The sequence below is a fragment of the Balaenoptera physalus genome (genome assembly GCF_965194825.1).
Source record: "Balaenoptera physalus genome assembly, chromosome: 18".
Taxonomy (NCBI): Eukaryota; Metazoa; Chordata; class Mammalia; order Artiodactyla; family Balaenopteridae; genus Balaenoptera; species Balaenoptera physalus.
This window is the reverse complement of record NC_138899.1, coordinates 59,936,971-60,166,094: the sequence shown is the minus strand read 5'-3', so window position 1 is coordinate 60,166,094 and position 229,124 is coordinate 59,936,971. Positions and strand designations below refer to the sequence as shown.

Below are 229,124 nucleotides of genomic sequence, written 5' to 3'. Positions count from 1 at the left end.
GAGTCCCTGAAGTACTTTGAACCACACTTCCCTGTGTCGCTCCTGTTTTCAAATGCAGTCTCTAATTCTGGAAAAGTGGGTAACCAGACAAGAATGTTTGGTCTGAAAGAGAGCAGTATCTTCTACCTGAAGTGCTTTCCGCACAAGTCACTGGTCCCGGCAGTTTGCTAGTTAAGTCAAAGGCTGAGGTACCTAATCGCAAAGAATGCAAAATGCTTCTCTTCTGCCTTAATGGTGAAATAATTATTTTTCAGAGCACCTCATGTCTGTAAATGCTTAGCTTTCTCTAGGGTCTAAAGTTAACTTTAATGCTCTTTGCATTTGCTACTGCATGATGGGCTTTTTCTCATCCTACTCTAGATTCCAAAGTTATGTCCGATGTGCGATTCCATAGTGGGAGATGTGGCATTTTGCTGAGTCTTGGAAAAATGTAACACCCTTGTCTCATCCCTGGTCGCGCTTCAGAATTACCTGGTATGATTTTTAAAAATACAGATGGAATTCTTTGCACACCACGTTACAGACAGAGGAGTTTTTATACGTTAAGTTAGAAACTGTAAAGAATCTGAGATTTTACCCTATTTTCAAGCTAACAAGTTAGCCTACCATAGTTCCATATACCTTTTATAAGAAGACATAAGACCTCTAGGTCAGAGATAAACTCACAGCAAAAACAGCAGCCAGAGCAGCATCTTGCATTGGGTCCCACCTCCACCCCCCACAGGGTGACATACTGAGGGCCAGATGCTTCCTGCACTTGCAGTGGGGAGCACTACAGCAGAGGAACCCTGAAATTAGGAAACTTTGAGCTTACAAGGCTGCTAACACATCTGTCCATCCTTCCCTCTGGATAAGCACATTATTCATGTACCTGGAATGCAGGCAAATCTCTGGGGAAAAAGGGAAGGTATCTCTAGTTTATTGCTCTGAGGTGTCTCTGAGGAGGTACATCTCTAAATCTCTTCAAAGGGATACCTTATCTCTAGCTTCCAAGGATGTATGTTATTTAAATATATCCTTTGCAAATTTGAAGATAATTCAAATAAATGCAAAGATATCTCATGCTCTTGGATTGGAAGAATTAATGTTGCTGAAATGGCCACACTACCCAAGGCAATCTACAGATTTAATGCAATCCCTATCAAACTACCCATGACATTTTCACAGAACTAGAACATATAATCCTAAAATTTATATGGAATCATAAAAGACCCAGAATTGCCAAAGCAATCCTGTGGGAAAAGAATAAAGCTGGAGGTATAACCCTCCCAGACTTAAGACAATACTACAAAGCTACAGTAATAAAAACAGCATGGTATTGGCACAAAAACACATGGATCAATGGAACAGAATAAAATATCCAGACATAAACCCACACACTTATGGTCAATTAATCTTTGATAAAGGAGGCAAGAATATACAATGGAGAAAAGAGTCTCTTCAGCAAGTAGTGATGGGAAAGCTGGACAGCTGCATGCAAATCAATGAAGTTAGAACACTCCCACACACCACGCACACAAATAAACTAAAAATGGCTTAAAGATTTAAATATAAGACATGACACCATAAAACTCCTAGAAGAGAACATAGGCAAAACATTCTCTGGCATAAAATCGTAGCAATGTTTTCTTAGGTCAGTCTCCTAAGGCAATAGAAATAAAAGCAAAAGTAAACAAGTGGGACCTAATCAAATTTAAAAGGTTTTGCACAGCAAAGAAAACCATAAACAAAACACAAAGACAACCTACGGACTGGGAGAAAATATTTGCAAACTATGCGACAGACAAGGGATTAATTTCCTAAATATACAAACAGCTCATATAACTCAATAGTAAAAAAAAAACCAAACAACCCAATCAAAAAATGGGCATAAGACTGAAATAGACATTTCTCCAAAGAAGACATAAAGGTGGCCAAAAGGCACATGAAAAAATGCTCAACATCACTGATTATTAGAGAAATGCAAATCAAAACTATGGTGATGTATCACGTGATGCCGGTCAGAATGGCCATCATTAAAAAGTCTACAGGGACTTCCCTGGTGGCGCAGTGGTTAAGAATCTGCCTGCCAATGCAGGGGACACGGGTTTGAGCCCTCGTCCAGGAAGATCCCACATGCCGCGGAGCAACTAAGCCCGTGCGCCACAACTACTGAGCCTGCGTGCCGCAACTACTGAAGCCCGCGTGCCTAGAGCCTGTGCTCCGCAACAGGAGAAGCCACCTCAATGAGAAGCCCATGCACCACGACGAAGATTTGCCCCCGCTCGCCGCAGCTAGAGAAAGCCCATGTGCAGCAATGAAGACCCAACGCAGCCAAAAAATAATAATAAATAAATAAATAAGAAAACTAATTTCTACCTTTTAAAAAAAAGTCTACAAATAATAAATGCTGGAGAGGGTGTTGAGAAAAGAGAACCTGCTGGAAAGAAAAGAGAATAGAGAATACTGCTGGTGGGAATGTAAAAAATTGGTGCAGCCACTATGGAGAACAGTATGGAGGTTCCTTAAAATTCTAAACATAGAGTTACCATATGGTCCAGCAATCCCACTCCTGGGCATATATCTGGAGAAAACTCTGATTTCAAAAGATACATGCACTCAATGTTCATAGCAGCACTATTTACAATAGCCAAGACATGGAAACAACCTAAATGTCCATCCACAGATGAATGGATAAAGAAGATGTGGTGTACACACACACACACACACACACACACACACACACACACACACACACACACACACAATGGAATACTACTCAGCCATAAAAAAGAATGAAATAATGCCATTTGCAGTAACATGGATGGACCTAGAGATTATCATACTGAATGAATTCAGACAGAGAAAGACAAATATTGTATGATATCATTTATATGAGGATTCTAAAAACTAATATAAGTGAACTTATATACAAAACAGAAACAGCCTCGGAGACATAGAAAACAAATTTATGGTTACCAAAGGGGAAAGGGGAGGAGGAGGGATAAACTAGAAGTTTGGGATTAGCAGATACAAACTACTATATATAAAACAGATAAACAACAAGGTCCTACTGTATAGCACAGGGAACTATATTCTGTAATTGTAATAAATCATAATGGAAAAGAATATGAAAAAGAAAAAATATATATATACATGAATCACTTTGCTGTACACCTGAAACTAACACAACATTGTAAATCAACTATATTTCAATTAAAAAAAAACCCCACCAAATATGCCCTTTTCTCAGAAGACCCAGACCATACAGGAATATGAGAAATTCATGGAGAATTGTTTTCCAACATTGCAAACCAATAAGAAAAAGAACAGCAATCCTATAGAAAAATGGGCAAGGGGTATAATCAGAGAGTTCACAGAAAAGAGACTCCAGCTCACTCAGAATACAAGAAATACAAGTTAAAATTGCACTCTGTTATTATTTCTGATCTATCGAATTGCAAAGATAAAACATTTTGCTACCCTTCTGTTGTGGAGACTGCAGGGAAACAAGCACCCCCAGACACCACGTCACAAATGCATGTAACCACTGACCACATCCTTCCACTTCTAGGAATTTAATCTACTTATATAATCACTGCAAATGAACTAGTGTGTATAGAAAGCTGTTCTCTGAAGTATCATTTGTGATAGCAATGGAGGGCTGTTTGAATAAATTATGGTATTGTCTCAGTCTATTTGGGTTGCTATAACAAAGTACCATAAACTGGGTGGCTTGAACAACACAGTTGTTTCTTATAGTTCTGGAGGCTGGAGCATATTTGGGTTCTGGTGAGGGCCCACTTCCTGGTTTGTAGACGGCCAGCTTCTCACTGTGTCCTCACATGGTGGAAGGGGTGAGAGAGCTCTCTAGGGTCTCTTCTTATAGGGGCACTAATCCCATTCATGAAGGCTCCACCCTTATGACCTAATCACTTCCCAATGGCCCACTTCTAATACCATCACATTGGAGGTTAGGATTTCAACATATGAATTTTGGGGACACACAAACATTCAATCCATAGCAGGTGTTATGTAGATTGAAATATTCTGTATATTGAAATATTATGCAGCCATAAGAACAAAGAACTCTTTGTGTACTGCTATGAAATAATCACCAAAAATATTTTTTTTTAATTTATTTATTTTTGGCTGTGTTGGGTCTTAGTTTCTGTGCAGTTTCTGTGCAAGGGCTTTGTCTAGTTGCGGCAAGCGGGGGCCACTCTTCATCGCGGTGCGCGGGCCTCTCACTATTGCGGCCTCTCTTGTTGCAGAGCACAGGCTCCAGACGCGCAGGCTCAGTAATTGTGGCTCACGGGCCTAGTTGCTCCGCGGCATGTGGGATCTTCCCAGACCAGGGCTCGAACCCGTGTCCCCTGCATTGGCAGGCAGACTCTCAACCACTGCGCCACCAGGGAAGCCCCACCAAAAATATTTTTATGTGAAAAAGCAAAGTGCAGAATAGTGTGTTCAGGAAAAAAGAAAGCTTATTTGCTAGTATGGGCATAGCAGGTCTCTAAAGGATACATAAAGATAGAAAATCTCTGGAAGGAAACTGGAAACACTCCAGAAAGGAGGCTCTTCACTGCGTACATTTTGTAATTTTTGAATAATGTGAATGTGTGACCTACTCATTAAATGAATTCATTTTTTTACAATGCCGAGCCCCATACCAAACCTACTGAATCAGAATGTCTACATTTTAAAAGTCCCTCTGGAGATTCTGCCACCAGTTAGGGGTTAAGGAATCACTCTTGTAGCAGGAACTATGGGCAGGAAATGACTTCATTAGATAACCAAATGGGAAACAACCAACACAGCTGGCTCACAGTTCCCACCCTCTTGCTGGAACAAAATATAAAGCACCAGAGTGGAAAGAAGTCTCAAAAGTCAACAAATGCTCCTGCCCAACGCTCAGGGCCCTCAACCTACAGCCCTCTTGACCAAGGTGCCCTGAGAGCTTTGCATTTCTGCAGGGGGCTTTGCCTCATTTTCCACATGCTATGTTAATGCGATAATATTTTAATGAAGCCTAAACTTACATTTGGAGTGGGGTGCGGTTAACAATATCACACAGGTGACTCATTTTGAGCTTTCTACCAGCTGAAACTCCTAAGTCTTTCTTCATGACTGCCACTGCAAGCCAGGTATGCCCCACACAGACACGGGTGCAGCTGGGTTTTGGCTGCACATGCAGGAACTGACATTGTGATACTATTTTCTCACTTTGCACACCAGATGTTTCAGCACCTGATTTGTGCTGTACACGGTTTCCTTCCTAATTCTTTTTTCTTTTTTTGAAATTCCATTTTAGCTCTGCTAAAATAAATGAAAGATGATACCGTTTTGCATCCATTTGGCAAACATAAGAAAAAAGTCATTACTTCAAATTCTGGAAGAAAGCGTGTAGGATGAGTGCGGTGGTGACGTTTTGAAATCTGGGTTCTAATTAAAGCCCCACCACTTACTAACTGTGAGAACTGCAACATCTTAACTTCTCTAGGCCTTAGTATCTTCATCTAGAAAACGGAGACTAATACCTTGTTGGCTGGTTCAGCAAATGGAGGCTGTCATAGGAGTCTTTTTCCCATAAGAAATTCTTAAATTCTGGTCTCTACTGTGAATCAGGTGCAAAATACAGGATGCCCGTTCACATTCTCTTTTATGTAGCCCTGAGAAAATGTTTCAAGAATTGTTTTGTTTTCTTTTAATCAGTCATCAATTTTATACACATCAGTGTATACACGTCAATCCCAATCGCCCAATTCAGCACACCACCATCCCCACCCCACCACGGTTTTCCCCCCTTGGTGTCCATACATTTGTTCTCTACAGCTGTGTCTCAACTTCTGCCCTGCAAACCGGTGCATCTGTTTTAGCTCATATGCATACCGCCTGGTCACGTCCTCAATCCCTATTTTCACTCAAAATCTCCTTGCCATCACACATTTAGTGGTTTGGGAGATGGCTGGCAACACAGGTCTGTGGAGTAAACCCTGGATGCGGAGCCATGAGTCCTGGCTCTGGTGCTGGCCCAGACCCTCAAGGCCACAGAGCCATCATCCAAAATGAGATGATTAGGTCCTTTCCATCTTCTATACATTTATACTTCCTGAGCCTTTAGAGCCTTTGCTTCTTTATTATAACTTGTCTGAGCCACTCCGAGATTCTCGCTCAGGGTTAACAAGTAGTTAGATGTCACTATAAAACGGGTGAGCCTGGGACTTCCCTGGTGGTCCAGTGGTTAAGACTTTGCGGTTCCAACACAGGGGGCCGGGGTTTGATCCCTGGTCAGGGAACTAAGACCACACATGCTGTGCAGTGCAGCCAAAAAAAAAAAAAAAATGCAAACTTGATCTCAGTCTTGAAGGCTAGAGCCTTTGCTCTTGGCCTGGTTCTAGAAGAAGTGCTGGAAAGGTGCATGAAAGGCCCATATGTGCTGTTGCACCTGGGGCTGGAGACGCCAGATCACAGCCCTTCCTGCAGATGCCTGGACTGGGAGGAGGATGGAAAATATGTGTCCAAGGACTGATGGAATAAAATTCATATTCTGTGGCAAGAGGAGAAATATTTAAACATAAAAATTCTTCTCTGCCCTTTGGCCTCTTCTCTTCCCCCTACTGTGCATTCTGTATCTGCATTATGCATCGACCAAACCTCTCCCATCGGCAGAAATACCTGCTCAACCATAAAGAAAAATGTTCTTCTAGCATCGAAGACTTCTTAAAGATAACATTCCTTCTTGATCTTATGGGGGGGGGGTCATGACCCACCAAAATGGCGATTAGATCTAGATTGTGCAAACTGTCAATAATACGTCATTTGATGCACAGCCCTCTCTCTCAAAAAGCTTATGTAAACTGCATCTTGACTTCTGATGGGCCAAACAGTTCTCAGAGCTTTCTGAGAATCTCTTTCCGGGTTATAATCCTCTAATTTGGCTCGAAGAAAATGTTCCAATTCTTTCTTAGATCGACTGATTAATTTTTGTCGACACGGAGAATGAACACCCAGTTGGAAAACACTAAGGACATCTAAGACAACAAATACTGTTGTCCTCTCCCTTCTGAGAATCTGAGATCTAAGGAGACCCAGGCTTAGAGTGCTGCGGAAAGAGGGATTTATGATAGGAAAAAGGAGGAATTTCCTAACTTCCACCAGGCTATCAGGCACTGACATGACTTGCTAACAAGGTTTTATGGGATGATTAATGTGGCAAAGCTGGATATCATTCTGGAAAGTTTTTCACGTGTCCCTTCATAGAGGCAAGGGGCTGCATGAAAGCATGCAGTGACAGGTGGGGCCTTTCAGCCTGTTGTTGATGGCTTCTCCAGCCCTCGTGATGGGTTACAGAGTATTGTTTCCTTCCTCTTCATGCTTGGGTCCTTGAAATAGATGTTCTCACTTCACTCTGTCCTGATATTCTTGGAACCTGCCTCCCTCCCCCCGAAGTTCTAACTGAAGCCAAAAATTGGACCAACCTCACTTATTTCCTGTCTATCACAGGCAGATCTTTTTTATAGTCCTTCTTAGAGAGAAAAGATGACTCCAGACTTCAATATGGCTGGGTTGAAAATGTTTCAGAGTTGGGACATGTGGTAAATTGAATGAATGATGGCCCCAATGGCCCATCAGGACCCCTGCCCTTGGCAATGTGACTCAGTAGCTCCTGCCATCAAGAGATGAAGTCTAGGGCCTTCCCTGGTGGTCCAGTGGTAAAGAACCCACCTGTCAATGCAGGGGATTCGGGTTCGATCCCTGGTCGAGGAATGAAGATCCCACCTGTCTCGGGGCAACTAAGCCCTCGTGCCACAACTACAGAGCCCACGCGCTCTGGAGCCCACGCCACAACTAGAGAGAAGCCCACGAGCTGCCACGAACAGCGCACGCACCACAACAACAAAAAGATCAGATCCCGCATGCCGCAATGAAGATCCCGCATGCCACAACGAAGACCCGACGCAGCCAAAAATAAAAATAAATAAATATTTCAAAAAAACTTCTTTGTTAAAAGAAAGAGAGAGATGAAGTCTATTGCCTGCCCCTCCACCTGCAGCCTTGTGACTTGCTTTGACCATGAGAATGTGGCAGAAGCATCAGTGTGACAATCCTAAGTTTAGGCTTCCAGAGACCTTGAGCATTTCTTTTTTTTTAAATTTTATTTATTTATTTATTTATTTATTCGGTTGCACCGGGTCTTAGTTGCAGCACGCATGTGGAATCTAGTTCCCCGGCCAGGGATCGAACCCAGGCCCCCTGCATTGGGCGCATGGAGTCTTAACCACTGTGCCACCAGGGAAGTCCCGAGCATTTCTGCTCTCTGGGAACACTGCCTCCACCAGAATGGTCCTGGGCTAGCTGGTGGAAGATGAGAGACCAAGTAGAGTAGAGGTGAGTCATTCCAGCTGAGATCATCCTAGAACAGCCAGTTGACCTTCCTGCTGATGCAGATGCACGAGAAAACCTGGCCAGAATGAAACAAGACCAGAACTGACCAGCTAAGCTCAGCCTAAATTGCTGATCCACAAAAGCTTAAGCTAAGCAAATGGTGGTTGTTTTAAGCCACTAAGTTTTGGGTTAGTTTATTATGCAGCCTTATTTTGGTAATACTTAACCATTTCAGGAGAAGACAAAGGAATGGTTCCAATAACTAGAACTATGATTCCCACATTTATACCGCCAGCCACATCTTCTCTCTTGAATTTCAGACCCATATATCCAACCACCTACCCAACAATAATACCTCCACATTTATTCCTCCTATGGCCACAGCCTTCCCTATCTCAACAAATGAATAACAACTCCATCTTTCCAGTGGTTCAGGCTGATACCCTGGCCTCATCTTTGGCTTTTCTTTCTTTCATATTCTATGTCCAGTTTATTAGCAAATCCCATGGGCTCTACCTTCAAAATACATCCCCAATCTGTCTACTTTTCACTACTTCCATGGTTACCACCTTGATCTGGGCCCTCACCATCTCTTGACTGAATTATTACAGCAGCATGCTGACTGACTTCCCCGCTTCCAAATTGGCCAATCTACAGTCTAATCTCAACACTCGTTAGAGTGATCTTTCTAGAACAAGTCAGATGATGCCTCTTCCTTGCTCAGAATCCTCCAGTGGCTCCACATCTCTCTCACAGTAAAATGCCAAAGTCTTTACAATGTCCTGGGAAGTCCTTCAGGAGCTGGACCCTCACTATCTTGATGACCTCATCTCCTTCTCTATCTTGATTACTACACTCTTCCCACACCAAATATCCCTCATGCAATTTGGGACATACTTATACTAAAAAATTGTTCCTCTTTTACCTGAAATTCAGATTTAACTGGGTATCCTGTACTTTACCTGGCAACCTTAACCAGGCATGCTTCCCCTTGAGTCTTTGCGCTGGCTGTTTCCTCTGCTCAAATGCTTTCCCAGACAGCCACAGGGCCCATCTCTGACCACCTTTAAGTCTCCGCTCAAAGGTCATTTTGTCAAAATCAGAAAGGCCTTCCCTGACAAGCACACTTAAACCTACACCCACACCCTGGTATGTCCAGCCCCCTTCTTTGCTTTATTTTTCTCCATAGAACTCATCACCATCTATCTTACTTGCTAATTTATCACCAAGAGAGCTTGGCTGGGCTCTATTTTAGTTTGCTCCCTGCTGCATCCTGAGTGTTCAGAACAGTGTCTGGCATTTAGCAGGTAGGTGCACCATGCATGTAGGATTAAAAGAATGACAGGATATACTACACAAACTGTGCTGAATGTGGCCTGGACAAGCTTCTCTTTAAAGAAGTCAAAGTATTTCATAGCATAGCTTAAATTGTTGATTAATTAATGATTATAGCAAAAAAAATCAGTCCCTTGCTCCACCTCATTCCTCCTTACTCACTACTTTCTGCTCATACTGTTTCTTCTTTTTTTTATTCATTATTTCTAAATAACTTGCTTCAACTATTATTTCTTTCTCTTTCTTTGGCTGCACCACATGTCTTGAAGGATCTTAGTTCCCCGACCAGGGATTGAACCTACACCCTCGGCAGTGAAACTGCCGAGTCCCAACCACTGGACCGCCAGGGAATTCCCTCAACTATTATTTCTTGATTTTTCAGTATCAGAGTTTAGGTATTATTTTTTGACTTTCTCCTTGGAAGATGAGGATTTAGCTTTCTTGCTGTCCCTCACTCCCATCTCTCCTCTCCTCCGAGCCCTATCACTTCTCCCTCTCCATCCTCCCATACAATTATCTCACAATTTAGTTAAATTAACAATCATGACAGGACTATGTATTTTTCCAAATGGAGCCATCTAATACGTTTTTTAATTTTTAAATTTTTGTTGGAGTTAATAACTCTCATATTCCCTGCTGTTTTGTTTTCTAGCTACTCATCACTAATCCATCCCCTAAGCTCTCTGTAAGAAATGTAAATTTCCTCTCAGAACTTGAAGTGCTCCAGGAAGCTACTAGGCCCACTTTTTATTTTCTTGGAGGGCTCCCTCGTGCAGCCCGTTTTCTTCCTGCTCCAGTCCATACTGGTATCCACGCCTGTTGCCTGTGGTCACATGGAGACTTCTCTCCTCAGCCTGGATTCCCTTCACTACTCACCTAAATTCCGTCTTGGTGAAGCAGCTCTCCCAATGGCTTATTGGGAGGTTAAATTTTTTTGACACTTTGCTTGTATAAAATATCCTTATTCTCCTATCACACTTGATTGATAATTTGGCTCAGTATGGACTTGCAGATTAGGAAGAATAATTTTTGGACATTGTCCAAAAATCCACTGTTGGGAATTCCCTGGTGGTCCAGTGTTAGGACTCCGTGTTTCACTGCTGAGGGCCTGGGTTCGATCCCTGGTCAGGGATCTAAGATCCCACAAGCTGCACAGCGTGGCCAAAATAAAAAAATAAAGTCAAAAATCCATTGTCTTCTAGCTTCCAGTGTTGCTACTGAGAAGTTTGCTATTCTAATCGTCAGTTCTTTGCACGACTTGCTTACGTTTGTCTCTGGATGTTCTTAGGATTTTCTCTTTGTTACTGGTGTTCTTAACTTCCTTGGTATATGTCATTGTAAATGACTGACAGTCATTTCCACTTAGATATATGTTTTTAATTTCTTAGGGATTTTCTTGAAAAAGATAGTATTTTCTTTCCACTTTCTCAGTTCTTACTTTCTGGAATTTTTTTTTAAAATTAATTTATTTATTTTTGGCTGCATTGGGTCTTCGTTGCTGCACGCAGGCTTTCTCTAGTTGTGGCGAGCGGGGGCTACTCTTCCTTGCGCGCAGGCTTCTCAGTGTGGTGGCTTCTCTTGTTGCGGAGCACGGGCTCTAGGTGCGCGAGCTTCAGTAGTTGTGGCACACGGGCTCAGTAGTTGTGGCTCATGGGCTCTAGAGCGCAGACTCAGTAGTTCTGGTGCATGGGCTTAGTTGTTCCGCGGCATGTGGGATCTTCCCGGACCAGGGCTCGAACCCATGTGCTCTGCATTGGCAGGCAGATTCTTACCACCATGCCACCAGGGAAGTCCTGGATTTTTTATTATTCAAATGTTGGGTCTCCTGGGCATGCTTGTTGGGAGTGAAATTCAGTGTAATCTGGATGTCACACAGCTAACAGTGCCTCCGAGGAAGCCAGTTCACATACAAGGCATCAGGAGGCTACGGCATGATAGCAGCACAGGCCAATACCTCACCGCTTCTGGTTCAGGACTCGAATGTGAAGAGACCACCTTGTTAGCATGTGGCTGTGTGTTGAGAGTCTGCAGGTAACACTGGGGTGGTGGGTGGGAAAAAAAGCACACAGAAGCTTATGAGAATAACAGTTAGGGGACATTAGAATGTCTTCCTCAGATTTGTACCGTGTTTATGGATTGAAACACATTTTTACATAATTTATTTCACATAACATGGGTCAAAATCTCGAAATCTTGGCTGCCCTCGAAGAGTGGTGAACCTGGACCCAGGCAAACTAGGAGACCTGAGTCACAGTTTTCAGTCCTCAAGAAGATAATCTTGTTCCCTATGCTAAAAGGTCTTTTCTTTTTTTTGGCTGCGTCGGGTCTTAGTTGCGGCTCACAGGATCTTCTCTGCGGCATGCGGGATCTTTCGTTGCAGCGTGTGGGCTTCTCTCTAGTTGTGGCGCGTGGGCTCTAGAGCTTGTGGGCTCAGTAGTTGTGGCAATGGGATTAGTCTCCCCGCAGCATGTGGGATCTCAGCTCCCCAACCAGGGATCAAACCCACGTCCCGTGCATTGGAGGGCAGATTCTTAAACATCACAAGTTTCTTAACACCAGGGAAGTCCCCAAGGGCTGTTTGTTTTTTACTGATCGTCTTTTTGCCTTGGGAATGTGTCTGTACCCCTGTTTCTCAGTGTGCTCTGTGCAGTCACACAAGCTGTGTATTGTGGTGCCAGGCAGCGAGGCCTGGAGGAGGGTGTCTGTTATTATATAACGTCACGGTGCACTGTTAGGCATACGGCCCAAAACCTGTCACCTACCCCATATGGGAGTTATTACACAGTGATGGTTCCCTGCAGTGTCTTGTTACATTAGTCTTTCCTTTCATTTCTTAGATTTCTTTAAATCATTTCCCTTATGTATAAATAATTTCTTTAAAAAATTTAAAAGTAGCTATAACCTTCCAGATTATAGCAGGAAGTTAGCGTTAGAAGAAGAAAGCTTCAATTCCCCCCCACCCCCCCTTATTTTGTTCTTCATTTGTTTAATAGCAGCCTAGACTTTAATCTGAATATAGTACAAGGTTCTGGGTGCACTGCAGCAGTCTGAAACCAATAGCGCTGTCATTAAATGGCTATTTTAAGTCCCGCTTACCCTTGCCACTCACACTCCTTCCACATTTCCACACCCTGGGCAAACCAGAAGTTTCTTAAAGCCAACTTCTAATTAGTGAGCATGCTCTCTCTCTTCCTCTCCCTCTCTCCTTTCCCCAATAATCTAATGTAAACACTATCAGACAAAAATCTTCTTTTGCATTGTTCTGACTCTAGCCCAGTGCTGTGCAAACTATCTGTGGTAAAGGGCTGATTTCTTTACATTTCTAATCGGTCGTAAACTGGTAACTTTGTAAAATATAATAAATGTGAATTAGTAGAAAAGTAAATTTAAAAATATAAAGGAAAAGCACTCCTGTGTGTCTCTTTTACACTCAGTACTCTACTTCACTTCTGACACTCCTGGTCATGAAATGTTTGTAGGTTTTTCCCCTTACAAGCAGTTCTGCAACACCAGCTGGGTGTCCTACCATTCAACTCAGTTCTGACACTATCTACCTGGAAAGAGCATCAGATTCCAAAGGTTAAGGGCTCAGTCCTACAAGACTGCTCCCCCCACCACTTCAGGTGCCAATCACAGGTTCAGGTTACTGACTGGCTATAAATCAGAGATTCCGATCACCCCCTCCATGGGTTTGATTAATTTGTTGGAGCAGCTTACAGACCTCAGGAGAATATTTTACTCTCTAGATTACCAGTTTGCTAGAAAAGGATATACGGTCACTGCTCCATATCAAAAGCTTCCACATTCACAGTTTCAAACCAGCTTCAGATCAAAAGAAAAAAATTCCACCAAGTTCCAAAAAGCAAAACTTGAATTTGCAGCAGGCTGGCAACTATTTACATGGCATTTACATTGTATTTACAACTATTTACATAGCTTTTACATTGTTTTAGGTATAAGTGATCTAGAAATGATTGAAAGTATATGGGAGCAGATAGCCTCATCCACCAGAGGGCAGACAGCAGAAGCAAGAAGAACTACAATTCTGCAGCATGTGGAAGGAAAACCACATTCACAGAAAGACAGACAACATGAAAAGGCAGAGGACTTTGTATCAGATGAAGGAACAAGATAAAACCTCAGAAAAACAACTAAATGAAGTGGAGATAGGCAACCTTCCAGAAAAAGAATTCAGAATAATGATAGTGAAGATGATTCAGGACCTTGGAAAAAGAATGGAGGCAAAGATCGAGAAGACTCAAGAAATGATTAACAAAGACCTAGAAGAATTAAAGAACAAACACCTAGAAGAATTAAAGAACAAACAAACAGAGATGAACAATACAATAACTGAAATGAAAGACACACTAGAAGGAATCAATAGCAGAATAACTGAGGCAGAAGAACGGATAAGTGACCTGGAAGACAGAATGGTGGAATTCACTGCCGTGGAACAGAATAAAGAAAAAAGAATGAAGAGAAATGAAGACAGCCTGAGAGACCTCTGGGACAACATTAAACGCAACAACATTCTCATTATAGGGGTCCCAGAGGAGAAGAGAGAGAGAAAGGACCAGAGAAAATATTTGAAGAGATTACAGTCGAAAACTTCCCTAACATGGGAAAGGAAATAGCGACACAAGTCCAGGAAGTGCAGAGAGTCCCAGGCAGGATAAACCCAAGGAGAAACATGCTGAGACAAACAGTAATCAAATTGACAAAAATTAAAGACAAAGAAAAATTATTGAAAGCAACAAGGGAAAAACGACAAATAACATACCAGGGAACTCCCATAAGGTTAACAGCTGATTTCTCAGCAGAAACTCTACAAGCCAGAAGGGAGTGGCATGACATATTTAAAGTGATGAAAGGGAAGAACCTACAACCAGGATTACTCTACCCAGCAAGGATCTCATTCAGATTCAACGGAGAAATCAAAAGCTTTACAGACAAGCAAAAGCAAAGAGAATTTCAGCACCACCAAACCACCTCTACAACAAATGCTAAAGGAACTTCTCTAAGTGGGAAACACAAGAGAAGAAAAGGACCTACAAAAACAAACCCAAAACAATTAAGAAAATGGTCATAGGAACATACATATCGATAATTACCTTAAACATGAATGGATTAAATGCTCCAACCAAAAGACACAGGCTCGCTGAATGGATACAAAAAAAAAGACCCATATATATGCTGTCTACAAGAGACCCACTTCAGACCTAGGGACACAAACAGACTGAAAGTGAGGGGATGGAAAAAGATATTCCATGCAAATGGAAATCAAAAGAAAGCTGGAGTAACTACACTCATATCAGATAAAATAGACTTTAAAGAATGTTATAAAAGACAAGGAAGGACACTACATAATGATCAAGGGATCAATCCAAGAAGAAGATATAACAATTATAAATATATATGCACCCAACATAGGAGCACCTCAATACATAAGGCAACTGCTAACAGCTATAAAAGAGGAAATCAACAGTAACACAGTAATAGTGGGGGACTTTAACACCTCACTCACACCAATGGACAGATCATCTAAAATGAAAATTAATAAGGAAACACAAGCTTTAAATGACACAATAGACCAGATAGATTTAATTGATATTTATAGGACATTCCATACAAAAACTGCATATTACACTTTCTTCTCAAGTGCACATGGAACATTCTCCAGGATAGATCACATCTTGGGTCACAAATCAAGCCTCAGTAAATTTAAGAAAATTGAAATCATATCACACATCTTTTCTGACCACAACACTATGAGATTAGAAATCAATTACAGGGAAAAAAACGTAAAAAACACAAACACATGGAGGCTAAACAATACACTACTAAATAACCAAGAGATCACTGAAGAAATCAAAGAGGAAATCAAAAAATACCTAGAGACAAATGACAATGAAAACACAATGATCCAAAACCTATGGGATGGAGCAAAAGCAGTTCTAAGAGGGAAGTTTATAGCTATACAAGCCTACCTCAAGAAACAAGAAAAATCTCAAATAAACAATCTAACCTTACACTTAAAGGAACTAGAGAAAGAAGAACAAACAAAACCTAAAGTTAGCAGAAGGAAAGAAATCATAAAGATCAGAGCAGAAATAAATGAAATAGAAACAAAGAAAACAATAGCAAAGATCAATAAAACTAAAAGCTGGTTCTTTGAGAAGATAAACAAAATTGATAGACCATTAGCCAGACTCATCAGGAAAAGGAGGGAGAGGACTTAAATCAATAAACTTAGAAATGAAAAAGGAGAAGTTACAACAGACACCGCAGAAATACAAAACATCCTAAGAGACTACTACAAGCAACTCTATGCCAATAAAATGGACAACCTGGAAGAGATGGACAAATTCTTAGAAAGGTATAACCTTCCAAGACTGAACCAGGAAGAAAGATAAAATATGAACAGACTAATCACAAGTAATGAAATTGAAACTGTGATTAAAAAACTTCCAACAAACAAAAGTCCAGGACCAGATGGCTTCACAGGTGAATTCTATCAGACATTTAGAGAAGAGCTATCCCCCATCCCTCTCAAACTCTTCGAAAATATAGCAGAGGGAGGAACACTCCTAAACTCATTCTATGAGGCCACCATCACCCTGATACCAAAACCAGCCAAAGATACTACAAAAAAAGAAAATTACAGACCAATATCACTGATGAATATAGATGCAAAAATCCTCAACAAAATACTAGCAAACAGAATCCAACAACACATTAAAAGGATCATACACCATGATCAAGTGGGATTTATCCCAGGGATGCAAGGATTCTTCAATATACTCAAATCAATCAATGTGATACACCACATTAACAAATTAAAGAATAAAAGCCATATGATCATCTCAATAGATGCAGGAAAAGCTTTTGACAAAATTCAATACCCATTTATGATAAAAACTCTCCAGAAAGTGGGCATAGAGGGAACCTACCTCAACATAATAAAGGCCATATATGACAAACCCACAGCAAACATCATTCTCAATGGTGAAAAACTGAAACCACTTCCTCTAAGATCAGGAACAAGACAAGGATGTCCACTCTCACCACTATTATTCAACATAGTTTTGGAAGTCCTGGCCATGGCAATCAGAGAAGAAAAAGAAGTAAAAGGAATACAAATTGGAAAAGAAGAAGTAAAACTGTCACTGTTTGCAGGTGACATGATACTATACATAGAGAATCCTAAAGATGCCACCAGAAAACTACTAGAGCTAATCAATGAACTTGTAAAGTTTCAGGATACAAAATTAATGCACAGAAATCTCTTGCATTCCTATACACTAATGATGAAAAATCTGAAAGAGAAATTAAGGAAACACTCCCATTTACCACTGCAACAAAAAGAATAAAATACCTAGGAATAAACCTACCTAGGGAGACAAAAGACCTGTATGCAGAAAACTATAAGACACTGATGAAAGAAATTAAAGATGAGACAAACGGATAGAGAGATATACCATGTTCTTGGATTGAAAGAATCAATATTGTGAAAATGACTATACTACCCAAAGCCATCTACAGATTCAGTGCAATCCCCATCAAATTACCAATGGCACTTTTTACAGAACTAGAACAAAAAAATCTTAAAATTTGTATGGAGACACAAAAGACCCTGAATAGCCAAAGCAGTCTTGAGGAAAAAAAACGGAGCTGGAGCAATCAGACTCCATGACTTCAGAGTACACTACAAAGCTACAGTAATCAAGACAGTATGGTACTGTCACAAAAACAGAAATACAGATCAATGGAACAAGATAGAAAACCCAGAGGTAAACCCACGTACCTATGGTCAACTAATCTATGACAAAGGAGGCAAGGACATACAATGGAGTAAAGACAGTCTCTTCAATAAGTGGTGCTGGAAAAACTGGACAGCTACATGTAAAAGAATGAAATTAGAACACTCCGTAACACCATACACAAAAATAAACTCAAAGTGGATTAAAGACCTAAATGGAAGGCCAGACACTACAAAACTCTTAGAGGAAAACATAGGAAGAACACTCTTTGACATAAATCACAGCAAGATTTTTTTTGATCCACCTCCTAGAGTAATGGAAATAAAAACAAAAGTAAACAAATGGGACCTAATGAAACTTAAAAGCTTTTGCATAGCAAAGGAAACCAGAAACAAGATGAAAAGACAACCCTCAGAATGGGGGAAAATATTTGCAAACGAATCAACAGACAAAGGATTAATCTCCAAAATATATAAACAGCTCATGCAGTTCAATATTAAAAAACAAACAACCCAGTCAAAAAATGGGCAGAAGACCTAAATAGACATTTCTCTAAAGAAGACATACAGATGGCCAAGAAGCACATGAAAAGCTGCCCAACATCACTAATTATTAGAGAAATGCAAATCAAAACTACAATGAGGTATCACCTCACACCAGTTAGAATGGGCATCATCAGAAAATTTACAAACAACAAATGCTGGAGAGGGTGTGGAGAAAAGGGAACCCTCTTGCACTGTTGGTGGGAATGTAAATTGATACAGCCACTATGGAGAACAGTATGGAGGTTCCTTAAAAAACTAAAAATAGAATTACCATATGACCCAGCAATCCCTCTACTGGGCATATACCCAGAGAAAACCATAATTCAAAAAGACACATGCACCCCAATGTTCATTGCAGCACTATTTACAATAGCCGGGTCATGGAAGCAACCTAAATGCCCATCGACAGACGAATAGGTAAAGAAGATGTGGTACATATATACAATGGAATATTACTCTGCCATAAAAAGGAATGAAACTGGGTCATTTGTAGAGACGTGGATGGATCTAGAGACTGTCATACAGAGTGACATAAGTCAGAAGGAGAAAAACAAATATCGTATATTAACGCATATATGTGGAACCTAGAAAAATGGTAAAGATGAACTGGTTTGCAAGGCAGAAATAGAGACACAGATGTAGAGAACAAACGTATGGATACCAAGGGGGGAAGGGGGGGTGTTGGTGGGATGAATTGGGAGATTGGGATTGACATATATACACTAATATGTATAAAATGCATAACTAATAAGAACCTGCTGTATAAAAAAATAAATAAAATTAAATTAAAAAGAATAAAGTATATGGGAGGACGTGTGTAGGTTATATTGGGTTGGCCAAAAGGTTCGTTCACTTTTTTCCGTAAGATGGCTCTAGTAGCACTTAGTTGTCTTTAACTTCATTCGAAACAATTTTGTTAGATTGTATGTGACAGCTGTCATATCAGCATGCATTTAAAAGAATACATCAAAATTTGTGAAATTTTGTGTAGCCATTTTAATATTGAAGATGGAAGAAAATAAAGCAACCTTTTCGGCATATTATGCTTTATTTATTTCAAGAAAGGTAAAAACGCAACTGAAACGCAAAAAAAGATTTGTGCAGTGTATGGAGAAGGCGCTGTGACTGATCGAACATGTCAAAAGTGGTTTGCGAAGTTTCGCACTGGAGATTTCTCGCTGGACGATGCTCCACGGTCAGGAGCAAATGTCAAATCAAGACATTAATTGAGAACAGTCAGCGTTATACCACGTGGGAGATAGCCGACATACTCAAAATATCCAAATCAAGCGTTGAAAATCATCTGCACCAGCTTGGTTATGTGAATCTCTTTGATGTTTGTGTTCCACGTAAGTTAAGTGAAAAAAACCTTCTTGACCGTATTTCTGCATGTGATTCTCTACTTAAACGTAATGAAAACGTTCCATTTTTAAAACAAATTGTGACGGGAGATGAAAAGTGGATACTGTACAATCATGTGGAATGGAAGAGATCGTGGGGCAAGTGAAATGAACCACCACCAAGCACACCAAAGGCTGGTCTTCATCCAAAGTCATGCTGTGTATATGGTGGGACTGGGAGTCCTCTATTATGAGCTCCTTCTGGAAAACCAAATGATGAATTCCAACAAGACTGCTCCCAATTAGACCAACTGAAAGCAGCACTCAATGAAAAGTGTCCAGAATTAGTCAACAGAAAACGCATAATCTTCCATCAGGATAATGCAAGACTGCATGTTTCTTTGATGACCACAAAAACTGTTACAGCTTGGCCGGGAAGTTCTGATTCATCCGCCGTATTCACCAGACATTGCACCTTCAGATTTCCATTTACTTAGGTCTTTACAAAATTCTCTTAATAGAAAAAATTTCAATTCCCTGGAAGACTGTAAAAGGCACCTGGAACAGTTCTTTGCTCAAAAAGATTAAAAGTTTTGGGAAGATGGAATTACGAAGTTGCCTGAAAAATGGCAGAAGGTAGTGGAACAAAAGGGTCCATATGTTGTTCAATAAAGTTCTTGGTGAAAATGAAAAATGTTTTTACTTACAAACCGAAGGCACTTTTTGACCAACCCAATATATAAATACAGGTCATTTTATATAAGGGGCTTGAGCATCCATGGATTTTGGTATTCAAGGGGAATTCTGGTACCGATCTCCCACGGATACTGAGAGAATTCTGACTGTAATTTGGAAACAGCCGGATGGAAGAGATGCATAGGGCAAGGTACGTGGGAAGGGGCACAGAGCTTCCATGCCCTCTTCGGGTGCACCACCTCCCAGCATGTGGATGTGTTCCCAACCTGGAAGCTTTTGGAACCCCTGTCCTTCTGGGCTTTTATGGAGGCTTCATTACATAGGCACAATTGATTGCATCATTGGCCACTGGTGACCGAACTCAACCTCCAGCCCCTCTTCTATCCCTGGTGGTCTGGGGGGTGGGGGCAGGCTGAAAGTTCCAACCCTCTAATTGCATGGTTTTTTCTCCCCTGACAACTAGCCCCTATCCTGCGGGACTTTACAAAAGTCATTTCCGTTAACATAAAGTCAGGTGTGGTTGAAACGGACTTGTCATGAATACAAAAAACACAGTTGGAGAATTCCCTGATGGCCCAGGGGTTAGGACTCTGCACTTTCACTGCTGAGGGTGAGGGTTCAATCCCTGGTCAGGGAACTAACATCCCCCAAGCCCCGCATGGTGGCCAAAAATGAACAAACAACAACAACAACAAACCACTAAAACACAGTTCACCTTTATCCTCTGGAGCTACTTAGGGAGCTGTTGAACAAAAGATGCCCCTAATGCTCCCATCACTTAGCAAATTACAAAGGCTTAAGAATCTACGTGGTGGAGGGCTTCCCAGGTGGCGCAGTGGTTAAGAATCCGCTTGCCAATGCAGGGGACACAGGTTCGAGCCCTAGTCCGGGAAGATCCCACATGCCACGGAGCAACTAAGCCCGTGTGCCACAACTACTGAGCCTGCGCTCTAGAGCCCGCGAGCCACTACTGAGCCCACATGCCACAACTACTGAAGCCGGAGCGCCTAGAGCCCGTGCTCCACAACAAGAGAAGCCACTGCAATGAGAAGCCCGCACACCGCAACGAAGAGTAGCCCCTGCTCGCCACAACTAGAGAAAGCCCACGTGCAGCAATGAAGACCCAACACAGCCAAAAAAACCCACAAAAAACAAAAAAAAAACCAAAAAAACACGGGTTCGAGCCTTGGTCCGGGAAGATCCCACATGCCGCAGAGCAACTAAGCCTGTGCACTACAACTGAGGCTGCATTCTAGAGCCCGAGAGCCACAACTACTGAAGCCCACGCACCTAGAGCCTGTGCTCCGCAGCAAGAGAAGCCACCGCAATCAGCCCGCGCACCGCAACTAAGAGTAGCCCCTGCTCGCCGCAACTAGAAAAAGCCTGCGCGCAGCAACGAAGACCCAACACAGCCAAAAATAAACAAAAAAAAGGCAATCATCAGCATTATCCACCTTCCCCTCCTCCTCCACCCCGTTTCCGGGGGCTCTGATCAGCAGCGGCTTCTTCTGATTACAGAGCGTGGGCCACAGCAGCTGCAGTGATTGTATAAGCCCGACGGCTGATCTCTTTGGCTCGGGAGAATGAAAATGAACTCCTAACAGACAGTGCGGCTTGCAGCACAAGCAGCTTAATGGCCCTGCCTCTCGCCTCTCTCCCGCGAGTCCGCGTATGGGAGATGTCACCGGGAGGGGGCGCCTGTCGCGCGGCTGCGGCTCTGAAATGTATGGAAGCGTCGCTATGTCCCTGTTGGGAGCGGTTCAGGGCAATAAAAAGAAAAAAGGTCAGGAGGAAAACCACAGTGAAGAGCATCTTTTTGATATTGACAAGTTTCCTTCAGAACCAGGACTAAGCAGACATTTTTATAGCCTGGTGGAGAAGAGCCCGGACTTGGCCTGTTGCTTAGCAACGTGAAGTTAAAGTGTTAATAAAAACCATTAAGGTGAACATTTACAAAAGGCAGGTGGTACAAAGTAAATGGATACCACTCATCTCATAATTGAAATGCTTGAAGGCTAAGTGGAGAGAGAGTAGGTTTTGCTTCCAAATACCTCTCTGGGGAAAGCTACCAAACATTCCCTTGGGAATGAATGGAAATGGAGCTGCTGGTACATTAAGTTCAGTCTAATTCTGTTCTTAATTTATGGTGTGGACATTGTAAGACGGCCAAAGTGGTTAGCATGTTTATTATGAACTTGTTCTTTCCGAAGATATTAAGTATTGTGCAGGGCGCATGTGCATCACCACGGAATTGTCTTTATACATCTGTTATCACCCTTTTATATCTTGTGACTATATTTTGCCCTATTCCTGCTCTTTCCTACCCCCTCAAAAAAGGCGAAGGCAGGAAAGATGATGACTTGGTAGGGGTGCAGGTTGGGGAGGGAAAACAAACTGATAGTTAATACCTGAAATCTTGTGCCAGGGGCTTCTGAGACCAGCAAACGTGAAACTAAAAGAGAAGTTGAGTCAACCATTGCTATTCTAGCTCTCAAGAAAAATTTAATAAACTTTGCAACCAGTTCTCCAAGACTTCCCTGGAGAATTAGACTGGGCAATGGGATTGTTATGATTTTATTAAAATTTGTACAGCCAATAACCGTAACCCATTCGTTGGACTATTAAGGTATAGATAAATGTGGGAAGGAATGAAAAATATCTGCAACTGGTTAAAAAAAAACGGTACATAGGTAATAATTTTCTTTTTGGGGAAATCACACTCCCAGATGCTGCATCCATAATATATGTATAGAAAATGGACTTGGGTTAAATCCACACGTATGTGGCCAAGGTACTTAAAAATAAAGGGCCCAGAAATGTACGGGTGTAGTTCACTAAAAGGCCACCAGAGGGCGCCCAAGCTTGCTTCCTACAAAACTGCAAGTTGCACTTCAAAGGACAGACTTAAGCCCATGAAGGTTCAACACTTAGAGGTCTCCTTCCTGGAAAGTGGCGTGGAGAAGCAGGGCTGATAACCTCAGGACCATCAGTAGGAACTGGAAGATGGCTGGGCTAAGGCTCACTGGTGGATGAGAAAGTCTGGACCTTGTTTTCAGTTGTGGTTTGCTGCCACTTGGTAGGAATTTCTCTCTCCCCTTCTCAACTTGTCCACCTCCAAGGGTACTTACAGCAATGGTGGACAACGACAAGCCCAGGAAAGCTGTAATTACAGCCTAAGGGATATATAGGTAGGAACGAGGGGATGTGTACATCTACAGAGAACAGTGAGTGAAGTCAGCTCTACTTAATCAGGAGAACTTTGTCATAGGTTCTAAAAGTTAAAAGTTTTGAATGAATACAGGGATTCCTTTTATTTTCAAATACATATCAGAATCTCTTTTGTCTTGTTTACTGTGACTCACTGTATTAATTATCTATTGCTGTGTTACAAATAACCCCCAAATTTAGCATTTTAAAACAACAATAAACGTTTATTATCTTGCAGTTTCTATAGGTCAAGGATTCAGGTGTGACAGCTAGATAGTTTTAGCTTGGGGCCTCTCATGAAATTGCTGTTGTCAAGATATGAGCTGAATCTGCAATCATCCGAGTGTCTGACTAGGCTTGAGGATCCACTTCCAAGCAGCTCACTCTCATGGCTGTTGGTAGGAGGCTCTAATTCCTTGCCCTGTGGATCTCGTCACAGGGCTATTTTGAGTGTCTCCACAATAGGCAGCTGGTTTTCCCCACAGTGAGATCCAACGGAAACTAAGGTAGAAGCCACAATATCTTTTGTGGCCTAACTTTGGAAGTCATACGCCATTATTTCCTCAACATCCTAAAGGTTACACAAGTTAGCCCTATACAATGTGGGAGGGGACTGACTACCCAAGGGTGTGAATACCAGGAGGTCATAGGAGAGCCTCTTGGAGGCTGGCTACCACTCTGTTTTCTTTTTTTTTCTTTAATCTTTAAAAAAATAATTACTTATTTATGGCTGTGTTGGGTCTTTGTTGCGGTGCGCGGGCTTCTCATTGAGGTGGCGTCTCTTCTTGCAGCGCACGGGCTCTAGGTGCGCAGGCTTCAGTAGTTGTGGCACGTGGGCTCAGGGGTTGTGGCGCATGGGCTTAGGTGCTCTGTGGCATGTGGGATCTTCCCAGACCAGGGCTCGAACCTGTGTCCCCTGCATTTGCAGGCGGATTCTTTTTTTATAAATTTATTTATTTTTGGCTGCGTTGGGTATTCGTTGCTGCACGTAGGCTTTCTCTAGTTGTGGCGAGCGGGGTCCACTCTTTGTTGCGGTGCCCAGGCTTCTCATTGCGGTGGCTTCTCTTGTTGCAGAGCACAGGTTCTAGGCGCGCGGGCTTCAGTAGTTGTGGCACGCGGGCTCAGCAGTCGTGGCTCGCAGGCTCTAGGGCGCAGGCTCAGTAGTTGTGGCGCACGGGCTTAGTCGCTCCGCGGCATGTGGGGTCTTCCCGGACCAGGGCTCGAACTCGTGTCCCCTGCATTGGCAGGCAGATTCTTAACCACTGCGCCACCAGGGAAGCCCGGCAGGCGGATTCTTAACCACTGCACCACCAGGGAAGCCCCTCACTTTGTTTTCAAAATGCATATTTAAACATCTTTTCAAATGCACATTTTACATGTTTAATGTTACTGTTCCTGTTTTAAAAATGTGTATTTAAACAAATTTTTAAATGTATACCAGAAGTTTATTTTCCTATGAGTACAAAGACCTCCCTCCTCTGTGGATCAGAAAACGATTTCTAAAGAGGTGTGTGTTGGCTGTGTATGTGTGTCCTATCACACACACACACACACACACACACACACACACACATATATATATATATATATATATATATATATATATATATAAATATTATCTCACAACTGTAAAAACGGATGTGTTAGGGAGAAGCTGTCTACTTTCTGGATGGGAATGCTCCCGTTGCTTTCTGCATGCAGACTTTCTAGAAAATGACAAGTTATATTAAACAATAAAATTCAATAAAGTCATTCAGGGAGTTACTGGATCACTTTGCTTCATAATTAACAATCCCAAGGCTTTTCTTGTATGACCTGACACTAGCCATCCCTGAATAGTACCTGGAATGATTCTTATGTTCTCTTTTCACAAATGAGGGCTCTGAGGTAGAGAAGTTCTAAGCAACCTCAGAATTGGAGAATGGCTGAGAACTCAGTTCTAATTCACAGCGACCTTGGATGACATTAAAAAGTTAAGAGAGAAAGGCTCTGACAATCACTCAGCAGACAGCCTCCACTTCTGTCAACAACAGAGGCAGTGCCCAGGCATCAGATAGCTCTGTCACCGACCCCAGCACAATATGGTGTTACAACAATTCCAGTAGAGTAGCCCTCAGCTTCAGAAACATACCTGAGTGCAATGCCCTTTGCAAGGAGCTTTGGTGGGAAAGGGCCTGAAAGGGTAATGCCAAGCCAAGAACTTTTCTTTGTGTCAAGAAAGTCAAGCTTAACAAACAGCCAGGGAATCTGGCTGTTTCTTTTGAGGATAAAGAATAAGGCTGAATAGAGGCTAAAAGCAAGGTAACTCTCTCAACACTAAGATCCTACAATTTCTATATAAGACCTGAACAAAGATCCTTCAGTGGGGAAGGGAGGTAACCCAAGCTCCACCAAAACCATCCATTTCTTGTGGTTAGGAGCATATGACTTTTGGAGTTAGAGAGACCTGAGTTTAATTCTCCCTTCACTTCGCACTGGCTGCATGACCCTGGATGCTTTATTTAACCTCTCTGAGGCTAACTGTATCCCTCTGAAACATGGAGATAATATTTACTTTCCTAGTTAGTTGTGAGGTTATCTATCTATCTACCTATCTGAAATATAACATGACATTACATAGGATTTTTCTCTTTAAAAAACTGGATAAACTCTGGGGAAAATCAGGGCAGTGGGAATGTGTGATGTCCCATATTTAGGTCCTCCACATGCTGGCATTTCAGGATCCCCAGAACCATGGCCAGGTTCCCAACCTGCTCGCCACAAAGCGAAGTCTGTTAGTTGAAAGGCCTGCCCACACACACAGAGCTCCAAATCAAACATGCAATTCCCTTGTTTAAAAAATGTGAACAAATAAGCAAGAATCATCAAGAAAGGCTTCGGCACAAAATAAGGACAAACTTCACAAGAAACAGAAAACAGACATAATTCAAGGGACAGAAAAGAACCATAACAAACAGCAATACCCTCTAATTAGTGCCCTAAGAGAAAGTCACAAAGGTAGAGCATCTGTGAAAGAAGAACACGATGCTATGAAATTCGAAAAATCAAAGAACAGAGTTTTTGGAGACGGAAAAATTGTGATTAAAACATCTTCTTAATTGAAGGATTGGAAAATAAAGATGAGTGATGAGAGAACTCCCAGGAGGGCAGAGGGATAATCTAGCTTGGAGAAAGATGACTGATGGTTCCAGATGGGAAAGAGGAATCCTATGGAATTATTAGCATGACTGACAACTTGAAAACACTTGAAGGTTAAGATAGAGAGGGGAACAAAAAAGGCTATTTTAAACTCCAGGAAAACAAAAAGCTGTAGAAGTCACGGTCTAGATAAAAATATGAACAGGCAGCCAGGAATGGGAAGATTGTGAGCACATTCAAACTCTGAGAAGAAAATGTAAAAAGTAAAAACCTGACCTTGAATAGGTAGAAATAAACCTATTTTTGGTTATCAGAAAAGGAAGAGAAAGCTCACTGCATGGATATTTGAAGTGAAGGTGGGTAAACAGGGGTTGGAGGGATTTGTGATCCTAGTCTTTATGGAAACCTGGCTCCTCATGAACTTTTGTAGCAGATTTGCAAACTGTTTACATGGGGGCCCCTGAAGTATGAGTAGAATCAGGATGGAAGTCAGGTCTGGACACACCACCACTGTGACTGCCAGATCCTCCTAGAGACGCTGGCCCCTTATTCAAGGATGGTGCCTTCTAAAATGGGTGTGGCCACACCACACAAAGATCTGTGGGCAAGGATGTTCAGTGCAGTATCGTTTATAAAGTAAAGCAGAACAAAATGAAACCCAAATAGGCAAAACATTTAAATAACTTATGGTACATCCTTATCATAAATCCTATGAGGCTGTTAAAAGGAGGCTAAGCTTTATAAACTAATATGGAAAGATGTCCACTATACATTAAAAAGGCAACTTGCAGAAGAGTATACACACTATGAGTCTATTTGTGTTAAACATATGTATATATACACACTGCAGAATGTACTTTTATAAGTACATTTGAAAAAAAAAAAACTAGTTAGTAAAATAAACTGCCTGAGGTCTCTCACTTTTGTCATCAGTTTCTCTGGGGAGTGAAGCAGGGAGGTCTGGAGGGTGAACCAGAAAGAACTGGCAGAGAGCCTGGCAGTGAAGCACAGTGGTTAGTGAGGAAGACCAGCTGGAAAAGGACCCCCAGGACCAATCTGTCCTGAGGGAGGCCACCAGCACTACGGGACCCAGACCTATTTGTTCACCTTCCACGGGGAGCTTGTTCAAATCCAGAGGCATTACCAGCACCCGCGTCAGTGGTTCTCTGTTGTCCTGCCTGGTGAGACCTTCCCGGGGTGCTGAGCTGGCAGTGGACGGCAGTAACAGTCACCCCTCGCCCCGTGTACTGAGCATCTAATCATAATAACTGCTGCCACTTAGTTGATACCAATGCCTATTATTTGTTAAGCTCTACTATGTGCTACGAGTATTAGCTCATTTTATCCTCAATGCTACATGATGGATGCAATATCACTATTACGCGGACAGGCCTAGAGAGGGTAGGTAAGTGGCCATGGGTCACACAGCTATAGGAAGAAGCAGGGCTCAGAATCAGGGACCAAATGTTAACCTCTATGAAAAAAACTTAAGTACTATCTGCTTATTTCATAGATGATCTTTTTTCTGCCTCTCTTACGTTTCTATACTTCCTCAGTTTTCTACAAGAGACATGCATTCTTTTTTAAAAAAATTAAAGCAGGGATTCCCTGGAGGTCCAGTAGTTAGGAATTGGCACTTTCACTGTTGGGCCCCGGGTTTGATCGCTGGTCGGGGAACTAAGATCCTGCAAGCCACACAGTTTGGCCAAAGAAAAAAGTTATTATAAAACATTGGCTTTATTCTCTGTGCTATACAGTATACCCTTGTAGCTTATTTTATACACAGTAGTTTGTACCTCTTAGTTCCCTACTCCTATCTTGCCTCTCCTGGGGCATGGGTTCTTGATTGGCAGGGGTGAGGAATCAATTTAAAAATTAAATTATTCCCAGTAACTTCCAATCAGAGGGCTTCTGAGTGGGAAGATTCTCCAGGCAGCTGGGCGCAGGGACTCACATGACGCTGAGAGAGGAGCTGGGACCCGTGGGAGGGTGAGGGCTGCGGGGAGGGACACGGGGGCAGGAGGGAAGTAGAAGCTGGGGGCAGACCTGAAGGAGAAAGCTCTGATGAGCTACATGCAGACACAGGGACCAGGAAGGGAGCTGAAGGGAGAGGAGGGGCTCTGTCCAGGCCTTGGGCCCAGCTGGATGCTGGACCACAGCCAGCGGCTGCTCATGATGCCTGGCTCGGCCCCTCTGCCCCAGGCTGCCCACTGGCTGCTGGCTGATTCCTTCAGGTCAGGGACTGATGGGCAGGCAGCTGGGAGGGACTCATCTCCCCTTGGAGGGTCTCAGTTTCTTCCAACAGAGGGAAGAATTAACCTTCTACAGAGCTGTTGGGCACAGGGACAATAGCTAAACTGGAGTTTCACATTTTAACCTGCCTAAGGCTCCCAATACCCTCTCACCCAAGGAAACGCAGCAGCTCCAGTTCCTCAAGTCGAGTTAAGGGAGACAAAGGTTTGTCCTTCCCAGAAACCCGTCAGGAATGCTCTGGAGCTGAAGTGGGCTATATGGATATGAGCGTGCCCGTCACTGCTGGGCACAGCTTTGGCACGTGGCATGAAGCAGGGGCCATTTCCAAAGGACAGTGGGGGAACGTTTCCACTCTCTTTCCACGCGGCCCAGGCTTCCTGCATCCCTACATAAAAACATCACCATCACCACCACCGCCTATCTGATGGCGAAGGTTTCCTGTCAAACTCTACCAGTCTCTCTCCTCTGCTCGTCTCCTCCACTTCCAGCAACTGTCACCTGCGTGTCACTGCTGCCTCCAGACCTCCAGTCTCTAGTTCCACACATTCAACTTCAGTGCCCTGACTGCAGTCCGGTGTCATCAAGTCCAGATGGGAATTGCCAATGCTTTTCTCTACCAATCCGTGGTAAGTAAAGAAAAAAATCCAAAGTCGTCATTTCATCTTGGATCTTTCTTCTCCCTCATCCCCCGTATAAGTTACTAACTCTGGTTCTTTCTTTCTTCAGAACATCTCTGTTCTACTCCTTATCCATCTCCATCTTAGTTCTCAACTTTATCCGTTTATTCAGTTAACAAGTCTTTATGAAATGTCTCGTGTGCCAGAGAAGGGTCAAACACTGATTCCAAATGCCAACCTGGTAGGAGGACCCGCATGTGGCCTTCTCACCCAGCAGCCTGGGGTCTCCCTCCTCCACCTCCCCCCGCCACTGACCCACCAGGCCAGGCAGTCTGAGCTTCAAGAGCAGTTGTGTTCACACAAATTCTTCCCCAGGGCCTAGGGGTTTTAGCAGTGCCACTACTTCATAATTCTCGTATCTCCCTAAAACCTGTTATCTCTGGAACCATTTCTTGAAGAGGGAAATTTAAAACATCAGCAAGAATTCTCCTGAGTCTCCTTGGGCATGTTTGCCAGCAGAGTGACACCAGGGAGGAGGAGGTCAGGGGCTCTAAAAGCATGGAGATTTGAGAAAGAAGACACAGCGGACAAGCAAACCACCAGCCCTGTAGGTTTTGTAAGCTCACTACTTGTACTGAATCTGTCTCAGAATGTGGTGATCTGGGGAGCATGAGCTTAGTTCCTTATTGATAAGCCTCCAATAAATTATAACATTGTGGAATGAGTGTTCAAGAAACGGGCCCATAGGGAATTCCCTGATGGTCTAGTGGTTAGGGCTCCGTGCTTGCTTCCACTGCAGGGCACGGGTTCGATCTCTGGTCGGGGAACTAAGTTCCCACATGCTGCGCAGTGCGGCCAAAAAGAAAAAAAAAAGGACCTATAAACTACATTATTACACTGCTGCATTTCTATCCTTTATATTTGGGTCCATGGGGCAGATTCATTCTATTTTTTGCTTAAGCCAGTTTGACTTTCTGTCATTTGTAACTCAAAGGGCCCACACTAATAAAAAAAATTAACATTTACATATTCTTTGACAGACTATAGTGTTACCCTTACAGGAAACAATGTAAGGTAGGCACTTTGTTGTACCCTTTATAAGGAAGAAATGAAAATGCAGAGATAGAGGCTGTCCCCAAACAGCTGAAATTTGAGCCAGAGTTCCTACCCCAGAGCCTCTACTCTTTTCTACTGAACCCGCTTCTCTCATCTATACAGGAAGTTTTTTTTTTTTTTTTAATAGTAATCTTATTTATTTATTTTTATATTTATTTTTGGCTGTGTTGGGTCTTCGTTTCTGTGCGTGGGCTTCCTCTAGTTGCGGCAAGCGCAGGCCACTCTTCATCACGGTGCGCAGGCCTCTCACTATCACGGCCTCTCTTGTTGCGGAGCGCAGGCTCAGTAATTGTGGCTCACGGGCTTAGTTGCTCCGCGGCATGTGGGATCTTCCTGGACCAGGGCTCGAACCCGTGTCCCCTGCATTGGCAGGCAGATTCTCAACCACTGCGCCACCCAAGAAGCCCCTGTACAGGAAGTTTTTTAAGTGGTCTCAAATGTTTTCTGAGGATGGGTGTGGTTCACATTACTTACACATGATAAACTGAAGCAGTGCAATTAGGAGCTATGTTTTCATTGATCTTTTTTTTTTAAATGATAGTGCTTTTTAAAAAAAAAAAAATTTATTTATTTATTTTGTCTGCGCCGGGTCTTAGTTGCGGCCCGCGGGATCTTCGTTGCCACATGCGGGTTCTTAGTTGCGGCGTGTGGGATCTAGTTCTCCGACCAGGGATTGAACCCGGGCCCCCTGCATTGGGAGCGTGGAATCTTAACCACTGAACCACCAGGGAAGGCCCTTGACTGATCATTAATTTGAATATTCCCACAGTCTGATTTCTTTAGGTCCTTTTAATTTCTTTCAAATTCTGGACAATGGGGCCTGACGTAAATGGCAAAATGCGAGACCCCAGACTTCCCTTTACACAAGTTTAGTCAAAGCCTTAAGGGAATCGCTAACTTCTCAGCCAGGACACTTCCTTTCTCCTTTCCCACTCGAGAGGCATGAGCTATTTCTGCCCCTATTATCAAGTCTCTCTGTAGCCAAGTGAGGGGATGGTGTCAGGTGCCAGGAAAACTAGAGGAGGCTCCTGCAGGCCTGACGGAGCTTCTAAATTTCCTTTGTCAGGTCCCTGAGACGGATGCTTAGAAAGACAGCCCCCAGGCTGACCCCGCTGCTGGCTGTATCACGCTCATTTCCACCATCCCGAGCTCCGAGGTCAGGCCGAGGGTTTTCAGCCCGCCTGCTGGAATTGCTATTCAACCCAATTTAGATTAATTTGGCAAGTCAGTCCTCATGAGCTGTGGCATCACCACCCTCTTCAAACCCAAAGTAGATCGTGTAGGTGTAGCCTCTGCTTTGATAAATAGCAGTTGTGCACTCAGTTCACGATGAGGCAGCAAACTGTTTTCAAGATACGGTTTGTTCATCATTAAAACAAACATGATCTGGAGGTAAGTTCTCATATCAAGCTCGTTCAAGGTGTGAGAAGCCAACCATCGCACCAAAACAAAGATGTGTCCAGACTCCTTGTTACCCAACTAGGTGAGGGTCTCCCCTGTTCAGAGGTGTCTACGTCTCCTTGTGTGTCACCAAAGCGAATGATGGCACCAACCCAGTGAGAACTCCGAGCATCACACACCTTCTATTTTGCACCACTGTGGACCCCAAAGCGTGTAGGACTCAAGGGTACAACGGAAAGTGCCTGCCTTCCAAGGAGTGACCATGAAGAGGCATTTTCTCCATCTGTTCTTAGTGCTCTTATCTCCTGAGATGTACGGAGCAGACATTGAAGGAAACGAGGGACCTAAAATCCCAAATGACTGGTGTTTTGGAGGGTAAGTTTGTGCACAGCACACTGCGGGGGGACGAGTGCTTCCTCCTTGCATTGTTTACACTGGGACACTCACCCCAAGGAGGGACTTGATAGGAAAACTGACAGGAGGTGTGGGATCCAGGCCCGGACAGACTGGCTCGCTCACTCTGGTAGCCCTGCTGGGGCGAGTGGAGGTGAGGGGAGACCTGGTCTTGGGGCACCTGAACCCACAGGGTTCTACACCAGTTAGCAAGGCTTGAGGGCCAGTCAATATTTACCTTTGTTTTTTCCCAAACTGGAGTTAATATTTGGCCTGTTGGATAAAAACAATTGCCATTATCCAATATTGGATCTCCTAGGTCTTCCACTTTTTTTTTTTTTTTTAAATTTTATTTATTTATTTATTTATGGCTGTGTTGGGTCTTCGTTTCTGTGTGAGGGCTTTCTCCAGTTGTGGCAAGCGGGGACCACTCTTCATCGCAGTGCGCGGGCCTCTCACTATCACGGCCTCTCCTGCTGTGGAGCAAAGGCTCCAGACGCGCAGGCTCAGTAATTGTGGCTCACGGGCCCAGCCGCTCCGCGGCATGTGGGATCTTCCCAGACCAGGGCTCGAACCCGTGTCCCCTGCATTAGCAGGCAGACTCTCAACCACTGCGCCACCAGGGAAGCCCCGGTCTTCCACTTTTCATCCCTGTTAATGGTTTTGGCCATTTCCTGTGAAATGGCTAGAAATGGAAGATGCAAAGTGCAGGTTACCTTTATCATTTAGTGACACTATCTCTGCAGACAGATTCAACAGTAAACATTTTTGAACATACACTACGTGGCAGACACTGAGCCACAAGAGCCACAAACCCTCACGGAACCCTCCTGTCCCGGATGGAAGTATTCTCATCTTTGGACTTCAGACGAGAGCAGGGAGGCCTCAGGAGGCGTCCACGTCACACGGTCAGTGTGGATTCACCCTCAGGTTCTCAGGGTAGGCGGTGTGGGGTGTGAGGCATACGTAATAGATACCACCGCACTTTTTCAGGAAAGCTGGAAACGTCCCTACAAGCCCTTCACGGTCGGGAAAACACAACCTCCCTTATTTGTTCTGGGGTTGGAAATTTTGACGCGCGCAGCTGCTTCCAGATCTGGCTGCTCGTCAGAAGTAACTGTGGAACCTCATTAAAATACAGAGCCAGGGCCCCGCTCCAGGGATGTTTCAGTTCTTGGGTGGCGCCCAGTGGTCTGCATTTTCACGCCCCCTCCCGCCACAATGATTCTGATGACTAGGGAGGTTCAGGAGTCCTGGGGCTGCAGAGACCATGGCGCTGGGGATGGTTCACCTCTCTGTGCTTTTCTGTGTCTGTAGAATGGGGACAGAAAGGGCTGTTAAACTGTAACAGATGTTAAAAGGGCCTTTTCGGTGCACACTAGCAGTGTGTAAATACAAGTATCACCTCAACCTTCTCAGAACTGGAAATCAAATATTTTAAAACTATTGCTAATGGTATGTGTGAAATGGTCCTTTATTAGCTGAATCTGCACATAAGCATGTCACCCTTCTCTTCTACCGGATAAGTAGTCTCTGTTCTTCTATCTTTACAGGGAAATCCCAGGAATTTAAAGCCAGAAGGCCCTTTTCTCGTAATTCTCACCGTTACCTGAGCTTCATTGGTGCATCTTTCCCCAGTGCCCTCTCTCTTCAGCTGTGGGACTCCAGGCACAGACTCTCACCAGAGAGGAACACACTGGAGCGGAACCCCAGGATTCTTCTATCCCCAGACGTGCATTCCTGAGTGACTCTGTTGGGAGGGCACCGTGGTCGCCTTCGGGGGTGCTTGGCTAGCAGAACCGCTTCCTTGGGAAGCCCTCCTGTCCCCGCACTGGCGGGGGCTCTGTGGACACACGCTTCCCTCCACTGGTCAGATTAGGAGCGGGCAGCAGTCAGATTCTTGCAGGAAAGCTGGAGATGGGACCCAGAGTTAGAGTCAGTCAGCCATGGGAAGCTGGGCTGAAAAGTCATGGAGAAGTGAGGCTGGAGCGGAAGATAAAGCGAAGTGCGTGCTGCAGTTCTGGGGGAACACGGATCTCTGGAGCCAGCGAAGCCTGCAGAGCGCAGGACGGAGGCAAACCAACAGCAAAGACCACATGGCCCCTAAGCAGGAGGGAAGAAGGGCCAGTGCCCCGGAGGGCTGTCCTTCCTGCCTTTGAGCCAACTTGAGTGGATTTCTCCTTCTTACAACTATAGAGCCCCGGGTAGGACGGAGTTGAGTAAGGACTGGGTGACAGATGAGTATTTCCGGGCGCAGGCAAGATGTGCAGAAGCAGGGGGGCCCGCAGTGGGGGGCAGGTGATGCTGTGAAGCCAAGTAGCGAATGGTCTTTTCCCGGAACACACACGCCTGTTAGTGCCTGCCATCCTGTCCACAGCGGGACATCGATGTGTACCACTCAGCGTGTGTGCTGTAGCTGGGGCTGTGCCATGTGCAGAAGCTGCCAGGGAGAATAATAAACCCCGTTCCAGTCTCGGGATGGGCAAGAGTGACGGGCAAGCCTGGCCAGGCTCACGGCTTAGAAATACAGAAACCTAAAACCAGACAGGACGCTGGAGATCATCCTGGCCAACTTCTCACGAAGTACAGATGCCCTCTCTGCTGACCAGTCTCCCTCCAGCCACTTGCCCTAAACCACAAGTTTCTCTGTCCCAGAATACTAGCAATAGCAACCACCTAAAAGCACCTGGCAAAAATAAGTATTAGATATGATGGAAAACGTGAAACCCCAATTCTAATTTCCTGGCCTCTCTCCTTGTTCTTTTTTAGCACATGATACCCCAGCCTCGATTGACATACTCAGTATTTTCATGAGGAAATCAACTACTTGGGCCCAACAGAAAAGTGTTTTAAAAAATGTTATTTAAGATAATGCTGTTTTTTTAAAAAAAATAAATTTATTTTTGGCTGCATTGGGTCTTTGTTGCTGGGCGCCGGCTTTCTCTAGTTGCAGCGAGCGGGGGCTACTCTTCGTTGCGGTGTGCGGGCTTCTCATTGAAGTGGCTCTCCTGTTGTGGAGCATGGGCTCTAGGCGCGTGGGCTTCAGTAGTTGCGGCACGTGGGGTCAGTAGTTGTGGCTCGCGGGCTCTCTAGAGCACAGGCTCAGTAGCTGTGGCGCACAGGCTTAGTGGGCATGTGGGATCTTCCCGGACCAGGGCTCGAACCCGTGTCCCCTGCACTGGCAGGCAGATTCTTAACCACTGCGCCACCAGGTAAGTCCGATAATGCTGTTTTTCTTTCCTATCCTTTCCCAGTTGATTACTTGGTAACCATCTGCAACAGCATTTAACTCGAGACATCCACATGCAGAGGTGTTCTCATTTCAATGTACTAAGCTTGCAGGCAAAGGTTTGTGGGCTCTCAGATGAATCTTTGTGTAGGTGGTTAACAGAATGCAATCTCAGAGCTGACTGGTGCTGTTAAGGTTTCACTTGCCAATGCTGTCTGAAGGTGATTAATAAGAGTTTTATTTTCTGAGAGGATATAAAGCTCGGTGAGTAATAAGGACTCACTACCTCCAGAAGCTGCGTCTGAACAGGTCCATTTGCCTGGGCTCGCTGCAAGGCCGGCCTGCACCCAGCAAGCGAGGGGCCCTCGCGCTCCTCTTAGACCCCTGGCTCCGTGCGGGGATCAGGCTCCTCACCCGGAGGCACGAGACGTGAGGAAGTGGATGGTGCGGGGCCGGCAGCGTTAGCGAGAGCTTCAGCTCAAGCTGACTCGAGTTCTAGCCTCAGCTTTTCCACAGCCCCATGGTGACATGCTCGAGAACTTACCTTGGTTTACTCTGCTTTAAAAACAGCACATCTCTTACCTCCCCTACTACAGTAGGAAATAATTATTCCAAATTGCTTTCTCATACATTCAGCAAATCAAAGAAGCGAGGGGTTTCTCTTTCCTCACTGACACTCATCTTCCAAATTTATTGTGCGTGTATAAATGACTCATCCCACTGCTTTTTGTGGACCCTTTCCCAATGGACTTAATTCAAGGCTTTCACTGCTGCACATACTGGGCACTTTCTTCCTTTTCGGAGATGGAACTGACCTCTGTTAATCCTAAGAGAATTTGTCAAGGCAACAGAGCAGGCCTCTCTCAAACACTCTAAAAGGGTACTGACCCACTTCTCAGGTCCTTCCCTGACGGAAGCGATCCACAGTCCCCCGGGCTCGCCGTGCAGGATGAGGATGGAGCCTCTCGGCTCCCCCAACCCAGCAGCTAGGGTGGCACCTAGGACGCAGCAGGTGAAATTCAATAAATGTCTGAAGTGCAGTTAGCCTCTCTCCTACATTTAGTCCTCTAGGGAGAGGTTCTTCCTTGATGGCTTGACTTGACGTATTCTCTAACCCTATTGTCCAGTGGGGTAGAAATGGAGTAGGGTGTATCTTTGTAAGTTAATTTCATAAAAGGCATGCTCTCCTTTTAAAATATAGGTAGTGTAATATATATATATATATATATATATATATATATATATATATAAACACATATTCAAATATTCAAGTCAGTAATATACTCTCATTATAAAAATACAGCCATCCCTCGGCATCCAGAGGATTGATTCCAAGAGCCTCCTTGGATACCAAAATCTGCGGGTGCTCAAGTCCCGTATAAACAATGGCGCAGTACAGTGAATACTGATAGAGAGGACTGTACACGTATAAAAAGAAACCTCCCCCTTGCCCGTCTCCCTATTCTAGTCTCCTCCCTAGAGGTAGCTCTGTTAAGAGTTTGGTGTGTTTCCTGACTTTTTCTTGTTTATATACATGTGTGCTCATGTAGAAATACATACTTTGTTTTGCTCTTATTAACAGAAATGGGACCTTACTATTCACACTGATTTGAAACTTGCTTTTTACACTCAAGAATACTGAACTCTTTCCATGGCAGTATACATTCTTGTATCTCATTTTTTAACTGCTGCAGACATTCCATAATACGGATGAGTCATTGTTTAACCTTTCCCTATTGATGGATATTTTTTCCAGTTTTCATCCAGTTTAATTTTCTAAAGCCAGGTGTATTGAGGTATACTTTATATGCAGTAAAATTCACCCTTTTAAATGTGCAGATTATGTTTTAACAAACACAGCCATGTAACCACCGCCACGATCAGGAGTTCCATTACCGCAAGAGTTCCCTTGTGTCTCTTTGCAGTAAACCCGTTCATGCACCCTCAACCCCAGGCAAATACTGAGTTGTTTTTATCCCCATAGCTTTGCTGTTTCCAGAATGTCATACAGTCAGAAGCATACAGTATGTAGCCCCACAAGTCCGGCTTCTTTCACTTGGCCCAAGGCATTGGAGATTCATCCAAACGGCTGTATCGTTTGGTCCTTTACTTTCATTGCTGCGTTGTATTCCACTGCATGCCTACACTACAGTTTATCTAGGCACAAGTTGGTGGACATTTGGGCGGTTTTCAGTTTCTGGCAGTTAGAATTAAATCTGCTTAAACATTTGTGTACAGCTGTTTGTGTGCATGTATTATTTTCATTTCTCCTGGGCAAATACCTAGGAGTGGGATTGCTGGGTTGTATGGTGGTATGTTTAGCTTTACAAAAAAAATGCCAAACTACTTTTCAACGTACCTGTTTACTTCTGCATTCCCATGAGCACTTCTCACGTGTGAGAGTTCTGGTTGCTCTGCATGCTCACCAGCACTTGGTACTGTCAGGTTTCTAAAATTTTAGCCATCTTTGCAGGTATGTAACATTACCTTGTTGTGGTTTTAATTTGCATTTCCCTAATGACCAACGATGTTGAGCAGCTTTTCATGTGCTTCTTTGACCATCCATAGCTTCTCGGTGAGGTGTATGTCCACATTTATTGCCCATTTTTAAGTTGGGTTGTTTTGTTATTACTGAATTTAGAGATCTTTATACAGTCTAGAGACAAGTCTTTTATTTGTATTTTATATTCTCCTGTATAGAATTTTTAAAGTCTCCCTTGCAACATCACTGATGAGAGATCATTACTTATTTCTGAAGTGCTACCAGCAGTTTCATGCTATACTGCTCTCTCTTTGGAGATCCACATGTGACAAATGTTAATTGAACGTATGGCTGAATGAATGCTCACTAATGTCTCAGCTGAGTCCTGGGGGGAATTGGGCAGTACGCTGACTTAAGAAAGGGACTCATTTGAGAACTCTTTTGGTAGCTACCATTCCATCGTATGTAAAGCCCATCTTCTCTGTTTCCACCGAATTAACAAAGATTCCTTAAGAGTGCATCAGACAGCTCTGACACAGCTGTATTCCTCTGTTTCCATCCTCCGTTCTTGAACCCCTATGTTCACTCCTCATGGGGTGAGCATGCCAGGCTGTGCTTGCCTCTGGAAAGCCTGGATGTTTTTTGACTTTATTATTTTTAACTGAAATACGTCTGACATAAAAACACTGTGTTAAGGTATACAACATGATTTGATAATTTATATATTGTGATATAATTGCCATTGTAGTGATAGTTAGCTCCTCTATCACATAATTACTTCTTTTTTGTGGCTGGTATAATTAAGATCTAGTCTCTTTGCAATTTTGATGATTATTAATACAACAGTGTTGCCTTTACTCATATCAGCTCTCTAGGACTTATTTACTACTAGTTGCAAGTCTGACCCTTAAACAGCATCTCTCCTACCCCATCCCCACAGCCCCTGGTAACCACGATTTTTCTGGTTTTAGGAGTTTAGCTTTTTTACATTCCACATGTACGTGATATCATACACTATTTGTCCTTCTCTGACTTATCTCATTTAGCATAATGCCCTCAAGGTCCATCCATGTTGTTGCAAATGGCAGGATTTCCTTTTTCTCATGGCTGAACAATATCCCATTGCATACATATACACTACGTCTTCTCTATCCATTCATCCATTGATGGGCACTTAGGCTGTTTCTATATCTTAGCTATTGTGAATAATGCTGCAATAAACATGGGAGTGCACATATCTCTTTGATATCTTGTTTTCATTTTCTTTGGGTATATACACCCAGAAGTGGGATTGCTGGATCATACGGTAGATCTATTTTTAATTTTTTGAGGAACCTTGGTATTGTTTTCCATAGTGGCTGAACCAATTTATATTTCTACCAACAGTATACAAGAGGTCCTTTTCTCCACATTCTCACAACACTTCTCATCTCGTCTTTCTTGAGGACAGTCATTCTAACAGGTGTGAGGTGAAAGCTCACTGTGGTTTTGATCTGCATTTCCCTGATGATTAGGGATGTTGAGTATTTTTTCTTGTACCTGTTGGCCATCTGGATGGATGTCTTCTTCCAGCTGCTCCAGATTTTTCACCTGCAAATGGTTAAGTCAGGCCAAGCAACAACCAGTGGCTGGCTAGTCGTCACTAACTGAGGGGAAGGATGAGTAAAGAAAGCTCTAGCTCAGCCTCAGCTCTTGGCTAGGTCCTCCAGTTCTGCTAGGAGTTAGTGGGCCTCCAAACGGAATCATTTGACCCCTTTAGCTCTTATTCCCTGTTTATCTTTATTGATTAGTTTGCAGTGGTGAGGGGCAAATGATTGGAACCTCAAACCTCTAACACATAATTCACTAAGGTTGGTTTGGACTGCTACTTTAATAGGCCCATGCTAAAGAAATGTGTTCAGGAATAAACCAATGTGAAAAGCATGCTACAAATAAGGGAGCAACTGCGTCGTCTGCATCATTTTGAGCTTGTGTGTACAACCGAAGGAGGTGAGCCCTGCCTAAACCCTCATCCATTCCACCTGGGCCCAGGGTGCGATTACGTGACCTCCGAGTTCTGCCATGAGACTGAGGCTGGACTCAACTTGTCCAGCTACACTCCTCTGCTACTGACTGGTATCTGTAAGAACACTGAAGGGGTGTGTGGTTCTCACTCCAACCACCTTGTGAAGAATGTTCCCTAATATCCTTACACTTGTTCTTTCTGTATTTCCTGCCTCTTGACTTTTATTAAACTCCAAGACCCTTCAAAACCCACTTCAGATATCAACTCCTCTAAGAAGGCTTTCCTGATTCCTCAAAGATGTAATCAATCATTTCATGCTCCGTACTACTTCTATATTTCACATATTTTGTATATGACAAAGTTGATGCTTATAAAGTACTTTCTATGTGTCATGCAGTGTTCCAAGTACTTTACATATATTGACTCATTTAATTTTCACCACATTCTATTCAGTAGATACTCTTAATATTCCTATTTTGCAGATGAGGAAACTGAGGAACAGAAGGTAAACAACTTGCTGTAAGTCACAGGCTTTTAATCTGGGTAGCTCTTAAAACATTTTGCCATGTATTTCTACTACTGCACTTACTACACTATATTGCCATGTATTTGTTTCCAAGTCCTCTTCAACCCTGTGAGTTTTTGAAAGCAAGGACCTGTCTTATTTGCTCAGCTCTGTACCTGCAGTCTTATGCTGATGAACTTCCTTTGTGCTCACTAGGCCATGGCAGAGACCCTCAACTGCAACCGGCCAAGTCAGCATCTTTCTCATGAGCCTGGGATTGGACATTCACTGGGCAGTCGAGAATGTAAGCAAATCAAATGCACTGGCCACCTGCATTCATTCCTGGGAAATACCTCATTTGAATCTAGAGCAAAAAAAGGAACTTCATCCCACAAGTAAGAAACTCTAGAACCTGAACAAGAATTGGAAATAAATCTCTGAAGAGAAAATAACTCAGAAGAGACTTTGCTGCCCATTAGTTAGAAGTCAAACACAAGTTATATGTCAATTATATCTCAATAATAAGAAGAACAAAGGAAACAAAAACCTCCCAAACACGGGCAGGTGAATTACAGCTTTGGGTAATCAGCAGCGCAGCGCCCATTATCAACACAGGACAGCAACTAAGAGCTTGCACTGCACAGTGCCGTTCCGGGATGTGGATCTGGCAATGCCTCTGACTGCTTATGACCTTGGGCAGACTTGTTAACCTCTCAGTGCCCGGAATTCCACATTTATACAACAAGGGTGATAAGAGAACCCATGTTGTTGTAGGGTTGTTAGGATTACATGAGTTATAGGAGTCGAACGCTCAGCACAGTGCCTGGCACATAGTAGGACTCCAATAAACACAAGCTATTCTTCCTGCTTATTTAGTAAGGTAGGCAGAGAACTGGTGGCATGTAAGGCACATTATCACAAACACCACCTTTACCCCTGGCGCCTGGCATACAATGGGCAGTCAGTGGGTTTTCACTGAATGAAGGAACGAACAAATGGCTAAAGTGGTTGGTAGGCTTTTGTTCAAGGAGAAATTAGAATGGCAAAAAGAAGTAACGCTTAAATGTCACGAGGACTAGCCCAGTAAGCACTTTAGTATTCTATTAACAAGACTGATGTACTACAGACATCCACTGTATGTGCTCATAATAATGATTCTTAGGCATTGTATACATCCTTTTGTGTCTTAGGAATTATCAATGGTTATTTTCAAAGAAGTTTTAAAATTAAGTACATACTACTGCATCCAGATGCTTTAAAAATTGGAAATCCACGTAAAGCATAAATGGCAACATGAATTAACTGGAATATCCTGATTGATTGTAACACTTAGTTCACACTTCTGTGCCCACATGGTGTTATTATCCATCTACATTCTCTATTTCCAACTAGACTGTGAATGCCTCTAATGCCTAGCACTCTTATATCCACAGCGCCTGGGATATATTCATGGTCAATTAATACTTGCCAAATAAATCTCCACCATGTTCCATAACCCCACCAGATTAAAGTTTTTAGTCCAGCAACATACTCTTTTGGTGTACTTACATTTACAAAATAGTTAAAAACTCTTATCTTCTTAAGACCTTTTAAATACAAATTTCAACATTTAAAAATATGGTATACCTTAAGAAATCTTTTTTTTTTTAAAAAACAAACTTAAAAAAAAAATTTATTTTTAATTTTTGGCCACACTGCGCAGCATGCAGGATCTTAGTTCCCTGACCAGGGATCGAACCTGTGCCCCCTGCAGTGGAAGCACGAAGCCCTAACCACTGGACCACCAGGGAATTCCCAAGAAATCATTCTTTAAAACCCTAAAATTTAAGACTAAATGACTTGACAGAATTTAGTTTAAACTGGAAGCTAGAGTATTGAAAAAGTCCTTTTTAATTTAGACGATTTCTAACAAAATCAGATAAAAGCTGTTAATTTTCTGTTTTTTCTTTTTTAAGTTAAAAAGAAATTTTAACCATTGATAATTAACCATTGATAATTAACCAATTATCAGTAACCAATTATTGATAATTATCAATTAACCACTGATAATTCCTAAGACAGAAAAGTATAGTTGCTTTTAATTTTCTTATATTAAACCATTAAAGACTTATACTGTTGGTCTGTCAGATGTTACATCATACTATTGTATAATCAGTGGTGGTACCTGCTCAAAGGAAAGGAAGTAGGAAGAAGAAAGGATGGGAGTATGTGAAGAAAACTAATGTTAAAAAGTGACCTCTGCTCCCTCCTCTTACACACTATGAAAATGATATTAGGCTTAGGAACCTGCTCTGGACTCACATAGCAATGAAAACTGAACCAAAAAGATACCCAGCTTACCACCTCCTGGACCGTCACACAAATGCCAGGGAAAATGGCCAATGCATTGGCCATCAGCTAGTGCCCCGTCCTCCTGTCACATTCCACTGCCATCCTGAACTCCTATGCAGGTCTAAGAGTCCACTCTAAAGCTGCATACCCTACCTGGGTACTTGAAGTGTAATAGGGATTAAAATGTCAGCAAAAGGAGCTTGACTTTAAAGGAGGGAATGTAATCTTCATCCTGTGGGTAAGGGAGGTTTGGGTGTCTGGATTCAAGCAGGGGTGCCAAAGACAATTTGGTTGCCGTTTTGATAGCCCTTTTCCTGGTTTGGAGACAAGACTGGGGGGAGGGGGGCACGTGTGGGCTTCTGGGAAAGTATACTCTAGTATTCACTTTACCCCAAGGGTAGAATTCCCCTAAAGAGGGATCGGTACTCATGATAATATGTTGGGCAGGAAATAGTTCTATAAAATGGACATTATCTACCTCTTACTTAGCACTAATTCTTTTTTTTTTTTAAATTCAGTTTTATTTTTATTCAAAAAACAAACGGTGCCCAGTTCCTCCAAGACCTTATAACCCAGGAGAGATCTGATTGCATCTGCTGAAGTGTGTCATTACTGAATTGTTGCAATGTGCCTCTCTATGTGTAATACCTGGTCATTACACTACATATCTCTAGATCGTTTATGTAGTTACATGAGCCTGTGTTACCTACACAATTAAGCAAAGCTTTAATAATAAAAAAGCATTTAGTCAATAGCATAAAATATCTGTAAGAGAGACTGGTTAACAAGCTTATTAATAAGGTTAATAAGTACATTAATAAAGTTAATATGTTTATGCTCATCAAGTTAACCGCTTGATGATACTGACGGTGTTTACTGTAGAGCAGAAGGACATCTAGTGATTAGATCTAAGTATATTTTGAATCATTAGTTTCTTGTCATTTCAGAGACATAGAAATAGATTTTAAACTAGAAAGAACCTGACTATCTCTTAGGCAAGAGTAACTGAACAAATACTGTACATGTCATTTCAATGTCTCTGTATAATATGTGTTCATTTTTAGTTTATAAAGAGGTTATAAAAATAAAATGACAAAACATTATATATTACTGACGTAATAGTGTTTATATAAGGTATACTTCTAAAATTTAAAAAAATAAAAATTATGTCTTAGCACTAATTCTGAGGATTAAATGAGATAATATTTTAGAGCATTTAACACATTGCCAGGCACTGTTTACTTTTATTATCACTAATATGTACCAACAATGATGAAAACAGCTTCAAAGAAAATGTATTCACAGACCATTAGGAACAAATGCAACTCTGCTGAAATCCAGGAGAGCTGCTTCTGTTACAATAGAGCAAAACCTGTTTACTTTTTTAAGATGTTACTGTGGCAACATGTGATTGCCAAGCTTTCCACTGCCCAGCAACTATAATCTTATTACATTCTGTCAGTGAAAATATCCCCAAAGTGGGTGCACTAGTTGAGTTTAACAATCTCATTTGTTACATATGGTCTTCCTGTCCTCTTACGATGTGACATCTTACCAGATGTGTATCTCCCTTATCAGCCTTCCTTTCTCTCCATCTCACAGTGGTTATAAGGGTTTAGGATGTTTGGCTGCCAAAATCATGTTTATCAGGGCAAGAGAATCCTGGAATAAAAGAAAAAGGGAACCCAGGTGGAAGGGAGAGTCTCCTCCATGGCCAATAGCTATATTTTTGTACTAAATAAGGAAGCAATTTCAAAAAAATTAGGAACGGCACCAGTCAACCACCTAGATTAGCTATCCTACTGAATAGATAACAAGTTGTTTAAGAGACACAAGCAGATACTGTCAGGTGTGATGAGGTACAAGGTCACTACAACAAGCTAAAGAAACCAGGTTTGCAGAAAATATCAAAGGATAGCTTCAAATGAGACAAAGTTCTGCCCTGGAAACTCTACCAGCAGCCAGCAAGTTCAATCTGGCAGGTGTTGTCACCACAAAAACAAAAGGCAGGGGTAGAGGAGACACAGGTCTGTTTCAGGGCAGTACCATACCTCCAAAAAGACAAGGTTTGGGGGAAGGTGTATACTATGGACAAAGCGCATGACAGGTGTCCAGAATTCTCAGCTCTATACGGATTTATCACACCACTGTCCATCTGCTTTCTGACACCGAGGCTTAAGTAACTAGGAATTGAAAGGTAAGGGGGATACAACATTTGGTTCCTGCGCCACAACGAGGCAGGATGAGACAACTGGAGGCGGGGGAGGGAATGGGACCACCCTCCTCAATCAATTTTATTTTACAGCGGGAATGCAAGGACTACATTCTCCTTAATGCAGTGGCACCCAGCCTCAGCATTCTGGTGCTCTGCTGCTAAAAATCAAATAATACAGGAAAATATTTATCTCGGTGGATAGATTATTTCCTTGATTTGCTTTAATTACATAACATTAACAAATTTTGGCATTTGCTGCTTCCTGGTTGCAGCTGACAAAATTAACAAGTAAAAAAGACGCTTTTCATTGTGTTTAGTTTGCTAAAGCTTCTTTTGTTCTGGTGGTCTTGTTCATGGGTATGCTTTTGGATTGCCTAATATATAACATTTTGTACTAGAAAGACTTTAACCATGGACATGTATTGCTTTTATTTTAAATTAATTAAAACGAAAGATAAAAGAAGCACTCTCATTCCCCAGGGACTGGCACCAAACCTTTCTGTCTGTACCTATCAGCCTCACCCCTACAACCCGCATCTAGTCTCTAAACAGCAAGACTCAGTGCACGCCCGAGGGTGCAGGAAAAGCTGGGGGGCAAAGTCAGTCTTTGAGAAACTTATAATCTGGGTGGGGGATACATATCTTGAATTGGAAACGTATTTAATTTCTAATGATTTTATTCTTTTTTTTTTTTTTTTTTTTTTGTGGCCACACCACGGGGCTTGTGGGATCTTAGTTCCCCGACCAGGGATCGAATCCGGGCCCTCAGCAGTGAGAGTGCGGAGTCCTAACCACTGGACGGCCAGAGAATTCCCAATTTCTAATTATTTTAAAAGAAGAAAGAAAGAAAGACCAATTGACCATGATTTTTTCCATTTCTCATGTCACTATCGCTAGGGTAAAATAAGCTAATGATGAAGACAGCTATCTTAGTACAAACATAAATGCTCTCCTTTCATTAATGTGTGTGAACATGAAACATAGCCACCTGTTAAAAAAAAATAAACACAGCTTTGTTCTTCGACAATTTCAGAATAAGGAACTCTTTAATTCCTTTTGAGAGTTTCTGTAGTTGACTACTTTTTTCCTGCTATGTCATTCAGTTTGGATCTGTATTACCTCAACTCCTCAGAGAGAAACAAGGACGGGGAGTCCTCATTTAGAAAACATTTCCTAATTTTACATTTTAAAAGTTAATATTTGAAAAGAAAAACCTTCTTCAACCCCCAACCCCATCATGAATAATCTGATTAAGTATATAAATAAATGTGTTCTTTTTCCTCAAAAATCACTTAAGCAACTTGACAAGAATTATTGTTTAAAAAATTTACCTAGAGAAATTAAAGTACCAGTCATTTTCCCCCTACAACAGATGGTGCTCAAGGATTCACGTATCAAGGCCGTTTGCTTAGCGCATCACTCTTTAGTTGTTCTGTTAGCAGGCAGGCTTCGAGTCTTCTTAATCACTCTTTTCTTCTACTTGATAATGTCTGTACTCTGGCTTCAGCTCCCATGTGTTTTTGTGGATCCCTTTTACATTTTGAATACCAATTTCTTTTAAGATTTCCTTCAGGTACGACTGAAAAACAAAAACAAAATAACCTTGACAGATGAGATTATGAATGCAGGAAACAAGATTTAAAATAAAATGATACACCAAACCACATTTTTATTAGTAATAAAAATTATGATCCTGAAAGCTCAACAAGATTTCTCTATAAAGAAGTTCAATAAACTGCTGTTTTGATTCCACGCATACAATACATGAAAACTGCATTAAATATACGATCATTTGCATTAAAGGGGTTGGAAGTCCTGAATGCCAGCAACCTTGAGAACTAAAAAAAAAAAAAAAAAAAAAAAAGAAAAGAAAAGAAAGAAAAGTCTAGATGAAAATACACTAGAAAATTTGCTGGTGCTTAATTTATTAAGATTACACAGCATACCAAGTGTAATGTGCCCTTGAGTTCAGTGGCATCACAGAGTTCACAGTAAGATAGGGTTATTCTTGGATTGGAAACAGTTGTTTCAGAAGCAGGAGCATATAGTAAAAAAATGACATATATCTTTGGGACATTATATTCTATGAAGCAAGCACATGATAGGTATCCAGAATTCTCAGTTCTAAGGTGAGTTCTCAAACTTGCTATTGGGCCACTTATTTTTCTTCTGGGGGCTGCAGCTTTCTTGTGCTTGGCTCCGCCAAAGGAAAGAGGTGAATGATGATGGAGGGCAGAACACTGCATTATGGTATTTCAAGCACCTGAAAATTCAGTATTACCCAAATGCTTACTACAGTCATGAAAATGATGGCTATGACAAATGTAACATCAAACCCCACCTTTGCTTGCCAATGCCCAAGGTGAAAAAGCATTTCACTATAAACTGATCAATAGGGAAGACAGAAAAGTTAATCATTTAAAACGGACTTTTTTTTTTGCTGCAGAACCAACCAACCCAACAATAATTTTTATGTGTATGCTTCAAAGAACCAGTTACAGGTACATTACAGTGACTCATCCCATGGATGGAAGATGTAATATTACGTAAAGTTTTAGAATTTACTGAAATGAGGCACTACTTAGAAAAATGGCTGAGAAGCGCCTACCTTGATAATGTTTAAGGCAGTGCTTTTCTCAAGTGTGGTGCTAGACTATCTGCATCAGAACCTCATGGGGAGCCTGTGAGATAAGCCCCATTTTAGAGCTAGTGAATCAAAATCTCCAGGGCCAGGCATGGGACTATGCATTTCACAAGCCCCCAGGAGCCTGATTTAACTACACTAAAATCCACAGCATCTGCTTAAAGGATTCTTCTGGCTCTGGCATAGTCTATTGCATAGATGCAATAGTCTGGCATCTTTGGGTCCTCGAAGTGTTACTTAGTTTTCTCAGCCTCACTGTTGCTGAAGAGTATGCGTGAATCAACGTCATCTAACACCACCTTACACAGACTGGTATAATGCTCTACAGCTGACAAAGTACTTCCATTTAGGGCCACCTGTTTAGCACTGGAACTACATACGGGTCCCTCAAACAGCCCCGGATGGCTCAGCTCTCGCTGGAGCAGCCTCCCCATCCCGGCAGCCAGGGCCCAGCAGGTGGCAGCAATGAACCGAAGGAGGCCTGGGTTTCCCCAGGAGAAGGCCTGCCTGCCTCCCACACCTTCTGCAGCTGGCTTCACCGAAGGACCCACCCGAGTAAATGAGTAAGCGAATTACTCAGGTGAGCTTCAGAGAGCCAGGTAATGCGCACGCCTGCCATCTGCTACTTTAGATTGCATCGAAAAAAATGGGACACTGTTCGCAAACTACTTTCTAATTAAACAGGACTCATAAGTGGAAAATGATGGGTTGGGCTTTGATTTTCAGTTTAGGTGCCATGAATGACTTCTTTGTAAAATTCCAAAGAATGGTTTATTGTGAGAATGGCCAGACCCTGGGCACAAACAATCATGCAACTGTGGATGCACTGTGATGGGTCAAACATGAACAGAGCAAGTGCCAGGAGCATGGTGGTTGCCTGACAGACGCTCTTCACTTCAAGTCTAGCAGGGTCATTTATAATCTGGATACAGAAGATGAAAAGCCTAGAAAGGGTTAAACACAAAATATTAAGAAAGTCTTAAGGGTACAAATTCAGTTGTCTTCATGTATAGCCCACCTTCACTTTATTAAACTATCAATAGTATAATAAGGTTATGGAGTACTTGTTTTTTATAAAGATGTCACTCTTTTTTCTTTTTTAACAATAAGAATGCAATGAGACAGTCACAGTCTGTCAATTTGTCAGGTAACAAGATGGGATTAGGGTCGCGATATCTAGCATGGTACAGAAATCTTTTGGGGAGGGAGGGGCAAACTTCTCAAGTTTGAGCATGTTCCAAACTGCAACCTAAGACCATTCTACTATAACTAAATGAATTAACTTGGCACAAAGCATTAGCAGAGAAAGTGGTAGTAATAATAGAGAAAAAGAAGGTCAGAAAATCCTTGAAGGAAACACAGAGGTAGAGAACAGTGAGATTATGTCATTTCTCTGTTTAAAAATTTTCTCTGACTTCCCCTTTGGCCTACAGGTTAAATTCCAAATTCTTTCACAGGCATGCACTCAGGTCTCTCTTTTCCCTTTGGCCTCTTTCTCTAATACCTCCCCATACGCGCACTTGCCATTTCTGTGTCTGCATGCCCTTGGTTTTTTTCCATATGCCCTACTCTTTCCCTGTAATGCTCATCCCCTTCTCTCAGATCTGAACTCCTCATCCTTTCAGACTCAGCACAAATGTCACTTTCTCAGAGAAACTTTCCCTAACAGTCCTACCTCTTAGATCTACATTTCACACTGTACCTACTTCAGGGAGAGCCCTTAACCATATTGAGGTTGAGGGCCCGACTGCACATCAGAGCTGCAGCGCACTGATGCTCAGTGAATTGGGTGTGCTTAAGAGTAAGGAGCTAAGAGGGTTTTGGAGGGTGTGGTTGGCTGTGGGGAGATCACTTACAAGGCCCAAAGGAATAAACCTCTAATTCTAGTTGTTTTCATTTTTCATCTCATTAACATATAGGGCAATGACCCAGTTTGAGAAATAAAAATTGATTAAACTGTATTACCTGAATCTGAATGACATTTACTACTAAAATCTGTATTATAGTGCTAAAATATTATCTGAGACAAAGCCAACTGAGGTGGAGATTTTAAAGGTTTTAGCAGGAATGAAGATTAATTGGTAATCTAACTTTCCTTTTAAAAAATGTATACCTTCACACTAATATTTATTCTAGTATCAGGCTAAGGGGCACACAGTCTGCTGTCATCCTCACAGAGTTCACAGTTTAAGATCAGGGTGTTAAATGGGGGAAACAAAGGCATATAAGCAGGCAATCATAAACTAAAACAGAAGCACAGTAAGAGGACATATACGCAGGACATTATGGGAGCACTTAGAAGGGGCACCTAACCCAGCCGGAGTCAAGATGTTAGGTTCTTTGAGGATGTACATTTGATCATTTGAACTGAATGGCAATTCTGTGCCGGGATCAAGGGAAACTAGTTCTCCTCTTACTAATTCTAAACACTGATTTTGCAATTTAATCTTTTGCCTCATCACTTGTATTTTAAACACCAGATTCCAGTACTGAGTAGATCACCTTTATGTCACATAGGATTGGAAATATTTCTCATTACCAACTGTGGGCAGTTCTGCAGAACAAGATCTGAAATAATAAACTGGCTCAGGTCCAGCAATTCTTCATCAAAGAGATGTGTGGGAGGGTATTTACAGCAAGCCTGAATGCAGAGAAAAAGGGGATAGAACATTACAGCTTCCTTGCAAGGGAAAGGCAAAGCACACACTGGAGCAGAGAGGTCTAGTGAGTAGGATGTGGTGTGCATGGGTGGATCAAGACAAAACTGTGGTGGCCAAAAAGCTGGAAATTCACAGATCAAATTCCTGATCTCTCCCCCAAGATCAAGACAAACCTATGTAGAGTCACAAGGCACAGTAGCCTACTATTTTAGCCTCTCTTCTTCTCCCTCCTTACCACCTTCCACCCCTGCCATTTTTCATATCATCTTTTCCTCTACTGCTCTGCCAGCCAAATGGAAGATTTATCTGGGGGCTTCCCTGGTGGCGCAGTGGTTGAGAGTCTGCCTGCCAATGCAGGAGACATGGGTTCGAGCCCTGGTCTGGGAAGATCCCACATGCCGCGGAGCAACTAAGCCCGTGTGCCACAACTACTGAGCCTGCGCGTCTGGAGCCTGTGCTCCGCAACAAGAGAGGCCGCGATAGTGAGAGGCCCGTGCACTGCGATGAAGGGTGGCCCCCGCTTGCCGCAACTAGAGAAAGCCCTCGCACAGAAACGAAGACCCAACACAGCCAAAAATAAATAAATAAATAAAAGTGAAATTCTAAAAAAAAAAAAAAAAGATTTATCTGCATTTCATTTTATGGGGAATTTTAGTGTTAAGCATTAACATACATAATAATAAACTAACTATAACTAAGTTCCTAGAAGTTGATAAAAAAACATACATCTTTGACAGAGAGCTGATCACCAAATAATAATGCTTTAGATAAGCTAAAGATATAACCCTACTAGGCTTATCATCACAAAATCTTCCCAAAAAGGTTGGAATAAATGTGCATCATGTAAATCAATACCAAAGATGGCACTGGTTAACAGAGTCACCAAAGGGAAACTGCTATCTGCTTTTTAATAAAGTGACCCAGGCGGCAAGGGCATTCATGATCAGTTATGTGATAATTTCAGAGTATCACTTCATATTTATGTGATTTTCATGTGACTGACTGTGACTCCTTTAAACAAGGTTAACAGAACAGAGGACTTACTGATGAAGATGTTAGTGGCTCCAAGGCACAAAATTCTTTCATTAAAAAAAAATAAACAAACTACACATTATACATAAGCTGTGACCAAAGGCAACCTATGTTTCATTCCTTTAAACAGAGAGAACTGTGAACAGGAGAAGGAAGATGATACTGAGGGCATCTCCGGAACATGGGCCATCTCAGCACTTTTCTCCTCTTTTCCTTCTGGTTTCACCTCTGTTTTTATGCTAGTCTCCACCCTGTCCTCCTCTCAGGGTCCCACAGGCTGCATTCCTCCCTTTGTAAAACTCTAAGAAGCAGAGAGGTGATGGGTAATGAAATGGCCAAGCCACAAACTCTACCCACCTCCAGTCCTACTTTATGGCTTAATCCAAATTCTAAAGAAGAAATTTATTACTGCATTAATATTCGTGTGCTGGTAAATCATCTTACTTTTAGTTAACATTTCATTTGTCCAGCAGTGGCAAATGATTCACGTACTTCCATATTTCAGATAAAGTTTACCTCCTTTGGGCCACAACTTTTAATTTTAACTATCTGTTTAAAGACATGCTTTCTAAACTGTATTAGTTTATTTGTATGCTAAACATAACTTAACCTTGGAATACTGCAAAGTATTCCAAGGCTGAGATCTGATGGCTTCCAACTGGGGGAAAAAAACATACATATATTCATATAGTTAATGTTAAAAATGTTAACTAGGAAAATACAATCAAAGATATCTAAAACTTAATAAAGATGAAAAAAATTCCTATTGAAATATACATATGAATTCTTGCATTTAGAACCATGGAAACTATCTATTAGTGCATTTGGTGTGACAAGTAGTTTAGAATGTACAAAAAATAAGAAGATATCAATTGGCAGAGTTATTATTAGTCCACTTGAAAATATTGCTAGAAATTAAATGGCAAGCAAAGAGACTCGTTAGGTATATATTTTACCATAAAGAATTTTTAGAAAATTAGCTAGTATTCTCAACAATGAAGCATTATTCACCCTTAAAATATTTGGAATAGATAGTAACGTTTTACTTTAAGGCAATAGTAGATAAAAGGTTTGCTGGCTAAGGATTAAAAAAGGATTTATGACAATATGGCAGTTCCTCAGATTAAACAGAGTTACCAAGTGACCCAGCAATTCTACTCCCAAGAGAAATAAAATATATGTTCACACAAAAACCTGTACATAATGTTCATAGCAGCTTTATTACAGTAGCCAAAAAGTGGAAACAACCATCTACGGGTGAATGGATAAACAAAACGTTGTATATCCATATAATGGTACACTATTTGGCAATAAAAAAGAAGAAAATACTGATACACGCCACAACATGGATGAAATTTGAAAACATTATGCCTAAATAAAAGAAGCCAGTCATAAGAGACCACATATTATATGATTCCATTTATATGAAACATCCAGAATAGGCAAATTTTTAGAGACAGAAAATAGATTAGTGGTTCTCTAGGGCTGGAGAGGGGGTGGGTGCATAAGGGAGTAATTGCTAATAGGTATGGAGTTTCTTTGTGGGGTGGTGAAAATATTCTAAAATTGCTTGTGGCAATGGTTGTACGGCTACGTGAACATATGAAAATCCACTGAACTGTAACTTACAAAAAAAAGTCTAACTTGTACTGAAAATAAGGTTTTAAATTGATGGGAAAAAAAGGAGACCTCTCCAGCTCATAACAAATTAAGATAACACCATTTTTTATTACCAAATTACCATGGATAAAGTAACATTTCCAATTAACAGCGGACAGCTCTGTGGATCAGTCCATATGGACTGGAAAATATGATGGAATTAGAATATCTGTCCTGGGACATTCCAAAAGGAAAGGCTCTCTAATGCTGCAATACAGAACTGAAGGTGGCCAGTCAGGCTGGCACTAAGCCTGGCACAGAAGTCTTCTGTCACAGGCTTATCCTCTGGTATCTCAATTGCCCTGCTGAGTTAGAGAAACCAGGAGGCTTCAAACACTTATCTAAATCCACAGTGTAATGTTTTCTCTTAGGCAGAGACCAATGAAAAGAACATGACTTCTTCCCCAAGATAATTCCCATAAGGATGGCAAGCTTAAAACAAGTCCTTCCTTCTAGCTTGCTCAGGGACTAAATAAAGAAATCAGGAGAAGGCAGTTAATGAGCTTAAACATTTACTTTTACCTCCCTTTAAAATTAAATGGGACTGGAAGGGTAGAGAAGGAGATTTTATGAATAATGACATTTTTCAGAATAAATATAAATTGTGTGGCCTACTGCTTAATTAAAAACTCTACGTAGGGCTTCCTTGGTGGCGCAGTGGTTAAGAATCCGCCTGCCAGTGCAGGGAACATGGGTTCGAGCCCTGGTCCGGGAAGATCCTACATGCCGCGGAGCAACTAAGCCCGTGCGCCACAACTACTGAGCCTGCGAGCCACAACTACTGAGCCCACATGCCACAACTACTGAAGCCCGCGTGCCTAAAGCCCGTGCTCCGCAGCAAGAGAAGCCACTGCAATGAGAAGGCCGCGCACTGCAACGAAGAGTAGCCCCCGCTCGCCGCAACTAGAGGAGGTCTGTGCACAGCAACGAAGACCCAACGCAGCCAAAAAAAAACAAAAAACAAAAAAAAAAAACAAAAAACTACGTAAATTCTGTATGTAAATAATGCCCAATTTTGCTTACTGGAAGCCTATGTCAGATATTGCTTTTACCTACGTAATATCTCATGTAAAATATGGACTCAATTGGTTATGTTAGTAAATTCACCCCCAATTTTACCCCATTCAGAAATAAGGTAAAAAAGAAAAAAAAGTAAAAAGGCTGAAACAAACCGTACAATAAATTAAAAGAGAAAGCGTTACTATTTCATAATAAACTTATTAGTGGTAAATCTATTAGTTATTAGAACCTTCTACTCATAAGGAAAGCATTAAAATTTCATAAATGTGTTTAACTTTTATCCTTTTATATTCAAAATAGTTAATAATTTATTTTAGTATGACATTTCATATTCTAAAACTTTTAATTAAGGCTCAAATTCACAAGCAAATAATTATTTTTTAGCACCATATTCTAACCAACTAAGTTAACTGGCCGTTGCAAATAATTATTTTTTAAAATGGAAGTCTCGGGACTTCCCTGGTGGTCCAGTGGTTAAGAATCTGCCTTCCAATGCAGCGGACGTTGGTTCGATCCCTGGTCGGGGAACTAAGACCCCACATGCCGCAGGGCAACTAAGCCTGTGCGCTGCAACTACTGAGCCCGCGCACTACAACTAGAGAGAAGCCCGTACGCCGCAATGAAGAGCTGACACAGCAGGAAAAAAAAAAAAAAGTCTCACAGAGGGCTGTCACTAGCTAATATGCTCTGCTGGGAAATTGGTGGTCTTTTTAGTTTTGGTACTACCATTCAAAAATTAAAACTTCCAGTTATAGGAGAAATGAAGAGAGAACGGAAAGGAAATATGTGAACAGAAAGGAAATGATAAAGATTCAGGGGAAAAGAAGAAAAAGGAAATATGTAAAAAAGGGAAAGCATATGTCAGAACAAGACATTATAATAAAAACAGCATTATTTAGTAGTACATTTGGGAATGAACTTCAAACATTTAAAAATACCCATTTTTACTTTGGATTAGAAACTGAGCTAAGATAAAGCTTAGATTACATTCTCTCTGTACTTGGCTTAGATTAACAATGATGATTTTTTTTTTTAAGTTGGTTTCTACTTTTTAACAATACAATTTTTAAAAATTAATTAATTAATCAATTAATTTTTACTTTTGGATGCGTTGGGTCTTTGTTGCTGCACGCGGGCTTTCTCTAGTTAGGGTGAGCGGGGGCTACTCTTAGTTGCGGTGCATGGGCTTCTCATTGCGGTGGCTTCTCTTGTTGTGGAGCACGGGCTCTAGGTGCGTGGGCTTCAGTAGTTGTGGCTCGCGGGCTCTAGAGGGCAAGCTCAGTAGTTGTGGCGTACGGGCTTAGTTGCTCCGCGGCATGTGGGGTCCCAGACCAGGGCTCGAACCTGTGTCCCCTGCATTGGCAGGCGGATTCTTAACCACTGCGCCACCAGGGAAGCCTGGTGATTCTCAATAACACAGACATTTGAAAGCAGTCTGCCTGAGAGAGAAATTAGCTTCTCCCCTGCTCATTAAAAAGGGGCTCCTATTGTCAGAAAAACATTTTCTTTTCTTGTCTTTGGTTGTATACACATGTCTGAATAGAAGAGGCAATGTGGTAAGAGATGCCTTCAAGCCACTAGGCAACTTCCTTCTCTGGGACTATAACTTAGACTAGATTATCTCTAGGATTACTTTTATCTTCTAAGATCCTGACCTAGAGAAATATAACATATATATGATATATATGTACCATAATGTGTAATATAGATATCATGAAGAGGAAACCGGAGGACAGATGTCTGGCTTGAGCAACTTGGGGAATGGTGGTGTCACTGCAATGGGGAAGTCTGGGGGGCCGGGGTTGGAGGGGTGTAGAAATCAAGAGTTCTGTTTTCAACAAACTAAATTTGAGATAACAATCAAACTATTATGACTCATCAGGTGCTACTTCTGTACCAAGCAGTGTGGCACAAGGGTGGGAGAGGCAGTGGGCTCGGTTGATGGACTTCCGTACCCTTGGCTCAGGAATGAGCATACAACCTCTACCAGGGCAATTAAAATCTTCCCTGAGCTTTTGCTGGAATCATCAGGACAGATATTCTCTTTCTGCTTCGAGGCTGCTAGCTGTGAGGTGCTTCAGGAGGCCACTTTGGCTACCGCATGGCAAGATCCTGCCTAAGGATAAAGACAACACACAGAATGATGAGGAGAGATGTGGAGAGATGGGGAGGGACAGTTCTAACTAAATAATATTAGTAGCTGGATCTAGCCATGTCTAAAGCAAGATGCATTCCTGAACTTCCCAGCTACAGGAGCCTATAAATTCTATTTTTGTTTAAGCTAGTTTGAGCTGAGTTTCTCTTTCTTGCAGCTCAAAGAGTCCCTCCCTACCAATTCACAGATCTATAGGAGCATATACTTGTAAATAAAATTTTATTTTTTGACAGGAGAAATGCTCAGTATATCAAATTCCCTAGCTATTTTATCCTTTAAAAAAGCATATCTTCTTGTATCTTACTGATGCCAAATTTCACTTATTTCTGTTCAAGCATTTATTTAGGCCTGTCTGGAAACAAACTCTGAGGATTATGTTAACACTACCTTATTGCTGCATCAGTTTTACTGAAAGCTTACTTTGGGCAAATAAGCAAGTCTGTTCAGCATTATTTAGTGCTGGGCAATTTGAAGTGTGGGCAGCAAGCTGCTTCACAATCAAAGCCATGCAAATCTCTGCCTCATTTTTCTTGTTGATTTGAACTTAATTTATAAAAGCATGCAAATTGTTCAATTACATACACTGAATTAAAAAGTAAATGGTCCACTGGATCGACATGATTGGGGGCTGCTGATTTAGAAGGGGTCATCAATAATTAAAGATAAACTTCCCTGAATCTTGATGTGAAATTGAGTGGATTTAGAGCATAAGGAAATGAAGAGATTCGGTTATAATTAGAGCTGATTTTCGACGACACTTCTAATAGAAATGGATGTTTAGAGAAACACTGGGAAATGGGTGCTGTGTTAAGAGAACAGTATGCTAGGGCTCAAAATGGTCTTGGCAGTTTGGTGTTTCAAAGGGAGCAATTATATACAGTTCCTAGTGGTCTGTATTTTTGAAGGAAATGATATTATGCTTCTATTTTACAGATATAATAAAATATGAAGAAAGACTAGACAACACATTCAAGGTGAAAGAGCAAAGACTGTCAGGAGAGAAATAATAGGCTTCCTCTGATATTTTACTTTAGAGAGGGTAAAAAAAAAGTAAAAATTGAAACTGCATAAAAACACTTCTTTAAATGGATACCGTGTTTCCAACTTTTTATCAGTTACCAGAGCCTGGCATTTTAATAAAATTGGCTTATTTACCCTTAATGAGTAACTTTAATTCTTTGATTGCTTATGCAACTCACACACCAGCGAATGAGAGAAAAAGGCTAGCCCTTAAGGGCAGTTTCTCTAATCAATAATTTTGCTTGTAGAAGTGAAGGTTTTTAGGAAGAAGAATATAGAAGGGAAGGAACTGGAGAAACAAGAAAATACTTCAGATTCACTCAGAATGTCAAAAATGACATTCTAAAGGTCAGAAATCAGATGGTAACTTAAGAATATAGTAGTAGTGTTAATAACAAAGAGGATGTATTAAAGCAATACACTTCATGGTTAGAAACTTGGTATCAAAAGTGGCATTGCGGGCCATGAGAAAATGAGAGCAGGGACTTCCCCTGGTGGCGCAGTGGTTAAGAATCTGCCTGCCAATGCAGGGGACACGGGTTCGAGCTGTGGTCCAGGAAGATCCCACATGCCGCGGAGCAACTAAGCCGGTGCGCCAGAACTACTGAGCCTGCGCTCTAGAGCCCACGAGCCACAACTGCTGAGCCCACGTGCCACAACTACTGAAACCCACACACTCTAGAGCCCACGTGCCACAAATACTGAGCCCACGGGCCCTAGAGACCATGCTCCGTAACAAGAGAAGCCACCGCAGTGAGAAACCTGTGCACCACAACGAAGACCCAACAAAGCCTAAATAAATAAATAAATTAATTAATTAAAAAAAGAAAACAAGAGCATGTCATTAAATGCATATACTAAAGAACTGATTAACACAAAGAAGATCTCTCTTCTTCCCTTTTACACAGGGCTCAAAAATTTGTTTAATAATACTACTAATAATAGTAAAATACTTTGCTGTTGGCAAATGCAACTTTCATAAACATTAATTATTACAAGGATCCTGTAAACTAGGTATTTTAAAAACATATTTACAAAGTATAATATGATAAACATTTAATTTGAATATATTGGTAAATTTTATATTAAGAATGCCATATATTAAGTAAATTAAATATTAAATTATATAACGTATTAAGCATTAAATGCATTTAAATACCTAGGACTCTTTGGCTAAATGGCAGGGCTGGGACTTGAACTGAGATCCTATTACTTCCAGTCCCGTGCTCCTTCCATCACACCAGGAAATCTCTTTCCTGGATCACTAACCTTCATGCTACACTGGGTTCCTTCATTCTCTTGGTATTGCTCAGACTAAAATCAAATTAATAAGGGTATATTCATGACCATTAGTACAGACTGACTTCTGCCCCGTGAACCTTTTAAAGGGGATAGTTACCTACACAGAGGAGAGCTGGGCTCTGGCCACTTTCTTTCTAGGTCAAGGAGCTTTGCCAACTCAGTTCAAATGTGAGTGGGAGGTGGAGAGGAGGAGATGAAACAGGAGAAAGATAGAGTCACAGATGGAGAGCTGGAAGGGCTCACAAGGATTATCCAGTCCAACTCCTCAATTTTAGCAGTGGAAGTGACTTCTCCAGATCCCACGGAGGTAAATGGCAGGACTGGAATCCGTGCTGACCACTTCCTGCCCTCTCCTCCCCTCTATGCAAGGATAACGGGAGCTCTGGCATTCCATGCTTTCTTGAGATGGCTCTTTCTACCCTGCTCCTGCCATAAACGACATGAGGCCTGTCAAAATCCATCTGAGGAAAATATGGTGGTCCTTAAATACAGAGGATGGGCCATCTCCTGATTCTTAAATCAATTACTAAATTGCTACTATGTTTGTGTTGTGGAATGTATGAATATTTAGGGATATGAATAATATACAAACCTGCCTTCAAAAACTTTACGCTTGCCGAGGCAATTTAGTCCCTAAATAATAAAACTATTATAAACTAATTGTTTCTAGATCAGTGGTTCTCAAGCTCTTTGAGGTTCCCAGGCTCTCTATGAGAATCTGATATAAACTATCAATCTGCTCCCCAGAAAAATCCACACATTTTTGTACATATTCAGGGGGTTGCTGGACCTCCTAAAGCCCATCTACTGACCATGAATTAAGAAGCTCTATTATAAAAGATTCACTGAGTCCCCCCATGTAAAAATTATCCGAAGAATGAAGATTGAGAGAAATACTAGTTATCACTTTTCTTTGATGCAAAATGAGTAAACTTTAAAAATATGTCATCCCATGTTAAGGGCAAAGAAAGTGCTTTCCCTAGTATCATCTGAATGGCCCTCTACAAACACTTATTTTCCCATACCTAATTGTGTGTGTGTGTGTGTGTGTGTGTGTCTGTGTGTGTGTGTGTGTGTATGTGTGTGTGTGTGTGTGTGTGTGTTATTCTATGAGAATATATTGTTTGCATCCAGAATTTCTGGAATGGCCTTTTCATGTATATATAAAATACAAAGATAAACTTCATTAAAACCAGAAGAAACAGAGCTTAGCTTATGAACTATTCTATTTCAAATTTTTTATCTAGCTTGGAATGCTGTTTCTAAGGCTCTGATGCTGAAGGGAGCGAAGTCATTAAGATGAGTTGATAATACTGCTGGCATGAGCACTTTCCTCCTCTCTGGTAAAAAAAAACCCAACAAAATACTTAGGTCTTTTGGAATTCAAATTTCTTTCTTAATGAAAAAGTGAAAGGATGAAATATAACAGTAAAGAAATCTCTACAGAAGTGGGAAGCCGTACCATCAATACTGAAGTTTCAGAAATAATTTCCTAAAGCTTTGAATAAATCAGAAAAAAATTATACCAAGCCGTTTATGTTAAAATATTTTACAAAACCAGTTATCTTGTTACATATTCTGAAGCAAATAAATGGAGCATTTAGAATTAACATATTCTTGAGTATCCTGTCAAAGCAGACAAAATGATAAAGCAGACTGGGTAAGAGGACAAAAGTAAGGGGGTTTCCATCGAATTTTTTAAAATCTGTAAAGTAAAATACTTTAAGTAAAATACTTAAATACTTAAAATACTAAAATATAATTCAATTTGATACTTTGCTAACCTCAGGTGTGAGAAAGTTAAGTGGAAGGAAAAGTGACCCAAGGCTGGAGAAAGGGTTTAGATCCCTTACTTGTTACCAACATTTTAAATGGATTAGAAACACAGATTATTAGCAAATAGGCACAAGAGTCTGGAGAAGTGATTAAAAATGATTATTTATAGAACAAACAAAAACTTTCTAAAACATCAATTTATTAAAATTTTCCTTGAAAATGGAGAATAGCCCAACTCAATCATAATCTCAGCAAGCATTGTGAGGCAGTACAGCTCAAGTTTAAAAAGACCTAATGTTAGTGCTAGATAGATTCTGATTAAAAAAAAAAAATGCACAGAGAACAGTTCACAAGACAGGGATAAACATCCACCGTGAAAGACCCATACAACTCTTCAAGTTGAGCTTTTTTGGAGGGAGGTAAGAGAACAAAAGAAAGACTAGAAAGGATATAAACAAAGAGACTTCAGGCTTAATGTCAAGGATCAGTCAAAAGGAGGACAAATCGGGCTTCCCTGGTGGCACAGTGGTTGAGAGTCTGCCTGCCAATGCAGGGGACACGGGTTCGAGCCCTGGTCTCGGAAGATCCCACATGCCGCGGAGCAACTAGGCCCGTGAGCCACAACTGCTGAGCCTGCGCGTCTGGAGCCTGTGCTCCGCAACAAGAGAGGCCACGATAGTGAGAGGCCCGCGCACCGCGATGAAGAGTGGCCCCGGCTCGCTGCAACTAGAGAAAGCCCTCGCACAGAGACGAGGACTCAACACAGCCAAAAATAAATAAATAAATAAATTTAAAAAAAAAAAAGGAGAACAAATCCACCTTTTCTTCATATGGAACTACTGATATTAAATGTATTTAAAATTGAAAACAATGAAGCTGAGGTAAAAAACAAAATGAAGGAAGGAAGGAAGGGAGGGAGGGGAAAAAAGGCCACACTGAGACCTCTTTTCCGTGTTGAAACAAAACCTGACATCAGCATAGGCGCCAGTGAACTTATTCATTTACAGTACACGTCTCTTCAGTAAAGCTGTATTAACGAAGCAGGGCGTATTTAAAGGATCAATGTGAGCATATACATACCACAGGCTGTTTTGTGATGTCCACCAAGTCCTTAAGATTATAATATTGATGTTTCTCAAAGGCCGAAAACAACATGTCTAAAACGTGTTGTTTATCAGCTCGAGCTCGTTTTCCATCTTCTTTCTTTTTCCTTTCATATTCAATCTATGTGCAAAAAGCAAAAAAAAAAACCCGAAGGCATTAATCCAACATGCTCACTCTGAAACACAGGCACTCTCTTTTCAGTCCTCTACGTGACGATTAGATTTTAAGCTGCAAAGCAGCAGGTCACGGAGCGGTAGTTCCGTACCTGGGGTCCTCACTGCTCCCAGGGCTCCTCAGACCTTTAAGGCTCCAAGAAGGTATTAAAGCCCATCTGTAAACCGTTTTCATTACTCCCTAAAGCTTTACATAATGCGTCCACTTCCTCCCCAAAAGCCTTTCTTTACCGAAATTATATCAATTCAGCGTGGCCACCAGTTAGCTCATGTTGATCACAAAGTCTAATTTGCAGTTCTTTGTTTTTGATTACCCGAAATTCAGTAAAATAGTTCATCTGCTACATGCAGTTTGGTAGGTACCATCTTTCAAAATTGGAGCTTTTCAGGGCAGGAAGAGGGTTGAGGGGCAGGCAGATCACAGAACAGGTTCTCTAGGGATGAAAAGTTTGGGAAACATTGGTAAAAAGGAAAGCACATGGGAGGTGACAGGAGGCCTTTTCTCCTCCCAACTGTGTGACCTCTTTGAACTTGCTTCTTCTGTAAAATGAAGTAAGCAGTGACACGAAGAGAATGTATAAACTCTCTCCTAGTGTTACCGTCCAGAGACATGTGCATTTGTAAAAAAATTACCTTTTTATTGAAAACATGCAACTTACTTGCATTCGCATCAGTTGATTAAGCTTTTAATTTTTTTTTAAGAAAAACTTAATTTTGATAAAGCCTCAGGAACTATATGTTATAGGACATGTATATAAACTGCAGCAGCCCACCTGGTAAATACAGCATCAGCAGGGGGGTGAAAGCTGCCAAGAGAACAACCTTCTGTGCATCTCTATAATCTAGAGACTAGCTTCAAAGACAGTGAAATATGTTTCAAAACGTACAACTAAATTAGGCACAAATTCCAGCTTCATATAGTTAGGCTTATTCTCTGGATTTTAACAACAGAGATGTAAAAAGATAAAGTCTAATTTCTACTGATGTCAAGACTAAAAATATATCAGAGACTTTCAAATTAGAGGCAAGAAGTAATTCTGACAAGAAGTATCTGTCTCTCAATTAGATAAAATTAGGAGCTATACAAGGAGAAAGGACTAAATTGAATGCCTTAATTTTTGTGATATGTACATCTCGGGAGTAAAACTCAAAATCCATTCATCTCCTCAACAGATTAAGCATAGATTAGGTGCTTGGTATTGCACTAAAATATGGGGCAAATAAGATACTCTCTTTCAAAAGGTATCCCTTTCTTAGGGCTTGTGTATTAAAATGTATAGAGAGGGCCTTGAGCATTTTAAATGTAGTAATAGTAGTAATGTAGTAATAGAGAGAGCACAGAGCTACCTAGAACAAGATCATGATGCTTAAAAAGAGTGCAAATGCATGGCACAGACTGTACTGTTGGGGAGGAATGAAATCTAGTTAGTCTCAAGATTTTCTAGGTGGAAACAGCCTGAAAGAAAACAACTGTGGGCAGCTACAAAGGAACTGTTAAAGAGCAGAGTGACCAGAAGAGCTAGAAGCAAGACTGGAGAGGGAAGAGACCAGAGAAACCCATAACCAAGGGGGAAATCCATGCCTTCTCAATTTGAGGAAGATGGAAGAACAGATGAAAAAAAAATGCACTTGGGCTTCCCTGGTGGCGCAGTGGTTAAGAATCCGCCTGCCAATGCAGGGGACACGGGTTCAATCCCTGGTTGGGAAGATCCCACATGCCGCGGAGCAACTAAGCCCGTACGCCACAACTACTGAGCCTGTGCTCTAGAGCCCGTGAGCCACAACTACTGAAGCCCGCATGCCTGGAGCCCGTGCTCCGCAACAAGAGAAGCCACCGCAATGAGAAGACCGCGCACTGCAACGAAGAGTAACCCCCGCTCTCCGCAACTAGAGAAAGCCCATGCAGCAACGAGAACCCAACACAGCCAAAAATAAATAAATAAAATTAAAAAATTAAAAAAAAATGCACTTAAGGAAAAAGGCAGAATTACAGATTCTGCCCCAATTCTGAGAGAAAGGAGGCTGCAGAGATAGCCAAGACCAACAGAGATCTACCTGAGAGCCACTCAAGGAAGAATTTTCTTTCTCTCGGTCAAAAGAAGGATAGAACTAAGACAGTGGCTGTATGATGGAGAAAGAAATCATGACAGACCAGAACAGAACCCACAAACCCAAACAGTCTTCGGATTAAAAAGAAGAATGAGATCATGGAATGCCTTCAGGGATTAATCTTTAAGCCTTGCTTTGCTGACCAAGGTCTCAAATATGTCATTATTTCCCCCTGTTTACATTTGTACTTAGTTTGCATCCTGAAATTCCCTTCCACAGTTGCACTGTATTTGAAAGGGTTTGCTCTGTCCACTGTGATGGACAGTCTAGAAAGGAGGGCCTGGTTAAAGAGTATGAAAGTCTGGACCACGGGATGAAGATGTTATAGCCCTTTACTCTGACCAAGTGGGGGATAAGAGAAACTTAACTTGGGATCTAGAAAATAGAGGGAGATAGAATCAGACTAAGGAGGAGTGGGGAAAGCCTATTCCCTTCCCACAGGCTTGAGTGGGATGTGGGCTTTCATTTAGGGAAAGGCCATTGGTCCTCAAGAAAAACAAGACAAAGAAGTGGGGACCTAGCAAAAGACCAGTGCTAGGCTTTTGTACTCTCAGTATGGAGCTACAGTTGTATGATATTCTGTCTTCTCTTCTGTCCCAGCTTTAATTTATGGTGAAAGAAGATGGAAAAAGTTAAAATAAGGAAATAAGAAACAGAAGTTATGGTATATTCAGCTTCCACCTTTAGCCATCTCTTCCTTGTGTAAAATGACTCGAGAAGCTAGGAAGATGAACAAGAAAAATGTTTTCAAGTAAAGAAACGTGCTGGCAAAGCAAGATGGCCCAGTTCAGAGAGGGCATACATTCTAGTTGGCAGTGGAGAGAAAAACATAAGTGTTTGTTATCCCAACCCTAAAACCATATGTCAGACCCAAAAGGACTGAAGATAAGAATTTAGAATAAATTAGAAAGAAACTTCAAAATCAATATTGAGGATGAGGGACTTCCCTGGTGATCCAGTGGTTAAGAATTCGTCTTGCAATGCAGGGGACGCCAGTTCGATCCCAGGTTGGGGAACTAAGATCCCACATGCCTCGGGGCAACTAAGCCCATGTACTGCAATTACTGAGCCCATGCGCTCTGGAGCCCTTGCGCCACAAGTAGAGAGAAGCCTGTGCGCCGCAACGAAAAATCCTGCGTGCCACAACTAAGACCCGCCAAATAATAATATAAATAAATAGATATTAAAAAAAATACTGAGGATAAGATTAAGAGTCAGATTAGGTTGTGATTTGTAATGTTAATGAGTAGTGAGAAAAGTACCAATTCGACACAGAAATTTTTTTTTAAATCTTGGTTTACATGTTTCAATCTCAAAACACTGCATTTAACATTGCTGCTTTCCTTCTTTAAATTGCGGAGAAAACAGACTAGACTTGTATGCTTGTCTTTCTGTATTAACCACATCTATCAATGGCTCAATAACCCAGGGGACAGTGCAGCCTAACTTTACTTTTGACTAGTGAAATAAAAACACTTAAAAGTGCACCTGAAACTAACACAACATTGTAAATCAACCATACTTCAATCAATCAATCAATCAAATATTTTCAAGAAAAAAAAAACACTTAGAAGTGTAATCTGAAAACTCAGACATATATCTCTTTAATGCCCTCAGGGCCTGTACTACAGGATAACCTACAGAAAAGATTGTTTTAAGACAAAATTTCTGCAGTACAGCATTATTTAAATTTTTTGATAATGTCCAAGATAGGCTCATTACTCAAATTCTGCTCTGTGGTATCAGGTAGTTCCAATATATGTGTAATTATAAAAAGGGACTGAAATGACTTCCATGATCATTTAGTTATTAATAACTGTTATACTCAGGACAAAACTAAGATCCCTGAGGTAACTTTTCTTTTTTAAGCCAAACAGTGTAGAAATGGCAATCTTAATATTGCACTTACAACTTTGTACTACAGATAAAATTAATTCTACAAATAAGCTACAAATGATATGAACTAGTCTGTTTAGGAGAAGACTACTGTTTTGAGATAATGCTATTTCTTCTCATTTTAGCTCTTTTCCCTTTGGGCATTTTGTTTTATACTGGCATTATAAGGAAATGACACTCAAAGCAGTCATATTTCTAACTTCTTAGCAGCTACCACAAAATATTAGTAGGAGAGTTACTGGACTAGAAATAGCTTTTATATTATATGAATTTTAATTACTGATCTTATATCTGCCCCCAATGACCACAGACTACTGTGTAACCAGCTGCATAGAAATAAATGTCAATTCAGAAAGAACATTAAATTTAATCTCCAGTTACAAATTTTTACAATCCAAAAAAATCCATCATATACAATTTTACTTTCAAAATAAAGAACAAATTATTCAAGACTAAAACGCAACCAAATGTTGAAAATCCATTGTGGATGTGGTATAGAGCTGTTCAACCATCATTACTGAAACAATAATCACTGACTAAAATTATAAATGCCGGGCTTCCCTGGTGGCGCAGTGGTTGAGAATCTGCCTGCCAATGCAGGGGACACGGGTTCGAGCCCTGGTCTGGGAAGATCCCACATGCCGTGGAGCAACTAAGCCTGTGCACCACAACTACTGAGTCTGCATGCCACAACTACTGAAGCCTGCGCACCTAGAGCCCGTCTTCTGCAACAAGAGAAGCCACTGCAACGAGAATCCCGTGCATCCCAACGAAGAGTAGCCCCCGCTCGCCACAACTAGAGGAAGCCCGCGTGCAGCAACAAAGACCCAACTCAGCCAAAAATAAATAAATAAAAGTTTAAAAAATTTTTTAAAAGTAAATAAATAAAATTGAACATACTGATTACATAACCTCTAAGTCATTCTTGTTGAATGAACTACATTGATGTTTCTCAATCACTTAAAAATTAATGTTCCTGACAACAATAACAAAAGTTTTAGGGCTTCCCTGGTGGCCCAGTGGTTGAGAATCCGCCTGCCAATGCAGGGAACACGGGTTCGAGCCCTGGTCTGGGAAGATCCCACATGCCGTGGAGCAACTAGGCCCGTGAGCCACAACTACTGAGCCTGCGCTCCGCAACAAGAGAAGCCGCGATAGTGAAGAGGCCCGCGCATCGCGATGAAGGGTGGCCCCCGCTCGCCGCAACTGGAGAAAGCCCTCGCACAGAAACCAAGACCCAACACAGCCAAAAATAAATAAAAAAGATTACTATAAAAAAAAAAGTTTTACACTCTTCTTACAGTTGGCATTATAATACTGAATATCCTTTTAAAAGCTATGCAGGTGCCTTCACCCATTTTGATACACTCCCATGGAAAAAATTCACTAAACATTCAAATAACATAATGTGGTTAAGTTACAGTCAATCTTTGTTAATCAAAGATTACTATATGACTCATCACTGTAATTACATTAATATTAACGACTCATTCACGCTATGACAACCTTAACAAAGGCTGTTACCATGAACTGAAATGTCACTTAATGTTAAAGAGAGTCTTTAAAGTGGATGTGATAGCTTTTTTCTTCTTTTTTTTAAATAGATCTTTATTGGAGTATAATTGCTTCACAATACCGTGTTAGTTTCTATTGCACAACTAAGCGAATCAGCCATATGCACACACTTGTCCCCGTGTCCCCTCCCTCTTGAGATATGATAGCTTTATATCCTAACGAGTGGTTTAGAATGTACAATATATTTGTATATATTTTAGCAGTAGAAAGAAAGCAATGAAAAACATTCTAAAAATGACATTTGGAATGTATCTTCTATACCTGACAGGTAGATATAGTGCCAATGTCACTCTGTATATGAATTAGATAGAGGTCAGAGCTTTAATACTAGCAAAGGTGCCAGCTTTGATTGACCTAAGAGAGATTTTCTTTTTGCCTCAGAAATGATGGTACGTGGTAGTATAACAAGAGTGACCCTTGTAATGGAATTTACGAAAAAACAATTATAATATACAAATGTGGACTCACTAGGTCAAAGGAAATATAGATGATACCCCAACTGGGGTCTAAAAAGGCATGACCAGAGAAATTGAAAGAAGTGGTAGCTCCGTGAAGACAGGAATTTTATCTATTTGGTTCACCAAGAGTAGGTATCTCAGGCACAAAGCAGGCATTAAAAAAATATTATTTTTGTTGAGAGAAGACAAATCTTAGAGAACTGTGGTAGGACATTGTCATGGCTAAGTACTAACACTCTTCCCTAGCTTTCTTCCCTTTCCCATCCCAACAGAAAAGTTTTACTGCCCACTGTAACAATTCAGACGATACATGCTCACTGTGACAATTCCAACCATTCAAAAAAGATTTCATAAAGAGGAAAATTAGGATAAAATCACTCTAGAGCCTACCATCAGAAAATAACAGCTTAAAGTACTGAACTAGTCCTTAATGGGGACAATTGTTTCTGACCTTTTCCTATCTTAAACAACAGGGAGAAACACTACTGCATATACATCTTCGGCCACTTGTCTTACTATGATAAATTCTTAGACACGAGACTGCTAGATCAAAGGATGCACCCTTTCATAGTGCTTTTGACGCAAATTACCAAACTTCTCTCTAGAAAGGCTGTATCTTTTTATAGCCTGTGGAAGGTGTGGTCTTTCTTGTCCTCACCGCAATAACAACTTACACAAGAGTAGAAACGGGTATACAGAGGCCTGACCCGTAAGTGGAGAAAAAAGCATAGTCAGGGGCTACAGGAGAAGCATATTAATGAAGAAGAGAGGCAAAGACAAGTAAGACCTATCTTATTTTACTTCTCTACTTCCACTTGGCTCCAGAAAGTTGTATGTATTCCCATCTAAGAGTAGAAAAGACTAGAAGAGAAGAGGACAAAGAAGGAGACTTGTACTTACTTGTCTCAATCAACAGACATCATAAAAATACCTCTCTTGGATTATCTTATACTTAGGTTTGTCCCCACTTATCTTATCTTGCCTACCCTCTTTTTTAGTTTACTTTTCCCCTGACACATAACCAGAGGCTATAAAACGGAAGCCTGCGTGGATGCAGCTGAATTGTGACTTGCTTGACTAAATCCACACAGTGTAGCAATTTTTAACATCTGAATGTCTTTAGAAGGGGCACATACACTCCAGTTCATCAGTCTCTACCATTTACCTTCTTAAATTTCAGCATCCCACCCAGAGAGATGCCTGCTTGGTCCTGGAGGCACTTGCATTTGCTACCTTTCACATAAAATAACCGAAAGAAATTCAAATATCATAAAGCCGTGGTTTGGCAGATACTATCTGCATCACTGAATAAGCCTGGAACTTAAGGCCAGTCTTAAAGAGTCTTTACTTCTTCCTAAACTCAGTATCAAGGGGAATCTTAAGCAACAAAGTAGGACACAGGTTATCAACTCTTAATTGCTACTTGACTTAACTTAGGCTTCGTTTTATTTTCCGAAAATCATCACATTTCTCCTGACACTGCAGGTACTTCAAGACCCAGAACCCTTAGCCCTTTTAGCACTGCTAATGATGTACAACAACACAGCACAGTGGTTCATTAAGAGTAAGGCTCCTACTCACAGACACAGAAAACAAACTTATGGTCACCAAAGGGGAAGTAGGGGGAGGGATAAATCAGGAGTATGGGATTGACAGATACACACTACTATATATAAAACAGACAAACAGCAAGGACCTACTGTATAGCACAGGGAACTATATTCAGTATCTTGTAATAACCTATAATGTGTATAACCGCATCACTTTGCTGGATACCTGAAACTAACGCAATATTATAAATCACCTATACTTCAATTTAAAAAAAAAAAAAAGTAAGGCTCTTAAAACAGACTATCTGATTCAACACCTGGACTGGCTAATTACTGGCTGTGAGACCTCAAGTAAGCTAACCTCTCTGTGCCTCAGTTACTTCATCTGTAAAATAAGGATAACAGCAGTAGTTACAATAGTAAGAACAGTGCCTGGCACAAAGTACACATAATATGTATACATGTGTGTATACTATTTTTATACACACAGAAAATACATACTGTGTGTGTGTATATATATGCTGTGTATATATATAATAAATATAGTATATATACTTCAATAAAAAAGGTTTAAATACACACACACACACACACACACACAGACAGTCCTTGCTTTCAATGGTATAGTGTGAGGCCGTAAAAATGCCCGTAAAAGCTGAAACTATGCAAAGCAATCTTAATAATCAATGGGAAAAATTATCATTGTTTCATGACCTTTAAAATTTTTTGTCAAAACGTTAAAAACTCTCCGTTATAAAGGTATTGAGAAAAAACAGCAAAACTAATATTTATTAAGGACACTAAAACATTAGAAACATTGAAAAATGAAGTGTTTTATTTCTTTGAAAAACTTTTCAGGAGTCATTTGAACAGCGGTTGCCTTCTTCTCATCGTATGATTTAGGATACACAGTGAACATCTTTTCTATGCTTGGCAAACTGTTATCTTCCTCACTAAGTCTGGATAACTCAAGCGCCTGACAGCAAGGTATGCGACTGCCGAGGTCCTTTCAAAACCTAAGAGTCTGTGATATTAAAGACAGAACAGAATGAAGAAAGACATGAAGACTTACATTGTACTGATGATTAGCAACAGGTCTGTAATTGGTTGTCACAACTTTGTCTAGTTGCTGTGATAGCCTTACAGGTTTGGAAGATTCTTCTATTTGTAATCTGAAAAACAGAAGGCATTATTAACAAACTTACTTGTTTACTGGAGTGAAACCTGAGGAGTTATTCCTATAATTCTTCAAGACTAATACTTAATATATAAAGAAGATACATCAGTCTTAATACTTAATATATAAAGAAGATACATCAGTCTTAATACTTCAAAAACACACTGAATATGGCAATAATGTAGAAACCAGACCATAAGCTAAACATACAAACCACATCATTTAATTCTACAACTTCCTTCTAAACCTATACTTTACAGTCAAACTTTAAGATTTAAAACAAAGAAGCTAATCAGCTTTAAATTTCTGGAAAAAAAATTGCATGTAAAAATGAATTATCTTAAGTTATATGGTCTAAAACTAATCAAGGTATTAATCCAAAACTTCTGTTCATTTGATGAGATAGAAGTATGATAAAAAGATGACACATCAGCACTCAGGATCTAGTGGCTAGTAGCTGCTTTACTGGACAGTGCATATAAATAACATTTCCATCAACACAGCAATTTCTATTGGACAGCATTGGTTGTCCAACTGTAGGACCCCACCCATCTAAATTAAAATATAATTAAAAATATCACTTACGGAAAAAGAGCCATAAAATAAACCTATGACACTAGGTATAATATATTATAAATATATATATTCAAATAGCAATCTTAGGAGAATTTGTTTTGGACTAAATATTACCATATCCAGTGACGCACATTCAACCATTTATTTCTTATTTTAAAAATTAATTCTTTGGTATATGAGCACAGTAAATCTAAAAAATGTTTTAAGGGGGAAAATGGTGTAGCTTTCAAAATGAATATTTTTTTTTTAATCAAAGTGACTATTTTTTAAAGGACAAAAGGTACCACTGTACCTCTAGACTTCTCATCAGCAAGATATCAGAATACAAGAATATATTTAAAGTACTATAGGAAAAAAATTGCCAACCATGTCTAGCTAAATTATAACTGAAGAGTAAGAGTGAAATAAAAGTATTTTTGTACAAAGTTTATCATTCATAGATCCTCACTGAGAGACCCACTCAAGGATTCATTTCAGCAAAAAGTAAAATGAACCCAGAAGGAACTAGTGAGATGCAATGGTCACAGCAAAGAAACTGAGAACCATGTTATAAAATTACCTACTTGATACAGATTAAAAAAAAGAAGGTGGGTTTTTAAAGAAAATGGAACTTAACATGAAAGAATGGGAAGAAAGAGATCAGAATGAATGCATTTAAGATTTCCATATGCTTTCTAAATTTTCTGCAATAAGCATCTATCACTTTCATAATCAGAAAAGGAAGTATACTTTCTTAAAGGAAAAAGAAATATCATTTCTTAGTTTGAAAGCCATAAAAATGTTGGTCATTTAAAAATAATATATGTTGAACATCATATTACTTTCTTTTAATGGGACTTCAAATTCTTTGGTTCAACAGAACAGGAACTAAAAATTTTCGTTTAAAATTCCTTCAAAAGAGAAAAACAAATACTGTACACTAACACATATATATGGAATCTAAAAAAAAAAAAAAAGGTTCTGAAGAACCTAGGGGCAGGACAGGAATAAAGATACAGACGTAGAGAATGGACTTGAGGACACGGGGAGTGGGAAGGGTAAACTGGGACAAAGTGAGAGTGGCATGGACATATATACACTACAAATGTAAAATAGATAGCTAGTGGGAAGCAGCCGCATAGCACAGGGAGATCAGCTCAGTGCTTTGTGACCACCTAGAGGGGTGGGATAGGGAGGGTGGGAGGGAGACGCAAGAGGGAGGAGATATGGGGATATATGTATATGTATAGCTGATTCGCTTTGTTATAAAGCAGAAACTAACACACCACTGTAAAGCAATTATACTCCAATAAAGACGTTAAAAAAATAAAATAAAATTCCTTCAAAGGCACAACTTGCAGTATAAAAAGTACCTGCTTTTATAACATTCTTATTATTTAATTACTTGGTTGGAGTTATTTCTCTGTTTATTTCTGCCTATTTTTAGGTATATAATACCAAATTCCTCAGAAGATATTAAATATCTACCAATTGCTTTTTTAATTTGAAAGCTATAAATACTACAGGTTTTATTTTTAACAATGATCCCCAAATTGAGTATAGCCATTTCTGTATTAAAATATAAATATTTTAATTCTTCCAATTATTCATAAATCCATATATATCCTTTAAATACATAAATTCATTATTTTATGAAGTATGAAAAAAGTACTTTAGAAATGTCTTTAGAAACTTACTGTATATGTAACCATAAATCATATGTAGTTTGTTACTTTGTTTTTCATGGGCCAAATATACTTTCTATGAACCAGGAAGAAGGCACTAGGTAGAGGTCTAGAAGGGAGATGTCCACCCAAAGATGGACTTGGGCTAACAATCCTTCCACGGCCTCTTAACTGTTCTTGGGTGACACATAAGCTCCTTTACATGACTGCATGTCCCTCTGGGACCAAGCCCCTGATATCTCTCCAGCTTAATCCACTGTTCTCCCACACCTGCATCCCCATGGCTGCAGCTGTGCCATGACCAGACTTTAGAAGGAGCCTCTTACAGGCAATCCTCCAGCAAATGATTACTGGGTGCCTCTCTCTGTGAAGAAAAGACTTGATTAGTGGAAGACAAACATTAGACAAACGCTTATCTGTAACTGATTATCTGCAGGACTGAAGAGGGACCGGGGGTTGGTATTATGACAACTGACTGCGTGCTGCTATGAAGTAAAGATTAACTCCAAGAGGTGCACTTGAGGGCAAGCTGGAGCAGGACAATCCAAGCTTATAAGAGGCGAGGCAAAAAAGACTGGGCAGAAATGACTCCTCCAAGCTGAGAAGACGTCTCAAAGTGACTAAGAGATAAACGTTTAGAGAGAAAAGAATGATTGAAGACCGGTATAGGAATGTTTACAAAGAGGTAGAACTAAGCATGTGTAACTCCTTGAAAAAAGCAGTGGGGGGGGGGGTGGGGAACATAACCAAATGGCAACCTGTCTCTGAACACCTCTCTGTGCTCTAACCTTAGCCCCATCCCCTTAATGCAATCAGTTCTCAGGGGTTTGGCCTCTCTAAATGGTAATCTACCTGTTATGCTGCCACTAAATTATCTTTCCTGCTTCAATCACCTTGCTCCACAATTTGATCTTATGAGACATTCAAGGAGGGAGGCATGCGCTAGCTTCTTCCTTCTACATTAAATGATTGTTCCCATTACTTCACAATTTGAAAATTCCTTGGGGTTTCAGTTTGTTCAGGTAAGTGCATTTTTATAAACGGTAGCTTATTCTTGTCATGCTCTTACACTAGAATTTATTTTCAGCCACTGCATCCTGATTCAGGTTCATGTGGCATACTTTCCTTTCTCATACAAAAGTTCTAAAAGCCAATTTCATCATCCATAGAGTGTCATGCCATTTTTATCCTCAAAGTATTTAATCTTTTAAATATATAAAGGAAAACACTGAATTAACCTTTTTAAAAATAAAAAGCTCACATTAAAATTTAACCTTTTTATTATACATTTAAAAGGTCAACTCTAAGGGTTTTAATTAAAAGAGGATATCTTTATGATTCAAAACTCAAAAGGTGGGACTTCCCTGGTGGTGCAGGGGTTAAGAATCTGCCTGCCAATGCAGGGGACACGGGTTCGAGCCCCAGTCTGGGAAGATCCCACATGCCGCGGAGCAACTAAGCCCATGTGCCACAACTACTGAGCCTCCGCTCTAGAGCCTGCGAGCCACAACGACTGAGCCAGTGTGCCACAACTACTGAAGCCCACATGCCTAGAGCCCATGCTCCACAACAAGAGAAGCCACAGCAATGAGAAGCCCACGCACCGCAACAAACAGTAGCCTCTGCTCACCGCAACTAGAGAAAGCCCACGCGCAGCAACGAAGACCCAATGCGGCCATAAATAAATAGATTAAAACAAAACAAAACACCTCAAAAGGTTAATCTATGGACTGAAAATATAACATATTCTTAAAGAATTAAATCTTAAAATACTTTAATTAACCTGAGTAGTTTAAAATAATTTAGCAGGGTTCTTTACTTAACATTAAATAATTCATTTAACATTGTCTCATGAAGTGTCAGAACAATTTGCAACTCCACTTCATCACTGAACAAAGCACCAAATTAAACATCACTGACCTCAACATGCCTTCAAAGTCAAAATGAGGTTTAAAACTAGGCTTGTACAAAATAATATAATTTGGAAATATTTGGTTTGTACAACTGAACAGCAAACTACACACAGAGGTTTTATGCTGGACTGGGAGGAAGCTAAAAGTTTTACTGTTCCAACCATTTACAAAATTGGGTCTTAACTTTCTCAGAAAATTTTAAAACATGGTGTTATTTTCAAGAAGTAATAGAAAAATATTACTATGTGATCATTTAGACACAGCTAGGCCCTGTTTTACAAACCATTAAAAAAAAATACGTGTTGCTAATTATTACCATCATTTCAGGACAATTTAGAATACACATTCACATTCTGAGAAGACTAGGACTCAATGAATTACCAGTCTTTCTAGAATTATTATTTAAAGAGTCAGTTTTAAGTATGGAGGTTCCTTAAAAAACTAAAAATAGAACTACCATACGACCCAGCAATCCCACTACTGGGCATATACCCTGAGAAAACCATCATTCAAAAAGAGTCTTTACCAAAATGTTCATTGCAGCTCTATTTACAATAGCCAGGACATGGAAGCAACCTAAGTGTCCATCATCGGATGAATGGATAAAGAAGATGTGGCACATATATACAATGGAATATTACTCAGCCATAAAAAGAGATGAAATGGAGGTATTTGTAATGAGGTGGATGGAGTTAGAGTCTGTCATACAGAGTGAAGTAAGTCAGAAAGAGAAAAACAAATACAGTATGCTAACACATATATATGGAATCTAAGGAAAAAAAAAAAAAAAAAGGTCATGAAGAACCTAGTGGCAAGATGGGAATAAAGACACAGACCTACTAAAGAATGGACTTGAGGATATGGGGAGGGGGTGGGGTGAGATGTGACAGGGTGAGAGAGTGTCATGGACATATATACACTACCAAATGTAAAATAGATAGCTAGTGGGAAGCAGCCGCATAGCACAGGGAGATCAGCTCAGTGTTTTGTGACCACCTGGGGGGGTGGGATGGGGAGGGTGGGAGGGAGGGAGATGCAGGAGGGAGGAAATATGGGAACGTGTGTATATGTGTAGCTGATTCACTTTGTTATAAAGCAGAAACTAACACACCATTGTGAAGCAATTATACTTCAATAAAGATGTTTAAAAAATAAAAAAATAGTCAGTTTTATCTCTCATTTTTTCCCATCAAAGAAAAAGCTCAAGGGCTACATGACCCAAGAGCTTAAACACTAATAAAACGACAACTATAACAAATAACAGACATTTAAAGCACTTACTATGTTGCTAGAAACTGTGTTAAAAGCTTTACCTACATCTTCTCAATCTTGCTTTCTCCTTATAGGAGGCAAAACAGAACTGGAACTCAGATTTTTTTTTTTAACCCAAAGGTTCAAGCAGTTAATCTATATAGTCCCTAAAAGGCCATATAATAGAAGAACATCTCTAATTAAAAGCTTATTGAGTTTAGATCAAAATAAGTAATTCTCTTATAATAACTATAAATGGAATATAACCTTTAAAAATTGTGAATCACTTTGTTGTACACCTGAAACTTACATAATACTGTATATCAATTATATCTCAAAAAAACCTTAATTCTCCTTGATGCTCATCAACCTGCCTTCAACTAGCCTAATTCCACACACACACACACACACACACACACACACACACACACACACAGAGAAAGAAGAGCACATTCTCCTTTATAACACTGAAAAATATATTCCTATTAAGTCAGTGTCACTAGTCACTAGGCTATAATCATGGTGCATAATCACCCTTATTAAAGTTACTTAAAGATCTTCATTATACTTTATTAAGATTTATGCACTACAGTGGGAATTCAATTCTCAAATTATTTAGTATATTTTGAAAATATAAAATTCATTAAAAAAAGTAACATAAACATCCCCAAATATTTTAAAGTATGAACACTGGTAAGACCTAACAAAACAGAAAAAAGCCAAATTCTACTGCTCTAAGCTGTTGGCAGATTGGGGAAAAGAAGTCTACAAATTTTAGTCAATAGATCTTTTGTTTACCTCACTGCTACATATAATGCTTCTTATGTAAAAGTAACTCAAAAATATTGGCTAAGCAAATGAACAAATGACCTTTATTGGACACCTTTTTTAGATCACAAAGGAAAAGGTTGAATCCCATATTAACAAGTTTCCCAATAATGCCTGACTTTATACATATAGACTATTCTCCTGCCTAAGCAAAATATCCTAAGTAATATTGCCTTGCTAATCTGGTTATTAACTATAGAGTTAAACAACTACAAAAACACTGAATGACAAATGTTTCCATCAGCAGCTGCCAATGTAGGAGTCATTTTATAATGTAAATATAATTATTTTAGCATTCATCTATCCTTTGTGCTCTAGCTGTGTTTGATTGCAATTTATGCTATTCTTAAAATGACAGGTTTCACAAAAGAAGGTAAATTTTCTTAAGATGCTGATTTCATTTTTGAAAGGGAGAGAGTAAAAGCAGTGAAGGAGGTAAACAGTGCCTCCCAAGGGGGAGAAGGAGGCTGACGTTTGCCAGGTGAGAGAGAAAAGTCTCTGGGCAAGGAGAAGCAGGAACAGCCCGGAGCGCTGGGACTGCTTGTGAAAACACCCACTGGGCCCTAAGTCAGATAACAAAGACAAGTTTCAGAAGAAGGCCCAGCTTGGGAGCAGGTGGACAGAAGGCTGGGAGAAAGGCCAGGTGAGGGAATAACCAGGTGTATGCTGAGCTGATTTACTAATACAAAAAGGTTCTGATGATGCCTAGTTTTAAGATAGTACATTTATAGGAAGCTTCAATAGGACAGAGAGCTTCTCAGAGGAATAGTAATAGTAAAACATTTTAGTCTATTAGAATGTGGATTTGAAAAAATTTTAGCACTTGCAGTTGACGACTAATCAAATATACCCTTACCTGGCAGGACTACTAGAAGGATTACAGATGGTAAATATTAAAATTAAGTATCTCTTAGAAATATTTGTTAATTATTTGTAAGCTTCATGAAAACAGGGACCTTGCTCATATCCCTTCGGCCTAGAATGGGCATGCAATATAAACGTGGTAAGTGAGGAAAAAAAGGATGAGAAGAAGAAAGGTTTTAGGCTGCATTTAATCAGAGATGGTAATTTGGATGTAAAATCATAAGACTTACAGTGATATATGCTAACATTTAGATCTGGCATTTAAGAGAAGAGACTGTAAAATATATTAAGGTTTAATGTTCACTCTGTAGGAAACACCCAATAAAGGGAAAAACTCCATTATCTGCTTGCACTGTCCAATACAGTAGCCACTAGCAACATGCAACTCTTTAAATTAATTTAAATTAAAACCTCAGTTCCTTAGGCACACCAGCCACATTAAGTGTTCAACAGCCACATGTGGCTGCCATACTGGACAATACAGGTAAAGAACACTTCTATCATTGCAGGAAGTTCTACTGGATAGCGCAAGAGAATCGCAAATGCAAATGTCTACAGGGGCCTGTCAAGTAAAGGAGAAAGTAACAGGGAGTGGTGAGGGCTGTGGTGAACTGGAAACAGAGCACAAGCTCCACCCCAAGTGGGCAACTAGTCCTCAGCACCAGGTTACTCTGCAGGAGCGTAAGACTGCTATTACCAGGTTGCCTAATTATTCAAGAAAATGCAGAGTCAGATTTTTATGTGAAATCATTCATTAGACACTGCCAACTAATTCAATTTTTTAAAAAGGGCAATCCTCCTCCCCCAAAACAAAACAAAACAAAAACCCCCTCAAAACCAAAAAACACATACACTAGCTATACCAGGCCTCCAGTTAGCAGTCCTCTGATCCGTTTATCTATATCCCAGGGGTTTTGTTTTTTGTTTTAAGCAAAGCAGCAGCAAAGATCTAAGAATTATAACTAGAACTAAGAAAGCCATGACACAAGTGCGTCATAAACACTGGCATCAAAACTACACAATTTTGTTGAAGGACCTGCAATTCCCTGCACCTCCAATCCCACGCTGCCATCCTGAGATCCATGAGCTGGCTGACGGACTCTCCTAGATTGCTCTTAGGAGAGGGCATTTTAGCTCGTGCTCAAACAGTCAAAAAATATCTCCCGTATAATACAGAATTTTGATCATTTTTGGCTTTTTATAAAACTAGCAATTTCATATGATTCAACCTAACAGCTCCCTCTTTTTTTCCTTCTCCCTATGATTGTCTTTTTTTAAAATTTTATTGAAGTATAGTTGATTTACAATGTTGTGTTAATTTCTGTTGTACAGCGAAGTGACTCAGTTACAGATATATATACATATATATTCTTTTTCATATTATTTTCCATTATGGTTTATCACAGGATACTGAATATTGTTCACTGTGCTACCCAGTAGGACCTTGTTGCTTATCCATCCTATGTATACTAGTTGGCATCTGCTAACCCCAAACTCCCAATCCTCCCCCCGCACGCCACCCCCCACAGGCAACCACAAGTCTGTTCTCTAGGTCGGTGAGTCCTAACAGCTCCCTCTTAATGAAAGACTTAACGCTGAGTTGAATTCTTCTACATGAGAGTAATATAATTCAAATCACTAATTAAGCCCTGGCATGAGGGTGACTTGCCCATGATCATACAGCTTGTCAGAAAGGGAAAAAAATTCAAGATTCCTTGTCCAGTGCTCTTATATCACTGCATCTTAAACATAATGAAGCAATCCAGATGTCTTTTCAAGTTGGTAAACATATACCATCTCAATTTAAAATATTTATAGCTATTTAAGAAAATATATTATGTCCAAAACGTGTCCATTACATTAGCTAGCAAGTTGTTCGGAAGGGACCTACATCTGGCGAGGGAATGATAATTCACAATGGACCTTGTTTTCTCCTAGATTCGTTAGAAACAACAGCCATCCGCAAGTTTTTGGTATGTGTTGGGTAAGGTAAAATAAATGACAGTGTAATGAAGACATTTTATGTGTCTTGGTTTAATTTTTGCCTTAATTTTTTGTTTTTCACCAAAACACTGTAAGACTGTCAATCAAATTTTCACTTCTCCAGGAAGAGCATATATCACCAACATTCCAGAGAGTATCTATTTACCTAATCTGTTAGCTAAACAACACAGAATCTCCACTCAACAGTCCAAAATATAAATATCTTACCTGATGGCCAGAACATTTTTACTATCTTACGTAGTTTCCTTTTCTCTCATAGTCCTTCCTTATGTAATTTACTTATTATCTTGAACTTGAAGGCATCTTCAGTTGATCCCTTTAGCCTAAGCAGTAGCATTACTTCCCAGTCACCAGTGCTCTGGTTGCATGCAAGTACTACAGATGTCCAAATGGGAGGAAGTGGGTCAGGAAGACAGCACATGCAACTGGTTCGTAGGAGTCTGGGAAGCAACAAGGTATCTAAGGTTTGCACTGCCCGGAGATTTTGTTCAAATAATTATAAACTTTGGTCACTTGAAACTTTTTCTTTGCAATGTGTTTTTTCTTTAGTCCAAGTAAGGCATGACTTCTTATATCATCTCATGAAAGCAAATTGTTTTTTACCTTAGAAAGTTGTGATTTCAGAGTAAGAGTGTGTGTGATAGGGAAGGGGAAAAAGGGGGGGGGCAGGTGGAGGGGGGGGCAGAAGGAAGCAACAGCATTTGATGTAAGAAACCCTTTACTGCTTATGCTTTTCCTGTTAATCAAATACCCTAGTCAATATTTTGGTACAGGCACAAAGCAGAAACACATGAGGAAAAAAGCTTAGCTAATCAGGGACCATTTATTGTTTCTCAATACATGTCCAACTAGCTACTCTTTTTATGCTAGAAATGAAATTACCCTAAACTCCAATGGATGATGAATGACAAAAATACTTGTTTCATTTTTAAGAACTTTTCATTTTATTTCCCTTCTCCATACACCAAGAAAAGTAAAAAGCCTAAATAATTTGGGGGCTTCCCTGGTGGCGCAGTGGTTGAGAATCTGCCTGCCAATGCAGGAGACACGGGTTCGAGCCCCAGTCTGGGAAGATCCCACATGCCGCGGAGCAACTAAGCCCATGCGCCACAACTACTGAGCCTGTGCTCTAGAGAGCCCGCATGCCACAACTACTGAGCCCACGTGCCACAACTACTGAAGCCCGCACTCCACAACAAGAGAAGACACCACAATGAGAAGACCGTGCACTGCAACGAAGAGTAGCCCCTGCTCGCCGCAACTAGAGAAAGCCCACGCACAGCAATGAAGACCCAACGCAGCCAAAAAAAAAGAAAAAAAAAAAATGTGGTATGATTCCCAGGGTGGCGGGTAAAAGCTTATCTATCAAAAGGACTAGGAACCATATTTATAACTCAATACGGTCGGGTCCTCCATATCTGAGGATGCAAAACACATGGATAACAAGGTCCAGTTGTATTATACCATTTTACATAAGGAACTTGCACATCTGTGAATTTTGGTGTCTGCAGGGGGTCCTGGAACCAATGTCCCATGGATACCCAGGGATGACTGTTTTCAAAAAGGCAACAAAGAAATTCCTTTTGTATTCAGATTCATGCTGATAATTTCCCATTTAAAAAAAAGTCAGAGATTAAAGCAAACCTATGGCACACAGAACGACTCTGAACAATGCTTAGTTTAGAAAGAATGTACCATATCATGGTATGGCAGGGTCTGAACCCAGACTCCGGTTTTAAGGTCCAGCTCTACTATTAGGTGTTACCTTGGTCAACTTAGTCATCTCTTCAACACCTTGGTGCTCTCATGGGAAAAAATGAGAATTACAACAACAGAAATAAGTGAGATAATCTTTACAAAACACTTAATAAATGGCCTGTCCCATGGTATGCATTCAGTACATTTTATTATTATTTTACTTACTGTAATCACTTCAGTAGCCACACTAAACAGAAATGTATGGAAGTTATTTGAATAAACATAACTTTTAATAATTATCTGCTTCACCGATTAGATTTATGGAATCTGTGTTCATCCTTTACCCTGATGGGGGATATTTGGCTACCTCAGATAAAAAGCACTTTCTTTGATCTCCTTTGACATTTTCAAGGATAAGAAAATTTCTTTCCAAATGCCATTCAGCTGCAGGTAAAATGTGTAATGCTCATGGAAGTGCTAATTAGAACTAATTATAATTTAACCACAGCAATATGGTAGCTTACAGTTTTGGGTAACTGTTTATATATCAGATTTTTAAAATTTACTGAATTTTAGATGTAGTCAAAATATTTTTGGAGTTAATCCTTAGGGCATTCAAATCAATCTCTCATATATGACCTTCAACCATTAGTGACCAGAACATGAGTTTGAGTTTAACAAAAGTAGAAAAATGCATTTGAGCAGAACATCTTCTTAAGTTATGCAGATACCTCACAACCATTTTAAAACTAAATATTAGTTTCAAAAATATCTTTCCCCATCTTCCTCATCATATTAAAGCATGATTCAAGGAGGTTATGTAAATATTTTTCTTCCCAGGAGACAGGGTCACCTCCAGACAAACTGCATAGTGGGTGCAACTGAACGAAGTAACTGTTTTATTCCTCTCCTTCCCTTTATTGTGGATATCTATTTCACTTAGGTGAGTGGCCCTATTTTTCCACTTCCTGGACCTTTTTAGTCCTTGATTTTCTCTAGGTTTTTCTAGGACCCCTTGATTTTCTCTAGGTTTTCTAAATAGCTCTAGATTATTTCATACACATTATTTTACCTCATGGGCCAAAGAGGCTAATGCCTTCAGGAAACATTAAACAATAATACTTGGGCCCCTTTCTGCCCATAATCGCTAAGGAGTAGTTTAGAATTTTATATCCAACATTTATCCACACTGACCCGCGTACACTTTTGTGTGAGGCAGATCCATTTAGACGGTGTTCAGAGATCTTCTTGACATCACCGTTTCACTCATGCCACTCAGATTTCACCACCCATCTCTTCTCCCAGATCACTTTCATCAGCAGGAGGCGGGTGGTTGCCTAAGTACTAATTCTAGGGGCTGCTGCTGCCTGAACTCTCCTGCCCAGCTCAGGAACTGACCCTGCCTTCTGTTTCCCTGTGGAGTCCCCATGGACGACAAGAGCCCACGGAATCCCACGGGGACGTGTGACTCAGAGGATGATGGGATGAGAGAATTGCGGGCCAAACAGTCACTGTGGCAGCTCAGCGTGGTGTACTGGGGGTTGCCAAGCCCTTGAATAGTCTCGAATCACATCATACACATCTTGTTAAAAACACTTTAATAATCAAGTATTTAATAAACAGAATGCAAAAGCCTTTTCTTTTCATCAAGGATTGAAATGTATTCATTAATTTTAAGTTGAATTTGGTTTTGAGAGCTTAAAAGTCTCACACAGGTTCTACCTTTGTAGATAAAATTCTTTAAAAATTAAAAGAAAAACTGCTAGAAGTTACCATTAATATAATAAAATTAACTCAGTTTCATAGCAGAAACACTAATGCTCATATGTTCACCACATTGATAAAGTGCTGAGAGCAGTTATTACACTAAGGTTTTCTATTTTCACAATTTTGTCAGTTCATGTTGCCAGCCTTCTCAAGAGACATTCAATCCCCACTTTTTTAAGCTCCTAAAACCTGTCCACTGACTGATAAATAGGCTTCTGGTTTGGTATTATTTGGTGGGGAATTGTGAACACTGACATGACCTGGCCAACATGCAAATTTTCTCTTATATAGAGCCTATGGATAGATTTATTAAGAACTGAGGGACTTCCCTGGTGGCACAGTGGTTAGGAATCCGCCTGCCAATGCAGGGGACACGGGTTCGATCCCTGGTCCGGGAAGATCCCACATGCTGCGGAGCAACTAAGCCCGTGCACCACAACTGCTGAGCCTGTGCTCTAGAGCCCGCGAGCCACAACTGAGCCCACGTGCCACAGCTACTGAAGCCCGCGCACCTAGAGCCTGTGCTCCGCAACAAGAGAAGCCTCCACAACAAGAGAAGCCTCCGCAACAAGAGAAGCCACCGCAATGAGAAGCCCGCGCAACGCAACAAAGAGTAGCCCCCGCTCGCTGCAACTAGAGAAAGCCCGCACGCAACAATGAAGACCCAACGCAGCCAAAAATAAATAAATAAATACTTACTAAAAAAAAAAAAAAAAGAATATATCATTTTATGAGTTTAGTAAAATAATTTTTCTTGCTATTAGTAGAGGGAAGAAGGCATTATAGAAATGCTTCAGTCTGCTTTTTCTAAATATATAAAACACTACCTGGTTCAATTCAAATCTAGGTTTTTTACAGCTGGTCTTAGTACAAAGACAATAAATTTAGCATATAGGAAAACGGTTTCTAAACAAGATGTGGGCAAAAATAGTATTGATGCTTTATGGATTTAGACTCTATGTGTCATTTTACTTGCATTACTAGCTCTATTTAAAAGTAGCTTTACCTTTTAGTCACCTATTTTATAGCCTATTAACTCCTATAAAACATTAGGGATATCAGGCTATTCTTCATGTAGCTTTGGTTAGTCATAGAATGACTACTATTATGGGCCCCAAACAAATGTATAAAAACATTTCCTGCATCATCAACATGCACGGATGATACAAGTTATTACACAGGCTACTTATATGGACAAAATCCACTTTATTTTGTTAATGTGTTGATATGATGATCTGGGTCATTAATCTTTGTAAATGTTGCTTTGGTAGACATCCTGAATGAGGCTGAATAGCAGTAAGAAAGCATAAACTCCTACATTATTTTTTCCAGTTGTGGTCATGGTTTCATACCAAGCTCTTTCACCCAGTTCCTTCTAGTGTTACTAGCTAAAGGCGAGGGCAAAATCTGTGTCCGTGGAACAATCCAAGGTAACATGATCAAATAGCAACTGACAATACAACCTTGGTCTCCTCGTGAATCCATTCAGTAACTGAGTTAGGCAGGAAAAGGTGAAAAAAATATGTATGTATGTATATGTACATATATATATTTGAATAAACACATTCTAAAACATGCCCATGTTTCTTCAGGTTCAATATTCAGAGCCAAGAAAGAAATTAGTAAGGATTTGAGCTTGCTGCATTTTTATACAAATCAAAATGAGATTATAGATGACTAAAGGGAAGTGGGCATCTGTGGGTTTCACTCACTCATTCGCAAGGTAGGGGTTAAAGTATAGAGCGTGTTTGATAAAAGCAATTTAGGTGTGAAATGAACTTGGTGGTTTAAAGTGAGCTTTTACATATTTTAAAACAGATGGTACAGCAATAATTTTTTATCATTTAAGATGAGATCAGATTCTTGAAACTGTGAACTCTATCACAACAAACAGGCTACACTGTCTTCTCCAAATAATGTATATTAGAGAATGTGTATTTTCTGCAAGGTACATGTTTACGCTATGTGAAATCTGAAGAAAACACATTTTAAAAATGAAAATAGATTTATGTAACTTAGTTTCAGTGGTGACTGAAGGAACTTAGAGTGGGTGTGTAGGAAGAGAATTATTCGAATGAGGTAATGCAGTTCAAAGAAGCTGACCTAACAGAAATCAGACAATAAAACACTGGAAAAATTACTGTGATGAGAAGTACTTTCCAATTTTCACATTTATTACACTGTAGCTTGAATGCTTATAACCAGAATTATTTAAAATGGTTTAAAGCTAAGCATCCAAGATTATCAAGCAGCCCCAACTGCTAACCTCTGATCACTTTCTTTTACTCCTAAAAATATTTAGGTTAGGGATTTAATAAGCTGCTTATGATGATGGATGCAATGTTTCTCTAGCCAGGCCCTGTGATATATACTGCAAGTATGAATCATTCTTCCAAATTAAAATGTCTATGATCCTATGACTACGTGATGGGTGCCAAGAGAATACAACAGTGGAATCAAACAACTTCTATTCAGCAAATTTAAAAATACCATTCTGCAAATTTCCAGTTGCCTCTGAGTAGAAATCAGAAATATTAGCCGCATATCATGTCAAACTGTAAGAAGCTCCCCAGGCGTACACAAACCAAGACACTGTTGCTATGGTGACTAAGCAAATACAGCAAATGGCTACTTCATTAGTGACTCCATGAAACTATAAATGCTGGAATAATAGATGGGAAATATCTGGCAGGATGTGGCCATCAACGTGGGCTGGAATTCAGAGAGAATTTTTGAAAAAATGAGGTAAATTTTAATATGTTGTTTTAGCAACCTTTGAAAAATTAAAAAGTGAGATTAATTAGCACCAAATGAAGCCGGGGGGAAAATCAGAGGAGTGGTTAGGTTCAAGAGAGAGTGCTCTGTTTAGGACCAGCTGCTGTGGTACTGATATTAAAGAGTGAGAGACACTTAGACTATCATTTAGGACGGCAAAGGGAGAAAGAAGGACTCCCTATTGACTCAATGCTTCAGACTTTCCATTGTGAATGGGGTTCCAGGCCATATGGTCTCACTTTCTCCCTATCAAGAAGATGAATGGAGGGGTGAGAAAGAATATTTTTGCCTATGTTTCAACTTTGAAGAATTTAAACTTTACGTTCAAGAATGAAAATAAAAGCTGGATATGAACTTCTGTAACACAGTTACAAAAGATTAATGCTAGAATTAGATTTATCTCAAAGAATTTAAATTATCCAGCATTCCACATACTCTTACTTAATCTTATAAAAACAAAGGCTGGAAACGAAAAAAACCCAAATGTTTTTGTCTTTTCCTCATGAATTTACATGGCGTCTAAGAACTTTTAACTGCCACTATATAGGAACTAACTAAAGACATGTTTATATTTTAGTATCTTCTAAATTCTAGTGACATAAATAATATGTTATATTAATATATCATATTATGTTTGTTACATAAATGATGTTAGTTATATCCTGACCTTTATTTTAAATTAAAACTTTTTTTATTGAAGTATAGTTGATGTACAATATTATGTAAGCTACAGGTGTATGATATAGTGATTCACAATTTTTAAAGGCTATACTCCATTTATAGTTATTATAAAATACTGGGTATATTCCCCTTGTCATACAACATATCCTTGCGGCTTATTTTATACCTAACAGTTTGTATCTCTTACTCTCCTACCCCTATATTGACCCTCTCCCTTTCCCTTTCCCCACAAGTAACCACTAGTTTGTTCTCTATATCTGTAAGTATGCTTCTTTTTTGTTATATTCACTAGTTTGTTGTAATTTTTAGCTTCCACGTGTAAGTGATATCATACAGTCTTTCTCTATCTGACTTATTTCACTTAGCATAATGCCCTCCAAGTCCTTCCAAGTTGCTGCAAATGGCGAATTTTCATTTTTTTTTATGGCTGACTTCTAATAAATACTAGGCAATGCTATGCTTGTTTTTATCCTTGTTTTGATTGGTGTAAACATCAAAGTGTAAAAGCCACACTTACTAGATACCTCAATTTATCCTCCCAGATTTCGATTAGGACTTTCTAATCCTGTCCTATTTAGCCCAGTGACTTGTGCACACTACACCACAGCAGACTCTGCCCTTACTTTCTACTTGAATGGCTTTTTCATCAGCATTGCTCAAGACACACAAATTAGACTGGAATCACCTTTTTATGCCAAACTAAGCTATCAGGAATCAGTTGTTAAAACACGGGAACTACAGCAAAGGATTCACTGTAAAATGAAGATGAATGCTGGCAGCAATATGGAGAATGAAGCAGGGTAAGGAGAGACTGGTGTCAGGGAGAACAATAAACAAGAGATGAAGAGAAGCTACACAGTACCAGTGAGTGGAAGGGCAGAGCAGCATGTGAGTACAGTAAGTGTACATATGATACTGAATTCAAGAGGGTTCTGCAGACCTAACATAACCTAGGCCCCGTGTCAGGTACTGGAGGAGAAACAAATATGAAAAAGCCACCAGCTGTTGGAGGAGTAGGCAAGACAGACTGCTACCCAAACAAAACAGCCTCTAGAACTTCTGAGGATCCGCTGGCATTTGCCACCTTCTTTTCTATTCTTACTCCTCCTTTTCTGCCTGGCAAACTCCTTCCTGGGTCATCGCCTCTCCAGTAAAGCCAGCCCTTACTCCGGAGGCGGCTGCTCCGTCTCCCATGTTCTTTACTCATGGCCCACATACTGGAGGGTAACAGTATTCCCACAGGCACCTGCGAGGCGAGTGCTGACAGCATTGTACTAAAGAAGGAAAAGCAATCCAGTGTTACTCAATTACATTCCGCCTAATACATTCAGAGTGTCTATTACCTGTCAGGGACCACGGTAACTACTGATCTGCACTCCTTTTCAAGTTCATTAGCAAAAACTGTAATAGAAATCTTCAGTGAAAGCAAACGAAGGCAAGACTATCAGAGAAGAAACCTGACTCAAGCAAAGGTTCTGTGATACTGTTTCTTAAAACAGTTTTATTGAGGTGTAACTGACATACAATAGACTGCACATACTTAAAGTGTACATTTGATAAGTTTTCACATACGTACATACCTGTGAAACCATGCGATACTTCTTTCAGAAAAACCTCCCAGCCTTACAACCTAGGTTCCTCCATGCTGAATTTTGTATTCCCCGTGGAGGAATCAATAAACTCAAACTGAATTTTTTTTTTTTAAGTTACTGTCTATTTCTGATCAATAATCTCAGGAACTTAAGGACACAGAAGTTTTATTTTGTACTTTTAATAGAATGATAACTATGGATATATATATTTATATAAAACTCTTCTAAATTTCATATGCTAATGAAATGTCAGTATACATTTGCAGGCAATATAACTATACACTTTAAAAAAAGAGAAACAGGGCTTCCTTGGTGGCGCAGTGGTTAAGAATCCGCCTGCCAATGCAGGGGACACAGGTGCGAGCCCTGGTCCGGGAAGATCCCACATGCCGCAGAGCAACTAAGCCCGTGTGCCACAGCTACTGAGCCTGCACTCTAGAGCCCACGAGCCACAACTACTGAGCCCATGTGCCACAACTACTGAGCCTGCACTCTAGAGCCTATGCACCTAGAGCCTGTGCTTCACAACAAGAAAAGCCATCACAATGAGAAGCCAGCGCACCGCAACAAAGAGTAGCCCCCATTCACCGCAACTAGAGAAAGCCCGTGTGCAGCAATCAAAACCCAACGCAGCCAAAAATAAATAAATAAAATAAATTTATATATAAAAAAAGAAACAACTGAACAATGATAGACTAGAAATACTGCAAATATACAAAAGTAGCTTTCTTATATTCTAGCTATATAATATTTTTTAAGGGAAAGCAGTTAAAACAGCAACAAAAATATAAATACACAGGGCAACCCTTACCAAAAATGTTCAACTCTATATGAAGAAAACTACACATTGTTACTAAAAGTATAAAGAAGGCTTGAATAAATGGAGAAAACAACCGTATTTTTGAATGGGAAGATTAAATATGCTAAGAAGCTAATTCTTCCCAAACAATTTTATAAGTTTAAAATAAAAATTTACCGGAATTTTTTGAATTTGGAAAAAAAATTGTTCTAACATTGACATGGAAGACTGAACAGGTAAAAAGAATTAAGAAAAACATTTTCAGGGACCTAATTAAACTTAAAAGCTTTTGCACAGCAAAGGAAACCGTAAACAAAACAAAAAGACAACCTACAGACTGGGAGAATATGGTTGCAAACAATGTGATGAACAAGGGATTAATTTCTAAAATATACAAACAGCTCATATGGCTTAATATCAAAAAAATAAACAACCCAATCAAAAAATGGGCAGAACATCTAAACAGGTATTTCTCCAAAGAAGAAATACAGATGGCCAACAGGCACATGAAAAGATGCTCAATATCGCTAATTATTAGAGAAATGCAAATCAAAACTACAATGAGGTAACACTTCACACTAGCCAGAGTGGTCATCGTTAAATAGTCTACAAATAATAAATGTTGGAGAGGGTGTGGAGAAAAGGGAACCCTCCTACACTGTTGGTGGGAATGTAAATTGGTGCAGCCACTATGGAAAACAGTAAGGAGGTTCCTTAAAAAACTAAAAATAGAGTTACCATTATCATCCTACAATCCCACTCCTGGGCATATATTTGGAGAACACTCTAATTCAAAAGATACATGCACCCCTATGTTCATTGCAGCACTATTTACAATAGCCAAGACATGGAAGCAACCTAAGTGTCCATCAACAGATGAATGGATCAGGAAGATGTGGTATATATACACAATGGAATATTACTCGGCCATAAAAAAAATAATGCCATTTGCAGCAACATGGATGGACCTAGAGATTATCATACTTAGTGAAGCAAGTCAGATAGAGAAAGACAAATATCAAATGATACTGCCTACATGTGGAATCTAAAAATATGATACAAATGAACTTATTTAAAAAACAGAAAGAGACTCACAGACATAGAAAACAAACTTATGGTTACCAAAGGGGAAAGGGGGGTCGGGGGGAGGGATAAATTAGGAGGATGGGATTAACATATAACACTACCATATATAAAATAGATAACAAGGACCTACTGTATAGCACAGAGAACTATACTCAATATTTTGTAATAACCTATAAGGGAAAAAAATCTGAAAAGGAATATATATATATGTGAATCACTGTGCTGTACACCTGAAACTAAAATGATATTGTAAATCAACTATACTTCAATTAAAACAAAAAACAAAAAACGAAGTCTCCCCTAGACATCCAGATCCTCTCCTTGGAGGCAACCACTGACACAATTTCTCACATATACTTCAAGATGCATTCACTGACACTTTATTTCTAAAGAAGTTGTTGGGTGGAAATGTTCTGCCTGTACTCTAGCGCTCTAATAACTGTTATCTTTGGGAGACAGCTTGTAATAGGCCACTGTTATTCTCATGGAAAAGATTAACTGTTGGTGGGGTATTCAAGAGAGAAGAAACACCATACTTAGATTTAATCATAGTTTCCAGTAATTTTATCTCAACATAAAGGTAAAAAGTAGAAACATAAGCCAGTGATTTAAAAAATAGACTCTTGAGATAGTTGAGATTATAGATGAAATATTGATCAGGTTAAACACAGAAATACATTGTTCTTGTCTACATACTACTTGAAGACTGTACCTCCTTGTTAATAATTCCTTATCAGCCAGACTAGTATTAGTCAAAATGTGCTCTCAGGACCACTTACATCAGAATCATCAGGCTGCCTGTTAACAATGCATATTTGTAGTCCCAACTCAAGACCTACTAAGACGAAAACTCTGGAGGCCGGGTCCTGGAATCAGCATTTTAAATAAAGTCCCCAGGTGATCTGTATACACAGGTAAAAGTTTGAGAGCAACTGGGTACTACATAAGCCCTATAAAAACAGAAACCCTGTTTTCCTTATTCATTTCAGGCATACTACCTAGGATAATGCCTGACAAAGTACGTATCCCATTATATATGTTGGCAGTTTATTGAATGTACACTGGGCCTAACTGCAGAGTATCCTGATATGCTGTCAACACTTAACGGATTTTGAAACTGCATACTTCATCCATGATAGAAATTTGAATTTGGAAATCAACAGCTTTTAGAGATCATTAAGTTGTATGACTCAGTTTCATGGCAAAGCACTTGGAAAGATGTCAGGGAATTTAATTAGCAATACTTTATTATATATTTGAATTTCAGATAGATGGTACAGTGTACCAAGGACCAAGTGATCCAAAGGAAGGGTTCCAAATTCTACATATTTTCTATTTTGTGATTTACTAAACACAGTGACATCTGTCCTAACTAGTACCAGAAAAGAAGCAAAAAAGAGCATCTCAGCAACCAAAACATATGTCACAAGGCCAAGTATGACAGCTCTGGGCACTTGACTCACAGGCGAGCCCATTAGACCTTCACTCATAGTCTGTTCAGTCCTCTTTTACACACATTATTCATTCTAATAGAATTTTAAAACTGGTTCCCTAGCTCACAGGAAATTAAAAACACTAAATCAGAACAAAGAGAGGGGCTGCAACTGACAGTAACACAATCAACATTACAAAATGATAGCTGCTAAGAGGGGAGTGAAGAACTACATATAATAATAATCAAAAGAACTCACAAAGTACAACACTCTGCGGCCATCTTGTGAAAGGGTAAGTAACCCACTCTTCTTGACGTATCTGGAGGCAGCTACCACATAATTCAAAAATAGGCATTCATGAGAAAAAACAAGTTAGAGAGAAGGCTAAATTATGTTCCCAGTAAACTTTGTGAGGTATGGATACAGGTATAATGTGTAATATATTTTAGAAAGATTTTCATTCATGAAGCTAATTTAAAAAATGTTAAAGTTACAAACTTTTAAAAACAGTTTAGTAACAGCTATTTGGAAAACTATTAGAAACAACTCGTCTCTCTAGAGTTCCAGGAATAAAAAAGATACTAATGCACCAGACCAACAGAGGCAATTTTCAAAACAAAATGTCCTTGAAGGGCTTCCCTGGTCACAGAGCGGTTAAGAATCCACCTATCAAGGCAGGGGACACGGGTTCGAGCCCTGGTCTGGGAAAATTCCACATGCCACAGAGCAACTAAGCCCGTGCGCCACAACTACTGAGCCCACATGCCACAACTACTGAAGCCCGCACACCACAACGAAGAGTGGCGCCGTTCGCCGCAACTAGAGAAAGCCCACGCACAGCAACTGAGACCCAACGCAGCCAAAAATAAATTAAAAAAATAGTCCTTGAAAAAAATAATTTTGTTATCTCTTGGTTGACATGGTCAGCAACATGTTATTCCTATTTTCCATATTTGAAGGACTGTATAGCATATATCCTGTCATTTAGTCACCACTTAGAATCCACGTGGGGGTTATTTCTGGAAAAGTCAGGGTTCTGTATTCTATGAATTATTTTCATCTTGAAACACAGTATTTTATGAAAAAGAAATATTTTAAATTTATATTACAAAAAATAGTGCTATTGAAATGCACTAAAGATAACACAAATAGAAGTATAAACTCCTAGTGAGCTGCAATAAAATGCCATATGGCATTCAATGTAATTATGTAAAAAGCATTGAAAATTCTGTGAACAATAGCACTTGGCCACCACCACACCCACCCCCTCCAAAACTGGTGTGTGTACCAGACAGTACTGGTAAACAACAGATTTGTAAATTAACTTTAAATATTTCACATTCATGTTAGCTTCATGAAGTGTGTGTGTGTGTTTCTTCTATACAGCAGCATCGGGTTGGACTACGCAGTAAGGCTTTTTAAAACCTAGAAGATAGAGTGTAGTTCATAAAGTAGATTTAGTATTTTTCTTTTGAAACTACACAGAATGTTGCATATAAAAACACAAGCTTTCTAAAGTGAGCAACTCAAGGGCAAGTAAAGTGTCTGGTACATAATAGATGCTCAATGTTTACTGAATAAATGATTTTACATAAACGTGTGAAGCTTGAGCTGTGAAACCTTTGGCATTATGATGTAAAATACTGATTCTGAGGGGGAAAACTCTACTCATTCTATATTATTAACTTCACTTTCAACAGGTAATAGCATCTTTAATTCCCTGTCCAAGCTATAGTACATATAGTATGTGTCATACCAAAGACATGCCATTTTAAAGAAAAAATGATTTCTTTGAGATTTAAAAATTAACTTTGGAATATCTGTAAATTAAATATAAATGAATTCAATTTTATGAGAATTCAACAAATAAAAAAGTATTAGAACTGAACAAAGGAAAAAACCCTGTCAATCTTAAGATAAATTTCCAAAATGTAAGAGGGTAAAAAGATTATGAAAAATATTCATTCATGCAACAAATAATTATTGAACATTATCCTGTGGCAGGCACTATGCTAGGTGACAGGGATACCGTCATTAAGTCGTAACTAATAATTAATAAAGATTGCCACACAGTAGTAAGTGCTAAGAATACAATAAAACTGGATAATGGTGTAGCAAGTATCGGGGAGGAGGCTATACTATTTCATAGGAGTGGTCAGGAAAGGCCTATCTCAGGAGGTAACATATGACCTGAGAACTGCATGATGGAAAGGAGGTTGACCCTTTAAGATCTGGTGAAAGACTTGTGCCTAGGCTGAAAGAGCCCTCAAATGGGACTGTTCTTGTTCCGAGGGATGAAAAAGTGGCCATTTTGGCTGCTGCCTAGGGAATGAGAGAGGAGTGTGGTAGAAGAAGAGGTTGAAGAAGCTTCAGGATCACATCACATACAGTCTGGAAGGCCAGAGCATGCAGGATTCCTGTATATTCTAAGCAGGCAAATGGTATGATCTGATCTACTCTGATGACTCTGACTGCTATGTGAAGAATGGTCTATAGGGGGAGGCAGGGAGCCACTAGTTAGGAGGCGTCTGCTATAGCAGAGGGAAGGCCAGCTTTACTAGCAAGTGCCCCGTGCAGTCACACTGCGCCTGCACTTAGAAGGGCCTTGCACTTGATTTAATGCAATGCTGTCACCATTTTGAAATTCTTAATAATTTATGAACAAGGGGCTCTATATTTCCATTTTGCAACAGGCCCTGCAAATTAGGTAGTCAGTCTTAAATATAGCTGAAGAAGGCAGCTTAGAACAGTGTAGCAGCAGGGGTGATACACAGTAGCTCAGGGTGTGTAGTGTTGGTACAGCTGACAGACCCTGAAAATGGACTGCATGTGTCTTGTCAAGAAAAGAGGACTCAAGGATAACTCCCAGGTTTTTTAGCCGAGTAACTGAGTGGAAATGGTGAAGAGTGGGGGAAGAACTGCATTAGGGGTGGGAGGGTGGGTAAAAACCAAAAATTCAATTTCTGGCATGTGAAGTTAAGATGCCTGTGCGATATCCAAGTGGTGCTATCAAGGGGAATGTTGTACATGTATGAGTATGAAGGTCAGGAGAGAGGTCTGGGCTGGAGATACAAATTCTGGAGTTGCCATGTGTGTATGGTGAAAGGGGATGGGATCATTTAGCAAGATAATGTAGGGGGGAAAGAGATCAAGAGAGAAGCAGGAGCTACAAAGACTACTAAGGCAAGAGGAAAACTAAAGAGGACCACAGTAACAAAGGGAGGAGAGTGTGCCAAGTACAGAGCTATGATGGAGACCTGGGACCTCCCTCAGAGGGAAATATGCTCAATCAGTTGATTCACTGGCTCGCCTGCCTGTTCAGTCTAACACTGAAATTCCCTACAATCAGCCCTCTGTCTAATCTGCTAGGCTGATCTACTATGTTTCCTAAAACACTCCTACTGATTTATCTCAAATTATGCTGTGCTGTTCCACCCAGAATCCCTCCTTCCCCCTCTTCTTCTAGTCAAACTCTATGACTCCCTTCTCTGGCTTAACCAAGTCAATATTCTCTGAAACCTGATATTTACTGCTTGTGCCAACCTCTCTTTCATGCCCCTGAATAACTGTGGTAAACAAACACTGCCAACAAACATTAGACGTAGAGCATCAATCAGAAGTGAATTGCTTTAAGGCCTTGATTTTAATCATGTTGGGCTATAACCTAGCTATTCTGGCTGATATGAACCTCTTAGTTATCAGCTAATTTGCTACAAAGATCTACAGGAAATTCTGCATCCCAGTAAGGAGGAAATCCATCCTGGTAGATCCTGAAATCTGTGTAATATAATACTCGTGATTCTTCATGTAAAAGGTGATGTGACCCAAATGGTTCAGTCCTTTCTAATAACAAAAATTGTGCTTCCTGGAATATTTGTGCTTTGTAATACAAGTCACATCGTACGTACAAAGAACACAGTTTTTGGAAAATAAACTAATTTTTTCTCAAAAAAATATGATTATAAAAAATTATAATCATATAATACTCTAAATTATTATTTAGGACCCATCTATGATCCATTCCCAAAAACGAATAAGCTCTGGTTGCTTTATGTTACACTGCTTAGTATACATTAGATGCTCAATAAATGTCTGTTGAGCAAATGAGTAATAAATGACACTCTGAAGCTATGAAGCACGGGGAAGTGACAGAAGTAGATAAATTAACTTGGCATGCAACAGCTTGAAAAGGCATGACTCACTGTCATCAAAGCCCTAGGCAGCCTGTGAGACAAAACCTAAGTCTCATGCCTTCCTTTCTTCATTCGACAAATATTCACTGTGCACCTACTAGGTGCCAGGCACCCTTCCAGTCATTAGAGATACACCAGTGAATAAAGCAGACAAGAAGTCTTGCCCTCATGGAACTGCATTTTAGTGGGAATACCATTCACTGGCATATTTTGTTTTGTATAAGCTTACTACTAAGCCCACATCTTTCTCCCCTGTTTTTCCCACATGTCTACTATTTTTCAGTTTGAAAAGTTTCTGCCTGAACATTATGATTATTGTTAATTCCATATTTTCAGTTTTCCTCAAATACATAACACATTACAGAAAAAGGGTTTTAGACATTCTGAGGCCTTCAAAGTCACATACAGATCAGTATACAGTATATGACAACTGTAATACTAGGGTATATTAAAGAGAACTAGATCTTCAAAATGGCACAACTACTAGTTCATCAAAAGTACTCAAAGTATTACAAATTTCACATAAACTTCACAAAAGTAAAATAATAAACTTCATAGACATAAAATCACTTAAGACTCTACCTCTTTTCTACAGATATATGGAGCTTTGAAATTCAAGCAAGTTATGCTAACAAAGCTCATTTTTAAGTTGTGGAATCTGAAATTTGATTTAAAAAATCTAAACTGAAACAACGAAGCCATTATATAGTTTATATATAAATCCATAAGTGTTATCCTGTTGTATAATGAAATAGAACTATGGTACTAACAATATTAGTTCAAGTTGTGGGGCATCAGGGCAATGACCATCCAGTACAAGAGAGGAGAGAAAGAGAACGAGCTCCCTTCCCTTTTCCTATGGATAAGCCAGGCACCGTTTTGAAACTACAAAAGCCAGAGGAGGCAGCCTGCCACCTAACACATTGGAATCAATCAGATCTCGGTTCAAATTCCAGCTTTGCCATTTACAAACTGTGAGCTTGGGCAAATCACAACTTCTCTATGACTCAGTATGCTCATTTGTGAAAATGGAAATAAGACTAAAAAAAACCAGTAACTAAAATAAACGTCTAATTAATATAAATATGAAGCCATTTAAGAGTGTGTGACCCCTAAAATCAGTTCCCCAAAGCAGTCTTTTAAAATCTAAACAATATCTCCTCTTTCTCTACTTATAAATTGAAAGATTTTTTTTAAAAAAATCCAAGTTTTCTTTACAAATACATCCCATGGCAACTGCATTAGAGTCTCAAGCAAAAGAGATAGTATATAGGATGTTTGTAAGTCAGGTTTTCTTGTACTTTGATTGATTAACTACTAAGAATATTTAAAGCCTGATCATCCCAAGGTTTAAATTAGTTCCTCCTAGCAATAAGTTAAAGGCTTGATTATCATTATTCCTACTGATTCAATATACTAAATGGGACCCTCGTTCCCTAATAAAGGAACATGTGGTATCTTTCCTTAGTTTTCAAGTGCTTCAGGGAATCACAGACAAAGAGATGAAAATCCAGTGTCTGCAAGGACCAGGCAAGCAACTTAAATTTTAAGCCAACTGGTAAGAAAATAGGACCCGAAGGCCTGCAGCAAACCAGAGAGTATAGCTCCTTCCCAGGTTTGTCTGTTTAGAGTGTACAATGGTGCCACATGAAGGGGCACATTCGCATCAGAGACAGCAAAGATTTGTATAATTATTGTGACAATTTTCTGGCAGATGGTAGTAATGTCTTATTTAACAAAATATGTAAATTACTATGATTTTCTGACAGATACAAATAAAAACACTTGAGGAAGGATCACCTTTAAAAATCTGTACAAGCCATCATACAGACTAGTGGTGGTCATGATCCTGCCTAAGGACATTTGGCCACTTCTGTGGGTCACATTCAGCAGCAAGTTTTAAATTCTCAGAACAGATCTCCAACAAACGCAGCTAGGCCAGATCTACCCACTTGGGCCAGGAAGCACAGATGGTTATCCTGGTGGTAAGTTCCCCTGACAAACGAAAAGGCATACTTAATCTGTGTTTAGGGCCAACCTATACATGCTATAATTTCAATGACTTTTCTTCCTTTCTTGTGAAAAAAATGTGCCTACTCAAATACCTTGAACAGGTAACCTGATGGCTATTATTTCACATTTAGTAAGAAAAGGTTTAAAATCAAATGCCCAGTTTGACTTATGCCCATTCACTCTTAAAATATATTCAGAATTGATAGAATAAAAAAGATTAGAAAAAAAAAAAAAGAAAAAAGATTAGAGACCAGGATAAAAAGTAAATAGATACGTAAAGACAGCATTACTAAGAGGAAAAGAAATGAAAAAAGGAGGTGCTGGGATAATAAAGATAAACTTTCCATACTTGACAGTTTTGCCTAAGGTTTAGCCCTGTTAATTTTCAATTGTGAGTGAACAAAGAGAAATTGTGTACTGAGGTATTTTTATCCTGCAAAGCTGTGAGGCTCTGTAGAAACACCACCACATGCCAATACTGTTTCTCAGGACCTATAATTTGAATCTTAAATACAGCTAAATGCATTTTTAAAAGAGTATTAATCCTGGAGAGATTCATTAATTAAGGTACACTGTAAATTCTTAACTTTAAAGTACTGATTTTTGGTCAATTACTCTACTAGCATTTATTGAACATAAAGCTGTTGGAACAAACATGAATGAGATTATAGACCCTGACCTCAAGGAGCTCACTATCTAGTAGAGATATAAACAAAAGTAATAAAAGTAGAATGAAAAGCAAATGTGATTAGTGGTTTATTACAAAAAGTATAAGCAGGAGCTTGGTGGAATGGTACTTATCTTGGGTGGAGAGAAATAGTTGTGCAGGTTGACATTTGAGCTGAATCTTAAAGGACGAACAGGAGTCTGGAAAGCAGGAAAGCAAGGAAAGAGCACAGCAGCCAGTGGGACATGAAAGCACATGGGGAAGGCTGAAAATGACTGGTTTTGCTCTAGTGCACACTTGAGCCGGAATGGCAGCAGAGTAAGAAGGGGTGAGAAGCCCCAGGAACACCAAGACAGCGGGCAGAAGAGGTGGGGAATTCCAAAGACAAGCTATGTTTAGGGTGAGACCACAGTACCCAGATACTGAAAAAAATCCCTCTCCTCCTGCAATCTTAAGGTAAGAATATCTGAGGACTTGAAAGAAGGATTATATAGAACCTTTGTTTGTTGTTTAATTATGCCAATGGTTTAATTTTTTAATATATCCATATATTCCTGATAACTTTTTATAATCATTTGGAAAATCCTTATTTCATCAGAATAGTAAATCTTTAGGAGCAGTCTACGGCTAAAGGGCTGTGCAGACAGCTGTTATGGCTCTTCAGAGGGAAAAGGGACATCTTTACTGTCAATCTCCCTAAGAAGTCTTTCTTACACCAGGAATGCCCTGGCAATCCAGTGGTTAGGGCTCAGTGCTCTCACTGCAGAGGGCATGGGTTCGATCCCTGGTCAGGGAACTGAAATCCCACAAGCCTCACGGTGTGTGGGGGGGGGAAATCCATTTTGGGGACTTTCCTGGTGGCGCAGTGGTTAAGAATCCGCCTGCCAATGCAGGGGACACGGGTTCGAGCCCTGGTCTGGGAACATCCCACATGCCGCGGAGCAACTAAGCCCGTGCACCACAACTACTGAGCCTGTGCTCTAGAGCCCGTGAGCCACAACTACTGGGCCCGCGTGCCACAACTACTGAAGCCCGCGTGCCTAGAGCCCGTGCTCCGCAACAAGAGAAGCAACCACAATGAGAAGCCTGTGCGCCACAACAAAGAGTAGCCCCCGCTCGCCCTAACTAGAGAAAGCCCACGCACAGCAACAAAGACCCAATGCAGCCAAAAATAGAAGGCTTCCCTGCACCAAACAGCATTCCCCATGAAGATCTGTCTTTTTAAAAATTCTTGATAAAACACCATGACTATCTTTTCATGGTAGTTTTATCCCACTGGTATTTTTGCATGTTTACTGCAGCTATCTATTTATAATGCATTTAAAAATTATTGTACTTCAATGAAGACATCCAGCTTCTTTCACATAATCCTTCATTTTTAAATGGCAGTTAAAAAGAAGCAGTTCAAGGTGAAAGGATGTGAGAACAAGGGCACACTTACAGCAAAGAAGGTTAGCTGCCTTCTTGGGTTAGCTCTTCAGGACTTCCTGTTCCCTGGCCTTTAAAAAAATCTTTGATGAAGAAGATTTACCGCCCCACATTTTAAATATCACACATTTGGGTACCTCAGGAGAGCCATCAGCTAAAGAATCACTGCAGGAGGGGACGATAAGACTGTTTCCAAAGATAACTTGGGAAAATTTCAGGATCAGTAACCTTTACAATTTCCATAAAGATTCTGAACATCCAGTAGAAGATTTATAAACTAAAAATCCATGGGTTTCTGATCTATATATGATGGTGGGCACATTAAGGAGTTCTTGAGGGCAAGAACAGGGTAGATGAAAAGATTGTGAAGAGAGGGTTAACTCAGTTCCTTGGGTCTGAATCTCGATAACATCTAGGAACTTCTAAACCACTACTTTAGGGTTTTTGTTTTGAAAAGAAGATTATTATCATGAACTCTATAAAAAAAATCTTCAGATTCTTCTTCTTAGCTCTAGTTCTCTTTCTGCTCTATTTCCAATTTAAACTTGATTAAACTAATTTATCTACTTCAGGGCAGGAATTCAAAAAGAATCCTTGTGTGCAAGTCTCTTTTATCAGGAGAACTAAGACAAACCGGGTTGGGTTGGGAATATCTCCAGAGGGTTTTAGGACAGGAGTACTTACTCAGGCAACTGTCATAAACATAATGGGTAATATTTATTGAGTACCTACTCTGTGTCAGACACATCACGTATTATATAGTATTATTTAATCATTATCATAACACTGAGATAAATGCCGCTACCACATTTTACAGATGAGGAAACAAAGGCACCGAAAGGCCATGTACTTTGCCCAAGATCACAGAGCCAGTAAATGGGGAATCCAGTCTTTGAAACCAGGCAGTGAGATTCCAGAGCCCAACCTCTTCACCATCTCACCCTATTATTAAGGCATCTTCACAGAGTTGCTTTCTACTAAAAGTTCTGACCCTCTTTCAAGAGAGAAGATGGTCATTCCTCAAGAGAAGCAATGAAGGGTGCGAATGCCCCTGATGAGTGTGCCTTACCCCTAAGATGCTTTTCTGGTACAAAGAGTTCTGCTGTTGATCTTGTGATTACCTCCCTAGCACCCACCCTGTTCCTCCCCTACTGAGCGGCAGCCACATGTTTTGTTTGATGGGACTGACCCTCCCTCCCGTACATTTCCACAGGTGGGCCCTAAGCATTAGTGCACACTTCCTACCTTCATTAACACATTTACTGGTTTCTGAAATAAACCCAGAGCCCATGTTGGCCCACGGAAGGAAGTGAAGGGCTCTGTTCAATGGCTGGGTGAAGACAAGGTCACTTAACTCCTGGGGCCCCATATAAACAATGAGGCAGATAACCCTGGGAGCTGCAAGTAGCCATCTTGCTACCAGGAGAAAAGCCGGTCTGAAAACAGGCAAGCTGGAGAAAGACAGACCCAGGAAAATTCAAAACAGCTAGAACCCTAAGGACGTTGAGAACTCCTAGGTAAAGCCACGGCTAAAGCCCACAATACCACTGGATTCAATTTACGTGAGTCAACAGATTTCTTTTATTTTTAAGCCAGCTTGCACTGGGTTTTCTGACACTTACAAATGAAAGCATCTAATTAACACAAGTATATTAACCATTAACCTCAGCATTCACCAAAAACTCTGTTCAATAAAATCTGTTGCAAATAAGATCACCAGAAAGCTAAAATCCATACTGTATTTCCCTGGTCATAAAATTATCTTTATTGAACCCTGAGTTACTTCTATAACCTCATCTTTTATTTAGGATTGACAGAAAACTGATTTTCTGTAAAACTAAGTTTAGTTTATTATTCATTTTGCTGTTTAATAAACTTTATCCACAAATTTACATTAAGGTTATACAAATATACATTTAAACGTTAACATAAGCACTGCCATATGCCCAGCTTTGGGTGGCTACTGGGACTCACACAACAGTTTATGTTCAGCCATAGCAGTTACACTGCTGTCGCAGTGTGGCTCTCAGGTTAGGGCTACTTTCATTCTTAAAAGTATCCTGTTTTAAACGATAAATTATATAATTACCCTATTTACAACTCAGCTTGTACTTTTTTAAATATAAAGGGACATGGCTATAAGATAATCATCCTAACATATAAGAAATATCATTTATAAAATATTCTTTATGAAATTTATATATGAAGAAAAATAAAAATTATAAGGACTAAATATATTCAAAAGCTAGTTTATATATGGTGAAAAGAAAATGCTTCAGTGCTGTTATTGCATTAAGCAAAAATTTTATTTGCAGAAACTTCTTTGGGCATGAATCACATCACCCACAAATTACGTAAAGATCTACTGAGGGAGAGGGTCCTTTCCACTTCCCTTACAATAAGACATTCTAAGACATCTTCTACCATAATATGAAGCATCAGGAATCTAGGCAGGTACAGCAAGGTAACTTCTCCCCAGGAGAGAATGTGAATCACAACTTGCTTCCTCTGTCTGGTGTCTTAGCACAGAAAAGAAAACTCTGCTTTTTCTTTTCTCCACCCCTCTACAGCCAATGTTCTGTTCCCAAATGGAAAGGCTTTTCTTATTAGGTTTTTGAAGAAAACCCACAAACACTGAAAGAACTAAAAATAAAAGCTTTTGAGACAAGTATTTTTAGATGACTTAGTGACAAAAACATGCAGAAGTTAAAAAGCCATATATTTTCCTATTACTAGGATTTCCTACACGAAAATACGTTAGGATGATTGTCTTATATTTATGTCCCTTTACATTTAAAAAAGTACAATATGAATTATAAATAGGTTGATTACATAATTTATCATTTGACTATTAAGGAAAAACGCAAGATGCTTAATAAAGTTACACTTAATGAAACAATACAAATTAAATTTTAATTACATAATACATCAGATATGAGCTATTTAAAATATAGTTACATTTAGCAATTCAAAATAAATTTCCTCCTAATAAAATATCATTCAGATCCATCCAAATTTATGTCAGATAAAGAGAAAGTACTAGAAGCATTGGAAATTTTTTTTCCCCATTTGATTTTTAGATTTTCTTGTGTGGCTAAATGGATTTTTATAAAATTTTATATACGTGATGGGTTTGGACAAAAAAAATTATAGCACAGGATTCATTTCTTTCTTGGCTTAAATTTCACTGATTCAAAGGTTTACATATTTCTTGGGTTTACTGCAATACTAATTTCCATCTTCATTTAAATGAATGACAGACTCTTACAAACTAACAGAATCTTACTTACATTTGATTAATATGGGAGTTATAATTCTCATAACATTTGGCTAATTTATCAGCTAAATTTTAATAACACACAGCTGTAATAAGAACCTACTACTAAAATTAAATTCCCACTAAAGCAACACATCATTCTTAGAGAGTATTATTTATAAATATAAAATACACTTTGTATATACCCATTTACATTACTAAGAGTATAGTTCAGCTGCTATTTGCTAAAATATAATACAGTAAAATCTCACTGATTAAAGGAAAAAACCTCACTAAGTCAAGGAAAGAAAGGTCATCTCTGATACAAAGGCTTTCTCTTCTAGTCCTTTGTAAATGGAAGACTATTCAATTCTTATTTTATACTTTGAAACACTTTTTCGTTGTTGACGAAATGTTTCTGTATTTGTTTTACAATCACTTTCTTCTCAAAGCAAGATGTGTGTGTGTATGTATGTGCACACACATGCACATGCAAATGAACTGAAAAATCAAGTCCAGGTTTCAAGTGTAGCTCTGAGTAAAAAAAAAAAAAAAATTAAAGAAGCTGAGTGCTGCTGATTTCCATGTTTCCGTACCTAGTTTTGCCATTCATTTCTATTTCAATCAATTTCAACCCAACAGATACTTTCTGGGTATTTATTATTTGTAATGTACTATGCCAAGTGCTGAGATACAAAAAGGAAAGGAGGAAGGAAAAATGGAAAAGAAAGGAAGAAAAATAAAACTCACAGTTCCTGCTCTTATGAAGTTTATAATCTTGTAGAAGATGCAACTATGTACACCTAAGTAGTAGAAAACATAGACATTTATATATACCATTAAAGAAGAACAGTATGTGGGAACATAGGAAAGGGACAGGGGAGGCAGATCCTGACTGGAGTGGGGAGTGGAAGATATGAGGTTTCTGTGAGTAAGTGACACTTGGGTTGGTTTTAAAGGCCCTTGGCAGAAGGTAGCTAAGGCCTTCCAGATAAAGGATGCAACATATCACACAGCCATAAGATGTACAAGTGCCTAGTACATCTGGGAAAACAACTTGTAGTGTGATATAACAATCGGACACCTATGTAAAGGAGAAGAGCTGAAAATGAAGCCAGGAAGTGAGACGAGCCAGATTATCAAAAAAACCCTGAATGTCATTAAAGAGTAGGCAGTCAGAAGAAGGCCCTGATGGAAGATCTAAATAGACATTTCTCCAAAGGCAACATACAGATGACCAAAAAGCACATGAAAAGATGCTCAACATCACTAATTATTAGGGAAATGCAAATCAAAACTACAATGGGGTATCACCTCACACTGGTCAGAATGGCCATCATCAAAAAATCCTCAACCAATAAACGTTAGGGAGGGTATGGAGAAAAGGGAACCCTCCTACACTGTTGGTGGGAATGTAAACTGGTACAGCCACTATGGAGAACAGTATGGAGGTTCCTTAAAAAACTAAAAATAGAGCTACCATATGATCCAGCAATCCCACTACTGGGCATATATCAGGAGAAAACCATAATCTGGAAAGATACATGTACGCCAATATTCATTGCAGCTCCATTTACAATAGCCAGGACATGGAAGCAACCTAAATGTCCATCAATGGATGAATGGATAAAGAAGATGTGGTACATATATACAACAGAATATTACTCAGCCATAAAAAAGAACAAAATAATGCCATTTACAGGGACATGGATGGACCCAGAGATTGTCATACTGAGTGAAGTAAGTCAGAGAAAGACAAATATCATATGATATCACTTATATGTGGAATCTAAAAAAATGGTACAAATGAGCTTATTTACAAAACAGAAATAGAGTCACAGATGTAGAAAACAAACTTACAGTTACCAAAGGGGAAGAGGAAAGGGAGGGATAAATTGGGAGACTGGGATTGACATATACACACTACTATATATAAAATAGAATACTAATAAGGACCTACTATATAGCACAGGGAACTCTACTCCATACTCCATAATGACCTATATGGGAAAAGAATCTAAAAAAGAGTAGATACATGTATATGTATAACTGATTCACTCTGCTGTATAGCAGAAACTAATACACCATTGTAAATCAACAAAAAAAAATTAATTAAAAAAAAAGAAGAGGAAGGCCCTGAAAAACTTTGAGCCTATGTATGAAATATCTAGGTACAGGATATCTGAAATTCTGAATTGTCAATTCTGTTCTCAAACACTTCCACTTTGATATCACCCACATCTGAAAATCTGTCTTTCCACTTTACATCAATAGTACCACAACATTTCTATTCCTCCCCCACTACACTGTCAATAAATATTTTTAAATAATCCTCTGTGTGTGTTTTCTTGAGGTTTAAAGACTGAAAGCTCTCTAGAGCAAGAACAGTATCTAGTGATTTTTCTAAAATTGAATCTTACCTTAGTGATCACAGCAGACATTGGAAAATGTTGAATAATGATAAACAAAACACATGAGATACAACTTATGACTTAGATTACTTTCCTATTTTGATAATTTACCCATTGGTATGCTTCTTGAAGTTTAAGTACTTCCTGCTTCTTTAAGTTTTTATGTAAACTGTCAACCAGGATTTAAATTAAACTATAAGGACTTCTTTCTCCCTCTGACCTCGTCGGTGCATTGCACAGGATGGGATGGAGCTGTCTGAGACTCACGTGCATCTAGGCCACAACACAAGAGCCACCACCATCAGCCTGGTCCTAGAGAAATCCCCTGTCCCACAACTATGAAGGATTCAATTAATTAATTAATTAATTAATCTATCTATTTATTTATGGCTGCATTGGGTCCTCGCTGCTGTGCGCAGGCTTTCTCTAATTGCAAGGAGCGGGGGCTACTTTTCGTTGCGGCGTGCGTGTTTCCCATTGTGGTGGCTTCTCTTGTTGAGGAGCACGGGCTCTAGGCACACGGGCTTCAGTAGCTGTGGCACGCAGGATTCAGTAGTTGTGGCTTGTGGACTCTACAGCGCAGGCTCAGTAGTTGTGGCGCACAGGCTTAGTTGCTCCGCGGCATGTGGGATCTTCCTGGACCAGGGCTCAAACCCAGGTCCCCTACATTGGCAGGCGGATTCTTTTTTTTTTTTTTTAATTTATTTATTTATGGCTGTGTTGGGTCTTCGTTTCTGTGCGAGGGCTTTCTCTAGTTGTGGCAAGCGGGAGCCACTCTTCATCGCGGTGCGCAGGCCTCTCACTATCACGGCCTCTCTTGTTGCGGAGCACAGGCTCCAGACGTGCAGGCTCATTAATTGTGGCTCATGGGCCCAGTTGCTCCGCGGCATGTGGGATCTTCCCAGACCAGGGCTCGAACCCGTGTCCCCTGAATTGGCAGGCAGATTCTCAACCACTGCGCCACCAGGGAAGCCTGGCAGGCGGATTCTTAACCACTGCGCCACCAGGGAAGCCCAACCATGGAACTTTGAGATGAGTTTATCAAGTCCCACAAACTCCACCTCCAAATATCCTCAAAACCTAGTTTCTCATCTCCCTTCTGCCTAGAACCACCTTGTTTAGTCATTCTGACATTTTGTACCTGGGCTATTACATCAACCTCTAATTTATCTCCCTGGTTTCAATCTCTATACTATGGCCAGAATGACTCTTCTAACACACAAATCCCTTCGCTTTCCATCAGCTTAAAATCCTTCAGTGCCTCCCTAATAGTAAGAGCACACAAAGTCCAAATTTCTTACCACAGCATACAAGACCTTTTAACAAGTAATTTAACAAGCATATGAGACTAACATTTCAACTTTTCTCCTGCCATTCATTCACTCAACAAATATTTCCTGGGACTTCCCTGGTGGCGCAGTGGTTGAGAATCTGCCTGCCAATGCAGGGGACACGGGTTTGAGCCCTGGTCCGGGAAGATCCCACATGCCGCGGAGCAACTAAGCCCGTGCGCCACAACTGCTGAGCCCACATGTCACAACTACTGAAGCCTGCACACCTAGAGCCTGTGCTCCGCAACAAGAGAAGCCACTGCAATGAGTAGCCACCGCTCACCGCAACTAGAGAAAGCCTGCACGCAGCACTGAAGACCCAATGCAGCCGTTAATTAATTAATTAATTAATTATAAAAACAAAACCAAAAAAAAAGCAAACAAAAAACCACAAATATTTCCTGACTACCTGCTACATGTCATGAACTATTCTAGACACTTGGGGGTATGCGTGTGTGTATCAGTGAACAAAATACGTGCACACACACACAAAACAAAACAAAAAACAAACTATGGGAGCTTAAACTGCACTAGGGCAAAGCTGGTAATAAATATAGTAAATAAATTACATTAGGCGATATGTGCTATTGAAAAAAATACAAGCATAGAAGGAAACAGGGTGGTCAGGGTACGCCTTATTGAAAAAGTAGAATTTGAGAAGAGACTTGAAAGAGGCGAGCCATGCAGCTATCTGGAGAAAGCGTGTTCCAGGTAGGAAAGAACATCCAGTGCAAAGACCCTCATATGGAAGTGTGCCTGTGCTTGTGGACTGTTACGAGATCAGTGTGGATGGAGCAGAGTGAGTGAGGCGGAGGGAAGCAGGAGGTTCGAATGGGGAGAAGCGGAACAGAATGGTAGGGAGATCTTGTAGGTCCCTGTATACAATTATAAGGACTTGGGCGATTTTATTCTGAGTAATACAGGAAGCATTGAAAGTGACATGTGAGCAGAGGGACGGCACAACTTGACAGGTTTTAAAAGAACTGCTCTGGCTACTGTGCTGACAGTAGACTCCAGTGGGGCAAGGGTGGAAGCAGGAACTCTGCTAGGAGGCTAGCGCAGTGATCCAGGTGAGAGACAACGGCAGATCATGTGGGTGGTGAGAAATGGTCAGACTGCAGATGTATAATATTTTGAAGGTACAGTCAGTAAGATTTTTCTGACACATTGGATGTGGGGTGTGAGAGAGGAGTCAAGAATGCAACCAAGGTTTATGGATTGAGAAAAAGGGGAGGACAGAGTTGGCATGAGCTCAGATGAGAACGAATGCTGGTGGAGCAGGTTTGAGGGGCAAGACTGGGAGTTCAGTTTTAGACATATGTCTACTGGACATCCAACCAGGCTTTTGGATATTTAAGTTCAGAGTTCAAAAAAGGGCTGGAGCTTCTGCTTGTTCTGTCCCAGACAAACCCTGCGTTCCAGGCTTGCAGAGCTACACACAGGTCCCTGATGTCTTCCCCGGGTCTCTGTACCTACGTGTCTCTCTGTGTAGAAAGTGTTCTTACTCATGTCTTTTTCCACTTGGTCAAAAAAAATCTCAGCCTTCAAGACTTATGTCATATAGCATCTATTTTATGAAACTCACATAATTATCATCTCCTGAATCACCCTGTTTCCTCAAGTCACTGAAGTAACTGAAATATATAATGGCTGGTCTTTTAGCATACTCCAAAAGGTTAAACAATTTTAATGTCTTTTTTGGTAAGGAAAAAGCAGCCACTTCATCAACACAGCAGGTGACTTGCCTGATCTCATCATCAGAAATTTTTAGAAACTTTTTAAAGAAAATTAAGACCACAGAAAAATATCTTGGCAAGCAGCTGAGTAATCAGTTTTGCATTTGCCAATTTCAGTAGTTATTTGAAGAAAAATTCTCAAAAAGACTTGTATTATATAATAAACTTTATAGGCCAAAAACAAAGAGAAACATCTGCCTGTGTTCCAAAGTTATTTACTGTTATAAAAATTTTTCATTTTGATTGTCATCCTTTTACTTGTCCTGGGGAGGCACTGAAATTAGAGGAATTATTGGACAAAGCCAGTCTCTTTGTTTCAATTCCCAGGAGACAGACTTCCAATCTAATTGAGAAAAGGGGAAACATTTTTTAAATGTGAAACTGAGAGCTGACCCAGCTCAGCCAGTTTGGATATCCATAGGGGCTGCTGCTGTCACTTCAAAGTGTCCGCCCAACTACCAGATCTGAGCAGCTACAATCTTCTAAAATGTAAGTTCCATGACGGTAGAGATTTTTATTTGTTTTGTTCACTACTATTTCACATAGTAAGTGCTGGGTAAATGAAGAAATGTGTAATTCTAAACTACATGGGGTTGAAATACACTCAATATAAACTATAAAGCAAGTACAATAAATACATTTCTTCCGGGTTTAAAAAATTGTTGACTCTTTGAAAGTCACAAAGTTTGAAGTATCAAGAATTCGTGATCATAATCTTTAAATATTAATTACAAAAGGTTAACCACATACTAAAGTGGGGAGGAGGGACCCAGAAGCAAAATCTCTAACAAAATAATAAGTTTCTAAAAAGTTCTCTGTAGATTCAGAGAAAAGGATGGTATTCTAGCAACTAACTATACTTGCTTTTTAATGTATAGTATTTTAGATACATATTCATCATGGGAAAATTATAGCCCTTGAAAATAAAATAGTACAAAGATCTTATTACATGTCTTTGGAGAATCAAGATTTATAAGGACAACTAGAAAAAGACATTTAAAAAATTTGATTCCAGGTTATATTAACACAGTAGCTTAATATACCCCAAATTAACAGCCCAGGTTCTGAAAGTTCTTTTGCCAAAGAAACTCTTACTTGAGTTTTTAAAAAATTGAGGTATAACTGACATACAACATTATATTAGTTTCAGGTGTACAAGATAACAATTCAATAACTGTATACATTGGGAAATGATCACCACAATAAGACTAGTTAACGTCCACCAGCATAGGTAGTTAAAAAAATTTTTTGTCTTGGGATGAGAACTTTCGGGATGTATTCTGTCAGCAACTTTCAAATGTGCAATAAAGTATTATTAACTATAGTAACCATGTTGCACATGACATCCTCATGACATTTATTTTATAACTGGAAGTTTGTTCTTACTTGGTTTTAAAACCAAACAACCTTTGAAGAAAACACTTTCAACAATAACCATAGTTTTCATGCAGTCTATAGACAATCTAATATATGTATTTCAATCCCAAAAAAAGAAATATCAGGTATTATTTTAAAGTTAAAAAACACCAACCTCTTTAATCTCATGTAGTTTTCACTGGCAGCAGGTCGGCATTCAGCTCTTTGTACCACTATTCCTTCCAGTGAAAGCTTATCTTGAATGGAAAGACAAAAATTAACAAATGTATTGAGAAATAACATTTATCATGTTCAAGACTATATTTTGACATACTAACCAAGGTAACAATGATTACAATCAAATATAGTTAATAATAAAAATCAAGGAAAGAAAAGGAATATTTTTAAGTTTACAGTAATATCATTGGTCAGAATAGAGAAAAACCTTATTCTTGGCTAGTAAAAAACTGGGCTCCTGTCAGGTTTATTTATTGGGCTGCTGCAGCCCCTTGCCAATAACAGCTTTTATACACTTAGCTCTTCCTAAAGAGAGTGGCTTAAAAGGGCATAAAAATCAAGTAAAAATTTGAAGGGTGTGGCAGCTATATCATCTTTGGCAGAGAAGTAAGTTCTGAAAACACAGCTAGCCTAAAGCACTAAATCAAAAATTCATACACACACGTATACGCATGCATGGGCACACACACATACATGTGCAAAAAAGAAAATTCTAGAATACATGGTGACTAGAACAGCTAGCTTAGAAAATACTATGAAACTAGGCAGGTCCTTGTCTGGGTTATACTGTGTACCAGTTCTGCCTGCCAGTTGCTCTGACTTTTATTTTCCAGCAAAATGATTAAAATGGATGTGTCTAAACTAGAGCTTTAACTGCTATGAATATCTGTCCAAACAGAAGGGCAATTTTTCCCACCATTAGTAAGAATTCTTATGGTGACTCTGACACAAAATTCAAGAGAAAACAAAAGTTAGCACCTACTGAGTGCCTACTAGGCACCAAGTCACTTTAAGACCTCATCTTATTTGATAATGCATGTATGACTGACCCACGATGGTACCTGCTTTACTGCAGTCTGGAAATGTATGACTACGGCTAGGAACAGTTATGGTTCAGTCGTATTTCCGGGAGAATTCACCCAGGTTCCCGGAAGAGATTCAGGAACTCCTCTGGCTCATCAGCAATGCATTTATGACCCATCTTTTCAGGGCAAATGACCTCATGCATTCCACAAACATTAACTAAATGCCTACGATGTGAAGGGAACCATCTAGGCATTGCAGAATTGAAGATGACTGAAATACAGTACTGTCTTCAAGAAGCATACAGTTCACTGGAGGAACAGATAAGTTGACCAAAACATAGAATGCAGATAGAACCATGCCCACATGATTTATGTTAGAAAATTTTTCTTATGGTGACCTTTCTCTATTTTGCCTCCAAAATCTAGGAACTCCTTATTATAGCCCCTAAGTACTAATACACACAGTAACTCGATAGTTCAATGTAACATATGCAACAAACCTCAAGTAGAGGCTGACAGATGACTGCAAAGAGCAATGATGAGAAGCACGTCTACCTTACACCAAAATATGCCAGGAAGGAAATAATAAGAAGGCCGCAATTATTTTATATTAAATTTAAGTTTAAATATCTAAAAGTAATTTCCTCTTATTAATGAGTTTAGTAAGATTAAAATTTGAATTTTCTTAAAGCAAAAACAAATATTATATTCAGCTCCACTGAAGCTGACAGTTGTATCTAGAAAAATTCTTGCCATAACAATAACAAGATCTGGGAAAGATTCCAATCTATAGTGTCTTAAATGCATGAGAAAAGTTCACTTTTTAAACATAAATTAATCCTTTTTAAAAAGCAAAATAGATCTGGAATACTGTCTCTGAAAATAATTTAGTTACATATCCAGGTGTTTACTAATGCTGAATACTAAAAAGCTACCTTTCAATACCACCTGTGAATGTTCCCCTCTTATTTATCTGTATCTACTCCTGGTGGACAGGATGAGTTTAATTTCTAGTTAAAGGTTTCTGCTGTCCACGTTCCACACATAATACCTGAAAGGGTTAAAAACATCCAAAGCACCTGCCCATTTCAACTTGGCCACCACTCATCACTCTTCTTCAGTCAAGGTCACTCACACAAAGCAGTAAAATTCACTTCCCCAAACCATGATTTCCTGTCCATCATATCCCCTTTTCAAATCCAAAATAGCCTTCAAATGCTTCTCAAATGAAAGGAAAAGTCTTCATCAGCAGCAATGAAAACTTCTACCAATTGGCTGCCCTTAAATAACCCCACATCTCTATTAACTCTTTGCCCTTCCCGCTCTCTTCCTAAATAAGTTTTCTAAAAACCAATTTACTTATAATACAGCCCCCTAAGCAAGATTTAAAGGTGTCACACACTTTTTAAAGCCTCACAGGAACATGTTTTCATATTCTTTCCACTAAACCATGCTTCTATTCTTCTCCAAAACATTGCTTAAGATTTCAGGGAAAAGCTATTAAATATCGCATTTTAAGACATTTGAAAGCACCCACTTGCACACCACTGCTGTTAATTACAGATCATATTCATTAATATAGGAATCCTGACTTAAAACTACTTTGTTGGTCCAGTTTGAAAGACTGTAAATACTTGAAATATAATCTTTTTATTGCTCATATATTTATCAAATATTTACTAAGTGCCTTTATGTAAAAGATAATGCAAAACACATCAGGAATAACAAAGATAAATGAAACTTGGCTCCTGCCCTCAAGGAGTAGAGTCTAGTGCAGCCATTCACAAGCGTGTGGCATATATGCCTGAAAATTAGTGAGGAATCCTAAAGAACCTTTTATGTGAGTTTACTACTGATATTGATTATACTAGCAACTAAAACTGAAAAATGTTTAGAAAATCAGAGAGAAAAAGGCAAAAAGGCTTGGTATTATTATAAAAATAGTTTTGATTTCACAGGCCCCTTGAAAGGGTCTCCAGGACCCCTCTACCCAGTGGTTTCCAGATCACATTTTGGGAGCTTCTGGTCTAGTAGGATGATGAGATAGGTATATAAACCACTTTAACACACTAGAAGCACTTTTGATAGACCTCCACTTAACCCACTTCTAGATTACCAAGGCTCTCAGTTCCCCTCTTAACTATGGTGACAGATGCCCACAGCTCACTATACACTAGTGGGTAGTAGGTTAATCTCTACTACTCCCACACACTTCTGCTCAAACTATGCTGGAACTTGTTTATGCTAGTTTTACTCTGTTAGTAATTATGCAATTTGATTATATATTACATAATCTCATTAATTAAGAGTATGGGGGAGGGAGATGTTTCTAAAAAAACTAGGTTTAATGCTTTGTAAGATGTGATATAAAGATAAGTTGCTAAAAATCTGTCAAATTAGGTACTGGAGAGACAACTAGAGATTAGAAGAGAAACATAAAAGTCTAGAAGGATTCTGCATTCATATTGTTTCACAGTGTCTAAGTTTTTGCTCCTTTTTAAAGAAACCAAAACTGAAAATCTAAACTAAATTATGGGTTTACTTTTCACAGGAAAGAGAAATCAGATGCTCAATCAGCATCCTATACTGAAAGCAAAGGCCTTGTCCTACATGTACACTGGTGACTAAATGTACATTTGTGGGTCTTAAAATGTTTAAGGCAGTAGGAATATATACTATTATGATTTTTATGATTCCCTACCTTTTAATTTAACTACTGGAAGGACTACTGGTCCTTCCATAAAGGCTGTGGGATTCTACTGTACTATGTAGAATTTGCCATGGTTTATGAGGGTTATAATCTGCTGACAGAGACACAGAGTACTGGGATTAAAACACATACACACAAAGAGAATATGTCTAGCTGGTTTTAAGAAGAGCTTTGATAGAGAAAGCAATGTTTGTGCTGGACCTGGAAAAATGGGTAGGATTTAGAGTGGGAGGTGAAGCAGAAGGGCACCGAAGGTGGTGTGAACAGCATGAACAATGGCTTTTGTCTCTTCTCTGTTTCTCTGTCTGTCTGTCTCTCTCAGAATTTTAAACTAAGGGACCCATACCAGAGTCACTTCACCTCAGAAATCTCTGGAAGGACATGGTCACAACGGTATTCTGAAGAGAAGCCACATAGGCTCATCCTACTGAAAGTCCAGCCATGGCTTGGTTCCTATCTTTCCCTAGGCTTGGCCGTTTGTTCAACTCTTGTTTAGATTCTGGGAACTATTCCAGTATCTTTTTCTAAATTTTCTCACCTCCCCCACTTTTTGGGCTAGATTGGTTTGCTTATTGGTTTCTGCTACTTGTAACCCAAAGAATCTTCATGAGTATGAACATAAACCTTTGGTGATGGTATTTTATTGATCTATATCCTGCCACCTAGTTTCAGAAAACAATTGAGAGAAAGTTTTAAAGGGTAAGCTACACAAAGTGCATCCTATAACAAGAATGGAAGCGTTCTAGTTCTGATTCTGTCTCTGAACAGTGGTGTTACTTTGGAGAAGTTACTTTACATCTCTGGGCCTCAGCATCTATATGTATAATAAAGTCACTGGGATCTCTGAGATCTCCTCCAATTCTCTTTCACTAAAATAAACAAAACAAAACTGGCCTTCCCCTCCAACTGAGGATGTTTTATTATTTCATTAGTATTTATTTTGTTTGCCCTAATACTTTCTAAAAGACCTAGACATAATTAAATTTTCTTTGAGTAGAAATTAGAGAAAAACTGTTTCTTGGAATGACAATGAGAAAATGTTGAGAAGCTGTCCAAGACTTGAAAATATACAAACTTCTGTTCTAAGCTGGACCTTCCAACATACTCTATGTTGAGGAACCCAAGAGAAACAACTGACTGGCATGTTTCACAAGTTAAGAGCCTCGCTAGTTTGAACAAGTTAAAGTGGAAGTAAGCAGGAAGGGTGTCTATTAGCATTGGCATGTAAGTAATGAGAAGTAATGTGTTAAGAAGATGTTGGGCATCAGGAAGTTACAGGAGTTCATTTCCACAAGACCACTCGATCCAGTTCAATGTGGAGGCCTTTAAGAGCACTTCCAACTCAAGTTAAAACACAGACAAGGTTAGAACCAAGATTTTGGACTGATCCTTGAGACCTGAAGCTACTTTCCTGATTCTTCCTTACATCACAACTGTGATGGAAAAGGACTAAAGAAATAATATGTAGAAAGGACTAATATTTGGAAAAGGACTAAAGAAATAATATTTCAACAGAGCAAGAGCATTTAAAAGATAAACCATTTTTAATATTCCTACCAGTCTCCATTGTTCTCATTTAAAATCTTTTCCTAGCAGTTTCTGCCTGTGGTTCACAGGGCAAGGCCTATTAATACATGCTACTTGGCATCTTAACAAACCAGTTGGGCAAAGCTGCAATCCCTATGTTATTAAGAAGGTGTTTCTTACTGTATTCAAATTCGTCAATTGATGTTCTGATCTCTATCTAATACTCAGGAATTTTAGGAATAAAAGATCATGCTCAGATTTCAGTAAACCTACAGAGTCAGCATTTGATTAATTACCTCAAAAGCAACAAAATGAGCAGCCACAGAAGTATTCCCCAAAATTATCTGTTTATGCAATATGTTTTCTTGTAATGATATTCAAATTACAAACGTGCCTAAATAGCTGGGAATTCCCAATTTTAAACCAAACACTGAAACCATAATTTGAGGACTAGACTTAGGATTAGAAAACATCTCGGCTTCCTCACTCCTACTACTGGTCTTCAACTTTTCCCCTATGGACTGGGAGAAAGAAGGTTTACGTACATTCCTATACAAGGGATGTTGTAATGCTCATCAAAGAGTACCTGTGAATGACAAGACTGGTTGTCCGCGAGTAGAAGAGTGGTTACGTAAGGTACAAAATCGAAGACGGAGGACTTAAATGTACAAAGGAGTGTGGATTGTTCTATGAGTCTGCAGAAGCCGTAACAAACTTTTCGTCAAAGAAATAACTTAGAGAACGACATTTTAAAAACAAACATTTGTATCTTTTACCGTTTACAAGTCAAGTTCACAAGTTATCATTCCTCCTACACTTCACAGTAGTCTCCTTTTTGCTTGTTATATATAATTATATATATAATTTAATATATATAATTAATCAATAAAAATCCTCAAATACAGATGTGGGCATAACGTTGTAATGCTGTATAAACAGACACAATCCCTAATCTAAAAGTTGCTTTCAAGAATAAGAGGTTGGCTCTTCCTCTCCACACCAGCTTTCTAGTTCCCAATTCCCTCTTCCTCTTTCTCCTCTTGCCCTTCTAGTCCTCTGACTCTGAGTCCCCAGAACCAGCCTCTGGCCCCATAGATGTACGGCCTCCCCACTGCAGGACCTCTGGTTTGCTGGCAGCTGTGTCTCAGAAAAAGCTGTCTTCGGCAAGGCAGAAGCAGTTCCCTGCTGGTATTCCCAGAGTCTGATGGAACGCCTAACACATACCATGTGGCTGACAGGGTCTTGGTGCTCCCGCCAGGTGTCAGGCCTGAGCCTCTGAGGTGGGAGAGCCAAGTTCAGGACACTGGTCCACCACAAACCTCCCTGGTAGTATCAGTCGGTGAGAGCTCTCCCAGATATCTCCATCTCAACGCTAAGACCCAGCTCCACTCAACGACCAGCAAGCTCCAGTGCTGGACACCCCATGCCAAACAACTACCAAGACAGGAACACAACCCCACCCATTAGCAGAGAGGCTGCCTAAAATCATAATAAGTTCACAGACACCCCAAAACACACCACCAGACGCAGTCCTGCCCATCAGAAAGACAAGATCCAGCCTCATCCACCAGAACACAGGTACTAGTCCCCTCCACCAGGAAGCGTACACAACCCACTGCAGCGACCTTAGCCACTGGGGGCAGACACCAAAAACAATGGGAACTATGAACCTGCAGCCTCTGAAAAGGAGACCTCAAACACAGTAAGTTAAGCAAAATGAGAAGACAGAGAAATATAAAGCAGATGAAGGAGCAAGGTAAAAACCCACCAGATCAAACAAATGAAGAGGAAATTGGCAGTCTACCTGAAAAAGAATTCAGAGTAATGACAGTAAAGATGATCCAAAATCTTGGAAATAGAATGGAGAAATACAAGAAACATTTCACAAGGACCTAGAAGAACTAAAGAGCAAACAAGCAATGATGAACACCACAATAAATGAAATTAAAAATACTCTAGAAGGGATCAATAGCAGAATACCTGAGGGAGAAGAATGGATAAGTGACCTGGAAGATAAAACAGTGGAAATAACTACTGCAGAGCAGAATAAAGAAAAAAGAATGAAAAGAATTGAGGACAGTCTCAGAGACCTCTGGGACAACATTAAACGCACCAACATTCGAATTATAGGGGTCCCAGAAGAACAAGAGAAAAAGAAAGGGACTGAGAAAATATTTGAAGAGATTATAGTTGAAAACTTCCCTAATATGGGAAAGGAAATAGTCAATTAAGTCCAGGAAGCACAGAGAGTCCCATACAGGATAAAACCAAGGAGAAACACACCAAGACACATATTAATCAAACTATCAAAAATTAAATACAAAGAAAAAATATTAAAAGCAGCAAGGGAAAAGCAACAAATAACATACAAAGGAATCCCCATAAGGTTAACAGCTGATCTTTCAGCAGAAACTCTGCAAGCCAGAAGGGAGTGGCAGGACATATTTAAAGGGATGAAAGGGAAAAACCTACAACCAAGATTACTCTAGCCAGCAGGGATCTCATTCAGATTCGGCAGAGAAATTAAAACCTTTATAGACAAGTAAAAGCTAAGAGAATTCAGCACCACCAAACCAGCTTTACAACAAATGCTAAAGAACTTCTCTAGGCAGGAAACACAAGAGAAGGAAAAGACCTACAATAACAAACCCAAAACAATTAAGAAAATGGTAATAGGAACATATATATCGATAATTACCTTAAATGTAAATGGAATAAATGCTCCAACCGAAAGACATAGACTGGCTGAATGGATACAAAAACAAGACCCATATGTATGCTGTCTACAAGAGACCAACTTCAGATCTAGGGACACATACAGACTGAAAATGAGGGGATGGAAAAAGATATTCCATGCAAATGGAAATCAAAAGAAAGCTGGAGTAGCAATTCTCATATCAGACAAAATAGACTTTAAAATAAAGACTATTACAAGAGACAAAGAAGGACACTACATAATGATCAAGGGATCAATCCAAGAAGATATAACAATTGTAAATATTTATGCACCCAACATAGGAGCACCTCAATACATAAGGCAAATGCCAATAGCCATAAAAGGGGAAATCAACAGTAACACAATCATAGTAGGGGACTTTAACACCCCACTTTCACCAATGGACAGATCATCCAAAATGAAAATAAATAAGGAAACACAAGCTTTAAATGATACATTAAACAAGATGGACTTAATTTATATTTATAGGACATTCCATCCAAAAACAGAATACACTTTCTTCTCAAGTGCTCATGGAACATTCTCCAGGATAGATCATATCTTGGGTCACAAATCAAGCCTTGGTAAATTTAACAAAATTGAAATCGTATCAAGTATCTTTTCCAACCACAACACTATGAGACTGGATATCAATTACAGGAAAAAGAAATACAAACACATGGAGGCTAAACAATATGCTACTAAATAACCAAGAGATCACTGAAGAAATAAAAGAGGAAATCAAAAAATACCTGGAAACAAATGACAATGAAAACATGATGACCCAAAACCTATGGGACACAGCAAAAGCAGTTCTAGGAGGGAAGTTTATAGCAATACAATCCTACCTCAAGAAACAAGAAAAATCTCAAATAAACAACCTAACCTTACACCTAAAGCAATTAGAGAAAGAATAACAAAAAAACCCCAAAAGTTAGCAGAAGGAAAGAAATCATAAAGATCAGATCAGAAATAAATGAAAAAGAAATGAAGGAAACAAAGCTACAGTAATCAAGACAGTATGGTACTGGCACAAAAAACAGAAATATAAATCAATGGAACAGGACAGAAAACCCTGAGATAAACCCACACACCTATGGTCACCTTATCTTTGATAAAGGACGCAAGAATATAGAATGGAGAGAAGACAGCCTCTTCAATAAGTGGTGCTGGGAAAACTGGACAGCTACACGTAAAAGAATGAAATTAGAATACTCCTTAACACCATACACAAAAATAAACTCAAAATGGATTAAAGACCTAAATGTAAGGCCAGACACTATAAAACTCTTAGAGGAAAACATAGGCAGAGCACTCCATGACATAAATCACAGCAAGATCCTTTTTGACCCACCTCCTAGAGAAATGGAAATAAAAACAAAAATAAATAAATGGGACCTAATGAAACTTAAAAGCTTTTGCACAGCAAAGGAAACCAGAAACAAGACAAAAAGACAACCCTCAGAATGGGAGAAAATATTTGCAAACGAAGCAACTGGCAAAGGATTAATCTCCAAAATATACAAGCAGCTCATGCAGCTCAGTATCAAAAAAAAAACAACCCGGGCTTCCCTGGTGGCGCAGTGGTTGAGAATCTGCCTGCTAATGCAGGGAACACGGGTTCGAGCCCTGGTCTGGGAGGATCCCACATGCCGCGGAGCGGCTGGGCCCGTGAGCCACAATTACTGAGCCTGCGTGTCTGGAGCCTGTGCTCCGCAACAAGAGAGGCTGCGATAGTGAGAGGCCCGCGCACAGCGATGAAGAGTGGCCCCCACTTGCCACAACTAGTGAAAGCCCTCGCACAGAAACGAAGACCCAACATAGCCATAAATTTAAAATAAATAAATAAATAAAAATTAAAACAAAAACAAAAACAACCCAATGCAAAAATGGGCAGAAGACCTAAATAGACATTTCTCTAAAGAAGATATACAGATTGCCAACAAACACATGAAAGGATGCTCAACATCACTAATCATTAGAGAAATGCAAATCAAAACTACAATGAGGTATCACCTCACACCAGTCAGAATGCCCATCATCAAAAAATCTACAAAAAATAAATAATGGAGAGGGTGTGGAGAAAAGGGGACCCTCTTGCACTGTTGGTGGGAATGTAAATTGATACAGCCACTATGGAGAACAGTATGGAGGTTCCTTAAAAAACTAAAATAGAACTACCATACAACCCAGCAATCCCACTACTGGGCATATACCCTGAGAAAACCGTAATTCAGAAAGAGTCATGTACCATAGTGTTCACTGCAGCACTATTTACAATAACCAGGACATGGAAGCAACCTACGTGTCCATCGACAGATGAATGGATAAAGAAGATGTGGCACATATATACAATGGAATATTACTCAGCCATAAAAAGAAATGAAATTGAGTTATTTGTAGTGAGGTGGATGGACCTAGAATCTGTCATACAGAGTGAAGTAAGTCAGAAAGAGAAAAACAAATACTGTATGCTAACACATATATATGGAATCTAACCTAGAGGCAGAACAGGAATAAAGACGCAGACATAGAGAATGGACTTGAGGACACAGAGAGCGGGAAGGGTAAGCTGGGACGAAGTGAGAGAGTGGCATGGACATATATACACTACCAAATGTAAAACAGATAGCTAGTGGGAAGCAGCTGCATAGCACAGGGAGATCAGCTTGGTGCTCTGTGACCACCTAGAGGGGTGGGATAGGGAGGGTGGGAGGGAGATGCAAGAAGGAGGGGATATGGGGATATATGGATAGCTGACTCACTTTGTTATACAGCAAAACTTACATACCATTGTAAAGCAATTATACTCCAATAAGGTTGTTAACAAAAAATAGACAAATGGATAAAGAAAAAAAAAAAAAGAGGTTGAATAAAACCCAGAAATAAAATATAGTTTTATTTAAAAAAATGAAGTAATGCTGTGTTGTAATAATAAATGAAAAGGAAAATCATAGTACTGTGATAGTTTGTCTTAGTTAGACCTTCATCAAAGGGTGTGATCCAGCTTTGGCTGTTGCATTTGAAATCAGAGAGAATTCAAAAACAATAGCAAACGTGATTAAATGGATAGAAAAACAAATCCTTCTAGGAAAGATTAAGTCTCCCAGAGAAAAGACTTTTGCTATAGTGCTACATTACACTTAAATAGTGCCAAACACTGTGCTAGATGTGATGAGGGGTACAAAGGAAAAAAAAAATACAGACTCCCTGCACTTAGAAAGCCTGTAATATAGTTGAGGGATACAATATTAATATAGATAATCCTATGACACATTTTTAAATCAACTGAATATGATTCAAGTTTCATTACTTTCATCCTCAATAACTCCTGTCCTCTTCACCATGTTTAGGAATAGTAGTAATACCACATACTAGTTTAGTTCTTTACAATTTTCAAGATACTTTAATAGTAAGTGATCCTCATAACTACAGAGTAGAAATTATGCCCTCATCATTAAGAACTCCTTTGAGATAAGTTCACTTTCCTGAGCTCATCAATTTCCTGAATATGGTAGGTCTTCAACTCTGCTTGATCCTAAGAATCACCTGGGAAGCTTTTTAAAAACTACTGGGCCCACTGTCTGAGATTCTACCTTAATTGCACTGTGTGGGCAAGAGGTGTTTTTACAACCTCGCTAGATAATTCTAATATGCAGCTGCCAGGGTTGAGAACTACTGCCCTGATATTTCTCTCCTCCTCTCCCCCACATCTCTTCCTCTTCCTGTATCTCTGTTAATTTTATTTTCTGGTGGTATGGGGATAACAGCTTACAGAACTGCTCAAATACTTCATCAAATCTAAGATACCATCAATTGTAATAGTCAACATCATTTTATGTGCCACCAAGAAAGACAAAACACTACCATGAAAATTTTACAAGCCAATGATTTTAAGACATACCCTTATTTCAGAAATGTTAAATGTGAAAAAGTGTGCAATATGATAGACTTCTCCATCCCTGATTTGCAATCACTCTACTCTGTGTAAGAAACTCCATTTCCTCCTATGAACCATCATATCCTGTCCTGCTTGTTCAGGACCCCCTCTCTCCTCCACACCATGTCATCACTGAAGACACAAGAGAAACTAAAAACAAGATGATAACAGGAGGGACACTGGTAGGGCACAGCATCAGCAGCAGAGACTCTTTGGGTTACTGATTTCATAACAATATTAACTTTACAACTTTTCAAAGTCATGTCCCTCATTTTGAGATTGCAGACAATGGTTATTAACTTAAAACATCTCCTTCTGAAAGAGGAGGCAAAATTGCGTTTTGCCAAATAGCACTATAAAAATGAGTTCTACGCAATATAATTTCAGTGTTCATTTGATTGCTCATAGAAGTGCTTTGCTCATCTAGTTACAATAAAATTTTCCAGTGAATAATAATGCATAGTCTGCACTTCAAAAAAAAAAAAAAGCAAACTCATTTTTAAAAGCTTAAATGACTTCTGCCTACAGAATTATAAAATACAGGTTTCCCTGAAATACTCATCTCCCAAAGTACATTTAAAATATGAATTAATATGATTTGTAAATTGTTTTCAAGATTACCTGTGTAATGAAAAGCAAAGAAACGTGGAATGGAGTTTTGTCAGAACTTCTCATTTAGTCTGTCATTTTTATTTGTGCTCCTTTTGATACAAAGTGTTTTCATCTTTTCTACACTCCTCAAGTGAGGTTTAAAAATTTGCTGATGCAGCAAAGTTTCCTGGGCTTCTGTGAAGACTCAGTTCAACACTGCAAAACATTTACAAGCTTATTCATCTGACTGGAATTACACATCCACATCACCTTCCTGCCAAAAGCTATACTGAATGTGTCCTAGGAGGACTTCAGCACTCTGCATAGGTGGTGAGATACTGTGGTCAGTCAGCTCCATAAGGTAGTGAGGTAGTACTTGCGGGGATGCAAGCCCAGTACAAGACAACATCTAATTTTGCATAAAAATTTTATATTTCAAAATGAAACTAAAGTTTTGATGTTCAAATAGAATTAGATTAACACAGAAAAATCCTTGATTCTTAAAATAGTTAATACATTACACTGTGTAATTTATTTATATTTTTTAACACCAAAAAAGAGGCTAAAGTAACATGATTACAGCTGAATATCAAAGCGAATATTTCTCACATTCAATGCTATTAACGGGAGGCTATGAAGAACAAGAAAGCCACACATTAAAAAAGAGAAACTCAGCTTGTGAAAGGTATAGGAAGATCAAGGCAAAAAGGAATCAGAGGACATGAAAGTCAGATGGCCAAAGGTTAGCCAGATTTTGGAAAATGAACAGATAAAGATATCACTGCAGAATCAAGTAGATGGGTATCAAATTCAAGTGAAGAAGAAAGACCCAGATCAATAAGCCTTAAAAAATCTGCAAAAGACCAGGGCAGAGACATAGTGCCAGGTTTAAGTGAAAATTGACAGCTACTGCTCTTTCTGTAGTTGGTTTTACTTTCTTCCTAAGGTAATAGGAAATAATCTTTTTTTAAAAACAGGCATTAATGTATGCAGGTGAAAACAACCAAAAAGATTTGGTAGAGGCAGAGAATGAAGAAACAGAAGCCCAGTGTTTTTAATAAAGGCAGCTTCTGAGACCATCCCTTTTCCTTGAAAAGGAAATTTTCCAAGGAAAAATTTTCCAAAGAAATTTCCAAGGAAATTTCAGAAAGGAGTGATCTGTTGAGTCTAGGGGAATTATCAAATCTTATATCTTCCAACCAAGAGAGATACCTTCTTGGTAAGGTTCCACTTCCTTCCATGGCAGGAGAATATCTCTGATATATAAATGGAGCAAGCATATATTATGATCATGTTCTGTGTCAATAATGTTGATGACAATGACCTCGTTTCCCATCAAGAGTTGGTAGATAAGATGGGAATTCCCATCGGCCTGGGATAAATTCTGCCTAATGCAGACAGTGGAAGATTAGCATCACCATATAGTGGAAAGTTTCTGCTAAAATTTGGTTAGGCATTGGGCCTAACCAATGAATATACTCATAACAAGAACCTGACAATGACACTGTTTACGTCCTCAAAGTTGGCTATCATCAACAGGAACACAAATAACAAATGTTGGCGAGGATGTGGAGAAAAGGGAATCCTCATACACTGTTGATGGGAATGTAAATTGGCGCAGGCACTGTGGAAAACAGTATAGAGGTTTCTCAAAAACTAAAAACAGAGCTACCATATGACCCAGCAATTCCACTCCTAGGTATATAGTCAGAGAAAACTCTAATTCGAAAAGATACAGGCACCCAATGTTCATAGCAGCATTCTTTACAATTGCCAAGATATGAAAGCAACCTAAGTGTCCAGCAACAGATGAATGGATAGAGAAGATACACACACACGCACATACACACACTCACTGGAATACTACTCAGCCATAAAAAAGAATGAAATTTTGCCATTTGCAACAACATGGATGGACTTGGAGGGTATTATGCTAAGTGAAATAGGTCAGACCGAAAAAGACAAATACTGTATGATATCACTTATATGTGAAATCTAAAAAAGAAAAGAAAACAAAACAAAACAAAAAAAGAAAGGCAGATAACACCAAGTGTTGCAAAAAAATGTGGGGAAACAGGAAACCACAAGCACTGCTGGTGGGACAGTGCACTGATAGAGCTGATCTCGGAAGTCATCTGGCAGTTCTAAGTGAAACTGAACATGGCCAGCAAGCCCTCAAATTTCCAAAGACACCCATAAGAGGACATGCTTGAAACTGTTCATCACAGCAAGGGATTGAGGCAGCCTGGGTGTCCATTAGTAGGAAATCAAAAACAACATTTATTGGGTGCATAAGTGTGAAGTACCGTGTGCCATCCACAAGTAGTGAAACAGATGTATATACAGCAGCGTGAACCAATTCAAAACACAGAGTTGGATGAAAAAAGTAAGAAACAGACATAGATATACACATATATGAGAAAATAAATCTTCAAAGTTGACTGAAGGGCTCTTTTATATGTGTGATTACAGATGTCTATGACAGACACTTTAAAAAAAAAATATCTTTCTGCCTGCAAAGCGGATGAAATCTTCAAGTCTAGTGGTCAAGTGGATTTAAGCGAGCTAATCTTTGACGTGTAGGTTAAGCCCCTCTGCTGAAACCACTGAACTGATTTCTTCCAGTTTGTATGTGCAGTGAGGCAGAGAAATGTAGTCACATAAACCATGGATGTTTGCCTTGGAATAGTTATTGAAGCACCATTTCTACAGTTTTAGGGATGTGTGGACTTGATTGACATGACCCTCCCCACCCTACAGCCCCCAAAGCAGGTAAGTATAAGCTTAAAATAGACTAAAAAGAAGACAATCTGGCTTTCTCCTAAGGGGCATATGAACCACCACAGCAGCAATGATCAACAAAGCCCCGTGATTTCTGTAAACTGCAATCATCTTGCTTTCACGGGGACGGAGTGGAGTAATGCAGAGAAGCTGGGACCTACTGGGTACCATTTTTCTTTCTTAAGACCGCGAGTTGGGAGCAATCGGACATAAAAGAAAAGTCCTGTGGATTCTTATCAGCTTCCGGTCAGACAAGGCTCCTGTTACACTATTGCTGCCAGGCCACGGCTGGCAAACAAATCGTACAGGTCAGGTTTGCAGAAGCCAAGAACATCAGAGTGAAGTCTAAAGAGAAAGAGCGGTCAAGGGTTAGAGGCGCATGATGGGGTGGTTCGGAGTCTGTCAAGGCAAGCCAGCAGAAACAAAGGACACACACCAGTCATTGTAAAAACCAGAAAGCAGAAAGCAGAAGTGAGCAAGTCAGCAAGTGTAAGGTGGCCCCAGGGGTGACGGCTGAAGGGATCAGTAGTCCCACTTCCTCCAGTCCTGCCTCACCTCCCCACCCCATGGCAGCAAAGCCTCCAGCAGCACTAGCTTCAGGGCTCCCCCAGGAAGGCATCTATAAACAGGCCAAACAGTGCATAAGGAAGCAGAGTAAGCCTTACGTAGAATTCAACAATATCACTTTATTTAAACATACAAAGAAAATTCTAGCACAGTCTCCACCACTCTACTACAGTTATGTTCTATTGATTCTGGTGTGACTGCAAATGAAACTGGCAAGCCTTTGCTGGTTCCGCCATTCCATGGTGCTACTCATGTGCATTGACTACTAACACAAGGACTCCGCTTCTAAAGTTGTACCCCCCAAATCTATTCAATATTTCAGAAAAAGTCACAGCCATAGGTAAGACCTGATTCCAAAACCACAAAATCAACACACATGAAATTGTTAGAATATAACAGTAAACTCTTCTTAAATGATGCAGTACTGAGAGGAAGCTTTAGTCGAAATGTTGGCTTACTATTAACAAGTTGTAAAGTTCTACATAAAACACTAAAAACTCTCGAGAATGCAATCTTATCTTTGGTTCAATTTCATGGTCTCAAAGCAAAAACTCAGCCCTAAAAATGTTATGTCTTAGATTCCTAGTTTAATTTCAATGAACTTTTGATAAGCTCAATGATACGTAAATACTAAATTCAAAATGCACTATAATTAAAAGTAAAATTTTTATATCTGAAGAAAATCTAACATTGTTTAGAGAAAATGCAAGGCAAGCATTTTTAGAAGAATCTGCACCAATATTTCTATCAACACAAAGTTGAAAAACTTTCAAATACCTTTAATGTAATAAAAATATAAATCAATTTAACAAAATCTAAAGTCTAATTCTGAGGACAATGCAGTTCCTCAGAATAATTTAGCAGGTAGATCAGCCAAATAATAGTGTACTGGGGACAATGCTCACATTTCTTACCACTGGGTCTTTAAATTCTAGAAATGAAAACTCAAGATCCCTAAAATGTTTTGGAAGGCAAGTTACAGCGGAAGGAGAAAAAAAAAGAAAAGGGAAAAAAAACACCACATTCACACAGTTCCAGCTCCAAAAAAAAAAAATGGCAGCTAGGCTTTGGTCTTTTCTCTCCCCCTATGTGAACACTGAAAAAAAACCAACAGCAGCAAAAGAAACCCAACTAACTTGGCCCATGACACTATTTTACAGCAGGTATTTTGAATGTGTCTCTCTGTTATCTTCTCGAGGGAGCACATGCACACGCACGCACACACACACACAAACACACAGACACACGGTTACAGTATTTTCCACAGCAGTCCAAGTCTTTGTTCAGCAGTGAAGCACGTTTAGGGTGAAACAAGCTTATGAATTTTCCATAGGAAATCTTAACCAAAAAAAAAAAAAAAAGATTACTGTAAAACCTGTATATTTGATTTTTTACCTTTAGGGTAAAAAGCCAAAATAACAGAGACTTTTGTTAAAGAACATGAAGAAAATTTCTTCTCACTTGCTAAAGATCCACAAAGCAGAATCACATGCAAATCCAATTAAATTCAAGTGCAATGTCACAAACAACAGGTTTAAATATTCTCACTTGTGTCTCTAAAATGACTACACTTGTGAAATGTGTGACTTTTTTTAGGAGAAAAAATTCTATACACCTAGGTCCTTTCTCTTTGGGTTTCCTACTTATGATTTACTTTAAACAATGATACTAATTCAACATACATTATTCTCCAAAAGGTGACACTATTATTCAATATTAAGCGTGCCTGATTAATAACTTAAAAGACATTTAGAAGTGGATAAAAATTCACACTTAGCTGGAGAGTTAAACATATGTAACTGCTTAACTGCCAATAGGAAATTCAATTTATTCAGTAACTTTCATTACTTCAAAGAATACACATGAAAACCTTTTCACAGCGAGTTCCTGCCCTGATATAGTTAAATGCAAATTATCTTTTTTCCCTCTTACTCCAGAAAGCTCCTGCATACATAGCTGATACGCCACCTACTGCAAAACCGAGCTGACAGCACAGGCAACGCTGCCAGCATTTCCATTCCATCACCAGGCTGGGGCTGAATAAAGGCGTGTTTGTGTGGTAGTGTTTCTTTTTAAAAAATCTCAACGCCAAGAAGAACAAGCTGAAATAGCATTTTCAAAAATGGAGCGTAAAATAAACAGAAGAGAAAAAGAAAAGGAGTATGAAGGGAAACACAACAGCCTGGAAGATGCTGACCAGGGAAAGAACTGCAAATCCACCCTGATGACCCTCAACGTTGGTGGATACTTATACATTACTCAGAAACAAACACTGACCAAGTACCCAGACACTTTCCTTGAAGGTATAGTAAATGGAAAAATCCTCTGCCCATTTGATGCCGATGGTCATTATTTCATAGACAGGGATGGGCTCCTCTTCAGGCATGTTCTAAACTTCCTACGAAATGGAGAACTTCTACTGCCAGAAGGGTTTCGAGAAAATCAACTTCTCGCACAAGAAGCAGAATTCTTTCAGCTCAAGGGACTGGCGGAGGAAGTGAAGTCCAGGTGGGAAAAAGAACAGCTAACACCCAGGGAGACTACTTTCTTGGAAATAACAGATAACCACGATCGCTCACAAGGACTGAGAATCTTCTGTAATGCTCCTGATTTCATATCAAAAATAAAATCTCGCATTGTTCTGGTGTCCAAAAGCAGGCTGGATGGCTTTCCAGAGGAGTTTTCAATATCGTCAAACATCATTCAATTTAAATACTTCATAAAGTCTGAAAATGGCACTCGACTTGTACTGAAGGAAGACAACACCTTTGTCTGCACCTTGGAAACTCTTAAGTTCGAGGCCATAATGATGGCCTTAAAGTGTGGTTTTAGACTGCTGACCAGCCTGGATTGCTCCAAAGGGTCGATTGTTCACAGCGATGCACTTCATTTTATCAAGTAATTACCTGTGTCACGAACAAAGGCAACAAGCATGCAGCCAGCAAGCATCGGAAAACCACAGCATCAAAGGCATCCCAAATAGCGTGCCCAGCTAGCTCTGTACTCAGAGACCTGCTGCTAATCAATTACTGTGAGCTAACGGTATGTAAATCCTATTGCTAAAGATGTCCTTCTCTAGGGTGTTCCTGTTGATCAGACTCGTACACTTAAAGCGAAAACAGTGATCTTCTACGTATTGTAAATAAAGACGGAATGCTTTTGCTATTTGTTTATTTTTCCTTAAGCTGTCTTTCAATCAGAATGTCTTGAGTATTTGCACAATGAACAAGCATGTACAGTATCTATCGTTCTTTCAAGTAAATGGTAATAAAATATTTTAAGGGACTGTAAGATTTTAAATCCTCTCTACTTATGGCAAAAATCTACAAAGAAACTGAACTGGTAAAATTAACCATTGAGAGCAAGACAGATGTGCAGATCTACTAAAACAGAGCTGTGGTGAAACAAAATGAGATTGTAAGAATTAAAGCTATGGATTTAATTTTTAATGGTAGGCACCAAAAGCTTGTTCATAGTTTCTGTATTTCATACTAGAATTACAGCTGAATTGATATATTGCTGCAAATTCCTAGAAAACTGCTTGATGACAATAAAAAAAAAAAGAAAGCACTACTAACTTCTTTGCTTGTATTAATAATTATAGTAAAAAGTTAAATATGTCACTTTTAAAACAAATAGTACCTTTTGACGACTTCACACAAAATTATGCATTGATGTGGTCAACTGGCAGGCTGCAGTAACCCTGGCTGGACTTGCAAATGACAAAAATCAGCCAATTCATTTCTCTGCAGGCTGAGCTCCAACACAGCATGGATAACTTGGTCTCAATACAGTACATGGCATTAGAATAATTAAAGAGTTCATTTTCAGAATCGTCCTATCTATTCATTTTTCAAGCTCAAAAATATTAGATGAGCATCACTAAACATCCTTATGAAAGAACTTTATTCTTTTCCGCACCTCTTTTGATGCTAAACCTCAGACTCAGTGAGTTGTGGTAATTTCTTTGCTTCATACTAAATAATTAGTTATTTTTAGAAATTAAGTTTTATATATGGCTATCTCAATTAAATAATCTAGAAACGTAGCTTTAAACGTGAGTGTATTTTTTTCCTCCCAAAGAACAGCTAAATCATTTATTTCTATGCCACTTATTTTCTTTGGCTTCTAAGAACAAATTACATCTTAAATTCGCTCCTCTAAAATTTAACCATTAAAACTGATAATTAAATCTTAACTTTAATAAACTTCAACAAAATATTTCTGAAAATCTTGACTGAGGTTACATAAGTTAGCATATAAGCCAAAAGTTTGCTTATACATAAAAACTCAGCAAAGCTAATATTCATTCTCAGAACTATAACTGACTTCCCATTACAACATCTGAGGTAATACAAATGTTGGCTGTACATACTATACTAAAAGAAATATTTAAAAACCTCTTGTACAAAAAAGTCCTTTAAAAAATTCACATTAAAAACAAAAATCTCCACATTAACCACGCAATCTTCTTTTTGTATTACAAGAAAAAAATGTTTCTATTAAAGCATCAAATTCTCTTATGTACTTAAAAATGGCTTAATCAAGATTTAAAAGAACTATGAAAACAGAAAAAAATAATAAAATCTATTTTAGCAGTCACTATAATTGAACTGTTTATATACCTCTCCAGCTTACAAGTTGACTTTTCCTTGGCATTTAGACTTCGTAATGAAGAAAAGGGTAGTGATTTAATGTCAAAGCAAGATTTTCACTAACAGGGTTTCATTACAGATAATAAAAATAGCCCTGACATCTCTTTTTACAGGAAATACAGCTGAACAAATCTCCTTAGAAGTATTATAAGTGAAGTTTTTGCATCAGTTCACAAAAAGAAAATTTAACTGTTATAACAAAATTATTGATGGAAACCATTACTTAAAGAAATTTGTCACTCATGTTTTTGTACATCTCAAAAAATCGTGTCTGGAATGCATTTAATTTTTCCTCAAGCTTTTGATAAATCATAATATCCTAAAACAATTTAGGAATCTACAAGGAAATATGGCTAGATTGATAACTCTTGTGTAACTTTTCATAAATGTACCTTTTTAAATTCAAAATTACTTGCACTTGTATTTACATATTCAAGTGCCTAAATATTGTAAGTGTATAGAAAATATCTAGTTTTTAAATTTCACTATTTAAAAAAAAAAACAACTTAGAAATACTTTCCATTCAAAAAATTCAAGAAATCATACAAAATGCCAACTGTAACTCAGAGTGAAGCTGTCATAACATTTTTGTTTGTAGTCAATGAAGAATTTCTTCCTCAAATCCTTTCTCATAAGTAAATATTGCTCCAAAGAATAAATCACAAAGTGACTTGTCATCTTCTTTTTCAGAAGAAAGGTAATAAAAAATAGGTTACTGTACTTGCCATGAGCCAAACATATACACGCCTGTATTTGGAATTACACCACACAGTGATTCTGGCATTGCCCTTAAAATATTAAAAATAAACACACAGCTTATGGTGTACTATATTTCTAAAATGTGTGCAGTGTGCAGAACAAATGAAGGGAAACACTTATGAGACTTTTCAAATGATAGAAAAAAGATGACTACCATCCCAGACTGAAGATCATGATACCAATTAAGCTTGTTCAGTTATTTTTTTTAAAGAAAATTACTTATATTTCAAGTGCTATTTTTAAGATGATAAAAAGGTAACATTTATTGTTTTATTACATGCCAGGTACCATGCTATGTACATATATTATCTCAATTAATTCTCACGATGACCCTAAGAAAGGTACTATTATTTTTTCCTTCTCACAGATGAAGAAAGAGCCTAAGAGGGCTAAGGAACCTGCTAATAAGATCATACGGTTATTGAGAGGTAAAGGTGGAACCAACATTTGAAACCCAGCTATACCAGTTCCAGAGCCAGCAGGAACTATGTCTGCTTTTGCAGGCCACTTATCTCTCTAACACCTAGAACCTGGTGTTACAGCTTAAAACAGGCATTCGTGAAGAACATGCTAAATAAAGAATACCAAAATACAGGTTTGCCTCACTTGATAAAAATCTCACAATGCAGGTATTCTTAAAATGTTGAGTAAAACAGCTGAATTTTGGGAAAGCAAATAATATTTTAAATGTCATGTCGTGTCATTTAAAGAACATGAGATGAATCATCTCACAAGAATAAAGAATATCCCAAATTTGTATATTGGCAAATCTAGATTTTCACATATCAGGTTTGCTGAAAAGGGGGGTTACTTTTTATGACTTATACAGTCCACAGAACTGACATATTTTTCCTCATAGGAAAAAAATATGGCACAGTGAAACACACATGGGCTCTGGAGTCAGACTTGGGTTCAAATTCAATTAACTTCCACTAATTTGCTTATATGACCATAAGCAAGACTCTTAACTTCTTTGAACTTCAACATCCTCACAGTAAAATGGAGCTAATAATGACTAGTTGATAGAGCATTTATAAGGCTTAAATTCTAAATTACATGTAAAATGCCTCACTCATCACAGACTTCCCATAAGCACTGGTTATTATCTTATCCAGTGTAAAGGTACCTTCATGACATAACCATGAAGAACAGGCATAAAAATGCACATTTACATTAATTAGGCTTTCAACTTAGACATGAACAGAACTTTTGACAAATGCAAGCTTAATACTGTGATGAATACTATAAGATACAAGAATCTACTTTGAATTAAATTGCTCCAGGCAAATGCAGTTTTCAACTTTATTAGTTTAAAAATACATATAATGAGTTTTTCTTGGGACTTTTATCTTCTAGCTTCATGCACAAAATCTACAAGATCAAAATAATCACTGCAGCTGTTTTATCAGCAATTTAAAATCAGTCAGCAATAATATATGATACCATACTCTTAAAGACACCCCTGTCTAATAAATTATGATCAAATGCCTTAAATTGAAATGATGTCAGTCAAGGTTAAAATCTGAGTATCTGAATCATAATTATCCTGCAAATAAAGCAGAAATGTAATATGGACTATCCAAAACAGCATGCAACTTATAAATTATTTGTATTTAGCTTTTTAATATTTTTTATTTAAGTATAGTTGATTTACAATGTTGTGTTAATTTCTGCTGTACAGCCAAGTGACTCAGTTATACACATATATACATTCTTTTTTATATTCTTTTCCATTATGGTTTATCCCATGATACTGAATATAGTTCCCTGTGCTATACAGTAGGACCTTGTTGTTTATGCATTCTATATGTAATAGTTTGCATCTACTAACTCCAAACTCCCAGTCCATCCCTTCCCCTCTCCCCCTCCCACTGTATTTAGCTTTGAAATATATAATGGCTACTTCTGTAGCAGACTTATCTTCCTAATAGTATTTTGCCTAAGCTAATATTAAAATTAATTTGCTTCTGTGAATAAACACCAAGGGGGTGGGGATAAAGGAAGATGTGCTGGGCAGAGGGAAATATCTAAGATGAAATTTTATTTATTTATTTATTTATTTATTTATTTATTTATTTATTTTTAACATCTTTATTAGAGTATAATTGCTTTACAATGGTGTATTAGTTTCTGCTTTATAACAAAGTGAATCAGTTATGCATATACATATGTTCCCATATCTCTTCCCTCTTGCGTCTCCCTCCCTCCCACCCTCCCTATCCCACCCCTCTAGGTGGTCACAAAGCACCAAGCTGATCTCCCTGTGCTATGCGGCTGCTTCCCACTAGCTATCTATTTTACACTTGGTAGTGTATATATGTCCATGCCACTCTCTCACTTTGTCACAGCTTACCCTTCCCCCTCCCCATATCCTCAAGTCCATTCTCTAGTAGGTCTGTATCTTTATTCCCGTCTTGCCCCTAGGTTCTTCATGAACTTTTTTTTTTTTCTTAGATTCCATATATATGTGTTAGCATACGGTGTTTTTCTCTTTCTGACTTACTTCACTCTGTATGACAGACTCTAGGTCCATTCACCTCACTACAAATAACTCAATTTCGTTTCTTTTTATGGCTGAGTAATATTCCATTGTATATATGTGCCACATCTTCTTTATCCATTCATAAGATGAAATTTTAAATTTGCCTAATTTATAAAGAGGTGACTGTATTCCTACTTCTTCTCTTCGCAAAGATACACAATAGTTCAAGACTTTCTATCAAACAAAAGTCACTGATAGAAGTCTTATAAGCTATTATAAATAACTTACATTTAATTAAATCTTTCCAATAATGCAAAAACTATACAATATTAAGCATTCTGTACGTAAAATATGGCAATTCTAAATTTATCTAAATTACTACTTATTTTAGAAAAAATACTGAACTGGATATTAAAGAGTTAGACAATTATACTTCTTTATTATCTGTCTTAAAAAACGGTTCCCTAGCATAAAATATAACACAGTTAACCTAACAGTACAGCAGGATTTTCCAAACCAAGGATTCCAGAATATTCAGTTACATTTCAAAGCAAGTTTTACTAGTTATTTTTTTTTAAAGATCTAGTTAATTTTGTAAATTTCTTTTTGAAGAAAGGCCCAACTTTTCAAAAGTAATTTTGACTATGGCCTTCTAGAATCTTTAGCACATATTTTTCTACATCATTAAAGTGTAAAATTGGGCAAATTTACCGATTTTAAAAAAAAATTTCACCCTACTGATTTTGCCTTGTTATAAAAGAGATTTATTAACTAATTTTAAAGGTTCTTAAAATTGTTGAATGATACTAACTTCAACCTCAATGGCTGCTTGAGTTTGATAACCTTCTATGACTTAATGTGGTTTTACAAAGGTCTACAACATTTAGCATTTACTTCAGGTACCATACCATTTGATGAATTTTTATTTAGATTAATTTTAAAAAAACATTAAAATTAAATATACATGCAGACATCCTAAGAAAACTGCTTTGAGGTTTGCATATCTTTTCTATCCACGTATAGATATTTTTAAAGAAACAACCATGGAAAGAAAAAGGAAAGACGCAGGGCGCGGTGGGGCGTGGGGTGGGAGGGAGGCGCAAGAGGCAGGGGATGTATGTACACGTACAGCTGACTCACTTGGTTCTACAGCAGAAACTAACACAGCATCGTAAAGCAATTATACTCCAATAAAAAAGAAAAAGAAAAAGGAAAGACTACATACAGCTGTGTGCAGAAATAATTATTAATAAAGTTTGATGATTACTGGAGAGAAACATCAAAAGAATCTAAAAGTCACAGGTGACTGATTTATAAAACAATAAAACCAAAACAATGCAACCACAGGCATTTATGACACATATATGTTTACTTGTTACAACAAAGCCAGAAAATAACACATTGGGATTCAATATATAAATATTCAGCTACCTTGAAAACTGGAGGCAGGCTTTAGCAAAATGTTATTTTGGTTCCCAGTTATATATCCCTCCCCTCTTTTTTCTATATTATCAAAATTTAGATTATTTGGATATAAGGCAGATTGTACTTAATAAGAGGCAAGAAAAGAAGGCTCAACTATAGCTCTATTATAGAACAAAAATCTGTGTATTGTAAAATTCACTACATGATGAATATATAGAAAAATAGCAAAGCTTGATATAAAAATTTGGTAGTTAACAATGAGGTGTTTTAATGAAGCAAGGGTAATAAGCATTAAGTAAAATCATTCCCAATCTTCATTCTGTATCACCCTAAGACTTTCCATTTAACTAAAGGATGTAATAAAGACATTTTTAAGTAGAATTAATTCTCTTTATTAAAAAAAAAAAAGAATATGTACCAATCAAAGTAAAAAAAGACATATCAACTCCACCAATGTTAACAACTGCTAATGAAGCAAAAAAAGATGAAACTTCTACAGAGACTAATGGTTTTCCAACAAGGGAACAACCACTACCTACCTAGCTCTTCCCTTCAAAGAAATCATCTATGGTTGTTTCGGTAAGTTTCAGCTATTGTATTATGGTATTATAAAAGATCACTACCCTGAAAAGTATATGAATGGGTGGAAAGGAATAAGAAAAAGTGGGACGTGCTGGTAATCTAACCTTTTAGCAAAAGTCATAAAAATGCCTGGCATTCACTGAGGCATTACGATTTATCAGTCAGTACTTAGTACTTTATTTGCCTTATCTCCTTTCTAGTAGAGCTACACAGATTGCTAGTTACTTCCCCAACACTCATTCTTCCCTTACTTGTTAGTAACTGAACCCTAATTCCACTGAGGTGGCAACTGTACCCAGATAAAAACCTGTATTTCCTGATATTCTGTGGCTGCAAGGTCAAGTTATCGAGTTCCGACCAACTGAATATAATCAAAACTGAGAGGGTGTGACTTTTGGATATGGTCCTCTCACAAAGCTGGGTGAGCCTTTCAGCCTTGCCCTCCTGCCTCCATTTTGCTGCCTGGAATGTAGATGTGATGTCTATAACCACAGCAGTCATTCTGGATCACCTTGAGAACAGAAGCCACAAACTAATGATGGCAGACAGTTGCTGATAACCATGGAACCGCCATACCAGACCTGCACTTCTTACCTCGGAACTTCTGTACAAAGAAGAAAAACGCATTAAGTCATTGATACTTTAGATGGAGGTGGGTGGTATTAAAGCCCCTGTTTTACAGATGAGAAAAGAGACCCACAGAGTTAAACAACTTGCCTCAGGCGCACCGCTAGCAAGCAATCTCCAACCACTGTGTAAGACCACTTTCACCCGGGCACCAGGAACTGAGCGGGAGACTCAGCAAAGGACGTGAGCCTTGAAAATGGGCAGGATAACGTTGAAGGGAGGAGGGCATCTCCACTCAGTAGACTACGCCAAAACCTGGCTTAAAATACTGGGAGACGCCAAAGTTAATGCAAAGGGCATCCAGTCAGCCTGGTGAGTTGCTACAGAAAAACCACACTAGAACAGAGAATCCATTGATGAGAAGTGTGGGGCCACAACCACAGAAAGGAAAAGGGGTAACTGATAGGTCCGGGAATAGTATAACCTGGAGAGAAACCTCTGCGAGCCAGGCAGATTTTTTCCTCATTCAGGTACAGATTCATTACTGGATTAAATCCAGAAGAATAGCTACCTGGGAATAACCACCAAACTGATTTCTAAAAATGAACTAAAAATTCTTAATGGGAACATCTAAGAAAAAGTAGAATATCTTTATGCAAATAGGGGGAGAGAAAGGGTGTTTATATATCAGGTAGGCACAGGAACAACTTCACAGATTTCTGAGATATAGTCAACTTTTATACTACCACCCCCTCCCCTGCTTTGGGGGTGGAGGGGGAGTGTGAGGGTGGAATGGAGAAGAGCATAATCCTCCTGTTTCCCTGAGGTATCAAGCAATTAAAATACTTAGGATGAAAAAGCATCTTGCACGCTCTGTTTTAGAGTCTTCCGGGAGGGAATGAAGTAAAAAAACTGAGAAAGAGAAACAGTCTGAAAAACTGAACTTGTGGAAGCTGGGAGACAGACATGATCAATTTTTTAGAAACAGTAAGGGATGAATGAACGAAGAGTTACATAAGGAGCTACCTCCAGACACAGAGAGGGGCCCGAGGCTTTAACCAGCAGGGCGGCTGTTTGTTCCCTAAGTAGCTAGTATTATCTTCAATTTTCCAAATTAATAAGCTTGTAGTAAACTACTCAAATAATTAGACATTTTCCCCAAGAACAGGTTAACAGAAGGATCAATAAAAGCTACTGCTAGCTTTTTTACACTTAAGTTAAAATACTGAGGCAACAGATGATAAAGCTCACATACTTTTTAAAACAACCAGATAAAAAGTGACCTAAAGGACACGGATAAGTGAGTTTTTCTGGTTATATAACCCAAATTTGATGATCCCGTAAGAGGCAAAACTTACTCATGCACATATTAACAGATTTATTTTATATTTACTTCTAAATACATACTACTTGTTTTTGTATTGCACAACTTTAAAAGATAAAATTCAGTTACTGTTGCTTAAAACCTTATTTTACACAGCCACATGGGAGGCAAATTATTTATAAATCATTAGAAGACTTAAACACAAGAACACAGCGTAAAAGAGTTCATCAGAAAGAAAAAGTATTTCGAAAATTAGTAAACAAATAAATGAAAGATGTCAACTAAGACCAATACAGTTAAATAGACCCGAATGTTGCCTTGCATCTTTTAGCTTCTAGTCACTTATAGTGCATTAAATAACTAAACAGATGAGGACAGACAGAGAAATGTTCTTATTCTAAAACACTCAAGGAAGATGCCCGCTACCCTAGTTCCTACCAGTCTTTTATAAAATTAAATAGAGAAGCACAGGACCAATGTCAGTGCGTGGTCAGTCTTTCTGGATTGCACACACACCTAACTAAAGCTGCTAATAATATCTTCTGCTTGGCTTCACATTAATGACAGACTGCTTTTAAATTTTCTTGTAATCTGATACAGGCCAAAGCAATTCATTTTCTTAGACCCGTATTTTTAAAACACATTTACACTGGACACTTATTTAAAATTGTCTTTGTAGCCAAAGACCCTTACACCTTTAAGTTTATTGCTCAGCTCTGTTCAAAATCCTAGCCTGCACAATTACAGGCTCATATTATACGTGCATAATAATAATAATAATAATAATAATAGTAAATTAGTAAATTAACAAAATTAATAAAATTAATAAAATTAAATTAAAATAAAGATGAATAAAAGGTTAAAATGAGCATTAAATCATGCCAGGCACTCTGCTAAAAACATTGTTATTGCTACATCTAATTTACAAATGGAGAAACTGAAGTCTGGCAAAGAAGTGTGTCGAAGACTTCAGATCTCCTAATGAGAGATTGAGGAGGGTTTTAATTCAGCAGTCAGGTTCTAGAACCCATTCTCAATTACTACCACATACATTCTGTCAACCTACATTCTCCTTCTAGCTCTGAAAAGTAGAAAATTGATTTTTTCCGCCATCTATGAAAAATAGTGTTCATCAAACAACTTAAATCAAACAACGTAAATATGATTCAGAGGTGAGGTGCTCAGCTCATCAAAAAAGTGTTTTTAAGAACATTAGAGATGTTTACATATGTAAGTAATTGACACATTTTAAATAGCCTTATAGCTCTTCATTCGAAGATTCTCCCCAAATCTCTCTGGGCCAAGCTTTTTGAATCTGATTTATTGTTTTGAAATAATGACAATGACTTTCCTTAAAACTACTATGAATTGGGACTTCCCTGGTGGCGCAGTGGTTAAGAATCTGCCTGCCAATGCAGGGGACACAGGTTTGATCCCTGGTCCGGGAAGATCCCACATGCTGTGGAGCCACTAATCCCATGCGCCACAACTACTGAGCCCGCGTGCCACAACTACTGAAGCCCACACGCCTAGAGCCCGTGCTCCGCAACAAGAGAGGCCGCAATGAGAAGCCCGCGCACCGCATCAAAGACCCAACACAGCCAAATATAAAATAAATAAAATAAAGTAAGTTAAAAAATAATAATAATAAAAAAGAATCTGCCTGCCATTGCAGGGGACACGGGTTCGAGCCCCGGTCTGGGAAGATCCCACATGCCGCGGAGCAACTAAGCCCGTGCGCCACAACTACTGAGCCTGCGCTCTAGAGCCTGCAAGCCACAACTACTGAAGCCCGCGCACCTAGAGCCCATGCTCTGCAACAAGACTAAACGAAAAGTACAAATCTATTTATACAATTAGTACTAAGGTTAAATAATAAGAGAATTAGCCGCAGAACAGAATGTTAATCTTTTTTTTTTTTTTTAAGGAATTCCTTTATTTTTATTATTTATTTATTTATTTTTAGCTGTGTTGGGTCTTCGTTTCTGTGCAAGGGCTTTCTTTAGTTGCGGCAAGCGTGGGCCACTCTTCATGGTGGTGCGCGGGCCTCTCACTATCGCGGCCTCTTGTTGCGGAGCACAAGCTCCAGACGCGCAGGCTCAGTGTGGCTCACGGGCCCAGTTGCTCCGCGGCATGTGGGATCTTCCCAGACCAGGGCTCGAACCCGCGTCCCCTGCATTGGCAAGCAGACTCTCAACCACTGCGCCACCAGGGAAGCCCCAGAATGTTAATCTTAATAAAGTGAAAATACAACCAATGAAACTTGAGAAATTGTGTTTTGAGGAAAATAATTTCCTAATTTTTCATAACAGAGAATCAACAGATTGTCAAAAAATGAAACCTGGAGTTAAAAAAAATAAACAACGTAATGACTCCAATCCCTTAACTTCTCTCCCCTCACATCCACACCCCCAACCCCCAACTTTAGAAGGAGCTCTTGGGAACTCATATTTTTTGTGGAAAAGAAGCATTTATCTGACATTCAGCAATTCTTTCTATTATCTTTCTTCTGTTAATTCAAGTAAATTAACTAGCGTTCTTCCTATTCCCTATAATGGTGGGCTAAGTTATTTAGATCAGATCTCACACCAAAAACAACTGTAAAAGCTGAATAAAATTTTGAAAGTATTAAAAAGACTACAGGATAATAAGTAATCACCAAGTTCCAAAGATAGGGAAAACAAGACTCTCTGAGGTCATGGGCCAATCCGAAGAACACAAGACCCTTTGTTTAGACAGACGCCCAAGGCAAGTGTGGGGGGACAGAAATCAAAGTCCAGAGCTGCACAAGGTGGAATGCCTAACAGAAGTTCCTTACTTTAAAAATTAAAATCCCAAAAGACTATACCCACAGGGTGAGAGTAAACAGGATGTGGAAAAGTCCCCTAACATTCTATAATTTAAAATCTGCCCACTCAGACTAATCAGTGAATTCTGCTAAATATTTAAGTTAGAAATAAACCCAGTCTCACATAAGTTCTTCTTGGTATCAAAAAAGGGGGTCACCTCCCCAATTCATTGCACGAAGACAGTATAACCTCAACACACCAAAACCTAACAAGGACATTAGGAGAGAGGAAAATTATGGGCCAATTTTACTCATGAACATAAATGTAAAAATCTTAAAAGATAAGCAAACTGAATCTAGCAATATTTAAAAGTATTATAAATCAAAGCTGAGCTGGGCTTATTCTAAGAATAGATGTTTGATTAGCAATTTAAAAAAATCAACATAATTTTCCACATTAATAAGATAAACCTTGTAATCATCTCAATAGATACAGAAAAGGTATTTGATAAAATTCATCATCCATTCATTGACATGCTTAGCAAACTAGGAAGAGAAGGGAATTTCCTTAATCCGATGAGGACTAACTACCAAAAACAGCAAACTAACTAGAAGTTACAGCAAACAAAGATGAAATGTTAAACAGAAAGTGACCTCATCACTTCCCCAACTAGTAAAACAGAGCAAGAGAAAGAAATAACAGGTATAAAATTTGGAAAGAAAGACACAAAACTGTGATTATATTCATAGATCTTATAATTATGTAGTTATAAAATTTTTAAAAAGTCTATAGATAAACGAGTAGAATGTATAAAGGCAGTTTGGCAAGGTTGTTGGATATAAGATCAATGTTAAAATTTAACTGTATTTCTATATGCCAGCAACAAAGAGAGGATAATCTTTTTAAAGATACTTTATACAGCAGTGTCAAAAATATCAAATATATAGGAATTATAATTAAAATATATAAGAAATCTATAGAGAAAACTATAAACATTACTGAGAACAATTAAAGAAGACTTCATAAATGTAAATATATTGCAAGAGTCAATAAAAGATGTTAAATTTTCCTAAGCTGCTATAGAGAGTCAAGACACCCCCCGCCCCAGCCAAACCCAGCCAAATGCTTTGTGGAAAATTTCAAGATGATTCTAATTTATATAGAAATAGAAAGGGGCCAAGAATAACCAAGAAACTCCTGAAGAACAAGGTGGGAGGGCTTGCTGTCCTGGATATCAAGAATTATTAAGCTAGAAGAGGAAAGAAAGTGTGGTATTGCACAAGAATAAATGAATTGACTAACAGAACAGATAGGAAGTCTAAAAACAGACCTGTGCTTCAATAGATACTTAAGGCAAAGATGGCACTGCATAACAGTGAGAAAAAGATGGTTTTTAAAACCATCTTATGGTGATATTCATCCATAAGGAGGAAAAATAAAATTTGACCCCTATCTCACACCATACAGAAAAAACAATTCCAGGTAGACCGTAGATCTAAATGTGAAAGATGAAACAAAAGAGCTTCTGGAAAATGATAGAATACCTTTATGATCTTGGAAACGGAAAGATTTCTTAAATGGGTCACAAAAAGCACAAACCATAAAAGAAAAGACTAATAAATTGGACTGCACTAAAGACAATAAATTCTGTTTATCAAAAGATACCTTTAAGAGAGTGAAAAGGCAAATCACAAAATAAAAGACATTTGTAATCCATGTAACTATGGGCTATACCCAGAATATATAAAGAATTACAACTCAAAAAGAAAAAGTCAATGCAATTAAAAATAGACAAGAGATCTGAACAAGCATTTCACAAAACAGGAAATCCAAATGGACAATAAATATATGACAGGGGTTCAACTACATTAGAAATCAGGGAAATGTCAAATCAAACCACAAAGACAAGTCACTACACATCACGATACCAGTTAACATTAAAAAAAAAAAAAGAACAATACCATTGGAGAGGAATTGAAACAAAAAGAACTCACATACACTGCTGATGGGACTATAAACTGGTGTAACTTCTCTGGAAAACAGTTTGGCATTATCAGCTAAAAGTGAACATAAACTCTGTGACCAAAGTCCACACTTAGGAACATACCTTTAAAATTTCATGTACCAGGGCACAAGTATAAACATGTGACAGCAGCACTGTTAATAAGTCACAAATATCCAGCAACAGTAAAAATGGATAAACTGAGTTAAATACACACTGGAATACAGCAAAGAAAATGAATAAACTGATGCTATATATAACATGGATTAGTGTTAGAAAACGATGTTCAGTGAAAAAGCCATGCCAAAAAATAGTGCATACTCTGTGATTCTATTTAACATTCAAACACAGGCAACATAAAATATATTGCAGAGGGATGAAGCCTTAAATGCTAAAATTATGGGAAAAAAAGTGATTATCATAAATGTCAATGATAATGGCTACCTCTTTGGAGGAAGGAATGAGCTATGACAGAGGAAAGATATCCATGTTCTATTTCAACTGCTTATGTTAATGCATTTTTTCTGTATGTTACTGTTCATATTTTAAAATGTTTTTTGGGACTTCCCTGGTGGCTCAGGGGTTAAGAAACCGCCTGCCAATGCAGGGGACACAGGTTCAATCCCTGGTCCGGGAAGACCCCACATGCCGCGGAGCAACTAAGCCTGCGTGCCACAAGTACTGAGGCCACGCGCCACAACTACTGAAGCCCGTGTGCTCTAGGGCCCGTATGCTGCAACTACTAAGCCCGCGTACTGCAGCTACTGAAGCCCACGCGCCTAGAGCCCGTGTTCCGCAACAAGAGAAGCCACCACAATGAGAAACCCACGCACCACAACGAAGAGTAGCCCCCACTCGCTGCAACTAGAGAAAGCCCGTGCACAGCAACGAAGACCCAACGCAGCCAAAAATAAATTTAAAATTTTTTTAAAATATTTTTTAATTTATCTATACTGTTATTTTAAAAAATAGCCATTCTGAAAAACAGTCTGGCAGTTTCTCACAGAATTTAACATGCATTACCATATGACCCAGCAAATGCCTTCTCGGGCTTAAATAAAAACTTACGTTCCCCCCAAAGTCTATACACAAATGTTCGTGGCAGCTTTATTTGTAATAGCAAAAGACTGGAAACAACCCAGATATCCTTCAAAGAATGACTAGACAAACCGTGATACATCCATACTATGGAATATTCAGTGATAGAAAGGAATAAATTATTGGGACATGTAAAACCTTGGATGAATTTCCAGGAAATTTATGCGAAGTGAAGAGAGCATTTATATAACGTTTATTTACATAATATTTATGATACTTTTTAAGTGAAAAAATTATAGAAATGGGGAACAGATCAGTTGTTGCCAGGGGTTGACGACGGGGCTGGGGTAAGCGGGGGTTGGGGAGTGGGAGGAAGGTGGCATGGTTACAGAGGGTAACACAAGGGATCTCTGTGGGGATGGAACTCTCTGTATATTCATTATGTCAGTGGCTACATAAAACTACACATGTGATAAAACTGCATGGAACTAGACACACGCAAATAAGTACAAGTAAGACGGGGGACAGCTATCTGAGTAAGATCAAAGGATGTCAATATCAAAGTCAGTGGACTGTACTTACAGTTTGGCAATATATTACCATTGGGGGAAACTGCATAAAGAGTACACAGGATCTCTGTATTAGTTTTTACAACAACATGTGAATCTACAACTATCTCAAATTAAAAGTTTAATTAAAGTAATTTCAAAAACAGAACAAACACAATTTCTCTCTACCTTTCTTTCTGTCTCTGTGTATCTTTATGATGTACGGTTGGAATGATGTTCACCAAATGATAATTACAATACTTATTTCTTGATGGTGTAACTCTGGGTGATTTGAATGTTCCTATACTGTTATAATATTTTTTATAACAGGCATCTGTTTTTAGAAAAATAACAAGTCATTACTTATGTTTTTTTAAATTTTTAAAATTATTTATTTATTTATTTATTTATTTTTGGTTGTGTTGGGTCTTCGTTTCTGCGCGAGGGCTCTCTCCAGTTGCGGCAAGCGGGGGCCACTCTTCATCGTGGTGCGCGGGCCTCTCACTATCATGGCCTCTCTTGTTGCAGAGCACAGGCTCCAGGCGCACAGGCTCAGTAGTTGTGGCTCACGGGTCTAGTTGCTCCACGGCATGTGGGATCCTCCCAGACCAGGGCCCGAACCCGTGTCCCCTGCATTGTCAGGCAGACTCTCAACCACTGCGCCACCAGGGAAGCCCCTACTTATGTTTTTAAAAGGCAATACAGTATGAAACTTATGCTCTTAAAATTGTAAGACACTATTAAAAAATTAAGAAGAACTAAATTAATGAAAAGACATCTATGTTCATGGATTGTAAGACAATATTGTTAAGATGACAATACTCTCTAAATTGATCCACAGATTCAACACAATACCTCCCAAAATCTCAGTTGGTATTTTTGCAGAAATTAACAAACTGATTCTAAAATTCACAGGAAAATTCAAGGACCCAGAATAGCCAAACAATCATGAAAAATAAAATGAAGCTGGAGAACTCTCAACTTCACAGTTTCTTCACAATTTCTAAATTTACTACAAAACTATAGTAATTAAGACTGTGGTACTGGCATAAGGATAGATATATAGAGCTATGCAACAGAATTGAGAGTCTGTAAAAAAATTTCTGATTTTCCACAATGGTGCCAAGACAATTCAATGGGGAAAAGATAGTCTTTTCAAAAAATAGTGCTTGGACAACTGGAGATCCACATGCAAGAAATGAAGTTGGACTCTCACTTCATACCAAATACAAAATTAACTCAAAGCAGACCATAACCGAAATGTAAGAGATAAGACTATAAAACTCTTAGAACAAAGCATAGGAGTAATTCTTTATGACCCTGAGTTAGGCAAAGCCTTCTTAAATATGACACCAAAGACAAAAGCAACAAAAAGGAAAAACAGACAAATTGGATTTCCTCAAAATTAAAAGTTTTGTGCTTTAAAGAATACCATCAAGAAAGTGAAAAGAGAACCTACAGAATGGGAGAAAATGTTTGTAAATCATATAACTGATAATAATACACATGTATACAGCTCTTACAACTCAATAACAAGAGACAACCAAGTTTAAATATGGGCAAAGGATGTGAATAGAAATTTCTCCAAAAAAAACCCCAAGAAAACAAAAAAAAAAAACCCCAAACAAAAAACAAATGGCCAACATACACATGAAAAGATATTTACATCATTAGCTATCAGGGAAATGCAAATCAAACCCACAATGAGACCACTTCACACTCACTAAGATGACTATAATCAAAATGACAGACAGGACTTCCCTGGTGGTCCAGTGGTTAAGACTCCGTGCTTCCACTCCAGGGGGCACGGTTTGACCCCTGGTTGGGGAAGTTCCACATGCTGCACTGTGCAGCCAAAAAAAAAACAAAAAACAAAAAACAGATAGACAATAACAAGTGTTGATGAGGATGTGGAGAAATCAGAATGTTCATATACTGCTGGTGGGATGAAAAATAGTACAGCTGCTGTGGAAAACAGTCGAGCAGTTCTTCAAAAGGTTTAACATAAAGTTACCATACGATCTAGCACTTTACTTCTAGGTATATACTCAAGAGAAATGAAAACATAAGTTCACAAAAAACTTGTACACAAATGCTCACAGCGGCACTATTCATTACAGCTCAAAAGTGGAAACAATCCAAACATCCATCAACTGATGAATGGATAAGTAAAATATGGAATATCCATACAATAGAATATTATTCAGCAATAAAAAGGAATGAAGTACTGATTAATGCTAAAACATGGATGAACCTTTGAAGCATTATGCTAAGTGAAAAATGCCAGTTACAAAAGACCAAATATTATATGATTCCATTTACATGAACTACCCAGAATAGATACATCTATAGAGACAGAAAGTAGATTAGTGGTTGCCTATGTGATGGGGGTTTGGGGTGAAAATAACAAGTGACTGCTAACAGGTATGGGGTTTCTTCTTGCAGTGATAAAAATGTTCTAAGATCGATTGTGGTGTTGGGTGCACATCTCTGCAAATATACTAAAAAGCACTGAATTGTACATTCTAAGTGGGTAAATTGTTACTAAGTGAATTATATATCAATAAAGCTATTCTATTTAAAAAGGCAATCTAATGCAAATACTTTTTCATTTACAAGACCACTAAATGACATCACGTTTACCTATAGGCGAAATAGGGAATTATGAAAAATTCAGAAATTCGATACAATGTTTAATCAGAAAACAGACAAGTTTTCATTTTGGAGCTATTTATTATTTTATTTTATTTTAAATAGGAGGGATAAGAGCAATCCTTAAAGAAGGAGTAGGATCTAAGGACCAAACTAACATATGCACAGAAAAGGTGATAAACCTGGAATTTGCTTTGAAGTAATCTAGCAGTGGATAAGGGAGGTAGGAAAGGGAGATAAAAAATGTAACAGGACTGGCTGTTGTCAATTTTTGAAGCTAAGAAATAAGCATATTGAGACTCATTTATTACTCTCTCTACTATGTTTGAAATTTTCCATTAAAAATTAAAAAGTATTTTTCTAAAAATAAATCAATAATTATATTATATTCTAATATAACATGTCATAATTTACTTCACCAGCTATTTGTTTTTGGACATCAGCTCTGTCCAATTCCATTACTAGTAAGAATGCTGGATAAACAGTTCCCAAGTCACTTAATGCAGACTTAGTTGGACCACACACCTTGGGAGAGAAGGGAAGATCAAAGGAAGCAGTAGAGGATACAATTAAGGTGCACATTTTTCGCTTTTGCTCCACCCTCTACCTGGTACTGACAGATATCCAATTACCCCATGGTTAGCTCTGGAGGTTTTGAGATAGACTCTTATGATGATAATACATTAATCATCTCAGAAAAATAAATAAATAAAATTAAAAGTATAACCTTAAGCACCAAACTTCCAAAGAATTACTTAAAATATTACAGGGACTTCCCTGGTGGCGGAGTGGTTAAGAATCCGCCTGCCAATGTAGGGGACACAGGTTCGACCCCTGGTCCAGGAAGATCCCACATGCCACAGAGCAACTAAGCCCATGCGCCACAACTACTGAGCCCACACATTGCGACTACTGAAGCCTGCGTGCCTAGAGCCCATGCTCTGCAACAAGAGAAGCCACTGCAATGAGAAGCCCGTGCAACTCAACGAAGTCTAGCCCCCGCTCACCTCAACTAGAGAAAGCCCGCGCGCAGCAACGAAGACCCAATGCAGCCAATAAATAAATAAATAAATAAAATTATAAAATCAGTTTTACAATGATATCTATGGTTCTGCAGAAATGGTACAAATGGTTTTCAAATAAATCTGATTTCCTAAACAGCTTAGCACTATAGTATCCTCCACAATAAGGCAGAGTGTTTTAAAATGGAAATTCTTACCAACATATCAAATATGTATCATCTGATTAGATCTAAAGCAGATTCAATGTGTTTCTTACTATTTATAAAACATCACTATACCCACCTAACGATTTGCATAGTCAATTAGACAATATATCAACCAAGACAACTAAAAACTGGCTCCAGGAACTTCCCTGGTGGTCCAGTGGCTAAGACTCCATGCTCCCAACACAGGGGTCCTGGGTTCCATTCCTGGTCAGGGAACTAGATCCCACATGCCACAACTAAGAGTTCTCATGCCGCAACTAAAAAAGGTCCTGAATGCCACAACTAAAAGATCCCCGCATGTCACAGCTAAGACCCAGAGCAACCATAAATAAATAAATATATAAATTTTTAATAAATAAATAAATAAAAACTGGCTCCAAATAAGGGCTAATGATTAACATAACTGAAAAGGATCTTAAACAGAATTATAAACACTAGCAAAGCTAATTCTTTTCACTGAAGGGTAATGGCACGAAACAAATGATCATAAAATGTGAAATCCTTCACAAAAGTATTCAAAGCAAATTAAATTTTAGAATGACAAATATTCAAGTGCTACAGTATAAGAAGTACTGTGCATTGTCTGAATAAAAGTAATGAGAGATAATACTGAAAAACAGTCACCATCGGTGAAAGAGGCACTTAAAGAAAGATAATAGTTGTCTTTTGAAAAACACTATACCCCCAAATGATCAAAACGTTTCTCATTCTTCAGTATGAGCAATAAGAAGATGAAATAGAAATGCATATAAAGTATTTATAGCTGCATGACAATTAACTTCAAAATGATACTGAGTCTCTCATGAGAAAATGGTAGCCCCAAAAAGAATGAGCCCCTTTGGAATTACATGTCTGACAAATTCCAGGCATTAAATATCACGTCTGTTTTCCCCTCCTTTCTTCAAACCTCTATTCTAGTAGCACCGCTCAGTCTGAGATGCTCTGCACCACAGCCCCTCCCTACCTCCTGGACCGTGAGGATGCGACCAATCTTTAACGCTCCCAAAGCATTTTCACCAAGATGCACACACTTCCAGGAGCTACCATTTCCGTTTAGCAAAGTAGGGGAAAGCAGTCATCATCAGAGCTCGACTCACTCTCTGATGTGTATGCACATCTGGTCCCAAGTCTCCTCACTCCACGCCTCATCCTTTACACTCGCAAAGTTCCAAACCCATCCTGCTCTCGCACCTCTGCACACGCTGTTCCCGAAGGCAACAGGCATGCTTAGCTTGCTCAAGTAGAACCCCAACTAATACTTCAGGTCTTAACTCAAGCTAGGTTCTCAGCAAAGCTTCTCTCATTCATCCAGGATAATCTGCTGCGTCTTCTCCCTTGCTCCCAGTAAACCGCCTCCCCTACCACCCCCCATTTCAGTAGCCAACTCTTTGAGGACAAGAACTGTGTGTCTTTCCAAAACATTTTGTTCTCAGGGCTTTGGTATAACGATCTCATAGTAGGTGGTCAAACTGTATCTCCTTAACCCACCTTGAGTTACTTATTTTTCCTGTCAGAATTCTTGAGGGTCATGGGATAGTACTGCAGAAGTATTTTGTAAAAGCACTGTACAAATGATGGGTTTTTATAGGCTGTACTTATCTTTTAGACAGTGAATCACAGTGCTTTTCATCCTAAATTATAGTTGGGAAATATAAACACCCTGTTAGTCTCTACTGTCGAATTTCTTAATTCCCTAACCAAATAAACTAAACGATTCCATCCCTAAGATGGATCTGACAACCTTCAGGAATATTAAGATTCCCACTCCAGGAATCTTTTCTTTTAATTTCCCCTAGGGACTTCTCAGGTGGCGCAGTGGTTAAGACTCCGTGATCCCAATGCAGGGGGTCTGGGTTCGATCCCTGGTCAGGGAACTAGATCCCACATGCATGCCGCAACTAAGAGTTCACATGCCACAACTAAGACCCAGGGCAACCAAAATAAATAAATTAAATAAATAAATAAAGTTTAATATCCCCTAACCTCAGATATAAAGGAAAATTTATAGTGTTTATTATTTGCCTCAGAGGTGCAAAATGAATAGTCAGGCAGGACCCCCCAAATCACTTAAACCTGTTTCTTTCAAAGTTTTGTCTGGACTCCTAAAGCAAAAACTACAGAGCACATTATCATTCTGTCCTGTGTCCACAGAGATACAACTTGGCTTTTTACTCATCTCTTCACTTCTTTCCTATTCTTTCAGTGACAGGAAGGACATGGATACAGAATAAGAAAACTGGCCTCTAGTTCAATTTCTCAAAGGCATTCAAAACAATTTTGCTACCTCAAAAAAAGACTAAAAAAAAAAAAAGAGAGAGACTGGACTAAAATTAGGCAGTCTCAAATTGGGGCAGGTAAAAGAGTTACGTAAAACAACTGAGTAGTTAATAAGGAATAATGGTTACTATCCTGGCCCTCTGGAGAAGAAATGTCCTGTCTAAAAATCTCAGTATTCACTGAAAACAGAACAAAAAGCTAGCCAAATAAAATACACCTGAAGGCTGGACTCAGTTTCTTACACCAGCACTATTTTAGTAGCCATAACACACATAAATTTGTGAGTTATGTTCGTGAGTTCCTTGTTGAACCTGATAATCTTTAAGCACTTCCTCTTCTACCTTTGAAATTTAACTCAAAAAAAAAAAAAAAAAAAAAGGACCATGAGAGCCATGTTTTCCAAATTAAAGATATTATGGCTGGGAGATAGTTTCAACAGGCCAGAGTTTTTGCTGGTCCCTATTTTACTCTAATAATGAATCAGTATCTTTGAATGTCTTGTCCTAAAATATCTTTGGCCTAGTACTAAAACTCTACCTTCAGTCTATGACTTTTTATTCTCCCAATATACTCTTTTTTAAAAAAATCGAATTGTATACTTTATTTATTTATTTTTAATTAATTAATTAATTAATTTTTATTTTTGGCTGTTTTGGGTCTTCGTTGCTGTGCGTGGGCTTTCTTTAGTTGCGGCGAGCAGGGGCCACTCTTCGTTGCAGTGTGGGGGCCTCTCATTGTGGTTGTTTCTCTTGTTGCCGAGCACGGGCTCTTGGCGTGCGGGCTTCAGTAGCTGTGGCACACGGGCTCAGTAGTTGTGGCTCGCGGGCTCTAGAGCGCAGGCTCAGCAGTTGTGGCGCACGGGCTCAGCTGCTCCGCGGCATGTGGGATCTTCCCGGACGAGGGCTCGAACCCGTGCCCCCTGCATTGGCAGGCGGACTCTTAACCACTGTACCACCAGGAAAGTCCTATACTCTCCTTTTAACTGTGAAGCAAAGCCACCATCCTTGAATGTCAGAATTACAATACCTTTATTGGTAAAATAAGGTCTCTTCCAACCAATATCCCAATACCACCACAACCCCACACACGCGTGCACACACAACTCCTATTCAGAAATGGTCTGGTTCATAAGGCGTCTCCCTCTCCACTAATAATGTGAGAAGATTACCATTTAAGTAGCACTCTTAATTCTATAAATTCAGCCAATATGATTCCATTGGTTGAAGTATATACTATTCTCCAATGATGCATAAACTATGGGACAGACATAATCTTGTGCTGCAGAGTCATTCTCAGGTTCCCGATCAAATGTCATAATATCGTAACCCACAGGGTGAGCTTCTGGAGAAATCCAATCAAGACAAAAATAGTAAACTGTAACTCTACAGTTACTGTACTCTACAGTTAGGGTGGGCCATAATGCCACACGATTGGTGTCCTTTGGTCATAAAGAGACACACCAGTGGTGCATGTTCACAGAGGGATGACCATGTGAAGAGGCAGCAAGGTGGCAGCCATCTGCACGCCAAGGAGAGAGGCCTCAGAAGAAATCAAACCTGCCAGCACCTTAATCTTGGACTTCTAGCCTCCAGAACTGTGAGAACATAAACTTGTTGTGTGAGCCACTCAGTCTGTGATATTTTGTTACGGCAGCCCTAGCAAACAAATACAATGTGATTTAATACCTGTGATTAAAAATTTTTGAACAAACTAAAAGATGTGGTTGCTGGATTTTTAGAAAAATGTGTTTTCTCCTTGTGCTTTGCTTTCTTTGTTAATAAAATTTGTACTGAAATGTAACCTATGTTTAATAAAAGTATACAAATCATAAGTTTCCAGCTTTGATGACTTTTCACAAAGTGAATACATTCATGTAACCACCACTCAGATCAAAATAGAAAACACTGGTAGCTGTGCTTTCTGAATTCATCGATTCAAAACTGAATTTTCCATACTAATTGCTTACATATCTTGAGTAACTTTGTTTCCTTCCTGATACAGATGGTTTTTTATCTTTCAAGCATAAGTCTTATTGGACACAACCAGTATTGTTTAGAAATATTGCAATATCAGAAACATTAAACTTCTTAAGGACTAACATGTTAAAAAGAAACCAACCAGAGTCATGGTTCCATCATTTTCTCTACCTATCTATCTATCTATCTATCTATCTATCTATCTATCTATCTATCTATCTATCTATCTATCTTTTCTTCTTTTTTTAACAGGAAGAGACTGTGGTTATCTTTGTGAGACACACAGTCTGCTAAACTTATCACATAGGCTCCAATTAGTTTTTCTTTCTCCCACTTAACATCTTTTAACTTTTTTTCCAACAAGACTTCACAGCAAGTAAAGGCTTTTGTGGAAAGTGAATGTCAGTTAAAGCAGTGATGCAGTTAATTTATTTGAATTACTTTTCATGAATTTTATAGTCTTGAAATGAAATTGTTTCCAACAAGTGATAGTTTTTTCAGCTAATGAGGTACCGTGTATTATTTTCCCCTTGCAACTGTCTTCCTGAGTAAATTATATTCTAATGGAAAAGTTCTATGGTTTTGAAGTAGTTATTTCAAAAAGCTGGAGAATACAGAGAAACTGCATTAATGAAAAACTAGATGCTGAAATCCAAAAAAGATCAGAGGCAGTCTCTAAGAGAACTTTATTGGAATCATAACCACAGTTCATGGAGGAATTGGAGAAGTCCAGATGAAGAGAAGGGCAGGGATGAAAAAAGACAGGATTACCCTGGGGGACTGAGGGGAGATGGTGGTAAAAGCCCAGTGAAGGCAACAGCAGCGTGCTCAGTCATCCTGGTGGGAGCAGAGGCAGGCGCGGAAGACAGTGGTCAGTCAGATCGGGAACAGGCAGTTGATGGGGACAGGAGCAGAAACAGGCAGTGATTTGAGGCGGTGACACAGCGATGAAAAAAACTGGTGTGTCCTAAAATTACATCTCGACTTCCTTTTTTTTTTTTTTTTTTCCGACTTCCTATTTAAAATCTTCCTGAACCTCAGTCTCAGGATATTTGGGTCTATGAAAGTCTGCTTTACGTGTGGTATCCCCAGGAAACACAGTAGGGTTTAAAATCTCTTGGACGCACAGACCCTCCAAGAGAGAAGGCTGAGGACCAAAGAACACATCAGAACTCTCACAGAAATACTAGTGTAAGTACATACAGTCAGCTGTGAAGTATGACATTAATTTAATAAGGAATATAATACCACATTTGGTCCATGAGTTTTTAAAAATGGGGTGTGTGCCAGGGAATTCCCTGGCGGTCCAGTGGTTCGGAGTCTGCGCTTTCACTGCCGAGGGCGTGGGTTCAATCCCTGGTCGAGGAACTAATATCCCGCAAGCCACATGGCACGGCCAACAAAAAGGGGGGGTAGGGTGCCAAGGTAATCCCTATAAAGACGTCATTTTCACTTTCTGAATAAAGGTAGAGCTATAGTTTACTATCTCTATCTTGGTTTGTTTTCCTCCAGAAGCTGACTGAGACAAGGTTTTAAAGTTCAGGTAGTTTTATTTGTAAGGTGATCCCCAGGAAACACTGGAAGAGGATTGGGGAAAAGAGACAGGAAGAAGAAAGAAGTCAATAAAGAGCTGAGTCTAGGAAACGGGTACCAGTTGCATGCCACTGTGGACAACTGCAGCAGTTCTTCTGCTGCAGAACTCTGCAAGACAGTGCAGGACGCGTGCCCCGGGTCACCCCACCTGAGGGTTAAGGGAGCTGGGAATTTACCCACCAACTCCTGTCAGATATTGGTTGAGGGCCGCTCCCAGAGTGAGGGTTAATACCCTGACATTTCTGACCCGCCCTCCAGGCCAGCAGAGGAGCTGGCAACAGAGAAAGCTCTCAGGCAGAGATATAGATACTGGGATTTAGAAGTTGGCCAGTGTGCACAGAAACGGCAAGGGCTGAGGGACTCTGGGAGGGCACTGAGAGCATCTGGGGCATGTAGGTCACAGTTCCTAAACCAGGGGAATCTGTCCCTAACTTGGGAATGTAAGAAACATCACCCTTCACCTAGAAGATGCAGAAAAAGGACTGAGAACTGCTCTAAATCAATAGACCTTTCCCTTTGCTAAACAGTAGAGGTGCTCTTCTCAAGAAATTGTTTAGCTATGATACATAACAAGTTACAAAGAAAAAATCTGCCAAATCCTCATAGTTATTAAGTTCTGCATAGTTGGGGCTTCCCTGGTGGCGCAGTGGTTGAGAGTCTGCCTGCCAGTGCAGGGGACACGGGTTCGAGCCCTGGTCTGGGAGGATCCCACGTGCCGCGGAGCGACTGGGCCCGTGAGCCACAATTGCTGAGCCTGCGCGTCTGGAGCCTGTGCTCCGCAACAAGAGAGGCCACGACAGTGAGAGGCCTGCGCACCGCGATGAAGAGTGGCCCCCACTTGCCGCAGCTAGAGAAAGCCCTCGCACAGAAACGAAGACCCAACACAGCCATAAATAAATAAATAAATAATTTAAAAAAAAAAAAAAAGTTCTGCATAGTTATATAAAAGAAACCAAAGCTGTAAACAACCCTGGGTGGTGTGTTTTTTTTCTCTATGAGCAGAGAAGGCCACAACTTCCAACCATAAAATATTCTCCAGAAAGGCTCTTTTAAAGAGAAGAGAAAAAAAAGGAAAAACAGTATGTCTGTAGAGTTTTCCCCCTTCTTCTTTTGGAATAGCTAATGATACAATATAAGCAAGAAACTGAGGACTGATACACATACATATGGTTCTTACAATAAACTAAAAAACAGACTTCAGGTGAATTTCTTTTCAAACACCGTCTTTCAGAGTACGCTGGCTCTCCATCAATGTTTCACCTCTGGCCAGGCCACAGCTGTCTATGTCTAACAGTTGGTAAGAACATGTAAGAATAAGGTTTTATTTAAGAACTTAAAAATGTTTATTAAGTCATTGTGCATTAAAGACATATAATTGACCTACCTTTCAAGAGGTTTATTTTAAACTTAAACTCAACTTAGATGAGATCGGTTTCTAGTCTTCTTGGTCAATTTCTTTAATTTTCCAAGAAACTGATATTCTAAATTGACGTCTGTACATAAATTGTATATGTCCCTATTGTTTATATTGAAATATACTAGTACATTCCCTACTCATAGTAACTATATTGAATTAAATAACATTTTTTAGTCCATTCATCATATAAATTCTTACACAGCTTCTATTTTATTGTTAACTTTTATTTTAAAAGCCCTCTATGCCTTTAGAGTTTGGTCAGATTGCACTGACAAGATTTCCTTCTTTCTAAATGTATCTGTTTGTTAACTTTAACTTTATGCAATCTGAAAATAATCCATGACATTCGGTAAACACAGTTTAAGTATTTCCCTCTCCAACAGTGTTACAGATTTGACATCAGTGCCTTGGTACAGCTCTAAAAATGATTTCCTATTCTGTCACTTCTTTGCCAGCCAAATTCCTGAAACAGTTCTGCAGAAAGATTGCTTCATGCCTTCACAGTAATACAAATGACTTGATGAATTGTATTGTCTCCAGTGGTGCCTTCGTAAGTGGACATTGTAAGCTGTTAAATTGCAAACCACTGTGATTTCAGATAAAGTTGAACCATAAATCAGAAAATAGAATGTAAAGAGGAAAAACAATCAAGAAACACTGGAGTCTGAGCATTAAATAGTTTCCACTGTCTACATCTATGATGATATTTTGGAATTAATGTTCATTTTTTTAGGTACCATAATGGTACTGTGGTTATGTATTTTTTAAAAAGGAATCCTTATGGAGACATGTACTAAGAATTTAAAGATGGAATGATATGCTGTGTGAGATAAAATAACCTTGTGAGGTACAAAGGGCAGTGGCTGGGGTACAGCTGAAGCAAGACTGACCAAATGTTGATCCTCTGAAGTTGGATGACAGGCACATGGAGTTTCACTATACTATTTCTCTACTTTTGTATATGCTTAAAATTTTTTCCACAATGAAAAGTTAAGCTGCAGGCCAGAAGGGAGTAGCATGATATATTTAAAGTGATGAAAGGGAAAAACCTTTCATCACTTTAATTCTCTACCCAGCAAGGCTCTCATTCAGATATGACGGAGAAATCAAAAGCTTTACAGTCAAGCAAAAGCTAAGACAATTCAGCACCATCAAACCAGCTTTACAACAAATGCTAAAGGATCTTCTGTAGGTGGGAAACACAAGAGGTGAGAACAAAAGAGTAAGGGAAGAAAAAAGACCTACAAAAACAAACCCAAAACAGTTAAGAAAATTGCAATAGGAACATATATATCGCTAATTACCTTAAATGTAAACGGATTAAATGCTCCAACCAAAAGTTAAGCTGTCTCAAGAGCAGTCTCCTAAAAGCACAGAAATTTCTTCTGATACAACAAAAGGAAGAAAAAAGGGAGGAGGAGGAGGGGAAGGGGAAGAACAGGAGGAGAAGAACAAAAACCAACTACTGGGGAGGTGAACAGGTTCTGGTCACTCCTGTTGGGTCCGTCAAAAAAAAAAAAAAAAAAAAGGCATTTTTATTTTATAACTTTAATCTGATCCGTAGTTATACCAAATAGCTTGTCCACTAAAAATAACAGCTTCTCTTACACTAGACAAGGGCTTCTTATCCTTGGCACTACTGACATTTGGGCTGGGTAATTCTGTGTTGCAAGGGGCTGTCCCTGTGCACAGCAGGACGTTTGGTGGCATCCCCAAGCACCAGATGCCAGGAACATGCAGCCAGTGTGACAGTCGAAAATGTCTCTGGATGCTGCCAAAGCAGCCCCCAGGTGGAAACCACGGCACTAGATAATACATAAACACAAATACACATCTGGAAAGAGGCAGGTTAAAAACATATTGATAGGGCTTCCCTGGTGGCGCAGTGGTTGAGAATCTGCCTGCTAATGCAGGGGACACGGGTTCGAGCCCTGGTCTGGGAAGATCCCACATGCCGCGGAGCAACTAGGCCCGTGAGCCAAAATTACTGAGCCTTTGTGTCTGGAGCCTGTGCTCCGCAACAAGAGAGGCCGCGATAGTGAGAGGCCCGCGCACCTCGATGAAGAGTGGCCCCCACTTGCCGCAACTAGAGAAAGCCCTCGTACAGAAACGAAGACCCAACACAGCCAAAGAATAAATAAATAAATAAATAAATAAATAAAACAACAAAAAAAAACATATTGATAATCTGCAGACAGACAATGATCAGACAGGTTATTTTTGTTTCTGCAGGGCAAACCCAGTAGGGAATTTATGAAGGAATTGAGGTTTAGAATAAGTGAAGCTATATATCATTTTGATAAAATCACAGTGATAGGCCTTCCAGAGGCTTAGGAGACAAAATGCAGCAGGGCAATGAGGGGTGCAAATATATATGAAAAAAGCAAAATACCTTTTTACAAAAGTAATTTGTTCTTTATCACTGACAGCACGTTAAAAAAGCTGGGTGGGGACAGTACACAGGGTTTATTATATTATTCTACTTCAGTGTATGTTTGAAATGTTCCAAAATAAAAAGTTAATTTTTTTCCATTCCATTTCTCTCTTTCTTTTTTTTTAATGCTGCCAATTACTCACAAAATTGATTTTGCACCTACACTCTGAAAACCACTAGAATGATGATTAAGGGCACAGGTCTACAAGCTGTATGTTGGTCAAATTATATCCTATGTAAACCCCATTTCTCTCATCAATAAAATAACAATAGTGCCTACCTCATAGGCTTGTTATGTGAAATAAATAATTCCTATAAAGTGCTTAACATAGTGAACAAAATAAGTGCTCAATAGGTTACCCATTTCTGTTTAGCTATCACTGCTTAATGACAAGAAAGACATAAACCTTAGTAAAAAGTTCCTTCAATTTTTCTAAACCAAATAGTTATGAGAATATAAAATGAGGCACTCTGTGTCACAGCAAATGTAATCAAGAATATAGTCCAACTATAATTCAAAGATACATGCACCCCTATGTTCACAAAAGCACTATTCACAATAGCTAAGACATGGAGACAACCTAAATGTCCATCAACAGATGAATGGATAAAGATGACGTGGTACATATATACAATGGACTACTACTCACCATAAAAAAGAATGAAATAATGCCATTTGCAGCAACATGGCTGGACTTAGAGATTATCACAGTAAGTGAAGTTGGTCAGAGAAAGACAAATATCATATGATATTACTTATATGTGGAATCTAAAAATATGATACAAATGAACTTATTTACAAAACAGAAAGAGACTCAGAGACATAGAAAATAAATTTATGATTACCAAAAGGGAAAGGGGGTGAGGGAAAAACGTATTGGGAGTTTGGGGTTAGCAGATGCAAATCATTATATATAGAATTGATAAACAACAAGGTCCTACTGTATAGCACAGGGATATTCAAACTACTGTATAGCACAGGGATATTCAATATCCTGTGATAAACCATAATGGAAAAGAATTTTGAAAGGAATGTATATATATGTATAACTGAATCACTTTGCTGTACAGCAGAAATTAACGCAACATTGTAAATCAACTGTACTTCAATAAAAAAAAATCTCAGAGTCCCACTGCAATGGCAACTAGTAATATGCAGATTGTGATAATTTATGCAACAGTATAATTCATGTAAAAGCAGTGATAAGAAAAAAATTCAAAAAAGAAAACAGCTGTAGTTTGAAAGCTATAAAGCACACACAGATACACATAAAGCTTAATTCAAACCAACTGACTCTCAACAAACAGGGGAAATGCACCAAGCATTATTATAATGTGTCCAGTGGTTAACCAAGTGTCACATCACACATCACTGAACTAATCTGATTAGCAAAGAGAAAGTAAAAGAATCACCTGTGCTAAAATAAAAATATAATGAGCAAGAAATAAAGTAGGGAACAAAGGAATTTAATATTCAATTTTGAACCTCAAGTGTCCTAAGAAAAAGACTTAACTTTGAAGGAAGAAAATCTATCCTTTTGTCACTAACAAGCCATCTCACTTAAAAACATGCTAAAGAGTACCTTTAGAGTATTAGTAATTCTTAGGAGAGAATAAAGGAAAACAAACTATTTCAACACATATTTGCTTTAACAAGCCCATGTGCTATGTGCTCGGTCCTACACTAGACACTCTGGAGATAAGCATGAGCCACAGTCCCCTGCCCATAAGGTTTAATTCCGGGACAAAATGAGTAATACAAACCTTACTGCCACACAAGTCCAGATGAAGGAAGAATCAACAAAGGCTACAGCCATAAGGGCAGAATGGTTATGACTGTAAAAGGCAAACAAATCCCTGGCAGAGGAAAACAAGGGGAAAAGGAGAGGCAGCAGTGTCAGGAAGCTATTGTGAGAGAGAAGGGATTCCAGCAGATTGGACTAGAAGAGGGTAGAGAGGACGGGTGAAGTTTTCAGAGGATTTTGGATTAAGTGGTATCGAGAAATGTGTATGTGTGATGTCTACTATAGGAATGACCAAGTGGGCAACGGACTGAATGAGAGTTAGAGGAGGCTAAGAACTATCATGGCCAAGAGAACAGAAGAATGATGTTATCACTGACACAAATATGGATACATAGAGAATAAAGGAATGCAGAGGTCAATTTGATTTCGTATCTTCTGAGTTTCAGGTGATAAGACATCCAAGTGGATTGTCTGTTAAGACAACTAAAGATGGGATGAACATCAGATGAGAAACTAGACCTTTGTCACTGCTGCCACGCTGGTCCAAGTCTCTGTCATCTCTTCCCAGATTACTGCAATAGCCTCTAGCTTCTACCCTTGTCCTCATGGTCTCTTCTCAACTGGCCAGAGAGGGCCTTCAAAATGTAAGTCAGAGTATATCACTACACTGCTCAAAACCCCCCAGTGGCTCCCCATTTCACTCAGTAAAATCCAAAACCCTTATAATGGTTCACAAATCCCTTCATGATCTGCCACCACCAACCTCCTTCCTCTCCAGCCTAATGGCCTCTTTCCCCTGCCTGTCAATTCTGCCCACACTGACCTCCATGCTTCTCCTAGAACATTCCAGGCTTGCTCCCACCTTAGGGCAAATGTGTTCCCTCTGCCTTGAAAACTCCTAGCTGGATAACTAACTCCACAAGGTTATCCTTTGCCTCTTTCAAGATTTAGTTCAAATCCCACCTTCTCAATGAGCCCACATCTGACCACACTATTTAAAATTTCAAGCCCCACCCTCAACCTAGTACTCCTGATCCCACTTCCTGCTTTTTTCCCAGAGAACTTACCACCTTCTAGGCTGCAATATAATTTACTTATTATGTTTACTATTTGTTGCTGTCTCCTCTTACTAAAATGTAAGCACCATGAAAGCTGAGATTTTGCTCACTGAAGTATCGCAGGCCTAAGTAAAAGAGGGCTTGCAAAAACTAGGTACAAATACCAATTTTTTTAATTAACGAGCTGCTAAAAAGGGGTCAAAGATAATGAAAACTGGGGCTTCCCTGGTGGCGCAGTGGTTAAGAATCCGCCTGCCAATGCAGGGGACACGGGTTCGAGCCCTGGTCCGGGAAGATCCCACATGCCGCGGAGCAACGAAGCCCGTGTGCCACAACTACTGAGCCTGTGCTATAGAGCCCGCGAGCCACAACTACTGAGCCCGCGAGCCACAACTACTGAGCCCGCGTGCCACAACTACTGAGTCTGCAAGCCACAACTACTGAAGCCCGCGCGCCTAGAGCCCGTGCTCCACAACGAGAAGCCACTGCAATGAGAAGACCACGCACTGCGACGAAGAGTAGCCCCCGCTCGCCGCAACTAGAGAAAGCCCGCATGCAGCAATGAAGACCCAACGCAGCCAAAAGTAAATAAATAAAATAATTAAAAAAAAAAAGATAATGAAAACTTAGAGCAAAAAAGTCACCCTGTCTCTATCAGCTCTAAGCCTGCCCATTTCTTCCAATACGTTCTAACTCAGTAATGGTCTCACCATTCAACCAGATTCTCAAGTCAAAAAAGCTTGGAAACCATCCTAGACTTCTCACTCTTCCAGTCCCTGCCCAGTCAATTCATCGCCAAAAGCTGTCAAATTTCCTCTAATATCTCTAGAACAGGAGCCCTCTTTTCCACTGCCACTGTACCAGTACAAAGATTTTCATCTCTAAACTAGACTATGAAATCCACAACTGAGCTTTTTTGCTTTGATCTAACCAGGACCATTGAACGGATTTTAGATGATGACAGAGTATGACAGGTAGCAGAAAGCTAAGTGAAGAATAGGATACTTGAAGGTGAGAGAAATAAATTTTATCTTCACTTTCTTCCCTCCTATTGATGTGCATTTATTCATATATTTGAGGTCCAGCTCAAATATTTTCTCCACTTTTGAAGCCTCTCCCAGTTCCTTCAGGCAAAGTACATACTCTTTTTTTGTACATAACTCTAACAGAGCACTTTCTGTAGCAATTATTTTTTCACATATCAGTTGCCCAACTGGACAGGAGTCTAGTCTTATTCTAGCGTAGAGCCTAGCATCAAAAATATCTGTTGGGGCTTCCCTGGTGGCGCAGTGGTTGAGAATCTGCCTGCCAATGCAGGGGACACGGGTTCAAGCCGTGGTCTGGGAAGATCCCACATGCCGCACAGCAACTGGGCCCGTGAGCCACAATTACTGAGCCTGTGCGTCTGGAGCCTGTGCTCCGCAACAAGAGAGGCCACGACAGTGAGAGGCCTGTGCACCGCGATGAAGAGTGGCCCCCGCTTGCCACAACTAGAGAAAGCCCTCACGCAGAAACGAAGACCCAACACAGCCATAAATAAATTTAAAAAAAACCGACAAAAAAAAACACATAACCCAAAAACATGCACTCTATGCATTGAAGATTCCTTTAAAAAAAAAAAAAAAAAAAAATATCTGTTGGGGCTTCCCTGGTGGCGCAGTGGTTGAGAATCTGCCTGCCAATGCAGGGGACACAGGTTCGAGCCCTGGTCTGGGAGGATCCCATGTGCCGCGGAGCAACTAGGCCCGTGAGCCACAACTACTGAGCCTGCGCGTCTGGAGCCTGTGCTCCCCAGCAAGAGAGGCCGCGATAGTGAGAGGCCCGTGCACCGCGATGAAGAGTGGCCCCCCCTTGCCACATCTAGAGAAGGTCCTCACACAGAAATGAAGACCCAACACAGCCAAAAATAAATAAATAAACAAATGTGGGGTTTAAAAAAAAAAAATAAAAAAAAAAATCTGTTGAACAACTTTTAGTCTAGAATTGGCAATTGTAAAATGAAAACATAAGTTTGAGCAAAGGTAGTGGTACAAAGGACAAAAGAAACAGAAGTTATCTGGTTACCAGAAAATAGTAGATAAAAATACTAAACTGAAGACCCAAGGAAAAAAAAAATATAGGCCAAACACATGAGGCTTTTCCATGTAGATCATGGTAGAGAGATAAACTAATAGAGATCTCCATGGAAATATTTAATAGAGAAAATAGATTATCTGGATTTCACGGAGAAATCTGGAGGTGGAAGAAGGGCTAATCCAAATGGCCCTTAAAAATGAAACCCATTCTCTGAGATAGGAATGAGCAACTAGAAACAAATGAATTATGTTCATCAAATGCTCATAAAATGCAGATTGTTTTAATTAAGGAGAAAGCATTGTAAAACATACCATCAGGTCCCTCTAACCCCATCACGCCAAAGACACTCAAATATGTAGAATTCAACCATTAGAAAAACTGGCTCAAAAGAGGTCTCTCAAAAACCAACAAAAGTATGTTAACTGAGAAAATAAAGCTATTAAAATTAAACTCAACACACTGAACTTAAGTGAAGGTCTAATCTTTTCTCATAAAATTCTGTTTTATAGACCTGGGCACTAGTAAAAAGAAATAAAGAGCCCAGAAAAGCAATTTTTTTAATAAAAAGGTACAGTTCTATGCTTGAGAGAAAAATGGAAAAATATTCAGGATAATGTCCGCCTCCATGTATATTTCAATGTAAAATAAATGGCTTGCTCATTGTTAAATGACTCAGTTACTTACACTTTGGCAAGTTCATGACAAACCAAGCTAATACTAGAGTGGTGGCTCTTTAGCTTTTTTGGGTCCCAGATCCCTCTGAGACCCCAATGAAAGCTAGGGTCCTGTCCTGCAGAAAAACATGCAGATATACACACTTAGCTAGCATTTTAAACATGTCACAGCAGTCAGAGCTCCTGTTGTCTATTTATGACTTCCTAGAGAGCCAAGGAACCCAGTTGTAGAACTGATACCTTAATGAGTAGAAATAGCAAATGACGCAAGGCTCAGAAAAGGAAATGAACTGTTAACAATTCTAGAGCTTTTTTCTTGGTCCTCCAGGCAATCAAAAACACTGAACATAAAAATCTCTTCTGGTTGAATTTTATCAAGTGATATACACCCAGATATAGGTAAAATGCATGCACACACCTTAAAATATACTTGAAACCTAGAGAGTTTAAAAGTAAAATCTAATATTAATAATAGTAATAACAGCTAATAGTTACTGAGCATGTACTATGTACCAAGTATTATTCAAAGTGTTTTAAATATATTCATATTTATACACTAATGTAAATAACTATTATCTGTATTTCATAAATAAGGAAATTAAGGCACAAAAAGGTGCAAAGAGAGTTAAGGAACAATGACATGAAACAGAAATGACTGAGATTAGGCAGCAAAGACCTCCCTTATAGTGTGCACCATCTAATAGCAACTGAGACCTGCACTTGTATTACAGTTCTACAAAGCAAGAACATATTGTACAAACTCCAGAAGAAGGATGACAATCTTGATCTTTTTCCATATTCCTGGCAAGATAATCCTTATAATACCATGTTCACTTTGGAGTACACTGTAACCAGAAATGTGAATACAAAATGTTCAAAAAGATCACAATGCTAACTAAAGGATTTACGAGATTAAAAACGAAAGATTAATTTTGAGGATAACAAACCTTAGCTTTCTAAACCACTGTCTTCTGTATATGTACCAGCAATGAATCATGCTTTGGAAAAATTAGCAACTTGATAAGAGGTAAAAAATCTGAAATAGGGTACCTTTTTCTACCAAGGCAGTTCAAGTTTCCCTACCTCAAACTTTTTTCCAGACTGCTTCCTTTTTATCATCTTGGTGCCAATACCTCTTCCACTCCAGGGACAACCACAAAAGTAGAGAAAACCTCACAGGTTCAATAGGTCTTATTCAATCCCATCAGTTGCAAGACTAATTCAGATCCCTTGGATGTGCCTATCCTATGCCCTGCACAATGTAGCATACAATAAATATTTGTTGAATGGTTGAATCTTCTCCAGGAGAAAATGCATACGTTTAACATTTTCTACTTCCCATAATATTACACTACAAATTATTATGGCAACAGAATAATGTAATAAAACAAATCTTTTACCTTTCCGTTTTTTAAATTTTACATCCCAGGGGAAAAAAAAAGACTAATTTTTTTGACATCAATTTATGCAGCTATTGGCAATCCAAGACACCACAAAAAATTTATCTGAGTACAGGTGACGCCTGAACAACATGGGTTTGAACTGCACAGGTCTACTTACATGTGGATTTTTCTCAATGGTAAATACTACAGTACTACACAATCTACAGTTGTTAAATTTGAGCACACAGAACCACAGATATGGAGGAACCTTGGATACAGAGAGCCCACTGTAAATTACGTGCACATTTTCAACCCTGTGAGGGTTGGTGCCCTTAACCTTCCCATTTTTCAAGGATCAACTGTATACTCTATTTAAACAATAATGGTCTTAACATATTATAATTTCTTACAGCTTTCTTTTTTTTTAACATCTTATCAGAGTATAATCGCTTTACAATGGTGTGTTAGTTTCTGCTTTATAACAAAGTGAATCAGCTATACATATACATATATCCCCATATCTCTTCCCTCTTGCGTCTCCCTCCCACCCTCCCTATCCCACCCCTCTAAGTGGTCACAAAGCACTGAGCTGATCTCCCTGTGCTATGCGGCTGCTTCCCACTAGCTATCTATTTTACATTTGGTAGTATATATAAGTCCATGCCACTCTCTCACTTCGTCCCAGCTTATCCTTCCCCCTCCCTGTGTCCTCAATCTCACAGCTTTCTTTGTAATTTTTAATGAAAATACAACAAAACCATGGATGTTTTTCTTTTATACAACCAATAAACTTTCTGAATCAGGTAAGAGAAATTAGTTCTGTTAAAGTGAGGTGGCCTGCTGCTTTACTAGTAATATTCTAAATTCAGTGAAGGTTAAAAACCAAGAAACAATGAAAATAAACATATACTCTTACATATGCCACAAAAAAAGTTCCCTTTATATTTAATTCACAAACTGAAACACCTGCTCTGATTTACTGAACTGTTAAAACATCCGAGAGCAAACACACAAAATTAAAAACTATACACAGTTTCTTAGAAGTTGATACCAATTAAAAGAAATTAATCCCTATGCATTAAAAAGTATAGAAAGCATACAAGAGCCAAAATATTCCCTTTATTTTGACTAATATTCCCTAATATTAAGCAGTATTTTTTAAAATACAACTTATAGTTACTGAATATTAATTTACCAAAACAGGCAAGGCTGACCTTATCTTGGCAAAACTCATAATACTGTTTCCTCAACATCCTAGAAGACAGCTTGATGAACCACACTCTTCCATCTGCTTTGTTCTATTTCTTCATGCCCCAAATGGAAATTAAACCCTTCCAGTAACAGCCAAAATTTCATCAATCACAGGAAAGTACTTAGAGCAGAGAAGTAGTATGATATGAATAAGAGGTAGAAAGAACAATAGGTGGAACAGCCCTGGTAATGACCTTAGAGTATGTGCTGAGAGAGAAAATCTACACAACATGTACAGGAATTGCATTTAAATAATTCTATTCCCACTTACCTGATGAGCTCTCAGTAAACACCGTTAATGTCTGTCCTCCAACACTTTGCAAGACAAATGGATGTTCTCTAGGAGCACTGACTGAAGCTGGTTTTCCGCCAATATCATGAATATTTGCAAGATCCTCATTCAAAGTAAATGACACCTAGTAGACACATTAACCAGAGCTTATTACAATAGACTTTTGTATTCAAAGTATCTGTACAGAAATTCTAACTATAAATCAAATACGTTTTTTAATGTGAATCTTTTCCAGTCATTTTATTAAGCATTTTTAAAAAACTTTATCAAAAAATCTTTAATAATGAGTCATAATAAGAGAATCTATCTCCATCTGTCAGAATAATGGGGCTAATCTACCATTATATAGACAGCTTTCAAATGTTTTCTCTGGCCTATGGCTGAAAAACTTCTATTTATAAAATAGAAATAAATTTTTTTTCCTAAGGTGTCTGAGGTCAAGGAAGAAACCATGTTTTGTTATATTTATACCCCTAAATAAATTAGGTAAGTATTAGGTGGATGGATGGATGGATAGATTGACAGATAGATAGATAGAGAGATAGACAGATCTATGCATCCATTCATCCATTCACCCATCCTTCTAGATCTAGCCATCCATTCATCCATTCATCCATCCATCTCCTAGCAAAATGCCTGGCACACAGAAGGAAAACAGTATTTGCTGAATGACTGAACATTTTAAAAGTATTAAGAAAGCGACTGTACTTGAAGCAGGGGGAAGTGAGCTATTTACTCAGGAAGCTTAAACACTCCCATAAGCAGAGGATGTCTTTCTTTTTAGATCCAGTAACTGTCTGAGTACACGGTGCTGTTTTATTTTTGAATATTTCAACAAATACAACTAAAAATTCATAGGGATAACTCAATATTGAGGCTTAGAATAAGAAGACACAGTAGGTGTTCTTTCAAAATGATTTTTACCATATCTCCCCAAATTTTACATCAAAGGGATTTATAAACTTAAAATACTGATCTCTTAACCACGTAGAAAGATTATGAAGTATTATTTAAATATCTCTCTACTATGCGACAGGTACCGCAAATTATGTCCTGGACTTAATGGGTCAAAATCTAAAGCCTTCAAAAATCCAAATCAAATGCATTTGCCACACTGAAATAATGTTTAGTGTATTACTGAAACAATACTAATTTTCATAGTACCAAGAGAGGGGATATTTAGGTCAAAGTAGAAAAATGCTAAGCATGAACAACTAGAAAGGAGCCTATTCATTCACACAAGAGTGGCATTTTATACTAGTATGTGTTCCTGACCAGCCACCAGTTTGATGTGGAGTTTTCCAGAATGTAAACACTACCCTCTCGTTACTATTACTAATGCATAGTAAAATAATCTAATGTTTTAAATAAAATTTCCATAGAAATAATCTTACCTCGGTCCTTCCTTGATTTCTGAAAGAGAGGAAAGAAAAAAATTTCAATTATTTAATTTCATATTTTTTTCAAATGTAAGCTAAGAACTAAAAGAAATAATGCTGGGCTTCCCTGGTGGCACAGTGGTTGGGAGTCTGCCTGCTAATGCAGGGGACACGGGTTCGAGCCCTGGTCTGGGGGGATCCCACATGCCTCGGAGCAACTAGGCCCGTGAGCCACAACTGCTGAGCCTGCGCGTCTGGAGCCTGTGCTCCGCAACGGGAGGGGCCACGATGGTGAGAGGCCCGTGCACCGCGATGAGGAGCGGCCCCCACTTGCTGCAACTAGAGAAAGCCCTCACATGAAAACTAAGAGACCCAACACAGCCAACAATAAATAAATAAATAAATAAATAAAGTAGCTATTAAAAAAAAAAAAAAGAGTATGTGTCAGTATTAATAAAAATGTCCTTTAAAAAAAAAAACAAGAAATAATGCTACTTCATATTTACATAAAAATATTACACTTACAGAGATTAACTAATATTTATCCTTGGCTCTCCTAAACTATTCTATTTGTAATCCTATAGGAAAAACAAATACACATTAATCCCACATGAGTATTTTAGATATTATGAGTTTGTGTCTCTTAACACTATTACAACCTGACCTAATAATATTTTATCCAAATAATGATGTTATTACAATTCTTATTTTAATTTCTGAGTATTTTAATTTATTATTTATTTATTATTTTTGGCTGCGTTGGGTCTTTGTTGCTGCACGCAGGCTTTCTGTTGCGGCGAGCCGGGGAGGGGCTACTCTTTGTTGCAGTGTGCGGGCTTCTCATTGTGGTGGCTTCTCTTGTTGCGGAGCACGGCTCTAGGCGCGCAGGCTTCAGTAGTTGTGGCACATGAGCTCAGCAGTTGTGGCTCGTGGGCTCTAAAGCGCAGGCTCAGTAGTTGTGGCACAGGAGCTTAGCTGCTCCACGGCATGTGGGATCTTCCTGGACCAGGGCTCAAACCCGTGTCCCCTGCATTCGCAGGCGGATTCTTAATCACTGCGCCACCAGGGTAGCCCTCTGAGTATTTTTAGCATTCAGCAGCATGTGAATGGCATATTTAATACCAGATATATAGAACTTCAACAAATTTTATTATTTATTTTATCTAGCTGAAGAAGTTTCACTTACCTAACAAAACCTTAAAGATCAAAAATTATTTTTAAATTACAAGCAATTTTCTCTGCTATAAAAATAATATATGCCCATGTAGAAATAATTTTATTACAGACAAGCCAAAAGTTTTAAATTAGCCAAGATTCTACTGTTAACATCTTCTACTGTTATCTACAGTAAATATCCTTCCATACGATTTTTTATTTATTTGAATTACGTTTTTTAGTTTTTCTTTTTCTTTTTTTTTTACAAATATGGGATCAATGTACACCCTAATAATAGCCTAATTAAAAAAAAAAACACACATGTATTAAATACCTGCAAACTACTGAGTGGAAGGCCCCTATCCCCAGCCAGCAGAAGATATAAAAGCTAAATCCATAACTATAGAGCGAGATAAATTTTAATTCTAGTTAAGAGAGCCACAATGTGCTAGGATTAGGCAGGAGGACACCATTTCTTCCATTTTAAGAGTTAAGGACTGGCTCAACAAGAGGCAGCTTTTGAGCTATTGTATCAAAAGTAAATAGCTAAGTGGGACTTTCCTGGCGGTCGAGTGGTTAAGACTCTGCACTTCCACTGCAGGGGGTGCAGGTTTGATCCCAGGTCGGGGGAACTAAGATCCTGCATGCTGCGTGACAGGGCCAAAAAAAAGAAAAGTAAATTGTTAAGCAAAGCCAGGAAAATGTGATCAGATTTGGCTGGGAAGGAAAGTACAAAATAAAGAAGAGTAGGAGATGAACTGTAAAGGAGAAATGGGGCCAGACCATATAAGATCTTGAATATCACAGCACAGAGCATGGATTTCACTCTTTAGGCAATGGAGAGCTACAGGCATTGTTTGAACAAAAGTATACCAAGTACAAAGACATGTTCCAAGAAACTGACATCAGAAAATATACATAGAATGGATATGAAGACCAGATAGAAAACTACTATTTCTCTACAACACCCGGCCGAGTTCCAACCTGTCTTCCTTCAGTGGTTCAGTCATTCACTGTCTGTGACAAGTGCATGGTATAGTATGAGTGTAGGTCTTTATCCTCAAGAAGGTCCCAGTCTAATGAAAAAAAGACAGCTCCAATCCATGCACAACTACAAACAGGACAGTAACTCCAAGACAGAGGTACAACAAACTGTCATGGAAGTGCAGATAGGAAAGCTAGGAAAAGATGAACTGAGTGGGGGAGGAGATCGACGACAAGCGGTCATTCCAGGCTAAGAGAAGAATCCAACTAAACACCAGAAAAGAGAACGTATCCAGCACATTCTTTCTAACATCAGTGAACGGGAGGCTGGAGTCAAGTGGTAAAGAGCCTTTTAGGTCAGACCAAGGATTCCAGATTCTTACAGAGATTTGTTTACTGTAGGAATTCCCAGTCTTTCATACATTAAAATACAATGTCACTCTTCTTTTTGTTGGGGAAGTACCTAGAACAGAGGTGAAAAAATTAAGATTTCACATAAAAATAATGAATTTCCAGCTTCTCTTACAAGACCGGAAGATCTGGCAGCAATGTGCTCCCAATTCAGCATGACAACAATCCCCTCAACGTGCAGAGACAGTCAGGCACTGAATTCACTACAGTCCCTTCCCTATCTCTCCAGAACTTTCCTTCTAGAGGAATTTAATTTAGCTACCCTAAGACAGAGGCACTGTAGGCAAAGCAAAGGTAAGGACACAGAAGGCACTGACGTAATGTTTACTGAATTGAACTGAGGCTAATGCAGAAACGCATATAAAAAGTAATGAAGGCCTGAAGCAGACAGCTGTAGAATGCAAGGAGTGAGTGGCAAAACTGATAGAAGAGGAAATGACTGAAAGTGGGCAGCAAAGGAAAAAGGACGGGTTAAAGATCACGCTGCCATTTCCCGTCAGTGACCAGAAATCACCCAGATGCAATTAGGGAACACAGGAGGGGAGGTCAACTTCCTTTTCATAGACAGTTGACCCTTGAACAATGCAGGAGTTAGGGTGGACGACACCCTCTATGTTCATGGTTCCACGTCCATGGATTCAACTAACAGCACATCGTGGGGTACTGCAGAATATACTGACTGAAAAAAACCCATGTAATCAGTGGACCTGTGCAGTTCAAACTCTTATTGTTCAAGGGACAACTGTATATATTATAATAGCATCTTAGTTGGAATGATAAGAGGTTGATCAACTCTGGATGAGTTAATTTTCTAGAATAAATATTAACCCTTGAAAACTTAAAATTTATTTTAAAAGGATTATGTATTGCCTTGTCTTGGTGTATGAATGTATGAAGTATACATGACCTTTCGTCATTCTACATTACAACTAAAATATACCCTTTCCATGATGATCTGTGGTCAAAGTTATAAACATCCACTATTGTAAAACACAGTAATGTCTTCAGAAATGGATGAAGTAAACACCTGGCCCACCCTTTCACTGAAAGTCTCATAATGTTTCTCGTTACTCTGAGTCTGTTTCTCAGTACTCCACAGATACTTCTTTAGACTCCAGCCTCATTCCTCTTGTCTTTTAAAAAAAAATTAATGTCTTTCCTTTTTCTTACACTTTTAAAATACATCTTAGATTTGACACCAATGGGGCCAGACTTCTCACTAATCACTGATAACCAATAAATCACCTGCTTCTTCAGGATAAGAAGACCAACCAAATAATAATAATAATAACCCTGTGCTCCACAGGATTTTTTGTGGTTTTTGTTTTGTTTCATTTTGAATTCCTATTCATATATCCCCTTCTTGAACAATACAGCTCAAAAGTCATTAGGGGAGGCCAAGCAAGGTAGGCATCTGCAGTGGGTGGAGCAGGGTAGTCACAGCCCAAGTGGAAAGGAAGTGCCTGGGGTGGAGAGGGCAGGCCGGGGCAAGGTGCCAGAGCCCAGTGGGGTAAAGGAGGGCACCCCAGAACGGAACGGCTCAACAAGAAATGGGTCAGAGCCTAGTGGGGCGAGGGCATCCACATGGAAGGACAGCCTGAAACAGGCTGCTGGAGCCCTAGCGGGGTACGGAGGCGTGCCTTTGAGGAGAGGGCAGCCTCAGAACAGGGGGTGGAAGCCTACAAGGGCTGAGGAGAGCATCCCTGTGGAGGGCAGCAAAGGTTAACAACAGCCTAACAAGGGTTGCTAGAGCCCAAGGAGGGTGAGGAGGGCAATCACCAATGCGGGAGAAGTGGGGGACTCTGAACAAGTAAGAACAGAGGCCTGAACAAATACGTGAATATATTAAGAATAACAGGAACCAGGTTTCTCACTTTCAGAAAAGAGGTACAAATATGAAAAGGGAGGAAACTAGAACACACCCTGTAGTGCTGAACTGGAACTGGGTATTGGTATAAATTCATGATTTTCAATACATGTAAATGTAAAAATAAATGTAGACCCAGAGGTATGTGTGTGTACATATATATACACCCTAGCTCTGCCCACTTAGAGGGTCTGGGAGCAGCCATGAGCACCTGTGGTATCCAGAGCTTAGTTTCCAAATCCCATTTTCCTCTAGAGGAAACCAGGGCTCCTTGGAGAAGTGACTGGCTCCAGGGCTCAGAGAGAAATGTACAAGATGAGTCTAAAACATCTTGCCTTAACAAAAAGTAAGTGCTCAAAGAATGATGAAGACATGCCCTTAGTCTATGGGACTTACACTATTGAACTGTAAACACTATTGAACTGTACACTTAAATATGGTTAAGGTGGTAAATTTTATATGTATTCTTTACCACAATAAAGAAAACAAAGATCATGGGTGCCAGCTAGAAGGAGCTTCCATTGGTTAAACTTTGGACAATTTGAACATCAGAATAAATGATGATAAACTGAGTCTCTCAGTGTCTTTCTGTAAGGGCAGCACCAAGAACTGAACATAATGCTTGCACTGTGAGCTAACCGGCAGAGGAAACAGTGGGATTATTATTCTACTTTGTTTTGAGCAGCAACGTGTATCTGTGCCTATGTGTGTGTATTACATACGTATATGTGTGTATATATATATGTATATGTGCAATGATATACATATATGTTTTGCCAGACTGCCCTTCAGAAAGTTTGTACTGATTTAAACTCCTTTCAACAGTATAACACTGTTCTAAACTTATCAATTTTTATAACAAAAAATTATCTCACTGATTTTTTTTATTTGCATATTTTCTATTATTAGTGGGCCCCGATATGACCTTGGAAGTTAAGTGTGTTTAGAAATAAAACTAGAAATTAAACGTCTCTGAAAGAAGCTGTATTAGTACAAACTGTATGACTGTCAGTAAAATATGACATATATCAAACATTTTGAAAACTGAAGTTTTCTGAGGCAGGATGGTAATGTAGAAAGGCTGGTCTTAAAATTAAACAAACTAAAGCAAAACTATAAACCAATTAAAATGCAGTACACATCAGATGTCCAAAGGTACAAGAATAGTCCAAGTACAGTGATTTAGGGACATGGCATGAATTGCTTGACGAAAATGGCCCAAATGTTACCAACTGTTAAAAGAAGCTGTTACTCTCATCTTATTCTGGACTCTCCTTTTTTCAGGTATAAAAAGAACCAAATTTGGGAAGAGCTGCATTCCCCGCGGCATGTGTTCCCCCTCCCCTCTGCCTCTCTTGATTCCTTTACTCCACAGCGCTTGTCTCTGCTGGAATCAACGTCCACACCATGTACTTCTTCCTAGCTTCTGGCCTACTGCACAGCAAGCTGGTGCTGCTGCTTAACTCTGGGAGAGCTGACGATGAGAGGAGGTGCCAGACATGATGCAGGGTCTACTGCCTGCACTTTGTGGTATGTGGGGCATGACAGCAGGTGAACACTTACGGAGTATTTTACATGCACTGAACCTATGAGGTATTGATAACATCTCCTTTTCACAGATGAGGAAACAGAGAGGGTAATAAGCAACTTCCCCAAAGTCACATAGCTGGTAAATGACAAGGCCTGGATTAAGCCCAGAGCTGACTGACTCCTGAGTCCATACTCATTATCAGTATACCACACTGCCTTTTTAAAACCTTAGCTATTTTTCATTTTTAACCCAAATATACGTTTTTTTCAACCACACAGATAACCCACCAAATGGTTAATCTGCCTCTAAGGATCAATAGTTGATCATACATCTTCTAGTCTTTAAAAATATTTGAAGACAGTTTTACTGGTTTGCCCTAAGTCTTCTCTTAAACAGCCATCGTACCTTCAAACGTTCCTCACAGGAAATTGATTTCCGTTTTCTCACTGTCCTAGGCTCACTCCACTGAATGAACTTCTTTGTCCATGTCTCCAGGTGCAGCACTAAAACCTGAACACAACGTCTGCTCTGGAAGCTCAGTGGCGAAGAAGAGTGGGGTTATCATCCCACTTCATTCTGAACAATGATCATCTATTAATGGAGCCTTTTGTTTACAGCCACAAAACCTTGATGAGTCATATTCAGCTGAAATTAAAGTACTGATAACCTAGTCACAGGCACTGCTAAGCCATTCCTCGCTCATCCTACACCTGTTTAATAGTGAATCTAGTAATCAGCAAGAAGAATGAAAACTAAGTAAATTAGAAACATAAATAAGATAGCCAGTAGACCTACTCCAGAACAAGCTGTTTTCAAGCATTTCCATAGCAATCTTAGGATACCAACTACTAAAAATCTGTTCCCATCATTAAAAGCATCTAGCTCTTCTACACAGCAAGATTATATTTCATGTTAGGTAGAAAATCTGCTAGATTTTTTATTTACATATAAAATACACATACACATCTGTTAATATTAAGGGCAAACATACAGTTTATTGCCAAAACCAGGACACTCTGGAGAGTGAAAGAGGGGACACTATTAATAATTACACAGGAAAAATATGTAAACCGGCACTGTAAAACATGTAAACTGGTCATGACCTGGGGATACGGCCTCCCTATGCATATTAGATGTAACTATGTAAAACATCTGCTTTAAACTAAGGACAAGCTTGAAATTTTCTTCCAAACAAAGGGTGATCAAGAAAAATCACAGTGGGCTTCCCTGGTGGCGCAGTGGTTGAGAATCTGCCTGCTAATGCAGGGGACACGGGTTCGAGCCCTGGTCTGGGAAGATCCCACATGCCGCAGAGCAGCTGGGCCCGTGAGCCACGGCTGCTGAGCCTGTGCGTCTGGAGCCTGTGCTCCGCAACAAGAGAGGCCACGATAGTGAGGCCTGCGCACCGCGATGAAGAGCGGCCCCCGCTTGCTGCAATTAGAGAAAGCCCTAGCACAGAAACGAAGACCCAACATAGCAATCAATCAATCAATCAATCAATCAATAAATCTTTAAAAAAAAAAAAAAGAAAGAAAAATCACAGCACACCCATTACTGTTTATTTAGCATGCTATCTTTAATATTTATCTTAGGGATGAAAGCAGTACTTAGGGCTTACATAGGTTTCCCTAGAGCTGGGCTCCTTTTACTCTGTTTCCCATACCAGCTCCCTCCTCCCCACACCAAAAGATTTTACATTCCTCAACTAGGTATTTTCTTTACACAGAGGTTTTCAGGAATGCAATATTCATGGTAGGGAAAGGTAGCGAATCTAAACTCAGAAGATTAAGTATCTGTCCAAAGCCTCACTGATAGTAAGTGACGGAGCTGGCACTGGAAGCTGTTGGAGTTTTCTTACCACTCAAAGGACTGAATTTAAGCCCAGTTCTGCTATTAAACGTGTAGCTGTTTCTTAAGAAAAGAAGATATTACTTGTCTCTACCTAACATTAGAACTTTGGATATAAAAGCATGCCCATTTCCAATAAATATCTTGTGAAAACAAAAGGAAGAATTTAAAGATTTGTCTGAAACAAATGCAAGTAAGATAAAGAACAAAAATATTGACATTTAGGGCATAAACCATGAAAGTATCAAAGTTTCTTACTTTAAAGACATGACATCATCCAAGAACACAGGATTGCTCCTCCAAAGAACAAAACCCAGAGGGTGTCCAAATAACATTTAGAAATTGAGAAGATGAGAAGGAGCCAGCAAGAGAGTGATGTCTCAGAAGTGAGATGAAAAAAAAGGGTTTGAGGGTAGAAGTGATCAACTATGTCAAATTCTGTTGAAGGGCAATTGAGAAGAGCTGCTGTTGACTCTTAGATTTAACAATGTGGATGTGGCAGGGGCTTCCCTGGTGGCGCAGGGGTTAAGAATCCGCCTGCCAATGCAGGGGACACGGGTTTGAGCCCTGGTCCAGGAACATCCCACATGCTGCAGAGCAATTAAGCCCGTGTGCCACAACTGCTGAGCCTGCGCTCTAGAGTCCAAGTGCCACAACTACTGAGCCCACGTGCCACAACTACTGAAGCCCGTGTGCCTAGAGCCCGTGCTCCGCAACAAGACAAGCCACTGCAATGAGAAGCCTGCACACCAGAGCGAAGAGTAGCCCCCGCTCTATGCAACTAGAGAAAGCCCGTGCACAGCAACGAAGACCCAATGCAGCCAAAAATAAAATAAATTTTTTTTAAAACTTAAAAAAAAAAAAAGAATGTGGATGTGGTAGATTGTAAAAAAAAATTAAAAAATTTAGGACTACAAATTATTTGCCTCAAATCCCATCAAGAGGTAGAGTCTACTGCAAGTTACATTTACATTTGGGAAACATGATGCAAGCACAAGCTTGCAAAGCGCTTGTGCAGTGGGGCTTCCCTCTCTCTTGCTACTAGGAACTCTTTCACCACCATGGGAAGGAGCACGCTGGAGATGAAAAACACGTGGCAACTGCCCCAGCTGACAGCAAGCCAACCACCAGACACATAAATGAGGCCATTCTAGCCAGGAAGACCAGCCAGGTCAGCCTCAACCAGAACTGTCTAGAACAGCCCCACAGAATTATAAGCTAATAAAATGGTTTTGTTCTAAGCCACTAAACTTTGCGGTGGTTTGTTATGAAACAAAAACTCAGTGATAAAGAGGTGGATATTGGTGGTAGACAAGAGCCATTTGAATGGAGTAGTGGGCATGGAAATCTGATTAGAGCTGGATTAAGAATGAATGAACAGTAAGAGGGGAACACAAGGCCTGCGGCTGACACCAGCTGAGCTATGGAGGCTTCCTTTTCAAACAAGGTCATTTTCTCAACCAGGAAACAATACTCTTACATTGTTTACTAGGTGTTCCCTACCCTCTTCCAAAGCCTCTATAAATAGGTATGGTGGCACAATGGCAAAATCCTTCTCCTGAAGCCCTTAACTTGGTGCATCCAGTTATGCCCAACTCAAGCATACCTCCTCAAAGGTGCGGAGCGGGTAGATGGATGAGGGAACTACATACTCTGCTACTTCACTGCCAATAGGCTTTACCAATAAATTTTACTTGATATTTACACCTTTCATTACAGGAATATGTGTGTGTGTGTGTATACACATGTATACACACGAATCCTTACAGGGCACCTAATCATCTCTTGACAAGCCTTGGCATGCTCATTACTTCTTATTTTTCAGGTAAATTCTCTGTTTGAATAAGAACTCTAATTACCTTTAAAAGCACTTGTAAAAAAAAATTCAAAAAAGTTTTGTAAAATGTCAAAAATTCATAAATAACTTACTTGGCAATCCGCAGTTTCCCAACTTCACCTCTTCCAGGGGCTTTAGCCCATTGCTGTGACAAATATTTAGGAACCTAAAACAAAATAAGACACTATTAGACTATGTTTTAGATGCTAACAAACCTTTTTAAACATAAAGTGATATACGGCTTCTATATATACTTTCTGTCTGTAATAACTGCTAATTAAGCAGCAAGCTCTCATTATATGTTTTGCACTAAAGAGGTACTAAGATATGTAAGAAATGATTTTAGCTCTCAAAGTGTTTATTTAAAGACAGCTGAGTTGATGACACAAAATTAAAACTGGTCATATAACTTAACAATAATGAAGTGCTAACTTATGTTCCCAGATAAGTCCAATAAAAGTTCAGAGATGAGAAAGGTTACCAGAAAAGGCTTCTTGGAGGAGCATAACACTCTGACATGATATTATTTAGAGACACTACTGAGCTTAAGATGATTCAAAAGTCATATTTTATTATGTATAAGATTATAACTCTGACCAATATGATGAAGGATCTGCTGAAATAAAAGAAATTATTCAATATAACAGCTAGCAGTTATATAATAGTACTTTCCTGACAGTTATATGCACTTTTCATACATTTATACCTCACATCTCTACAAGGTAGGTACTGTTAATTATCCCCATTTTACAGGGAATTTTTAAATTTATTTATTTATTTATTTTATTTTTGGCTCCGTTGTGTCTTCGTTGCTCCATGTGGGCTTTCTCTAGTTGCGGCGAGCGGGGGCTACTCTTCTTTGCAGTGCACGGGCTTCTCATTGTGGTGGCTTCTCTTGTTGAGGAGCACGGGCTCTAGGCGTGCTGGCTTCAGTAGTTGTGGCACACGGGCTCAGTAGTTGTGTCATGTGGGCTCTAGAGTGCAGGCTCAGTAGTTGTGGCGCACAGGCTTAGTTGCTCCACGGCATGTGGAATCTTCCCGGACCAGGGCTCGAACCCATGTCCCCTGCATTGGCAGGCGGATTCCTAATCACTGCACCACCAGGGAATATCCCCATTTTCCAGATTATGAATTTGGAGCACCCAGGGATTATAAAGTTTAGCCAAGGGTATATAATTAGCAAATGAGGAGCCAGGATTCAAATCCAGGCAGTGTGGTTCCAGCATCTATGTTCTTAACTGTGTTGCGTCTGAAATTAGATATATGTAATCAGAAGGGTTTTAACTCTCAAAAAGATTAAGGAAATATATGCTGAATGCCTACTATGGACCTTATCTCATTTCTTCTAACAAGTAGTTTGAACTTGGGAATCAGTACATACTTTTAAGGTATGCTTCATACTTTATATGTACATACAAAGTATGAAGCATAATGCCTCACACAAACAAGTACTCAGTGAGTGTCAGGTGTCATTATTATTTCCCACAGTAATCCTGGAATGATAACATGAACATGAATGTGTAACTGAGTCAGAGAGACCTTCCAAGGCTGGAAAGGAAAAAAAAATTCTATCTAGCAAAATTTCTTTTGCAAAAAGAACCACCTGACCATTAGTCAAACAAGTAGCAGTGCTCTGGATATAGTAAAAATTCAAGAATAAAAGAAGATCCTAATGGTATTTGTTCATTCTTTACAGTGAAATATATTGAACTACTGTGTCAGACAATATGCTAGAAAAGATGAAGGGGAAGGGAGCCAACAGTGTCAGATACAGTGCTACACATTTTACACCCACTATCCCATTTAATCCTCCCAATCACCCTGCAAAATTGCTACCGCTCTCCTCATTCTATAGATAAGAAAACCGAGGCTCAGAGGGTTGAAATGACATGGTTAGCTAGTAACAGACACAAGAGGACTCCAGATTGGTCAGATGCTCTCTTTGTTATACAACTAAATAAGAGTATGTAAAGGATCCTAAAGGAAAAGGGGTTTTGAAGATTCCACATCTTAAAGTTTCAACTACACTGCACTCCACTTATTCATGCATGCTTAGAGGATTTGGCAAACTCCTTCTGATAACTGTATCTACCTAATAGGTCTCCTCTGATTACAAGTGAGAAGACAACCCACTTAGGCATACAGAGGATTTACTGGCAAAAGTGACTAAAAATTCCAGAGGTAGTTTTAAAGTGGCTAGATTAAGGAAGGGCTCAAATGATGTAACCAGGACTCTTTCACCATCTCTCATCTCTTCTCACCACACTGACTCACTTCTTTGCCAGCCTTCCCCCTTGTGTAGCAAGACGGCTGAAGCCGCTCCTGAAGAGCAAGAGTTCTCCTTCCCCAAATCCCCAGCAAAACTGGAATTGTCTCTCGTGGCTCTGACTAGGTCATGTGTCCTTCCTTGGGCCTATTATTGAACCCACAGATGAGATCCTTGCCCTGTCAGCCTGAGTCAATGACACCTCTGGTGAGGGACAGTCAACACCATTAGAATCACACAGACTAAAAAGAGGGAGCACTAAGTAAGTGCTGTTACAGCACTTACTGTAAACGCAGGGTGCTGTTACAGTGTCAGAGCATGAGGATACTGGCTAGTCAAAGAAGCAAGTGTCAACATTACCTGTCAGAACTAAATACAAGATCTGAAACTGATCTGGACAAATACTGTTACAACATCAAATAAAACCCTGAATCCTTGAACTATGTAAATTATTACCTCATGGCCTCAATCTTGAAATACTGCCTAACAAGTGAGCCTTTGCTTCTTGCTTGTCTTTGATTTTTAGCCCCAGGGAACCTTCTTGTCAATTACTCTAACACAAAGAGAAAACTATGTTCTACAGATAGCAGCCTACTCTACCAAGCGATCACAAGCTGTATCCCTAACAAAGCCTTCAGGGGAAAGATGGTGGCTTTTCTTCCTCATATTCCAAGTTACTGATTCAAATGAGCCCTACATTTAGATACTGTAAGACTTTCTCATTATCAGTAACAGTACCCCTTTCCACAAACTGTATTTCAAGGAACCATTCTGACCACCACCTCCTAACTTCCTGGCCCTTTCCTCAGTACTTCGACTCCAACAATTCTTCCATCCCTCAAATCACAGACTCTACATCTGTACACTGTCCCTGTCTGCTTACGTCCTCATGCCTCTCTTCAACAGAGCTACATTTCACAACCTATCATTATAACCATTCTCTTGCCCCTAACTCCCTCCATCATACTGGCCTGGCAGAACCTAATGCTGATTAAAACCAAGCTATACTACTACTTAATTAATTAATTTATCTATTTATTGTTCTATTTGATCGTGCTATTCTTCCTCCACACTTGCACCTGAGCAGCTGAAGAAAAACAATCATGCTAAACGGTCTCCCTTGAAATACACGGCTACTAACATCAAGTAAGCCCTTCAAGATGCCAGGCAATTTAACGCCCTCTCCCTGGTCAATTCTCACCTGCAGTGGGAAAGCCACTGCAGACAGGTCACATGTTCTCTTCACTCCTCAAATATGTAACACTTCTTCCTTCCTCTTCCACTGAGGAAAGACGAACAATCAAAAGGATACTTCCAAATCTACCACTTAGGACTTCCCTGGCAGTCCAGTGGTTAAGTCTCCGAGATTCCACTGCAGGGGGCGCGGGTTCGACCCCGCATGCCTCGAGAACTAAGATCCTGCATGCCATACCGCTTGGCCAAAAAATCAATCAATCAGTCAATCAATCAATCTACCGCTTAGCCACAGGTGGGGCTTTTACTCTGCTTTCCCCTTTTAACAGATGAACTATGTACGGCCAATCCCTCCATGTGTGCAATGAATTTTTCCCTGTAGTCTAATCAAGGACATCTTTCCTTCAATTCTACCCTTTCCTCCACTCCCTTTACGTAATTATTCCCCCATCAGAGTAACAATGATGATGGTGATAGCTAACACTCAGAGCGCTTACTAAATGCGGCAGAAGACTCTAAGATGGCCCCCAACGATCCCCACCTCCTGATATTCGCACCCTTGTGTAACTGCCTCTCCCTGGGTGAGGACAGGACCTGGGACTTCCTTCTGGTCAATACAATACGGCAAAGGTGATGGATGGGATGTTACTTCTGTGATTAGGTTACATCAGACTGTGACCTCTGTCTTGCTTCGAAGCCCATGTGGCAGGAAGCTAAGGGCAGGCTCCAGCCAACAGTCAGCTAGGAACTTAGGCCCTCGGTCCAACCACCTTAGAGGAACTGAATTCTGCCAGCCACGGAACCTTGGAAACAATCTTTCCACAGGCACAGCTTCAGTTGAGAGTCCAGCCCTGGCTGACACCTTGACTGCATCCTGTGAGACTGTGAAGCAGAGGACCCAGATAAGCCACACCGGGACCCCTGACCCACAGAAGCTATGAAATAATAAGTGCACACGATTTTAAGCTACTAAGTCTGTGGTGATAATGTTATCTAGCAATAGATAACCAATACATTAAGTGACAAGCACTCTTTTAAATGTTTTAAATATATTAACCATTTAACTCTCACACAATCCTTTTATTGTCTCCATTTTACAAATGAGGAAACTGAGGCACAGGGAGGTTAGCGAAGTAACTCATGATCGCACACCGGGTAAGGGCAGGCTCTATAATTCTTTCCACCCTCTGTCCCGTCTCTCTGCCTCTCTACAGCAAAGCTCTTTGAAGAGCCGTCTCTGCTGGCTACAGTTCCTCCTCTGCCACTTTGCTCTGCTCTAGACAGGCTTCCCCTCTATTACTCTGCTGAAACTGGTTCCCATGGTTACAAAAGCTCGCCATATTGCCAAGCCAATGCTTAGTCCTCGTCTTGCAGACCTATCAACAATATTTGAGAACTTACTGTTTCCTCCTTCTTCAAACACCTTCTCTACTTGGCTTCAAGTCACCCCAATCTCTCTTGATTTTCCTCCTACTTCTCTGGACTCTCCTTTTTGGTCTCCACACATCTAGATTCTCATCTTTCTGACGTCTTAACCTCAGAGGGCCCTGATTTCAGTCCTCAGACCTTTCCTCTTCTCTATCCACACTCAATCTTATGTAACCTCATCCAATCTCTTGACTTTAAATACCCTCTGTATAATGACAACTCCCAAATTTATAGCTCTCCCCCTGCCAAGTCCCAACTTATATATCCAACTGCCTACTCAAACCCTCCATCTGAATATTCACTAGACATTTCAAACTCAAGATATCCACACCAGAACTCTTATTTCTCCCTTATAAACCTGTTCCTCCTGCAATTTTCCTATCTCAGTAAAAGTCGACTCCGTCCTTCCAGGCACTCAGTCTGAAACTGGAGTTACCCTGAATAGCTCCTTTTTTCTCACATTCCACATCCAATTAACTGACATAGCCTGTCAGCAACACCTTCAAATTATATCCGGACTCCATGTCCTTCTCACCAATTCCAGGGTTACCATCCTAATCCAAGTCACCATCATCTCTTGTAATAGCCTCCTGATTCCCTTGCTTCCACTCTTGCCCGTGTACACTTTAGTCTCAATACAGCAGCCAGAGTGACCATATTAAAACCTAAGTCAGATGATGCTGTTCTGCTCAAAGCCTTTCAATTTATTTAACAGACATCTACATAGTGCTTACCATGTGCCAGGTACTTTTCTAAGCACTTTAAAATTTTACTTCACTTAATCCTCATAACAACTCTATTATTATTCCATTTCGCAATGAAGAAACTAAGGCACCAAAAAAGTTATCATTTGTCCAAAGTCCCACAATTACTAGCGGTGGGAAGCCAGGATTCTAACCTAGGCAGTCTAGCTCCACAATCAGCACGCCAAGCTGCCTCTCTTTGGCTACTCGCTTCCCATGTCACTCACTGTAAAAATCCTCTAATGTCCTAGATGATTCAGCCCGCTGCAATCCACGGCCTCATGGATCTATGGATCCATGACCCTCTTACTGCCTTCACTCACAGATCTGTGAACATTCCCAACACCATCCCATCCGAGGGCCTTTGATTCGTTGTTACTTCTGTCTGGAATGCTCTTCCTCCAGATATCTGAAGGGCACCCCCACAACTTCCTTCAGGTCTCTGCTCAAGGCCCACCTTATCAGTGAGGCCCTTCCCCATGCTATTAAAATAGCATCCCCAGCTACCTTCTACACCTTTTACCCTGATTTGTTTTTCTTCAGAGTACTTATCACCTGCTATATACATATCTGTTTATTGTCCATTCTCCCTCCCCATTAGAATGCAATCTGCACGAGGTAGGTATTTTGTGTGTTTTGTTTACTGCCACATCCCTAGCATCTAGAATAGCCTGGCACACAGTAGGAACAGAGTTATTATTTTAATGACTGGATATTGTTGAAAAAATGTTACTAATGTTAATGTAATGACAATGATGGTGTTATTAGGATAAATCCAGGATACAGAATTTAATTTTAATAAATCTCACTGCATTCTCAAAGGGAAACCTTATTTCAGAGATCTACCTTAAAATAAGGGGGAAGAGAGGAAAACACCAATAGTAGAGTGGAGCATTTTCCAACCTGCCACTGTCCCCTCATTGCTGGTTCCCTGAAATGCTATTAAGATAAAGGGAAGACAAGAATGTTCTGGAGCTCTTGAGGCTTCCCTGGTGGCACAGTGGTTAAGAATCCGCCTGCCAATGCAGGGGACACGGGTTCAATCCCTGGTCCAGGAAGATCCCACATGCCACGGAGCAACTAAGCCCGTGCGCCACAACTATTGAGCCTGTGCTCTAGAGCCGGCGAGCCACAACTACTGAGCCCGCATGCCACAACTACTGAGTCTGCACTCTAGAGCCTGTGAGCCACAACTACTGAAGCCCGCATGCCTAGAGCCTGTGCTCCACAACAAGAGAAGCCACCGCAGTGAGAAGCCCGCGCACCACAACGAAGAGTAGCCCCCACTTGCCACAACTAGAGAAAGCCTGCGTGCAGCAACGGAGATCCAACGCAGCCAAAAATAAATTAATTAATTAATTTAAAAAAAAAGAATGTTCTGGAGCTCTTGATGAGACCACTGTTCTTCAATACATTAACCAGGTCAGAAGATTCTATGATCAAACTGCTGGAGACTACAATTTAGGCCACCAAACAACAAGACAATAGTTCTAAGTGAAGTAACTATATACCATACACTAAAACAAATTTAAGAATCGAATCCAGTACAATAATTGTATCTAATACAAGCAATTGCCAACTTAAAAAAAGTAGTTAATTGATAAAAACAAGTTTGGAACTCATACTGCGTTGTCATCATTATTATAATAAAACTGTAAGTTCCCATGGCACTTCCCTGGTGGTCCAGTGGTTAAGACTCTGCGCTTCCACTGCAGGGGGCACGGGTTCAGTCCCTGGTCAGGGAACTAAGATCTGGCATGCTTCGTGCAATGCGGCCAAAAAAAAAAAAAAAGTAAGTTCCCAGGTAAGCCTACCAGCTTATTTAACTCAAAAGGTTGCCAAAATACTATACCCTTGTAATGAAAAATAGTAGAATACAATGAGACTATGTCAATCATATATAACTTTCTACACCAAGAGCTTACGGAAATGGGCTTCCCAGAAGTCCCAGCCCATTAAGTTGTGAAAAAAGAGGTAGAAGGAAAAGTAAAAAATAACAGTATATGTGGTTCCAAGGCTCCAAAATACTTTTTTTTGGACAGCTGATATTTTTATTGTTATCTTTATTTTTTTTTTAAGATTTAATTTTATTTTTTGGCTGTATTGGGTCTCCGTTGCTGCACACAGGCATTCTCTAGTTGTGGCAAGCAGGTGCTACTCTCTGTTGCGGTGTGCGGGCTTCTCCTTGTGGTGGCTTCGCTTGTTGCTCTAGGCTCATGGTCAGTAGTTGTGGCTCGTGGGCTCTAGAGCACGGGCTCAGTAGTTGTGGTGCCCGGGCTTAGTTGCTCCGTGGCATGTGAGATCTTCCCAGACCAGGGATGGAACCCGTGTCCCCTGCAGTGGTACGCAGATTCTTATCCACTGCGCCTCCAGGGAAGCCCCTGGACAGCTGATATTTTTAATTAAAACATTATATTTTATTGTTAAGGTGTACAACATGATGATTTGATATATGCAGTGAAATGATTACGCTAGTCAAGCTAATTAACATATCGTCTCCTCACATAATTACCTTTTTCTGAATGAGAACACCTGAATTCTATTCTTAGTAAATTTCTGCAAAACACTCTTGTCAACATGTCACTTGTGAGATATCTGTGTTGTTTCCACTGTCTACACATTCATTAAAGAAAATGAGATGGAGACAAGATAATGGGTACAGGGATGTTTTCTCAGATTTCCCAAGACCAGGGAGTGTGACAGAAAATGACTCACTTTGACCACTGTAAAGCAATTATACTCCAATAAAGATGTTAAAAAAAAAGAAAAGAAAAGAAAATGACTCACTTAAGCATTATTTCCTCAGGGAAACTCCCTTGACCTCCCAGACTAGGTCAAGTTCCTTTGCTATTCACACTCACAGAACAGTCCTCCTTGCTTCAGTGCCCGTATCTGTTTGGAACTGTCTTCGTCAAGACTTGACTGATGTCTCTCTCCAGCAGCAGACTACAGATCCTAGTTTACAGAGCCCAGGCCATGTCTGTTCTTGCTCACCTTAACACACTCAGAGCCTAGAACAATGACTGGCGATCACTGAAAGCTTGTTGGATGAATCAATCCGCTCACTCAAGCTACAGGTCAATTGTAAGGTCAACAGTGCCTTTGAAGCCAAGGTGCTAAGGTGATTATATACAGTAGTTACTCCCCTAAGCTTGTGTGCCAACTTTGCGTCATCAAATATCTAGTTCCCCAACTACTAGTCTCCAAAGCCCTGTTTCTCCCAGAGTATTGGACACTGTATTAGACACTGATGTGACACGCTTTTCCTCGTTTAGGATTGAAGGCCTTATTCCCCTAGCTGCTGGGAGTGACCACAGATAGCCCTCAGCTGTTAGCTCTCTGCGGAATTGTCTCCACGGAAGACAGGCCCTTTGGCCACGATCGCCCACTGTTCCTGGGGCAAACCACCCTGTACCCAATCGTGCATAAGGCCTTTTCCTCCCATAGGTGATGATCCCGGGAGCGCTCCACACCAAACCTCTGCATGCTAACCTCCTGCTCAGAACCAGCTTCCCTGGGAACCCAGTCCATGACAGGCAGCTTCTACTCACACGTTTTCTTGAAGGTCAACATACGGAGCTGACAAGACCCAAGGCCGTAAAAACAAAGTCCCCCACCTCACCTCTGGTCTCCAGGGAGATGATTCATTAAAGAGAACCAAGGGGAAAAAAAGACATTTCCTATTTCTGGCATAAGCTTTGTAGCCAAACAGACCTAAATTTGAATTACTGTTCCATGCCTGGGCAAGATAATTAACCTCCCTAAACCTCAATTTTATCATCTGAAAAATATAATTAGTACCTACTTCACAGGTTTGCTGTGTAAAATACTTGGTACATTATAAATATAAGTTCCTTTTTCTCCTGCAAGACTCTGGGGTATCACCCATTCCGGTTTCATCTCTCCCTGGTACATAGCTTTCTCTCTGGCTGCCAATGTCCAACTGTTTATCTGTCTGTGAAAAAATAAAAGTTGAGCTTGGTGGCATGTGAGTTGTTGAATGGAGGACCCAATATTCACAGGGGGTGGCGTCCATCCCTCCTGTCCTGATCCTCTCCTCCAACAAGTATCAATCAAAATGCTTAGAAGAGAAAGGTTGATGGGGCTTGAAACACACCTTTTTGCTGGCTAGGAAGCTGTTGGTTGGAACCATTGCAGCGCTTGTCAATACCTCCACCTGTCCATTTCCCTCAAAAGACAGCATTTCTTATAATTCAAGCTCCAGTATGATATTCATTACTTACAAAAACCCCACCACTCCTAAAAACCCTGGCAGCTTTATCTCCCCCCTTCCCCATCAGGTAACCTACCCTCCTGCCAATCATAACTAGATAAGATGATTTTTTTCCAGAAGTCTAAATATTGGAAGCCGGGCTTCCCTGGTGGCGCAGTGGTTGAGAATCCAACTGCCAATGCAGGGGACATGGGTTCAAGCCCTGGTCCGGGAAGATCCCACATGCCGCGGAGCAACAAAGCCCGTGCGCCACAACTACTGAGCCTGTGCTCTACAGCCCATGAGCCACAACTACTGAGCCCACGTGCCACAACTGCTGAAGCCCGTGTGCCTAGAGCCCGTGCTCCGCAACAAGAGAAGCCACCGCAATGAAAAGCCCTCGCCCCGCAACAAAGAGTAGCCCCTGCTCGTCGCAACTAGAGAAAAGCCTGCGTGCGGCAACGAAGACCCAACGCAGCCAAAAATAAATAAATAAATAAATACATTTAAAATAAATAAATAAATATTGGAAGCCAAACAATAGAACTATGCTAAAAATTTTTTTTTTAATTTTTTATTTATTTATATATTTATTTATTTATTTATGTATGTATGTATGTATGTATGTATGTATGTATGTATGTATGTATGTATTTATTTATGTATTTATTTATGTATTTATTTATGGCTGTGTTGGGTCTTCGTTTCTGTGCGAGGGCTTTCTCCAGTTGCGGCAAGCGGAGGCCACTCTTCATCGCGGTGCACGGGCCTCTCACTGTCGCGGCCTCTCTTGTTGTGGAGCACAGGCTCCAGACGCGCAGGCTCAGTAATTGTGGCTCACGGGCCCAGTTGCTCTGCGGCATGTGGGATCTTCCCAGACCAGGGCTCGAACCCGTGTCCCCTGCATTGGCAGGCAGATTCTCAACCACTGCACCACCTGGGAAGCCCTAAAAATTTTTTAAATATCATTTTTAGATCCTGATTTGGTACCAGCTGGCAACCTAACAGTGGCATAGACTGAGCAACAGAAATAGGGCAATGCAAACTACAAGGGACTAGCTCCCTGCCCAGGTAAAAACTGCGGCTGTTTATGTTTTTCAGCAGGTGACATCTATTGTGAAGTTAAATCCAATCATGTCTATTATCTATCAAAACTTATTTAGATCATCATTCTCTTGTAGATTTAAGATATTCAAAACCCCAGAAATGGCATTTCATTAGGCCAGAACAGTTACAGGTAGTGGATATCCTGGTACACAACCTTCCACTGTATTTGCCTTTTCCTGAACACACTCACCCGCCCTGCTGGGAAGTTTTTCCTAACTAATCAACTCCATAGGCTCTTCTGAAATGTCACCTCCCCCAAAGTCTTCCCTGTTCCCACCTGACAACTTTTTTCCTACTTAAAACTCTCAGAGATCTTGTATGTATAGCCCTTACTGTATTTATCCTTTTCTATATCTGTCTAGTGATGGAATTAATAAAATATGAACAAAATGGCCCAAAAACTTGCGATACTCTAGGAAGAAACTCATGTATTTTACAACAAATGATCCTCAAAGATCAGAACTCAAGGCGTTATTTATAAGAAATACTAACGTGTACTGAAAAGATTTAAAGTCGTATGTAGTTCTATTCACAAATTCTAATTGGGTAAGAAGGAAAACAAACTCTATAAACAACATGTTATATTTTAATATCACACAAAGAAAGCTGAAAATGAAATTAACCATTACAACTTGAAGCTCTCATATAATTTATTCCTATAATTCAGAGATAAAAATCCAAATATGCTTAGGATATGGGCATGAAAATCATACTGGATGCTAATCCCAGCACAAATGAAACAAATTCAAACTATCTGACAGGTGTGTAAATCAAACCTCATTGCCTACTAGCATTCCTTTAACTAAAGCAGAAATAAAAGTTGAAAAATAAAGAGGGAACATGAATGGATTTTAGAACAGAAAGTATTTGATAGCAATTCTCATCCTCTTTGAGATAAGGTTGTCAGAGAACAAGAACTGGCCAAAAAAAAAAAAAAAGTCCTTTCACACCCTGGAAAGATGTAGTATTTGCAAGCCTGTTATTTTTCTTTGATACATAAGGTTAGAAAAAGAAGAAATACTGCAGGCCAAATTGATGTAAGGAAACAATGATACAGCAAACAATAAATAATTGAAACATTATAACTACCTTTATAAAACAGAACAAATCATTAGTCTGAGGTGAGTTCTTTTTAAAGTGATAAAATGTATTCAAATGGTCATATATGGAAGAACACTAAAATTTCTTAACTTTAGATTCATTGCTTTCTTTCACATCCTCATTTAGTCAGTCACCACACCCTGACAACTTTTGCTGAAAAAGTTTCCCTAACTCCTCAGAATTCACTATCAAATGCCTATGATCCTGTGATAATTTTCTAATTTTGAGTCTAATTTTGTTATCTTCCCCTCGTTTTTTTTTCCCCCCTAAAAGAATCATTTGCATCCCTGCCTTACTCAAAAACCTCCAAAAGTTTCCTCACTTCTTGTGGACTAAAGTTAAAACATCCCCATTTCACAATGTGACAGTATCAGTATACAGTCCCAAGCCTCTACTCTAGGCATAATAATCTCCTCTTTGATTTCCAGGATATAGCATGTTACTGTGCATTTTCACTCTTGAATTTCAGTTCCACTCTCCATGGTATACTACGGAGATACTATGGGTGGCCTCTGTCCACCCATCCAAATCTCTCTGTAAGGCAAACAACATTTCTTGAGCATTTACTGTGCTCCAAGCACAAACACATCGTCTCAAGCTTCACCATCTTTGCAAGCTCTTTCAGTCTGTAAAGGAGCTCTCCTCCCTAATGATTCCCCTCCATTTAGCATGCAGGAGGAGAGAGATGCTTATTTACTCCATCATTTTATTTTATTTTTATAAATTTATTTATTTTTAATTTATTTATTTTTGGCTGCGTTGGGTCTTCGTTGCTGCACACGGGCTTTCTCTAGTTGCAGCGAGCGGGGACTACTCTTCGCTGCGGTGCGCGGGCTTCTCATTGCAGTGGCTTCTCTGGTTGCGGAGCACAGGCTCTAGGTGCGCGGGCTTCAGCAGTTGTGGCTCGGCGGGCTCTAGAGCGCAGGCTCAGTAGTTGTAGCGTACGCAGGTGGCTTAGCTGCTCCGTGGCATGTGGGATCTTCCCAAACCAGGGCTCGAACCCCTGTGCCCTGCATTGGCAGGCGGATTCTTAACCACTGCGCCACCAGGGAAGTCTCTACTCCATCATTTTAAATCACACTGATATCTCCGTGATAAGTCAAATGAGTACCAGAGGCTAAGGCTAGCGATGAAGAATAAGAGTTCATTCATTCATTCATCACATATCTGAGCTATTACCATGTGCCAAACACAGTTCTGGGTGTGACAGGCAAGGAGCCTAGTCTCGCGAAATGTGACTGTGCATGTGCTGGGGAAAAGGAGGTAATCAACACTGAACACAGAATCACTTTGGACACTGACAAGTGCTTTGAAGAATATAATACAGGTTCGACTTGCTAGCAAATAAGCATAAGAAAGCTACTTCAGAGAGGCAGACAGGACGGGCCTCTCAGATTTAACTGATGAGAACTCAGCCATGTGATATAAGTTTTTAAAAATCTAACAAACCAAAGGTCCCTACATTTTACTTGAGTTTCGGATACTGTCACAATCACATTTTGAACATACATATGTTTTATGAAACTCTCCTAAAAGACAACACTCCCCAATATGAAAAAGTAAAGCACAAATACTGTGCTCACTAAGGGCTAATCAAGATTGCTGTCTTTACAAAACAAAACAAAAAATGAAAGACATTTGCTGACAGTTCCAAGAGACCAGGTCATGCTCTAAAAGAACACTCCAGTCCACGGCCTCTCCTTTCCTGAGTTCAGAGCTCTCTCAGTTCTCCTGAGAACTTCATAAGAACCAACAACCTAAAAGAACACTTTAAGGGTAGGCAGAGACCAGTTCTACTTTCTGGCTGAGAAAATTCTAACAGGAAGCAGACACTCAACTTCCTTATACAGACTGATAACTAAAATCAGCTTCACCAAGAGAAGATGCAGAAATTCTTCAGTTTGGGATAAAATGCAATGTGAGCGGTGGCTGACATTGGGGGACACCAAGACAGGGCCCCAGAAAAACCAGGTCGTGGGGAAAGGACACCATCCCAGGCAGGTTCGGGCTCTTAATTGGCTGAAAAACACTGGGCGTCCCTCAACTAATCTCCTCGTCTGCAAACGAGCATAACAATGAGTCCTGCCTCTCAAGATAACTGAAGCTCTAATGAGAAGGCCGTAAAGAACTTTAAAAGGTGCACGGGGTGGGAGAGTCTCAAGTCACTGAAACTACTTTAAGGAGGAGCGCAAGCGGGAGCCCCGCAAACCTTACCTTGACCAGCCACACTCCGGTGTTCTGCTTGGCGCCTGTCAGATCGAGTTCCCCGCGCTCGGCCATGGGTCTGTCGCCGGCGGAGGCGTGCGGGCCAGAGCAGCGGCCCCGGGAGCTGGGGGACTGCGGGGCGAGGGACCGGAGCACAGGGTAAGCCGGAGCCGGAGGCTGACTGTGAAGAGTCGAGGTCCACCTGCTGGGACGCTGGGATCCCGGGAAAAGAGGAACACGCCGCCGGGAGCCGGGAACTGCGCCTGCGCGCTGCGACCGTCAGTACGGCGCGCTGCTGCGGACAAACTTCCTGAGCGGGCAACTTCTTGAGTGGGTGTGGCTACTGCCGTGGGCTGTGCCCGAGTGATTAGAGCATAGGGTGGCATGGGCCAAAACGTCAGCAATACTTTCAAAAACTAGGTCAGCGTAACTGAAGAAAGAAGGTGTCAAAAAAGAAAAATGGGGTTCAAAGAGACAAAGGCTGTCAGTATCTGTCCAACCCTGGCCAAGGAGAGAGAGAGCTCGTTTGGAGGACAGGGTAGGAGTAATAAAGTGAATTAGCACAAGTGGTCTCAATTGAAAGGCCACCCTGAGCACCTGCAATTAAACAAGTAGGGTACACCACTTTTAGACTCCAAATCCCGGAGCCCTGTAATTAGGTCAGTGACAATAGACATGTAACAGACAAATCTGATTGTTAAACTTCCCTGCTTATAGAATTTCCTCTCTCTCTTCTTGCCTCTAGAATAAAATTCAATCCTCTCCACACAGGCCCTCTCAGTTTGATCCCTGCCACTCAATGCACCACACATCCAACCACATCTAACCCATCAGACCTCCCTGAATACAGCAGGATGTTCCCCAATTATTTCAGAGCCTCTGCACACTGGATTCCCTTTACTCAGATGCCCAATTCTTCCCTTACCCTCATTCTCACCTCTGTCTTCTGATTGGCAGACTCCTACTTAGGTGTCAAGACTAATGGAAATGTCACTTCCTATGAGATCTTTTATCAACTCCCCCAGAGGAAGTTTAATTTTTCTTCACATCACAGTGTGCGATACTTAGCACGATGCACTATAATATACATGTTTACATGCTGCCTTTGCTTTCTAGACTATGAGCTCCTCCTAGGCAGAAATAGTGTTTTATTCATTTTTTATTCACAGCATCTGGCACAATGCTTGACACCCTGTCAGATTTCAATAGGCTTTGGCTGAATGAACATTTGCTGGAAGAGAAACAGACAGTAAGATATTGTAAGAATGGAAGGTAATGTATTGAATCCTGCATCAGAACCATACACAAAATTGAAGAAATTCCATGTCTGTGCAGCACAGGGCTAGGAAAAGCTGTCAGGTCTCTGAGATCAGCTGGGAAAACTAACAGGAAAAATAGGAGACCAGGCATGTGTTAAAAAGGAAGATTGCATTCTTGTGTTACAGCTTGGGAAATGGCCTTAAAAGATATCAAGGACAAGTGGATAAAGAGACCTGCTTTCAGCTTGATCACATAGAAGGAATAAATTAAAATATGAAACCATAAGAGAAGAGACTTAATGTAGCCTGGATGACCCTAGTAATGAACTTTAAAGGATTAGAACCTTGGCCTTGATCTGTGGCTTATGGGAAGCCTAAAAATGTGTGTGTGTGTGTGTGTGTGTGTGTGTGTTTACAGGGATTGGGGGAGAACAAATAGCTAAAGAAGAAGAAATGCCTAGAGAAGAAAGGAAAAAGTGAAGATTTTTAAATGATTATATAAGGAAGAAGAAGAAAAAAAAAACAACTTATTGAGCACCACATCCTCCTACATTGCTGAATGAAGAACAGACTTCTCCTATCTGTCCTTTTCAAATTTCCTTCCAGCTTGAAGAGGATGCTTATGAGCTATGAGAGGAAAGGAGGATGTGGGCGCCATGAAGCAGATTCACAGATTTACTTTGGAGACCAGCAGGGTAACATATATTACAGCTAGATCCTTCACCCTCCTAAGGGCCTCTTATATGCCAGACATCGATAATTTTGGCCCAATCCAGCTTTATGTTCTTTCCACCATGATCACATACCCTTAATATCCATTCTCACACAGGTTCTATGGATTTCTGCTTGTGGTCAGTTAGGCATATCCAGTGCAGTTATTTTAGGTATCTCTATTGCCCAATCATGCCAGGGACCATTAGTGTTCTCTTTACTATTTGAAATAGAGTCATTAGCATCTTTAAATCTAATTAGATTAGACAGCCAGTTCCAAAAACCCAGAACCAATTTAAGAAAACCTATCCTTAACATCCTGTTCCTCTAGGATCACTCTCAGTACCAAAATCAGTATTAGTCAGGGTTCTCCAGAGAAACACATGATAGATAGATAGATAGATAGATAGATAGATAGATAGATAGATAGATAGATAGATAGGCATTTACTGTATAGGAATTGGCTCACATGATTATGGAGGCTGAGAAGTCCTAAGATCTGCATTTGGCAAGCCGAAGACCAGGAGAGCCAAAGGTATGCTTCCAGTCTGAGTTCAAAGGCCTGAGAGGCAGGAGAGATGATGGTATAAGTTCCAGTCCAAATCTGAAGGCAGGAGATGATTAATGTCCCAGTTTGAAGACAGGCAGAGAGAGTGCATTCTCCCTTACTGAACCTTTTTTTCTATTTCGGCCTTCAACTGATTGGGTGAAGCTCACCCATATTGGGGAGGACAATCTACTTTACTCACCCTACTGATTCAAAGGTTAATTCATCCAGAAATACCCTCACAGACACACCCACAATAACATTGGACCAAATATCTGGGCAACCTGAGGCCCAGTCAGGTTGGCACATAAAATTAACCATCACAGACAGATATAGAGGTCACCACACAAAAAGGAAACTCACAAATTCTTTACTCTCCCAGATGATTGACTAGTCAAGTTTTTTTTTTATGGAAAATGTCAATATCTTATTTTATTATTATTAATGTAAGTATGTGATGCCAAAGAAATGAAGGTAATTTTACAAACTCAGAATTTTGGCAAATACGTGAAATTTCCATTTTATTACAGTTTTATACCACATTAGTTCAAATGCATTTCTCTACAGCTCCTTCAACAGAGCTCCTCTGGAATTATTTCAGTCATCCTTAACATGTGACTTTACCAAAGACTTTGAATGTAAAATAAACATATAAAATTTCAAACTAGTAACTTTTAATTATGAATGGGATAAGAAATAAAGTCATCAGATGATGGCTGGGGATATTAATTTCCAACAAGACACTTTGTTGAAATTTTTCTGATACCCCAGGTATAAATGAGAACCTTCAAAAAACAAGGGCAGAACCAAAGCACAATAAAGAAGCCTCCGCACCTTAAGCCTCCCATAGTCCTAAACCTCTGACAGAAGCTAGGCAAAGCATCTTTCTTGCAAATTAAGTGGGTTTCCAGTATTTCCATGTAGTTGAGCTTTCAGAGACAGACACTCAAGCATATCCTCAGGGTATACCATCTTGGCTCTGGTTGTATTAATTATGCCTGAAGAGTTTAATACCCATCCAAGTCCAAAGGTGGAAGAACACATAAACGGGTATGGTAATCAACAAGAGCAGACTGTAAAAGCACACCACAGAGGCCGAGTATAACAGTCCTGCTAAAGAGGCCAATGGAATAAGGACAGTCAATGTAGGAAGAGACAGAAATATTCTTTTCCTCCACTTTTTTACACACCACTCTGACTTTTTTTTTATAGATTTATTTATTTTATTTATTTCGTTGCTGCATGCAGTCTTTCTCTAGTTGTGGCGAGCAGGGGCTACTCTTCGTTGCGGTGCGCGGGCTTCTCATTGCAGTGGCTTCTCTTGTTGCAGAGCACGGGCCCTAGGCATGCTGGCTTCAGTAGTTGCAGCTCGTGGGCTCAGTAGTTGTGGCTCACGGGCTCAGTAGTTGTGGCTCGCGGGCTCTAGAGCACAAGCTCAGTAGTTGTGGCGTACGGGCTTAGTTGCTCCGCGGCATGTGGAATCATCCTGGACCAGGGATCGAACCCCTTTCCCCTGCATTGTTAGGCGGATTCTCAACCACTGCGCCACCAGGGAAGTCCCCACTCTGGCTTTTTAAAAGGTGGATGGTATTTAGAAAATTTAGTTGTGTTGTTGTTTTGAAATATGACCTACTGCTGCTTCATTTCTTCTTGCTTCTTATTTTGATGTGTCATCCTAGCTGCCTGTGGTATCATATTAGGAATCCCATCAATAATTGGACAGGCTATTCCTAACTCTTCGTTAATCAATTCATTGGTCGATGCTTCATATCTGAGCGACTTCTTGGAGAGCGGGCACACCAGGAACTGCAGCAGCGCTGGGTCGAGGGCGCGGGGCGGTTTCCTCGTCCTCTCGCTCTTGTCTGTGGACGGCCGCGACACCGACGCGTGCAGACAACTCTGGGCGCCCGCGGACTGCTCTGCGTGTGTCCCCCGCAGCGCTGAGACGAGCTGGCCGCACGCTCCACTCAGCATGTTCCGGCGGCCCGCGCCCGGGCCTCTGCGCGCCCTTGACCACCCGCCTCAAGTTCTTATTAAATCTTTTAAGGCACAAATGCAAGCCAAGGAGGGAAGACTCAAGAACTCACTAACGGCTGAAAAATTTTCAAGACCACGACATGTTTTGTAAATTTAGAACACCACAGTCCTATCATGTAGCCGTTAAAGGATAAGGAGCAGTCATTAGAGATGTTACAGGTGAGTTGAGGGAGTTAGAATGATATTAACAGTAGCTGAGTCCACTCTCAGATTTTGTCCTTGGCCCTCCCATAGGGGCCCAATGTCCCTCTAGGCCAGAGATTCTCTTTGTTCATACTTACTCAGAAACATTGTAGCAAGAGGAAGTATTACCTTCAGCGGCATTCATATAGGCAGAAAAACACCATCACAAAATCCTTCTTTTTAAAAAATTTTTTTCTTCCAATTTTATTGAGATAGAATTGACATACAGTACTGTATAAGTTTAAGGTATACATCATAATGATTTGACTTACAACCTGAAATGATTATCACAATAAGTTTAGTGAACATCCATTTTCTCATATACATAACAAAATCAAAGAAACAGAGGAAAATATCTTTTCTTGTGATGAGAACTCAGGATTTACCCTCTTGACAATGTTCATATATAACATACAGCAGTGTTAATTATATTTATCATGTTGTACATTATATCCCTAGTGTTTATTTATAACTGGAATTTGTAACTTTTGCAAAATCCTTCTCAATAAGCCAGACTTACTCTGTATTGGTTATTAACATAAAGATTTTCATTCAAAAATTACAAATGAATGTGGCAATGTGGTCATTAATTAGATTTCCCCTACACTAGTGATGGTATAGGTCGATAATTTTGCTTTGATATCACACCAGGGCTATATGACCCCATCTGTAAATTCTCTCTGCCTCTCCCTTTGTCCTCTCAGTTCTCTCTTTCACAGAATACCTGCCTTCCTGGCAGAGTCCTTGCTTCCCCAGTCATCCACAAACAAAAAGAAATACTCCCTGCAATAGCTTCCATGTTCTTAGCACGAGCACATTGTTGAGCATGAGATGTGGAGTCATGGCTTCAAGTTATAGCACCGCTGCCTACTCCCTTAATTATTTCATCATCTCGGCACCTAATTCCTAGCTTATAAAATGGGATTATTATACCTACCTTGTAGAGTTCTGACAGGATTAAATGTGAAATAAATAAAAAAGACTTAACACTACAATGTGAAAACTATGTGGTAACTGCATTAATTATATTGGGTCAAATAATTGAAAGGAAGCACAAAAGATTTATTATAGGCAGTGGTGTGCTGGTAAATGTTTAACAACTGGCTTTTTCTAACCCCCAGAAAAAGCCCTGGTTTGTAATGTTTGCCTGATTTTTTTTTTTTTTGAGGATTCAGTTTATTTATTTATTTATTAAAAAAAATTTTTTTTTTTTTGGCCACACCTTGCGGCTTAGTTCCCCGACCAGGGATCGAACCTGGGCCCCCTGCAGTAGAACTGCAGAGTCCTAACCACTGGACCTCCAGGGAAGTCCCTGTTTGCCTGATTTGCAGTGTGAAGTTGGATGAGAGGCATATTAGCATGGCATGGTATAGTATTTTCACCCTATGGCTACATTAGATGTAAATAGAGCGCATAGACAATCGTAAAATACAGTAAAATAATTGGGAAGTGATGAGTTTTTGGTTTTATTATCTTGGTGTTCAGTATAATTTATTTAATCCTTAGTGTTCTGGAGAAAAGGGAGTAGCATGAGAACCTGCTGTAGAGCACAGGGAACTCCACTTTGCTGTACAGCAGAAACTAACACAACATTATAAAACAACTATACCCCCATTTAAAAGAAAAACCGAGTAGCATCTGCTAACCCCAAAGGGACCTATGTGCTGGTGTCTGTGGAGCGGGGGGATGCCAGCAGGCCGGGCACAGTGAGTGAGTGAGGAAGCGGTGACAGTGCCACCAGTTGGAGAGGGAATGGGAGGTCAGCCCATGCAAGGCCTTGCAGGCCTTGTTCAGATCAAATATAAACTTGAAGAAGAGGTTGTTTTATTTTTGGCCGCACTGCACAGCTTGCGGTATCTTAGTTCCCTGACCAGAGATCAAGCCCAGGCCCTCAGTAGTGAAAGTGTGGAGTCCTAACCACTGGACTGCCAGAGCATTCCCTGAAGAAGAGTTTTAAGCCTGAGTATAAAATAATCAGATTTACATTTTAAAAAAGATCTCTTTAGCTACTGTGGAAAAACAAAGTGGATAGGAAGGGGCCAGAATGGAAACCAAGAGACTAGTTCAGACATTACTGCACTAATCCACGTTGGAAGGAGCAGTGGTTTGCATTAGGAAAGTGGCAGTGGAGATATAGAGAAGTAGATGAACTGGAAACATATAGATAGATTTAGGAGGTCGAATTGACAAGGCTTTGTGATTCCTTGCTGTGTAGCAAAATAGGACCATTTACTGGGCAGAAGACCTGAATAGATATTTTTCCAAAGAAGACATACAGGGACTTCCTTGTGGTCCAGTGGTTAAAACTTCACCTTACAATGCAGGGGGTGTGGGTTTGATTCCTGGTCGGGGAGCTAGCATACCACATGCCTCACGGCCAAAAATCCAAAACATAAAACAGAAGCAATATTGTAACAAATTCAATAAAGACTTTAAAAATGGTCCACATCAAAAAAATCTTTAAAAAAAAAAAAAAAAAGAAAACATACAGATGGAAAATGGGCACATGAAAAGATGCTCAACATCACTAATCATCAGAGAAATGCAAATCAAAACCACAATGAGATATCACTTCACACCTGTCAGAATGGTCATCATCAGAAAGTCTACAAATAAAAAACGTTGGCAAGGAAACGGAGGAAAGGGACTATACGCTGTTGGTGGGAATGTAAATTGGGGCAGCCACTATAGAAAACAGAACGGAGGTTCTTCAAAAAACTAAAAATAGGGACTTCCCTGTGGTCCAGTGGCTGGTACTCTGCATTCCCAATGCAGGGGGCCTGGGTTCGACCCCTGGTTGGGGAACTGGATCCCACATGCATGCCGCAACTAGGAGTCTGCACGCCGCAACTAAGAGATCCATGTGCCACAGCAAAGATCCTGTGTGCCGCAACTAAGACCTGGTGCAGCCAAATAAATTAATTAATTAAATATTTTTAAAAATTAAAAAAAAAACTAAAAATAGGGACTTCCCTGGTGGTTCAGTGGTAAAGAATCTGCCTTACAATGCAGGGGACGCGGGTTCAATCCCTGGTCGGGGAACTAAGATCCCACATGCCATGGGGCAACTAAGCCCATGCACCACAACTACTGAGCTCGCATGCCTCAACCAGAGAGCCTGCGTGACACAAACTACAGAGCCCACGCGCCCTGGAGCCTGTGCGCCACAACTAGAGAGAGAAAACCCGCACGCCACAACTAGAGAGAAGCCTGCATGCCTCGACGAAGATCCCACGTGCCACAACTAAGACCGCATGCAGCCAAATAAATAAATAAATAATAAATAAATCTTAAAAAAAAACAAAACTAAAAATAGAATTACCATATATGATCCAGCAACTCCCCTCTTGGGTATATATTTGAAGAAAACAAAAATACTAATTCGAAAAGATACATGCGCCCCAATGTTCATAGCAGCATTATTTACAGTAGCCAAGATATGGAAGAAACCTAAGGGTCCATCAACAGATGAATGGGTAAAGATGTGATATATATATGTGTGTATATATATATATATATATATATATATATATATATATATATATATATATATAATATATATAATGGAATACTACTCAGCCATATAAAAGAATGAAATTCTGCCATTTGCAACAGCGTTCTAGATCTAGAAGGTATTATGTGTACTGAAATAATTCAGACAGAGAAAGACAAATACTGTATGTTATCACTTACAAGTGGAATCTAAAAATTAAAACAAACAAATGAATATAACAAAACAGAAAAGGACTCACAGATATAGAGAACAAACTAGTGGTTACTGGTGGGGAGAGGGAAGGGGGGAGGGAGGAGATGGGGAAGGGGATTAAGAGATACAAACTATTATGTATAAAATAAACAACAAGGATATATTGTATAGTACAGGGAAATATAGACATTATTTTGTAATAACTTTAACTGGGGTATAATCTATAAAAATATTGAATCACTGCATTATACATCTGAAACTAATGAAATTTTGTAAATCAACTATACTTCAATGAAAAAAAAATAGGACCATTTACCAAGTGATAACTCAGTACAAGAAAACAGAACAAAACACACACACATAAACACACATAGCTTTGCTCCTTCTGGGAGATGAGACAAGACTCTGCATGTATTTTCCCTGATGGATAACACAATTCAGTTGAATTGCTTTTGTTAAGTGTCTTATGTCTGATGTAACATATGGTTACTGTGGCCTGCTAGAAGCCCTCAGTCTCAGTAAGTCAGTTTAATTGCCCATTAGGGATTACTCTGGGAATAAAGTGTTAAATAAAGCATGAGAAAATTTAATTTGTCATTGCTGTAATGAAATCCAATTTGTTTTCATATATGATTTACCAAAACATTTATATTATACTTTATATATTAAATAAAATTATAGTTAGGAAACAGCACTGAAACCCTTGATCAAAGTGCCCAGATAAAAATCACAAATAACAGTAAGTCCTAAAATATCATATTAAACAGATGGATCCTCACTAGTGTTCAGATTTCAAAGCCAGGGAGGCCATGTGTGCTGAATATCAATGAGGAATTATGTCCATATTCCTGCTAAGAGCAAAAGCGAGGCCCTTCCTTATTGATGGATCTGACTTCCCACCCAAATACACAAACATCAGGGACAGGAATAGTTTGCACATGCAGGGTGAGGTGAAAATATTAGCTAAAGCAAGGATGTGCCTACCCATCAATGGGTAGAGTCGAAAGTTCAGTTTAAGGCTCCTTTCTATAAGTAGAGCTCTTGCAATAGCTTTGTCAGTGCATTTTTTACTTCTCTCTCATGTAACAACTGAGTTGATGATGGCTCTGCTCCATGTAGTTGTTGGGGACCTAGGGTTCTTCCATCTTATTATTTCGTCATCTCTGGGGTGTTGTCCTCCTCTGCATGATGGACCACAAAGTCTGCATCTTCCAACCAGCAGGAAAAGGAAAAGGGGAAAAGAATTATACATCACTTTGGCCAGAGCTTCAAAATATTTTTTTTCATGGCAGCATTATTCACAAGAGCCAAGAGGTGGAAGCAACTCAAGTGTCCAAGAACGGATGAATGGACAAACAAAATGTGGTCTATACATACAATGGGGTATTATTCAGCGTTAAAAAAGGAATGAAATTCTGTCACATGCTGCAACACGGATGAACCTCGATGACATTATTCTAAGTGAAATAAGCCAGTCACAGAAAGATAAGTATGTGTGATTCCACGGACAAGAGGTACCTAGAGTACTCAAACTCATAAAAACACGGTAGAAAAAAAGGTAGAATAGAGGTTGTCAGGGGCTAGGAGGAGGGGGGAATGGGAGTTGTAGTTTAATGAGTACAGAGTTTCAGTCTTGCAAGATGCGAGAATTTTGGAGCTGGATGAGGGTGATGGTTGCACAAAAATGTGAATGAACTTAATGCCACTGAACGGATAAGATGGTAAATGTTCTGTATATTGTACCACAATTTTAAAAAACGCCTAAAATTTAAAAAAAATTGTAGTCTGAATTGGAATGCAAATAAGGGCCATATGTTGTGACTGGTTGAAACGTCTCTTAGTTCTCACTCTCTCTCTGTCTCAGCCTCGTTGTTAAAGAAACTAGATTAGTTTCTTAGATATAGTTCTTTAACTATACACTTTTCTACATTCTGTATTTTACTCATTGCATCTGAGGGTATCATTTATGATGTTTCTCCTTCCCTTTTATTTCCTACAAACTGCTAGTTAGATCTTGAGGCATGATCAGACTTGGGCTTGATTTTGGTGGAGGTGAAGATGATTTCCTTCCTGTGTGCTCTTGTGCACTTCCAGCCAGAGAGAGATCACATCTAGCTTTCTTTCTTCTTGCGATGTTGGCAACCATCAATGAGTATTGCTTAGACCCAATAATTCATTAGGGATTGCAAAACTGTTATATTCCAGGTGCTGGGCTGAGTCGCTGCTGTCCTGGGACAGAGGCTGTCCCTGAGGAGCCAGTGGGGACCAGGGCTGAGGGGTTGAGGCACGTTAACCACTGACCCACCCACCATTGGCTTAGGCTCCCCATGTGGATTCATTGACACAATGACTCAAGGTTACTGTGTATGGGTTTATTTGGATGGACTATCTCTTAGGTACTACATTAAACATTTTTACCTACGTTAACAGAGACACTTTTAGGCTGGAGGAGTACTCCAGGGAGTTCGGCTCTCAATCCACCTGTAGTACTCTGATGCCCAGTGTTGCATCCTCTTTATCCTTCAACCCCAAAGCCATAGCTTTTTCTGTTTTATTTTCCTGCAACATCCTTTGATCACCCACCAAGAAGAGCTTCCATGGCCTATTAAAATTGGAGCTCCCAAATTTGCTACTGGCTGATTGCCTAATTGTTTTTGTTTCTACACACAATAGATTTCTACAGCATTTGCCTCTCAAGCATCCAGAAAGAAAAGCACTGTCTTTGCTAAACTAAGAGAATCAAGTGCAGAGTAACTCCATTCAATCTGCACAAAAGTTCGGCTCTGCATGGGGATAAACTAGGCTGGGTCACGAGTCTGCTCTGTAAGTAGCTGCCCCATGTGGACACATCTCTGCAATGCCTCAGGACCAGTAAACAAGCTATTTGTTTACTGTCCTCTGGGAGGACAGAACTGATGAAGATGGAATGACTCCTGAGAGGAGTCAGTAGTTAGTGATATCTCTGCTCCACTGCTATTTTATTTTTCTGGCTTCAAGGCTCAGATTCAACTCTAGCAGGAGAGAACGCCCTTAGCAATTACTTATTATTTTATATCCTTTTGTTCCTATGTACTCCTCATTAATAAGATAATCAGAATTTGCCTATTTCCTGAATCCAAAGAGCATTATGTAAATCACACATTAAAACTGATTTTGTTATGTTGATTCTTTTGCAATTCCTTCCAGCTTGCAGAGACCTTGAGCCATGAATGCTTTCTTGTGAAAAGGATGTTAATTGCTTTCCCTGGGGTCAAACAGGCTCTTTGTAAATCAGGAATCCAATACTCACTAAGAACCCAGATGAAGAATTGACCATTAGTCTTACAAGGGCTATAATTGAGCATTTTTTATTTAGCTCTAATGCAGATTTGTTTTCAATGGATTTTTTTCTCTTCTATCATCTTCTAAATAAAATAATTACTGTGAATCTTTAGACTCAGATTATTCATTTATTGTATGAGAATTCTTTCCAAGAATCTCTTCCCTCAATGACTAAAACATCTCTCTCTCTCTCTCTCTCTCTCTCTCCCACCCCCCCGCCCCCATCTGTCTGTCTTTTCTTGGGTCACTGATGATTTACAAAGTGAACTTAACAGTCCTGATTTTCCGTATTGGTTGTAGTGGTGGGGTTGGCAGGTGGTAGAGAGACAAATGTCGGGATAAAAATTCCTCTCCATATCCAGACAGATTTAACCAATATCCTCTTGTGTGACTAGGCAGACTAGAGCAAGTATGTTGCACCTGCTATGTTACTATTTGAATTTAGATGAACTTTCTATGTACTATTTAAATTCCACCAGCCAAGAAAAAGGAAAACTATAATACTTCTATTGAGAGAATGCCAGAGCAAGCTACTATTGGACGTGAGTTACTGCCTATCTTCCTGGGCAACTCCTGTTGCTGCCATTGGCTATGACTCTGGAGTGGTTTTAAAATATATCCCAACCTAATCAAACTTACAAGCTTTTGCACAGCAAAGGAAACCATAAACAAAATGAAAAAACCTACAGAATGGGAGAAAATATTTGCAAACGATGCAACCGACAAGGGCTTAATTTCCAAAATATAAAAACAGCTCATACAACTCAACAACAAAAAAACAAACAACCCAATCGAAAAATGGGCAGAAGGCCTAAATAGACATTTCTCCGAAGAAGAAATACAGATGGCCAATAGGCACATGAAAAGATGCTCAACATCGCTAATTATTAGAGAAATGCAAATCAAAACTACAATGAGGTACCACCTCACACCAGTCAGAATGGCCATCATTAAAAAGTCTACAAATAACAAATGCTGGAGAGGGTGTAGAGAAAGGGGAACCCTCCCACACTGTTGGTGGGAACGTAAGTTGGTGCAGCCACTGTGGAAAACAGTATGGAGGTTCCTCAGAAAAGTAAAAATAGAATTACCACATGATCCAGCAATCCCACTCCTGGGCATGTACCCAGACAAAACTCTAATTCAAAAAGATACATGCACCCCAATGTTCATAGCAGCACTATTCACAATAGCCAAAACATGGAAACAACCATGTCCATTGATAGATGAATGGATAAAGAAGATGTGGTACATATATACAATGGAATACTACTCAGCCATAAAAAAGAATGAAATAATGCCATTTGCAGCAATGTGAATGCAACTAGAGATTATCATACTAAGTGAAGTAAGTCAGGAAGCCAAATACCATATGATATCACTTATATGTGGAATCTAAAATATAGCACAAACGAACCTATCTACAAAACAGAAACAGACTCACAGACATAGAGAACAGACTTGTGGTTGCCAAGGGGGAGGGGGTGGGGAAGGGAAGGACTAGGAGTGCAGATGTAAACTAGCAGATGTAAACTATTATATACAGGATGGATAAACAATAAGGTCCTACTGTACAGCACAGGGAACTATATTCAATGTCCTGTGATAAACCATAATGGAAAAGAATAGTAAAAAAAGAATGTCTGTATGTGTATAACTGAGTCACTTTGCTGTATAGCAGATTGGCAGAGCACTGTAAATCAACTATACTACAATAAAAAAATTAATTAAATTAAATTTAAAAAAAATATGGCACAAATGAACCTATCTATGAAACAGAAAGAGAATCATGGACATAGAGAACAGGCTGGTGGTTGCCGAGGGGGTGGGGGTTGTGGGAGGGATGGAGTGGGAGTTTGGGGTTGGCAGATGTCAGCTTTTATATAGGGAATAGGTAAAAAAAACAAGGTCCTACTGTAGAGCACAGAGAACTACATTCAACATCCTATGACAAACCATAATGGAAAAGAATATTTTAAAAAGAATGTATATATATATGTATAACTGAATCACTTTGCTGTAAAGCAGAAATTAACACAACATTGTAAATCAACTAAATTTCAATAAAATAATATTAAAATTGAAAAATAAAATAAAATATATCCCAATTCTTTGATACTCCTTTCTTCAAAATGTGAAGCCTAGGACCCCTACCCCTTGATACAGTGACTCACTTCAAACAAAAAGAATGCTATGAAAGTGAAATTATATGATTTCCATGGCTAGGATAACAAGGCTAGCTTTCCACCTGTTCCTCCCTCTCTTTCTCTCAGCAACTAGATGAGTCAGTTTATTTAGTATGCATACGGTCCCCAAGTGCTCATTTGTAAACGCAACAATTATAACACAATCCAATTTAAAAATCTCTACTCTAATGAATAAAACAAAATAGCCACTACCATAGGAAAATTCAGCTGTGTATGTTTTAAGATGAAAATACTAATGGGAAGTTTAAAATTTATGGTTTAGAGCCTCATTATTCAAAGTGTGGTCCCCAGACTAACAATATCATATCACTTCAGAGCTTTGTGAGAAATGCAGAATTTAAAGTCCTATCCTAGACCTACTGAATCAGAATCTGCATTTTAAACATCCCCAGGTGATTCATATGCACTTGAAACTTTGAGAATGGAGGTGGGATGGGGGTGGTTGATTCATATACTCATTATTCAATAAATATTCATTGCACTGGGGATAGAGCAGTGAACAAGGCAAGTCAGAAACTTTCAGTTCTCTTCCAGCTCTAAAGCTTTACATTTTTAAAATCTAATTCTTTGACAGGTAGAATTATTTTTCTCTAGCTCTTCTCCTACCATCACATGATGACAGTACCATGAAACTCTGAATAGAAAAACAGGTGCCAGAGAAAGCGGGGTGGGGTGTGTGTGGAAATTCCTTCAAGATTATAACTCTACCCTAAAACTGGAGTAGAAGTATGCGTATATACATTAAAACACCAACTGCTGCCGCTGACAGCTTGCTACAAATTGTCTCTTTAAGCATTCCAAGGTTCTCTGACTCGAATTTCAAAATTGCTCCACAAATCGCTGGGAAAGTTCACAGTATTTTGGAAACAGTGAGATTCTGACAGCATGTCAGGCATCCACTGTTGTGTCTTGCAAAGTTACATCTCCAATGACAAGCCATGGTGCCAGAAAAAATGGCAGAGGAATGGCAGAGTTTCACCTATAACAACAAAGCCAAGACTTACTATTTGCCACTAGCCACAGGTCTAGAAACATTTTTTATCTTTTAAATTTCATGAATAGGCCTTTAGGCAGTAAAAAAAGAAAATAGGGAGGAGAATAAAAGGACAGAAAAAAGAAAAAGAAAGATGAAAAAGAAGTACAGTACATCAGAACTAACCTCCATTCCTATTCACTGGTCCCAGGTGCCCCAGGCTGCCTGCCTTTGGTCTAACTCCTTCATTTAGCAGTCGTGAAGAAAAAGCTAAAGCTATTATTTTAAATGTCATTTCCTTTCCCTCAGAGGTCAGATTTACAAGGCAACTCTTTTTAAAGGCTGAAGGAAAAAATTGATTTTTAACACAAAATACTTTGTCGATTTTATAAGATCACTTCTTTTTTAACCCTTGCAAAGTGTTTTCTGCTTTTTATGCATATCTTGTGCTATTTGGCTGTAACATCTTTGGTCCTGTAAATCTATACAAATGTGCTTAAACAACATGGTTCAGATTATTTGTTGGGGGAATTTTTGTCATAATAATTATACCACTGTTTAACAGTCCTTTAAAATTTTAATGAGCACCTGACATATATTAATATCAAGAACATATCAATAAATATTTGTTAAATGAATAACTGAAGCAGAGTTCTGACAGACAACAGAAAATATAATTTAGACCCCCATCTGTCAAGGACTCAGCAGTTGGTTACATGACCAGTCACCGCCTGTTGCCACAGCAAGGCTATTTTAATGAAAAGGGATAACATTGATTTATACCCTTTGGTTTCAGTTTGACTCCAGGATTGCTCAATATTAAGGTCTCTGGGGAAGCAAGACTGTTAAAAGCAATGCTGGATGAGGCTAACATATAATGGTCAAACGACTATGTAACTGAAAAATCCTCCCAAACCAAGCATTCACAAATGAGCTTGGTTTGTGGGTTTAGAATTATAATGAAGAGAAGGCAGTGTTTGAAGCCCTAAAGACTGTGTGTGTGTGTGTGTGTGTGTGTGTGTGTGTGTGTGTGTGTGTGTGTAAGCAATGGCTTCTGAAGCACACTTTACAAAAGTACGCTTCAAAGGAGCTAGCTGAATGTTTTATGTTCACTGCATGCTTGTTAGTAACTGCCCTCATTTCTCCTGTTTACTTCTTTTCTTACTGATCTGAAGGATGTAGTTAAAATCCCAGTGACTTGTGGTTTCTGCTAGAGAGATAAACAGTGCCTGACCCCATGTGATCTGTTGCACGAATAGAGATCAGGATTTCATCTTCTAGCAACTCAATTTTGGGTGGTTGCTAAGGAGACTATTGGCATCTCTGTGTCCTAGGTGCCATATTGCTTGGAAAGAATTACAGCAGCTTCGCCTGTTACTTTCCGGGAGAGAAAACCTGAAAACTCATTAAGCAGCCAACATTTTAAAATTCTGCTGGTCTCTTTGATGTTTTGAGTGCCTCTGGCCTTGGAGTATAACTTGTGAACATGTTGGCATCTAAATGAGAACACTCTCAGAAATGACAGTGCAGCCTTGCTATAGAAAATAGAAGCATGAGTGGTCTGGCTGTGGGTACCAAATTCTCCAACCCAGCCTATAGAACAGGCCTGGTTTGTTTTTTGTTTCTTTGTTTTGTTTTGTTTTTTTCAGTTCTACTCACCCTCCTTAAAGGTCAGTTCCAACCTTATTTTTAACAAGCCATAAGGTCCTGGGCAAGTACCCTCTCTGACCTTCAGTTCCCTTATCCTTTAAGGCAGAAAAATAGTGATCCCTCACAATGTTGTTCATGGGGATTAAAGAAGGTACTGAGAACATGAGGTCAAAAGCTACTTGCAAATTGCAAAGCATGTGTAAATTACTATTCCTGGGGACAGTAAATTTTGCACAAATCCAGATTAGCTCTGAAGCTAGAACGACCCTGCAGGATTGTCCCAAATAGGGCTAATATGGCCAGGCCTTCTTTCCCCTCTGTTATGAACTGAATGTTTGCGTCCTTCCCAAATTCATTGTCAAAGCCCTAACCCCCAAGTGATGGTATTCGGAGGTGAGGCATTGGGAAGGTTATTAAATTGAGATGTGGTTATGAGGGTGGCACCCTGTGATGGGACTAGTGTGTCCCAGAGCTCTTTCTCTCCCCACCGTGTGAGAACACAGTGAGAAGGTGGCCATCTGCAAGTCAGGAAGAGAGCTCTCACCAAGAACCTGACTGTGCTGGCACCCTGACCTTGTACTTCCAGCTTCCAGAACAGCAAGAAAATAAACATGTGTTGTTTAAGCGACCCCGTCTATGGCATTTGTTACAGCAGCCTGAGCTGACTCAGACACCCTCTGTCAATCAGTTACTGGATGTGGGCTGCCCCAGGAAGGGGCTTGACTTCTGTCTACACAGTTCAGGTAATCCCTGAAGGGGCTGGTTAGCTGAAGGCCGTCTGTGGGTACACATCACAGTGGACACGCAATCACTGTTATTATCTCTCTCTCCTCCCTAACAAGAAACCCCATTCTGTCCAGCTAGTTTTTGTCAGGCAGTAATAACAAGCTCATTACTGACCACATTTCATTTATTCATCTCTATTGGGCTCCACTCCTCACCTCTTTTGCACAAAATCTTTTTAAATAGCGGGTCTCAATTACCTTTTCATTTGTACTGCATCCAGGGATACAACACGTGCCAATTAGCAATGGTAGCCTGTGATTTTCCCCAGGTGGGAACGGTGGGATATGGGCTCATTCTTCCTCTCAGGGCAATATATTAGGATCTTGGAAAAAATAACTAATCAGATCCATCCCGCGTGGAGTTTAACTCTTACTATCGTCTTGGGGCAACTCATTGTTACTCTTATGTAACAAAAACAAATGGATTTAAGCAGATGAACACCATGGTAAAACTTGCAATTTAGAAAGATTTCTCAAACTAGAATGTGGACCAAGTGGGGAAGACTAGGAGCAGGGAGGTGGTAGAGGGACTTCCAGTCAAACACTGGAAGTGTTAACTACAGATTTATTTCCTATTTTGTCTTCCCTCAAATTCCCACTAAAAGGATGCTACCTTTAAATATATTTTTTAAGAACAGAATAACAGCAAATGAGGAAAGAGTTAAGCCCCATTTGGGAAGCTAGAAAATAGATGGAAGAATGAAGACTGACAGCAGCATGGAGAAAGGTACCATCTAAGTGCCTGGGGAAAGAGATGTCAGTTAGGGATGTGTTCAGCTGCATGTAATGGAATATGTAACAAGCAGAGGCTTCAATATCCAGGGTTTACTTTTCTCATATCAGAAGAGGTCCAGAGGAAAGTGGTTTCCAGCATTAGTTCAGCTATTCACCTATGCCGGGTTCTATCTTTCTGCTCAGCCATCCTTAGCTAGTTGACTTTTGCTTGCCTCATGGTCACAAGTTGATCCCTGCAGCTCCAGGTATCATGTCTGCATCAAAGAAAGAATGGGTAAAGGAGAAGCCTCATGACAGTCACATCCATCCCTTTCTATTGGGAAAACAAACATTTTTAAAAGTCTCTCCAGCAGACTGCTGCCTACAACAAAAGTGGTTATATTTGGTCTCTGTGGCTACACGGGAGGCTGGGAAAGTAAGTACCTTGCCTGAGGCTGCGCACCTGGTTGTCTTAAAGCTAACTGATATCCCGTTAGCAGAGAACAAGGAGGAACTAGATATCAAGTAGGTATCCGATAGGCTTGGCCATATATACCCACGAAAGGTGAGTGATTTGCCTAAAAGGCATCAGGTCCTGTGGAAGGAACGATGAGCAAGCTGAAATCCTTGAAATGTGTTGAAAACCTGTTGCTAATCCAGGTGGACACCTCTGTGGATTGTCTCCTACACCCATCCTGCCAGCACACAACCTTGCCCCCTCTCTCTCCCTTATGGAGACAGGACCTATTCCCTAAAGAAACTGAAGGAAGAGAGGCTCTGGATCAGAGGACACTAGGCTTAGCAGAAGGCAAGAGTGAAGATCCAGACAGAAAGAAGGGGATTCAGGGCAAGTTTGCATGTGGAACGGCGAAACTCCTGGAATGCCAGCATCTGTGTAGCCTCTGGGCAGGAGTCCAAAGGTTCCCTTTCTGGAAAAAGGGAAAATCCTCAGAGAACAGACCTTCTGATACTTCTTGTCACTGTCATTTTTGTCTTAGTGTTAATGTAAGAGAAAAGTTTTGTTTTGTTTTGTTTTTAAATTGCGGTGAAAAGCAACATGGATGGACCTAGAGATTGTCATACTGAGTGAAATAAGTCAGCCAGAGAAAGAGAAATATCATATGATATCGCTTATGTGCAGAATCTAAAAAAAAAGAAAAAAAATGATACAAATGAACTTATTTACAAAACAGAAACAGACTCAGACTTAGAGAACTAACTTGTGGTTACCGAGGGGAAGGGTTGGGGGAAGGGATAGTTAGGGAGTTTGGGATCGACATGTACACACTGCTATATTTAAAATAAATAGCCAACAAGGAAAAAAAAAATTGTGGTGAAAAACACATGCTCTCTAACAAATTTTTTTTTAATTAAAAATTTTTTTTAGCCACACCGCGTGGCATGTGGGATGTGGAATCTTAGTTCCCCAACCAGGGATTGAACCCGGGCCCCCTGCAGTGGAAGCCCAGAGTCCTAACCACTGGACTGCCAGGGAAGTCCCTCTAACAAATTTTTAAATCTACCCTCTCAGCAAAATTGTAAGAGTACAGTACTGTATTATTAACTCTATGCACATTGTTACACTACAGATCTCTAGAACTTTTTCACCACGCATGACTGAAACTTGCCATCCATTAAACAACAACTCCCTGTTTCTCTTTCCCCACAGTGCCAGGCAGCGACCATTCTACTTTCTGCTTCTATGAGTTTTGGTGAAACAGCTTGACCAAAAGCTTAAGTTAAGCAAACCGTATCAGGCTATGTTTCGAAACAAGGAGTCGTGAAATGTGCTGTTTAGTCTGTGTCCTGGAGATGTTCAGGACAAGCACTTCCAGAAAAACACAACTAGGGTTGAAGAAATCAGACTCCTTCTGTTTGGTCAGGATGGATCATTGTAAATTTTCCTGATGTAATGGCCTATAAGGGAACTAGCAGATTGGGTGATGGACTGAGGGTGAATCATCCTGGGAGAGCCTCCCAGGCAACTTGTCTCCTGTCCTGAAACGTGAATGGTCCACCTGAATCCACCTGAATCCAGCTTGGCCTGTCTGAGAATAAACATGGCTTCTCTGGGTTTAATTAAAACTGTGCCCCTGGGAAGAAATAGAAATAAGAAATAGGCCAAAGGTATGGGAAGGATAAACACCAATATAATGAAAAAATAAATTTAAATCCATAGTTTTAGTACTTGTGATATGATTTCTTTTGTGTTATCATTCCTACTCGTCTTGTGTGAAACGTATAGCATTTAAGTTGTGTTAAGCCATGTTAAGTAGTTCAAAATGGAATCACGGTGGCCAATGTGAACTTCCATATTAGTGATTTTGAAACATCTGCTGGAAGAGTTCGAGTGTCTTAGAGTGATAAACAAGATTATTACTTTTGAGGGAATTCCTTGGTTAGGACTCTGTGCTCTCACTGCCGAGGCCCGGGTTAAATACCTGGTCGGGAACTAAAATTCCACAAGCCATGTGACATGGTCAAAAAAAAAAAAAAAAAGTATTACTGAAGCCTGTGCACCTAGAGCCCGTGCTCCGCAACAAGAGAAGCCACCACAATGAGAGGCCCGCTCACCTCAAAGAAGAGTAGCCCCCGCTCGCCGCAACTAGAGAACGCCCGCGCACAGCAACGAAGACCCAACGCAGCCAAACATAAATAAATAAAATAAAATAAAGAGTATTACTTTTGATAGGAAGTTTGATGGGCAATGTCCATTACTGGAACACAAGGAGCAACTGATAGTGTCAAGATCTCTTCCCTAAAGGTAACTGTTACTCCTTAAAAAGAGGCCACTAGACTTAGTGACTTGAAGCCCCTTCGCTGGAGGACCCGACTCCGTGCTGCTGAGAGGTGTTCCAGACGGACACTGCTTGAGGTCTTGCTGGAGCAGAAGCTGACTTCCCATTCATGCTTGTCGGGAAACCCGTTGCCAGACCACTGCACATGCTGAGATGCCTCCTCCCCGCTCTTCTCCCTGGAGTGGTTCATACACCCTTTTCCCTACTTTGACTAACCTGTGCTGGGTGCTGTGTCCAATAAACAGAGTAATTCGTGCATTGAGTGTTGGCGACTGTTTCGTGTTTCTCCAATCCCTTACTGCTGGGCCCTGAAACAAACAGTACTTACTCTTTCATCATGTTTATTATCAGTATTCCAATCACTTTTTGTAATCATTGAACTATTATATAAATATTTTCCTTGCCTTTAAAGTAATTACTGCATTTAAAGGAATCTAAGGCATTAGACTTGCAAAGAATTTAACTGACTAAATTTGCAATTGATGTTTGAATGCTTGGAGAAAACTCATTTGCAAAATTATGACTTTATTAGTTGTGTAAGTAGTTTGTGCATACTTAAAGGAACATTAATTACTGAAATATTAATAAATTTGGGATTAGACTGAGTACAAGTAACAGTGAGTATTCCTCTCCAGCAGAGAAAACCCTAGAGACAGTTCAACACAGTGAGCTTTTGAATCAATCTGCACACACAAAGAAGCCAATCAATGTTTTTTTCCCAATTTTCATTTTATTTATTTATTTTTTGGCCACGCTGCGCAGTTTTTGGGATCTTAGTTCCCCCACCAGGGATTGAACTGGGGCCCTCGGCAGTGAAAGCACAGAGTCCTAACCACTGGACCGCCAGGGAGTTCCCTCCCAAGTTTTATTGAGGTATATTAACATACAATACACTGCATATATTCATATGTACAATTTGATTTTTTCCTATGTCTACACTTGTAAAATCAAGATAATAAACATTTCGATCATTCTAAAATGTTTCCTCTTGTTCCTTTGTGATCTGGTCCTCCCTGACCCACCACTTCCCCCCAGTGCCCAGGCAAAATTAGCCTTTCGGTCCTACAGAATAATTTGTACTTTCTAGAATTTTATATATGTGGGATCACACAGTATGTACGTTTTTTGTTTCACCTCTTTTATCCACCATAATAATTTTGAGATTCGGCCATATTGTTGCATATATTAATAATTCACTGTTATATAGCTGAGTAGTGTTCTGTTATATGGATATACCACAATTTGTTTAGCCATTCACTGATTGACGGACATTTGGAATATTAGAAATAAAGTGCTATGAACATTCATGTACAAGTCTTTGGGTGAACATATGCATTCATTTCTTTGGGTAAATATCAGGATTGGAATAGCTGGGCCAGAACATAGGTGTATGCTTAACTTTTTAAGAAATTGTTAAACTGTTTTTCAAAGTGATTGTTTTATTTTATATTCCTTCCAACATTGTTTGAGAATTCCAGTTGATCTGCATCCTTGCAACATTCGGTATGACAGTCTTTTACTTTAAGCCATTCTAGTGGGTATGTAATGGTATTTCATTGTGGTTTTAATTTGCATTTTCCTAATGACTAATAGTGCTGAGCATCTTTTCATGTACTTATTCGCCATCCGCATATCTTCTTTTGTTAAGTGTCTGTTCAAATATTTTGCCCATTTTTTAATTGGGTTGTTTGTCTTGTGTTATTGAGTTTTGAGAGTTCTTGGTATATTCTAGATACAAATCCTTTGTCAAATATGTGTTTTGTGAATATTTCACTCTAGAGCTTGCTTTTTCATTTTCTTGACAGTGTCTTTTAAAGAGCAAAAGTCATTAATTTAGATGAAGTCCAGTTTAACAAATTTTTCTCTTAGAATTCATACTTTTTGTCTCTTAAGAAATCTTTGCCTATGCAAGGCTACTAAGAGTTTCTCTTATGTTTTCTTTTAGAAACTTTATAGTTTTAACCCTACATTAGGTATATGGTTAATTTTTAGTCAATTTTTATTTATGGTATTAGGTAAGGGTAAGGGTAAAAGTTCTTTTTTTTTTTTTTTTTTTGGCATATGACAATCCAGTTGTCCCAGGATAATTAACTGAGATTATCTATTCCTCATTGAATTGCCTTGATACCTTTGTCAAAAATCAATTGACTGTATATGTCATATATGACCATATCCCTATTCTGTTCCATTGACCTATATGTTTAGCTTTACTTTAATAGCTCACTGTCTTGATAACCGTAGTTTATTATAAGGCTTGAGATCAGGTACTGTGAGTCCTCCAACTTCGTTTTTTTACAGAATTGCTTTGGCTATCCTAGTCTCTTTACATTTCCATCTGAACATTAGAAACAGCTTGCCAATTTCTGCAAAAATACCTGCTGGGATTTTGATTGAGATTTCACTGACTCTACAGATCAATTTGAAAGGAATTGCCTTCTTGATAACATTGAGTCTTCTGATCAGCAAACATAGTATATTTCTCCATTTATTTAGGTCTTTAATTTCTCTCACCAGTGTTTTGAGTTTTCAATATACAGGTCTTGCACATCCATTGACAAATTTATTCCTAAGTATTTCACATTTGTGACATGACCATAAATAGTATTGTTTTAAAATTTCAACTTCTGTGTAAGCTAGTATGTACAAATACAATTCGTTTTTTTGGTATTGAACTTATATTCTGCAATCTTACTAAACCCAGTAAGCTGGGACATTTGTAGGGCTTATGTTATGTATTTTTCCTGTTCTCAGAAATCATTGTCCCATGCTGCCTAATGCCTACTGTCTGAAAACCATTGTTTTATACATCTTTCTGTTTTTTGTTTTGTTTTGTTTCAAGTAGAAGAAATAAATCTGGTCATTGTTATTCCACTGTGGCCAGAAACAGAGAAAGCCAATCAGATATTTAGTGCCTCACTTTTTTTTTTTTTTTTTTTTTAACTTTGGGTTTATTTATTTATTTATTTATGGCTGTATTGGGTCTTCGTTTCTGTGCGAGGGCTTTCTCTACTTGCGGCAAGTGGGGGCCACTCTTCATCGCGGTGCGCGGGCCTCTCATTATCGCGGCCTCTCTTGTTGCGGAGCACAGGCTCCAGATGCGCAGGCTCAGTAATTGTGGCTCACGGGCCTAGTTGCTCCGCGGCATGTGGGATCTTCCCAGACCAGGGCTCGAACCCATGTCCCCTGCATTAGCAGGCAGGTTCTCAACCACTGCGCCACCAGGGAAGCCCTAGTGCCTCACTTTTTATCATGAATGCGCAGCTTGGGATCACTAAGTATTTTACTAAGATCTTCAACATGAAAGGCAGAGACCTAAACAAATAATGTTTTTTAAAAAGGAATTTAAGAGAAAACTTTAAGTATTTTCATTAATACTCTCAGATTACCCAGCAAAATAAATATAGAAAGTTACATAGCAAGAGTAAATTCCTAAAAATAAAAAATTCTAAGAGATTTGGGGACAGGGCAAGAGGTGGGGAACAGGACACAGTAAAACATAAGAAATAAACATGTTCTCTGGTTTCTCAAACCGTATTGGAAACAGAAGATAATGGAGTGTTGCCTTCAACATTCTGTAAGAACATAATTTTCAATGCATAGTTCTATTCCCAGCCAAATTATCAATGGGATTTGATGATGAAATAAAAAATGTTTCAGCCATGTAAAGTTTCAAAAAGTAAACTCCCATGCACCTTTTTTCAGGAAGCTAGCGGAGGATAGTCTCCAAAATTGTCTAGTAATACACCAGTAAGAGGGGACCCAACACAGGAGAGAAGGTGTTGAAAGACACAATGGCATCTCTACATCTGGCTTGGGAGACTAGTCCATATTGGGGCAGGAGGATGGAGGGCTGCTAGAGAGAAGAATCTAAAAAAAAAAAAAAAAAAGCTCTTGGGAACATTGTCTCAATCGCCCTTCCTATTCCCTGAATCTCTGTCCTTTACTCCACTTCCTTTTCCAGTAATACATCTGCAGCCTCTGCTGTAGGGTCATCTTGTCCCACTGCAACAAGACCCATAGAAGACCACTGTCTCACAACTTGCGTCCTTGCTGCATGCATACTAAAGGAAACTCAGAAGTACCAATCTAGGGTCAGGTAAACAAGGTACTCAGGGCTCAAAATTTAAGTATGCACTTACTCTCAAGTGCAAGGTCAGCACCTCGTGCTTCCCCAAATCTAGTTCCCCAGGGATGGATGTTTGACCAGCTACCACTCCTGTGTCTGCCTCATTGTCTTCTGTCTTCTGGCTGTTCTTTACTCCCTTTTTCTTATGTTCCTCTTCTACAATGGGCTGAAGCATAATATAGGCAAATGTGTTTCCTTTAAGAATATTTTTTTAATATTTATTTGTTTGTTTATTTATTTATTTATTTGGCTGCGCTGGGTCTTATAGTTGCAGCATGCGGGATCTTTTAGTTGTGGCATGTGAACTCTTAGTTGCAGCATATGGGACCTAGTTCCCTGACCAGGGATTGAATCCGGGCCCCCCGCATTGGAAGCACAGAGTCTTAGCCACTGGACCACCAGGGACGTCCCCAAGAATTTATATTGTAACGGAGCAGGACCCTATGGAGAGTTCCCCAGACAGACCTGCCCCCACCCCCCTCCACTGCCATATCCTCTGCCTGCCTCTTGTTTGTAGAAAAGCTTTAGTCTCCCAGGCCTCCCATGAGTCACAAAAGGCTAGCTCAAGAGTTAAGGACTGGAAGAATGTGAACATACAGTAACAAAAGTTAGCAGTTGGGCCAGGAGAACTGGTAACAATGTACACAACAGATCAGCCATGTAGCTGTCACAGAATCTTTACTTCCTCCCTAAAGGACATAGATAACAGTGTCTGGTGCACATCCCTGAGTTGTCTTGCAGATACTAAAATTGCCACCAGAGGGAAAAAGCTAACTGTATGATGACCAGACTGGAGCCATGACATAAGCTGTTCCATCTTGAGCAGCACTGAATCTGTGGCTTGCACAATTCCAGGAGCTGGCTTCAAGGAAATGGGAGCAAACTGACCTTGGAGTAGAAGATTAATTGTGCATAAAGCCATCAACATGACACTAACCAGACCACCACACAACTAGTTTTGAGATGATTACCAGAGCTAACTGTGCTGTTCTACAGGTAGCCCCCCTGCCTGTACACCACTGAAACTCCCATTTAAAACCTTTGTCCTCTTAACAAAGGGGATGGTTTTGGGAACACTAGTTCGTCATCTTCCTGAATAAAATAACTTTTCCTTTTTAACCAACACTTGTCTCTCAAGTATTGGCCTTCTGAGTGGCAAGCAGCCAAACCTGAATTCGGTTCTGGTTCTGGCCGGTAACACAGTAATTTTTTTGTATTGGGTTGGCCAAAAAGATCGTTCGGGTTTTTGGGTAAGAGCTTACTGGAAAACCCGAACGAACTTTTTGGCCAAGCCAATATTAATTAAGTTTAGGCCTTAGGATTTTTGTTTGTTTGTTTGTTTGTTTTTAAGTCCTATTAGAGATTTCTTCATATTTTGTGATGCTGAATTTTAATTTTAAACTGGAATATCAACTCTGCCACCTCAACATTTCACAGGCAAAAAAACCCTCCAAAATCATGTGGATCATGACAATCATTTGTGATCCAGGCGTGATGAAGAATAGAAAAGGTATGAAGAAGAGAAGGAAGTGGGTGGAGAACACTGAAGTCTCCAAAACATGTTTTCTTCTCTCTAGTCAAATGAATCATATTGTTCCCTGAAAAATTTCTACTTTCAAGGTTTGAGGACAGAATTTTCTTAAGTGATTGTCTGAAGCTGAAAATCATGCTAAAATGCTTGAAATGGAAGAGCACAAATCACTACTCCAATCTTACGTCTATCTCTGAGAATATGCAGAAAGCACTTCCGAGCAGTGCACAGGGCTTCAGTGTGTGAGGTGCTTCAGAGAAAGTGCATTGTCATGATTTACCAATCTTCAAGGCCAGGAGTTGAAAATGAGTCTTTACTTTAGTCAATTATGATTAGAGAAGAAGGAAAGCTTTATACTGCAGTGGGACCATTCCCATCAGCCAAAGACTGTTGGCAGAGCTAGAAACAAAAGTCTTGCTACTCTTCCAATTTCAGTTGAAAGCAAGTGATGATTTAGTATTCCTAATGTGCAATATGGTGAGCACAAGAGTAAGCCAGTGGCTGAGAATGTTGTTCTGCACTATAAAAACTTTGGGGGAGGGGTTGGATGAATTGGGAGATTGGGATTGATATATATACACTATTGATACTATGTATAAAATAGATAACTAATGAAAACCTACTGTATAGCATAGGGAACTCTATTCAATGCTCTGTGGTGACCTAAATGGGAAGGAAATCCAAAAAAGAAGGGATATATGTATACATATAGCTGATTCACTTTGCTGTACGGTAGAAACTAACACATTATTGTAAAGCAACTATACTCCAATAAAAATTTTTAAAAACTTTTAAGTAGGCCTCTAAAATTTATAATACTAATTTAAACATTTTGATAATATTTGAGATTTATTGTTAAATCCCATAAGTCCTATGATGGTAATATTTAGCTTTGGTCTGACCTTTGTCAAAGTATTTGTTTTAAGATTTGGCCACTAAGCATTCATCCAATTTGTGTATCTGTTAACTCTATCTGTTAGGTATTTATTTTTATATGTATTAACATGGTTTTTCCTCCCCTGCCCTGCCCCACTTCTTCTCCCCTAACCAATTTTCCTTATTATTTTATATGTGTTTTGGTTCTAGTTAAATTTTAATTTAGTCCACAGATTACAGGATATTAAGACAGAATGTGATTAATCTAGAAGAATAAAATTCCCTTAGAAATAGATGTAGGGAGAGGGCAGACAGCAGAAGCAAGAAGAACTACAATTCTGCAGCCTGTGGAAGGAAAACCACATTCACAGAAAGATAGACAAAATGAAAAGGCAGAGGACTTTGTACCAGATGAAGGAACAGGAAGAAACCCCAGAAAATCAACTAAATGAAGTGGAGATAGGCAACCTTCCAGAAAAAGAATTTAGAATAATGATAGTGAAGATGATCCAGGACCTCGGAAAAAGAATGGAGGCAAAGATCGAGGAGATGCAAGAAATGTTTAACAAAGACCTAGAAGAAATAAAGAACAAACAAACAGAGATGAACAATACAATAACTGAAATGAAAACTACACTAGAAGGAATCAATAGCAGAATAACTGAGTCAGAAGAATAGATAAGTGACCTGGAAGACAGAATGGTGGAATTCACTGCCGTGGAACAGAATAAAGAAAAAAGAATGAAAAGAAATGAAGACAGCCCAAGAGACATCTGGGACAACATTAAATGCAACAACATTCACATTATAGGGGTCCCAGAAGGAGAAGAGAGAGAGAAAGTACCTGAGAAAATATTTGAAGCGATTACAATCAAAAACTTCCCTAACATGGGAAAGGAAATAGCCACCCAAGCCCGGGAAGCACAGAGAGTCCCAGGCAGGATAAACCCAAGGAGAAACACACCGAGACACATAGTAATCAAATTGACAAAAATTAAAGACAAACAAAAATTATTGAAAGCAGCAAGGGAAAAACAACAAATAACATACAAGGGAACTCCCATAAGGTTAACAGCTGATTTCTCAGCAGAAACTCTACAAGCCAGAAGGGAGTGCTGTGATATATTTAAAGGGATGAAATGGAAGAACCTAAACCAAGATTACTCTACCCGGCAAGGATCTCATTCAGATTAGATGGAGAAATCAAAAGACTTTACAGACAAGCAAAAGGTAAGAGAATTCAGCACCACCAAACCAGCTCTACAACAAATGCTAAAGGAACTTCCCTAAGTGGGAAACACAAGAGAAGAAAAGGACCTACAAAAACAAACCCATAACAATTAACAAAATGGTAATAGGAACATACATATCGATAATTACCTTAAACGTGAATGGATTAAATGCTCCAACCAAAAGACACAGGCTTGCTGAATGGATACATAAACAAGACCCATATATATGCTGTCTACAAGAGACCCACTTTAGACCTAGGGACACATACAGAATGAAAGTGAGGGGATGGAAAAAGATATTCCATGCCAATGGAAATCAAAAGAAAGCTGGAGTAGCAATATTCATATCAGATAAAATAGACTTTAAAATAAAAAATGTTACAAGAGACAAGGAAGGACACTACATAATGATCAAGGGATCAATCCAAGAAGAAGATATAACAATTATAAATATATATGCACCCAACATAGGAGCACCTCAATACATAAGGCAACCGCTAACAGCTATAAAAGAGGAAATCAACAGTAACACAATAATAGTGGGGGACTTTAACACCTCACTTACACCAATGGACAGATCATCCAGACAGAAAACTAATAAGGAAACACAAGTTTTAAATGACACAATAGACCAGATAGATTTAATTGATATTTATAGGACATTCCATCCAAAAACAGCAGACTGCACTTTCTTCTCAAGTGTGCACAGAACATTCTCCAGGATAGATCACATCTTGGGTCACAAATCAAGCCTCAGTAAATTTAAGAAAATTGAAATCATATCAAGCATCTTTTCTGACCACAATGCTATGAGATTAGAAATGAATTACAGGGAAAAAAACGTAAAAAAACACAAACACATGGAGGCTAAACAATACATTACTAAATAACCAAGAGATCACTGAAGAAATCAAAGAGGAAATCAAAAAATACCTGGATACAAATGACAACGAACACACGACGATCCAAAACCTATGGGATGCAGCAAAAGCAGTTCTAATAGGGAAGTTTATAGCAATACAAGCCTACCTCAAAACAAGAAAAATCTCAAATAAACAATCTAACCTTACACCTAAAGGAACTAGAGAAAGAAGAACAAACAAAACCCAAAGTTAGTAGAAGGAAAGAAATCATACAGATCAGAGCAGAAATAAATGAAATAGAAACAAAGAAAACAATAGCAAAGATCAATAAAACTAAAAGCTGGTTCTCTGAGAAGATAAACAAAATTGGCAAACCTTTAGCCAGACTCATCAAGAAAGAGGGAGAGGACTCAAATCAATAAAATTAGAAATGAAAAAGGAGAAGTTACAACAGACACTGCAGAAATACACAGCATCCTAAGAGACTACTACAAGCAACTCTATGCCAATAAAATGGACAACCTGGAAGAAATGGACAAATTCTTAGAAAGGTATAACCTTCCAAGACTGAACCAGGAAGAAATAGAAAATATGAACAGACCAATCACAAGTAATGATATTGAAACTGTGATTAAAAATCTTCCAATAGGGCTTCCTTAGTGGCACAGTGGTTAAGAATCCACCTGCCAATGCAGGGGACACGGGTTCGAGCCCTGGTTGGGGAAGATCCCACATGCTGTGGAGCAACTAAGCCTGTGAGCCACAACTACTGAGCCGGCACTCTAGAGCCCGCAAGCCACAACTAGTGAGCCCGCGTGCTACAACCACAGAAGCCCCTGCGCCTAGAGCCTGAGCTCTGCAACAAGAGAAGCCACCGCAATGAGAAGCTCGTGTACCACAACGCAGAGTAGCCCTTGCTCGCTGCAACTAGAGAAGGCCCGCACCCAGCAACAAAGACCCAACTCAGCCAAAAAAAAAAAAAAAAAATCTTCCAACAAACAAAAGTCCAGAACCATGTGGCTTCACAGGTGAATTCTATCAAACATTTAGAGAAGAGCTAACACCCATTCTTCTCAAACTCTTCCAGAAAATTGCAGAGGAAGGAACACTCCCAAACTCATTCTACGAGGCCACCATCACCCTGATACCAAAACCAGACAAAGACACTACAAAAAAAGAAAATTACAGACCAATATCACTGATGAATATAGATGCAAAAATCCTCAACAAAATACTAGCAAACAGAATCCAACAACACATCAAAAGGATCATACACCATGATCAAGTGCAATTTATCCCAGGGATGCAAGGATTCTTCAATATATGCAAATCAATCAATGTGATACAACATATTAACAAATTAAAGAATAAAAGCCATATGATCATCTCAATAGATGCAGAAAAAGCTTTTGACAAAATTCAACACCAATTTCTGATAAAAACTCTCCAGAAAGTGGGGGAATAGAGGGAACCTACCTCAACATAATAAAGGCCATATATGACAAACCCACAGCAAACATCATTTTCAGTGGTGAAAAACTGAAAACATTTCCTCTAAGATCAGGAACAAGACAAGGATGTCCACTCTCACCACTGTTATTCAACATAGTTTTGGAAGTTTTAGCGACGTCAATCAGAGAAGAAAAATAAATAAAAGGAATACAAATTGGAAAAGAAGAAGTAAAGCTGTTGCTGTTTGCAGATGACATGATACTATACATAGAAAATCCTAAAGATGCCACCAGCAAACTACTAGAGCTAATCAATGAATTTGGTAAAGTTGCAGGATACAAAATTAATGCACAGAAATCTCTTGCATTCCTATACACTAATGATGAAAAATCAGAAAAAGAAAAACAAATATCGTATATTAACACATATATGTGGAACCTAGAAAAATGGTACAGATGAACTGGTTTGAAGGGCAGAAATAGAGACACAGATGTAGAGAACAAACGTATGGACACCAAGGGGGGAAAGTGGCGGGGGGGTGGGGATGGTGGTGTGATGAATTGGGAGATTGGGACTGGCATGTATACACTGATGTGTATAAAATGGATAACTAATAAGAACCTGCTGTACAAAAAATAAATAAAATTAAATTCAAAAATTCAAAAAAAGAAAAAATAGATGCAGGGACTCACGTGGCTTTGGCTTCCCGTCTTAGGGAGAAGGGGAGAGACTTAGGTTAAGCAGATAGTCTGTTGTTCAGAAATTTAAATATGAGAAAGTTCAGAGGTTGAGTAGCTACAGTTGTGGACTGTTGCAGATACTGACTCTCCACACCCATTCCAACCACCTGTTGGCCTGGCCGCCTGCACCCTATCACCCGAGACACGAAAAACTACATTCCCAGAATCCTTTGCAGCTAGGCTCCAGATATATTGCAGGCTTCCCTGATTGGATGCACAAATGAAATGTTGACTTGGAATGGAGACTATGGAGAGAGAATCAGGCTCTGAATCATCTCTTGGCTGTTTTGGGTGATGACAGGTGTTGCATAGTCAGACAACAGCTGTGCTTGTGGCTTCCCGAGTGGACAGCTTCCTAGTAGTGGCAGGGGCAGCAGCCATCTTGGCAGGCTTGGCAGTTCTTCGGTGAGTATGGTTTTGGTTTGTGAGTCTAGGTTTTTGAGTTTTTTAAATTTTTGTTTGGTTTTGTCAACAGTTCTGTGAGTTCTTAATCTCCCTCAATAAATCTGGTTGTACTTAAACTAGCCAGAGAGGATTCTATTCTCAACTATTTTGGAAGTTGATAGTTCACTTTTTGTCTTGTGATATGATAAGCCCTTTACCTACATTATCTAATTTAATCATCACATGATCAAGAGATAAGTACTGTTATTTATTTCTCTTAGCAGATGAGGAAGCAACTTTTCCAATCTCTTCTGAAGGTAAAGAAGGGATACTACGGGAACTTTTAATTTTGGAAAGTTGCAAGAATTGTACAAAGAACTCTTGTTTACTTTTCAGATTCCCCACTTGTTAACATTTTACCACATTTGCTTTATCTTCTCTTTTTCTCTCCATACACACACAAACACACAAACACACACACAGTATTTTTTTTTCCTTCTGAACCATTTAAGAGTAAGTTTCAGACATGATAACCCTGAGTATATATTTTCTAAGAACAAGGACATTCACTTACATAACTACAGTACGATAATCAAAATCTGGAACTTAACACTGATAACATTCTCTCCTCTAATCTACAGACTTTATGCTTTGCCTACTGTTCCAATAATGTTATTTATAGAAAAAATAAAAATAATATCTTTTTTTCTGGTCCAAGATGCAATTCAGACTCACAAATTGCATTTAGTTCTCAAAGCCAATTTAGTCTCCCTTAACTGGAACAGTTTTTCAGGTTTTGTCTTATCCTTAATATTTTTGAAGTATACAAGCCAGTTATTTTTAAAATGTCTCTCAATTTTGGATTTATCTGTGTGTTTTTTTTTTTTAACTTTGGGTTTATTTATTTATTTATTTGTTTATTTATTTATGGCTGTGTTGGGTCTTCGTTTCTGTGCGAGGGCTTTTTCTAGTTGCAGCAAGTGGGGGCCACTCTTCATCGCGGTGCGCAGGCCTCTCATTATCGCGGCCTCTCTTGTTGCGGGGCACAGGCTCCAGACGCGCAGGCTCAGTAATTGTGGCTCACGGGCCTAGTTGCTCTGTGGCCTGTGGGATCTTCCCAGACCAGGGCTCGAACCTGTGTCCCCTGCATTGGCAGGCAGATTCTCAACCACTGCGCCACCAGGGAAGCCCTATCTGTGTGTTTCTTGATGGAATAGTTTTAAATATATATATTACATGTATATTGTAAAGAATTCAGAGAAGTCTTTCAACTAGAAATAAAAATTGCCTCTTTTCCAACCCCTTCACCATAAATAACTGTTGTTAACAATTTGATTCTTCGAACTTTTTAGTTCAAAATGTTGCTTAAAAATAATTGTTTTATTTGAATATGCATTGCTAAAAGTTCAAGAACATTTCCTACTTTCCTAGGTGGCTGAAATAACATCAGCATCTTAAAATTAATAATAGTTCCTTAATATTATCTAACACCCAGTCCACATTCAGTTTCCCATAATTGTTCCAGAAATGCCCTTTAGAGTTCATTTGTCCATACCAAGATTCAGTCCAGAATCAGACATTTGTAACGGGTTGCTATGTCCTCTAACTCTCTTTTCATCCTGAAGAGTCCATAAGGTTGAATGGTAAGAAACAGTATGGTAAGAAAGCACTAACCTTTAATGTTGACCTTGGGAGTCTGTCAAGAAGAAATATTTGGCTGAAGTTCCAAGGGATCAGAGGTCATTCCTACGGCAGCAGTGAGAGTCCTCACTGCTGTGGACCAGGACAGGTGACTCAGGACCTGGCTGTTCAGGTAGATCTCCTCTCTATGCTTTGATTTTCTCTTTTGCAAAGCAAATAAGAGAGTACCTAGTCCCAGGGTTCTGTGAAAAAAAAACAACAACTAATCATTGATCAAACATAAAGTATTAAATACAAATATACTTGCTATAAGAAATTACATCTAAAGCAGACAAGGGGAAAACTCAAGCCACAAGGAATTAGATAATAAATACCCAACTCACACAAAGGAAGAAAAGTCTGTAGTCTGAAGATGTTTTTTCTTCTGACTTATTTTTCAATTTTTTTCTTTCAACGTTTTCTTTTTCATATCATAGTGGCAGTAGGTGAGACCAGATAAGTTAATGGAACACAGTGGAGCAACATTATATTTATGGACCTGGTGTAGTGGGAGTGAACTGACAGCTATGACACAGGAGAACAAACACTGAACAATGTTTCACAAACATTCTTTCATGTCAGCAAATGCTATGGCTATTACTTTTAAAGGAGACTTCAGTTTGCTGTGAGATTTATTCTATGACTTTATTACCTAGAGAAAGGAATCGTTTGTTTACTACTCCTTTGGTTGTAAGCATGTTAAAAAGTCAAAAAATGACACATAATTAATGATGACTTATGGACCTTTGTACTACGTTGAATAGTGTCCCCCCAAATTTATATTCACCCAGAACCTCAGAAGGTGACCTTATTTGGAAGTAAGGTCTTTGCAGACGTAATTAATCAAATTAAAGTGAGGTCTTTCTGGATTAGGGTGGGCCCTAATCCAATGACTGATATCCTTATAGGAAGAGGAAATTTGGACGCAGACACACTGAACAAAAGCCATGTGATGATGGAGGCAGAGATTGTTGTGATGTGTCTTCAAGCCAAGGAGTACCAAGGACGGCTGGCAGATCTCCCAGAAGTTAGGAAGCAGCAAGGAAGGATCCTCCCTTAGAGCCTACAGAAAAAGCATGCCCTGGGGACACCTTGATTTTGGACTTCTGGTCTCCCAGAACTGTGAGAGAATAAATTTCTGTTGTTCTAAGTCATCCAAGTTTGTCGTCATTTGCTACAATGGCCCCAGAAAACTAACACAGCCTTGAGGTGTCATATGCTGCTGGGCTTTGGAGATCTGACTCATTATAACCAAAATTTGCCAACTGCTTTATAAACTCAAATTTCAACTTATTAATCTCCAGTGGGAAATAGCTGGTAGGATAACAAGCATTCTCTTGGGGAGCACCAGCCTGGTATATGGGCCTAAATTATAAATCAGGAAGGAGAAGGAGAAATTAATATTTATCCAGCATCTGATATGGTTCAGGCACCGTACGTGTCACAAATAAAAATAAAGTTACAACTGTGATACGTGTCATAAATAGTTACAACTGTGCTTTGAAGAGAGGTATACTGTGGACATGAAGGAGATCAAAGAAAGTGAAGCTGAGGAAAGGATCTGGAGGAAGAATAGGAATTAACAAGGGGAAGGGGATACAGGAGGGCGGCAGGTACAAAAGGCTTCTGTGTTCAAGGAACTGAAAGAAGGGCCAGGGGTGGGGGGTTGGCTTGTACAGTGTGAGGCAGGGGGGAAAGTAAGGCGTGACACATGCAAGGGCTCCCAGATGGGCTTCAGGCTCATGTCTTTCTCCTAAGGACAATGAGGAGGTCTTAAGGTTTGCTATACAAAGGAGTGACCTGATGAGATTTGCATTCTCAAAAAGATGACTCTGGCAGCAGTTGGGGTACAAGTTGGAGGGAAGGGGAGAGTTTGATGCCAGCAAAGGATCCAGGGATTAGGACTAGACAAACCACACTCAGCAGACACTCTGTGAGACCCTATGAGAGTGAGCAGGAGGCCAGGCCCCTTTTCCCCCAGTGCCAGGAGTTCCCCCAAACCATACTCCTCCCCGTACAGCCAGACCTCCTCTTGGACAGAACTAGACCAGAGCATTTGCCTAAGTTATCCAAGCAGAGAGAAGGTAACTCAAGTGGTTATTGAGATCATGGGACTGGATTAAGATTGTGGTGCTGGAATAAATTTTTACCCTTGCTTCCCCAAATGATGTGAGTTCATAAGATCAGATTTGTTATGGGATACGATGGCCTAACATTCTATTCATACACCTGAGTGCTGTGTGAGTGAATTCACAACCCTGACACAGGTGAAGAATAAACATTTATCAATGTACCATAAACATCCTTTCAGGTCAGAATATACACATCCTGGGCATTCTTGTGTGAATGTACTGCCATTTATTTAACTATTTTCTTATTTATCCATAAACAATCTCTCTCTGGTGTTTGCTATTACACCAGCACCTTGACTGTATATCTAGATACCCTTCTGAGAGATTTTTCTATGGCATAGAGCCTCAGGGGGGAGGATTTCCAGATATAAGAGGAAGCATATTCAACCACTGATAGATCCTGGCAAACTTCCTAAAAGATTTCCTGATACCATAATTCTATCAATAGTCAGGGCACGCCTTCACAATTATTTCAGCCTGGGTATGATATATACTACAGTTGCACACATGTTATCTAATTTTTGCATAAAGTTTTTTTCTGATTATAAAAGTTATATGTGTTTCAGAAGATGAACAGAATTTCTTTCACTTGACCTATCAAGGAAAGCACTGTGTGTGCTGGGATGAGATGCACGGTGCGCTGCATGGGGCAAGGGATAATTCTCCCCCCGGGATGTTCAGGTGAGAAACTCCCTCCGGAGGATGGGCTTCTGCCTTTGCCGAGCTTGCATTTCAGAGTAAGCCCTGAGCCAGAACGGAACCTTCTGTGTTCCAGAGGGGAGGATTTGAAGGTGGCAGGTGGGATGGGGATTCTGAGAGGAAGCCCCCGAAGCCAGTGACAAGAAAGCCTGCGCAGGGGAAGGACGGGGAGGTAGACCCCAGACGCAGGGTAAGTAGAAAGGATTTTGGAAGTGAACGTACCCTTTCCTAGAGTTCATAAATTCCCTTCTTTTTTGTGTTAGTTGTGCCTCAGGATATGTATTTAACCTCTTATTAGAGATTTTGTGAGTTGATGAGTTCTGGCCTTTGTCCCAGGAAGGCAGCTGCACAGCTTTCATGAGTTGCTTCATCACAGCGAAGAGAAGCCAGGAGAGCCAATTTCTGATGGCAAGAGTGGAAGAAGGTGAGGAAAGGTTGCCACCGATGGATAAGAAAGCATATCTGCAGGCTTGCTCTTGGTACTGTTCTAGGGAACACATCTAAATCTGCTTTGCCCTCCCTTCAAAACCCATGTGAGCAAGTGAAGGGGCAGGGGACCACTTAAATGTAAGGCTGAGTCCCAAGGTTTTAGTCACACCTCTGGAAAGGGGTCTGGGAATCCTTGTAGACGGTCCCAGCAGGGTTTAGGTACTGTGCACCTGTGCAGAAGAGATGGTCAGGGACAGCTGGGCATCACCAGAAAATGCAACAAGGAGCAATGGGAGAAACAACCTGGGAAATGTGAGAGCCACTGGGGAAGCAGGGGCTCCCTGAGAGCAGGGAGGGCCTGCCTCTACCTGGGCTGGTCAGGGGAGTCTTTCCAGAGAGCACAGCACCTGAGCTGAGTTTGAAAGATGGACAGCAGATCTCCATAAAGACCGGGCTGTGGAAGGGTGAATCTGATCCCTAGGGCTGCAGTCACAGAAATGTATTCTGCCACAATTCTGGAGGCCAGATGACCGAAATCAAGACGTTGGCAGGTTGAACACTTCCCCGGAGGTTCTGGGGGAGACTCCCTTCCTTGCCTCTTCCACCTTCTGGTGGTTACTGGCTTCCTTGGCTTGGGGTCACATTACACCAGTCTCTGCCTCCATCTTCACGCTGGCCTTCTCTTCTGTCCCTTTTAAGCACACTTGTCATTGAATTTAGGGCCCACTTGGATGACCCAGCATGACCTCATCTCAAGATGCTTAAATCAATTACATCAGCAAATAAGGTAACATTCACAGATTCCAGGGGTTAGGATGTAGACAGGTCTTTTGGGGGTGGGGCACCATTCAACCATCAGAGGGCACTCCATTCAGAGCATCTCTGGGAGGAACACAAACTCCTTAACAGAAGGTCCTGAATGATCATGACCCGGCTATCTTTCAAGTCCTAACACCCACTATTTCCCCTGACCTCAAGGTGTGATTAATTGCTTTTATTTCCACCAATGAAAGGTCTTTCCATGCCTCCATGTTTTGTACATGCTGTTCCCTCTTTCCATTTCAATGAATCAAGTTGGATGGTGGAAGGAAAATCAATAGGATGGAATGGTTATAGGGAGCAGGTTTAGGGGGTGAGGCAAACAGGCTTTGT

The 229,124-nt window shown here is 39.7% G+C and overlaps 2 protein-coding genes, 3 long non-coding RNA genes and 2 pseudogenes across 7 annotated transcripts in view; 4 read left to right on the top strand and 3 right to left on the bottom strand.

Annotated features, from left to right (window-relative positions):
- The first annotated feature begins 27,345 nt into the window (after positions 1-27,345).
- On the top strand, positions 27,346-45,941 carry LOC309647787. Its single transcript, XR_014256296.1, has 3 exons — positions 27,346-29,267; positions 32,919-33,076; positions 33,722-45,941. It is a non-coding gene; the product is annotated as an uncharacterized lncRNA (long non-coding RNA).
- A 21-nt stretch (positions 45,942-45,962) lies between these two features.
- Positions 45,963-191,204, bottom strand: GTF2F2 (general transcription factor IIF subunit 2). Its single transcript, XM_082435447.1, has 8 exons — positions 190,947-191,204; positions 176,773-176,846; positions 167,063-167,081; positions 165,648-165,792; positions 109,743-109,824; positions 70,141-70,240; positions 61,284-61,427; positions 45,963-46,514 (listed from the first exon to the last, which is right to left on the bottom strand). The coding sequence occupies exons 1-8, from the start codon at positions 191,010-191,012 to the stop codon at positions 46,395-46,397; spliced, it is 750 nt and encodes a 249-aa protein (XP_082291573.1). The 5' UTR covers positions 191,013-191,204; the 3' UTR covers positions 45,963-46,394.
- On the top strand, positions 119,433-128,610 carry KCTD4 (potassium channel tetramerization domain containing 4). The gene has a single exon (XM_082435446.1). The coding sequence runs from the start codon at positions 127,565-127,567 to the stop codon at positions 128,342-128,344; it is 780 nt and encodes a 259-aa protein (XP_082291572.1). The 5' UTR covers positions 119,433-127,564; the 3' UTR covers positions 128,345-128,610.
- Positions 138,037-145,935, top strand: LOC309647789. Its single transcript, XR_014256298.1, has 3 exons — positions 138,037-138,435; positions 138,493-139,340; positions 144,170-145,935. It is a non-coding gene; the product is annotated as an uncharacterized lncRNA (long non-coding RNA).
- A 128-nt stretch (positions 191,205-191,332) lies between the features above and the next one.
- Positions 191,333-194,973, bottom strand: LOC309647574 (phosphatidylinositol N-acetylglucosaminyltransferase subunit Y pseudogene; annotated as a pseudogene). The gene is made up of 2 exons: positions 194,959-194,973; positions 191,333-194,709 (listed from the first exon to the last, which is right to left on the bottom strand). The product of its transcript is annotated as a phosphatidylinositol N-acetylglucosaminyltransferase subunit Y pseudogene (transcript).
- Positions 194,624-199,218, bottom strand: LOC309647773 (protein preY, mitochondrial pseudogene; annotated as a pseudogene). The gene has a single exon. The product of its transcript is annotated as a protein preY, mitochondrial pseudogene (transcript).
- An 18,844-nt stretch (positions 199,219-218,062) lies between these two features.
- The window catches only part of LOC309647780, an 11,588-nt gene continuing 526 nt past the window's right edge, over positions 218,063-229,124 (top strand). The window contains exons 1-2 of the long non-coding RNA XR_014256288.1: positions 218,063-227,525; positions 227,620-229,124. The exon at positions 227,620-229,124 is cut by the window's right edge and continues 526 nt beyond it. This is a non-coding gene — a long non-coding RNA (uncharacterized lncRNA). The remainder of the gene's footprint in view (positions 227,526-227,619) is intronic.

Excerpts from the sequence above, each read along its gene's own strand:
- KCTD4 (XM_082435446.1), top strand. The coding sequence starts at position 127,565 with ATGGAGCGTAAAATAAACAGAAGAGAAAAAGAAAAGGAGTATGAAGGG.
- GTF2F2 (XM_082435447.1), bottom strand. The coding sequence starts at position 191,012 with ATGGCCGAGCGCGGGGAACTCGATCTGACAGGCGCCAAGCAGAACACC. Across the intron at positions 176,847-190,946 it reads CCGGAGTGTGGCTGGTCAAG|GTTCCTAAATATTTGTCACA; the intron begins GTAAGGTTTGCG and ends ATTTTGTTTTAG. Across the intron at positions 109,825-165,647 it reads GTTTACTGAGAGCTCATCAG|ATAAGCTTTCACTGGAAGGA; the intron begins GTAAGTGGGAAT and ends TTTCCATTCAAG.